Source organism: Macaca mulatta, chromosome 16, assembly GCF_049350105.2.
Source record: "Macaca mulatta isolate MMU2019108-1 chromosome 16, T2T-MMU8v2.0, whole genome shotgun sequence".
NCBI classification, from domain to species: Eukaryota; Metazoa; Chordata; class Mammalia; order Primates; family Cercopithecidae; genus Macaca; species Macaca mulatta.
The window spans coordinates 8318255-8601449 of NC_133421.1; the positions used below are offsets into that span (position 1 = coordinate 8318255).

General features: G+C 46.1%; 9 protein-coding genes, 5 long non-coding RNA genes, 2 other non-coding genes and 1 pseudogene across 62 annotated transcripts; 7 read left to right on the forward strand and 10 right to left on the reverse strand.

Moving 5' to 3' along the window:
* Window positions 1-4840: 4840 nt before the first annotated feature.
* LOC713683 (polyunsaturated fatty acid (12S)/(13S)-lipoxygenase, epidermal-type-like) lies at window positions 4841-47656 on the forward strand. Of its 9 annotated transcripts, XM_015118413.3 has the most exons (18): window positions 4841-5045; window positions 5200-5422; window positions 38975-39047; window positions 40294-40325; window positions 40806-40891; window positions 41272-41470; window positions 41675-41756; window positions 41847-41969; window positions 42059-42162; window positions 42303-42463; window positions 43201-43344; window positions 43439-43648; window positions 45032-45118; window positions 45357-45526; window positions 45636-45758; window positions 46205-46304; window positions 46407-46574; window positions 46668-47656. In XM_015118413.3, the coding sequence occupies exons 6-18, from the start codon at window positions 41317-41319 to the stop codon at window positions 46845-46847; spliced, it is 1806 nt and encodes a 601-aa protein (XP_014973899.3). In that variant the 5' UTR covers window positions 4841-5045; window positions 5200-5422; window positions 38975-39047; window positions 40294-40325; window positions 40806-40891; window positions 41272-41316; the 3' UTR covers window positions 46848-47656. The 9 variants fall into 9 exon arrangements, with proteins under 9 accessions (XP_014973899.3, XP_077826270.1, XP_077826271.1 ...); XM_077970145.1 differs by lacking the exon at window positions 40294-40325 and having other exon boundaries at window positions 4926-5045; window positions 45032-45145; XM_077970148.1 differs by lacking the exon at window positions 40294-40325 and having other exon boundaries at window positions 4937-5045; window positions 38975-39079.
* On the reverse strand, window positions 40268-102773 carry LOC144335297 (uncharacterized). The gene is made up of 3 exons (XR_013406048.1): window positions 102611-102773; window positions 41828-42824; window positions 40268-41507 (listed from the first exon to the last, which is right to left on the reverse strand). It is a non-coding gene; the product is annotated as an uncharacterized LOC144335297 (long non-coding RNA).
* LOC114673043 (uncharacterized) lies at window positions 96747-116054 on the forward strand. Its single transcript, XR_003723601.2, has 4 exons — window positions 96747-96821; window positions 112756-112970; window positions 113126-113228; window positions 115093-116054. It is a non-coding gene; the product is annotated as an uncharacterized LOC114673043 (long non-coding RNA).
* On the reverse strand, window positions 113186-148061 carry LOC144335299 (uncharacterized). The gene is made up of 3 exons (XR_013406050.1): window positions 147854-148061; window positions 115852-115961; window positions 113186-113535 (listed from the first exon to the last, which is right to left on the reverse strand). It is a non-coding gene; the product is annotated as an uncharacterized LOC144335299 (long non-coding RNA).
* Window positions 148062-148476: 415 nt separating this feature from the next.
* On the reverse strand, window positions 148477-169793 carry LOC106993874 (uncharacterized). Of its 13 annotated transcripts, none has more exons than XR_013406039.1 (15): window positions 169655-169793; window positions 167554-167632; window positions 167291-167384; window positions 165601-165697; window positions 160281-160417; window positions 159432-159495; window positions 157105-157344; window positions 156699-156891; window positions 156532-156610; window positions 156204-156332; window positions 153917-155161; window positions 152952-153070; window positions 151728-151849; window positions 149510-149921; window positions 148477-148934 (listed from the first exon to the last, which is right to left on the reverse strand). It is a non-coding gene; the product is annotated as an uncharacterized LOC106993874 (long non-coding RNA). The 13 variants fall into 13 exon arrangements; XR_013406037.1 differs by having other exon boundaries at window positions 165601-165721; window positions 167554-167634; XR_013406036.1 differs by lacking the exon at window positions 165601-165697 and having other exon boundaries at window positions 157105-157256; window positions 159432-159498; window positions 167554-167634.
* ALOX12 (arachidonate 12-lipoxygenase, 12S type) lies at window positions 152676-168232 on the forward strand. Of its 5 annotated transcripts, XM_077970137.1 has the most exons (16): window positions 153350-153444; window positions 153538-153605; window positions 153784-154007; window positions 154906-155107; window positions 156277-156358; window positions 156470-156592; window positions 156708-156811; window positions 157061-157221; window positions 158095-158238; window positions 159367-159576; window positions 163143-163229; window positions 163735-163904; window positions 164351-164472; window positions 167242-167342; window positions 167451-167621; window positions 167723-168232. In XM_077970137.1, exons 3-16 carry the CDS (start codon window positions 153825-153827, stop codon window positions 167900-167902), a joined length of 2040 nt encoding a protein of 679 aa, XP_077826263.1. In that variant the 5' UTR covers window positions 153350-153444; window positions 153538-153605; window positions 153784-153824; the 3' UTR covers window positions 167903-168232. The 5 variants fall into 5 exon arrangements, with proteins under 5 accessions (XP_077826264.1, XP_077826263.1, XP_001104192.3 ...); XM_077970138.1 differs by having other exon boundaries at window positions 152676-154007; XM_001104192.5 differs by lacking the exons at window positions 153350-153444; window positions 153538-153605; window positions 153784-154007 and adding an exon at window positions 154071-154313.
* Window positions 169794-169875: 82 nt separating the features above from the next.
* RNASEK (ribonuclease K) lies at window positions 169876-172012 on the forward strand. Its single transcript, NM_001194804.1, is given in 3 exon segments — window positions 169876-170220; window positions 171123-171199; window positions 171597-172012. Coding segments are annotated over 3 exon segments (297 nt in total). The 5' UTR covers window positions 169876-170142; the 3' UTR covers window positions 171739-172012.
* A 177-nt stretch (window positions 172013-172189) lies between these two features.
* Window positions 172190-174985, forward strand: C16H17orf49 (chromosome 16 C17orf49 homolog). 5 transcript variants are annotated; one of them, NM_001194282.1, is made up of 6 exons: window positions 172190-172331; window positions 172522-172616; window positions 173239-173340; window positions 173962-174152; window positions 174371-174475; window positions 174718-174985. In NM_001194282.1, the coding sequence occupies exons 1-6, from the start codon at window positions 172311-172313 to the stop codon at window positions 174780-174782; spliced, it is 579 nt and encodes a 192-aa protein (NP_001181211.1). In that variant the 5' UTR covers window positions 172190-172310; the 3' UTR covers window positions 174783-174985. The 5 variants fall into 5 exon arrangements, with proteins under 5 accessions (NP_001181211.1, XP_077825420.1, XP_077825422.1 ...); XM_077969294.1 differs by having other exon boundaries at window positions 172270-172331; window positions 174722-174981; XM_077969296.1 differs by lacking the exon at window positions 174371-174475 and having other exon boundaries at window positions 172270-172331; window positions 174718-174981.
* Window positions 173283-177121, reverse strand: LOC106993873 (uncharacterized). The gene is made up of 3 exons (XR_001440248.3): window positions 176840-177121; window positions 174530-174849; window positions 173283-173479 (listed from the first exon to the last, which is right to left on the reverse strand). It is a non-coding gene; the product is annotated as an uncharacterized LOC106993873 (long non-coding RNA).
* MIR195 (microRNA mir-195) lies at window positions 175076-175162 on the reverse strand. Its single transcript, NR_032439.1, has one exon. It is a non-coding gene; the product is annotated as a microRNA mir-195 (primary transcript).
* On the reverse strand, window positions 175373-175484 carry MIR497 (microRNA mir-497). The gene has a single exon (NR_032549.1). It is a non-coding gene; the product is annotated as a microRNA mir-497 (primary transcript).
* Window positions 177122-180389: 3268 nt separating the features above from the next.
* Window positions 180390-187095, forward strand: BCL6B (BCL6B transcription repressor). Its single transcript, XM_001105202.5, has 9 exons — window positions 180390-180562; window positions 181124-181314; window positions 181545-181766; window positions 181863-182210; window positions 182538-182662; window positions 183926-184090; window positions 184174-184304; window positions 184419-184556; window positions 184976-187095. Exons 2-9 carry the CDS (start codon window positions 181136-181138, stop codon window positions 185090-185092), a joined length of 1425 nt encoding a protein of 474 aa, XP_001105202.1. The 5' UTR covers window positions 180390-180562; window positions 181124-181135; the 3' UTR covers window positions 185093-187095.
* A 6286-nt stretch (window positions 187096-193381) lies between these two features.
* SLC16A13 (solute carrier family 16 member 13) lies at window positions 193382-197642 on the forward strand. Its single transcript, XM_001105273.5, has 4 exons — window positions 193382-194031; window positions 194178-194321; window positions 195236-195973; window positions 196678-197642. Exons 1-4 carry the CDS (start codon window positions 193833-193835, stop codon window positions 196878-196880), a joined length of 1284 nt encoding a protein of 427 aa, XP_001105273.3. The 5' UTR covers window positions 193382-193832; the 3' UTR covers window positions 196881-197642.
* A 906-nt stretch (window positions 197643-198548) lies between these two features.
* Window positions 198549-201016, reverse strand: SLC16A11 (solute carrier family 16 member 11). 3 transcript variants are annotated; one of them, XM_015118415.3, is made up of 5 exons: window positions 200702-201016; window positions 200237-200444; window positions 199855-199998; window positions 198924-199691; window positions 198549-198836 (listed from the first exon to the last, which is right to left on the reverse strand). In XM_015118415.3, the coding sequence occupies exons 2-5, from the start codon at window positions 200436-200438 to the stop codon at window positions 198607-198609; spliced, it is 1344 nt and encodes a 447-aa protein (XP_014973901.3). In that variant the 5' UTR covers window positions 200439-200444; window positions 200702-201016; the 3' UTR covers window positions 198549-198606. The 3 variants fall into 3 exon arrangements, with proteins under 3 accessions (XP_014973901.3, XP_077826275.1, XP_077826276.1); XM_077970149.1 differs by having other exon boundaries at window positions 200220-200444; window positions 200702-200963; XM_077970150.1 differs by having other exon boundaries at window positions 200077-200444; window positions 200702-200845.
* A 6347-nt stretch (window positions 201017-207363) lies between these two features.
* On the reverse strand, window positions 207364-208280 carry LOC100429536 (peptidyl-prolyl cis-trans isomerase FKBP3 pseudogene; annotated as a pseudogene). The gene has a single exon (XR_013405863.1). The product of XR_013405863.1 is annotated as a peptidyl-prolyl cis-trans isomerase FKBP3 pseudogene (transcript).
* A 21674-nt stretch (window positions 208281-229954) lies between these two features.
* CLEC10A (C-type lectin domain containing 10A) lies at window positions 229955-252935 on the reverse strand. Of its 6 annotated transcripts, XM_077970172.1 has the most exons (13): window positions 252793-252935; window positions 247396-247588; window positions 246980-247196; window positions 236497-236684; window positions 235803-235984; window positions 234491-234588; window positions 233718-233834; window positions 232043-232138; window positions 231884-231955; window positions 231142-231228; window positions 230893-231047; window positions 230524-230630; window positions 229955-230385 (listed from the first exon to the last, which is right to left on the reverse strand). In XM_077970172.1, the coding sequence occupies exons 6-13, from the start codon at window positions 234549-234551 to the stop codon at window positions 230217-230219; spliced, it is 864 nt and encodes a 287-aa protein (XP_077826298.1). In that variant the 5' UTR covers window positions 234552-234588; window positions 235803-235984; window positions 236497-236684; window positions 246980-247196; window positions 247396-247588; window positions 252793-252935; the 3' UTR covers window positions 229955-230216. The 6 variants fall into 6 exon arrangements, with proteins under 6 accessions (XP_077826298.1, XP_077826297.1, XP_077826299.1 ...); XM_077970171.1 differs by lacking the exon at window positions 236497-236684 and having other exon boundaries at window positions 246980-247588; XM_077970173.1 differs by lacking the exons at window positions 236497-236684; window positions 247396-247588; window positions 252793-252935 and having other exon boundaries at window positions 235803-235938; window positions 246980-247169.
* A 1705-nt stretch (window positions 252936-254640) lies between these two features.
* Window positions 254641-270633, reverse strand: ASGR2 (asialoglycoprotein receptor 2). 11 transcript variants are annotated; one of them, XM_077970158.1, is made up of 10 exons: window positions 270525-270633; window positions 270192-270388; window positions 269705-269881; window positions 264197-264313; window positions 263888-263983; window positions 263272-263343; window positions 261727-261813; window positions 261496-261647; window positions 255408-255514; window positions 254641-255059 (listed from the first exon to the last, which is right to left on the reverse strand). In XM_077970158.1, the coding sequence occupies exons 3-10, from the start codon at window positions 269826-269828 to the stop codon at window positions 254894-254896; spliced, it is 921 nt and encodes a 306-aa protein (XP_077826284.1). In that variant the 5' UTR covers window positions 269829-269881; window positions 270192-270388; window positions 270525-270633; the 3' UTR covers window positions 254641-254893. The 11 variants fall into 11 exon arrangements, with proteins under 11 accessions (XP_077826284.1, XP_028691786.1, XP_028691787.1 ...); XM_028835953.2 differs by lacking the exon at window positions 270525-270633 and having other exon boundaries at window positions 269705-269921; window positions 270192-270400; XM_028835954.2 differs by lacking the exon at window positions 270525-270633 and having other exon boundaries at window positions 269762-269881; window positions 270192-270399.
* Between the last annotated feature and the right edge of the window lie 12562 nt (window positions 270634-283195).

Genomic DNA, 283195 nt, shown 5'->3' on the forward strand with positions numbered 1-283195 from the left:
GGCTCTCTTGCTTCAGTCCCCTTTCCAGGGGAGTGAACAGTTCTGTCTCACTGGGGTTCCAGGTGCCACTGGGGTACCAAAAAAAAAAAACTCCTGTAGCTAACTCTGTGTCTGCCCAAATGGCCACACAGTTTTATGCCTGAAACCCAGGGCCCTTGTGGTGTAGGCACCTGAGGGAATCTCCTGGTCTGCTGGTTGCAAAAACCCTGGGAAAAGCATAGTATCTGGGCTGAATAGTACCGTCCCTCATGGCACAGTCCCATGGCTTCCCTTGGCTATGGGAGGGAGTTCCTGACTCCTTGCATTTCGCAGGTGAGGCAATGCCCCACCCTGCTTCTGCTTGCCCTCTGTGGGCTGCACCCACTGTCTAACCAGTCCCAATGACATGAACCGGGTACCTCAGTTGGAAATGCAAAAATCACCCATCTTCCTCATTGGTCTCGCTGGGAGCCACAGGCCAGAGCTGTTCCTGTTAGGTTATCTTGCCGAGTTCCCCCTGCATTTTCTTGAATTATACCTTTTAGTATTTTTTCTGATCCTTTGCTTTGGTTTTTATTCATCTTTCCATTGTGCTTTTATTTTGTGTAATGATATAATTTTGCCCTTTATTGTCTCTCTTCTTCTCTTTTTCTTTTCTTTTTTTTTTTTTTTTTTTTTTTGAGACAGAGTCTTGCTCTGTCCCCCAGGCTGGAGTGCAGTGGTGCGATCTCGGCTCACCACAAGCTCCACCTCCCGGGTTCACGCCATTCTCCTGCCTCAGCCTCCCAAGTAGCTGGGACTACAGGTGCCCGCCACCATGCCCAGCTAATTTTTTGTATCGTTAGTAGAGATGGGGTTTCGTTGTATTAGCCAAGATGGTCTTGATCTCCTGACCTCATGATCTGCCCAGCCTCAGCTGGGATTACAGACGTAAGCCACCGTGCCTGGCCATCTTTTTTCTTATAGTAACGTTGTATGGGATTTGACTTCACTACTTTTCTATTGCCATTTTTATGTGCATTTTGTTTTCCATGTTAATAAAAAGAAGCTTGTTCAGATAACACATCTAACTTCTTGGATTCCCATCCATTTTTGTTCTTGTAATGTTCAAAAACACGATGGCCTGCTTTCTGAGATTTCCTGGCTTTGTTTCCCCGCCCTGTGCTTTTCTGGATCTTTTCTTTCATTTATTTCAGTTGAGTTTTTCCAAGGGTTTCTCTGAACTGTTCTGCTGCATCCTGGACGAGAATCCTGGCTGCCCAGTTTCAAGAGTTCCCTTAGGTCCTTAGGTCTTATCACGGGGCCTGGCACTACTTGCTATTAGAGTGGTGATAGGCTTTGGATCTGTGTCCCCTCTGAATCTCATGTCAAACTGTAATCCCCACTGGTGGGAGGTGACTGGATCGTTGGGGAGATTTCTCATGAATGGTTTAGCACCATCTCCTTGGTGCTGTTCTTGTGCTAGTGGATGACTTCCCCTGACATCTGGTTGTTTAAAAGTATGTGATGCTGTTCTAGTCTGTTCTTGCATTGCTATAAAGAAATACCTGAGACTGGGTAATTTACAAAGAAAAAAGGTTTAATTGGCTCATGGTTCCACAGGCTGAACAGGAAGTATGATGCTGGCATCTACTTGGCTTCTGGGAGGCCTCAGGAAACAAAATCATAATGGAAGGTGGAGGGAGAGCCGGCACTTCACATGGCTGGAGCCAGAGGAAGAGAGAGAGAGGGGAGAGGTGCCACACACTTTAAAGCAACCAGATCTCATGAGAACTCTATCATAAGAACAGTACCAAGGGATAGTGCTAAACCATTCATGAAGGATCCACCCCGATGATCCAATCGCCTCCAACCAGGTCCCATTTCCAACATTTGGAAATTACAATTTGACACAAGATTTAGGTGGGGACACAGATCCAAACCGTATCAGGCACCTTCTCCCTCTCTCCCTTGCTCCTGCCTTCAGGATGTGATGTGCCCGCTCCCCCTTTGCCTTTTTCCATGATTGGAAGCTTCCTGAGGCCTTCCCAGAGGCAGAAGTCACTATGTTTCCTGTACAGCCTGTAGAACCATGAGCCAATTAAACCTTTTCTTGTAAATGAGCCGGTCTCAGGTATTTCTTTACAGCAGTGCAAGAATGGCCTAAAACAAGTGGGCATGATCCCTCCTAGTTCCAGCTGTTGTTCCCAAATTGGCCTACTACAATTTTACCATTTTCAGGTTTGTCATATGTCCTGTTGTTTTCTTCCATGTTCTCTTGCACAGGTGAGATGTGGATAACACATAGGTCTTATGGCTATTGGTGGTTTGTCCCGTTTTGGAGTTTGCAGGGATTACTTGTCTGGCTTTTTGTAAAAGTGATTCATGGGTATTTGATTTTGCTACCTAGTTGTTCTGTCTGTGTTTATGCGGATATCCAGGAAGATCCAAATTCTGTGCTGCCTCCACTGAAACTATCTTCCCAGGAATGTATTACTTTTTATCATTAAAAAGGAGGTATAGGAAGATTAATCTACGCACTGAATTTGGAAAGGTGTTGTTTGTTTGTTTGTTTTTAGGTTGCAGTGATGGCAGGGAGCCAATGTTGATTTCTGATATAAGAGGATAATGATCAGAGCAGGTCATTTAAAGATTAACTTGGCAGAAGTTTGAAGATTTAAGAAAGGTAGTGGAGTGAGAAGGCTAATTCTGACACTACATCAGCAATCCAAATAGGAGATGATAACGAGGGAAAGGTAAGTGGGAAGGGCAAGGAAAAGACAGCTGTGGGGAATTCAATAAACGCTGAATCAGTGGCTTGGTGGTGAGGGAAGGGTGAAGAAGAGTTAGAAAAATCAGAATTGACTGAAAATTTGTAGGATGAATGTCTAGGGGAATAACATTACCCAAAACACCAATGTAGATGAGGATAATGATATGGTGACAGTAATAATGAGGGGTTAGAGGGAGAGCAATGACTATTTTTTTTTTTAAACTTGCATTTGACTACCTGGAGGTACCTCAAGATAAAGATGTTGTGTATGCATGTGCAGGGCTCAGGGAAATGTCCATGCTAGACACACAGATTTGAGAATCATCTGCAGGGTATACTCCAGGAAAGATAGAACAAATGGCACTAAATATCCACAGAAAACTTAGAAACACTATTCCTGAAACGAAGATTGCCTTTGAGCATTGAAAATGTTCACGGTGTTTCAAGTTAACAATTAGTAAAGGACCAAGAGCAAGAACTATCCTCAGGAAAATACTGGCTATAAAAAGAAAGAACTGAAGCTCTACGTGTACAGGTGGTGCTTGTGAACTTTTCTGAGTAGTCTGCTGGTGATTATTGGGGCATCCCCAGATGTTGATATTTGGAGATATTTTCTCTAGGACCATTCAGAATTTTTTTTAATAGATGCTTCTTCCAATTGCCTGAATTCAGAACAACACCTGGCTCCTGATGTTCTAGGGGCAGGCAGTGGGAAAAAGGATGGAGCTTCACTGTTCATTTTGCAGACTTTGACGTTATGCCCATTTTACCTTATCCCCCAATCCAACGGATCTCTGTACCTAATGCTGTAAGTTCAGATCCTCTTCATTTCATTTCTCCAGAGAATAAAACTCTAGGGTCTTGACAAAGGTGAATCTTCTGTGCAAGGTGGGGTATGTGGGTTGGGCATTGTTCCATATAGAGACTTTTAGCCCGTCCTGGCATTTCTCACTTTCATGTATTCTAGGAAACGGGTAACTACAAGGCTTGGATCTTTGAGGGGTTCTCTGAGAGCTCTTTGGCTTGGTACTTACTGGTATTCCCCCTCAACGCATTTTAGGGTATAGCTTCTACTATGTAAAGCTGGAATCCATTTCTCCATCTGCGCTAGTCTGTTTTGTATTACTATTAATATAAAGGAACACCTGAGGCTGGGTAATTTATAAAGAAAAGAGGGGCTGGGTGCAGTGGTTCACACCTGTAATTCCAGCACTTTGGGAGGCTGAGGCAGGCAGATCACGAGGTCAAGAGATCAAGACCATCCTGGCCCACATGGTGAAACCCATCTCTACTAAAAATACAAAAATTAGCTGGGCATAGTGGCACACACCTGTAGCCCCAGCTACTCGGTAGGCTGAGGCAGGAGAATCACCTGAACCCAGGAGGCGGAGATTGCAGTAAGCCAAGATTACACCACTGCACTCCAGCCTGGCTACCGAGCAAGACTCCGTCTCAAAAAAAAGAAAAAAAGAAGAGAGGTTTGAGGTTTGTTTGGCTCATGATTCTGCAGACTGTACAAGAAGCATGTCACTAGCATCTATGTCTGGTAGGGGACCCAGGGAGGTTCCACTCATGTTGAAGGGTGAAGGGGGAGCAGGCGTGTCACACGGTGAGAAAGTGAGCAAGAGAGATGCCAGGCCCTTTTAAACAACCAGCCCAGCTCTCACGTGAATAGGACAAGAACTCACTACTTACCAACGGGAAGGCACCAAACCATGGATGAGGGATTTGTCCTCATTACCCAAACGCTTCCCACCGGGCCTCACCTTGAACATTGGGGATCAAATTTTAACACGGTATTTGGTGGGGACAAACCATATCACCGGCTGCTTTTAATACTTAAAAAATATTTTGAGAGAAAGGTAGTGGAGTGAGAAGTTTAAAGGCCCCTGTCTTTAGTCTTCACAAAATTTTTCATCATGAGAAAAATACTGACTCAACTCTGGCTAGTCAAATGCAAGTTTACAAAAAAAAATATATATATATATATATCTCTTTCAGACCCTCTGAAAGAAGCAGACTGCTCCTGCAGGACCCGGGAGACACCCCAAATACTGTGAGTGCCCCAACTGCGGAAGTGAGAAAGGGAGACCCTCCTTTCCGGAACACACCCTCCCCTCTGGAGAAGCTGAAGGTCTGTTTCCGGGAGATGCTCCCGACTTCACCTGGAGCTGAGTCAAGTTAGCTGGGCCAAGCGAAATACAGGGGCGGAGGAGGCAGCAGGGAGGCCCTGGGAGCTCGCTGAATCCCCAAGTAGCCTGTTCCTGCCTAGAACCACTGGGATCCATCAGGAGGGAGGCCAGAGGAGCAAGGGGTAAAACCCTACCCAGGAGAAGGACTTCCCTAGCTGAACTTTGTAACAATTTGAGTGGTGCGAGAAGCCTCCTGGCCAGAACCTGGGGAAGGACGCCCATCTGGCTTGCAGACTTCACAGGTGGGGGAAGAACTAAAGCCCTTTTGTTTCACAGGTGGGAGGCAGAAAGCCTCGGACAAGTTTTCAAACCCGCCCTTTGCCTGGAAACAGACTTGGAGGTGTTGCGGGACACGGTGGGAGTGAGACCAGCCCTTCGGTTTGTGTGAGATCTGGGTGAGGCCTGTGATTGCTGGCTTTCACCTGCTTCTCTGACAACCTGCATGACTCAGCAGAGGCAGCCATAGTCCTCCTAGAGGGCCCCGATTTAAGATCTCCAGGTGAAGTAGATTTTTATTATAAGTAACTCCTGTACTTTTTAAGTTGTGAGACATGCATCCAAGGTCGAATTCTGAAATAATGTCTGAATTAACTTCACTGGAGTCTTCTGTTACCCACGTAGAGTAGGGAATTCTCCTAGTTGTGCTAGTGATTATTTTTTGGTAGTGGGGTGCTGGTGTAGTCTAGCAAGGAAAGGCTAGAGAGCAATTAAGACCAAGGGAAATACCTTGGGCCATGGAAGGCTGAGTTCTCTGAAGGTTTTTAAAATATAAATATGTATTTTTACCATAGAAATGTGGTCTCACTATGTTGCCCAGGCTGGTCTCAAGTGATCCTCCTGCCTTAGCCTCCCAAAGTTCTGGGATTACAGGAATAAGCCACCACACCTGGCCTCGCCTCTGAATTTTGAAAATTTTAGTTTCAATTGTCTATTTGCTTGTTCAGTCATTCTGCATGACTGGATATGGTGAGGATCATGTAATTTAGGGAACAGAGGAAGAACTCTTGGATTTTTTTGGATGACTTTACTGGTGTGAAGAGTTCCCTGGTCACTTGACAGGGCAAGTGGAATTCTTCAGGAAGGGAAAATTTGTTCTAACAGAACCAACAGTAGTAGCTGTGGGCTTCTTACATGGGAAAGCTTCTAGTCAATAAGTGAACATAAAAACAATGGCCAGGGCATATTAATAACACGGACTTAGGAAGCTGAATAAAATATCATTGCCAACGGAGAAAGAGTCCTGCTGGAGGTGGCCCTTTTCCTTGCTCTACCTTTATAACTTGTCCAGGATTCTATTTTTGGCAGATATCCCAAGTAAAGAGTGAAATTTCCCCCACAAATGATGATGAAGGAGTTGAGTCCGTATTCTTCTCATGATGAAAAATTTTGTGAAGACTGAACGTCAGGTCAGGGACCAAGGAGAGACCAAGTAGCCTTCTTAGTGTCTTCGAAGCCTATCTTTGGACTTTTCGGTGGGTAAAACATCCACCTTGTTTTCAGTTAGCCTTTTCATCTTCAGGGGCCTTTAACTGAGATATTTTAATGTCCTCAAATAGAGGATAAATTGGCAAACTGAGTAGGTTTAATATCTGGTCTGATTACAGTGGGACTGGGACAGGTTTATAAACTGCTACTTAGCATATTTGTCAGCTGAGCTTCCCCTTGCCTTAGGGGTCTTATTGCCCATATAAGCTTCTATCTTGAGTATGGCCAGCTCTTGTAATAATAAGGTCTCTAGAAGGTTATCCACATTTCCCATTTTTAACTAGTGTTCCAGCTGTAGTCACAAATTCCCTGACTTTCCACAACATGTCAAAGTCATGTGATACCCTAAAAACATATCTGTTATCTGTGTTGATGTTAACTCTTTGATTCTCAGCTAGAGTGTAGGTTCTTGTGAGCGCCACAAATTATTCTGATCTAATTCGCACTGGGTAAAGCCTCATATGTTATGGGACTGTGGATATATGCAATGGCATATCCAGCCTGGAAACCTCTTTCTGAGGTCAGAGGCATGAACTATCAACAAAGAAAATGAGATCTGGATCTATAAGAGGTACTTCAGCAAGATCAGGACAGGGAAAGGTTAGAGCTTAGGTGGCTGAAATACAGTCATGGTGGTTGTACTTCAGTTGGGAGAGAAATGGTAACAAGGTTAAGATTTTGGTTATGGTGAATAGTAATGTGAGAAGGAACAAACAAAAGGATCTCATAAGAGGTAAGGTTAGAGGTTGAAAAAATGTTGAGGGTTTGCAGTCAGGACAAAGATGTGAACCACTTGGGCACAGAAGCATGTGAAGTGTGACCTAGCACAAAATCAACTGTGGCTTGAATCAAATTTGCTGTTGCTATGACAACTCGGAAGCAAGGAAGGCTTGACCCATAGGGCCTAGCATGAAGGTAAAATATCCAATGGGCCTCGGGCTCCTTTTGTATTTCTGAGACAGGACATCCAAAGTATGTTCTTCTCTCTCATGAATGAATAGGGAGAAGGGCAAGGAGTAGTTTGGAAGTCCCAAGCTGGTGGAAGAGGAAAGGGGGGTTTTTAAAAGGATCCAATACTGTGATAGTGGCTAATTCTCCTTATAGGGGTTCAGACAAGGAATCCACATTCTACAACAGCCAACCAGTCTCAGAAAGTCCAGGAGTTGTCTCATTGTTTTAGATAAAGTATAATTAGGGATGCTCTTGATACATCTGGAGACAAAGATTTTCCCTTACAGGCGATGTCATGTTTTAGGAAGTGAAACTAAAAATAGCAAAACTAAGGATAGTGAAATTATATTTTGTCTTTTGAAAATGATGTCCCTTTTAAGTCAGATCTTCCAAAAGGTACTGAGTATCTGCCAATAAATTATCAAATGTACTGGAGCAAAGAAGGAGGACATCTACATATTGCATGATGATGCAATTACAAGGGAAAACCAAATCCTTTAAATTTGCATTTTTAAAAATCTTAAACATTTATTTTAGGTTCGGGGTACATATGCAGGTTTGTTACATAGGTAAATTTTGTGTCATAGAGGTTTGGTGTACAGATTATTTTGTCACCCAGGTGATAAGCAGGTTTCTTCATAGGTGGTTTGTTTTGATCCCCACTCTCCCCCCACCCTCCACCCTCAAGTAGGCCCCAGTGTCTATCGTTCCCTTCTTTGTGTCCAGTTATAAGTGAGAACATGTGGTCTTTAGTTTTCTGTTCCTGCATTAATTCGCTTAAGATAATGGCCTCCAGTCCCATCCGTGTTGCTGCAAAGGACATCATCTTTTTTTAATGGCTATGTAGTATTCCATGATGTATATGGACCACATTTTCTTTATCCAGTCTACCATGGATGGGCATTTAGGTTGATTCCATGTCTTTGCTATTGCGAATAGTTCTATGATGAAATTAAGTGTCCACGTGTCTTTAGGGCAGAACAATTTATGTTCCTTTGGGTATATACCCAATAATGGGATTGCTGGACCAAATGATAGTTCTGTTTTAAGTACTTTGAGAAAATGCCAAACTGTTTTCCATAGTGGCTGAACTAATTTACACTTGCACCAGCAGTATATAAGCATTTCCTTTTCTGTACGACTTCTCCAGTGTCTATTATTTTTGTCGTTTTATTAATAGCCATTCTAACTGGTATGAGATGGTATCTCAGTGTGGTTTTGATTTGCATTTGTCTGATGATTAGTGATGTTGAACATTTTTTTCATATGCTTTTTGGCCCTATGTATGTCTTCTTTTGAAAAGTGTCTGCTCACGTCCTTTGTCCCAATTTTTAATGGGGTTGTTTGTTTTTTGCTTGTTAATTTGTTTAAGTTCCTTATAGATTCTGGATATTAGACTTTTGCCAGATGCATAGTTTGCAAATATTTTCTCACATTGTGTTGGCTATATGTTTACTCTGTTAATAGGTTTTTTGTTTTGGTTTTTTTGTTTTGTTTTGTTTTTTGCCTTATAGAAGCTCTTTGTTTTAATTAGGTCACTTTCTCAATTTTTGTTTTTGTTGCAGTTGCTTTTGTTTTCTTCATCATGGAATCTCTCCCAGGTCGTATGCCCAGAATGGTATTTTTTAGGTTATTTTCCAGGATTTTTATGGTTTTAGGTTTTACATTGAAGTCTTTAATCCATCTTGAGTTGATTTTTGTATATGATGAAATGAAGGAGCCCAGTTTCAATCTTTGGCATATGGCTAGCCAGTTATATCAGCATCATTTATTGAATACGGGCTCCTTTCCTCATTGCTTGTTTTTGTTGACTTTCTCAAAGATCAGATGGTGCCAGTGTGTGACTTTATTTCTGGGCTCTCTATTCTGTTCCATTGGTCTGTGTATCTGTTTTTTTGCCAGTATCATGTTGTTTTGATTATTGTAGACCCATTGTATAGTTTGAAATTAAGTAGTATGATGTCTTCAGCTTTGTACTTTATTTTTTAAATTATACTTTAAGTTCTAGGGTACATGTGCACAACATGCAGGTTTGTTACATATGTATACATGTTCCATGTTGGTGTGCTGCACCCGTTAACTCATCATTTACATTAGGTATATCTCCTAATGCTATCCCTCCCCCCTCCCCCTACCCCATAACAGGCCCCAGTGTGCGATGTTCCCACCCTGTGTCCAGGTGTTCTCATTGTTCAGTTCCCACCTATGAGTGAGAACATGTGGTGTTTGGTTTTCTGTCCTTGCGATAGTTTCCTCATAATGATGGTTTCTAGCTTCATCCATGTCCCTACAAAGGACATGAACTTTTTTATGCCTGCATAGTATTCCATAGTGTATATGTGCCACATTTTCTTAATCCAGTATATCATTGATGGACATTTGGGTTGGTTCCAAGTCTTTGCTATTGTGAATAGTGCCACAGTAAACATACGTGCGCGTGTGTCTTTATGGCAGTATGATTTATAATCCTTTGGGTATATGCCCAGTAATGGGATTGCTGGGTCAGATGGTATTTGTAGTTCTAGATCCTTGAGGAATTGCCACACTGTCTTCCACAATGGTTGAACTAGTTTACGGTCCCACCAACAGTGTAAAAACATTCCTATTTCTCCACATCCTCTCCATCACCTGTTGTTTCCCAGCTTTTTAATGATCGCCATTCTAGCTGATGTGAGATGGTATTTCATTGTGGTTTTGATTTACATTTCTCTGATGACCAGTGATGATGAGCATTTTTTCATGTGTCTGCATAAATGTCTTCTTTTGAGAAGTGTCTGTTCATATCCTTTGCCCACTTTTTGATGGGGTTGTTTGATTTTTTCTTGTAAATTTCTTTAAGTTCTTTGTAGATTCTGGATATTAGCCCTTTGGCAGATGGGTAGATTGTAAAAATTTTCTCCCATTCTGTAGGTTGCCTGTTCACTCTGATGGTAGTTTCTTTTGCTGGGCGGAAGCTCTTTAGTTTAATTAGATCCCATTTGTCAATTTTGGCTTTTGTTGCCATTGCTTTTGGTATTTTAGTCATGAAGTCCTTGCCCATGCCTATGGCCTGAATGGTATTGCCTAGGTTTTCTTCTAGGGTTTTAATGGTTTTAGGTCTAACGGTTAAATCTTTAATCCATCTTGAATTAATTTTTGTATAAGGTGTAAGGAAGGGATCCAGTTTCAGCTTTCTACATACGACTAGCCAGTTTTCCTAGCACCATTTATTAAACAGGGAATCCTTTCCCCATTTCTTGTTTCTGTCAGATTTGTCAAAGATCAGATGGTTGTAAATGCATGCTATTATTTCCGAGGGCTCTATTCTGTTCCATTGGTCTATATCTGTTTTGGTACCAGTACTATGCTGTTTTGGTTACTGTAGCCTTGTAGTATAGTTTGAAGTCAGGTAGCATGATGCCTCCAGCTTTGTTCTTTTGACTTAGGATTGTCTTGGCGATGCAGGCTCTTTTTGGTTCCATATGAACCTTAAAGTAGTTTTTTCCAATTATGTGAAAAAAGTCATTGGTGGCTTGATGGGGATGGCATTGAATCTATAAATTACCTTGGGCAGTATGGCCATTTTCACAATATTTATTCTTCTTATCCATGAGCATAGAATGTTCTTCCATTTGTTTGTGTCCTCTTTTATTTCGTTGAGCGTGATTTGTAGTTCTCCTTGAATAGGTCCTTTACATCCCTTGTAAGTTGGATTCCTAGGTATTTTATTCTCTTTGAAGCAATTGTGAATGGGAGTTCACTTATGATTTGGCTCTCTGTTATTGGTGTATAGGAATGCTTGTGATTTTTGCACATTGATTTTGTATCCTGAGATTTTGCTGAAGTTGCTTATCAGCTTAAGCAGATTTTGGACTGAGATGATGGGGTTTTCTAAAGACACAATCATGTCATCTGCAAACAGGGACAATTTGACTTCCTCTTTTCCTAATTGAATACCCTTTATTTCTTTCTCTTGCCTGATTACCCTGGCCAGAACTTCCAACACTATGTTAAATAGGAGTGGTGAGAGAGAGCATCCCTGTCTTGTGCCAGTTTTCAAAGGGTGTGCTTCCAGTTTTTGCCCATTCAGTATGATATTGGCTGTGGGTTTGTCATAAATAGTTCTTATTATTTTGAGATGCATCCCATCAATACCTAGTTTATTGGGAGTTTTTTTTTTTTAGCATGAAAGGCTGTTGAATTTTGTTGAAGGCCTTTTCTGCATCTATTGAGATAATCATGTGGTTTTTGTCTTTGGTTCTGTTTATATGATGGATTACATTTATTGATTTGCATATGTTGAACCAGCCTTGCATCCCAGGGACGAAGTCAACTTGATTGTGGTGGATAAGCTTTTTGATGTGCTGCTGAATTTGGTTTGCCAGTATATTACTGAGGATTTTTTGCATCAATGTTCATCAGGGATGTTGGTCTAAAATTCTCTTTTTTTGTTGTGTCTCTGCCAGGCTTTGGTATCAGGATGATGTTGGCCTCATAAAATGAATTAGGGAGGATTCCCTCTTTTTCTATTGATTGGAATAGTTTCAGAAGGAATGGTACCAGCTCCTCTTTGCACCTCTGGTAGAATTTGGCTGTGAATCTGTCTGGTCCTGGACTTTTTTTGGTTGGTAGGCTATTAATTATTGCCTCAATTTCAGAACCTGTTATTGGTCTATTCAGGGATTCAACTTCTTCCTGGTTTAGTCTTGGGAGGGTATATGTGTCCAGGAATTTATCCATTTTTTCTAGATTTTCTAGTTTATTTGCATAGAGGTGTTTAAAGTATTCACTGATGGTAGTTTGTATTTCTGTGGGATCGGCAGTGATATCCCCTTTATCATTTTTTATTGCATCTATTTGATTCTTCTCTCTTTTATTCTTTATTACTATGGCTAGCGGTCTATCAATTTTGTTGATGTTTTCAAAAAACCAGCTCCTGGATTCACTGATTTTTTTGAAGGGCTTTTTGTGTCTCTATCTCCTTCAGTTCTGCTCTGATCTTAGTTATTTCTTTCCTTCTGCTAGTTTTTGAATGTGTTTGCTCTTGCTTCTCTAGTTCTTTTACTTGTGATGTTAGGGTGTCAATTTTAGATATTTCCTGCTTTCTCCTGTGGCCATTTAGTGCTATAAATTTCCCTCTACACACTGCTTTAAATGTGTCCCAGAGATTCTGGTATGTTGTGTCTTTGTTCTCACTGGTTTCAAAGAACATCTTTATTTCTGCCTTCATTTCGTTATGTACCTAGCAATCATTCAGGAGCTAGTTGTTCAGTTTCCATGTAGTTGAGCGGTTTTGAGTGAGTGTCTTAATCCTGAGTTCTAGTTTGATTGCACTGTGGTCTGAGAGACAGTTTGTTATAATTTCTGTTCTTTTACATTTGCTGAGGAGTGCTTTACTTCCAACTATGTGGTCAGTTTTGGAATAAGGGCGATGTGGTCTTGAGAAGAATGTATATTCTGTTGATTTGGGGTGGAGAGTTCTGTAGATGTCTATTAGGTCTGCTTGGTGCAGAGCTGAGTTCAATTCCTGGATATCCTTGTTAACTTCTGTCTCATTGATCTGTCTAATGTTGACAGTGGGATGTTGTTAAAGTCTCCCAGTATTCTTGTGTGGGAGTCTAAGTCTCTTTGTAGGTCTCTAAGGACTTGCTTTATGAATCTAGGTGCTCCTGTATTGGGTGCGTATATATTTAGGATAGTTAGCTCTTCTTGTTGAATTGATCCCTTTACCATTATGTAAAGGCCTTCTTTGTCTCTTTGGATCCTAGTTGGTTTAAAGTCTGTTTTATAAGAGACTAGGATTGCAACTCCTGCTTTTTTTTTTGTTTTGTTTTCCATTAGCTTGGTAGATCTTCCTCCATCCCTTTATTTTGAGTCTATATGTATCTCTGCTCGTGAAATGGGTCTCCTGAATACAGCACACTGTTGGGTCTTGACTCTTTATCCCAGTCTGTGTCTGTTAATTGGAGCATTTAGCCCATTTACGTTTAAGGTTAATATTGTTATATGTGACTTTGATCCTGTCATTATGATGTTAGCTGGTTATTTTGCTCGCTAGTTGATGCAGTTTCTTCCTAGCATTGATGGTCTTTACAATTTGGCATGTTTTTGCAGTGGCTGGTATTAGTTGTTCGTTTCCATGTTTAGTATGTTTAGTACTTCCTTCAGGAGCTCTTGTAAGGCAGGCCTGGTGGTGACAAAATTCCTCAGCATTTGTTTGTCTGTAAAGGATTTTATTTCTCCTTCACTTAGGAAGCTTAGTTTGGCTGGACATGAAATTCTGGGTTGAAAATTCTTTTCTTTAAGAATGTTGAATATTGGCCTCCACTCTCTTCTGGCTTGTAGAGTTTCTGCTGAGAGATCCGCCATTAGTCTGATGGGCTTCCCTTTTTGGGTAACCCGACCTTTCTCTCTGGCTGCCCTTAACATTTTTTCCTTCATTTCATCTTTGGTGAATCTGACAATTATATGCCTTGGAGTTGCCCTTCTTGAGGAGTATCTTTGTGGTGTTCTCTGTATTTCCTGAATTTGAATGTTGGCCTGCCTTGCTAGGTTGGGGAAGTTCTCCTGGATAATATCCTGAAGAGTGTTTTCCAACTTGGTTCCATTCTCCCCATCACTTTCAGGTATACCAATCAGACGTAGATTTGGTCTTTTCACATAGTCCCATATTTCTTGGAGGCTTTGTTCATTTCTTTTTACTCTTTTTTCTCTAAACTTCTTGCTTCATTTCATTCATTTGATCTTCAATCACTGATACCCTTTCTTCCACTTGATCAAATCGGCTACTGAAGCTTGTGCATGCATCATGTAGTTCTTGTACCATGGTTTTCAGTTCCATCAGGTCATTTAAGGACTTCTCTACACTGTTTATTCTAGTTAGCCATTCGTCTAATCTTTTCTCAAGGTTTTTAGCTTCTTTGGAATGGGTTCAAACATCCTCCTTTAGCTTGGAGAAGTTTGTTATTACCGATCATCTGAAACCTTCTTCTCTCGACTCGTCAAAGTCATTCTCCATCCAGCTTTGTTCCGTTGCTGGTGAGAAGCTGTGTTCCTTTGCAGGGAAAGAGGCACTCTGATTTTTAGAATTTTCAGCTTTTCTGCTCTGGTTTCTCCCCATCTTTGTGGCTTTATCTACCTTTGGTCTTTGATGATGGGGACGTACAGATGGGGTTTTGGTGTGGATGTCCTTTCTGTTTGTTAGTTTTCCTTCTAACAGTCAGGACCCTCAGCTGCTGGTTTGTTGGCATTTGCTGGAGGTCCACTCCAGACCCTGTTTGCCTGGATATCACCAGTGGAGGCTGCAGAACAGCAAATATTGCAGAATGGCAGATGCTGCTGACTGATCCTTCCTCTGGAAGCTTCATCTCAGAGGGGCACCTGGCTGTATGAGGTGTCAGTCAGCCCCTACTGGGAGGTGTCTCCCAGTTAGGCTACTCAGGGATCAGGCACCCACTTGAGGAGGCAGCCTGTCCGTTCTCAGATCTCAAACTCCATGCTGGGAGAGCCACTACTCTCTTCAAAGGTGTCAGACTGGGACGTTTAAGTCTGCAGAAGTTTCTGCTGCCTTTTGTTCAGCTATGCCCTGCCCCCAGAGGTGGAGTCTACAGAGGCAGGCAGGCCTCCTTGAGCTGCGGTGGGCTCCACCCAGTTTGAGCTTCCCAGCCGCTTTACCTACTCAAGCGTCAGCAATGGCAGATGCCCCTCCCTCAGCCTCACTGCCACCTTGCAGCTCGATCTCAGACTGCTGTGCTAGCAGTGAGCAAGACTTCGTGGGCGTGGGACCCTCCGAGCCAGGCACAGGATATAATCTCCTGGTTTGCCATTTGCTAAGGCCATTGGAAAAGCATAGTATTAGGGTCCCGGGAGTGTCCCGATTTTCCAGGTACCATCTGTCACAGCTTCCCTTTGCTAGGAAAGGGAATTCTCTGACCCCTTGCGCTCCCTGGGTGAGGCGATGCCCCACCCTGCTCCATGGGCTGCTCCCACTGTCTTACAAGCCCCAGTGAGATGAACCCAGTACCTCAGTTGGAAATGCAGAAATCACCCATCTTCTCCGTCGCTCACGCTGGGAGCTGCAGACTGGAGCTGTTCCTATTCGGCCATCTTGGAACCTCCTCCACTTTGTACTTTTTCATTAGGATTACTCTGGCTATTCAGGCTATTTTTTGGTTTCATATGAATTTTAGAATAGATTTTTGTAATTCTATGAAAAATGTCATTGGTCGTTTGATAGGAATAGCATTAAATCTGTAAATTGCTTTGGGGAACACGGTCATTTTAGCAATATTGATTTTTCCTATCCATGAACATGGAATGTTTTTCCATTTGTTTGTGTCATCTTGGATTTCTTTCAGTAGTGTTTGTAATTCTCATTGTAGAGATCTTTCACTGCCCTGGTTAAGTATATTCCTATGTATTTATTTTTGTGTTAGGCTATTGTGAATGGGATTACATTCTTGATTTGACTCTCAGCTTGGATGTTGTTGGTGTATAAAAATGCTTCTGATTTTCATACATTGATTTTTGTATTCTGAAACTTTGCTAAAGTTGTTTATCCAATCTAGGAGCCCTGGGCAGAGACTATGGGGTTTTCTAAGTATAAAATCACATTATCTGCAAACAGGGATAGTTTGATTTCCTGCCTTCTAATTTGAATGTGTTTTATTTTTTTCTATGGCCTGATTGCCCTGACTAGGACTTCCGGAAGCATGTTGAATAAGAGTGATGACAGAGGGCATCCTTGTCTTTTTCTGGTTTTCAAAAGGAATGCTTCCAACTTTTGCGCATTCAGTATGACGTTGGCTGTAGGTTTGCATAGGTGGCTCTTATTATTTTGTGTTATGTTCCTTCAGTGCCTAGTTGGTTGAGGTTTTTAACATGAAGTGATGTTGAATTTTATTGAAAGCCTTAGATAATCATGTGGTTTTTGTCTTTAGTTTTGTTTATGTGACGAATCACATTTATTGATTTGCATATATTGAATCAACCTTGCATCTCATGAATAAAGCCTACTTGATTGTGGTGGGTTAGCTTTTTGATGTGATGATGAATTCGGATTGCCAGTAATCTGTTGAAAATTTTTGGATCTATATTCATCAAGGATGTTGGTCTGAAGTTTTCTTTCTTTGTGTGTCTCTGCCAGGTTTTTGTTTTTGTTTTTGTTTTTCAAAACAGAATCTCACTCTGTCACTCAGGCTGGACTACAGTGGCGCGATCTCAGCTCTCTGCAAACTCCGCCTCCCAGGTTCACACCATTCTCCTGCCTCAGCCTCCCGAGTAGCTGGGACTACAGGCACCTGCCACCATGCCCAGCTAATTTTTTATATATATATATATTTTTTTAGTACAGACAGGGTTTCACCGTGTTCTTGATCTCCTGACCTCATGATCCACCTGCCTCGGCCTCCCAGAGTGCTGGGATTACAGGCATGAGCCACCACGCCCTGCTGTCTCTGCCAGGTTTTGGTATCAGAATTAGTCTGCCTTCAAACAATAAGTGAGGGAGGAGTCCCTCCCTCTCAGCTTTTTGGAATTGTTTCAGTAGGTACTAGATCTTTACTTTAGACATCTGGTAGAATTTAGTTGTGAATCCATCTGGTCCTGGGCTTTTCCTGGTAGGTAGGGAATTTTTTTTTTTTTTTTTTTTTTTACTGATTCAATTTTGGGACCAGGATTTCAATTTCTTACTGGTTCAATCTTGGGAGGTTGTATGTTTCTAGGAACTTTATCCATTTCTCGTAGGTTTCTTAGTTTGTGTGCACTGGTACTCATAATCATTTCTGAGGGGTTTTTTTCCCCCTTTTTATTTCTTTGGAGTCAGTGGTAAAGTGATTTCTGACATTTCTGATTGTGTGTACTTAGATCTCTCTTCTTTATTAGTCTAGCTAGTGGTCTACCAATCTTATTTATTTTTTCAAGGAAACAATTTACGATTTTGTTGATCTTTTGTATGGTTTCCCAAGTCTCAATTCAGTCCATCTCTGATTTTGGTTATTTCTTATCTTCTGCTAGCTTTGGGGTTGGTTTCCTCTTGCTTTTCTAATTCCTCTAGGTGTGATATTAGGTTGTCAATTTGAGATCTTTCTAACTTTTTGATGTGAGGATTCGACTTTCTGCTTAATACTGCTTTGGGTATGTTTCAGAGATTCTGATATGTTCTTTGTTTTTATTAGTTTCAAAGAATTTCTTGATACCTGCCTTAATTTCCTTGTTTACCCAGAAGTTATTCAGGAGCAGGTTGTTTAATTTCCATATAATTGTATGATTTTTGTGCAATCTTCTAGTATTGATTCTATTTTTATTGCCCTGTGGTCTGGGAGTGTGATTGGTCTATTCAGTTTTTCTGAATTTGCTGAAAATCATTTTTATGGCCGATTATGTAGCCAATTTTAGAGTGTGTGCCATGTACAGATAAGAAGCATGAATATTCTGTTGTTTCGGGGTGGAGAGTTCTGGAGATGTTGTTAGGTCCATTTGGTTAAGTGTTGAGTTCAGGTCCCGAATATCATTCTTAGTTTTCCGCCTCAATAATCTGTCTAACACTATCAGCGGAGGGATCAAAGTCTTCCCCTATTATTGTGTGGTTTTCTAAGTCTCTTTGTAGCTCTCTAAGACTCGTTTCATGAATCTAGGTATTCCTATGTTGGGTGCATACATATTTAGGATAGTTAATTCTTCTCGTTAAATTAAATCTTTTACCTTCTTTGTCATTTTTGACTGTTGTTGGTTTAAAGTCTATTTTCTCTGAAATTAAAATAGCAACCCCTGCCTTTTTTGTTTTACATTTGCTTGGTAGATTTTTCTCCATCCCTTGACTTTGAACCTATGGGTGTCATTGCATGCGAGATGGGTCTCTTGAAGACAGCATATAGTTGGGTTTGGTTTTTTAACTCGCTACTCTGTGTCTTTTAAGTGGGGCATTTTGCACCTTTATATTCAAGGTTAATTGATATGTGCAGGTTTGATACTGTTATTGTGATATTAGCTGGTTATCATGCAGACTTGATTGTGTAGTTGCTTTATGGTGTCAGTGGTCTATGTACTTAATGTGTTTTTTTGTGGTGGCTGGCAACAGTTTTTGCTTCCATAGTTAGCACTCCATTAAGGACCTCTTGTAAGGCAGGTCTGGCGGTAATGAATTCCCTTGGCATTTGCTTGTCTGAAAAGGATCTTATTTCTCCTTTGCTTACAAAGCTTAGTTTGGCTGGATATGAAATTTATTGGTTGGAATGTCTTTTCCTTAAGCATGCTGTGAATATAGGCCCCCAGTGCCTTCTGGCTTGTAGGGTTTCTGCTGGAAGGACTGCTGTTAAGCTGATGTGGTTCCCTTTGTAGGTGACTTGCTCCTTCTCTCTAGCTGCCTTTAATATTTTTTATTTCACATCGACCTTGAAAAATTTGATGACTATGTGTCTTGGGGATGGTTGTCCTATACAGTTTCTCACAGGGGTTCTCTGTATTTCCTGAATTTGAATGTCAGTCTCTCTACCATGGTTGGGGAAATTTTCATGGACAATACCCTCAAATATGTTTACCAAGTCTCTCTCTTTCAGGGACACCAATAAGTCATATATTTTGTCTCTTTACATAACCCTATATTGCTCAGAGGTTTTAAAATTTTTTTTATTTAATAAAATAGAGATGGGGGGGGTCTCGCTATGTTGCCTAGGCTGGCCTTGAACTCCTGGGCTCAGGTGATCCTCCTGCCTTGGACTCCCAATGTGCTGGGATTACAGGCATGCGCCACCATGCCCAGCCTTCTTGGAGATTGTGTTTATCTTTTTTATTTTTTTTTTATTTTTGTCTGACTGAGTTGATTCAGACAACTTGTCTTCAAGCTCTGAGATTCTTTTCTCCACTTGGTTTATTCTGCCGTAAATACTTGAAATTGCATCATGCCATTCTTATACAGAGTTTTCAGCTTTCTCAGCTCATTTTGATTCTTTTTTTAAATGGTTATTTCATCTTTCATCTCTTGTATCATTTTATTGGATTCCTTAAATTCAATTGATTGGGTTTTTTGTTTGGTGGTGGTAGTAGTGGTAGTGGTGGTTGTTTTTGGAGACAGAGTCTTGCTGTGTCACCCAGGCTGGAGTGCAGTGGTACAATCTCGGCTCACTGCAAACTCCGCCTCCCAAGTTCAGGTAATTCTCTGCCTCAGCCTCCCAAGTAGCTAGGATTACAGGCACCTGCCACCATGCCTGGCGCGCATGCGCGCGCGCGCGTGTGTGTGTGTGTGCGTGTGTGTGTGTGTGTGTGTTTTAGTAGAGACAGGGTTTCACCATCTTGGCCAGGCTGGTCTTGTGACCTTGTGATCCACCCACCTCAGCCTCCCAAAGTGCTGGGATTACAGGCGTGAGCCACCGTGCCAGGCTTGATTGGGTTTTGACTTTCTCATGAATCTCAATGATCTTCATTCCTATCCAGATTCTGAATTCTGTGTCTTTGATTTCAGTCATTTCAGCCAAGTTAAGAACCACTGCCAAAGAACTAGTGTGGTCATTTGAAGGTGAGAAGACATTGTGGCTTTTTGAGTTGCCAAAGTTCTTGAGCTAGTTCTTTCTCATTTGTGTGGGCTGATGTTCCTTTGATCTTTGAAGTTGCTTTCCTTTGCATGGAGTTTTTTGATTTTTTATTCTTTGATGCCTTGAGGGTTTGACTGTGGTACACCATGGGTTCAGTCAACTGTCTTGTTTAAAATATTTCAGGAGGCCAAGGCTCAGTTCATCACTCCTGGTCTGCATGTTCTAACTCTGGGGGGCTAGTACTGGGTCCTAGCTTTGTTCTGTGGCCCTTCGAGGTTAGAAACTTGCTGCAATAAGGGGGGCTGAGGTGTTCCTGGCTCAGTGGCCACAACACTCTGCCGGTAGGGTGCTGGCCAAAGTGCTTTGTTGTGGCAGTGGCAGTGGGATCTGTGCTCACGTGTGTTTGCCAGCAGCCACAGCAGCACAGTAGGTGCCTGCACATCAGCAGTGGCGGGGCACCAGTGGGGATGGGATGGCAGCATCCGTGCATGCACTGGCGCTGGTGGTGATGACATGGTGGGATATGCATGCGTCAGTGTGAACCGGGCACTAGTTGGGGTGGGGTGGTGGTGTCTGTACGCATGCTTGTGCCGATGGTGATGGGGCAGCAGCGTGTCCACACGTGTGCTAGCGGGGGAGGGGAGGGGAGATCTGCCCGCACTCATACTGACAAAGCTGTGAGCGTTGGCTGTGGGTGAGTCTGTGCTGGCAAAGTGGTGGGAGGAGGCTGCAGTGGGGAGAGGCTGTAAAGTGGTTGATTGCACAACAGTGGAGACTGGCCTGCTGGAACCAGAGTTAGGCATGGTGAGCTGGTGAAGGAGTTATTATGACGGCCCTTGGAAGCACCCTGGTTTGGCATCTGAGGCTGTGCTGCAAGCAGATGCGGCAAGGCTGGAGCCCCAGGAGAGGCTGGTAAACAGGCACACACTCAGATCAAACTGGTCCCATGTCATGGGCAAGACCTCTCTTCTCTGTCCAGGTCTGGCAGCCACCAAAGGCCAAAGCCACCTAGAGGAGCTTTTTTCCAGCTTCAGTTCAGGGTCTGCATCTTCCCTCTGTCCACTCTCAATGCCTTCCCTCTGAAGGTCTGCTAGGAGTATGGCAGTCTTCCCTGTGGTCTGGTGTCTCAGTGGGAGGTGCTCTTCCTGGCTGCATCTAGTCAGCCATCATGGCTTCTCTCTAAATTTGCAGTTAATGTCTGGGGGAAAAAAGGCTGCTAATCCATGAGGTATAATAGTCCAAGTGTACTGCTAATTTCACCAGGTGTGAAAATAAATTTAAAAGCTGTTGGACCCCCAAAGAATACTTTTAAGCCTTGATAGAGATGTGACTGTGATCTGAGTTATGCATGGTCACAACTTCTGTTCTCATATTATAATAATAGGTTAACTCATTTTCTTATCTTTCTTGATCTGTTCAATGACTAGAGAGAATTAAATGATGGCGGGGACAAAAGCTTTCTGCCTTCTTAATTAATGACGGTTGTTGTAGATTAATTCCCCCTTTATTGTCCTGATTTGCTTAGACAAGATGACAGAAAACCTATGATTATTGCAGCCTTTGCAAAAAAAAAAGTGTTACATGTATCCTTACTCATAAGAAACACTGCATGTGGCCGGGCGCGGTGGCTCAAGCCTGTCATCCCAGCACTTTGGGAGGCCGAGACGGGCGGATCACGAGGTCGGGAGATCGAGACCATCCTGGCTAACACGGTGAAACCCCGTCTCTACTAAAAAAAAAAAAGTACAAAAAACTAGCCGGGCGAGGTGGCGGGCGCCTGTAGTCCCAGCTACTCGGGAGGCTGAGGCAGGAGAATGGCGTGAACCCGGGAGGCGGAGCTTGCAGTGAGCTGAGATCCGGCCACTGCACTCCAGCCTGGGCGGCAGAGTGAGACTCCGTCTCAAAAAAAAAAAAAAAAAAAAAGAAACACTGCATGTAAATAATCAAATTGCTGTAACTACGTGCCAACCCTACATGAATAATGCAATCCTGCTAAAAACTCCTCTGTCTCTGCCTATGTAAACGAAATCTTAACTTCCGTACTTCGGATGGCTGACTCTGTTCCTTTGGAGTTGGGGTTTCTGGGTGAACCGTCCTCACATTCTGTGTGTGAATGAACTCTCTTTAAACTAGGCTCTGACTCTTTTAATTATTTTAGGTTGGCATTTGATAACCTGCAGATGGGACCTGAAGCAAGCCTTCTGCAATCTTCACTGCTTTGCTGACATTTGGCGCTTTGGTATAGCACAAGTGGCTTTCGCTTCTTTGACTTCATTGGAGCTGGAGAGGGTCTCTGGCCTGGCTTCTCTCAGATTTCGAATCTCTCTGGTTTTGGCTGAGATGCAGACTCTGTTGAAGCGTCCTGATTCCACACTCAACAAAAGTGAAACTGAAGCGCTACTTTTAAAAGTAGGAGTTTCATTTATTATTTCCCTAGAGATTCTGTGGCTTTCAGATTTGTAATTTCACATTCCTTTCAGGATAAGATTTTGTTTCATTTGCAAAAATTTTCAGCCTTTTATCTTGTTCAAATTTGGTGAAGGAGTGTTTCTCTTTGAAAAGAGGAAGCAAATCTTTGTGGCTTAAAATAAATTTGTGGTTTTATATTTTCTAGGTTCTGAAGCATGGTTCAGTTGACATAGCTAAACTCTTCTTGAGTGACCACATTTCCATTTCCACGGTCTTTGGTCACTTAACAAGAGAACTCAAATTATGGACAATCGTCCCTCCAAAATCAAGTCTTTCTCCTTAAGGAGAGATCCACCTTTAGAAACTCCAGCTGAACTCATGTATAAAACTTAGGGTACCGCTTCTTGTCATTATTTAGAAAATGGTTGCACATAACTTGTGAAAAACTAAAATTGCAATGGCCAAAGTGGGATGCTTCAGCTAATTTACCTGTGTGCTCAGTTAGAAAAAGCTGGTTCTAGGACAAAACAGAATATTTAGGAGAGTTATTTTCAATGGTATTTAAAGCATTCAAAAGAGATTTATTCTCCTCTTTACAAAAGGAGAATAAAAAGTTATCTAGAACAATTTCCAAATGTTAAAAGACAGCTGAAATTTCTCCTCCTCCTCCCTCAGCTCCTGCTTCTATTTATCCTTTATTACCTGGTCTACTTTACCTAGAACTACCTCCTCTTTCTCCTCCCGCTGCTTCTACTGCTCTGGCTCCATCTCTGGAACAGCCAGTGTCTGGTAGAGATTAACCTGCCCTAGTTTATCAGTCATGGTCAAAGGCAGAACTTAAAGGTATAATTAAGGAATTTCCTGATCCTCACTAGGACCCTTGGAGTCCTAGTTTTCTGGTTTTGCCAGAAAATCGCAATTAAATATTTGAGCTTATGACCCTGGCTCTATTTTAAGATGAATAAAAGTTATTTTAAATGGAGAACACAAGATCTTATTAACAGACTGGAATCACCTTATCTGTAAATCCCACCTTACTACAAGGTCCCATTCCTTGAAGTAAACAAACAATTCAATCTGTAGGTGAAACAAATACTCCAAGAGACTTAGAATTATTTAATACCTACATTTCTTTCTCCTCAAAAGAGGAAAATGTATTTAGAATTAGATGATAAAACTGAGTTACTAGACATACTTTTGTCAAAATCTAATCCAATTGCAATCCGTATTGACATAGAAGACACTAAATTATTGAGTAGTAAAAAATTATACAATCTGCTAAAGGTAGTGCCTAATCAATCATGGTTAAAGTCTTCCAGTGATTTTGGAAAATTTATCTCGCCTACCCCAATCAAAGTTCAATAGATTCATCAAAACCCCTTCCAAAACTTAAACAATAGCCTCTAAGAACTGAAGCCCCAAAGGGTATAAAGCCTATAGTTTCAGATTATTTATTTATTTATTTATTTATTTATTTATTTTATTTTATTTTTTTGAGGCGGAGTCTCACTCTGTTGCCCAGGCTGGAGTGCAGTAGCACAATCTCAGCTCACTGCAAGCTCTGCCTCCTGGTTTCACGCCATTCTCCTGCCTCAGCCTCCCGAGTAGCTGGGACTACAGGCTCCCGCCACCATGCCCGGCTAATTTTTTGTACTTTTAGTAGAGACGGGGTTTCACCATGTTAGCCAGGATGATCTCCATTGATCTCCATCTCCTGACCTCGTGATCCGCCCGCCTGGGCCTCCCAAAGTACTGGGATTACAGGCGTGAGCCACCGCGCCCGGCCTCAGATTATTTAAAAATAGGACTTGATTATTCCCTATAACAGCCAATGTAACACTCCAGTCCTTCCTGAAGGAAAGCAAATGGTAGAGGGTGGGGGTTTGTACAGAATCTGAGAGCAATTAAAAACATAGTCACTCTTTGACACCCAGGAGGGCCAAACTTCCATCTGTTGTTGACTGACATCCCAACTGAAGCAGAGTTCTTTTCTTTTTACTTTGAGACAGGGTCTTACTCTGTCGCCCAGGCTGGAGTGCAATGTCATTACAGCTCACTGCAGCCTCAATCTCCTGGGATCAAGCAATTCTCCCACCTCAGCCTCCTGTATAGCTGGAACTACAGGTGCGCACAACACTTGGCTACCTTTTGTATATTTTGTGGAGATGGGGTTTTCCCCCTTGTTACCCAGGCTGGTCTGGAACTCCCGGGCTCAAGCCATCCACCTGCCTCGGCTTCCCAAATTGCTGGGACTATAGGCATGAGCCACTGCACCCGGCTGAAGCTGAGTTCTTTACCGTAATAGACGTATGTAGTACATTCTTTAGGATTCCCACAGATAAAAAAGAATCCATTTCTCTTCACCTTCACTTGGGAAGGCAGACAATACATGTGAATAGTCATGCCTCAGGGATGAACTGAGAGCCCAGCTTACTTTTCACAAATATTAAAAGCAGATCTCCCAGATACTGACTTCTTGAAAATTCCTTTTAATAAAATACACAGGCAATTTACTCCTCTGCTCAGAGGAGAAGCAAGTATTTCTTAAAAATGGGATTCACTTGTTACAACAATTAGCCTTAAAGGGACACAAAGCTTCTAAAGAAAAACACCAATCCTGTCAAAAACAAGTGAAGTGCTTAGGCCACCTAATATTTAGGGAAGAACTTTCTATTAGTCCATACAGACTGAAAGGAATTTTAGCTCTTCTGCCACGAAGAACCAAGAAACAGCTGCGAGAGTTTTGGGGGCTGGCAAGACATTTAAAAACTTGGATCCCAAACTTTTCTTTAAAAGCCTACGCCTTGGCTGAGCGCAGTGGCTCAGGCATGAGGCCTGTAATCCCAGCCCTTTGGGAGGCCAAGGCAGGCGGACCACCTGAGGTCAGGAGTTCAAAACCAGCCTGGCCAACATGGTGAAACCCTGTCTCTACTAAAAATACAAAAAAATCAGCTGGGTGTGGTGGCAGGCGCCTGTAATCCCAGCTACTTGGGAGGCTGGAGCAGGAGAATCGCTTGAACCCGGGAGGCAGAGGTTGCCGTGAGCCAAGGTCGTGCCAGTGCGTTCAAGCCTGGACAAAAAGAGTAAGACTCCATCTAAATAAATAAATAGAGAAAAGCCTGGCCTTTACATGCTTCTTTTAAACAGGACATTCCAGACCCTCTTGATTGGACAGAAGAAAATCAAGTAATGTCAAATTAATGATCAAAAATGACTTTGCTAATGCCCAAGCTTTGGTACATCCAGATTATAATCTTCTGTTTTCAGTATTTGTACATGAAAGTGATAGAAACATTTTAAGGATCCTAACTAAAAAACATGGAGCCCAAAAGAGACCTGTGGGGTATTATAGCCAACAGTTAGACTCTGTAATAAGAGGATTTCCATCTTGCATGAGAGCCCCTGCTTTGTTAGTTGAAGCAACTGACGAAATTCTCATGGTGACAGCCCTTAGTGGTTTTGTTCCTCATTCTGTGAAAGCATTTGCTAAATTCGCGTCATACTCAAACATTATTCAGTTAGTAGACTAGTTTCATATGAAGTTTTACTTCTTTCAGCTTCTCATATCAACATCTCTAGATGTAATAACCTAAATCCTACAACTCTTCTGTCTCCATTTCCAGAGAAAACACTGCACTATTGCATAACCCTAAGTGATGACTGATCAACTTGTTTCTCCCACGACTGACCTCTGAGAGACCCCCCTTACTACTGCTGATGGTGTTTGGTTTACAGATAGATCTTGCCTAAAGGATAAATCTGGGACTTACCGATCAGGTTATACAATAGTATCTTTAACTGGGAAAGAAAGAAAGAAAGAAAGGGAAGGGAAGAAGGGAAGAAACAAAAGGAAGGAAGGGAGGGGGAGGGGAGGGGGGAGGGGAGAGAGGGGGAGGGGAAGGGAGGAGGAGGGAGGGGAGGGGGAGGAAGGGGAGGGGAGGGGGAGGAAGGAGGAGTGGGGAGGAGGGGAGGGGGAGGGAGGAGAAGGGGAGGGGGAGGGAGGAGGAGAGGGGAGGAGGGAAGGGGAGGGGGAGGGAGGAGAGGAAGAAGGGGAAGAAGAGGAGGAGGAGGAAGAGGAGGAAGAGGGGAGGGAGTTTTAACCTTCTAGGCACCACCTGAGCTCAACAAGCAGAATTAATTACATTAGTCAGGACTTGTCAATTGGCAAGAGGAATAACTGCTAATATTCATATAGAGAGTAGATATGCTTTAGAGTAGCTCATGATTTTGAAGCACTATGGAAACACAGGATTTTTAACTTCTGCTCAGTCCTTAAAAAGTGGGCACCTCATTTCATAATTGTTGAAAGCTATATTATTACCATAGTCACTGGTTATAATTAAAATTCCAGGCCATTTCAAATCAGATATCCCAGAAAGCAAAGAAAATTAGCTAGCTGATAAGGTAGCAAAAAGTGTGGCACTAAACAAAAGCATTCTATATTAACTCTTAAAGAAACACCTGAATTTGATATAAAATTAGCTCAAAATCAGAATACAAAGTCACACTTTGTGCTTGAATAAACTCCCTTTAAATTAGATTCTGATTCTTTTGATTATTTTGGGTTGATGCAGGTGAAGGCAAATAGATGTTGCGATTCAGGGCAGAGGAATTTACTGGAGAAAGTGGAAACATGAGTCAACGGTCAGGTAATTGGTGTCAGGGAGTATTGAAATGAGGATGGTTTTAGGGTTAGAAACTAAAGGGAATCCAGGCTTCATTAGTTTATTTATGGCTTGCAGGTATTAGACTAATTAATATTCTTCCCATTAAGCTTTTGAATAGGCTTTATTTATTTATTTATTTATCTATTTGAGATGGAGTTTCGCTCTGTCACCCACGCTGGAATGCAGTAGCGTGATCTTGGCTCACGCAACCTCTACCTCCTGGGTTCAAGAGATTCTCCTGCCTCAGCCTCCCGAGTAGCTGGGATTACAGGCGTGCACCACCATGCCCTGCTAATTTTTGTATTTTTAGTAGAGATGGGGTTTCACCATGTTGGCCAGGCTGGTCTTGATCTCTTGACCTCATGATCTGCCCACCTTGGCCTCCCAAAGTGCTGGAATTACAGGTGTGAGCCACCACGCCCGGCCAATAGGCTTTATTTTTTAGAACAGCATTTGATTTACAGAAAAATTGAGTATATAGTACAGAGAATTCCCACATGTCCCTGTTCCTCTTTACACATAGTTTCCCCTATTATTAGCATCTTGCTTTAGTGTTATTACAGTTCACATACTTTACATTGTTAAATATAGTCTATTTAAAGACTATAGTTTATATTAGTTCACTCTCAGTATTGTATGGTTCTAAGGGTTTTGACAAACTTATAATGATTTCTCCATTACACGTTCATGCAGAATAGTTTTACTTCCTAAACACCCTCTGTGTTCTACCTATTCATTCCTCTCCAGCTCTCTCCAAGCCTCTGCCAACTGCTGCTCTTTTCACTGTCTCTCTAGTTTTGTCTTGTCTAGAATGCCATCTAGTGTGAAGTTCCTCCATGTCTTATTTTCTTAAACTCAGTGGCAGGAAGCTCCATGTCTTTTAATTGTGTGATAGCTCATTTTAAAAATTGCTGATCCATCAAATGACTGTACCACAGTTTATTCACTCACCTATTGAAGGACATCTTGGTCGCTTCCAGTTGTTGACAATGTTGAATAAAACCGCTATAAACATTCATGTGCAGGTTTTTGTGCTGAAATAAGTAGTTAAATATCTAGGAGTACAACTGCTGGATCAGATGGTAAAGCTGTATATTTAGTGTGTAGGAAACTTCCCAAGTTTTCCAAAGCGGCTCTGCCATTGTACATTCCCACCAGCAATAAATGAAAGTTCCTGTTGCTCTTCATCCTTGTCAGCATTTGGCATTGTCAGTGATATCTCGTTGTAGTTTATTTATTTAATCTTTGGTGTTTGAGACAGGGTCTTGCTCTGTTGCTCAGGCTGGAGTATAGTGGCACAATCATGGCTCACTGCAGCTTCCACCTCGTGAGCTCAAGCAATCCTCCTGCCTCAACCTCCAGAGTAGCTGGGCCTACAGGCACATGCCAACATACATGGGTAATTTTTAAATTTGTTTTGTAGAGATTGGGTCTTGTTGCCCAGGCTTGTCTTGAACTCCTGGTCTCGAGTAATCCTCCCACCTCAGCCTCCCACAGTGTTGTGATTACAGGCATGAGCCACTGCACTTGGCCTCACTGTAGTTTTCATTTGCGATTTCCTGATGGCAGATGACTTGAGCATCTTTTCCCATACTCATTTGCCATATGTCTACCTTCTTTCACGAGATATCTGTTCAGCTCTTTTGCGCATTTTTAAGTTTTCTTAATTGTGACAAAATATACATAAGATGTACCATCCTAATCATTTTTAAGTGTACAGCTCAGTAGTGTTAAGTACATTCACATCGTTGGCAGTCATTCTCCAGAACTCTTCATCTTGCAAAACCAAAACTACACCCATGAAACAGCTCCCTATTCTGCACCTTGCCCTCCTCCCCCTAGTTCCCAGCAACCACCATTTGTTATGGGAAAGAGCCAGAACAGTATAGAAGCAAGTTCCCCCATACTGGGAAGGAGCCAAGACACCAAAGAATGATTTAGAGAAGTTCAGTTTGAGGAGTAGATGAGTTTACTGGGACTTACCTGCAGGTACTCCTGGGCAGCAGCAGGGAGCAGGACAACTCTGGAGGTCTGCTCTGCCACCTGTCTGCTTTTCATTTATCTATTTATTTTTACTTTCAAATAATTTTGTATTAATTTTTGTGGGTGCATAGTAGATGTATACCTACTCGTACACCTCATAGCAGGTGTATGGAGTATATGAGATGTTTTGATACCAGCATGCAATGCATAATAAACACATCATGGAAAATGAGGTATTTATCCCCTCAAGCATTTATTCTTTGTGTTATAAACCATCCAATTATGCTCTTCGTTATTTTAAATTTATTTAAATATACATTAATGTGTAATTATTATTGACTATAGTCACCTTTCTAAGCTGCTTTTAGGCTAATTTTCTGGCTCTTCGCCTACTGTGTGTGTGCGATGGGACTGTTTTCCTTGGTGTGCTCTCAGATACACTCTGGGATGTTTCGATTCTCAGGAACACCTGCTCCTTGAGTGGGCCATTGACTCATTGCCTAGCTTTCAGGGTTCAGGCAGCAGACATAGCCTTAAGTAATCTGGTGGGTGACTCATCACACTACACTCAGCCATTTCATTTTCTTTAGCAGTGTCTAACCTTAGGTGTTGTACAAGGAAAACAAAGGCATTACAGGAACTGCAAATAGGGATGAGGAACCTTTTGTCAAGGAATCCTTGAATAGTAAACGGATCTGAGACTTTCACTTGCTTCAGATTTTGAAGGAAACTGGGGTAGTTCATGGAGGGGGAATGCTGGGGTCTATTTCTACTTTAAGGGCCCTGTTTCCCCAATATGTCTGTTGATCCTGTAACCAAAGAAACTGATGGATGTGAGTGAGCATGTTCTGACTGAGGGATGTGAAGGGCTTGGGGAATTATGAGGGGAGCAAGGAAACTGGGGTGATCTGTCAGAGTTTTTGGAGGATAAAGGCCAGTGGGAAGGAGTTCCAGGACTTCAGGAATTAGTACTTTGGATAAACAAAAATATTAACATTCCAAATAGAAAGTAAATCCTGCTAATAGGTTAACAGGGATTGTGAAATTTAACAAAAAACTGTGTTGGGCATGATGGAATCCAAGAGACACCAAAAGGGGCTTAGAAAGAGGCAAATCATCCACTCCCACTACTGAGGCATTATGGCAAGGAATTGTGAGGGTTAAGGGTAGAGTAGGTGGTTCTAGTATCTATTAGAAAGGTCATAGGGTGCCCATTGACTGGGATTATTATTTCACCCCGTGTGTTCAAGGGTATGTGGGGGCACACAAGAGCAGATTGCTCAAAGGGGAGTCACTGGGATGCTGACATTTTTCTTTTTGGACCTTGAGATATAAATCTCCAGGTGCTCCAGGCTACTCTAAGTTGTAGGGACGTCAACGTGACTTCAAGGCCTTGGGGTGATTTCCCATGAGTTGTTTCAGTTGAAGATCCATGAGTTTGCATGGATCAGTTGTTCAGCTTACTCAGATGCCTGTACATCTTTTTGGTTTGTGCTAAAACACGGATCTTAAAGAGAGGGGCATTTTGGCAGCAGTACCTTTGACCAGTTACTTAAGTGGAATTTCATTCTCTCTTGGCTTCTTTCACAGAGGATGTATGAAAGCACGAAACTCAAAGAGAGAAACAGAAAGTGTGTCAAAAGCAGATCACCCCTCTGCTTTACTCTTATCTTCTAGGTCCACAAATAGGTGTAACTTGAATTAGAACAGGTGGAGAGGAGCATATAATTAATACGACGTAATTAGTATGAATAAACTCAGTTTAGTATAGAGCTCATTAACAAAACTGGTAAAACAGATGCCATCTAGAGTTAAACCTGGGTAATCCTTCCAGTTATTTTCTAAGTGGTATTTATAGACAGAGACTAATTCATCTCTTTGTTGTCGGTACTCTTACGTCTTTGATGAGTTGACTTTAGTTGTGAAGGCTGTGGAACTACAATCTGAAAGCTTTTCTCTGATTTCTCCATCTGTGATAGGCCCCAGGTGTTTTGAGATTTAACTGTAGGTCTTCATTAATTTTGGTCTTCTCAAACCCTAAGGAGGCATCTCTGGGTCCTATAAGAAGTTAGAATAATTAGTAAAGATCTTGAAGCTCTAGAGAAGATGCCCCTAAGACTAACTTGTGTAGAAAATTTCTCCCTTCGTGGCTGGGCGCGGTGGCTCATGCTTGTAATCCCAGCACTTTGGGAGGCCGAGGTGGGTGGATCACTTGAGGTCAGGAGTTTGAGACTAGCCTGGCCAACCTGGTGAAACCCTGTCTGTACTAAAAATACAAAAATTAGCCAGGCGTGGTGGTGTGCGCCTGAAATCCCAGCTACTTGGGAGTTTGAGGCACGAGAATTGCTTGAACCCGGGAGGCGGAGGTTGCAGTGAGCTGAGATCATGCCACAGCACTCCAACCTGGGCAACAGAGCAAAACTCCATCTCCAAAAAAAAAAAAGGAAAGAGTATCCCTTCATTATATGTAGTTTCATTTTCAAAACTACAGTTTCAAGAGGCCACAACATGACAACCATTATAATTGATTATCTCAAGGTGGTCCATTTTGTGCACTGGTCTTCTTCAGCTTTAGTTACAAGCTCAGCTTCCTCTCTAAGTCTTGAGGTATCCTTGTATGTCATGATGATATCTATCATTTGTTGAATGCTTATTAAATTTTATAGACTGTGTTAAGAGCAAGTTTTCACAGTAACCTTTTTAATCGTTGAGATGCACCTCTAGTCCCAGCTACTCAGGAGGCTGAGGCAGGAGAACGGCATGAACCTAGGAGGCAGAGCTTGCAGTGAGCCGAGATTGTGCCACTGCACTCCAGCCTGGGTGACAGAATGAGACTCTGTCTCAAAAAAAAAAAAAAAAAAAATCCAGTTATACTCTTGTAGTTATTTTAAAATGTATAATTAAATTATTTTTGACTATAGTCACCCTGTTGTGCTAGCAAATAAGTCTTACTCATTCTTTCTAATTTTTTTGTAACCATTAACCATCTCCATTCCCCATGCCCTACCCAGTCCCCCACCGCATTACGCTTCCCAGCCTCTGGTAAGTATCCTTCTACTCTCTGTGTTTATGACTTCAATTGTTTTCATTGTTAGCTCCCACAAATAAGTGAGAGCATTTAAAATTTGTCTTTCTGTGCCTGGCTGATTTCAGTTAACACAATGACTTCCAGTTCCATCCATTGCAAATGACAGAATCTTATTTTTGTGTGGCTGAATAGTACTCCATTGTGTATATGTACTATATTTTCTTTATTGATTCAGCTGTTGATGGACATTTAGATTGCTTCGAAGTCTTGGCTATTGTGAACAGTGCTGCAAAAAACATGAGAGTGCAGCTATATCTTCGATATTCTGATTTCCTTTCTTTTGGGTATATACGTAGCAATGGGATTGCTGAATCATATGGTAGCTCTATTGTTAGTGTTCTGATGAACCTCCATGGTGGTTGTATTAATTTACAGTCCTACCAACAGTGTACAAGGGTTCCCTTTTCTCCACATCCTCACAAGCATTTGTTATTGCCTGTCTTTTGGATATAAGCCATTTTTAACTGGGGTAAGATGGTATCTCATTGTAGTTTTGATTTGCATTTCTCTGATGATCAGTGATGTCAAACAGGATGTCTTCTTTCAAGAAATGTCTATTCAGATCTTTTGTCTGTTTTAATCAGATTATTAGATTATTTTCCTAGAGAGTTGTTTATATATTCTGGTTATGAAACCCTTGTCAAATGGGTAGTTTGCAAATATTTTCACCCATTATGTGGATTGTCTCTTCACTTTGTTGATTGTATCCTTTGCTGTGCAAAAGTTTTTTTTTTAACTTGTTGTGATCTCATTTGTTGATTTTTGCTTTGGTTGCCTGTGCTTGTGGGATATTACTCAAGAAATTTTTGCCCAGACCAATATCCTGGAGATTTTCCCCAATATCTTCTTGTAGTAGTATCATAGTTTGAGAACATAGATTTAAACCTTTAGACTTAAGTCTTTAATCCATTTTATTTGATTTTTGTATGTGGCAAGAGATAGGGGTGTAGTTTCATTCTTCTGCATATGGACATCCAGTTTTCCCAGCACCATGTATTGAAGAGACTGTCCTTTCCCTGGTGTATGTTCTTGACATCTTTCTCAAAAATGAGTTCACTGTAGATGTATGGATTTATTTATTTAGTTCTCTATTATGTTCCACTGGTCTACATGTCTGTTTTTATAACTGTACTATGCTGTTTTGGTTACTATAACTCTGTGGTATAATTTGACGTACGATAATGTGATTCCTCCAGTTTTGTTCTTTTTGCTCAGGATAGCTTTGGCTATTCTGGGTAGGGTGTGTGCGTGTGTGTGTGTGGTCCCATATAAACTTTAGGATTTTTTTTCTATTTCTGTGAAGAATGTCATTGATATTTTTATAGGGATTGCATTGTATCTGTAGATTACTTTGGGCAGTATGGATATTTAACAATATTGATTCTTCCAATCTATAAACATGGAATATCTTTCTATTTTTGTGTGTCCTCTTCAATTACTTGCATCAATGTTTTATAGTTTCTGTTGTAGAGATATTTCACTTCTTTAGTTAATTCCTAGGTATTTTATTTGTAGCTGTTATAAATATGATTACTTTCTTGATTTCTTTTTCAGACTGTTCACTGTTGGCATATAGAAATCCTACTGATTTTTGTATGTTGATTCTGTATCCTACAATTTTACTAAATTTGTTTATCAGTTTTAATAGTTCTTTGGTGGAGTCTTTAGGTTTTTCCAAATATAAGATCATACTATCTACAAATAAGGATAATTTGACTTCTTCCTTTCCAATTTGGATGCCCTTTATTTCTTTTCCTTGTCTGATTGCTCTAGCTAGGACTTCCAGTACTATGCTGAATAACAGTGATGAAAGTGGACATATTTGATCCTTGAGCATTCTTACTGAAAAAGAAAGAAAAAAATAAAAAACAAAGTGGGCTTCCTTGTCTTGTTCCATATCTTAGAGGAAAGGATTTCAGTTTTTCCCCATTCAGTGTGATACTAGCCATGAGTCTGTTGTATATAGATTTTATTATATTGAGGTTTGTTCCTTCGATATCTTGTTTATTGAGGGTTTATACCATGAAGAGGTGTTAAATTTTATCAATTGCTTTTTTAGCATCAATTGAAATAATATGTCTTTGGTCCTTCATTCTGTTATATCACATTGATTGATTTGCATATGTTAAACCATCCTTGCATCCAAGGATAAATCTCACTTGGTCATGATGAATGATCTTTTTAATGTGTTGTTGAATTTGGTTTGCTAATATTTGTTGATAATTTTTGCATCAATATTCATCAGTGATATTGGCCTGTAGTTTTCTTTTTTGGTGTGTCTTTTTCTGCTTTTGGTATCAGGGTAAATCTGGCCTCATAGAATGAGTTTGCAAGTACTCCCTCCTCCTATTTTTTTTTGGTAATAGAGTAGGATTGGTATTAGTTCTTCTCTAAATGTTTGGTAGAATTCAGCAGTGAAGCCATTGGGTCCTGGGTTTTTCTTTGCTGGGAAAATTTTTATGTTTTTATTAATAGCTTCTATCTCGTAACTTGTTATTAGTCTGTTCAGGTTTTAGATTTCTTCCTGGTTCAATCTTGGTAGGTTGTACATATGTAGGAATTTATCCATTTCTTCTAGATTTTCCAATTTATTGGCATATAGTTGCTCATAATAGCCACTAATGATCTTTTGAATTTCTGTGGCATTGGTTCTAATGTCTCATTTTTCATATCTTTCTTATTTGGCTCCTCTCTCTTTTTTTTCTTAGTCTGTCTAAAGGTTTGTCAATTTGTTTATCTTTTCAAAGACCAACTTTTTTTTCATTGATCTTTTGTGCTGTTTTCTTTATTTCAAAATCTTTAATTCTGGTCTGATTTTTATTATTTCTTCTACTAATTTTGGGTTTGGTTTGCTCTTGCTTTTCTAGTTCTTTAAGATGCATTGTTAGGTTATTTGAGGGTTTTTTTTTTCTTTTTTGATGTAGATGCTTATAGTTATAAACTTCCCTCTTAGTACTTCTTTTGTTATATCCCATAGGTTTTGGAATGTTGTGTTTCCATTATCATTTGTTTCAGAAAACTTTTCAATTCCCCCTTAACCTCTTTATTGACCCACTGGTCATTCAGGAGCATATTGTTTAATTTCCATGTATTTGTATAGTTTCTAAAATTTCTCCTTTTATTGATTTCTACTTTTATTTCATTGTAGTCAGAGAAGATGCTTGATATTATTTCAGTTTTTTGAATGTTTTCAGACTTGCTTTGTGACCTAACATATGATCTATCCTTGAGAATAATTCGTGTGCTGAGAAAAATAATGTGTATTCTGCAACTGTTGGATGAAATGCTCTGTAAATATTTATGAGGTCCATTTGGTCTATAGTGTAGATTAAGTGTGATATTTCTTTATTGATTCTCTGTCCGGAAGATCTCTCCAGTGCCAAAAGTGGGATGTTGGAGTCTCCAACTATTATTGGCATGTCTCTTTAGCTCTGGTAATATTTCCTTTATATATCTGGGTATTCCAGTGTTGGATGCATATACATTTGTAATTGTTATCCTCTTGCTGAGTTGATCCCCTTATTATATAATGACCTTTGTCTCTTCTTATAGTTTTTATCTTGAAATCTATTTGATACAAGTGTAGCTACTTCTGCTCCTTTTTAGTTTCCATTGGTATGGAATATCTTTTTGCATCCTTTGATTTTTAGTCTGTGTGTGTCTTCATAAATGAAGTGTGTTTCTTCTAAGTGATAGATCACTGGATCTTGTTTTATGTCTTTTGATTGGAGAGTTTAGTACATTTACATCCAATGTTATTACTGATAAGTAATATTCCGGCCATTTTATTATTTCTGATTGTTTTGTGGTCTTCTCTTCATTTTTTCTTCTTCCTTTTAGTAAAGGTGATTTTATCTGGTGGTATGATTTAATTTATTGCCTTTTACTTTTGTGTCTGTTTGTTGTATGTTTGTGATTTGGGGTACAATGAGATTTTCAAACACTATTTTATAAGCCATTATCTTAAGCTGATAACAACTTAACAGTGCTTGCATAAACTAACAAGCAAAAAGAAAACTAATAATAACTCTATGACTTAACTTCGTCCCCCACATTTTAACTTTTTGTTGGTTCTATTTATATCTTAATGTACTGTGTATGCCTTGAAAATTTGTTTTAGTTATTATTTTCAATTGGTTCATCTTTTGGTCTATTTAGTATAAGAGTAGTTTACAAGGCTGGGCATGGTGGCTCACGCCTGTAATCCCAGCACTTTGGGAAGCCAAGGTGGGTGGATGATGAGGTCAAGAGATCGAGACTATCCTGGCCAACATGGTGAAACCTCGTCTCTACTAAAAATACAAAAATTAGCTGGGCGTGGTGGCGCACACCTGTAGTCCCAGCTACTCAGGAGGCTGAGGCAAGAGAATCGCTTGAACCCAGGGGAAAAAAAAAAAGAATAGTAGTTTACAAATCACGGTTACAGTGTTTTAATATTCTGTGTTTGTCTGTGTGCTTACTATTACCAATGAGTTTTGGACCTTCAGATGATTTCTTATTGCTCATTAATGTCCTTTTATTTCAAATTGAAGAACTGGATCTCGTTAGCATTTCTTGTAGAACAGGTCTTGTGTTGATGAAATCATTCAGCTTTTGTCTGTCTGGGGAATCTTTATTTCTTCTTCACATTTGAAGGGTACTTTCACGTTATCTATTATTCTAGAGTAAATGTTTTCTTTTCCTTCAGCACTTTAAATATGTCATGCCACTCTCTCCTGGCCTGTAAGGTTTCCATTGAAAAGTCTGCTGTGAGACCTATTGGGGCTCCATTTTATGTTGTTTGTTTCTTTTCTCTTGCTGTTAGAATCCTTTCTTTATGCTTGACCATTGGTAGTTTGATTATTAAAAGCCTTGAGGCAGTTTTCTTTGGGTTAAATCTGCTTAGTGTTGTATAACCTTCTTGTATTAGGATTTTGATATCTTTCTCTAGGTTTGGGAAGTTTACTGTTATTATCCCTTTAAACTTTTTATTCCTATCTCTTTCTCTACCTCCTCTTTAAGGCCAAAAACTCTTAGATTTGCCCCTTTGGGGCTATTTTCTAGATCTCATAGATGTGCTTCATTCTTTTTATTATTTTTTCTTTTGTCTCTTCTGATTGTGTATTTTCATTTTTTATTTCTTTAATTTTATTTTTTATTCGACTATTTTCAAATAGTCTATCCTCAAGCTAATTCTTTCTTCTGCTTAGTCTATTCTTCTGTTAAGAGACTCTGATGCATTCTTCAGTGTATCAGTTATATTTTTCACCTTCAGAATTTCTGCTTGATTCTTTTGAATTATTTCAATCTCTTTGTTAAATGTATGATAGGATTCTGAATTCCTTCTCTGTGTTATCTTGAATTTGAGTTTCCTCAACATAGCTACTTTGTCTCTTTAAATCTATTTTCTATCTTTATGCACTCTTCTTTCTTCCCTGGAAGGATAATATTATGGGCTTTCATACCCTCCGGCTCATTACCTCTCTCTGTCCTCTTTCCTTTGGGCCCAGGGATGGCGCCAACTACACTGCTGCCAGCCTCAGGCTCCTGCACTATCTATCCCTTTTTGGTTCTGTCACACTCTATCCACCATAAGTTGTTCCTTTGTAAATAAACCCTCCTCTAATTATTCTAATTTAATTGTGTCAACTGTTTTATATTGAGTCCTTGACTGATACAGGAAAACTGGTAGAATATGAATCTCCTAGTCCATCACTGAAGTGTAGAATACTGAAATAAAGTTATTATGGAAGAGTTCTGAGATTTTAGCAGTATACAGCATTGCACTTCCAGTCTTCTTCCGTTATGGAGAAGAGGGGGCTGTTTGGCATATATTTTCTGAATTTGGGAGCATATTTTAATATAGCAACTCATGTCTGCTACTGTTTGAATGAAGAAATTTCACTGAGCATTTTTTAATGAGACACTGGTCAAGAGTGCCAAGCCTGAAATAATCATAATGTATTGTGCCTTAGAAGAAGATAGAGGCATTTTCAACTCATTTTACTTCTCTGCAGCCATTAAAGGGTAAACAAGAGGGTGTCAGGGATTCCTGTGGCCCCACATGCAGGGTCGTGAAGACTAGTAGAAGGGCAGAAACCATCAGACTGCAGTTGTTCCAGGCTAAACAAGGGAACATCCAACCTGAAAAATGACGTTGGGATAGTGTCCTGATGAAACACGGATTCCATTCTAGAAGGAGTTCTTTTGGTAGCAAAGATAGGCATGAAGCTGAACATTGCTTCAAGAAAACCAAACATTGCTTATAAGAACCATCATGTTCACCCAGGTAGCCAGTAGCAGATGGCAGAGATACCTTTGACCACTTATTTAAGTGGTTTCTTCATTCTCTTTGCTTCCTTCATAGGGGATGTATGAGAATACGAAACTCAGAAAAAAAGGGAAAGTCCATTAAAGAAAGATAATCCCTCTCCTTTACTGTAAGCCTCTAGGTTCAAAAACAGGTTTAGCTTGAGTTAGAACAGGTGGAGAGGAACACAGTTTAGGAAAGGAGGCTGGAGGCAAGGAGATGAGCCTAGAATGGACTTTAAGATGGAAGTTATAAAATAAGCAATCTTGAATATTGAAACAAGATTATACTATTAAACAAGAATGATTGGAAAAATGTGGACTCGGCCAAGAAACTGTTAGCAAACCACTAAGGAGAAAGGAAGAGTTACTAGAAAAGGAACACAGGTACATGTTTATATTTCAACTCTTGAGACTCATTGCTACTTGGTTTCATAATTTCTTTCTATGCATCTGTAACTTGAATTCACTTCTGACAGGATATTTTTGTCTTATATATGGTAGTTAATTGTTCTAGAAACCTACTTCAAGCTAACTTAAGCAACAAAGGGGGATTTATTGGAAAGCTGCTTGGGTATCTCACAGAACCCAAGGAAGATAATTGAACTGGATTTCCACAGGACCTGGAAAATCCTCAGAAACTCAAGTGCTCTCTTTCTTTCTTCTCTTTCCAGTCATGACCTTCAGGAAGGGGAGAGCGGCTCATGGGCTAAGTGGATAAACCACAAAATGGGTAATATACTGTCGGTGAGTTTTCAGTGACAAATGAAGTCTAAGCTGTGATTGCACTGGTTGGTGACTGAAACTTAAAATGGGACTTAGAGGTTAAGTGGAGGGAATATGTTGCCAAAATGTTAGAAGGATCTTCAAAGAGAAGTTGAGGCTCTAGAGGATAATGGTAGGGCACAGAGTGGAGGTGAAGCTTGTCAGGGGTGGGGGTCAGTGGGGAGGATAGGAGAGTTCCTAATTTTGAGGAGGAAGGATAGAGGGTTTTATTGGTGAATGACGTGAGTAAGTGTCATGACCAGTCGCGTTCTCAGGATTCTTGAGTATTGGGAGATGTGGCTGCAGTGGACAGGGCAGTGTCAGAGACACTAGATTTTATGATCGAAGCTTTTAAATTACCTACCCATAACCAACTTATCAGGAGACTGACACTGTCCATCTCCTCCAAAAAATAAAACTGACATGTCTACAGCATGCCAAATTCATACAGCCAGTAGGCTAATTTCTGACATGCCTGGTACTTTGATATCCACCAGTTGAGCTTTCTGTTTATCAAGAATAGTTGTGTAAACTTCCAAAACTGTTTATGGATGGGCACGGTGGCTCACGCCTATAATCCCAGCACTTTGGGAGGCCAATGTGGGCGGATCGTTTGAGGGCAGGAGTTTGAGACCAGCCTGGCCAACATGGTGAAACCCTGTCTCTACTAAAAATACAAAAAAAACCAAAAAAAAATTAGCCAGGCATGATGGCAGGCACCTGTCATCCCAGCTACTGGGGAGGCTGAGGCAGGAGAATTACTTGAACCCGGGAGGTGGAGGTTGCAGTGAGCCGAGATCATGCCACTGCCCTCCAGCCTGGAAGACAATAAAGGGCCAACGTGTTTTGGTTATTTTATGACTACATAAACAATAATCTTTTAAAAAAACGTTTTGCGAAAACTATAAAGATCTAAATAGAGTCTGCATTTAGTATTTTTCCCCACAAGAACCTTTAGGTTCTAGCTGCTTTAAATGTCAACTCATCTGGATGTGGCTTATGCTAGAAAGACCTAGAAGAGCTCTTATTCTGGATCCCCATTCAATGAAGACACGTTGGCCCTTTATTAAAAATTCATGAATGGCTCGACATTTATGATTTCAGTTTAAAACAAAATGTTAAGGTACATACTGTATACTTTTTCACTTTAGCCAACTATTTTCAGTCTTTCAACATGAGGAGATGGAAGGGCTGTTCAAGCCCTTTTTTTTTTTTTTTTAGGCAATAGCACAGGAGGTCCAGGAGAAAGGCGAGCCGTGGGTGAGCAGGAGTGTCAACTTTCCACTGAAAAATACCCCTGCACTTCAGGCCATTCCACTTCTGTTATCTCCAAAGCTGTGGCAATCCTATTTATATATTCACCAAAACTGGGTGGGCCCTAGTGTTTAGCTGTCATCGTCTGTAGGCTGGTGTGTTCGGCTCATGGCAGAGTGTGAACCTGGCATCGGGGAGTGTTTGTCGAGTGAATAAGGGTGGGGCTGTACTTTCCAGAGCCGCCGGGAGAAACTGGATAAAGAGACCCTAGCCTGGCGGCCAGTCTCAATGTTCCTCCCAGTGGGGGAGGAATCTGTGGGTGGGAGGTGGGGAGCCTGAAACCCAAATATAACAGGCAGTCTGGACTGGGCGTGGTTCCCTGGGAGCTGGGTCTCAGATCCTCGTAGAGCTGACTTCTCCCCGGATCCCCGGGCAAGATGGGCAAGTACACGGTCCGTGTAGCCACTGGGAATTTGTTCCTGGCAGGCTCTCCCAACCTGGTGCAGCTGTGGCTGGTGGGTGAGCACGGGGAGGCAGACCTAGGGAAGCACCTGCGACCGGTGTGGGGAAAGGTGAGAGCTGGGGCCCCCGGACTCTGAGGTGTCACTGGGGGCTGGGGCCGGTCGGAGGGTGCTGGAGAAACCCCGGAAGCCAGGTAGAGGCTGAGGTCGGGTGCACTTGGTGTGCCTGATAGGAAAAGGAAAAGCAAGAGGAACAGGAGAAATGAGAGGCAATTTCCTGCTTGAGCAGAGACCACGTGATGCCCGCTGGGTTGTGCATGGCAGGTCGTGGGGGAAGCTGGCGCCCCACAGTACCAGCTGCTCCTCACCTCCACCTCTCCCCGGGTATGCTCCAGTGGGGAAACAGAGCCAGGATTCTCTGAAGGTTCACCGACCCCGCCACCCTCCCTGAAGACCCCAACCCTGCCACTGAGCTGTGTCCTGTTGCACAGGTGGAGTTTGAGATCGACGTCCCCCTGCACCTGGGGCGCCTCCTGATGGTGAAGCTGCGCAAGCACAACGGGCTGTTGAGTGTCGACTGGTTCTGCAAGTGGATCTCAGTGCAGGGCCCGGGAACCCAAGGCGAGGTTTTTTTCCCCTGCTACCGCTGGGTGCAGGGCCACGGGAGTATCTGCCTGCCCGAGGGCACTGGTGAGCTCGGTGGAGAAGGGGCACAGCCCCTGGCAGGCTGGAGGAAGAAGCGGGTTGGGGGAGGCTACTGTGAAAGAGGGAAAGATGAGGGAGACGGGAAGAAGTGAAGGAGGATGGAGCAGAGGAGGGTGGCTGACGGAGAGACACAAGCGCAGCGCAGAGGGGTGACCAGGGAGGGTGTGTGCTCTTGTCCCCCTCCCCCAGCCCGGACCCTGAGTGATGACCCCCAGAACCTGTTTAAGAAGTACCGGGAACAGGAGCTCGAAGAAAGAAGGAAGGTGTACCGGTGAGCCCCAGAAAGTCTTTGATCCCCCTACCAGATCCCAAGAAACCCGCTGCCCACCCCCTTACGCCTACCTCCGTGTTCTTCCTTCAGGTGGGGCTCCTGGAAAGATGGGTTAATCCTGCCTATAGCAGGGAATAGACAACCGGACCTTCCCAGGGACGAGCGATTCCTCGAGGATAAGGATTTAGACTTTAGTGTCTCCCTAGCAAAAGCGTGAGTGACAGCTAGAGGCTGGGGACTTGCTTCCCAGGGCGCAAGGTGGGATCCTTCGTTGATCATCTTGTACTCCATTCTTTCCACAGGTTGAAGGACATGGCCATTAAGGGGACACTGGATTTCATAAATTGTGTGAAAAGGCTGGAAGATTTCAAAAAAATATTCCCACGTGGAAAGACTGCCCTGGCTGGTCAGTTTCCACAACCTCCCAAAACCAATCTACAGATTTCCAGCCCAGGGAATTTGAAAAAGGAGGGGGATAGAGGATGGAAGAGTAATAGGTCAGCGGGATTAGGAGCTCACAGGCTGCTCCCCAATTGATGTTCCTAGAGCGGGTTCATGATTCTTGGAAGAATGATGCCCTCTTTGGGTACCAGTTTCTCAATGGTGCAAACCCCATGCTCCTGAGGCGTTCTTCAAGGCTCCCCGCCCGCCTGGTGCTGCCTCCAGGGATGGAAGACTTGAAGACCCAGCTGGAGAAAGAACTCCAGGTGCTGCCGTTATCCCCACCTCCCTTCTCTTTGCCTCCTTCTCCTCCTTCATCTGCACTTAAGGCTTCTCAGCTTTGGCACTAACATTCTGCGCCACATAATTCTCTGTTGGGGGGGGCTTTCCTGTGGATCGTAGTGTATTTAGTAGCATCCTTGGCCTCATACCCCGGTTGTGACAACCACAAATGTCTCTAGATATTGCTGAATGTCCTGGGGTTGGGGAGAGGAGGAATCGCCCCTGATTGAGAACGTTGATCTACAACATCTCCTCCTGTATCTTCTTTTCTTTCTCTTCCGTCTCTACTTTCCTCTCTTCCTTCTTCACTGAACATATATCAGCCTTAGGGAAGAGCTCAAGCTTCTGGAGAGAAATAGCAAGAAAAACTAAACAAAGCCTTGGAGAGCTAAAAGCTGAATCTATTTTGGGGGGAGGTGGGTAGATAAAGGAAATATTTTTGCTACCTTGGCTAAAGCTGGCAGAAGAAGGGTTATGTGAAGAGTGCAATGGCCTTATGTGGTGGAAAACCAGAAACTTCACTGCAGGGAGCTCCAAGTCTGAAGGAAGACATCAGTCATGAAAACTTTTGTGTTCAGGTTTTTGGTTCTAGGGAAAGTGATTGGTGTTTAAAGTAAAATAGACTTGGATGGGTAGAGGAAGGATCCACCCTGGAAAATGAGAGAAGGGCTCCAGAAAACGACTCCAACCCTATTTTCTATTCCTGCCTCTGGCCCTGCAGGCTGGATCTCTGTTTGAAGTGGATTTCTCCTTGCTGGATGGAGTCAAGCCTAATGTCATCATTTTTAAGCCGCAATATGTGGCCGCCCCTTTGGTCATGCTGAAGCTTCAGCCTGATGGAAGACTCTTGCCCATGGTCATCCAGGTAAGAGGGCCCAGGTGTTTTTCTACCAGACACTGATCTCCTTTAGGGACTTAGATACACAAGTCCTCAGCTCCCATTCTCTCTCCTGCTCTAGCTCCAGCCACCTCGATACGGATGTCCCCCACCTCTGCTCTTTCTGCCCTCGGATCCCCCCATGGCCTGGCTCCTGGCCAAGACCTGGGTCCGGAGCTCTGATTTCCAGCTGCACCAGTTACAGTCACATCTGCTGAGGGGACACTTGATTGCTGAGGTTATCGCTGTGGCTACAATGAGAAGCTTGCCTAGCCTCCATCCTATTTACAAGGTACTTCAGCATCTCTGTCATTCTGTATTTGACTGTCCTTCATATTTCAGACTCCTACATGGAGTCTCACCTTGTACATTTCAGTCTAGCAGCAATCAATTTATATGTGGAGACACATACACACACATAAACACACATACGCAGTACTATGGAAACACCCAGGCACACACTATGACGTGGGGGGAAAAGTGAGAATAGGTTTTGCAAAGGAGTTGAAATTTGGGCTGAGGAGGTTTCCAGGTGGGCAAGTGAGGGATGGAACATTATAGCCAGAAAGATCAACAGAGGCACGGAAAGAAAGGAACATGGATAATGGGTGAGATTAAAGTGTAGGGCATGAGTTGGGGTGAAAAGAAGAGGTGGGAGGAGATGAGTAGAAGCCATGTTACTTAGTGGGGAGAAGAATCAAGTTATTTTCTGACTATGTGAGGCTTCCAATGCCTATAAAGACCCATTTGCACATGTCAGGAGGGCAACTGGATATGTGAGTCTGGAGTTCCTAGAAGAGGTGTAGGTTGCAAATACAGATTTTAGAGTCATTAGAAAACGAAAGCATTTAAAGTCATTGTACTGGATGAAGTTCTCTAGGGTTTGTAGAGACACTAGAGAATTTGATCCAGATATAACTCTAGGGTGATCCAACATTTACAAATTGAGAAGAGGGAGCAGAGTGAGAAAAGAAACAAGAGAACGAACCTCACTGAGGTAGGAGGAAAACCAAAAAGTGCAATGCATGGCATCCAGGAGAAGAAAGTGTTTCAAGAGGGATGCGTGATTATCTGTCTGAAATGCTGCTGAGAGATCAAGAAAGTTAGAGAAGTGACATTTGGATTTCTCAGTACGGAAGTCGTTGGTTAATAAATGGACATGTGCTATCTCAGGAAAGTGGAGGAAGCCTGATTCATGGGGGAGAGCAGCAAATGTGAGGTGAGTAAGCAAAGACAACACTGGGTGAAGATTTGCTGTGAAAGAGAAAGCAAGAAACAAGGTGATGGCAAGACAAGGATGTGGGGGTCAAGCACAGGTTTTCTTTAGGGTATCCAATATTGCACATGTTTGTATGACAGAGAGAAGGAATATCATTATAGGAGGGTGAAGGTCTGGGTGAAGGCAAAAAGGGATGGGCTTATCTGTGGGTACCTGCCAGGATATGAGACTGTGGAAATAAGTAAGCTAAAACTTTCACCATGGGAAGCTCTGAGAAGACACTTTCCCATCTCTATATTCCCAAATGTTACCCTGACCCCATCCAATTTAATGAGAAGGCTGTTTCATAAAGACCCATCCTCTCCCTTCTTTTCTGTCACTTCAACATCCTCTTCCCTCATGGATGCTGGGACCTCTCTTATTTGACCGTGTCCCATTTCTTTCTTCCATAATCAGCTCCTGATCCCCCACTTCCGCTACACCATGGCGATCAACACCCTGGCCCGTAGTCGTCTTGTCTCTGAAGGGGGAATTTTTGACCTGGTACGGAAATGGATGAGTGAAGGGGAGGTGGGTTCAATATTGGAAGAATCCTAGGGGTTGTTTCCCTTTCCCACTCCTCCCCCAAGCTCTCCTTCCTCCATGGAAGGCCTCTCCCAAACCTGCCTCATGCCTGAATAGCTTCCTGCTTAAAAGGGCTAGAGTAGGACCACAGGCCTGGAGTCTCCTGATGCTCGTCTTCCTCCCTCCGCAACTTGTCATGGCTATGGGTTATCCTCAGGTGGTGAGCACTGGTAGTGGGGGCCACGTGGACATTCTTCAGAGAGCCACAGCTTGTTTGACCTATCGTTCCCTCTGTCCTCCTGATGACCTGGCTGACCGTGGACTCCTGGGTGTGAAATCTTCTCTTTATGGCCAAGATGCCATCAGGCTGTGGGGAATCATCAGCCGGTAGGTGAAGGTGGCACAGAGAGGCAGTGAATGGAGGGGCGGGGGACTGTAGGTCCAGAAGGTCCTGCATCGGCCCCTGAGACTGAGTATCTTCTTCCCTGGGGAGCAGGTACGTGGAGGGGATGGTTGGGCTTTTCTACAAGAGCGACCAAGCCGTGAAGGATGATCTAGAGCTGCAGGCCTGGTGCAGAGAGATGACTGAGACTGGACTGCAGATGGCCCAAGACCGGGGGTGAGACAGGGATCCCTCCCTACTGACCCCTGTCAACACCCACTCCTCTGCAAACAATCTGCTTCTTCTCGCATCATGAGACACCCCGCCTGCCCGAGGAACCTGAGAATTCTCCAGGGTGTGTCCAGAAATGCTAACGAGCACTCCTGATCTCCCCAGCCCTCTTCCCACACAGTGTTCTCTCTCCTCATGCACTGAGAGCTTCCTTTGGAACCAGTTACAAATCATCTCTTAGGTATTTTCCCTCACTCTTCCCTCCCCTCTCGCCATAGCTCAGGGTTCATCCCAAGCGCATTAACCTTGGAGCACACACAAGGTGGGAGTCCTGGGGTGTGCAGGCCAGGACCACAGAAAAATAACTTTTCTGTATCTCCACATAGCTCTCCCTGCCTGAGATCTGTTTCGTGTTCTGGTTTCAAGGTCTCCGATTCTCCTCATTTCACCAGGTTCCCCATCTCCTTAGAGTCCCGGGCTCAGCTCTGCCACTTTGTCACCATGTGCATCTTCACATGCACGGGTCAGCATGCTTCTAACCACCTGGGTCAGGTAACCTATGTGATCATCCCCCAAGGGCTCCTGGGATGGAGAAGTGGGGGATCAAATGCCCAAGTCATCAGCCTAGGTTTCTGTGGGCTCCCCTCCCTGCAGCTGGACTGGTACTCCTGGATCCCTAATGGCCCATGCACCATGCGGAAGCCCCCACCCATCTCCAAGGATGTGACAGAGAAGGACATAGTGGACTCACTGCCCAATCTCCACCAGGCACATATGCAAAAGACCGTCACAGACTTTCTTGGCAGACGTCAGCCTGTCATGGTGAGAAGCAAATGCCCGGGTCCTGGGAAGGAGGGGAAGTATTCTGGGTTGAGAGCCCCAAGGGGCTGAGCCACCTTGTTTTCCACCTCTCAGGTGGCCCTGGGGCAGCATGAGGAGAAATATTTCTCTGGCCCTGAGCCCCAAGCTGTGCTGAGACAATTCCGGGAGGAGCTGGCTGCCATGGACAAGGAGATTGAGGTCCGGAATGCAGTCCTGGACCTGCCCTATGAATACCTTCGACCCAGCATGGTAGAGAACAGCGTGACCATCTGAGAGGCCTTGCCCGCCTCCGCTCCAAAGCTCCACCATCCCTGAGTGTGCCTTTTAGTATTCCGTCCTCTTCACATCCTCTGGTGAACAAATTGTCCCCAAAGCTTTGTGCTCAGGGTACCCAGAGCTGCCCACCACACAACTATGGGGAATACACGGTGATGGTCCCCACTGCATTTGGAAGCGGCATCCCCCAAAGCTGCCCTACCTTAAATGTCCATCCAGTCCTGCACTTCCTCACCCCTGATCCCTGGCACACCTCCTCATTGCCAAAGGATCTGGCTTAGATACAAGTAAAAATATACGATTAAATAACAAAACTGATTATGGTGGTGGAAGGTGGGAGGGGAGACCTTGCTCTGTTTCCTGCCCCTTTACTCAGATTCCAAAGGAAGAAAGAAAATTTTTCCAGCAATCTGCTTTTTTCCAAGGGTATGTTGGAACCTCTCTGTCAGGCCTCTGAGCCCAAGCCAAGCCATCGCATCCCCTGTGACTTGCACATATATATTTGCCCAGATGGCCTGAAGTAACTAAAGAATCACAAAAGAAATGAAAATGCCCTGCCTTAACTGATGACTTTACCTTGTGAAATTCCTTTTTCTGGCTCATCCTGGTTCAAAAAGCTCCCCCACTGAGCACCGTGTGACCCCCACTCCTGCCCACCAGAGAACAACCCCCCCCCGCTTTGACTATAATTTTCCTTTACCTACCCAAATTCTATAAAACGGCCCCACCCTTATCTCCCTTTACTCTCTTTTTGGACTCAGCCCGCCTGCACCCAGGTGATTAAAAAGCTTTATTGCTCACACAAAGCCTGTTTGGTGGTCTCTTCACACGGACACGCATGACACTCTCTAAGTTAAATGACAAATGTTCTGGATGACCGAGCCCACTGGGGCTCAGAAACCTGGCTCTTGACAAGGGTTTTTGGCTTGAGGCCTCTGCGAATCCCCAACAAGCCGTCCCTTAGGCTACCTGCAGCAACGCCTCCGGTGCGACTCCCGGCACAGCCCTCCTGGCACGGTCCCTCCCCGCTGCATCCCAGTCTTCCTCTCAGTCCTGCCCCAGGACTCTTGATAAACCCTCTTCTCATCAAGCTCTATCCTTCCATCCTTAAAACATACCATGGATCCCAGAGTCCTAGATATTGGAGATAAACGGATCAAGAAGGAACTAGTAGGCCAGGCTCTATGTTAGAAATTTTAAATATATCATATCAATTTATCGCACCAGGCGCAGTGGCTCATGCCTGTAATCCCAGCACTTTGGGAGACCCAGGCAGGTAGATCATCTGAGGTCGGGAGTTCGAGACCAGCCTGACCGACATGGCGAAACCCCTTCTCTACTAAAAATACAAAATTAGCCGGGCATGGTGGCGGGTGCCTGTAATCCCAAATCCCAGTTACTTGGGAGGCTGAGGCAGGAGAATCACTTGAACCCGGGAGGCGGAGGTTACAGTGAGCCGAGATCGCGCCACTGCACTCCAGCCTAGACAATAAAGAGTGAAACTTGGTCTCAAAAAAAAAAAAAAAAATTTATCCTCACAACTTCTCTGTGAGGTTGGTATCACTATCACCATCTTATAACAGGAAAATGAAGGTTGGCGAGGTAAGGGCAGAAGTGACCTGGCACCAAAATGCAGCAGAATCAGATTCCATTCGCTAGAAGGAAGCAAAGCCCAGGATTGTGGTCATAGCAATAACAGTTAAAAGACTGATTATAAAATCTAGAGGCCAATGAAAGCTTTGGATGGATCTGATGTAATGGGGGGAAAAAAGGAGATTCTTTGAGTCTTTTAAAGAATCTTACACATTCAAATTACTTATATGCCATATATTTTAAAAAGGAACATAGACAATACGGTTAATATGGTAGAAATAGACATGTGTGAGCCATCCAAATTCACCTACTGATGCCCTCAACCTTCTAATGTCCCGTCCTGTTCTATGTATTGCTTCCATCCATCATATGGCTCTTTTCAGTAGATGACAAAAGAATTTTAAGATAGCCACAGACCATAGACTCACAGAATCTTTGACTTGGTTGCTAGAAGTTTTTGTGGTTGCATGGAATGGTAGCAAGGAGACTCAGAAGAGAGGGAGGGGATGAGGAAGAGGCAGAGGTCACGCTGAGATTTTCAGTTTCGGCATGATTGGCGAGAAATACAAAGATTCAGAAGGAAGGTTGTTTTAAGTTTGATGTAATAGCGGGGTCCTTCTGGGAAGAAATTAAACAGGTAATTGGAGAGGCTGAACTGAAAAAAGAAAGGAGGTGAGTTCTACAGTTTGGATGATATTATGAACAAGGGAAAAAGAAGAGTCAGGGGCCAAGGACACCTTGAGATATACTCAAGAGTTAGGGATATAAAAGAGAACATGAGGCCAGGCACAGTGGCTCATGCCTGTAATCCCGGCACTTTGGGAAGCCAAGGTAGGTGGATCACCTGAGGTCAGGAGTTCAAGACCAGCCTGACCAACAAGGTGAAACCCATCTCTACCAAAAATTAGCTGGGCAGGGTGGCATGAGCCTCTAGTCCCAGCTACTCAGGAGGCTGAGAGGAGAATTGCTTGAACCTAGGAGTCAAAGGTTGCAGTGAGCTGAGATCGCACCACTGCACTCCAGCCTGGGTGATGGAGCGAAACTTGTCTCAAAAAAAAAAAAAAAAAACATGAAGCCAGGAAGTGAGAATGATCATAGTTTGAAAAGTAAGAGGAGGAGCTGGATGACGCAGGTCACAGAAGCCAAGAAAAAAGAGAAGTTCAAGGCTAGAGGGGACAGGAAATTAGGTCTTCCCACACCCCCTGTCATCACTCCCTATGACTGAGTTCTTTTTTTTTTTTTTTTTTTTTTTTTTTTTTTTTTTTTTTGAGATGGAGTTTCACTCCTGTTGTCCAGGCTGGAGTGCAGTGGCGTGATCTCAGCTTACCGCAACCTCTGCCTCCCAGATTCAAGCGATTCTCCTGCCTTAGCCTCCCGAGTAGCCAGGATTACAGACATATGCCACCACCCACAGCTAATTTTTGTGTTTTTAGTAGGGATGAGGTTTCATCATATTGGTCAGGCTGTTCTCAAACTCCTGACCTCAGGCGATCCACCTGTCTCAAAGCCTCCCACAGTGCTGGGATTACGAGTGTGAGCCACCACGCCCAGCAGCTCTCCCATTTTCTAGGTGTGTCACCTCCCATTTTCCTCCCCAGTCTGCTCCCCATCCTCCCATGTTTCCTCAGCAAGTGTCCTCATGTCTTCTGCACAGCACAGTCATATCCTCAGTCCAGCTTTCAGATTCTCCCACCTCATCTCTCAAGAGTGTCTGATATAACGACTCTTTTACTGAGGTCATCTGTTCAGGCACCTGTGCCTATGAGAGGCTTACTGTGATCTCTGAATCTTTGTTTGTGGTAATCCTACCTGGACTGCTCACCTCTAGATTTCTTATGAAATCACCTCTCCTTTCTACAACAGGCACAAATTGCCTTAAAGCTCAGTGTCCTGGCTTTGATCGATCCTTCGCTCCCTAGTCTGCCTGCACTCATGAAGGGTCACGCTATTAAAAAACTCCACGTGGTGCCATGTATGTTGTATTCCATGTGGAAGGTGCCCTCTGGAGTCTGCCAGAGACAATGAATAAACATTAGCTGTCAGAGACAATGAATAATCTTGGAAGTGTTGAAAAAAAATACCGGCCAGACTAAAGACTTTCTACAAATCTGTGAGAAGAAATAGGCAGCTCAATTAAAAAATGGACAAAAGGCCGGGCACGGTGGCTCACGCCTATAATCCCAGCACTTTGGGAGGCCGAGGCAGGCAGATCATGAGGTCAGGAGATCAATATAGCAGCTGTATGTAAAAAATGATATTGAAAGTATCCTGAGTTCTGGAGTTGCACCGATTCTATTAGGCTGAGAACCCCAGTTTCAAGTTCATCTCTTCATTTTTCTCTCATCCCATTTCACAGCAGCTTAACAGCAGGTCCTTTGTGTTCGTTTCTGGCCCATAGAGGGATCTTTATTCAAAATCATGGGGTTGTCTCTAAATTTCTGCTAAGCTAATGAATGGTGTTAGTATGTTCTCTTCTCTCCAGGGCAGAGGCAGAGATTATTATTATTATTTTTTTGATTAGCCAAAAGCAACATTACACAATAAATCACGTATCATTTTAAAAGAAGAGTTAACTATTATAACGAAAAGATAAAATGCCATGGCGTTCAGGCAATGGTGGATTAAAAGTGCTTCGCACCTATCAGTTCTGTAAAACCTAGCTTAAGTCTGTTGGTCTAACTTTTTAACTAGACTTACCTTCCTTTAGAAAATATTTGATGTGCAGAGAGCTAGATTGAGGGTCTAGCAGTCACAGATCACCTTAATCCAATCAGGAACTAAGATTATTTGATGCTGGGTTTTAATCACTTTAAGGCCTGAATTTCCACCCCACCTGTACCACTAGGGTGCAGCTCTTTGAGGTCCTAACCCAAAGTGGGTGAGAAAGAGAGACATACAGGGATGGCCGAGAGTCCTTCAAAGACATCATCGCCACAGATTAAAGAGAAATCTTAAATGTAGAGAAAAATCTCATTACTTTCACATGGGCATCAATAATACAGATAGCATTTTCTCAAATGAAACATTAGCTGCCAGAGACAATGAATAATCTTGGAAGTACTGAAAGAAAATACCGGCCAGACTAAAGACTTTCTACAAATCAATAAGAAGAAATAGGCAGCTCAATTTAAAAATGGACAAAAGGCTGGGCACGGTGGCTCACGCCTATAATCCCAGCACTTTGGGAGGCCGAGGCAGGCAGATCATGAGGTCAGGAGATCGAGACCATCCTGGCCAACATGGTGAAACCCCGTCTCTACTAAAAATCATAATACAAAAATCAGCCGGGGGTGGTGGCACACGCCTGTAGTCCCAGCTGCTCGGGAGGCTGAGGCAGGAGAATCACTTGAACCCGGGAGGTAGAGGTTGCAGTGAGCTGAGATCGCGCCACTGCACTCCAGCCTGGTGACACAGCAAGACTCCATCTCAAAAAAGAAAAGGAAAAATGGACTAAAGACTTGAACATGGCCGGGCGCGGTGGCTCACGCCTGTAATCCCTGCACTTTGGGAGGCCGAGGCGGGCGGATCACGAGGTCAGGAGATCGAGACCATCCTGGCTAACACGGTGAAACCCCGTCTCTACTAAAATACAAAAAATTAGCCGGGCGCGGTGGCGGGCGCCTGTAGTCCCAGCTACTCGGGAGGCTGAGGCAGGAGAATGGCGCAAACCTGGGAGGCGGAGCTTGCAGTGAGCCGAGATGGTGCCACTGCACTCCAGCCTGGGCGACAGAGTGAAGACTCCGCCTCAAAAAAAAAAAAAAAAAAAAAAAGACTTGAACATACTTTTCTCATGGGGACATCCAAATCTCAGCAAATATGTGGAAAGGATTATATTTGATGATTCTATTTTGTCAGTTTAATATCACATCAACTTTTAAAGTATCTGGAGGAGTTGCCCCCATTTTGGTTAAGTCCGATGGCCGCATGGCTCAATTCATTGGTTGCATCTCTAGCTTTGGTTACTGCTCTGGAGAATTGCCTGATTCCATACTGCATGAAGTTTTAAGAGATTTGAATAGCCAGAGAAATCTCCAAACCTAACAAAAGGGTCCTATATTATATAAATCTTACAGAAATCCCCAAGGCCTCTCATCACATCTCCAGATCTTCATCTGTGTCTCTCTTATACGTGACCAAAGAGGCTGTCCTTGACTAACTCTGGGTCACTGGGATGCCCGTTTTCCCCCTCCCACCTTATTATTTGGATACTTTACCAGAATGGGTAGGAAGTCTGCTGGTCAGATATAGATCATAGTCATCACAGTCAACAGCAGTCTATGTGGATTCTTGGTAGCATTTGACACAGCCACTTTCACTTTGCTTAAATACTTTTATCTCTTACTCTCTATGACACCATAGTCTCCTGGTTGTCCACTTTCCTCAATGGCTCTCTGCCATGCCAGTACCCATTCCAGGGAGTCCCTGGTTTCCAGTCGTCCTGATTTTCACTCACAAGCTACAATTCAAATTTAAACAAATAGGCCGGAAACTCCGTCTCTAGGCTTTTGGGAAGGGCCCATAGGGCAATGACTGGGTTTCTCAATTGATTAGAAGGTACATTGTTAAGGTAACAGCTGTGGTAACAAATCAGCCCAAATGAATAATGGTTCAAAGACAATAGACATTCTCTTTCTTCTCACTCCTGACAAATTTAAAACAATGGTTCCTGATTGGTGTGTAGTTCTCCTTCACTAATTTAGGGACTCAGGCTCCATCATGTGGCTCTGCATATTTAACATGTGGCCACCATGCTTGAGAACATCAAGGTAGCAAAATAAGAGAACATAAAAGATGACATGTATGTTGTTTTTACGGGACACACACACAGCAATCAGAATCCCTGGCAGGAAACAGTTGGCATAATCAAAGTCAGTGTTTGTAAATCTCTTATATTTTCTCTACCATAAAAATTGCTATTGCTATTTGATGCATTGATATTATTGTTATATTTTTATTGTGAATTATTCCCTCTAGTCTTCAAAAGGCTTGGCATGGAGGCTTACGCCTGTGCTCCCAGCACTTTGGAGGCCGAGGCGGGCAGATCACAAGGTCAAGAGATCGAGACCATCCTGGCCAACATGGTGAAACCCCGCCTCTACTAAAAATAATAATACAAAAATTAGCTGGGCATGGTGGCCCGTGCCTGTAGTCCCAGCTACTCAGGAGGCTGAGCAGGATAATCACTTTGAACCCGAGAGGCAGAGGTTGCAGTGAGCCGAGATCACGCCACTGCACTCCAGTCTGGGCAACAGAGTGAGATTCCATCTAAAAAAAAAAAAAAGAAGAAAAAAAAAAGTATCCTTGCTTTCTGCTCTGAATTCTATAATTTTTTTTTTTTTTTTTTTTTTTTTTTTTTTTTTTGAGATGGAGTCTTGCTCTGTCACCAGACTGGAGTGCAGTGGCGTGATCTCGGCTCACTGCAACCTCCGCCTCCCAGGTTCAAGTAATTCTCCTGCCTCAGCCTCCCGAGTAGCTAGGTCTATAGGCACACATGACCATGCCCAGCTAATTTTTGTTTTTAGTAGAGACAGGTTTTCACCATGTTGGCCAGGATGGTCTCGATCTCTTGACCTCGTGATCTGCCTGCTTTGGCCTCCCAAATTGCTGGGATTACAGGTATGAGCCATGGTGCCCAGCCTATAATATCTAATTTTAAGATTATGAATGCTTTTGTTTTCATTTGTCTGTTACACATTTACCCATCCTTTTATTTTCAACTTCCAGAATCAGTTTATTTTAAATGTACCTTTTGTGTAGAGAGTTGGGTTTTTCTTTGTAATCTAATATAAAAGTATTTTTCTTGTAATACATGCTATGTTCATTTATATCATTTACATCTATTGATATATTTTTTAGTTTTTCATGTGATTTTTTTAGATTTATAAATTATAATATTTTACTCTGTGGTTTCTTATTGCAGTTAGACTGTTCAAGCAGGTTTATGATTTTGATCTAGCAATAATCTTTATAATTTATTTGGTACAAAGACCTTAATCTCATTTAAAATACCTATTTCTTAGTATGAGCAATGATGAAATTGGCTTGTAGATATTTCCTCCCTCTCATCACCAAATTTTTGTTGATATCTTTTTAAAATTTATTCTTAAATGTATGTATACTTCCACTACTTGAATTGTCATCATTAAACAGGCAATAGTTGTGTATTAGAGTTCTCCAGAGAGACCCAATAGGATAGATATACACATACACATACACATACATATACATATACGAGGGGGTTTATTATGGGAATTGGCTTATGTGATTATGGAGGCTGAGAAGTCCCACAACAGGCCATTGGTGAACTAGAGACCCTAGGATGCTGGTAGTATGGCTCAATCCAAGTCTGAAGGCCTCAGGACCAGGGAAGCTGATTGTGTAATTCTTGGTCTGAGGCCACGGTCCTGAGAACCTGCGAAGCTGCTGGTGTAAGTCCTGGAATCCAGGCTGGGAGACCTGGAGTTCTGGTGTCTAAGGGAGCAGATGAGTGTATCCCAGCTCTAGGACACATGTCTGCCCTTGTCTTGGTTTATCATAAGTATTTTTAACTCATATGGAACTGTTTGGATACATGTTTTATTTGCTCCCTAGGAATATATTTCTGGTGAGCTTTTTGTTGTTTTTTGTTTGTTTGGTTGGTTTTTTGAGACACAGTTTCACTCTGTTGCCCAGGCTGCAGTACAGTGGTGCGATCTGGGCTCACTGCAACCTCCACCTCCTGGGTTCAGGCGATTCTTGTGCCTCAGCCTCCCAAGTAGCTGGGATTACAGGCACATGCTACCACACCCAGCTAATTTTTGTATTTTTAGTAGAGACAGGGTCTCTCCTTGTTGACCAGGATGGCCTCGATCTCCTGACCTTGTGATCCGCCCATCTTGGCCTCCCAAAGTGCTAGGATTACAGGCGTGAGCCACCGCGCCCGGCGGAGATTTCTTTTTATGTAGGTGATTTTTGTGTTCTCACATGTGTCTTCTGAATGGAGGCAGGTAGAGAGAAACAAGAACCACTAACTAGTTAGGAATTTAACTTGCCGACACATAATTGATACAGCCTTAACTACTATAAAACACCTGTTGACTATATGGTCAGGTCTATAACTTTCTAGGGTAGGCACAGACCAATCATTTATGAAATAATAAACATAATAATGTATTTCTTAAAAGGTCTTTTACATTTACTTTCATTTCAACCGTTTTTAAAGATTTTTATTTCTTTGTGGAGATCTAAGTTATTGTCTGGTGTCATAATGTTTTTCCCTGAGGAACTTATTTTAGCAGTAGTTGTAGTACAACTTTGTTGGTAATGAAGTTTCTTAGTTATTGTTTGTCGGAAAAAGTTTTAATTTACTCTGAATTTTTTTTTCCTTTATTTTTTGAAACAGGGTCTTGCTTTGTCATCCAGGCTGGAGTGCAGTGGTACAATCGTGGCTCACTGTCCCAGATGAGAAGTTTGAAATGGATCTCATGGGGCTAAAATCAAGGTGTCAGCAGACCTTTATTGCTGCTGAAGTCTCTGGGGGAGAATTTGTTCCTTGCCTTTTCTCCCTTCTAGAGTCCACCTGCATTTCTTGGCCCATGGCCACATCTCCCTGACTTCTGCTTCTGTCTTCATATCTCCTTTTCTGACTCTCCTGCTTCCTTCTTTTCCTTAAAATGATCCTTATATTATTGGATTCACTCGGATAACATAGCCTCATCTCCCCATGGCAAGGTTGTTAATCATACGTGCAAAGTCCCTTCAACATGTAAGAAAACATATTCATAAATGCTGGAAACATTCATAAATGTTGGGGATTAGGACATGGACATTTTCTACCTACCGCAGTATCCATCAACTCTGAAAGTGTCCCTGTGCCCTTTTAGAGCCCCTTCCTATAGTTCCTTCCTCTCTACATTCTACACCCATGTCCCTGGGCAACCACTATCTACTTTTTGTCACTATAAATGAGTTTGCATTTCCTCAAATTTTATATAAATTGAATTATAAAATATGCAGGGTTTTTATTCGGTTTTCACTCAGCAAAATGATTTTGAGATTTATCTTTGTTGTGGCCTGTGTCCACAGTTTGCTATTCTTTTCTGTTGAGTAGTGTTCCACTACATGTATATACTGCAACTTAAGAAAAATCTGCCACTTGCTGATGGACATTTGAGTTCTTTACAGTTTTTGACTCTTGTAATAGTCAAATATTGACATATATAAAGTATAATACAGCTGCTATGGACATTTGTGAACAAGTCTTTGTATTGGCATATGATTTTCTTTCTCTTGGGTAAATATCTATAAGGGAAATATTTCACTTGGGGATGACTGGTTCACACAGTATATGTATGCTTAACTTTCTTAGAAACTGCCAAACTGTTTCCCAAAGTGTCTGTATCTGTTTACGTTCCTACTAGAGTTCCAGTTACTCCACATCCTCACCAACAGTTGGTTTTATGGTTAGTATTTTTAATTTTTAGCCTTTTAATAGTTATACAGGCCGGGTGCAGTGGCTCATGCCTGTAATCCCAGCACTTTGGGAGGCTGAGGTGAGTGGATCACAAGGTCAGGGGTTTGAGACCAGCCTGTCCAAATGGTGAAACCCCGTCTCTACTAAAAATACAAAAATTAGCCAGGCATTATAGCACACACCTATAACGCCTATAACCCCAGCTACTCACTGATTGCTCCTGTATCTGGTGCATATATATTTAAGGTAGGCATTCTTGTTGAATTAAATCCTTTGACATTATGTAATGCCCTTCTTTGTCTTTTTTAATCTTTGTTGGTTTAAAGTCTGTTCTGTCTGAAATTGGCATTGCCTATAACCCCAGCTACTCAGGAGGCTGAGGCAGGAGAATCACTCGAACCTGGGAGGCAGAGGTTGCAGTGAGCAAAGATCACACCACTGCACTCCAGTCTGGGCAACAGAGCGAGACTCCCATCTCAAAAAAAAAAAAAAAAAAGGGTATACAATGATATTGCATTATGGTTTTAATTTGCATTTGCTTAATGTCTGATGATGAATAGCTTTTCATATGCTTATTAGTCATCCAGATATCTCCTTTCATGAAATGTTTGTTCAAATATTTTCCCCAGTTTTTTTGTTTGTTTTGTTTTGCTTTTTTAGTCAGGGTGTTGCTCTGTCACCAGGGCTAGAGTCCAGTGGAGTGATTTTCTATCTAATTGCACACTCCAACTCCTAGTCTCAGGTGATCCTCTCACCTCAGCCTCCTGAGTAGGTGAGATTAGAGGTGTGCACCACCATATCTGGCTAATTAAAACAAATTTTTTTTTTGAGATTCAGGGTCTTGCTACATTGCCCAGGCTGGACTCAAACTCCTGGGTGCAAGTGATCCTTCCACCTCATCTGCCTCCCAAAATGCTGGGATTACAGACATAAGCCACTACACCTGGCCTAATTTTGCCTAGTTTTAATTACATCATTTGTGTTCTTATTGAGCTTTGAAAATTCTTTATATATTCTGGATACAGTTAATTTATCAGATATGATTGCAAATATTTTCTTCCAGTCTGTAGCTTGTCTTTTCATTAACAGTGTGTTTCAAAAAGCAGAAGCTTTAATTTTGTGAAGTCCAATGCTTCAATGTTTTTTCTTTTTATGAGTCATGCTTTGGTGTCATATCTAACAACTCTTTGCCTAACTGATTGCTCCTGTATCTGGTGCATATATATTTAAGGTAGGCATTCTTGTTGAATTAAATCCTTTACCATTATGTAATGCCCTTCTTTGTCTTTTTTAATCTTTGTTGCTTTAAAGTCTGTTTTGTCTGAAATTAGGATTGCAACCCCTGCTTTTTTCTGTTTTCCATTTGCTTGGTAGATTTTTTCTTCCTCTGTTTATTTTGAGCCTGTGGGTGTCATTTCATGTGGGCTGGGTCCCTTGAAGACAGCATACCATTGGTTCTTGCTCCTTTATCCAGCTCGCCACCCTGTGCCTTTTAATTGGGGCATTTAACCCGTTTATATTCAAGGTTAGTATTCATATGTGTGGATGTGATTCTGTCCTTATGTTGTTAGCTGGTTATTATGCAGGCTTATTTGTGTGATTGCTTTATAGTGTCACTGGTCTGTGTACTTACATGTGTTTTTGCAGTTGTTAGTAATGATTCATTTTTAGTGCTTCCGTCAGGAACTCTTGTAAGTCAGTTCTGGCGGTAATGAATTCCCTCAGCATTTGCTTATTTGAAAATGATCTTATTTCTACTTTGCTTATGTAGCTTGGATTGGCCAGATAAGAAATTCTTGATTGGAATTTCTTTTCTTTAACTATGTCGAATATAGGTCCCCAATCTCTTCTGGATTGCAGGGTTTCTGCTGAGAGGCCAGCTGTTAGTCCAATGGGCTTCCCTTTGTAGATGACCTGTCCTTTTTTTTTTTTTTTTTTTTGCAAGTAAAGGCCTGAAAATTTATTTTAATTGATGAAAACAAAAAACCCACAGATCCAAGAAGGTCAGTGGATCCTAAACAGAAAAAAATATTTTTAAAAAAAGCACAAGAGGGTATATCATAATCAAATTTTCTGAACACATATGATAAGGAGACATTTTAAAATGCGGTCAAGGCCGGGCGCGGTGGCTCAAGCCTGTAATCCCAGCACTTTGGGAGGCCGAGGCGGGTGGATCACGAGGTCAGGAGATCAAGACCATCCTGGCTAACATGGTGAAACCCCGTCTCTACTAAAAATACAAAAAACTAGCAGGGCGTGGTGGCAGGCGCCTGTAGTCCCAGCTACTTGGGAGGCTGAGGCGGGAGAATGGTGTGAACCCGGGAGGCGGAGCTTGCAGTGAGCCGAGATCACGCCACTGCACTCCAGCCTGGGAGACACAGCGAGACTCCGTCTCAAAAAATAAAATAAAATAAAATAAAATAAAATAAAATAAAATGCGGTCAGAGAGAAAAGACATTTTGTACAGAGAAACAAAAAAAGAATGAACAAAGCCTGCAAGAAGTATGGGATTATGTAAAAAGACCAAATCTGCGTCTGATTGGGGTGCCTGAAAGTGAGGGGGAAAATGGAACCAAGTTGGAAAACACTCTTCAGGATATCATCCGGGAGAACTTCCCCAACCTAGTAGGGCAGGCCAACATTCAAATTCAGGAAATACAGAGAATGCCACAAAGATACTCCTCAAGAAGAGCAACTCCAAGACACACAATTGCCAGATTCACCAAAGTTGAAATTAAGGAAAAAATCTTAAGGGCAGCCAGAGAGAAAGGTCGGATCACCCACAAAGGGAAGCCCATCAGACTGACAGCAGATCTCTCGGCAGAAACTCTACAAGCCAGAAGAGAGTGGGAGCCAATATTCAACATTCTTAAAGAAAAGAATTTTAAACCCAGAATTTCATATCCGACCTGTCCTTTTTCTGTAGCTACCTTTAACATCTTTTCTTTCATTTTAACCTTGGAGAATCTGATGATTATGTGTCTTGGGTGATGATATTCTTGTGAAGTATTTTGTGGGGGTTCTCTGCGTTTTCTGAATTTAAAAGTTGGCCTCTTTAGCTAGGTTGGGGAAGTTCTCATGGATGATACCCTGAAATGTATTTTCCAAGTTGCTTCCATTCTCTCCATCTCTTTCAGGGATACCAATAACTCATATATTTGGTCTCTTTACATAACCCCATATTTCCTGAAGATTTTGTTTATTCCTTTACACTCTTTTTTCTTTATTCTTGCCTGCCTTATTTCAGAAAGCCAGTCTTCAAGCTCTGAGATTCTTTCCTGAACTTGGTCTTGCATTGTGATTGCATTATGAAATTCTTGTAGTGTGCTTTTCAGCTCTATCAGGTTATTTATGTTCTTTTCTATACTGGCTATTTAGTCTGTCCACTCTATCATTTTATGATGATTCATGGCTTCCTTAGACTGAGTTTCAATCTTCTTCTGAATCTCAATGATCTTCATTCCTATTTATATTCTGAATTCTATTTCCATCATTTCAGCCATCTCCTCCAGCAAAGGTTCTTAACTGAGATAAGTAGTGCAGTTGTTTGGAGGAAAGAAAGCACTCTCGCTTTTTAAGCTGTCAGAGTTTTTGTGCTTGTTCTATCTCATCTTTGTGGGCTGATGTTTCTTCAGTCTTTGAAGTTGCTGTCCTTTGGATGAGGTTTTTTAAAATTTAGTCCTTTTTGATGACCTTGGGTGTTTGATTGTGGCATAAGGTGGTTTCAGTCAACTGGCTTCATTTCTGGAAGATTTTAGGGAGCTGTCTCATCTCAGCATTCCTGGACTGAGTGCTCTAACCCTGAGGAACTGGTATCAGGCCCAAGCTTTGTTCTCTGGCTCAAAGTTAGGAACCTACTGTGCTGGAGGGACCAAGGTGCTCCTGGACCACTGGTCACATTACTCCAATGGGTGGTACCAGCCAAAGCACTTCATAGGGCAGTGGCCACTGGATTAGTTTTCATTTGCACATACCAGCAGCAACAGCAGTGGCACCATGGTAAGGTGAATGCTCATGGGCTGCAGCAGGATGCTAGTGGTGCTGGGGTACCAGCCTCCATGCTGGCATTCACAGCAGCAAAAGAGGTAGCATGACTTGGGCGGTGCAAGGGTCTTCCGCCAGTGACCATGTGTATGTTTGTGGTGGTGGTGGTGGTGGTGGTGGTGGTGGTGGTGGTGGTGGTGGTGTTAGCAAGGATACAGGGTGGTGTTGGGAGCAGGACTGTGTGTGCAGCTCTGTGTGTGCTCACATGAGAGGAGGTGGCTGCTCAGGGAAGGGTGGGATTCACTGTTCTCTATGCCTAGTTTTGTGCCAGTTGCAGTTTTGGCACAGGGCCAGGGCATTGTTGGTAGCAGAGCTGGTGTGTTCCACGCCCACCAACACTGACAAGTATGGCAAGGGACAGGAGAATGGGGTGTACTCGTGCCAGCAACAGTGTCATGGCAGGGTGTGCATACATGTGCACTGGTGGGGAAGGGAAGGCAAAGTTTGCTTGCAAACACATGCAGTGGCAAAGCAATATGGGTGGCCACAGGTGAGTGTATACAGAGAAAGCTGCATGGGGGAGGCTATAGTTAAGGCAGGGCAAGGGAAGCCTGGTGCGTATCTGTGAAGGTTGCTCTGCTGGATCCATATAGTGGTCAGGCATGGTCCACCAGCACAGGAGCTATGATGTGGGCCCCCAAGGAGGTATCTGGGAGCTGCACTGCAGGCAGGTGCAGCCAGGCTGGGGCTCTGTGAGATGCCAGCAGACCAAGGGATGCTCAGGTCAAACTGGTCCTGTCTCATGGGCAAGACCACCCTGCAGAGTTCAGGTCTGACTGTGCCGCTAGGGCTAAAGTGTCCTATGGGAGCAAGTCAAGCCTAGGGACATGGGTGTTCCTGGCTGTACTCCGGTACAGACACTGTTGCACCAAACTCTCTGGGCTCTGCACCAGCTGGATTTCTGCCCCTACCCCTTCTCTAGACATCTCTTCCTGCCAACTCAAGTATCTCTGGTGGTTGAGAGCTCTCTGCTTGTTGGGATTCTAGAGGCCCATGGTGAGAGTGGGCTGCTCCTTGCCTGTTAAACTCACCCCTTCCACAGGAATCAGTGGGGGCCAGAATGAGTCCTGGCGTGCAGTATCCCTGCTCAGCTTCCTCCCCTTCAGCCCAGCCTCTGTGTCTTCCCTCTGTCCACTCTCAATGCCTTCCCTCAGAGGATGTGCTAGGAATGCATCAGTCCTCCTGATGTCTTGGTCCCTCATTGGGAGATGTTTCTACTGGCTGCATCTAGTAGGCCATCTTGGAGCAGCAATTTGCATGTTAAAGCTCAGACAGTTTGTTTGAATGCACACAGAAAATAAAAAAGAATGAAAAGGAATTAAAAACACCTACTGGATCTAGGGAAAAGCCTCAAAAGAGCATATATAAGAGTCACTGGAATTTGAGAGGGAGTTGGGAGATAGCAAGGTGTAGAAAGTTATTCAAAGAAATAATAGCAGAAAACTTTCTAAACCTAGAGAAAGATATAAATATACAGGTACAGGAAGGTCAGATATCACCAAATAGATTCAAATCCAAATAAGACCACCCCAAAGCATACAATAATCACACTCTCAAGGGTCAAGAACAAAGAAAGGGCCGGGTGCGGTGGCTCACACCTGTAATCCCAGCACTTTGGGAGGCCAAGGCGGGCAGATCACAAGGTCAGGAGTTCGGGACCAACCTGACCAACATGGTGAAACCCCATCTTTACTAAAAATACAAAAAAAGTTAGCCGGGCGTGGTGGCACATGCCTGTAATCTCAACTACTCAGGAGGCTGAGGCAGAAGAATTGCTTGAACCCAGGAGGTGGAAGTTGCAGTGAGCCGAGATAGTGCCATTGCACTCCAGCCTGGGCAACAGAGCAAGACTCCGTCTCAAAAAAAAAAACAAAAACAAAAACAAACAAACAAAAAATGAAAAACAAAGAAAGGATCCTGAAAGCAACAAGAGAAAAGAAGAAAATAACATGTAAAGGAGCTGTGATTTGTCTGGCAACAGACTTTTTAGCAGAAGCCATACAGGCCAAGAGGAAGTGGGAAACATACTCAAAATGCAAAGAAAAAAACTTTTTTCTTTTTTTTCAGACAGACTCTCACTTTGTCACCCAGGCTGGAGTGCAGTAGCACAATCATGGCTCACTGTGGCCTCAATTTTCCTGAAGCTCAAGTGCTCCTCCCACTTCAGCCTCTCGAGTAGGTGGGACTATAGGTATGAGCCACCAAGCCTGGTTAATTTTCAAATTTTTGTAGAGACAAGGTCTCCCAACATTGCCCAAGCTAGTCTTGAACTCCTGAGCTTAAGTTTTCCTCCTGCCTTGGCCTTCCAAAGTGCTGGGATTACAGGCATGAGCCACCACAACTGGCTGGAAAAAAAACTTTCAGTCATGAATACTATATCCAAGAAACTATCCATGAAATATGAAGGAGATAGACTTTCCCAAATGAAAACTGACAAGGTGTGATCATCACCAGCTCTATCCTATAAGAAACGCTAGAGGGAGCTCTTCACTCTGAAAGAAAAGGATCCTAATATGTAACAAGAAAACATCTAAATGTTTAAAACTCACTGGTAAAAGTAAGTACATAGACAAATAGACAAATACTCTAATACTGTAATAGTGATGTGCAAGCTACTCATGTCTCTAGTTTGAAAATTAAAAGGAAAATCAAAAATTTTGATTTTTGATTGTAATAACCACAGTAATTTGTTAAGAGATAGGCATTATAAAAAATGTGAGTTGAGACAATGAAAAGTCAAAATGTAAGGAGATGGAGTTAAAGTATAAAGTTTTCTTCAGTTTTTCTCCTTTTCTTTGTGATTAAAGTTAATTTTCATCTTAAATGACAACTGGTTAAGTTTAAAATAATTTGTTATATCTATAAGATGTTTTCTGTAAGCCTCACAATAGCCACAAAGCAAACACCTATAATAGATACACTAAAAATAAAAAGCAAGGAAATTAAAACATACTACCAGAGAAAATCACTTACACACAAAGGTAGACAGTAAAAAAGAAAGTAAGGGAGAGAGGAGTTGCAAAATGACCAGAAAACAACTAACGTAATGTCAATAGTAAGTTCTTACCTATCAATAATAACATTAAATTGACTAAATTCTCCAAATTAAAGACAGAGTGGCTGAATGGATTAAAATAAAACAAGATGCAACTATATTTTGCCTACAAGAAAGTCACTTCCTAAAGATTCACACAGGCTGAAACTAAAGGAAAAACATATTCTATGCAAATGGAAACCAAAAAGGAGTAAGAGAAGTTATACTTAGATAAAAATAAACTTCAAGTCAAAAACTGTAAAAAAGACACAAAGAAGGTGGATTAGGCCGTTTCTGCATTGCTACAGAGAAATAGTTGAGGCTGGATAATTTATAAAGAAAAGAGGATTAACTGATACACAATTCTGCAGGCTTCACATAAAACCCCACAGACTGGTATATCCCAAGCAGAAAAAAATGAACATAAATCCATAACTAGACACATCAGAGTGAAACTTCAGAACACCATAGATAAAAAGACAATCTGGAATATAGGCAAAAAGCAAGGAAGGATCACCTACAAAGGAACCAGAATTAGCACAACAACAAAAGTCTCAACAACAATGGAAGCCAGAAAATAACAGAATCAGGTCTTTGGTATATTGAGAAAAATTACTGGTCAACCAAGAAATGTACAGTCAGCAGAACTCTAAGAAAAAAATGGTTTCCATCTTTTTTTAATGAGAAAATTTACTTCTAAAGACCTGCCTTACAAAAACTTTTGGTAATGTGCTCAGAAAGAAAAGGAAAAATAATACTATAAAAGTTATCTGAGATGCCAAGAACGTGGTAATATGTAAAGAAACCAAAAGCAACAGTGTCAGGTTAAAATAAGCATGCTTTATAATTTGTAGTATTTTTTTTAAAGGCAGATGTGCTGGTTCCTCTCTGCCACTGAATGCAACAATGAAGACCTGGGCAAAATGCATGAAGCAGCAGTATCAGGTGGGTTGGAGTAAAAGAGCAGAAAGAAAACTAGTTGTCACCTTACTATATTTTCCCTGCAGTAACTCCTAGACTGACTTCAAGGCAGCCTAAAACCCAGAGGTGCAAGTCAGCATGGACAGATAAAGCTTTAGGGAAAGCCCTCAGTTCTGGCCTAAGGAGTGATAAAGGGGTCTCCTGGAAATGACAACAGCAGCTGGACGGATAAGCACGTGCAATCTGAAGAAGGGGAATCTTCCTCTCCAATCAGAAGAACTGTGGTCCCAAGAGCGTGGGGAAAACCTCCGTGGCTTTTTTTCCTCTCTCTTTTCTCTTACCACTTGACCCCGGATAAGGGCACAGATGCAAGAAGTGTACAGCAAGGTAGGGTACATTAAGCCCCAAATTTCTGGCTGAACGACCAAAAAGGAAAATGCCAGGAAACTAAAAAGCACTGAGGAGATCACAGAGAGAGAGAGGAGCTCAGGAAGGAAGCCCCAAAATATTGTTTATAAGCTCAGGGGCTGATTCCTAAACTGCACAGAGAGAGATCAGATCACAGACCGGACTACCAAAGACGGAGAGCTGAACTCAGAGGTCGGGTCCCATCGAGGTTCCTAACTGGGTGGCACATGCATGGGCTAGATCCAAATAGCATTGTAAGGGCCTGGAAAACAGAGCTCGAACAGCAAACACCTCAGAAGACTGATTCAAACTTGTGGGCTGAACTCAACCAGGTCAAAGCTTGAGAAAAATACCAGCATTCTCCACAGGACATAAACAAGATTGTCTCATAACATAGTATTCAAAATATTAGGATACAATCCAAAATTGCTCATCATAAGACGACAGGAAAATCTCAGTTCACATGGGAAGAGACATAGATGACTATGAAGAGAAGTTATAAAATATTCCAAATCGGGGCAAACACTGTTGAAAAGGTAGAAAATCTCAGGAACTAAATAGAAAATATAAAGAACCACCAAATGAACATTTTAGAACTGAAAAATGCAATAAGGTTTTTGAACTCTTTTTGTCAAGGTGGCAGATTTAGAGGCATTGCTAGCACGCCTCTCCCACGTGGAAGGACAGAGTATTCACGTTGTGAACTTTTTTCAAGAAGCGATGGTCATTGAACAGCAACACCCGAGGAACCTTTGAAGGACGCAGGAGGCTGCAGTCTCCACTGGAATCAGGTGAAGGACTGTGAGTCCCAGAGTGTGAGAGGGGAAGAGTTTGCCTCTGGGGTGCACACCCCCACCAGGGACTTTGAAAATACAGGACACGGGGAAAGGGCCCTAACCCCACCTAGCAAAGGAACCAACTTGGGGAGGGTGGTGGAATCTAAATATAAAAATAGGAGCGGTGGCAGAAAACACTTGTGTACATTCCCAGATCCCAGCACAGGAGGGCAGCCGTCCCTTACTGTTCTCACAGGGGACCCCGTGGAGGACTGGCAAAAAGTTTAGACGGCGGTCGCGGGTTAAAAGCAGCTCCCAATGGGGTTTCACGATATATATAACCTTGGGTGGGGATCAACTCCCTTGGCCAGTGGGGGAGAGTGACGAGTGGGCTGCGAGAGTGAAGAGTGGGCTGCGAGAGCAGTGGGCCGTGAGTGCACAAGCCGCGGGTGCAGGAGCCTCAGATGCCGGCTTTGCAGGACAGGGAAGGGTGTGGCGTGAAAGCCACAATGGCAATTTCCCGTGGGGAAAGCTTATAACTGTGGCAAGTTCCAATTACAGACTGATTGGAATTCAGCTCGCCGCTGCCAGTGGAAGCTGTGGTAATACATTTGCCTCACTAAGTGCATGGGAAATGTGGGGCTTACCGCTCCCTGCTGCTCCCCACTCTGCACAAACTCTTCTGCGCAGCAGAGGCAGAAGAGCATCAACCCAGTGGCCTGAGACCTGCTCCATCCCCCAACATTCACAGGAACTGCTGCCTGCCCCACACACGGAGAATCAGAGCACAAACCTGACCGACCCGGCCCCCAGCTGGCTTTGTCCTGCCGCCTGCTCTGGTAGCTTAACACAAACACAGAATCTCTTGAGAGCTACCTGGCCCCACCCATTGCCTGTGAAACCAGAGTATTCCTCCACGCCGCCGCTGCCACCACCACCACCTCCCGCCCCCACCACACACACACACCCTCCTGGCAACATAAGGCAAGCAAAAATCCCACTGTTACTACTGCAGCTGGTGTTCATTTGCAAGCACCACCTCCCAGTTGGAGGTCAACCAGCACAGTCCATCACAGCATCTGCTGGTAGAATAACACTGCACCCAGGAAAGAAGAGACTATATGATGTCAGCTCTCACCACTGCCTGCACCACTCCAGCTAACCAGGAGGTCCTGAGTCCACACGACCAGCTCATTTCTACGCTAACTAGCATTCAAGAAAGCTAACATACTACGGCTACCAATAACCAAGGAATTTCAGAGTCCACATCACCCCTGCTACCCCCATTAGAGCTGCTGTTGTTACCCACTTCTGGGAAACTTGAAAATGGGTCACATCACCAGATCCCTTGCAGGCATTCCCTAACACCAGCCTAGAGGGTGGCAACGTCACGGGGCAGCTAGACTCAGAGGAGCAACAACATTCACAGTAGCGTGGCTCACAGGGACTCCCACTCATAGGGAAAGGGGGAGTGCACCCCATCAAGAGAACAGGTGTGGGACCAAAGAATCTGGATGGCAGGCCTTGAGCGTCAGATCCTTCCGCTGATGGAAAGCTTCCTTGAGCACAGGCACAGTTGAAGTGCTGGGCTCAGCAGGGAAAGTCTTCAGCTCTATCGCAACAGTCAGACATCTTTGGTGCACGGGAAGGATCTTGGAGAAGAGGAAGTCTTTCCCCCCTTGTTCGCCACCATATGCACAGCTGGGACTTCTCCCACAGGAGCGCGACATGGGTGCAACCATACACGGCCATTCTGGAACACATCAAGGTGACTACATCCCCACAAGAGGAGCACCCTCCAGGTTCAGGCTGGCACAAGAAACAGTCACAATGCCTCTCTATTGGAAACACCAACAATCCTACAGATGAAGAGAGGTGCCTGTCTGATCTGAATAGCCAGAACACTGGGACGGGAGCATATCTAAGAGGTGGAAAATGTTCCTGCTGACCTTGCAGGGGAGCTAAGGTGGCTCCAACCCTTCTGCCTGATAAGACCTCCCTGTGACTGACTCACTGAGGGCTCCTCCAGCCACCTCTGTCAAGCCTGGGACTTCATTTATCCACTTGCTTTAGCCACAACCGATCCCTACTCAGGGACACCTCCCCTACTGGCCTGAAACCTGAATCATCAAGCCAGTAAATAAAATACTGGAGGGAAAAAAATAAATAAATAAAAGTAAATTAAAAAGAAATAAATAAATACTGGAGGAAACCTGAACCATCAAGTCAGTAAATAAAATACTGGAGGAAAATTAAAAAATGAGATGAGAGAAGGAGATAAGCTTTAAGAAACCTCTACCATTCCAACCCCCTAGGAGATAATGGAATGGAAAACCAAAAACTGTATGTTCTCACTTATAAGTGAGAATACGCAAAGGTGTACAGAGTGGTATCATGGACTTTAGAGATTCAGAAGGGAAAGGGTGGGAAGGGGACCAAGGGAACAAAATCTATGCATTAGGTACAATGTATACTATTCAGGTGATGAGTGCACCAAAATCTCAGAATTCACCACTATATAATTCATCCATGTAACCAAAAACCACTTGTACCCCATTAATAAATAAAATAAATTTTAAAAATAAAAAATAAAGTTTTAACTCACTGAGCTTGCAGCAGAATGGAGACGGCAAAGGAAATAGTGAATTTGAAGATAGCTCAATAGAAACTATGCAATTTGAATGTCATCAAGAAAAAACTGTTTATAAGTAAGTAGAGTCTCAAGGACATGAAGGACAATACCAAAAGGTTTAACATTCACGTCATCGGAGTCAAAGAAAGATAAGAGAGTGTGGTGCAGAAAAAATAAAACAATGGCTTCCAATTTTTCAAATTTAATAAAAGACATAACTTATAGCTTCAAAAATCTCAACAAATCACCAACAGGATAAAACGAACAAATCCTCATCCAGATAATCTCAAGCAAACTAATGAAAAACTAAAGTCAAGGAAAAAAATCTTGAAAGCAAGCAGAGAAAAGCAACGTATTTCTTATAGAGAAACAATAATACAAATGAGTGTAGGGTTCTCATCAAAAACAATGGAGGCCAGAAGATACATCTGACAAAGGACTAATATCCAGAATCTACAACTCAAACAAATTAGCAAGAAAAAAACAATCTCACCAAAAAGTGGGCTGAGGACATGAATAGACAATAATTCTCAAGATACACAAAATGCCAACATATGAAAAATGCTCAACATCACTAATCAGGAAAACACAAATCAAAACCACAATGCGATACCACCTTACTCCTGCAAGAATGGCCATAATCAAAAAAATCAAATAATAGATGTTGGCATGGATGTGGTGAACACTGTTGGTGGGAATGTAAACTAGTACAACCACTGTGGAAAACAGTGTGGAGATTCATAAAGAACTAAAAGTAGGACTACCATTCGATCCAGCAATCCCATTACTGGGCATCTATGCAGAGGAAAAGAAGTCATTATACAAAAAAGGTACTTGCACACGCATGTTTATAGAAACAAAACTCATGATTGCAAAAATGTGCAACCAACCAAAATGCCCATCAATTGACAAGTGGATAAAGAAACTGTGATATACACATACACATACATACAATGGAATACTACTCAGCCATAAAAGGAATGAATGGCAGCAACCTGGATGTAATTGGAGACTATTATTTTAAGTGAAGTAACTCGGGAACGGAAAACCAAACATCCTAAGTTCTCACTCATAAGTGGGAGCTAAGCTATGAAGATGCAGAGGCATAAGAATGATACAATGGAATTTAGGGACTCGGGGGAAAGGGTGGGAAGAGGGTGAGGGATAAAATAATACAAATTGGGTGCAGTGTTTACTGCTTGGGTGATGGATGCACCAAAATCTCATAAATCACCACTGAAGAACTTATTCATGTAACCAAACACCACCTGTTCCCCAATAACCTATGGAAATAAAATTTTTTTTAAAAAGAAAGTAGAATATTTTTAAAGTGCTGAAAGAAAAGACCTATCAACTCAGAATTCTACATCCAGAAAAAAATATCTTTGAGAAATGAAGGTGAAATGACATTCTCAGATGAAAAGAAAAAAAAAACTAAGATAATCAATTTCCAGCATATATAATCTAAAAGAATTGCTTAAGAAAGTTTTTCAGACAGAAGGGAAGTGATGTGAGAAGGAAACCTGGGACACCGGGAATCAAGCGAGAACAACAGAAACGTTAAATATCTGGGTAAATATAACAGACTATCCCTCTCCTAATGAGTTCTTTAAAATATATTTGATGGTTGGAAGCAAATATTTTAACATGACTAATAGGTTTTTAATATACATAGACGTGATTAATGGGCTGACCATCTGAGTTCATCTGCTCTCAGCCAAAAAACCACGGCTTCTCCCTCTGTGCTCAGCATGTCTTCTCTCTACCATGAAGTTCTATGTAACTTCTGTTCCCCATGGCTATCTTGGCCCCTCTGGCTTCTCTCCATCTTTGTTCCTATTGCTAACTGCCTGATTCTCTCTGTATTTTCCACATCAACACACACACCCCCCATAGTGAAAAACTGATTCTGCCCTTTTGTTTGGGGAGTGGTCCCATCCAAGTACACCTCTGACTGGGGATGAGGCAGATTTCCTTCTAAGGGGATGGCAGGCATTATGATCGCCACGTGGAATTCAGATGCATTAAACATTTTGTCATTCTGAGAACCATGCCATACATTTGTACCCCCTCTAAGCCTTGATATGGTCTATTCCTTCTTCCTAGAATTTCTTTTCCTCTTTGCCTAGAAAACTTGTACATATCCTTAAAAATCCAACACAAGGGCTAAGTCACTCCTTCTTTCTCTTCAGTCCCCATCGCCCTTACACCCAACCTCTATTCAAGTATTTAATATGCTCTTTGGACACTGGTTGTCTATACTTTTGTCTCCCCTACCAGACAGCTTGCTCACAAAAGGAGGGATCAGGAGATTCTCATTACTATATTCCCATTACCCATTAACCGTTATATTCATTCATGTCTTGTCATCCATTCAACAAATATTAATTGAATGGCCACTGTGTGTCAACCTCTGTATGAGGCACTGGAATGCAAACGTGAACAAGTCAGAGTCCCTGCCCCCTCAGAGATTAGCGTGGACCACACTGGGTCTGGCACATAGCACACAGTGAATATCGAGTAAGTTATTTTAAGTTGGATTGTACTTGCTTATAGTTCTCTACCAAGGATCCCTTTGACCTTTCTTAGACATGAGAGCTTTCACAGATACAAAGGAGTGGAAAGCTAAGTGGGCCCTGATTCCCAAAAGCACCTCAGCCTTGGTTGTTAAAAACTAAGCAACTCTTGTAGTCCTTATGTGTCCCACATCTCAGCAAATACACACACAAACACACATCATATACCTAGTTGCCCCAGCCAAGAACCAGGGAGTAACAATGACCAATCTTTCCTTCTCTTCTGCTCTCTCACAGTCTACTCTTTCTCTCCCTTCCTGTCGTCACCAATTACACAATGGAGTCCTGACCATTCCACTTCCTTAGCAAGTCTTCCACCCTGCTCATCTCCATTCCTGCTTCCTCTACTTGCTGCAGGCCTTTATTATCTCTCCCCAGCACATCAAAGACGTCTCCTCATGGGTCTCCTGTTTTCTGTGCAACCACATCACTTATCTCTTCCTGACCCCACATTCGTGAATTTCCCTGAAATTTCATCAGCTCCCTGCAACTCTTGCTGTCTGTTTGGCCAGAATGCCCACCCCCTCCCCAATTGTCCTTTATTCCCATCAACCTGGTAGATATCTACTCAGATTTATACTCAGCTCAAGTTGCCTCCCTGAGAAGCCTTTTTTATGTCCTCCAGGTGAACCTATCCCTCCCTGCTTTGTGCCCCCATAATACCCCACACACAGGATTCTTTCTCCATTGTAACACTGTTGCATTTCTTTTATGTCTTTGTTTCCCCCGCAACTAGACTAGGAACTCCTTGAGGGAAAACAAAATCTCTATGTTCTCAACGCCTGGTGCATAATATATGCTCAATAAATACTTTTCTGAATGAATCCAGTAAACAAAATACTTCCCTGTCTTTGGCCTTTTGTGAAACAAGCAGCTAGGCCTTCCAGGAGGGGCTTCTTTGAGCCTCTATAAGAGTCAAAGTAAGTAAGTAATTCACTGGGTTGTCTGCCTTGGTAGATCTGAGGACACCAACTCTACATAATTTTCCCTAGCCTGAGGCCCAACTGGTTCTCACCCAACAACCTCATGACCACATCCAGATGGTCCCTCTAACCCGAGCACTGCCATGACATGTAGGACAGTCTCACACAATCTCATACTCCTCTCTCTTCTGCAATCTTAATCCCCAAACCCAATTTTGCCTCTCCTTTAACCCTTTGTCCCCACCACAGTTTTATCCTTCATCCATTCCTATAACATCTCCCTTGTTTATTCCCCAAACTTTCTCTTCTTGCCTTCAAACCTTCAACCTATGCATAAGCATAATCGTTGCGCATAAAAGCTACTGAGGCTAGGCATGGTGGCTCATGCCTGTCATCCTAGCATTTTGGGAGGACAAGGCAGGAGGAGTGCTTGAGGCCAGAAGTTCAAGACCAGCTTGGGCAACATAGCCAAACCCCTATCTCTAAGAAAAGTAAAAAAAAAAAAAAAAAAAAAAAGTTAGCCAGGTGTGGTGGCCTGCACCTGTAGTCCTAGCTACATGGGAGACTGAGGCCGGAGGATCGCTTGAGCCAAGGAACATAAACATAAAGCTGTGGTGAGCTACGATCGTGCCACTGCACTCCAGCCTAGGTGACGGAGAGATACCCTGTCTCTAAATATATAATTTTTTCAAAAAGTTATGGAACATCTATGGTGTCCAGATCCTGTGCCGGGCACTGAAGGTAAATAGAGAAATAGGTATAGTCTGTGCACAGGGAAACTCAGGGAGGCAAAGAGATAATATGTAAATACCAATCCAGTCTATCAATAAGCACTGGCCTCAGGTTTTGAAAGGGTCAATTCCATGGACTGTGGAGGTGGTCAAAAAGTGCTGCTTCTTTTTAATTTGTGTGTGTGTGTGTGTGTGTGCGCGTGTGTGTGGAGATGGGGTCCCACGATGTTGCCCAGGCTGGTCTCAACTCCAGGGCTCAAGCAATCCTCCCACCTCAGACTCCCAAAGTGCTGGGATTACAAGTATGAGCCACCATGCCCAGCTAAAAAAAAATGCTTCTTGAAAGAGGCAGGGCTTGACTGGGATTTGAGCTGGGAAAAAAGCTCTTGAACAAGTTCAAAAAAAAAAAAAAGGAGATCAAAATTTCAGATTGAAGTTAGTGGCTCAAGGAAAGACCCAGGAGTCAGCAAATATCAAGTGTTTTAAGGGACCAGTAACTAAATGATTTGGGCTGGAGTGGAACACGGGTGTGGGAAAAGCATGGAGGTGAGTCTGGGAAGACAGTTTGGTGCTAGACGGTGGGAGGTATAATTACCAGGATTAGAAATTGGGACAGTGGCAGGTAAGCAAGAACGTGAGGAATTCTGTGTTCAGGAGGAAGACAGGATTAACTTGTAAATAGCATTTTATAAAGGTTCACGTGGCAGCTGTAAGGAGACAGGCTGGAGTGGGGACAGATTCACGGCAGGAAGTCTGTCATGATCTAGGTGGTAAAAATAGAATGAAACAATGGGACGGAGGAGAAAGATATTACAGGAGAAGAACCAGTTAGAGCTGGATGTTAATGAGAAAAGTCAAGGATAAGGGCAATGTTTTGAGCCCATGACTTTGGGTACACATAAATGCCAGCGATAAAAAATGGAAAGCTTAAAGCAGGAAACTAAGACAAATGACTGACTCTGGTTATCGACAAATCTTTATGAGCAGTGGTGGGTATGAGATAAAGGAAGAGATGTCCAGCAAGTCATGGCAAATCCAGACTTGCAACTTTTGAGAGAATTCAGATATTCAAGAGGAGATCAGGGAGCCATCTGCACGGAAGAGGAGACCTGCAAGAGCAAAGGATGTGCAGGGAAGAGCAGGACTGAGCCTTGAGATCCACCTTCTTTTCAGGAGGAGGAAGGGGGCCGGGCGTGGTGGCTCATGCCTGTAATCCCAGCACTTTGGGAGGCCGAGGCAGATGGATCATCTGAGGTCGGGAGTTTGAGACCAGCCTGGCCAACATGGTAAAATCCCATCTCTACTAAAAATACAAAAATTAGCCAGGTGTGGTGGCGCGCACCTGTGGTCCCAGCTACTCGGGAGGCTGAGGCATAAGAGTCGCTTGAACCTGGGAGGCGGAGGTTGCAGTGAGCTGAGATCATACCACTGCACTCCAGCCTGGGCGAGAGTGAGGCTTTATCTCCATTTAAAAAAAAAAAAAAAAAAGCCAGGGCGCAGTGGCTCAAGCCTGTAATCCCAGCACTTTGGGAGGCCGAGACGGGCAAATCACAAGGTCAGGAGATCAAGACCATCCTGGCTAACACGGTGAAACCCCGTCTCTACTAAAAAATACAAAAAAACTAGCCGGGCGAGGTGGCGGGCGTCTGTAGTCCCAGCTACTCGGGAGGCTGAGGCAGGAGAATGGCGTGAACCCGGGACGCGGCGCTTGCAGTGAGCCAAGATCGCGCCACTGCACTCCAGCCCCGGTGACAGAGCGAGGAAAAAAAAAAAAAAAAAGCAAAAAAACAAAAAACAGTGGTGAAAAGGAGCTGAGCATATTCCCTTCTATTGTCCATGAATTTTTACAATTAGTAGGCATTATTTTAATAATTAGCCCCACTGCCACTCCAGCCAAAAAGCAGTGGTGACAAGTCACTTTGCTCTCCCACATCTCTGTATCTCTCTCCAGCCATCCCTCTTAGCTCCTTCTCAGCCAGCGCCCCATCTCTCCTCCAGCACACCCCTAATCTTCCCACTCCAGGCTTTAAACTCTCTGCCATAGTTTCCTCCAAGTGTTGGTCAGCTCCTCTTTGTAGGGGAGAAGAGTAAACTGTCCCAGGGGCCAACATAAAAAGAGAGCTTGGTTCTGCCTCTAATGTTTTGTTTATGGTGGTTCCCATAATACCTGTTACTTTCCCTCCAGCTGTTGTTTCCAGTTTTTTGTTTGTTTGTTTTGAGACAGAGTCTTGCTCTGTCACCAGGCTGGAGTGCAGTAGTGTGATCTCAGCTCACTGCAACCTCCGCCTCCCGGGTTCAAGCGATTCTTCTGCCTCAGCCTCCCAAGTAGCTGGGACTACAGGCGCATGCTACCGCGTCCATTTAATTTTTGTATTTTTAGTAGAGACAGGGTTTCACCACGTTGGCCAGGCTGGTCTCAAACTCCTGACCTCATGATCCGCCCACCTTGGTCTCCCAAAGTGCTGGGATTACAGGCGTGAGAAACTGTGCCTCGCCTTGTTTCCACCTTTAATGACACCTTGTTTAGGAAAACCTCCAAGATCATAACTGTGTGGCTTTGATTGAAGTTTTGCTCCGACCCTCTGCATCTTGACATTTACTAGGCAAAATATAACAAACCTATGGTGATATCTTCCCTCTGTATGGTACAAGGTGGCTTATAATGCATTCTCCCTTGCATTATTTTATCTGAGCTTCTCCTGGGAGGTACGTATGACAGCTATTTTTCCCATTGAACAAAGAAACTAAGGCTCAGATAAGCTGCAGGCTGCAGAGCTTGCAAATGGTAGAACAGGAACTGGAACCTAGAATTTCCAGTTCCCAGTTCAGTGCTTTTTGTACAATGTCTCATGTGTTTATACAGTTACTTCTTCAACATCGTCACGTCTTCTTTTGGATATGCACCTTCCTCTTCTTCTCAAATTATAAATAAGAATGAAATGACCTTATCTCAAGATCAGCACATCTGATCCAGCACCATTTGGCTGAAAGATTTATCTTCAGTGTCACCCTCATTTTTATTATAACTTTAGGCCCCCCTTTAGTTCTCATAATTCACACACACACACACACACACACACCCCATATGCAATTGCCAGATCCTACTCCTTGTTCCTGTTGCAGTATCTCTTCAAATCACTCCTCCTCCCTTCTCACTACCAAATCCTCCTCGCCTTTCCTGGGTTATCACATTTCTGAGAGCAAGATAAAAAATTTTCTCAGATATGGGCCGGGCGCGGTGGCTCACGCCTGTAATCCCAGCACTTTGGGAGGCCGAGGCAGGTGGATCACAAGGTCAGGAGATCGAGACCACGGTGAAACCCCGTCTCTACTAAAAATACAAAAAATTAGCCGGGCGCGGTTGTGGGTGCCTGTAGTCCCAGCTACTCGGGAGGCTGAGGCAGGAGAATGGCGTGAACCCGGGAGGCGGAGCTTGCAGTGAGCCGAGATCGCGCCACTGCACTCCAGCCTGGGCGACAGAGCGAGACTCTGTCTCAAAAAAAAAAAAAAAAAAAAAAAAAAAAAAATTTCTCAGATATGTATAATAGAAAAAAATTACAAAGAAAATAACGTATAAAAAGCTGAATGTTTGGTAACTACTGTGGAACTTGCCTTTCTGCCATTAAAAAACAAAAAGCAAAAAAAAAATAATAAAGTTGGGAAAATATGTGAAACAACTGTTTTCAAAGAGAAAACAGATAGTGCTGGACTATGAACAAATAAGACGAATCCTATATTGCGCAGGCAGGGTTCTGCCTGGGGCAAATCCTCGATTACAGAACCAGAAGACTCTCACATAGAACAGCACTGAACTGAGAAAACAGAAATCAGAGTGCGGAGAGGTTGAGGCAGAATTTAGGGGGAAAAATACCAGACAGGAGGAAGCTACAAGGAGAAAGAGCTCCAGAAATCTGCATAGAGGTCCCCTGAGTGTTTGGCTGAATAGCAATCTGATAAAGGGTAAATTCCATTAGGCTAGGCAAACACCTGCCAGAGAACAATTACTTGAAATCTGTAGGTCAAAACATGTTGAGCTCACACAGGGCTAGAAATTCTTCCAGTTCCCACCGGTCAGAGTGGAGAGACCTCATTAAATATACGTGGCATTCAGGAAAGACCCAGGAGGGTTACCCTTAGGAGAGGGGCTAACCTGGCCATGGGTGCAGGTCACTCTAGCTCTATCCTTTAGAATGCTTTAAAAACCAACCTCAAAAAGATAAAGGGATCTGCAAGTAAATCAATTATCTAACAGAACAAAGCCCACCACTCTTTAAAGAAATACAACAAAATCAAGCACTCGACAACATTACATTTACAATGTCTGGCGTCCGATCAAAAATTACTAGCTATGCAAAGAAGCAACAAAGTGTGGTCCGTAATCCAAATAAAATGTATTCAATAGAAACAAACCAGATATAACAAAAATGATGCAAGTGTCAGACAAGGCCTTTAAGATGACTATTATAAATATGCTCAAAGAGTTAAAGTAAAATATGCAGATAGAAAGGAGAGAATGAAAAATATAAAAATAACCAAATGGAACTTGTAGAGATGATCAATACGATATCTGAAATAAACATTTCACCAGATGCAATTAACAGCAGATAAAATACTATTTAAGGTCAATGAACTTGAAGACATACCAATGGGAATTATCCAAAAGGAAGCATAAAGAGGTAAATATTTAATGTATAAAAGTTAAAACTTTCTGAAATAAATATGAAAAGACAAAAACAGACTTGGAAAACTATGTACAATATATATATGTACCTTGTCTGTATTATATAAGGAACACTTTAAAGTTGGTAAGAAAGTTCTTGAGATCCCAAAGACTAATGTATGCAAAAGTAAGTACAGGCCATTCACCTGGGATGAAATAATATCAGAAAATAAATGCAGAGGAGAACGTTTCAGCTCACAAATGATCACATAAATGCAGACAAAAATATCACCAAGGTGCTAATTTATAGCTATTACATTTACGAAAATTTAAAACATTCTAAACCTTATACCATCTGCCAGGATATTTTCTAAAAGAATAAAATAATTAAATGTAAAAAACGAAACCATAAAAGCCTTTCCAACTATGACTCAAAACCTAAAAGTCATAAAAGCAAAGATCGATAAGATAAATGATGAACTGGGAATAAATATTTGGCATTCATATTACAAAAGGCTAATCTCTCTAATATTTAAAGAGATATTATAAAATCTCTGAAATATAAAAATAACCAAATGGAACTTCTAGAGATGATAAATACAATATCTGAAATAAACATGTCACTAGACACAATTAATAACAGTTGAAAAAGAGATCATTAGCCCAGAAAAATGGTGAAAGACATGCAAAGAGATCACAGAAAAGGAGCTAAAAATGGCTTTGATACACTTGAAAAGAGATTCAGCCTCACTCATAGTAAGAGAAAAACAAATTAAAAGATACCAAAGTACCATTTTTCACCAGATTGGCAAAAATCCAATAATAACAATGGTAATAAAAGTAATGAACACTCTCTTGCTATATGCCATTCACTGTTCTATGTGGTTTGGACATATTAACTCACATGCTTAATAACACATTGATGTGTAGAAGATAATGGGGAAATCACCCTCTCATGTTATGAGTGGGTATGTTAGTTAGACATAGCCCACTACAGGCGGGTGATTTCGTGATATCTAACAAGATTATGAATGTATACATCCTTCAATCCAGCAGTAATGTTTGTGAGAATTCATTATCCATACACTTGCATGCAGGCAAAATAATGTGTAGAAGATTAATCATTGCCTTGCTGTTTGCTTTTAGTAAAAGACAGGAAAAATAATTGTCTATCAGTAGATACATATGTCTATCAGTACATTCATACAATGGAGGATTTTGCAGCTCTCAAAAGAATGAGGAAGTTCTCTTGTGCTAATATAGAAAGGTTTCCAGATACAAACAAAAAAGATAAAATTAGTAAGTGTGTTTAGTATGCTCTTTTGCATGCATTCATTTTTCTGGTTTATTCATAAAGAAACTCTACAAGATATTTAAGAACCAAATACTGTGATCTCCAAGAAAGAGGTGTGTGGGAACTAGAAAGACGGGGACAGAAAGACCACTTTTCATTGTATACCTTTTTATTTATTCTAAAAACCGAAATAAAACTAGTGTATAAGTTCTTGGAGACATTATATATTAGAACAATATTATGGAGAACAATTTGTCCTCCTCTAGAAACATAAAAATATTCATGACCTTTTTCTCATTAATTCCTCTTCTAGAAATTTCCTCTCCAGAAATAATCTAATCAAAGAGGGAATGTGCAAAATGATTTTTAACTGTGTTACTAGTAAATGTAAAATTTGGAGTGGCTGAATTAATCATTGTAATCCACCAAATGGAATAAACAATTGAAACACATAGTTAGAAAAACCAGGTAGCAACTCCCAACACCCAGATCTTGGTTTGTAAATATCATTCTCCAAAGAAATCAGGGCTCTTTGAGAAAATGGCTAACTCTAGGGGCTGGGGCAGGAAAAGTACAAGATGAGCCTGGAGCATCTCATGGTGCCAGAAATAAGAAAGTGCTAAAAAAAAATAATATAATCATAAAAGGATGGGGGCATGTTGCAGGGACATGTGGCTTCTGTGCATGACACAGAAGCCAACCAGAAAGTTACCAATGGCCAAAGCTAGCACAATTTGGGCAACAAAATAAATATTGCAGTATTGGATTGTAATCCAAAATATAAAGCATACATACCCATATAAATAAAAGATTCCATAAATAATTAAATGGGGAGAAGAAACGAAAGTTCCTTACAGAATTCCAAGTCATGTATGAAGATACTACCTCCTCCAGGAAGAGGAGCTCATTTTCCCCGCCCCTTTTGAAGGTGGACTGTACTTTGTGACTCACTTCCCACAACAGAGGAGGTGGAGGGACGAACAGTAGAGAAACCTGGCCAGTACCACCTTAAACAATTGATCCAGGCTCACATTGCCAGCAATGCCACATGGATATCCTGTGCCACTCATACGATGAGATGAGACAGGCATGTCGCCTTTGTCGTATTCTTTCTAGCAACACATAACCCCACATTAATCATGAGAAAAATATGAGATAAACCCAATTTGAAGGACACTCTTGAAAGTGCCTGATCAGTACTCCCCAAAGCTGTCAAGGTCATGAAAAATAAAGAACTGCGAAACTATCACGGAGACGAAGGAGACATGACAGCTACATGCCCTGTGGTGTCCTGGCCTGGATCCTGAAATTTAAGAAGGATATTTGTGGAAAATCTGGCAAAATCCAAATAAATTCCAGAGTTTAGTTAATGGTAAAGTACCATTTAGGTCAGGCACAGTGGCTCATGCCTGTAATCCGAGCACTTTGGGAGGCCAACATGGGTAGATCACTTGTGCCCTGGATCAACGAACTTGATTTGAGACCAGCCTGGGCAACAGAGTGAGACCTTGTCTCTACCACAAAAAAAAAAAAAAAAAAAAAAAAAATACAGCTGGGTGCAGTGGCTCACATGTGCAATCGCAGCACTTCGGGAGGCTGAGGTGGGTGGATCACCTGAGGCCAGGAGTTTGAGACCAACCTGGCCAACATGGTGAAACCCGGTCTCTACTAAAAATACAAAAATTAGTCAGGTGTGGTGGCGCATACCTGTAGTCCCCGTTACTTGGGAGGCTGAGGCAGGAGAATCAGTTGAGCCTGGCAGGTGGAGGCTGCAGTGATCAGGGAGTGCTGCTGGTGCCACTGCACTCCAGCCTGGGAAACAGAGTGAGACTCTGTCTCAAAAAACCAAACCAAAACAAAAATACAAACGTCAGCAAGGTGTGATGCATGCCTACAGTCCTGGCCACTCAGGAGGCTGAAGTGGGAGGATCGCTTGAGCCTGGGAGGTGGAGGCTGCAGTGAGCCAAAATTGTGCCACTGCACTCCAGCCTGGGTGACAGAGTGAGACCCTGTCTCAAAAATAAAACTAGTAACATACCAAGAGTGGTTTCTTAGTTATGACAATTGACCACAGTCATGTGAGATGAGAACATCAGGAGAAGCAAACAAAAACTCTCTGTTCTGTCTTCATTAATTCTCTGTAAATCTAAAATTATTCCAAAATAAAAAGTGTATTAAGAAAATACGGCCGGGCGCGGTGGCTCAAGCCTGTAATCCCAGCACTTTGGGAGGCCGAGACGGGCGGATCACGAGGTCAGGAGTTCGAAACCATCCTGGCTAACACGGTGAAACCCCGTCTCTACTAAAAAATACAAAAAACTAGCCGGGCGAGGTGGCGGGCGCCTGTAGTCCCGGCTACTCGGGAGGCTGAGGCAGGAGAATGGCGTAAAAACCCGGGAGGCAGAGCTTGCAGTGAGCTGAGATCCGGCCACTGCACTCCAGCCTGGGCGACACAGCGAGACTCCGTCTCAAAAAAAAAAAAAAAAAAAAAAAAAGAAAATACATTAGCCTGTAATCCCAGCACTTTGGGAGGCCGAGACGGGTGGATCACGAGGTCAGGAGATCGAGACCATCCTGGCTAACATGGTGAAACCCCGTCTCTACTAAAAAATACAAAAAACTAGCCGGGTGAGGTGGCGGGCGCCTGTAGTCCCAGCTACTCGGGAGGCTGAGGCAGGAGAATGGCGTAAACCCGGGCGGCGGAGCTTGCAGTGAGCTGAGATCTGGCCACTGCACTCCAGCCCGGGTGACAGAGCGAGACTCTCTCTCAGAAAAAAAAAAAAAAAAGAAAAGAAAATACATTAGCAACATGGAAAATGCTTATGATTCAATATTAAATGAAAAGGATGACAGATACCTGCTCAGGTTAAAAAAGAAGACAAATGGGGAGAGAAGGAGGAAGGGAGAGTTGGCTCCCTCCTGCCTGTCCCACCTCATCTCAACTCCCTGACTCCAGTCTTGCTGATGCAGCCGCCCAAAGGAGTATCTGCCACTTTATTTCCTGCCAGTTCAAATCCCATCCCATCAGCTGTCATTAAGAAACCCTTAATGACACAGGTTTACAGGGGTGATGGCTCACACCTGTAATCCCAGCACTTTGGGAGGCCGAGGTGGGTGGATCACCTGAGGAGTTCGAGAGTAGCCTGGCCAATATGATGAAACCCCATCTCGTCTAAAAATACAAAAATCAGCCAGGTGTGGTGGCAGGCGCCTGTAATCCCAGCTACTCAAGAGGGTGAGGCAAGAGAATCAATTGAGCCCCGGAGGCAGAAGTTGCAGTGAGCGAAGATCAATCCATTGTACTCCAGCCTGGGTGACAGAGCAAGACTCTGTCTGCAAAAAAAAAAAAAAAAAAAAAAAAAAAAAGAGAGAGAATGAGAAGGAATAAAAAGGATGAAAAGGAAGGCAGAGTACTGATGACATCTGATCCAGCCACACCTTAATCCTGTTGACCTCAGACTTAGCTCTATGAGCCAATAAATCCCCTTCCTACTTTATTTTTGAAATTGTAAATTGATAATTTATAATTATATAAATCTATGGGATACAAAGTGATGTTACAATTTATGAATAATTAAATCAAGGTGGTTAACATATCCATTACCTCAAATACTTAACATTTTTGTGGTGAGAACATTAGAAATTTACTCTCTTGGCAATTTTGAAATGTACAATACTCTACTATTAACTATATTCACCATGCTGTGCAACAGAACTCAAAAGTATTTTTAAAATCCTCCTGTCTGACTAAAATCTGATGCCCTTTGAACACCATCTCCTCATTCCCCACAACCCCCAGCCTCTGTAACCACCATTCTGCCTTCTGCTTCTATGGGTTTGTTTTAGATTCCACATATATGTGAGAACCTGCAGTACTTGCCTTCCTGAACCTGACTTAATTCACTTAGCATAATATTCTCTAATTCCATCTATGTTGTCACAAATGTCAGAATATCTTTCTTTTCTGTTGTTGTTCTTGTTTTGTTTTTTTGAGACTGAGTCTCACTCTGTCACCCAGGCTGGAGTGCAGTGGCATGAGCTCGGCTCACTGCAAACGGGGAGAGAAGGTTCAAGCGATTCTCCTGCCTCAGCCTCCTGAGTAGCTGGGATTACAGGCACCCACTACCATGCCCGGCTAATTTTTTGTATTTTTAGTAGAGATGGGGTTTCACCATGTTGGCCAGGCTGGTCTTGAACTCCTGACCTCAAGTGATCCATCCACCTCAGCCTCCTAAAGTGCCAGGATTACAGGTCCTGTAATGCCCGGCCGAGAATGTCTTTCTTCTTTAAGGCTTAATAGTATTCCATTATGTAAGTAGGCAACATTGTCTCTATCCACTCATTTGTTGATGCACAGTTAATTCTGTAACTTGCTATTGTGAATGGTGCTGCAATTAACATGGGGTATAGACATCCCTTCAACAAAATGATTTTAAACCTTTTTGGTAAATACCCGAAAGTGGGATTTCAAGATCATATGGCAATTTTATGTTTAGTTTTTTGAAGAACCTCCATACTGTTTTCCAGATTGACCTTGCTAATTTACATTCCCAACAACATTGTACAAGGGTTCCCTTTTCTCCACATTCTTGACAACGTTTATCTTTCATATTTTTGATAAAAGCCATTCTGAGCAGTGTGAGATGATGTCTCATTATGGCTTTAATTTGCATTTCCCTAATGATTAGCAATATTGAGTATTTTTCATTATATCTATTGGACATTTATATGTATTCTTTTGAGAAATGTCTTTATCCTTGGAATGCAAGGGGGGTTCAACATATGCAAGTCAATAAATGATATGCCACATTAACAGAATAAATGACAAAAATCATATGATCATCTCATCAGAAGCAGAAAAAAAATTGACAAAATTCAACATCCCTTAATCATAAAAACAATCACCAAATTAGGTATAGAAGAAAGGTATCTCAACAATAAAAGCTATCCAGAGATGCTCGCAGCTAACAGTGACTCAGCAGTGAATAACTGAAAGCCTTTCCCCCCAAGATTTGGAACAAGACAAGGATGCCCACTCTCGCCACTTCCACTCAACATAGAATTGGAAGTCCTAGACAAAGCAATTAAGCAAGAAAAAGAAAAAGTAAAATAGTGAAGGCCTTTTATTAAAAGAAATAAATGGAATTTTTACTGTTTGCCAACATGATCTTATATATGGAAAATCCTGTCCAAAAAACTGTTAAAACTAATAAATACAATAAAGTTGCAGGATACAAAATCAACACACAAAAATCAGTAGCATTTCTATACACCAACAACAAACTATCCAAAAAGAAATCAAGAAATCACACTCACAAAAGCTACAAAAAATAAAATAAAATAAAATACCCAGGAACAGATTTAACCAGGAGACAAAAGACTTATACAATGAAAACTGTAAGATGTTGATGAAATAAGCTGAATAAGACACAAGTAAATGGAAAGATATTTCAAGTTCATGGTTCAGAAGAACTAATATTACTAAAATGTCTATACTACCCAAAGTGATCTACAAATTCAATGCAATGCGTATGAAAATCCCAACATCACTTTTCATAGAAATTTTTTAAAAATCCAAAACTTCATATAGGGCTGGACGTGGTGGCTTACACCTATAATCTCAGCAATTTGGGAGACCGAGGTGAGAGGATCACCTGAGGTCAGGAGTTCAAGACCAGCCTAGCCAACATGGTAAAACCCCATCTCTGCTAAAAACACAAAAATCAGCCAGGCATGGTGGTGCTCACCTGTAATCCCACCTACTTGGGAGGCTGAGGGACGAGAATCATTTGAAGCTGGGAGGCAGAGGTTGCAGTGAGCCCTGATCACACCACTTGCACTCCAGTTTGGGCCACAGAGTGAGACTCCGTCTCAAAAAACAAAACAAAACAAAAATTCATATGGATCCACAAAAACCTCAAACAACCAAGGCAATCATGAACAAAAAGGACAAAGCTGGAGGTATCACACCACTGGATTTCAAAGTATACTACAAAGCTATAACAATCAAAACAACATGGTATTGGGGGGGGAAAAAAAGACACATTGACCAATGGAGTGGAATAGAGAGCCTGGAAATTAACCTACTACTGTACAGTCAATTGATTTTCAACAGAGGTACCAGAATATGCAATAGGAAAAGGACAGTCTCTTCAATAAATAGCATTAGGAAAACTAAATTTCCACCTGCAGAAGAATAAAATTGGACACTGATCTCACACCATATACGGAACTAAAAATCAACTTAAAATGAATTAAACATTCAAATGTAATACCAGAAACTCTAAACTTACTGGAAGAAAACACGGGGAGGAAAAACTACATGACACTCTCTGGGCAACGATTATTTGGATGTGACCCCAAAATCACAGGCAACAAAAGCAAAAATAGACAAATGGGACTATATCAAACCAAAAAGCTTCTGCATAGCCAGTGAAACAACCAACAGCATGCAGAAACAACTCAGATTGGGAGAAAACAGCTGCAAAACATACATCTGACAAGGGATTAATATCCAAAATACAGAAGGAGCTCAAATAACTCAATATTAAGAAAACAAGAAACCCAATTAGAAAATGAGTAAGGGACCTGAAGAGACATTTCCACTAAAGTTTTTAAGACATAAACATACTTTGGCATAAACACTGTATTATATGCAATTACTTTTTGTAAAATAATTTTTGTAAAGCCATCAGTTATATATCCAAACGATTTTTCACCTGAGGTGTAAGACAGGAAAATGTTTAAATCAATACGTAAATCAAATCATCTGCACTGGCATTGTTAACCTAGAAGCAAGTGGCTGCATAGAGAATAGTAAGAGCAAGGATATTTAGTCCATACTTTCAAATGGGGCTCGATGATTTGAAACAATAAAGTTGTTCACTGGCAGAATTTCCCACCAAGTCTGTATAAATTATGTGCTATTTGATAAAAGATAGCCGCAATGAAGCTAATTTTTTTATCTTCAGTATTTGCTTTTAAGAGAAAAATCCCGAAGCTTGTAGGGATTTCTAATGCCAACAAAGATGATGAAATGGGAGAGTATATTTAGCAATCACAGTGACTAAGCTCATGGTAACTGGCATATGTATAATTTTAGTCTGCATTCCAATTATTTAAACTGTGATGTTCTTGATCAGTTGAACATACTGTGAGTAGACGATCTCTTTCTCCGAGAAACAAGATGGAGAGGTCTTCAGAGAATGGCCCCACTGAAGCTCACTGGTAAATGAGCTTTCTCCAGATTTTGCTGATTTCCTGAGTTTTTCCGTAATTCCTCCGTGCCCTGGCCATTTTCTGATCATGGCCTTCCCGTTGCCCTTATTCCTCAAAGTTTGGCAAATTTTTCTTCGTTTTTTGATACAAACTGGAAACTGCCTTTGGTCTTATCTACTTACTGAACACAGATGCCATCTTGGGATTATACTGAGATTTGTGAAGTTATTCAAACAGAGCATCTTCCTGCCTTGTCCTCCCTCTTGCTGGAAAACAGCAGACTGTACCACCTGGCTTTCGGTTATGTTCCACAAAGATCAATGAATAGTTCCTTCAAAATAGAAGTCTGCAGCATTATTTATTAAAGTTCTCCAATTATAAATAGATTCCTCTGTAAGCAACACTCCACAGCAGTTGGAATCTCCTCGGACATGGGGACAATCACTGATGAAAACCAGGTAAGTGCAGCCATAAAAAAGGATGAGTTCATGTCCTTTGTAGGGACATGGATGCAGCTGGAAACCATCATTCTCAGCAAACTATCGCAAGAACAGAAAACCAAACACTGCATGTTCTCACTCATAGGTGGAAATTGAACAATGAGAACACTTGGACACAGGAAGGGGAACATCACACACCGGGGCCTATTGTGGGGAGGAGGGATGGGGAGGGATAGCATTAGGAGATATACCTAATGTAAATGACGAGTTAATGGGTGCAGCACACCAACATGGCACATGTATACATATGTAACAAACCTGCATGTTGTGCACATGTACCCTAGAAATTAAAGTATAATAAAAAAAAAAAAAAAGAAAAGCAGGTACGTTTTGAAGATCTCCAGTTGAATGTTGCCTCAGTACCTCAAAAGCATCTTCAAATGCTTGACCCAGCTTGTCTCGTTCAACACAAGTTAATGCTTCACTAATAAACTGATGATTCCGTCCATCAGCGCCCAATCTAGCATGTACTTGTAGAAGTGGAAAGAGTCTTCCCCTCCTTTGAAACACCCACCTGCACCCCCCATCACCCACTTTAATTTTGTTAAAGCAGTTTTGAGTTGGGTTTCTGTCATCTGCTACTGAAAAGTTCCTGAGTAATTTATACCTGAGAATGAGATAATTTAAGTAACAGGCCCTAACATATGAAAATAGCTGAGATAATGTGGGGTGCAAAACAGAGAGGAGATAATTATTCCCATTCCTAAATAATTATTTGAAAATTTTTGTTATACAGTAGAAATGCAACTCGCTATCTGATGGTTTGTTAAATCTTTGGACACAGCCCCAAGAAAAATAGCAAGATATTGAACATTACTTGTGGCCTCAAATAATATTTTATGAGAAAAGCAGAAGTTCAGTCCAAGCTATACTATCTAAAAGCAGAGAGGGAATAATGAAACTTCATTTTTTAGAAAAATCTTTATACCTATACCTTGCAATCCTTGAGGACTGGGAGTCAGAATTTATAAAGGCCAGATTCTGCATCCTAAGCTAAAATGTGTGAAGACAAAAACAAAGAAATAAAGAAATACCATACTAAAATATTGGGAAAGAAATTGAAAAGGACACAACAAAATGAAAAGATATTCTAGGTTCATGAACTGAACTACTTAATACTGGTAAAATCATAATACTACTCAAAGCGGCCGGGCGCGGTGGCTCAAGCCTGTAATCCCAGCACTTTGGGAGGCCGAGTCGGGCGGATCACGAGGTCAGGAGATCGAGACCATCCTGGCTAACACAATGAAACCCCGTCTCCACTAAAAATACAAAAAAATTAGCCGGGCGTGGTGGCGGCGCCTGTAGTCCCAGCTACTCGGGAGGCTGAGGCAGGAGAATGGCGGGAACCCGGGAGGCGGAGCTTGCAGTGAGCCGAGATCGCGCCACTGCACTCCAGCCTGGGCGACAGAGCGAGACTCCGCCTCAAAAAAAAAAAAAAAAAAAAAAAAAAAATACTACTCAAAGCAATTTACAGATTAAATGCAATCCAATTACATTCTCTACAGAAATAGAAAAAAAAATCTTAAAATGTATATGGAACCACAAAAGACCCCAAATAACCAAGGCAATCCTGAGCAAAAGGAACAAAGCTGGAGGCATTACACTACCTGACTTCAAGTTTTACTACAAAGCTATAGTAACCAAATCAGTATGACACTGGCATAAAAACAGAACAGACCAATGGGACAGAATAGAGAATGCACATGTACATCCACACATTTACAGCCAGCTCATCTTCAACAAAGGCACCAAGAACATATAATGGGGGAAAGGATAGACTTTTCAATAAATGGTGCCAAGAAAACTAGATAACTATACGCAGAAGAATGAAACTAGATCCTTCTCTCTTACCATATACAAAAATCAAATCAAGATTGATTAAAGATTAAATCTAAGACCTCACACCATGAAACTACTAGAAGAAAACATTGAGGAATCACTCCAGGACATTGGTCTAGGTGAAGATTTTTTTATGTCAGATCTCAAAAGCATAGGCAAACAAAGTAAAAATAGACAAATGGGATTATATCAAGCTAAAAACTTCTGCATAGCAAAGGAAATAATCAACAAAGTGAAAAGAAACCCCACAGAATGGCAGAAAATATTTGAAAACTAACCACCTGAGAAGCTGTTAATAACCAGACTGTATAGGGAGCTCAAACAACTCAATACCAAAGGAAAAAAAAAAATCCAATTTAAAAATGGGCAAAAGATCTGAGTAGACATTTCTCAAAAGAAGCCATACAAATGGCCAACAGGCGTATAAAAAATGTTCAACATCACAAATTATCAGAGAAATGCAAATCAAAACCACAATGAGATACCATCTCGCCCCAGTTAAAATGGCTTTTATCAAGAAGACAGGGCCGGGCGCGGTGGCTCAAGCCTGTAATCCCAGCACTTTGGGAGGCCGAGACGGGCGGATCACGAGGTCAGGAGATCGAGACCATCCTGGCTAACATGGTGAAACCCCGTCTCTACTAAAAAATACAAAAACTAGCCGGGCGAGGTGGCGGCCGCCTGTAGTCCCGGCTACTCGGGAGGCTGAGGCAGGAGAATGGCGGGAACCCGGGAGGCGGAGCTTGCAGTGAGCTGAGATCCGGCCATTGCACTCCAGCCTGGGCAGCAGAGCGAGACTCCGTCTCAAAAAAAAAAAAAGAAGACAGGCAATAACAGAGGCTGGTGAGGATGTGGAAGAAAGGGAACCCTTGTACGCTGTTGGTGGGAATGTAAATTAGTACAGCTACTACAGAGAACAGTTTGGAGGTTCCTCAAAAAACTAAAACTTGAACTACAGTATGATCCAGCAATCCCACTCCTGGGTATATCTCCAAAGAAAGGAAATGAATATATCAAAGAGCTATCTGCACGCCCATGTTTATCACAGCACTATTCACAATAGCCAAAATATGGAATTAATCTAAGTGCCCATCAACAAATGAATGGCTAAAGAACACGTGGTATATATACACAATGGAATATTATTCATCTGTAAAAAGGAGTAAAATCCTGTCATTTGCAGCAACACAAATAGAACTAGAAGTCATTATGTTAAGTGAAATAAGCCAAGCACAGAGAGACAAATACCACGTGTTCTCACTCATGTGGGAGCTAAGAAAAGTGGATCTCATGAAGGTAGAGAGTAGATTGGTGGTTACCAGAAGCCAGCAAGGGTAGCAGAAGTAGGGGATTCAAAGAAGTTGATAAATGGATACAAATGTAAAGTTGATAGAAGAAATAAGCTCCAGTGTTCAATAGATGTGTAGGGTGACTATAGTTTACAAAAAGATACTGTACACTTCAAAATAGATAGAAGAGAAAAATGCAAACATTTCTAGGATAAAGACAAATATTTAAGGTGATGGATATCCCAAGTACACTGACGTGATGTATACAAATTGTATGAACATATTAAGTTATCGTGTGTACCCTGAAACTACGTAACTTATCCATCAATTTTTTAAATTGTTGAAAAAATGATAAATGAATAAATAAAATATTGGGTCTTGGATGAGCCAGAAAATTTGGGAAGTCTGATTCTCTCTCAAATATCATATTCTAGGTATTTTTTCCAGACAAAAGCATCATACCCCTTATAAAAATGCATCCAGTAGGTTATAATCTTGGGGGAAATGCCACATTATATAGCTTCATTTTTTCGCTCTTGTCGCCCAGGCTGGAATGTGATGGCGTGATCTCGGCTCACTGCAACCTCCGCCTCCCAGATTCAAGCAATTCTCCTGTCTCAGCCTCCCAAGTAGCTAGGATTACAGGCATGAGCCAACACACCCAGCTAATTTTTTTGTATTTTTAGTAGAGATGGGGGTTCTCCATGTTCGTCAGGCTGGTCTCGAACTCCCGACCTCAGGTGATCCACCCCCTCAGCCTCCCAAAGTGCTGGGATTACAGGCGTGAGCCACGGCGCCTGGCTCCCCTTCAAGTCTTTCACATTGTCCAAATCTGACAGCAAAGAGAAAGCATGATTTTGGGAGATGGGGAAAAGCCAGAATAGATTATTGGCAAGAAATAGAAACCACAAGATGAGGATCAAGAGTCAAGGGCCAGGTTTAGACAAGATCTCTAGATGTGGTTATTATGCCATAGAATCATCAAATTCTTGTCAACTGAGGTTTTAAATACTGCCTAAAAACGCCAAGCCCGGAAATAGGTGTAATTCTTCAGTCCTTCAGTAAATACCCAGGCTATTAAAGTAGGTCATTCCCAGAAATGAAATCCTCCTCGCACCTCTCTTAGAGGTGGCCATGGTGGACACAAAACATAGATATTTATCTTTGGAAGAAGGAGGTAGATCTTTTTTTGAAAATATATATAAAGTATAGTTGTATTTGGAGAAGCAGAGGCATTTTTGAAACTATATGTACAATTAGAATGGTATGTGAATATATATACAACCAAAGATACAAAGTGTAAAATGGGGTTTAAAAATCTACTATTATTCACTATTCTCATTCTCAACTACCTTCTCAGATCTAAACTCTACTTTTTTGTGGAGAACCCCTTCCCTGTGGTGAGGACAGGGCCAACACTGACTTGTCACCATGACAACATTAGTGGGTACATGACCTAGACTCAGCAAATTATGCCACTCATAACATCGGCTACCATGATCATTTAAGACCCAGACATGAAATCTAAAGTAGGTTCTCCATGGACATTTTCTGAAAGGTATTAGAGAGTGGGCGTAATGGCTCACACCTGCAATTCCAACATTTTGAGAGGCTGAGGTGGGAGGATTGCTTGAGCCCAGGAGATCGAGACCAGACTGGGCAACATAGGGAGACCTCGTTTCTATGAAAAATTTAAAAATTAGCTGGAGGCCAAGGTGAGCGGATCACAAGGTCAGGAGATCGAGACCATCCTGGCTAAGACGGTGAAACCCCATCTCTACTAAAAATACAAAAAATTAGCCAGGCTTGGTGGTTGGTGCCTATAGTCCCAGCTACTCGGGAGGCTGAGGCAGGAGAATCGTGTGAACCCGGGAGGCGGAGCTTACAGTGAGCTGAGATCTCGACACTGCACTCCAGCCTGGGTGACAGAGTGAGACTCTGTCTTTAAAAAAAAAAAAAAAAAAATTAGCCAGGCATGGTGATGCACACCTGCAGTCCCAGCTACTCAGGAGGCTGAGGTGGGAGGATCGCTTGAGCCTGGGTGGTCAAGGCTGTGGTGAGCTGTGATTGCACCACTATACTCCAGCCTGGGCAACAGAGCAAGACCCTGTCTCTAAATAAATAAATATAAAAGTAATTTTTTATTATACTTTAAGTTCTGGGATACATGTGGAGAACATGCAGGTTTGTTACATAGGTATACACGTCCCATGGTGGTTTGCTGCATCCATCAACCCGTCATCTACAATAGATATTTCTCCTAATGCTATTCCTTTAAAATGAAAGGTATTAGGAAGATTTCTTTCCACTGTCGGTCAGGAGATGAGATGGATGTGGTGCTACTGAAGGTCACCTTGCCACTCTGCAGTAAAAGAAATCTCTGCAACTAATTTGAGGGAATCACAGCTGACAGATGTAAAGAGGACACAGAGCCCTCATCACATTGTTAGAATTCCTGGAACTAAACAAATCACTCCTTTTACCTTCCAGCTATGTAAGCCTCCTCCTCAAAAAAAAAAAAAATCATTTTTTGTTTAAGTTGGTGTTTGGTTTTCTGCAATTTAAAGCTTTAAAAATCCAACTCAGCAATAATAAAACACAACCCAATTTAAAAAGGGACAAAAGACTTCAACAGACATTTCTCTGAAGATATATAAATGGCCAAAAAACACACAAAAAGATGTTCACTGCCATTAGTTATTAGAGAAAGGCAAGTCAAAAGCACAATGAGATACCATTTTACACCCACGAGGATAGCCATTTCTTAAAAATAGAGAATAAATGTTGGTAAGGATGTGGAGAAATTGGAACCTTCATACATTGCTGGCGGGGATGAAAAATGGTACAACCGGCCGGGCGCGGTGGCTCAAGCCTGTAATCCCAGCACTTTGGGAGGCCGAGACGGGCGGATCATGAGGTCAGGAGATCGAGACCATCCTGGCTAACACGGTGAAACTCTGTCTCTACTAAAAAATACAAAAAACTAGCCGGGCGAGGTGGCGGGCGCCTGTAGTCCCAGCTACTCGGGAGGCTGAGGCAGGAGAATGGCGGGAACCCGGGAGGCGGAGCTTGCAGTGAGCTGAGATCCGGCCACTGCACTCCAGCCTGGGTGACAGAGCGAGACTCCGTTTCAAAAAAAAAAAAAAAAAAAAGAAAAATGGTACAACCACTGTGGAAAACAGTTTGGTGATTCTTCAATAAATTAAACACAGAATTACCATACGATCTAGTAATTCCACTCCTAAATATGTACCCAAGAGAACTGAAACCAGGTGTTCAAATAAAAACATTTCCATTTGTTTACAAAATGTTATACACCAATGAACACAGCAGCTCTATTCACAATACCCAAAAGGTTAAAACAATCTAACTGTCCACCAACAGATGAATAAACAAAATGTGTTTTGATATCATAAAGTTAAATGTTATTCACCCATAAAAAGGAATGAATGAAAAATACAACATGGATGACCCTCAAAAACATTATGCTAAGCTGGCCGGGTGTGGCGGCTTACACCTGTAATCCCAGCACCTTGGGAGGCCGAGGCAGGCAGATCATGAGGTCAGGAGTTCGAGACCAGCCTGACCAACATGGTGGAACCCCATCTTTACTAAAAATACAAAAATTACCTGGGCATGGTGGCATGCACCTGTAGTCCCAGCTACTCGGGAGGCTGAGGCAGGAGAATAGCTCGAACCCAGGAGGTGGAGGTTGCAGTGAACTGAGATCGCGCCACTGTGCTCCAGCCCTGGGAGACAGAGTGAGGCTCTGTCTCAAAAACAAACAAACAAAATTATGCTAAGTAAAAGAAGCCAGACACCAAAGACCACATACTGAATGATTCCATTTATACGAAATGTCCAGAATAGGCAAATCCAGAGAGATAGAAAGCAGATTAGTGGTTGCCAAGTACTGAGAAGAGAGAGAAATGGAGAGTGACTGCTTAGTTAGCACTTCTGTTTAAGGTGATTTTTTAAAGTTCTGTACCTAGAGGTGATGGCTGTATAACATGGGTGAACAGGCTTAATGCCACTGAATTGTACACTTTAAAATGGTTAAAACTTCACCATAATTTTAAAAACATAAAAGGACCTGACTAATTTAAGCTCCCTCTGCACCATGTAGTCAGGAACTAGGACTTAGAGCTGGCAGAGAGTGGAAATTTGTCAAATAAAAATAGCTATCATTTCGGATTCTTAATGAGTCACCAACTGTCCTAAGTATTATTTTACATATTGTAATGAATGCTTTGTGAAACAAAAGCTTTTGTGGTTGTTCCTGATTATAAATTTTATCTTTTTTTAACTTTTATTTTAGGTTCAGGGGTACACATGCAAGTTTGTTGTATAGGCAAACTGAGTATCATGGGGTTTTGGTGTACACACTTTTATCACCCAGCTGATAAGCATAGTACCCAACAGGTAGTTTTTGATCCTCAGCCTCCTGCTACTCTCCACCCTCACAAAGGCCTCAATGTCTACTGTTCCCTTCTTTGTGTCCATGTGTACTCAACGTTTAGGTCCTACTTCTAAGTGAGAACATGCAGTATTTGGCTTCCTGTTCCTGCATTAGTTCACTTAGGATAATGGCCCCCAGCTCCTTCCATGTTGCTGCAAAGAACATGATCTTGTTTTTTATGGATGCAGAGTATTCCAGGATGTATGTGTGCCACATTTTCTCTATCCAGTGTATCGATGATGGGCATTTTAGGTTGATTCTGTGTCTTTGCTATTGTGAGTAGTGCTACATATGAGTACCTGTGTCTTTATGGTAGAGCAATTTATTTTCGTTTGGGTATTGATACGGTTTGGCTGTGTCCCCACCCAAATCTCATCTTGAATTGTAGCTCCCTTATATAATCCCCATGTGTCATGGGAGGAACCCAGTGAGAGGTAATAATCATGGGGTCAGGTTTTTCCCAAGCTGTTCTCATGATAGTGAATAAGTCTCACAAGATCTGGTTTTAGAAAGGGCAGTTCCCCTGTACACACTCTCTTGCTTGCCACCATGTAAGATGTGCCTTTGCTCCTCCTTCACCTTCCGCCATGATTGTGAGGCCTCCCAGGCCATGTGGAACTATGAGTCCACTAAACCTCTTTTTCTTTATAAATTACTCAGTCTTGGGTATGTCCTTATAGCAGCATGAGAATGGACTCTTGCAGGTATATACCCAATGAGATTACTGGGTTAAATGGGTAGTTCTGTTTTTAAGTTCTTTGAGAGGCTCCACACTGCTTTCCACAGTGGCTGAACTAATTTACATTTCCACCAGCAGTGAATAAGCATTCCCTTTCCTCTGCAATCTCACCAGCATCTGTTATTTTTCAACTTTTTGATAGCCATTCTGACTGGTGTGAGATGGTATCTCATTGTGGTTTTGCTTTGCATTTCTCTAATGATTAATGATATTGGGCATTTTTATGTTTGTTGGCCACATGTATGTCTTCCAAAAGCTTTTTTTCATAATGAAATTAAGCTTTTAGATTTGCTAGCCATTTGTTTTTAAGAAGAGAGCTTTTAAAGTACCTCAGAGTAGCCTTTAATTTGGGGAGGAATACAGTTTGGTCACTTACTTACACAAAAGCAAGAACCCACCTATTGTTCTAGAGAAAATGGCAGGATTTTCTTTTGTGGGGGTTTGGAGGGGTAGGGAAGATTAACAGGGAGTAAAAGTTTAAATGTTGGTAGAAAAAAGTAGGTGGTACCCCCTTGCCTCCTAAAACAAGGACCTTCAGGAAGGAACAGAATAAGGATCCGAGTGATTTCCCTTTGATTTTGTAACTTACTGACATATTTCTAATAAATTGGAATATCTCCAACTGAAGTAAGCTGGCCCTCAGATAACCCCAGAGAAATCTTAAGAGGGCCAGAGGTCTGGAATACGCGATCTGGAGTCAACACGAGGGCTAGATTAACATAGAGGAGAACTTAGTCTGTATCGCATGCTTAACACCAGCCCTGACCAAGCACTTGAACTCTGGGCCCGCCTAGGTGAAAATGACTGCTTATATATGTGACCTGAAGGGATTTGAACACTTCTATGGGTTGACGCCTGACTGGAAGTAATGTTGGAGAGAAGAGGTATCACACCCTGAGAATTGCTGACGTCGAAGTTGAGGTGATTCCTGAAACAGGGCCAACCTTTAAATAAGCTTCTCACCTTTCTATTTTCACCAACATCTCCAGGAAGTGATGAAGACAAAAACACCAGGGGAGGATAGGGCATTTAGAGGACGAATCAGCCTTTCTCGTTTCTTCCCTCACAGTCAGTATTAATAAAGACGAATTCCTTTAGACTATCACAAGAAGACACTGCAGAGGAAAGATGAAGCTTCTTGCAATTAAGTGGTCACGGTCATTATAATTTGAGCATGAAAAGACTGGATGAAGAGAGATGTGGCCAGAGTTCTAGTTCTTGTTTTAGATGACTAGATGGTATCAGATTAACCCCTCTGCCAAAATTATTTATAAACTCTGGGCAAAATATAACAAACAAGTCTTTGAAAGAGACTGGGGATAAACCTAAGCAGGCAGAAACTGAGCAGGGAACAGACAGTCCTCAAAATGAAGGAAGCACGTGAGATGAGCCTCACATTTACTAAGATGTTTCTCCTGAGGGACTTCCCAGCTTGCTGCTACACACAGCGGAAGATATCTCAAACAGAAAGCAGCAATGTTAGGGGATGTGGAGCCAGAGAATGGAGTTTGGGGCTTCCAGAGAAGCTGAAAATTGAGGAGGAAATTCCCAGAAAACGGGGACCTATGGAGGCAAAACCCAAAATCTGCTTGCAAATCCCCTTCAAATCCTCAGCTGACTCCTAACCTTCATGTGCACAGGAGAGAATCTAAGGGATACAGCAAAAAAACCAGCAGCTCGGAGGCAGCTGAGCATATTTTAGCAGCTTCCTACTCTTAAAGGCATCTGAGAAATCCTGTGGCCAGCCAGGTCCAGTTCTGTTCTGCCCATGAGCAGTAAATCAGTCACAGTGACACAGGTTTTGCAAAAGAGAAGATTTATTTGCAGAGCTGCCAAGTAAGGATGTAGGAGAACAGCTCTCAAATCTGCCTCCCCCAAAGGTAAGGCTTACAGATATTTCTGGATTAGGGAAATGCGATGGTCTAAGGGTTGGGGAAGGTGATTGGCAGCAGGGAAAAATGAAGTCACCGGTCTGTTCTGTGCAAGCAGAGCTGGAGTTCCTGGCATTTCACAGGACACACGTACAGAAAATGGCAGCATTAGCATGATCTGAAAGTAGGATTTTTGGCACTTTGACATCAAAAGGCCACCTCTTGGGCACTTGAACAGGCCCAGCTGATGCGCTGGTGGTCTCAACCAGTTTGAACTGAATGGTAGCTAGCCTAAGTTTCTAAAAGACAAGAGAAGTGACCATTACCATGGTGACCTACGAATGTTATCTATAAAGTAGCCAGAGGAGGTTACGTTTTAGTGTTCAGAGGGGAGGCCTTCAGCTACCACCACCATCAGCTTCATGGAGAAAGAGAGAACAAACTAAAAGCAAGCAATCAAAAGCAAGCAGGGCAGGCCAACCTGATCAAATGAGTCCCTGGGTTCCAATCCCTTATCTTTTGCATTTGTGTACTGAAATATTTATCTAGGAAATGAGGTGATGGCCTCGATTAGCTTCAAATCAATTATGAAGAGTAAAGGAGTAAAGAGGAAACAAGATTGGCCATGTGTTGATAATTATCAAAGCTGAATCATGAGCAAACAGGTCTTTATGCTGTTTATTCACCTCCTCATATAAATAGTCCTTAAAAATCAGATTGCTTACAGAATAGCAATGGTTGGACTTACAGTTAACTTCTCAGGTGTCTCGAAACATCTATGGAAAGCAGAACAGTGAAATGACACCTTCTAGGAATTGTGCACATGTGTGAGGACATAATGTCTTTGTTTTGTCCCCAGAAATTCCTCAATAATGGAAATTCTAAATTATATATATATTACATATATATAATTATATATTATATATTACATATATATAATTATATATGATATATTTATATATAATTTATATATATTTTTTGGAGACAGCTTCACTCTGTTGCTCAGGCTGGAGTACAATAAGTTTATAAAAACGGTTGAAGATAACAATGAAAAATATTGTGTATAAAAATTTAGAATTAAAAGCAGACTCAAAGAAGTACCTGTACACCAATGTTCAGAGGTATCGTTCACAATAGCCAAAAGGTGGAAACCAGTCGAGTGTTTGTGGATGGATAAATGGATACACCAAATGTGATATATACAGAGAGTGGAATATTAAGCCATAAAAAGGAATGGAATTATGATACATCCTAAAACATGGATGAACCTTGAAAACATGTTAAGTGAAATAAACCAGACACAAAAGGATAAATGCTGTGTGATTCCACTTATTAAAGTACCTAGAATGAGTGAATTGTTAGAAATAGGAAGTGGATTAGAGATTCTCAGGGGCTGAGGAAAGAGGAGAATGGGAAGTTACTGTTTAACAGGTATAGAGTTTGAGATGAAGTTCTGGAAACGGACAGTAGTACTGTTGCACAATAATATGTACATAATGCAACTGAATTGAACACTTAAAATTATTAAAATGGTAAATTTTATATTATGTATATTTTACCACAAAAAGTATATATCCACATATATAAACCACATACATATACAGATATAAACACACACACTATATATCTAGTAAATAGTTTTTCTTCTATCAATTGCAGAAACAAGAAACTGAAGGCAGTAGTATATCTAGGGAAAGTGGTTCACTTCATATTGATTAAATGTTCAATTCATCAGGAAGATATGAGTTTAAATTTGTGTGACCCTTATAATCTCAAAACATATGAAATAAATACTGAACTACATGGGGAAGCAGACAAGACCACAATCCTAGCAGGAAATTTAATACACCTTCCTGAATAATTGATGGAACAAGTAGATGAAAAATCAGTAAGAACATAGATTTGAACACAATTAATAGACGTGATCAAGAGGACATTTATAGAACACAGCACCCAACACTGTGTACCACACATTCTTTTCAGGAACACACAGGACCTTTACAAAGTGAATCATGCTGGACAATAAAGTAAGTCTCAAAGTTAGGATATTGCAATCAGGCAAGACATGCTATGGGTAGTATGAGCAAACAAGCCAGACCTCAATAGAAATGACCTGTTTTGAAGATGGCATGATATTAACACAGGGATTGACAAGTAGAACAATCGGAATAGAAGAATGAGAGCCCCAAAACAGGCATATATGGACACTTCATTTTCAACAGAGGTGGTGTCACCAGCTGAGGGTAGTTGTCCAGGTTCTTGGCGTTTTGAACAAAGAACTGGACAAAATGGACAAAGCAAGGCAGCAAAAGCATAGATTTGTTTTAAACAAAAGTACACTCCACAGGGCGGGGAGTGGGCTCATGCAAGCCGCTCAAGAGCCTTGGTTACAGAATTTTCTGGGGTTTCAATTCCCTCTAGGAGTTTCCCATTGGCCCCCGACCAGTCTTATTGGTTGCAGGAGGTGGCCAATCAGAGGTACTTTCATTTTTCAACTGCCAGGCAGAAAAAGGAGGGGCGGCCACTGTCGCACAGAAAAAGGGGGGGTTGAAGAGTAGCCTCTGATATCCAGTGAGCATGAATGGGCCTTAAGTTTCCTGCCTCCAGACCCTATTCTCCTGCCTCATTTCCCCCTGAGAGACATGATCCCCGTAAGTCTTTATGTGAGGCAGAGGGACTGATGGTCTTTCTGTAACTGCTTCACACTGACTTGACTGACAGTCTCTACCCATTGGGAATCACAGAACTCTCACCGTGCTCTGTCTAGTGGAGACAGGGTAGTTTCCTGACGACCAGGGGTGGTGAATTCATTTGGAACTGGCTGGAACCCTTACTGCACGATCATCTCCAGGCAAGAGGAAATGAATTTGGTTAAAAGATTTCATGGGAACTTCAGGAGATGAATACCTATGCTGTCAGGAATGTGTGTTATAGAAATGAATTAAAATATTCTACTTAATTACTAGGAAGTGATTCCAGCTGTTTGAAAGAAGGCAATTAATCTGCAAAAAGATACAAAAACATGGCTACTATTATCCAGCCTACAGTAACTATGCAACAAAAACACCAAGGAAAGCTGGTAGGCATTTACCTTTTGGCTGTCTTCTAAACAGGTACTTCAGGGCTGCCACAGGTTCACAGGTGTAGTGGCTGATGGGAACTTCAGGTTCCAGGTGCGGTGCTTCAGGTATCACAGACTTGATCCTTGAAAGGTGTATCCAACTATCTAATCCTAGTACTTTGACTGCAGAAGGCGTGGCCAGTATCACGGAAAACGGTGCCTTCCATTTGGGTTGTAATTGCTGAGCAGGTGACCCCTCCTTCCATGCTTTAACAAGCACCTTATCCCCTGGCCTGATTTGGGGTTGCTGGTTAGTGCCCAGTATGGCAAGCCTTTGAGTTCCAAACTTCCGTAAAACCTGCTGACATTGTCCTAGGTTAACTAGGTATTTTACTAAACCAGCTGTTTCTGAATCAGTAATTAGATCATTAGTTAAGAAAAGCCTTCTGTAATCCCAGCACTTTGGGAGGCCGAGGCGGGCAGATCACCTGAGGTTAGGGGTTCAAAACCAGCCTGACCAACATGGAGAAACCCCCATCTCTACTAAAAATACAAAATTAGCCAGGCGTGATGGTGCATGCCTGTAATCCCAGCTACTTGGGAGGCTGAGGCAGGCGAATCGCTTGAACCCGGAAGGCAGAGGTTGCAGTGAGCCGAGATCGAGGCATTGTACTCCAGCCTGGGTAACAAGAGCGAAACTCCATCTCCAAAAAAAAAAAACTAATAGCCTTCATATAACATGTCATATGGGCTTATATTAATTTTTGCTCTAGGAGTATTACAGATTTTTAAGAGAGCTAGGGGCAGAAAGCTGAGCTAAGCTTCTGATGTTTCCTGATCAAACTTAGCTAACAATTGTTTCGGAGTCTGGTTAGCCCTTTCTACTTCCCCAGAGGATTGAGGCCTCCATGCTGAATGTAAATAGTATTTGATTCTGAGAGCCTTAGCAACCCCTTGAGTTATTTGGGAGATAAAGTATGGGCCATTATCACTTTGGAGACTCTGAAGTAACCCAGACTGGGGGATTCTTTCTTTTAAGAGAACCTTATAACCACAGTAGCCTTCTCTGATCTGGTAGGGTAAGCTTCAACCCAGCCAGTAAAGATATCTATTAGCACTAACAAAAACGTATATCCTCTGCCAGCTGACATGTGTGTGAAGTCTGATTACCCGTCTTTTCCTGGTTATGTTCTATCAGCGTCCTCTAATAGAACTCCCCTCTGGACTGGTCTGTTAGAGGAGGCATTTTGTGTCCTGGGCTGTTCCGTGCACACACTGAGCAGGTTTGACAGACATGCTTAACCACAGAAGCTCAGTGAGGCCCAGTGAAGAGCCTGTTAACCATGGCCAGGGTGGCTTCTCCCCCCATATGGAAAGAGTCATGCAGGGTTTTTATGATTCTCCATCAGGCTGCTTGAGGGAGATGTGAGTTTGATACCATATACCACCAGGATCCTTGTTTTTGTCCCCCTTGCTCCTTTATTAACTATTCTTCCTGTGGTGTGTATTCAGGCGCCACTGGGGAATCACAGAAAAGTAGAGCCGGAATCTGTTGGGATTGCACCCGGAGAACTACGGCTTTCGCTTCTCTATCAGCCTTTCTGTTTCCTTGTGCTCTAAGGGTTAAGTCCCTTTGATGCCCTCTACAATGAATGACAGCTACAGCCTTTGGCAGGTGTATGGCTTCCAAAAGCTGCAGAATTTCAGGCCTCTGCTTTATAGGGGAGTGTTTGCTGGTTAGCAGCGCCCTTCCTTTCCAGATTGTAGCATGAGTATGGCAAGGGTTACCTTGCCCCGTGGAACCTCCCTTACTTCATCATTTACTGCCTTAGTTATTCCCTTTCTCATTCCTCCAAGGAGAGCCTCAAGAAATTTAGCCCCGTTGTTCATTCTCACGGGAGCATTATAGTCCCAATTAGGATCACTTGTGGGAACTGTGTCTGGGCCCAGGTGATTGCCCTGAGGGTTTTGGGCAAATAAATCGTCTGCTTCCCGGTGGGCGGCCTCAAAAGATTCATTCCTTTTCAAAGGGGGTGCAGGAGGTTGCTAGAATGAACTGAACATTTCTCAGTGAGAGAGAAAGGCTAGGGTCAAAGTCTGGAATCCATCTGCTAATTTCCTGGGATTCTCAGAAGAGCTTCCTAGCTTTCCCTGACGTTGTTGTGTATCAGTTACAGAGAAGGGGGCCTGCACTAGGACTGGCCCCTGGGCTGCTACTTCCTGAAGGGGTAGCGGGGCTGGAGGGAGAGGGGAATATGGTGTTCCCCTCCGAGTGTGTGAGGCGGACCTACTAGGGTGTTCAGTGTTTGGGTTTTGGCCTCAGGAGCACTTGGCAAGGAGCTACATGGGGGCGGTTATGTTCACCCTGAAAGGTTCACCTTATGAAAGGGGGTCGTCTGTAATATCTAGTCCTGCCTTTGGACTTTCTTTGCGGGAATGATTAGGTTTTGGCGTGGGGCCGTGAAGGCCCGTACATATGGTATTTCTGACCATTTGCCGTGCCAGAAAACAGCTGCTGAAAGACTGAAAAAGAGGACTCAGGTCCGTCACCCAAACCGGGTGGTGGTGATCAGGCGCTTCCACGTGGAAACCTTTCAGTTTCCCTGGAGAGTGGCCCCAACCAGAAACCTGCGGTTGCCTCCGTGCCTAGGCGCTGTCCACCGAGGGTCCCGAGTTGGAGAGGAAAAGAGAGAAAAAGAGGAAAAAGAGAAAAATAAATACCAAACGTTGGGCTTACCTCCTGGCTGGTTCACCAAAATATGTTACCGGTTGAGGGTGGTTGGCCAGGTTCTTGGCGTTTTGAACAAAGCAATTGGACAAAACACACAAAGCGAGGCAGCGAAAGCAGAGATTTACTCCAACAGATGAGAGCGGGCTCAAATAAGCAGCTCCAAAGCCTGTTACTAAATTTTCTGAGGTTTAAATACCCTCTGGAGGGCTCCCATTGGCCCCCGACCAGTCTGATTGGTTGCAGGAGGAGACCAATCAGAGGTACTTTCATTTTTCAACTGCCTCGCAGGAAAAAGGAGGGGTTGAAAAGGGATGAATTGGGCTTGGGTTCCGAACCTAAGCCCACTTCAACCCCTCCTTTCCCTCATAAGCAGCATGAATCAGCCTTCGGTTCCCTGCCTCCAGACGCTATTCTCCTGCCTCAGTGGTAGTGTAGATCAGGCGAGGAAGTAGAAATTCTGATAGACAGTGCTGGGACGGGAAGTGTCCATATGGAAAAGAATGGAACTTGACATCATACATAAATAAATTACAAGTAGATGAAAAGTCTAAACATAAAAGGCAAAACTAAGCAATGCATATAGAAGTGTCAAACTATGCCGGGCGCGGTGGCTCAAGCCTGTAATCCCAGCACTTTGGGAGGCCGAGGCGGGCGGATCACAAGGTCAGGAGATCGAGACCACAGTGAAACCCCGTCTCTACTAAAAATACAAAAAATTAGCCGGGCGCGGTGGCGGGCGCCTGTAGTCCCAGCTACTCAGGAGGCTGAGGCAGGAGAATGGCGGGAACCCGGGAGGCGGAGCTTGCAGTGAGCCGAGATCGCGCCACTGCACTCCAGCCTGGGCGACAGCGTGAGACTCCGTCTCAAAAAAAAAAAAAAAAAAAAAAAAAAAAAAAAAAAAGAAGTGTCAAACTACAAACGTTTGCAAGGAAGTGATTGTCACACGTTTGGAGAGTGGTTACCAACGGGAAGAGGAAGAGGTTTATTGCAGTTAGGGGATGGAGTCGGGAGAGGGACTCTGTCCATAGTCTAACTCTTGGACTGGGTTGTAGCTATCTGAGTACTTTTTAATTTGCTTTAAATTATTTTTTAAATTGTATATAAATATGGTGGCCTTTTGTATATTTTATACAGTCCATACTAAAAATGGTTAAGAAAAAAAATCATGACATATTTATTTAAAGATAACCATCACCATAAGTTAAATCATTGAGTAACTTAAAGCTCACAAGTAATATTTAAGAATACCCAGAAACTTCTTGTCCTCCTAGAAAATAAATATAGTCAAAAAGAACAAGAGCCCTCAAAAGTGTTAGTCCAAACTGCACCGTTTTGTAAGTCCCCCACCATTTCACAGACCTTGGTCAAAGTGGAACATTCCACAGGGGTTCAGGCTGTGAGAAACAGCCTGCCTCTTATCCTATTCTGCTAGGAGAAAATGCAAGGAACACCACACTCCACCAGAACAAGGGCCAAACCGCCTGATCAAAGGAACATCTGATCAATATCCTGTCAGGCAGCAAGCCGGGCTGCCCAGGCCCCTCCCACCCACACCTGTAAGTACCCCAGCCTGTAAGCAGCAGTGGGCACTGACATTAAGCTGGTCCCCCACCTCTATAAGTTTGTCCTGGACATAAATGCTTGCATTTGCTGTTGAGCCATTCTCTCTTTCTCTCTCTCTCCCTCTCTCTCTCTCTGTTTTCTTTTCTTTTCTTTTCTTTTTTTTTTTTGAGATGGAGTTTCACTCTTGTTGCCCAGGCTGGAGTGCAATGGTGCGATCTCAGCTCACCGCAACCTCCATCTCCTGGGTTCAAGCGATTCTCCCGCCTCAGCCTCCTGAGTAGCTGGGATTACAGGCATGCGCCACCACGGCCAGCTAATTATGTATTTTTAGTAGAAATGGAGTTTCTCCATGTTGGTCAGGCTGGTCTCGAACTCCCCACCTCAGGTGATCTGCCCGCCTTGGCCTCCCAAAGTGCTGGGATTACAGACTTGAGCCACTGTGCCCGGCCTGTGTGTCTTTCTTTAACCCTCGCCTCCATTCAAAACCTAACAAAAAGCACAGGCAACAAAATTAAAAATAGACAAATGGGATTACATCAAACCAAAAGGACACAACTGACCAGCATTAACATTAAAACAGAGATCTTAAGACTGACAAAACAGACTCTTTGTAGCAACAAGATAATAAATTTCAACCTGACTCTAGTATAGCCTCATATGCCAGATAGTAGACCCTGAAAGAAATCAAAGGATTTCACCCCAAAATAGATTTCTTTGACATACTTTGAAATGGCCTTGCAAAGCTGTCTTTTGTGGGGAAAATCTACATTCTGTAGAGCATCCCCTCCCCTTTCCAGGTCTTTTCCTGATCCAGGAGAGATGAACTAAGAGTCTGGCACCTTTTTAGCTCTGGTAAGAGACATGTACCACCTACACTCTCTCAAGTCTGCTGCCTGGAGACTTCATCTGCATAACAAGAACTGGTGCAAGACAGGAAAGCCCCCAAATTGAGGCTGAGCCCTGAAGGGGTCTTGGCTTCACCCAGCAAAGAATTAAAGAGTGAGCTGCTGCTGTTAAATAGCAGCTTTCATTGAAGCAGCAGTGTACCAGCAGCAGCACAGGTCCTCCTCCTTGCAGACCAGGGTTACCCCATAGGCAGTGTGCCCAGAGTAGCAGCTCAGAGGCAGGTCTGCACTCATACCCACTTCTAATTATATGCAAATTAAGGGGGTTATGCAGAATTTTCTAGAATGAGGGTGAGAGCTAATTATATACAAATTAAGGGGGTTATGCAGAAATTTCTAGAATGAGGGTGAGAGCTTCCCAGTTGTCAGGTCATTGCCATGGAAAGGGGCAGTAACCTCCAGGTGTTGCCATGGCAATGGTCAACTGACATGGCACACTGGTGTATGTGTCTTATAAGGAAGTGCTTCTGCCCCACCCCACCTGCCCCGCACCCCGACCTGTTTTTAGCTAGTCTTCAACTGGTCTGGTGTCCTAGCCCCACCTCTAGAGTCAAGTCCTGCCTCCCACCTCAGAATCTTAGTCTCCACAACCCCTTATCTTAACCCAGACAATTCCTTTCTATTGATTCCAGGTCCTTAGATAATAACAACTTGGCTGGGTGCAGTGGCTCACGCCTGTAATCCCAGCACTTTGGGAGGCTGAGGTGGGTGGACACCTGAAGTCAGGAGTTCAAGACCAACCTGGCCAACATGGTGAAACCTCGTCTCTACTAAAAGTACAAAAATTAGCCGGGCGTGGTGGTGCACACCTATAACCCCAACTACTCAGGAGGCTGCAGCAGGAGAATCACTTGAACCGGGGAGGTGGAGGTGGCAGTGAGCCCAGATCGTGCCATTGCACTCCACCCTGGGTGACAAAGGGAGGCTCTGTCTCAAAAATATAAAAATAAAAAAGATAACGTAACTCTTTCAACCAATTTCCAGTCAGAAAATCTTTCAATCCACGTATGACCTGGAAGCTGGTGCCCTGAGTTGTCCCACCTTTTCAGGCTGAATTGACACCCGTCTGACACGTATTGATTGGTATCTGTGAACTTCTGTCCCCCTAAAATATATAAAATCAAGCTGTGCCCCGAGCACCTCGGGCACATGTTCACAGGACCTCCTGGGGCTGTGTTGTGGGCCTTGGTCACTCATTTGGCTCAGAATAAACCTTTTTAAATATGTTACAGTTAGTTCTTGTTAACAGCCTCCTGTCACTTTCCCTTGAGAAGATGCGCTTTTGGAGAATACTCCCAGTGCCCGCCTTTCTTGTGCCAACTAAGAAAACTCCTATTCATCATAACCTGCATTCTCCTGGAGAATCGCTTGTTACTCACCAGGCAAACAAACCCTGGTTTTCCAGGTAACAGTCGGTCCTCTGTATCCACAGATTCCACCTCTGCCATTACAGAGGGCTAAGTGTATGTAAAACCTGTCATTTAGAGCCATTTAGTGATTTAAAGAAAAATATCTCACTCATGGATTTGGTGGGTACTGATACGCACTTGGCTATAAGCTATTGGTGTATCCACAAGCTCATTGGAACAGAAACCCAACTATTACAACGGACCCCGAAATTTTGTGAGCGCTCAAAAATTTCTGCTCGAAAAATAGATTCTCACTTTCTGCTTAATTTTTCTGTAAATCTAAAATTTCTCTAAAGTCTATTAATTTAAAACCTATATACTCTGGCAATGGGTAATACTGTCTTTAAGAAAAACTGGTAGTCAGTGGTTCCTTGTTAAGCAGTTACAAAATTTAACTTATAGCATTTCTGACTTTGATTCTAAGAAGCAAAACTAAACTAGATGTGTTTTGCTTTAGAAAGAATGTAAGGGCCGGGCGCAGTGGCTCAAGCCTGTAATCCCAGCACTTTGGGAGGCCGAGACGGGCAGATCACGAGGTCAGGAGATCGAGACCATCCTGGCTAACACGGTGAAACCCCGTCTCTACTAAAAAAATACAAAAAAAAACTAGCCGGGGGAGGTGGCGGGCGCCTGTAGTCCCAGCTACTCGGGAGGCTGAGGCAGGAGAATGGCGGGAACCCGGGAGGCGGAGCTTGCAGTGAGCTGAGATCGTGCCACTGCACTCCAACCTGGGTGACAGAGCGAGACTCCATCTCAAAAAAAAAAAAAAAACCAACCACCTCTGCTCAGCTCATCAAAGCACTCATTCTATTTTGTACGATGAGGTGTTACCTTATTCTAGAATGGCAAATAAAAACCAGTTAAGGTCTCTAAATTTGTTGTAATTTTGTCTTTTGTTTTTTGATGGGGGTTAGCCACTTTTGTGTCCTCTGATAATATTTTATTGTGTACAACATGTACACCTGTACACCATTCTCCTTCATTTGTTTACAGATATGGCAATTTTTTCTTCATGTCAAAAATATCTACGTCTATTGTAAAAAAAAAAAAAAATTAAGTAATTTGGATGAACCGAAAAGAAGAAAAATAATATAAAAACTATACAAAATTCTACCACCTTGAGATGTTTCTTTTTTGTATATTTCCTTTTGTATAACCAGGGAGGAGGCCTACACTGCTTATTTCTCCTTATAAAGGAATTTCCCCTCGTATAACTCCTGTTGCTAATGCTGCCTTATTTTGTACCACGGGGCCCCATTCCACGAGTCACGCAAATCACACTGATGATGAAAACCTACCTATATTAGTCAAGGTTTAGTCAAGAAAACAGACACCACCCGAGACTTTTCAAACCAAATAAAGAGGAACGTTAATAAGGAAATTGGTTACACAGGAAATGGAAAAGCTGAGAAGCCAAACACAGGATGGGGTGATGAGGCAACTGAGAGGTCGGCAGCAGCCAAAAGCAACTGCCACGCTGGAACTAAAGGGTCAACGGGAGAAGTCAGTTTCATCAGAGCACAGAAGCTGAGGCCAAACAAAAAGAGCCAGAACTAAGGAGAGGGTATTTCCCCCATGGGAGCTGGAACCACAGAGCGAGTGTTTGTTTGGGAGGAATTGGAGACACACAAGAAAAGCTGTCACAGAAAACAGAGAAATAGGGGGCGATATCATAGCCTTTCCTCTCCTCCCACCCTCCAGTCATCTGCTATCATCTTTCTGTGGTCAAACTTACCCAGAAGACTTCAGGCAAAGGAAATGATGGGAGGTGGGGTGGGATGGGAGTAAGCACAGGCAGCTGGCCAACAATTGTCTAAGAGTAGCCCCTGAATTGACTGGCCACACATCACCTATGGCATAGTCTTGCCAAAAATGTTTAAGCTGAATCTAATCATGAGGAAATAATCAGGCAAATCCATATGGAAAGACATTGTACAAAACAACCAGCCTAGACTCTCCAAAACGTCAACGTCCTAAAAGACAAAAGAGGACAGAGAACTTATCTAAATTAAAGAACATAAGGGAGGCTCATGCCTGTAATCCCAACACTTTGGGAGGCAGAGGCGGGAGGATCACTTGAGCCCAGGAGTTCGAGACCAGCCTGGGCAACATAGTGAGACCCCATCTCTACATACAAAAAAGAATCAAAAAATAAGGCGGGAGGATCACTTGAACCCAGGAGGTCAAGGCTGCAATGAGCCATGATCAAGCCACTGCATTTCTACCTGGGAAAGGGAGGGAGATCCTCCTGTCTTTCAGAAAAACAAAACATTATGGAGACATGGCAACTAATTTTGATGTGTGATCATAGATTAAATATTGGATCAAAAAAGAATGGCATATAAAGGGCATTATGGGGCAATTGTGGAAATATGAATATAGTTAGTACACTAGATAGTTGTATATACATGTTAAATTTCTTATATATATATAAGCATGGAGAAAGAATGTGTGATCAAACAAATGTGGCCAATGTTAAAATTGGTGAATCTAAGTGAAGCATCAATAGGCATTCATGGTACTGTTCTTGCAACTATCCCAAAGGTTTTTTTTTTTTTTTTTTTGAGACAGAGTCTCACTCTGTTGCCCAGGCTGGAGTGCAGTGGCACAATCTCGGCTCACTGCAACCTCCGCCCCCCGGGTTTAAGGGATTCTCCCGTCTCAGCCTCCTGAGTAGCTGGGATTCCAGGCGCCTGCCACCACACCCAGCTAATTTTTATATTTTTAGTAGAGACGGGGTTTTACCATCTTGGCCAGGCTGGTTTGAACTCCTCACCTCGTGATCCACCCACTTCGGCCTCCCAAAGTGTTGGGATTACAGGCATGAGCCACTGTGCCCGGCCCCAAAGGCTTTTCAAAATAAAAACACAGGAAAAAAAAAAAAATAGGATGGCCTTTGACCTCTGACCACTGACACAAGGTAAGGAGATGAATTCACCAAACTGTTCTTAGGAATTTAAACCTAAACACAGAAAAAGAATTTGCTACTTAGCAATAAAATTGGAGGTGACAGAAAAACATGTAGAGTTCAGCTATAGCAAACTAAAATTATGTACACACCAAAATTATGAGATGGAAAAAAAGATACGGCAAGTTGTTTACAGAAATAGCTGCCACAAATGCTCCTCATCTAGTAAGCACTTCTCCCATCATGAAGTGAAATCTATGTCTCCCTGTGTTCTAGACTGGCCTTGTGACTTACTTGGACCAACAGAATGCAGAGGTGACATGGTGCCAGTTCTTGACCACCAAGAGGCTTGACATCTTGCATTCTCCTTCTCTTGGAGCCCTGAGCCACTGTATAAAGAAGACTAACTGCCCAGGAAACAACAGATGCTGGAGAGGATATGGAGAAATAGGAACACTCTTACACTGTTGGTGTAAATTAGTTAAATCATTGTGGAAGACAGTGTGGCGATTCCTTAAGGATCTAGAACCAGGAATACCATTTGACCCAGCAATTCCTTTACTGGGTATATACCCAAATGATTATACATCATTCTACTATAAAGACACATGCACACGTATGTTTATTGTGGCACTATTCACAATAGTAATGACTTGGAACCAACTCAAATGTCCATCAGTGATAGACTGGATAAAGAAAATGTGGCACATATACACCATGGAATACTATGCAGCCATAAAAAAGGATGAGTTCATGTCCTTTGCAGAGACACGAATGAGGCTGGAAACCATCATTCTCAGCAAACTAACACAGGAACAGAAAACCAAACACTGCATGTTCTCACTCATAAGCGGGAGCTGAACAATGAGAACACATGGACACAGGGAGGGGAACATCACACACCGGGGCCTGTTGGGGGGTGGGGGGCTAAGGGAGGGATAGCATTAGGAGAAATACCTAATGTAGGTGATGGGTTGATGGGTGCAGCAAACCACCATGGCATGTGTATACCTATGTAACAAAACTACATGTTCTGCACATGTACCCCACAACTTAAATAAAACAAGAAGAGGAGGAGGAGGAAGAGGAAGAGGAGGAAGAGGAAGAAGAAGGAGGAGGAGGAAAAGAAGAAGAAGAAGAGGAAGGGGAAGGGGAAGCGGGGGAGGAGGAGGAGGAGGAGGAGACTGACTGCCTGCTGGAGAGACTGGTCTGGCCAGTCCTTTGCTGTTGCAGACACCTGTGCTGAGCCACACATGTGAGTGAAGCCACCCAGACCCTCCAGCCGCAGGCAGGGTGGCCCAGCCAACACCACATGGAGCAGAACCAAGCTGTTCCTGTCAATCCCTTCCCAAAGTTCAACATTGTACGCCAACAAATAAGTAGTGGTTGTTCTTTTAAGACAATACATCTTGGGGAGATGCGTTATACAGACAATTCCCAACCCACAAGGGTTCAACTCGGTATTTTTCAACTTTAGGAAGGTGCAAAAGCGATACACGTTCAGCAGCAACTGTACCTCAAGTACCCATACAACCGTTCTGTTTCTCACTTTCAGCATCATATTCAATAAATTACATGAGAGAGTCAACACTTTATTATAAAATGGGTTGTGCGTTAGATAATTTGGCCAACTGTAGGCTAATGTAAGTGCTCCGAGTACATTTAAGGTAGGCGAGGCTAAGCTACTTTAGCCTAGGTTAGGTGTATTACATGCATTTTTCACTTAACGATATTTTTGACTTACAATGGGTTTATCAGGACACAGCCCCATCATAACCACAGGAGCGTCTGTATAGCTAATGGGGAACAGAGCAGACAGACACACAGAGATGCCTGCGGGAAATGCTAAGTTTTACTATTCCAGTTCCTTCCTTGCGTAGGCTCAAAACAACTCCTACCCTTTCTGAGTCAAACTGAGCAAGTCTCCGTTGCTTACAGTGAAAAAAGAGCCAGAGAAAAAAATGCCTCTTCCTGGCTGCTCTGCCTATGGAGTAGCCATTCTTTTATTCCTTTACTTTCTTTTTTTTTTTGAGACGGAGTCTCGCTCTGTCGCCCAGGCTGGAGTGCAGTGGCCGGATCTCAGCTCACTGCAAGCTCCGCCTCCCGGGTTCACGCCATTCTCCTGCCTCAGCCTCCCGAGTAGCTGGGACTGCAGGCGCCCGCCACCTCGCCCGGCTAGGTTTTTGTATTTTTAGTAGAGACGGGGTTTCACCGTGTTAGCCAGGATGGTCTCGATCTCCTGACCTCGTGATCCGCCCGTCTCGGCCTCCCAAAGTGCTGGGATTACAGGCTTGAGCCACCGCGCCCGGCTCCTTTACTTTCTTAATACACTTGCTTTCACTGGAAAATAATAAAATGTAGGGCGCGGCGCAGTGGCTCACGCCTGTCATCTCAGCACTTTGGGAAGCCAAAGCAGGCGGTTCACGAGGTCAAGAGCTGGACACCATTCTGGCCAACATGGTGAAACCCCGTCTCTGCTAAAAATACAAAAATTGGCTGGGCGTGATGTTGCACATCTGTAGTCCCAGCTTCTCGGGAGGCTGAGGCAAGAGAATCGCTTGAACCCGGGAGGCGGAGGTTGCAGTGACCCGAAATTGTGCCACTGCACTCCAGCCTGGTGACAGAGCGAGGCTCCATCTCCAAAATAAACAAAATAGGCCGGGCGCGGTGGCCCATGCCTGTAATCCCAACACTTTGGGAGGTCGAGGCGGGCGGATCACGAGGTCAAGAGACGGAGACCATTCTGGCTAACATGGTGAAACTCCGTCTCTACTAAAAATACAAAAAGTAGCTGGGCCTGGTGGCGCGCGCCTGTAATCCTAGCTACTCAGGAGGCTGAGGCAGGAGAATTGCCTGAACCCTGGAGGCGGAGGTTGCAGTGAGCCAAGATCGCGCCACTGCTCTCCAGCCTAGGCAACAGAGCAAGACTCCGTCACAAAAAAATAGATTAAATAAATAAATAAATAGTCCCTTCTTATCCTTTCTCTTTGCAGGTATTTTTGTTATCCAAAGATTCTGAATAAATCTCTCTTATTTCTACTTGTTTCATTGACTTCCCCTTTTATTGAGTAACAACACCTGATTTTTAAAATGGTTTGTTGTAAAATGCATCATACAAACAGAAGGATGGATAAAATTTTAAAAGTAATGGCAAATTAAAAGTAATGGCAAAAGCCACAATTACTTTTGCACCAACCTAATATTATAATAATAAGGTAAATAATCATCCACCCAGTTTAAGATATAAAACATAACCAGTCCTTTAGAAACCTCTGCTTATCCCTCCCCAACTGTGGTCTCTTCTCCACCCACAGTGATAACCACGATGATGACTTAATGTTAATCATTCTCCTATTTCCTTTACAGTTTTCCACCAATATATACATCCCTAAACAGCATGACTCAGTTTTGAAAAACTGAACAGCAAGCAGCAATCTAGAAGAATAAGGAAAGGGTGATGTTACCACTGTTTGAGGAAGGCTCAGGAGAAGATAAACTGAACAGCCTCTCGGTCATTGTCTGGCTTCAGCTTCCCTAAGCATTTATAAGAGCCTTTTATGGGAAAATCATTGAGTCAGATGGTGAGTAACACTGGGAGTCACTGGGCTCAGCACAGGTGAGACATACGGTAGCACTGGAGAATGGGCTGAGTTTTAGATGTTTGACCAGGATATAGTCAGAAGGAGATGGCTGTTCTGTATATTCTGCTCATCACGACTTCCCGTCCACTTCCCAGAAGAGGTCAAGGCAGAACATTTCTAGACAACACCCACAGCAGATCAAGTATCAGAGCATTGGAGGAATGAGCAGGAACTTTATCAGCATGTGGTCAAAATAAGGTAAGTACAGAGGAAAAATCTGGGCCAGACTCTGGGTATTGAGTCCTTGATTTAAAAGTTAACGTGATGGCAGTGGGGATGGTGGTGATGGAAGCCCTCAGTGTGTCTCTCCTTGGAGTCCTGGTGTCCCGCTTCTTCAGGCTGGACGTGTTTCCTTCTGCACCTAGTTCATAACTGTCATTCTGGACTCTCCCGTCACCCTTACCCTAGAGTCCCTTCACCACTCTCCTGTGTTAGATTCCGTTGTGCCCCATGTGTTCCTTCTTGGCTTGTCCTCTCATTCAAGAAGCACAGCCTCCAGTAGCCCCTTAAGAAAGAATGCATGTGAAGTAAATCTTGCATATCTGAAAATGCCCTTATTTTACACTCATATTTGGTTGATAATTTAGCTGGGTACAGAATTCTAGGCTGGGAATAGTTTTTCTTAAGAATTTCGAAAAGCACTGCTCTGGTGTCTCTTGCCTCTACCATTGTTTATTGAAGCCGGCAAAACCAAAGCTGATTCCCGATCCTTTGTATTTGATCTTCTTATGTACCCTCTCCCTTGCTCTCTAAGCTTTTACAATCTCTTGGACTCTGTGTTCTGAAATTCCATGATAATGTGTCTCGACAGGTCTTTTTTCATCCATTTCTCTGGGCACTTGAAGAACTCTTTCAATCTGGAAACTCATGTCCTTCATGTGTTTTGAGTAAACTTTTCTGTATGGTTTTATTGATGACTGCCTCTCCTACATGTTCTTTTTCTCTCTTGAACACATATTATTCAGATATTGAACACGCCAGTCTTAATCTCTAATCTTGTTTATCTTTGCTTTCCTATTTTTCATCTCTGTGTCTTCTTGGGCGATTTCCTCAAGTTTATCTTCCAACTCTTCTGTTACATTTTTCAGGTCCACTCTTTGCTTTAATTTTTAAGGGCCCTTTTTTCTTCTCTTAAAATGTATCGACTGGGTGCAGTGGCTCAAGCCTGTAATCCCAGCACTTTGGGAGGCCGAGACGGGCGGATCACGAGGTCAGGACATCAAGGCCATCCTGGCTAACACGGTGAAACCCCGTCTCTACTAAAAAATACAAAAAACTAGCCGGGTGTGGTGGCGGGTGCCTGTAGTCCCAGCCACTCGGGAGGCTGAGGCAGGAGAATGGCGTGAACCCGGGAGGCGGAGCTTGCAGTGAGCTGAGATCTGGCCACTGCACTCCAGCCTAGGTGACAGAGCGAGACTCCATCTCAAAAAAAAAAAAAAAAAAAAGTATCATGATCTTATTCTGCTCTTATAACACGGGTATAATCTATTCTGTACCTTTCCAAGTATATGAATAGTAGACTTTTAAAGTTTTTATATCCTTGTTTATTCTATGGGGTTGTTTTGTTTTTCTTTACTTTTGTTTTGGGCTTTATAGTCAAGGTCTGAAGCAGCATCTGATTCTTCTTTGAAGAACTGCTACCTCCCATGTTCTCAATCCATGTGAGTGAATTGCATCATTTGCTAATTCTTTCAACTTAAATAAGAAACTTGTGATCCCCCTACACTTCAGCTCTGAAAAACTCTCCTACTCTGTTTCAGGGGAGGTAAATTCAGATTTTAGTTCTGGCCTCTCTCCCATTGCAATAGCTTTGAATAAAGACTTCCTTGCCTACTTGATTTTATCCTGTGCAATTTTTGCATTGACATCTCTATGCAAAAAAAAGAAAGAAAGAAACTTGCTTTAGTTTGGATGTTTGTCCCCTTCAAATCCCATGTTGAAATTTGATACCTAATGTTGAAGGTGGGGCCCAATGGGAGGTATTCGGGTTATGGGGGTGGGTCCCTCATCAGCAAATTAGTGTCTTCACTCAAGGGTAAGTTCTTCTTCTATTCATTACCAGGAGAACTGATTGTTAAAAAGAGCCTGGCATCGCCTCCACACCTTGCTTCCTCTCTCGCCATGTGATCTCCGCACATGCTGACTTCCCTTCACCTTCCACCATTAGTAGAAGCAGCCTGAGGCTCTCACATGATGCAGATGCCAGTGCCATGCTTCTTGTAAAGCCTACAGAACCATGAGCCAAATCGGCCTCTTTTCTTTAGAAATTACCCAGCCTCAGGTATGCCTTTATAGCAACACTAAATGGACTAAGCCAATAATTAACCTGCCTGACCTTCAGTTTCTTCATCCATACAATGAGGGTGGATATGGCATCTGTTTCAGTAGGATTGCCAAGAGAATTTAGTGAAATAATACAGAGGACACAGATTATGTGTTCTTTTCTGGCTTAGGAAGGTTAAATTGCTTAAAGTTACACATCAAATCCTGGGACTTAGACTCATAATCTGATACATAGTCAATACCAATCAATTTCAGCTATCATTATTATGACATAGTTCAAATGGGACTCACACCTCCTCTCAGTTAAAGAGAGGAGTACATGAGCCAGACCTGGCCAATGAGATTCAGCCCTAGGATTTTTGCTAGAATGATTTGAAAGGAAATTCTCTTGTCCTGTTAGATTATTAAATTGGTAAAGCATAATCCCAGAGCTGCCGGTAGCTCTCTTTAACTATGCTTTTAGAGAGTCTATCTGAAAGTAAAGCCAAACCAAGAGATGGAAACAGATTACTGAGGATGAGGCTGGATGCAGTCTTACCTGAAGACATTTTGACACTGGACTTTCCAGTATTATGAATCAATATCTTCCTTTTCTTTCTCTTAAGCCATTTTTAGTTGAGTTTTCATTACTTGCAATAGAAAGAATCCCTTGTAATACAAAAAAAACACTGTTTTGAAACTATGTATTTCACTGACTATAACATTATCATATATTCATGTTATTAAAACTATTCTTCAACATTATTTTGTGTCTGGTATTTTATTTTATGAAGTCCATATTAGTGGACAGATACATTGTTATTAATTTTCAATATTATAAATAACACTGAAATGAATATCCTCATAGCCAAATTTTTGTGAATATCATGATTGCTTCCTGAAAATAAATTCCTAGAGGTGGAACTTCTGGGTTAAAAGTTGCATGAAATATTAAGAGTTTTGTTATATATAGTAAAACTGACCCCTTGAAAGGTGATACCAATTTTTGGTTTCACACCAGAAACATATAAGAATGCCTATTTTCTCCATCCATTGCCTATAGTTGGTAGTATTTCTTTTAAAATCTCCACCAAGTTAGTAACCTATGCACAAAAATGGTACCTCACTTTACTTCATATTTATTTATTGAGTTATCTACCGTGCATAGATTTTTCATTAATTTGTGCTAGATTCAATTTGTTACTATTTTATTTAGGAATCCTGCATCTATATTCTGAAATTGGTTCTTCTGGTACTCTAAGTGCTCAGGCTTTTTTCTGGTTTTATACAATAAATTTTAAACATAGAGGTTTGAAGATGGAAAACCTGGGTTCGAGTCTGAATTCCACAATACGATGCGGAACCTTGGGCGATTTAATTTTCCTAACCCTGAAGAAGAGTAACGCAGTGGAAAGTGAGCCATTAAACCCCCGCAGAACCTGGAAAGGCTCAGCCCTGGGAGGTTCAGGGTGGAAAGGTGAGCCCCAGAGCCAAAATCAAGGGGGTGCTTAACAGCGTGTCACAGAGGATCAACCGCCAAATCCCCTCCTACCCCACACATGCAGGTGAAAAAACTGTTGTGTATACTGACTGTGGTCGTGGTTACATGAATCTATACATGTGTTAAAATGTGTAGAACTGTATACCAAAAAGCTAATTTTACTATATGATAATTTTTAAAAATTTTTTAACAGGCATAAAAAAAAAAGAATACCAAAGGAAGGCTAGGGAGGTGTTAGATTTTAATAGAGACAAGAGACATGTCAATCAAATACAATACGTGACCCTGGATTTGAACCTGGATTCAAGGCACCTGATTTTATTTATTTATTTATTTATTTACTGATATAGAGTTGCTCTGTCACCCAGGATGGAGTGCAATGGTGCACTCTCTGTACACTGCAACCTCTGCCTCCCAGGTTCAAGCAATTCTCCTGCCTCAGCCTCCCGAGTATCTGGGACTACAGGTGCACGCCACCACATCCGGCTAATTTTTGTATTTTTAGTAGAGATGGGGTTTCACCATGCTGATCAGGCTGGATGCGAACTCCTGGCTCTCAAGTGATCTGCCCGCCTGAGCCTCCCAAAGGGCTGGGATCACAGGCGTGAGCCACCACACTTGGCCCAAAGTAACTAATTTTAAAAAGACATTTTTAAACACTAGTGAAAATATAAATGCATACTATTAAATGATATCATGGTATTATATATTATGATACGATAAATGATATGGTAGTTATGTATGAAGGCTATGTATTTTTAAAGTCCTTATCAATTAAAGACACATACTAAAATATTCAAAGGTGAAATGACACGATGTCTGGGATTTGCTTAAAAATACTCCAGAATATATATATATATATATATATATATATATATATATATATATATATATATATAGTAAATACATGGAGTATAACACAATAAGAGTGAGATTTTTTTCTCTTTATTCACTGCTGTGTCTTCAGTTTCTACAAGTTTGGGGGTATGTGGTAGACACTTAACAAATATTAGTTGAATGAATTAGTTGAATGAATTCATCTTATTGCCTGTCTCACAAACTGTGACTGTACATACCTTTACTGATATCTCTATCTCTTAGCTCAACTATCACTCCTGACTTCTCCCATGTACAGTACTGCAAATGCTCATTGATGAATCCATGTCTAAAATCCTGCTCAGGTAAAAGGAAAAGCCTTCGCTGGTAAAGTTCAATAAGCAGAGTCATCACAAGTTTTCCATTTTCTTTCATAGTTTTCACTGTACATATGAGCCCATGATAATCTGGCCCCTGATCAACTTTGCAATTACACACTCCCACTGTCCCCTTCCGTGAAACCTACATCCAAGTCCCACAAAAAACTTACTGTCCGTCACAAGCACCTTGATATATTAAATTTCTGTGCCTTTGTACCTGGAGTTCCCTCTGCTTAGGATGCTCTTTTCTCTTTATACATCTAGTAGTGAGTTCTGTTCATTCTTCAAAATTCAGTCCAGGAGTGAAATCAGTAACAGGGCAGAACAGGATGTTCCAGCTCTCATCCCCCCATAGAAACACCAGTTAAGGCAGGCAGTGACAGATAAGAATCATTATGTGGGAGGCCTGGAGTCTGGCTGAGGTTCCAGCACCCCACTGGAGCAAATCAACCCAAGAGTGGAAGCATCGAAAAGGGTAAGAAGTGCAGTTCCACTTTACCTGCATCAGCTCTCCGCCAAGGAGGCACAGCTTGTGCTGAGAGAAGCTCCTTTGGCCTTCAATCGCTCCACAGGGGAAGGTAAAAGTATAGTGAACACCTGGCTTACCTAGACTTGAAGAACATTGCCCAGGAGGCTCACTTCTGTCTCCCTGCCCAGAATGCAGATGATCAGCATGACTGATCATCTAGGAACAGGGAGAAGGGAATGGAGTGCACAGCAACCAGCATATGGTTTCAACAACCAACCACAGATTCTGCCAACTAGCTCACAGACTCCAGCAGGAGACCTGCCCACAAATCCCACCAGATGACTCACCCGAGTATCCTCCACCCAATGAGTCTACACAACCTGTATGCCCCACCCCACCATGTATGGGGTCCAACACACCACTGTGCATGACCCACATTAACTGCTGCTGAGAGAACATGAACATTAACAACAGGCATGGATCTTAGCAGCTGGCTCAACTATGCTGGACTTGTGGGAAAACATCAGGCAAACTAATATACATATCGTAGAAATCCCAAAAGGACCAGAGAAAGAGAAATGGAAGGAAAGTTTATTTTAAAATATAATGACAGAAAACTTTCCAAATCTGTAAAGAAAAAAAAAAAAAAAACCCAGATCCATTAAGCCCAAAGAACTCCATATACATTGAGAATAAAGAGGTCTTCACCAAGATGCATCATAATCAAATAGTCAAAAATCAAAGACAAAGAGATAACTTTTTTCCTTTTGTTTTATTTATTTTTTATCTCCTCAAATTCCTTTTACCAGAGAATTTTTAAAGCAGCAAAAGAAAAACAACTCAACACATACAAAGAAATCTCCATAAGACTATTAGTGGGTGGGTTTCTCACCAAAAACCCTGCAGACCAAGATAGAGTGGAATGATATACTCAAAGTGTTGAAAGAAAAAAAACTGCCAACCAAAAACATACCCAGCAAAGCCATCCTTCAAAAAGGAAAGAAAGACAAAGACCTTCCCAGACAAACCAAAACTGAGGAAGTTCATCACCCCAGACTTGCCTTACAAGAAATATGAAAGGGAGACCTTCAAGTTCAAATGAAAGGAACATGTATCAGCAACATGAAAACATATACTCACTGATAAAGGTAAGTATAGTCAAACTCACAATTCTCTAATACCATGATGATGGTATATAGTTGGATACACAGTATAAAAAGCCGTAAATTGTGATATAAATAATAAAAATGTGAGGGGAGAAGTAAAAGTGTATAGTCTTTGTATGTAATAAAAATTAAATTGTTATCAGTTTAAAATAGACTATTATAACTATAAGATGTTTTATGTAAGCCTCATGGTAATCACAAAATAAAAAATCCAATAGTAGATATGCAAAAGATAAAAAAAAAAAAGAATCAAAGCATACCACCACAAACAATAATAATAAAGCCACAAAGGAAGACAACAAGAGAGGAAGAAAGGAACTACAATTAACAAAATAGCAATAGTAAGTCCTTACCTATCAATTATTACTTTAATGTATATAGACTAAATTCTCTCATCAAGAGGCATAGAGTGGATAAATGGAATTTATTTATTTATTTATCTATTTATTTTTTTTGAGATGGAGTCTCGCTCTCTCACCCAGGCTAGAGTGCAGTGACCTGATCTTGGCTCACTGCAACCTCTGCCTCCGGGGTTCATGCCATTCTCCCGCCTCAGCCTCCTGAGTAGCTGGGATTACATGCACCCACCACCATGTCCAGCTAATTTTTGTATTTTTAGTAGAGATGGGGTTTCACCATCTTGGCCAGGCTGGTCTTGAACTCCTGACCTTATGATCCACCTGCCTCGGCCTCCCAAAGTGCTGGGATTACAGGTGCGAGCCACCGCACCTGGCCGATAAATGGATTTTCAAAAATAAGACCCAACTATATGCTGTCTACAAGAGACTCACTTTTGATCTAAGGACACAAATAGCCCAAAATTGAATGGATGAAAAACATATCCCATAAAAATGATAACCAAAAGAGAGCAAAGGTGGCTATACTTACATGAGACAAAATAGACTTCAAGTCAAAAACTGTCATAAGAGACAAAGAAGGTCATTATATATACTAACAAAAGGGTCAATTCATCAGGAAGACATAAAACAGCAATACATAGTAGAAGAAATCAATACCCCCACTCAACAATGGATGGATCATCCAGACAGAAAATAAATAAGGAAACAGTGGAATTAAACACTAGATACCAAATAGATCCAATGAACATATATGTGACATTCTATCCAACAGAAGCAAAATACACATTCTTCTTAAGTCCACATGGAACATTCTCCAGGATAGATCACATGTTAAATAACAAAATAAGTCTTAACGAATTTACAAAGATTGAAATCATATGAAATACCTTTTCCAATCACAATGAAATGAAACTAGAAATAATAGGAGGAAAATTGGAAAACTCACAAATATGCAGAAATTAAGCAACACACTCCTGAAAAACCAATGGGTCAAAGAAGAAATTTAAAGAAAAGACAAAAATATCTTGTGACAAACAAAACCAAAAAAAAAAAAAAAAAACACCAAAATGGGATGTATGGGATGCAACAAAAGCAGTTATTGCAGGGAAGTTCACAGCAACAAGTGATTACATTAATAAAAGAAAAGATCTCACATAAACAACCTAAAGTTACACCCCAAAGAAATATAAAAATAAGAGCAAAGCCCAAAGTTAGCAAAAGGAATAATAAAATTTAGACCAGAAATAAATTGAGACTAGAAAAACAATAAAAAGAAATCAATGAAACAAAGAGTTGGGTTTTTGAAAAACACAAAATTGACAAACCTTTAACTAAACTAAGAAAGAGATGAGATGTAAATAAAATTATAACTGAAGGATGAGTCATTCCAACTGATATGATGAAAATACAAAGGATCATAAGAGGTTACTGTGACCAATTATACACCAACAAATTGGGTAGCATGAAAAAATGGATAAATTCAGTCGGGCGTGGTGGCTTACGCCTGTAATCCCAGCACTTTGGGAGGCCAAGGTGGGCAGATCACGAGGTCAGGAGATCAAGACCATCCTGGCTAACACGGTAAAACTCCGTCTCTACTAAAAATACTAAAACAAAAATTAGCCAGGCACGGTGGCAGGTGCCTGTAGTCCCAGCTACTCGGGAGGCTGAGGCGGGAGAATGGCGTGAACCCAGGAGGCATAGCTTGCGGTGAGCTGAGATTGCACCACTGCACTCCAGCCTGGGTGACAGAGCAAGACTTCATCTCAAAAAAAAAAAAAAAGAGGATAAATTCTCAGAACTTACAATCTACAAAAACTAAGTCAGGAGAAATACAAAATCTAAACAGAGTACTAACAAAGACTAGATGGCTTCACTGGTGAATTCTACAAACCTTTAAAGAAGAATTAATGCCAATCCTTCTCAATTTTTTCCAAAAATTAAAGAGGAGGGAACACTTCTAAACTCTTTCTACAAGACCAGCATTACCCTGATCCCAAAGCCAGATAAGAACACTACAAGAAAAGAAAAATACAAAACAATATCCCTGATAAACACAAATGCAAAAATCCTCAATAAAATACTAGCAAACAAAATTCAACAACACATTAAAAGAATAATACACTATGATCAAGTTAGATTTATTCCTGGAATGTGAAAATGGTTCAAAATACACAAATCAATAAATGTGATTCATTACATTAACAGAATGAAGGGTAAAAATGATCATCTTAATAGATGCAGAAAAGTATCTGACAAAACTTAAAATCTTTTCATGATAAAATCTCTCAACAAATTAGGTACTGAACAATGTAACACAACATAATAAGGCCATACATGACAAGCCCACAGCTAGCATCATACTCAACAGTGAAAGTCAAAAGTTTGCCTCTAAGACCGGGAACAAGACAAGGATATCCATTCTCACCACTTCTATTCAACATAGTACTAGAAGTCCTAGCCAGAGCAATTAGGCAAGAAAAAGAACGAAATGGCATCCAAATAGAAAAGGAAGAAGTTAAATGGTCTCATTTGCTAACATGATCTTATATGTAGAAAACCCTAAAGATTCCACCAAAGAAACTGCTAAAACTAATAAATGAATTCAGTAAAGTTGCAGGATACAAAAATCAACCTACAAATATCAGTAGCATTTCTATACCCTGACAATGAACTATCCAAAAGAGAAATTAAGATAACAATCCCATCTGCAATAATATCAAGAAGAATCAAATACTTAGGAATAAATTTAAATAAGGAGGTGAAAGACGTGTACACTGAAAACTATAAAACATTAATGAAATACATTGGAAAGTCACAAATAATTGGAAAGATATCTGCAGGACAGTTTTTGGGGGGAGGGAGTCTTGCACTGACTTAGTTCTTCCCCGTTTATTGCTTGTAGTTCCTAAGAATAACTATAAAATGTGCTGGGAATTTGCCATCGTGAGATAAGGAGTTGGCCAGAATAGCCCAGGCTCTATTCCAGTCCACCCTAGAAATAAGATGCCCTTCAATGATTTAGCCCAGTATGTCATATATCCCAGGGTATTAAAAAAAAGCCAGCCAGGTGCGGTGGCTCACACCTGTAATCCCAGCACTTTGGGAGGCCAGGAGTTCGAGACCAGCCTGGGCAACAGGGCAAAACCCCATCTTTACTAAAAATACAAAAATTAACCAGGCCTGATGGCACACTCCTGTAGTCCCAGCTATACAGGAGGCTGAGGCAGGAGAATCTCTTGAACCCAGGATGCCGAGGTTGCCGTGAGCCAAGATCGTGCCACTGCACTCCAGTCTGGGCAACACAGTGAGACCCTGTCTCAAAAAAAAAAAAAAAAAGCCAGGCCGGGCGCGGTGGCTCAAGCCTGTAATCCCAGCACTTTGGGAGGCCGAGACGGGCGGATCACGAGGTCAGGAGATCGAGACCATCCTGGCTGACACGGTGAAACCCCGTCTCTACTAAAAAATACAAAAAACTAGCCGGGCAAGGTGGCGGGCGCCTGTAGTCCCAGCTACTCGGGAGGCTGAGGCAGGAGAATGGCATGAACCCGGGAGGCGGAGCTTGCAGTGAGCTGAGATCCGGCCACTGCACTCCAGCCTGGGCGGTAGAGTGAGACTCCGTCTCAAAAAAAAAAAAAAAAAAAGCCAGGGTAGGCTGCTTTTCTTGAGAAGGTCCCTCAGCTGCAATGCAGGTGGAGCATGCACATGTGACATTCCATCCACCACAAGCAGCTTTCCAGAGACTCGGGGAATGCTTGCAGTGAACACTGGGCTTCTGTTGTCCCTTGCTGCCTATCTGTAGGTAATAAATCCACTATATTTAATTTGTTGCATATGAGTGTGTTCAGTCTTGCTGGACTCAGGGAAGTTAGTAATCAGTGAACAGTAAACCTATTCCACAAAATTCCATGTCCATGAGTAGGAAAAATCAATATTGTTAAAATGTATCTACTACCCAAAGCGATCTAAAGATTCGCTGCAACCCCTTTCAAAATTCCAATGGCATTTTTCACTGAAATAGAAGAAAAAAAAAATCCTAAAACTTGTATTGAGCTACAAAAGACCTCTAATATCTAAAGAAATTGTGAGCAAAAACAAAAGAGCTGAACACAAACATTAAAAAAGGAAACTAGACCTCATTTATACCATACACAAAAGTCAACTCAAAATAGATTAAAGACTTAAATGTAAGACCTGAAATCATAAAAATGTTAGAAGAAAACATACAGGAAAGCTCTATGACATTGGTTTTGACAATAATTTGAGAGGTCCATCAAAATCCATATCCATTTTCGGACATGGTACCAAAAGCACAAGCAACAAAAGCAAAAAATAAATAAGATTATATCAAACTAAAAAGTTTCTACACAGCAAAGAAAACAATCAACAAAATGAAAAGGCAACCATAGAATGGGAGAAAACGTTTGCATACCATGTATCTGATAAGGGGTTAATATTCCAAATGTATAAGGAACTCATACAACTCAACAGCAAAAAAAAAAAAAAAAAACCTGATTTTAAAGTAGGCAAAATACCTGAACAAACATTTTTCCAAAGGAGACATACAAATGTCCAACAGGTATATAAAAGGGTGCTGAACATCAGTCATCATCAAGGAAATGCAAATCAAAATCACAATGAGACCTAATCTCACACCTGTTAGCATGAGTATTATCAAAAATTCAAAAATAACAAGTGTCGGCTGGGCGCGGTGGCTCACGCCTGTAATCCTAGCACTTTGGGAGACCAAGACGGGCGGATCACGAGGTCAGGAGATCAAGACCATCCTGGCTAATGCGGTGAAACCCCGTTTCTACTAAAAATACCAAAAAAAAAAATTAGCCAGGCGTGGTGGCGGGCGCCTGTAGTCCCAGCTACTCGGGAAGCTAAGGCAGGAGAATGACGTGAACCCGGGAGGCAGAGCTTGCAGTGAGCCGAGATCGCGCCACTGCACTCCAGCCTGGGCGATAGAGCAAGACTCCGTTTCAAAAAATAAAATAAAATAAAATAAATAACAAGTGTCGGCGAGGATGTGGAGAAAAGGGAACTTTTATACATTGTTGGTGGAAATATATATCGGTACAACTCATGGAAAATAGTGTGGTGGTTCCTCAAAAAATTAAAAATAGAAATACCATATGATTCAGCAACTCACTTCTGGGTATATATCTGAAGGAAACCAATCAGTATCTCTGGATATGTGCATTCCACGATCACTGCAGCATTCTCTGCAATATTCAAGGTGTGAAAACAAATGTCCATTGATGGATGAATAGACAACAAAATTGTGGCATATATATATATACACACATATATATATGATGGGATATTATTCAGCATTTTTTAAAAGGAAATGATTCCATTTGTGACCATCGTATAGACCTAGAGGGCACTATTTTAAGTTAAATAAGGCAAGCACCATCTAAAATGGTCAAATTCAGACCGGGCACAGTGGCTCACGCCTGCAATCCCAGCACTTTGGGAGGACGAGGCGGGCAGATTACCTGAGGTCAGGAGATCGAGACCAGCCTGGCCAACATGGTGAAACCCTGTCTCTACTAAAAACACAAAGATTGGCTGGGCATGGTGGCGGGTGCCTGTAATCCCAGCTACTCGGGAAGCTGAGGCAGGAGAATCGCTTGAACCCGGGAGGCAGAGGTTGCAGTGAGCCAAGATTGTGCCATTGCACTCCAGCCTGGGCAACAGAGTGAGACTGTGTCTCAATAAAAAAACAAGGGATGCAGGGAGGGGAAAATGAGGAGGTGGTAATTACAGGGTACAAAACTTCAATTATGCAAGATAAATAAGTTCTGGAAATCTACGATGCGGCATACTTCCGGTAGCTAACAATGCTATATTTTGTACTTAAAATTGCTAAAAGAGTAGATTTTATGTTAAATGTTCTTGCCAAAAAAAAAAAAAAAAAAGCATCACACATCATCATCATCATCATCATTATCACAGACGGGGACAGGAGGAAACTTTGGGAGATGACGATGGGTTTGTCGTGTTGGTTTCCCAGGAATATATTTATCGGCAAATTCATTGATACGTGATCATTAAATAGGAATAGCTTTTCATATCAATCATATCTCAATAAAAGTGGTTTTAGGCCGGGCGCGGTGGCTCAAGCCTGTAATCCCAGCACTTTGGGAGGCCGAGACGGGCGGATCACAAGGTCAGGAGATCGAGACCATCCTGGCTAACATGGTGAAACCCCGTCTCTACTAAAAATACAAAAAACTAGCCGGGCGAGGTGGCGGGCGCCTGTAGTCCCAGCTACTCGGGAGGCTGAGGCAGGAGAATGGCGTAAACCCGGGAGGCGGAGCTTGCAGTGAGCTGAGATCCGGCCACTGCACTCCAGCCTGGGCGACAGAGCGAGACTCCGTCTCAAAAAAAATAAATAAATAAAATAAAAGTGGTTTTAAACTTTTTTTTTAAGACTTCATTATTAACTTCTCATTGAAAACTCTCCTGACTCTTCCAATTTCTGTGCTCCTAGGCTTCAGTCAGGATTCTTCTTTTGTTTCTTTTTTTCTTTTTCTTTTTTTTTTTTTTTTTTTTTGAGACAGAGTTTTGCTCTTGTTGCTAGCCCAGGCTGGAGCGCAATAGAGCGATCTCGGCTCACCACAACCTCCACCTCCCAGTCCCAGGTTCAAGCGATTCTTCTGCCTCAGCCTCCCGAGCAGCTGGGATTACAGGCATGCGCCACCACCCCCGGCTAATTTTGTATTTTTAGTAGAGATGGGGTTTCTCCATGTTGGTCAGGCTGGTCTCAAACTCCCGACCTAAGGTGATCTGCCCGCCTCAGCCTCCCAAAGTGCTGGGGATTACAGGCGTGACCCAGCACTCACACTGGACCCAGGCCATGCCAGTCAGGATTCTTACACACTTTATTTTTGTTGTTACTGCAAGGCTTCTTTTCCCAGTAGACAGTGGGTCATAATAATAATACTTGTTATCATACACTAAACCAGTGCTTACTAGTTACTATTGCAATCATTTCATTCGTATTGACCTTTAATTTTCGCAAATATCATTCAATGTAGGTACTTTTTTTCACAATTTACAAATGAAGCAACTGAGGCACAAAGATGAAATAGCTTTCCTAAGGTGACACATCTAGTAATAACAGAGACAGAATTGCAAACACAGGTCGTCTGGATCTGTGGTCTGCGCTCTTAACCACTATCCTATGCAGAACAGCCTCTCCACACAAAGTGCTGGGTGCTTGGCTGCAACCTCTGCTGAACGTCATTTTAAGGTTTGCCAAATGTATTTGTCTAAAGAATGCATTTGGCCAGGCACGGTGGCTCACGCCTATAATCCCAGCACTTTGGGAGGCCGAGGCGGGCAGATCACCTGAGGTCAGGAGTTCAAGACCAGCCTGGCCAACATGGTGAAACCCTGTCTCTACAAAAATACAAAAATTAGCCAGGCATGATGGTGCGTGCCTGTAATCCCAGCTACTCAAGAGGCTGAGGTGGGAGAATTGCTTGAAACCGGGAGGTGGAGGTTGCAGTGAGCTGAGATCACACCATTATACCCTAGCCTGGGCAACGGAGCAAGACTCCATCTCAAAAAAAAAAAAAAAAAAGATATCAATTCTTCCTAGGTTGATCTAGGCATCAATAAAAATCAAAACCTCAGACAGCTATTTTATAGAAGGGGACAAGCAGAATCTTAAGTTTAAATAGAAAAGCAAAAGATCTAGAACATCCAAAACAATCTAGAAAAATAAGAACAAAGTTGGAAGACTTATACTATCTGACTTTCAAGACTTAGCTAACTATAAAGCTAGCTCAGTAATAGATATTAATATATGAAACAGTAATATATATTATTAGCAAGAGTATTGGCATCAGGATAGACATATAGATCAATGGGACAGAGTCCAGAAATAGACCTACATGTATATAATTAATTGATTTTCAACAAAGGTATAAAGATAATAGAGGATAATCTTCACAAAAGGTGCTGGAATAATCAGATATCCATATGCAAAACAATGGCGCTCAACATCTCACACCATGTAAAAATAATTCAAAATAAATAACAAACCTCAGTATATGAATGGAAGCTATAAAACTTTATTTATTTTTTTATTTATTTATTTTTGAGACAGAGTCTCACCCTCTCACCCAGGCTGGAGTGCAATGGTGCGATCTCAGCTCACTGCATTCTCCTTCTCCTGGGTTCAAATGATTCTCCTGCCTCAGCCTCCCGAGTAGCTGGGATTACAGGCACCCGCCACCATGCCCAGCTAATTTTTGTATTTTTAGTAGAGACGGGGTTTCACCATGTTGGCCAGGCTGGTCTCAAATTCCTGACCTCATGCCTCAGCCTCCCAAAGCTATAAAAACTTTTAGACAAAAAACATAGGAGAGAAATGTGACTTTGGCTCAACCCAAGTTTTCTTAAATAAGACACAAAAATACAAGCTACCAAAGAAAAAAAAAGAACTTCATCAAAATTTAAAACTTGTTATCTTCAAAAGACACAGTTAAGACAATGGAAATTTCAAGTCCAACAAAGCTTTCTTTTTTAAAAGACAGCAAAAACTCAAGGCACTGACTGAGAGAAAAAAAAAATTGTAAAACATATATCTAATAAAAGATGGTATTCAGAATATATAAAGAACTTCTACAACTTCATAACAAGAAGACAGCCCAATAAAAAAAAAATGAGGACAAATTTGTTAACAGACACTTTACTGAATAAGCTATATGAACAGCAAATAGGTACATGAAAAGATGTCCAACTTCATCACTCACCAGAGAAACGCAAATTAAAACTAGAATGACTAAAACTTAAAAGACTATTAAAACCAAACATCGGGGAGGTTTGTAGAGCAAGTGGAACATCGCTGGTAGGAAAGTAAAATGGTACAACAGCTGTGAAAAAGAGTCTGACAATTTCTCATAAAGTTACACACACAATTACCACATGACTCAGCAATTCCACTCCTAAGTGTTTACCCAAGAGAAGTGAAAACAGCCCACACAAAGACCCAACAACATATGTTCATAACAGCATTAAATTACGTTCAAAGTGGCCGGGCGTGGTGGCTCATGCCTGTAATTCCAGCACTTTGGGAGGCCGAGGTGGGCAGATCACGAGGTCAGGAGATCGAGACTATCCCGGCCAACACGGTGAAACCCCGTCTCTACTAAAAATTCAAAAAATTAGCCAGGCGTGGTGGCGGGCGCCTGTAGTCCCAGCTACTGGGAGGCTGAGGCAGGAGAATGGCATGAACCTGGGAGGCGGAGCCGAGATCGAGCCACTGCACTCCAGCCTGGGCGACAGAGCGAGACTCTGTCTCAAAAAAAAACAAACAAAAAAAATTACATTCAAAGCAGCACTGTTTCCTAAAGCCAAAAGCTGGAAACAATCCAAATGTTCGTCAACAGGTTGATGAAATGGATGATCAAATTGTGACATTTCTATACAATGAAATATTGCTCAGCTACAAAAAGGAATGAACTTAAGATTAAATAGATTGAATAAGATCAAATAGAGGCACTTCTTCCTATACTTCTCACTAAGTATAGCTAAAACCATGGATATTATAGACAAAACAAACACTAAAAAGCTCTTAAAGGTGGAGAGAAGACAGAGCGGGTGGAAGCCTTGGGACCTTGGGAATGGCATGGCAGTGAGTCCCCTGGGTTTTCTTTTCCTCCTCATATATCTGGAACTGGATGCTGGAGAAACCACTGGAAAGACCAATGGGCACAAACCAAAAAAAAAAAAAAAAAAAAAAAAATCCCCAAGAAATCCTGGTCTCTCTGGCCAAAAGACCAGAAAGGAGTAATTTGGCAAGACAGAAAACTTTTAGACAAAAATCACACCATCCTGGCCAAACATCATAGAAAGAACCACAACCCTGTTGCCATCCCATTAGCAAATGCTGAGTGGCAGCCTGGATTTCTACCCTCACCTGGCTGGGACAAGGCACACTTAAAATTCCCCTGCTGGGCTGGGTACAGTGGTTTAAGCCTATAATCCCAGCACTTTGGGAGGCTGAGGGGGGTGGATCACTCGAGGTCAGGAATTCAAGACCAGCCTGGCCAACATGGTGAAACCCCATCTCTACTAAAAGTACAAAAAAATTAGCCGAGCATGATGGTGCATGCTTGTAATCCCAGCTACACAGGAGGCTGAGGCAGCAGAATCGCTTCAATTTGGGAGGCGGAGGTCTCAGTGAGCTGAGATTACACTATTGCACTCCAGCCTGGGTGACAGACTGAGACTTTGTCTCAAAAAATAAAAAGAAGTTTCAATGACCAATTATAAACACACTTGAAACAAATAGAAAATGAAAACTATCAGCCAGGATATAAAAAATTTAAAAAGAACCAAATGGAAATTTTAGAACTGAAAAATAGAATAACCAAGGTAAAAAGCTCAGTATATGGGCTTAATAGCAGAATGGGGGAAACAGAGGAAAACTCAGGGAAATGCAAGACAGAATAGAAATTGCCCAATCTGAACAACAGAAAGAAAATAGGAAAAAAAAAAAAAAAAAAAGAATCTCAGGTACCTGAGGGGCTACAACAGAGGATCCAGAAATCACATCACTTTAGTCACAAAAGGAAAGGAGACAGGGGGTGGAGCTGAGAAACTATTAAAAAATATAATAAATGAAATTTCCCCAAATTTGGCAAAAGATCTAAACCTACCTTAGCAAACCCCAAACAGAGTAAACTCAAAGAAATCTATGCCAAAGACACATCATCATCAAATGTCTGAAAACTATCCCAAGACAAAGAAAAAAATTTTGAAAACAATGGGAGAGGCAGACAACGTTATACCTTCAGGAAGAAACAATTTGAGTGACAGCAGATTTCTCATCAGCAATCACGGAGACCAGAAGGAAGAAGAATAGCCTTTTTGAAATACAATCGCACATCACTTAACCATGGAGATACATTCTGAGACGTACATCACTCTGAGAAATGCATCACTAGCCAATTTCAGCGTTGTGCATACATCATAGAGTGCACTTAAACCTACATGGTATAACCCACTACACACCTAGACTATATGGTATAGTCCATTGCTCAAAAAAACTGCACAGCATGTTACTATACTGACTATTGTAGGCAATTGCAACACAATTGTAAGTATTTGTGTATCTCAACACAGAAAAGGTACAGTAAAAGTATGGTATTAAAGATTCCAAATGGCACACCTGTACAGGGCACTGACCATGAATGGAACTTGCAGAACTGGAAGTTGCTGTGGGTGGGTCAGTGAGTGAGTGGTGAGGGAACGTGAAGGCCTGGGACATTGCCGGACACTCCTGTACACTTTATAAACGTTGTACATCTCCCCTACACTAAATTTATCTTTAAAAACTTCTTTCGGCCAGGCACGGTGGCTCATGCCTGTAATCCCAGCACTTTGGGAGCCCGAGGCGGGCAGATCATGAGGTCAGGAGTTCGAGACCAGCCTGATCAACATGCTGAAACCCCGTCTCTACTAAAAATACAATTTAGCCAGGCATGGTGGTGCGTGCCTGTAGTCCCAGCTACTCAGAGGCTGAGGCAGGAGAATCAGTTGAACCCGGGAGGTGGAGGTTGCGGTGAGCCGAGATGGTGCCACTGCTCTCCAGCCTGGGCGACAGAGTGAGACTCTGCCAAAAAAAAAAAAAAAAAAAAAAAAAAAAAAAAAAAAAAAAAAAACCAGAAAACTTTTTTCTTCAATAATAAATTAACTTTAGCTTACTATAACTTTTTTACTTTATAAACTCTTAATTCTTTTTAACTTTTTGACTCATTTATAGTAATGCTTAGCTTAAAACACAAACATATTTTACACTTGCACGAATTTTTCCTTTATATCCTAATTCCATAAGCTTTTTTCTATTTAAATATTTTTTTACTTTTTTTATTTTATTTATTTATTTATTTATTTTTTTTTTTTGAGACGGAGTCTCACTGTATCGCCCAGGGTGGAGCATAGTGGCACCATCTCTGCTCACGGCAACCTCCGCCTCCCAGGGTCAAGCAATTCTCCTGCCTCAGACTCCCGAGTAGCTGGGATTACAGGCACCCTCCACCATGCCCAGCTCATTTTTGCATTTTTAGTAGAGACAGGGTTTCACCATGCTGGCCAGGCTGGTCTCAAACTCCTGACCTCAGGTGATCCACCTGCCTCGGCCTCCCAAAGTGTTAGGATTACAGGCGTGAGCCACCGCACCCCACCTATATATGCAGGTTTCTTACAAAGGTAGATTACATGATGCTGAGGTTTGGAGTATAACTGAACCTGTCACCCAGGTAACGAGCATAGTACCAAATAGATAGTTTTTTAACCCCTGCCCCGTGCCCTCCCTCCCCACTCTTGTATTCCCCAGTGTCTATTGTTCCTGGTTTTATGTCCATGTGCACCTAATGTTTAGCTCCCACTTATAAGTGAGAATATGTAGTATTTGGCTTTCTGTTTATGCATGAGTTTGCTTTGGATAATGTTCTCCACCTGTATCTATGTTGCAGCAAAGGACATGATTTCATTCTTTTGATGGCTGCATAGTATTCCACGGTATAGATGTACCGTGTTTTCCTTATCCAGTCCACCATTGATGGGTACCTAGGTTGATTCCACGTCTTTGCTGTTATGAATGGTGCTGCAATGAATGTATGGATGCATGTTTTATTGCTGGAATGATTTATTATCCTTTGGGTGTATAACCAGTAATAGAATGGCTAGGTGAAATGGTTGCTTAACTGTTAGTTTTTTGAGAAATCTCCAAACTGCTCTCCACAGGGGCTGAACTGATTCACATTCCCACCAACAGTGTACGAGCATTCCGTTTTCACTGCAGCCCCACCAACATCTGTTATTTTTTTTACTTTTTAACAAAGCCCCTTCTGACTGCTGTGAGATGGTATCTCATTGTGGTTTTGATTTGCATTTCCCTAATGATTAGCGATTGTGAGCATTTTTTTCATATGTTTGTTGGCTGCTTTTACGTTGTCTTTTGAGAAATGCCTGTTCATGATCTTTGCCCACTTTTTAATGGGGTTATTTGGTTTTTGCTTGTTGATTTGTTTAAGTTCCTTATAAATTCTGCCGTTAGGCCTTTTTTGGATGCGTAGTTTGCAAATATTTTCTCCCATTCTGTAGGTTTTCTGTTGAATCTGTTGATGGCTTCTCTTGCTGTGCAAAAGCTTTTTAATTAGGTCCCACTGGTCAATTTTTATTTTTCTTGCAATTATTTTTGAGGATGTAGCCATACATTATTTGCCAAGGCCAATGTCGAGAAGATTATTTCATAGGTTTTCTTCTAGGGTTTTTACAGTTTAAGGTCTTACATTTAAGTCTTTAATTCATCTTGAGTTAATTTTTGTTTACGGTGATAGGTAGGAGTCCAGTTTCAATATTCTGTATATGGATAGCCAGTTATCCCAGCACAATTTATCGAATAGGAAGTCCTTTCCCCATTGCTTATGTTTTTTTTGGCCGTGTCGAAGATCAGACAGTTGTATGTGCAGCCTTATTTCTGGGTTCTCTATTCTGTTCCATTGGTCTATGACTATGTTTTTGTACCACTAACAACTACCATGTTGTTTTGGTTATTGTAGCCTTATAGTATAGTTTGAAGTAAGCTGGTGTGATGCCTCTGGCTTTGTTCTTTTTGCTCAGGATTGCTTTGGCTATTTGAGCTTTTTTGTTGTTGTTGTTCCATATGAATTTTAGAATTTTTTTTCTAATTCCGTGAAGAATGACACTGGTAGTTTGATAGGACTAGCACTGAATCTGTACATTGCTTTGGGCATGATAGCCATTTTAATGATACTGATTCTTCCAAACCATGAGCATGTTTTTCCATTTATTTGTGTCATCTACAATTTATTTCAGAGTGTTTTGCAGCCCTCCTGTAGAAATCTTTCCCTATCTTGGTTAGCTGTATGTCTATGTATTTCGTTTTCTTTGTGACTACTGGAAACGGGATTGTGCTCTTGACTTGACTTTCATCTGATTCTAGATGTTATTGGTGTATAGAAATGCAACTGATTTTTGTACATTGATTTTGTATCCTGAGACCTTGCTAAAATCATTTATCAGATCTAGTAGCCTTTTGGCAGATTCTTTAGGGCTTTCTCAGTATAAAATAATATTGTCAGTGAACAGATATAGTTTGACTTCTTCTTTTCCTATTTGGATGCCTTTTATTTCTTTCTCTTGCCTGACTGCTGTGGCCAGGACTTCTAATACATTATGTTGAATAGGAGTTGTGAGAGTGGGCATCCTTGCCTTGCTCCAATTCTCAAGAGAAATTTCTTCCAGCTTTTGCCCATTCAGTATGATGTTGGTTGTGGGTTTATCATTGATGGCTCATATTATTTTGAAGTATATTCTTTCAATGCCTAGTTTGCTGAGGGTTTTTATCAGGCAGGAATGTTAGATTTTATCGAAAACTTTTTCTGCATCTATTGAGATGACCATATGATTTTTGTTTTTAATTTTGTCTATGTGGTGAATCACATTTATTGATTTGTGCATATTGAACCAACCTTGCATCCCAGGAATAAAGCCTACCTGATCATGGTGAATTAACTTTTAGATGCGCTGTTAGATTCAGTTTGCTGGTATTTTGTTGAGGATTTTTGTGTCTGTGCTCATCAGGAATATTGATCTAAAGTTTTCTTTTTTTCTGTCTCTGCCAGATTTGGGGATCAGGATGATGCTGGCTTTGTAGAATAAGTTAAGAGAGGAGTCCCTTCTCCGTGATTTTGGGGAATATTTTCAGTAGAATTGGTATGAGCTCTTCTTTGTACATCTGATAGAATTTGGCTGTGAATCCATCTGGTCTGGGGCTTTTTTGGTTGGCAGGTTTCTTTTATTACTGATTCCATTTCAGAACTCATTATTGGTCTGTTCAGGGTTTTAATTTCTCCCTGGTTTGATCTCGGAAGGTTGTGTGTTTCCAAGAATTTATCCATTTCTTCCAGATTTTCTAGTTTATGTGTATAGAGGTGTTCACAATAGTCTCTGGAGATCTTTTGTATTTCTGTGGGGTCAGTTGTAATGTCATCTTTGTAATTTCTGTTGTTCTTATTTGAATCTTCTCTTTTTTTTTTCTTTGTTAATCTAGCCAGCAGTTTATTAATCTTGTTTACCCTTTCAAAGACCAACTTTTGGTTTCATTGATCTTTTGCATGGATTTTATGCATTTCCACTTCATTCAGTTCTGCTCTGATTTTGGTTATTTCTTTTCTTCTGCTGGCTTTGGCATTAGTTTGTTCCCATTTTTCTAGTTCCTTTAGGTATAATGATAGAGTGTTCATTTCAGATCTTCCTAACTTCTTGACATGTTTAGAGCTATAAACCTTCCTCTTAACACTGCTTTGGTTCTTTCTTCCTTCCTTTCTTTCTTTCTCTTTCTCTTTCTCTCTCTCTCTCTCCTTCCTTCCTTCCTTTCTTCCTTTCGTTCTTTTTCTTTATTTCTTTCAAGACAGAGTTTCACTCTGCCTCCCAGGATGGAGTACAGTGGCACGATCTCAGCTCACTGCAACCTCCGTCTCCCGGGTTCAAGCAATTCTTCTACCTCAGCCTCCCAAGTACCTGGAATTACAGATGTGCACCACCATGCCTGGCTAATTTTTGTATTTTTAGTAGCGATGGGGTCTCACCATGTTGGCCAAGCTGGTCTCAAACTCTGGACCTCAAATGATCTACCCGCCTTGGCCTCCCAAAGTGCTAGGATTACAGGCATGAGCCACCGCGCCCGGCCTTAATGCTGCTTTTGCTGTATCCCAGAGATTTGGGTATGTTGTGTCTCTGCTTTCATTAATTCTGAACAATTCTGTGATTTCTGCCTTGATTTTGTTGTGTGCCTAAAAGTCATTCAGGAGCTAGTTGTTTAATTTGCATATAATTGTGTGGTTTTGATCTTCTTGGTAATTTTTTTCTTTTTAAACTTTTTTGTTAAAAACTGGCCAGGTACAGTGGCTCACTTCTGTAATCTCAGTAACTGAGGAGGCTAAGGCAGGAGGATCACTTGAGGCCAGGAGTTCAAAACCAGCCTGGGCAACATAGTGGGACCCCATCTCTACAAAAACAACAACAAAAGATGTACATGGGACCTCTTAGTCCTATCTTTGCAATTTCCTGTGACTCTAGAATGATTTCAAAATAAAAAAGGTTTTAAAAATGAATGAGCTACATACGCCCCTTCAGAAATGAGATATTTTGTATATGATTAATTTTAGAAAGATTTTGAAGCTGGAATTTGTCCATGTTATTTAAGATCAAAGTATAGTATAGTATAATTATAATGTTCACATTATAATTTCCTATCATAATAGTCTTTATTTATATCTATTAAAGTATTGCTTTACCATGTGGTTTGTTAAGAATTTTTTTTTTTTTTTGAGACTGAGTCTCACTCTGTCTCCAGGCTGGAGTGCAGTGGCGTGATCTCGGCTCACTGCAACCTCTGCCTCCTGGGTTCAAGTGATTCTCCTGCCTCAGCCTCCTGAATAGCTGGGATTACAGGTGTACAAAAATTTTTGTATTTTTAGTAGGGACGGGACTTCATCATGTTGATCAGGCTGGTCTCGAACTCCTGACTACGTGATCCGCCTGCCTTGGCCTCCCAAAGTGCTGGGATTACAGGCGCGAGCCACCATGCCCGGCCAAGAAATTTTTTTAGGTAATGAATTACTGATAGCCACAATAAAGTGAATAAATTACAAAGACATGATGCTGAGTGGATAAAACCAGATACAGAAGAGTATATTATAAACAATTCTATTTATATACAGCTTTAGAAAAGACAAATCTATAGTGACAGAAAGCAGACCAGCTGTTTTCCTGGGGCCAGGGAGACTGACTGGTATGGGCACAAAAGAACATTGAAGGTAATGAAAATGTTCCCTATTTTTATGTAGTGATGGATACACAGGTGTATACTTTTGCTGAAACTTGGAAATGTACATTTGAAATGAACACATTGTATTGTACATGAGCTATACCTCAGATACACTTGATTTAAAATTCCTTCACAAAACATTAGAAAGATAATCAAATTATATCATTTTATGAAAAAAAAAAAGAACAAAATAACTTAACATACAGTAAAATATTTAACTGTGTATTTTTGTTATAAAATATGGCATATTTGGCCATTTGGGTTTAAGATGATTGAGAGAGTCCAATCCAATTGTAAGACATATCCTACACATATCAAAAGCCTTACTAACATTGATATTTGATATTTGTATGAAACAAAGTCATATATTGTGCATCCTCATATTATCCTCAAAATCTGATAGGTGGAACCTTAAAGGCCTGTTTTCATTGATCAGTCACTTCACTGGCTGTGCAGAAGTGTATCCCACCATAAACCAGAAAGCAATCACAGCTGTACAGATATAATGAGGGGGAAATGCTGCTTCAATAGAAGACTTTCTTGATATACTCTACTCAGATTACAGGAGACTGAGATCCAGCTACTACTTGAAATATTTCACTTAGCCATTATACAAAAGTACAGGGTCACCACAAATAACCCCGAAGAGAACCCCAAACCTAAAAATTTTTAAACAAATTTCAAAACGTTGGTGATAAATTCTCTGTACTATCTTTGCAATTGTCCTGTAAATCTAAAACCATTCTAAAATTTAAAGTTTATTTTTTAAAGCTATTGTTTTATAAAATCAATCACGGAATATTTTTTAATGTTGGTCACACTGTGGCATGAGCGGGTAGTGTGACATTTCTGAATCACACATCAGTGGAATCTTGATGTCACCAATTTTACATGTCACTTTTTGAGGTTAGGTGGAGACCGCACATCCTCACAGATTAATGCTGTAAAGTAGATTTATGAAAGGGAGACTTTAGCCGGGCGCGGTGGCTCAAGCCTGTAATCCCAGCACTTTGGGAGGCCGAGACGGGCGGATCACGAGGTCAGGAGATCGAGACCATCCTGGCGAACACGGTGAAACCCCGTCTCTACTAAAAAATACAAAAAACTAGCCGGGCGAGGCGGCGGGCGCCTGTAGTCCTAGCTACTCGGGAGGCTGAGGCAGGAGAATGGCGTAAACCCGGGGGGCGGATCTTGCAGTGAGCTGAGATCCGGCCACTGCACTCTAGCCCGGGCGACAGAGCCAGACTCCGTCTCAAAAAAAAAAAAAAAGAGAGACTTTAAAAACCCCACCCAAGACACACTCCCAAAAAGAGTATTGCTGCTGCTTGCAAAAACACCTCCAGATACCAGAAACCACTGAAAAGATAATAAATATTACTATAAAATTAACACAAACTAGTGCCGAGCGTGGTGGCTCACGCCTGTAATCCCAGCACTTTGGGAGGCCAAGGTGGGTAGATCACCTGAGGTCAGGAGTTCAAGGCCAGCCTGGCCAACATGGTGAAACACTGTCTCTACCAAAAATACAAAAATTAGCCAGCCGTGGTGGTGGGTACCTGTAATCCCAGCTACTTGAGAGGCTCAGACAGAAGAATCACTTGAACCTGGAAGGCAGAGGTTGCAGTGAGCCGAGATCACGCCATTGTACTCCAGCCTGGGCGACAGAGTGAGACTCCGTTTCAAAAAAAAAAAAAAAATTAACACAAACTAGCTGGCCAGCGGTAAGGTGATCTCTACATAATGATAGAGAAATTTGGAAGATTATCTGTGTAAAAATACAAGTTGAATAGGAGATGCCAAATCAAGGTGGCTGACTTTAAAGGACCTCCTGTAGGAGCTGGTGGACAGAACTGTCGATATGATTTGAATATCCGGCCCCTCCAAATCTCATATGGAAATGTGACCCCCAGTGTTGGAGGTGGGCCTAGTGGGAGGTGTTTGAGTCATAGGGGCAGATCCCTAGTGAATGGCTCGGTGCCATCCTTGAAGTAGTGAGCAGTAATGAGTTCATACAAGATCTAGTTGTTTTGAAGCGTGTGACACCTTCTCCCTCAGTCTCTCTTGCTTACTCTCTTGCCATATGACATGCCTGCTCTCCCTTTGCCTTCCAACATGACTGGAAGCTTCCTGAGGCCCTCACCAAAAGCAGAGGCTGGCACTATGCTTCTTATACAGCCTGCAGACCTGTGAGCCAAATAAACCTCTTTTGTTTATAAATTACCCGGCCTCAGGTATTCCCTAATAGCAACGCAAAGCAGACTAATGCTAATACAACTGTCTTCTATCCCTCCTAAGTTTAATGGGCAGGAACCAATATAATAGTAAAATAATAGTAATAATAAATTCTCCTGAAAAAAAAGGGGATGACTACTTCCAACTACATAAAGAATTTAAAAAGAAATATTAAATAGTGAGTCAACATAAAACTATAAGGCCAGTTACCAGGCAATCTTCTCATACCCAAATGCATCGACATTTATCGTGGCTGACCCACCCATAGAAACATGAAAAAAAACCTACGAGGTGCCAAATTCCCATGCCTGAGGGGTGAAGGTCCCAGCAATTTCGAGAAAATATCCCCACAAAAAGGACCCAGGTGGTTGGGCACGGTGGCTCACGCCTGTAATCCCAGCACTTTGGGAGGCCAAAGGGAGTGGATCACCTGAGGTTGGGAGTTCGAGACCAGCCTGACCAACATGGAGAAACCCTGTCTCTACTAAATACACACACACACACACACACACACACACACACAAATTAGCCAGGTGTGGTGGCGCATGCCTGTAATCCCAGCTACTCAAGAGGCTGAGGCAGGAGAATCACTTGAACCTGGGAGGTGGAGGTTGCAGTGAGCCGAGATCCCACCATTGCATTCCAGTCTGGGCAACAAACGCGTAACTCTGTCTCAAAAAAAAAAAGGAGGCAGGTATGAGAATAGCAAGAAATTCACTCCACGTGCAAACTCGCTTGCACAAATCCTGGACTGCCAGGAAGAATGCCACTTACAGGCTGCTACATTGTTAGTTTTGTAGCCCCAGTCTACAGCTGCCCAGGTGCTCCAGCCTAGAGACCATACCTCTGCTTCACCTCTGGCATTACTCAGGGCTCTTTTGTCCACATGTAACAGAAAGTGAATTCAAAGTGGCTTTTTAAAATAGGCATTCTTAGGCCAGCAGTGGCTCACACCTGTAATCCCAGCAGTTTGGGAGGCCGAGGTGGGCGGATCAGCTGAGGTCAGGAGTTCGAGACCAGCCTGGCCAACATGGCGAAACCCTGTCTCTACTAAAAATACAAAATTAGCTGGGCATGGTGGTGCTTGCCTATAATCCCAGCTACTCAGAAGGCTGAGGCAGGGGAATCACCTGAACTGGGGAGGCAGAGGTTGCAGTGAGCCAAGATTGCACCATTACACTCCAGCCTGGGCAACAAGAGTGAAACTCTGTCTCAAAAAAATAAAAAATGCAAAAATAAAATAAAATAGGCATTCTTGTCTCACGTAAGTTGGAGGGAAACAGAAAAGAAACAATAAAAATAAAAGGAATTTATTGGTTCCTATAATATAAAAGGTCAGGGTTAGTCTGACCTCAGGCATGGTTGGATCAAGGGGTTCAAAGAATATCATCAGGACTCAGGCTCACTCTCTTGCTCCCTCTCCATGACCTCGATTTGCTTTCCTGTATGTTGGCTTTATTCTCTGATAGGCTTTCTCCAAGAGGGTCACTGGAGTCAACAGGCCTGTAGTCTACCAGCTTGGCAGCCACCATGGAAACACAAAGATTTCATTCTATTTCCATCAAAGCCCCAGAAAAAGCCTCTTTAGCTCTGATTAGCCCATCGTGGACCATATGTCCATCTCTGAACCAATCACTGTCCAAGAAGATGTGATACTCTCATCAACCAGCGTTCAATGAGGACCTACTCTCCTAGCAGTAGACTAGCAGAAAAATAGTAGGACACCCTGAGATTCACCAGAAATATCACAGGTGAGTAAAAGCAACAACAGCCAAAGAGAACAGGAATCTCTGGCTGACTGAGCAGGTTTTCAGGCTTTGTTCTTCCAAAGATAATAACCCATAAAACTTAACAAGCCTCTCTAAGGAGTCCGGGGTTGTTATGAGTTATTATATGTAAATAGCACTTAGGAAAATGTCTGGCCCAAAGTGAGTACTGTAGAACTGTTAGCGAACATCATGGAAGAAGGATCCTGGGGAAGGGAAAAGCACATACTCTAGTAGTCAGGGTGGAGGCACAGAATTGTGTAAATATGAAAAGGAGTGTAACCTAATTTTGTAACAAACTGGTGAAACAGGATATATGAGTTAAACTACTTTTTGCTTCTTTGATTCATAATTTGAGAATGACAAAACTGTTTTAAAAAAAATCTTTTCTGTCACCAACACAAGGGAATTTGATATAAAATAAAATATCTGGCCAGGTGCGGTGGCTCATGCCTGTAATCCCAGCACTTTGGGAGGCTGAGGCGGAAGGATCCCTTGAGTCCGGAGTCGCAGAGCAGCCTAGGTAACATAGGTTGACCCTGTCTCTACAACAGTAAGAAAATTAGCTGAATGTGGTGATGCCTGCCTATGGTTTCAGCTACTTGGGAGGCTAAGCCAGAAAGATCACTTGGGGCCAGGAGGTCGAGGTTGCAATGAGCTATGATCACATCACCACACTCCAGCCTAGGTGACAGAGTGAGACCCTGTCTCAAAAAAAAAAAAAAAAAAAAAGAGAAGAAGAACAAGAAAATATCCAATACTGGCTATGATGATGAACTGATACATACTGCAGTCTACCCTTCTACACCAAATTCTAACCACAGAAAGAATAGAAGCATATTATAAATAAATTAATAATTATGCTCAAAAACCAGAAATGCTTGCTGGACTGGGGAGAGAGAACATGCTAAAGGCAGAAATCATACTGAGGTAGGAGGCAGGTGGGACTCATCTCCAGACCAGATTGAAAACTGACTGAAGGCTGGGCACAGTGGTTCACGCCTATAATCCCAGCACTTTGGGAGGCCGAGGTGGGCGGATCACCTGAGGTCAGGAGTTTGAGACCAGCCTGGCCAATATGGTGAAACCCCGTCTCTACTAAAAATACAGAAATGAGCCAGGTGTGGTGGTGCATGCCTGTAATCCCAGCTACTCAGGAGGCTGAGGCAGGAAAATCGCTTGAATCTGAGGTGGAGGTTGCAGTGAGCCAAGATCGCACCACTGCACTCCAGTTTGAGCGACAGAGCCAGACTCCATCTCAAAAAAAAAAAAAAAAAAAAAAAAAAAAGAAACAAAACTGACCAAAACCAGAAGAGGCGCTGAAAGAACCTCACTGCCCATCACCGTAAGACGCTCCTATCAGCACCATGACGATGTACCATTGCCACAGCAACACCCAGAAGCTCCTGCCCGTTTCCTAGCTATTCCTGAATAACCTGCCCCTTCATTAGAACGTCACTAAAAGTGGGCATAAATATGGCTTCACACCACCCTGGGCTGTCCTCTCGGACAGGCTCCGGCGTAGCCCTGCTCCCCGGGAGCAGTCACAGAGCTGTGACACGGCCACCTCCTCAGTAAAGCTGCTTTCTTCCAGCACTGGCTTGCTCTTGAATTCTTTCCTGAGCAAAGTCAAGAACCTGCCCTGCGTCAATACTAGACTAGATGGAAAGGGGGAACTGTAGCCTAGAGTACCTGCAGGAATACACAGGAATACACAGGAGAATTCTCCTTCAGGAGGAAGCAAAGAGCATGCCCTGAGGCGTGGTAGCCACAGGAAGCACTCCACAGGGAGTATGGAGCCATCACACCCAGCACACACGCCTCCCATACACCTCATGAGCAGCCCAACCCACCCACTCCCAGCTTTCAGTGAAAATAAATACCTATCAGCCGGGTGCGGTGGCTCATGCCTGTAATCCCAGCACTTTGGGAGGCCGAGGAGGGCGGATCACGAAGTCAGGAGATGGAGACCATTCTGGCTAACACGGTGAAACCCCATCTCTACTAAAAAATACAAAAAATTAGCCGGGCGTGGTGGCGGGCACCTGTAGTCCCGGCTACTCAGGAGGCTGAGGCAGGAGAATGGCGTGAACCCAGGAGATGGAGCTTGCAGTGAGCTGAGATCGCGCCACTGCACTCCAGCCTGGGCAACAGAGGGAGACTCCATCTCAAAAAAAAAAGAGAAAGAAAATAAATACCTATCATCCCATCGCCTAGGTATTATGTATTATGCCCAGCAATGCATTTGCTCTTTTTCCTAATGCTCTCCCCCTACCCTCTGCCCTCTTCTGACAGGCCCCAGTGTGTGTTGCTTCCCTCCCTGTGTCCATGTGTTCCTATTGTTGAGCTCCCACTTATAAGTGAGAACATGTGGTGGTTGATTTTCTCTTCCTGCGTTAGTTTGCTGAGGAAAACAGTTTCTAGCTTCATCCGTATCCCTGCAAAGGACATGATCTTGTTCCTGTTTATGGCTGTATGGTGTATAGGTACCACATTTTCTTTATCCAGTCTGTCATTGATGGGCATTTGGGTTGACCCCATGTCTTTGCTATTGTGAATAGTGCTGCAATGAACATAAGTGTGTATGTATCTTTAGCAGAGTGATTTATATTCCTTTGGGAATATAAATCCTTTATATTTGGGAATATACCCAGTAATGGGATTGCTGGGTCCAATGGTATTTCCCGTTCTAAACCTTTGAGGAATCACCACACTGTCTTCCACAATGGTTTAATTAATTTACATTCCCACCAACAGTGTAAAAGCACTCCTATTTCTCCGCAACCTCACCAGCATTTGTTCTTAACTTTTAAATAATCACCATTCTGACATGGCACACATTTATCCATGTAACAAACCTGCACATCCTGCACATGTACCCCAGAACTCAAATGATTTAATTTTTTTAAAAAAAGAAAATAAACACAAGGTGCAACCCTGACAGCAGTGGCAGCACCCTCTCCCCAACTGAGCTGTGAAAGCCAAAACAGCAGTCTAGTAAATAACATCAACTGTAAACAGCTGTGCTTCAAAAAAGAATCACCAAACAGTTGAGAAGTTCCTAACACCATAAGAGAGAAACAAACTCAAAAAATTGGAGGAACTTACACCCAATAAAATTAATAAGGTATCAGGATACGACTTTAAAATAAGTATAATGAATATCTTCCAAGAGATAAGTGTGGGTAGTACAATCATGAAACAAGAACTGGAAGTTACTAAATGAAGCAATTTGTGATCTTCAAAGTAAAAAATCAGAACAGTTGAAATTAAAACTCAATGGCAGGATGGATGGAGCTGAAGAGCCAACTTGTAAATTGGAGGACTCAGCTAAGCAGTTCTCTGAAAGTGCAACACATAGAAATAAGGCTTTGTAATGTGAGGAAGAAACATTGAAAAACATGGAGAATAGGTCCAGAAGTTCTAATCAGCTTCTAACAGTTCAAAAAGGAGAGACTAGAAAAATGGGGGGAAGGCACTATTTAAAGAAATAATGTATTGCAATTAATTGTGAAGGACTGAACCAATGCTCCCTTCTTCACTCCCCTCCCTTCCCATGAAAATGCCAGTTGATGGGTTAAAAAGGAAGGCATAAACCTACCAATACAAAAAGAATTGCAAAGGATACATGAGTATATAAGAGATGGCATCTGACTGGGCGTGATGGCTCACACCTGTAATCTCAGCACTTTGGGAGGCTGATCACCTGAGCTCAGCCTGACCAACATGGAGAAATCCTGTCTCTATTGAAAATACAACATTAGCCAGGTGTGGTGGTGCATGCCTGTAATCCCAGCTACTCGGGAGGCTGAGGCAGGAGAATGGCTTGAACCCAGGAGGCAGAGGTTGCAGTGAGCTGAGATCACACCATTGCACTCCAGCCTGGGCAACAAGAGCGAAACTCTGTCTCAAAAAAAAAAGAAAAAAAGAAAAAAGAAATGGCATCTACATTTTGGTAGCTGAAAGCAGATAAACAAGGGGTCATCAATTCGCAGACCAGGGAAAGTTAAAAGTCAAATGCCTGCAGTATGCAGAAGCAGCAATAAGCACAAACCCTGAGAAAGACTCAGGAAGGGGAGTACAGTCGTTCCCCCTTATCTGTGGTTTTGCTTTCCCTGGTTTCTGCTTCCTGCAGTCAGCCACAGCCCAAAAATAGGTGAGTACAGCACAGTCAGATATTTTGAGAAAGGCCACATTCACCTAACTTTTTTTATAGTAGATTGTTATAATTGTTCTATTTTGTATTAGTTATTGTTGTTCCTCTCTTTTTTCACATTTTTCTTTTTTATTTTTCTATTTATTTATTTATTTTGAGATGGAGTCTCGCTCTTGTCACCCAGGCTGGAATGCAATGGCACGATCTCAGCTCACTGCAACCTCCACCTCCCAGGTTCAAGCGATTCTCCAGCCTCAGGCTCCCAGGTAGCTGGGATTACAGACACCCACCACCACGCCCAGCTAATTTTTTAAATCGTTTTTTTCTTTATTTTTCATTTGCATTTATATTTGTTTATTCCTAATGTTCTTAATCTCTTACTAGGCCTAATTTATATATTAAACCTTATCATAGAGATGTATGTACCATATAGGAAAAAACATAGCATAGTATCCCTCAGTATCCATGGGGAGATTGTTCCAGGACCTTCCATAGTCTAAGACAAGTCTCCCCTCTCTTATACCAAAATCCTTGGATGCTCAATCCTCAAATGCTATATAAAATGGTGCAGTATTTGCATTTAACTTACGCACATCATCCCACACACTTTAAACCATCTCTAGATTACTTATAATACCTAATAGAATGTAAATGCTATATAAATAGTTGCAATACTATATTGCTTAGGAAATAATGACAGGAAAAATTCAAACATTTTGAATTGTGGTCAGTGCAGATGCAAATTTTTTCTCATATTTTCGATACACGGCGGGTTGGATCTATGGGTTCTGCCCCCATGGATAAAGAGGGCTGACTGTATCTATAGGTTTGGTATGTCTATGGTTTCAGGTATCCACTGGGGATCTCGGAAGTTGAAAGGTCTCCCCACTAGATAAGGGGGGCTACTGTACCAGTAACTCCTGAAGGTGGGGGTACACATGAGGCTGAACACAGTAGAATTGATTGAAAGTCTATAAAAGTCCAGGCGCAGTCGTTCACGCCTGTAATCCCAGCACTTTGGGAGGCCGAGGCGGGTGGATCGCCTGAGGTCAGGAGTTTGAGACCAGCCTGGCCAACATGGTGAAACCCCATCTCTACTTAAAATACAAAAAATTAACTGGGCGTGGTGGTACGCACCTGTAGTCCCAGCTACTCGGGAGGCGGAGGCAGGAGAATTGCTTGAACCCAGGAGTCAGAGGTTGCAGTGAGCAGAGATCATGCCATTGCACTCCAGACTGGGAGACAAGAGCGAGACTTCGTCCCCAAAAAAAAAAAAAAAAAAAAAAAAAAGTATATATAAAAAGCAAATGAGCCTCATATTCCTTTATCATCCATTCAGTGGGGCAGTTCCCCCTCCCCTCCTGCAGAAGACTGGAAGTTTATCATCTGATAGCAGAGGGATGCTGGACTTGGGACATCAGGCAAATGTGCCCTATGGAACAAAAGAAAATGTAACAAAAGCAACACACTGAATGGTGACTCCCCAGTCCTCTTCAAATACTGCCAATAATGCTGACGGTTGGGCATCTACACCCCAAACAGGAAATTAGAAGGTTGGTCTCTGAAGACACCAAGCATCCCAATAGAGAAGACCTACAAATACTGACCATGGGAGGAACCGTATCCATTATCAATTGACCAGATCTCTGCTCATCACATTGAAGAAACCCACAAACAGTCCTGATTATCTTTTTTGGTGCCTCGCTCTTAAACAAAGTCCAGGACCAGGTGCCGGGCGCAGTGGCTCATGCCTGTAATCCCAGCACTTTGGGAGGCCGAGGCGGGTGGATTATTTGAGGTCAGAAGTTCGAGACTTCGAGACCAGCCTGGCCAACATGGTGAAACCCCATCTCTACTAAAAATACAAAATTAGCTGGGCGTGGTGGCGCATGCCTGTAATCCCAGCTACTAGGGGGCTGGGGCAGGAGAATTGCTTGAACTTAGGGGGCAGAGTGCAGTGAGCCAAGATCGTGCCATTGCACTCCAGCCTGGCGACAGAGCCAGTCTCAAAAACAAAAAACAAAAAAAGTCAAGGATCAACAGATATTTAAAAAGAGGGACTCAGAGAGAACAGGAATAATGAAGAAACAGATTTTTTAGACTATATTTACTATGTCCAGAAATACTAGAGAAGATTAGCATCATTGAAACACAAGCAGGATGTTTTCTGAAAGCAACAAAGAACAAGACAGAAAAGGTTCAAGAGCAAAAAAATGTTTTAATTCAATAGAAGAGGTGGAAATCTTCAAGAAAGTGGTAAAAAAAAAAAAAAAAAAAAAAAAGAGAGATGGCGATTAGAAGAGACAATGACAATATAAGAAGTTTTTGTTTTGTTTTGTTTTGTTTTAACTGAGTCTCTTTCTGTCGCCCAGGCTGGAGTGCAGTGGCACCATCTCAGCTCACTGCAACCTCCGCCTCCTGGATTCAAATGATTCTCCTGCCTCAGCATCCCCGAGTAGCTGGGATTACAGGGGCCCGCCACCGTGCCTGGCTAATTTTTGTATTTTTTGTAGAGATGGGGTTTCACCATGTTGGCCAGGCTGATCTTGAACTCCTGACCTCGTGATCCACTCACCCCAGCCTCCCAGAGTGCTGGGATTACAGGCATGAGCCACCATGCCCAGCCAATATAGAAACTATTAATCAGATGTTTAAGTCACTGTTTTTGGGAGAGGTTTGTTACAGAGCTTAGCCTATACTTTCACTAACAAACATACATTCAAAACTTTGAGGGAAGTTTATTTCCCATCCAGGATTCTAGTCTTAGGCAAATTACCAGTCAAGTTTAAGTTGAATAGAGACAGTTTCAAATATGCAAATGTCAAAAAATGTACCTCTTAAGCACTCCTTCTCAGCAAATGACTGGAGCAAAGACTAATGTCACGTGCATGTGTATGTATGCTAGGTGGACAGTAACCAAGACATATGCCCAGGCACACTGGCTCACACCTATAATCCCAACACTGTGGGAGGCCAAGGTAGGAGGATCACTTGAGGCCAGGAGTTCAAGACCAGCCTGAGAAACACAGGGTGACTTTGTCTCTACAAAAAATAAAAATAATAATAATAATTAGCCTGGCATGGTGGTGAGAGCCTGTAGTCCCAGCAACTCGTGAGGCTAAGGTGGGAGGATCAGTTGAGCCTAGGATTTCAAGGCCATTAATGAAGAAACTAAAGAAGGAATAAATGAAGTTTATCCCTTCATTTGTTAAACAGATAAATAATATCTACCACTTAGGGTTTTCTAGGATTCAATTGAACACATTACTTTTCTTGCTTCCATCAAAACCATTCACACACACACACACACACACACACACACACACACACACACACAGAGCCCTGATTGCAGCCAATTGTTCTTGAGGATAGGAAGGCAATGTATGAATCTTAAGAGAGTCCATCTGCATTTTTCAGTTTACAGACACTGGTGGAGAAGACAGTGAAACCTGAGAACTTGACCTTGGAAAAGCATTTATTTATGTTAAGAAGTAGATGGCCCATTATTATTTACGAAAAACCTTGAAGAGACATTTTGGTTTTGGAAAGAGGGCTGACAGCGCAGTGCTCGGAAAGGAGCACTGAGAGCTCGGAAAGGAGCACTGAGAAACAATGAGAGATAAGTTGTTTTACATAATAAAAGAATACAGACTTCACCTGATTATACTAAACAGAACCGAGATAAAGTAAGATTTTCCACAACACGGCACTCAGGGATGGCGATGGAGGCGCTATGGATCAAGTCAGCCAGAGAGAAATTTCTGGGGGCTGGAACGGTTACAAAACAATGTTAAGAATATAGCCAGGTGTGATGTCACACCCCTGTGATCCCAGCTACTTGGGAGGCTGAGGCAGGAAGATGGCTTGAGGCTAGGATTTCAAGGCCAGCCTGGGCTACGTGGCGAGATGCTGTCTCTGAAAAAAAAAGAAAGAAAGAAAGAAAAGAATGTTAGGAAGATAGATGGCTAATATCAAGCTTTACAGCTGATCCTGTCCTTATTTAAAATTCTAATAGTTTGTTCATTATGGATTTCTTCCATTCATTTGGGTGTTTTAAATATTGCATTAAATTGTTATTTATTTTAAGCACTGGGTTTTTGGTGCCCCCTTAAATATGGCACTCAAGGAGAGTGCCTCGCTGGCTTCACCCTGGTCCCTGCCCTTCTAAACCTTCAGGAAAAGTCTGTGACATGGACCAGCTCTGTGTTGATGATAGCTGCCAAATTGGGTTCAGCTCAGGGTGGAACAAAGCAGGCAAGACGTGAAAATTCTCTATAAATCGGTGAGAGCGATTTGAACAATGGAGGATTACAAGGTAAACCTTAGAGCAAAGAGAAGAGTAAACAGAGCATGGAATAGTGACGGGGTGTTGCTGGGGATCCCAGAGAAGAGGTGAAGTTTTGCTGTCCCCCGTGCCCGCTGTTGGACCCTAAAGCTCAACCGTTCGTTTAGCTGAGCTTTTTCCAGAAAGAATGAGAAATTCAAAATACCCTGGCCGGGCTTCCCGCTGGGTCCTGAAAGGAGAGTCCGAGGGTTGGGTGCTGGGTCCCCGAGGAATAGTCTAGCAGTGGGGACTTGAAGTGGGGGGCCAGGATGGGCCTTCCAACCTCTTTACAGGAATGTTAGAGGCTGGGCGCAGTGGCTCACACCTGTAATCCCAGCACTTTGAGAGGCTGAGGCAGGTGGATCACTTAAGGTCTGGAGTTCGAGACCAGCCTGGCCAACATGGTGAAATCCCAACTCTACTAAAAATACAAAAATTAGCTGGGCGTGGTGGTGAACGCCTGTAATCCCAGCTACTCAGGAGGCTGAGGCAGAACAATCGCTTGAGCCTGGGAGGCGGAGGTTGCGGTGAGCCGAGATCGCACTACTGCACTCCAGTCTGGGTGACACAGTGAGACCCTGTCTCAAAAAAAAAAAAAAAAATAGAAATGTCGAGTAGAGCCAGTTCCAGAATAAGTGAATGCAAGGCGTTCAGAGATGCCATTCAGCGCACAGTATGTGTAGGATGGCTGTTTTGACATCATGTTTGCTTAAAATACAAATTGATAACAAATAAGTATGGTGCTCGTGTTCATCCCTGCTCCACCACTGATGTCTGGGGAGATAAGAACAAGGAAGGGGCTCCTGTCGGCCTCCGTCAGGCAAAGCCTCGGGGTACCTGTTCCACCCCTTGATGTTCTGATGAGTCCAATGTTTTATTTTTCCAGTGTCAGCAATCGAGCAGTGAGTACTACTAGAGGAATCATACCCTTGACCGGGCGCGGTGGCTCATGCCTGTAATCCCAGCACTTTGGGAGGCTGAGGTGGGCAGATCACCCGAGGTCAGGAGTTCGAGACCAGCCTAACCAACATGGGGAAACCCCATCTCTACTAAAAATACAAAATTAGCTGGGCATGGTGGCACATGTCTGTAATCCCAGCTACTCGGGAGACTGAGGCAGAAGGATCGCTTGAACCTGGGAGGTAGAGGTTGCAGAGAGCCGAGATCATACCACTGCATTCCAGCCTGGGCTCAAAACTCTCTCAAAAAAAAAAAAAAGAAAGAAAAGAAAAGAAAAGAAAAGAAAAGAAAAAAAGAAAGAAAGACACCACACCCTTGAACAAACAGGTAAATTCATGATCAACAACTTTCGCCTAGTGTCTCAGCCATGCCAAGCACTCCTCTCCCAGCCCCTCATGCAGCTCTCTCACTTATGCCCTCAGAGTCTATTCAGACTTTCTCCACTCTCCTTCTATCTCTGAAATGCCCCTACAACTCCCTTGACCCTCAGAAGCCAGATCCTTGTCAACCACTTCACAGAGAAAAAGCAACTCACCAGATGGGATATTTCCCCACACGTCATTTTCAAGTTCATTTGCTGCCAATTCCATTTGTTTTGATTTGTTTTCTATCACAAAGGAAGAATTGTCTCTCTTGCTTCAGGCCATGTTCCTCTACTTTTTTCCATCATTGCCCCCTTACGGAGCCTTTAAGACTTTTTTTATTTTTTATTTATTTATTTATTTATTTTTTGAGACAGAGTTTCGCTCTTGTTACCTGGGCTGGAATGCGATGGCACAATCTCAGCTCACCGCAACCTTCGCCCCCCAGGTTCAAGTGATTCTCCTGCCTCAGCCTCCCAAGTAGCTGGGATTTCAGGCATGCGCCACCACGCCCGACTAATTTTGTATTTTTAGTAGAGATGGGGTTTCTCCATGTTGGCCAGGCTGGTCTCGAACTCCCAACCTCAGGTGATCCACCCATGTCAGCCTCCCAAAGTGCTGGGATCACAGGCGTGAGCCACCACACCCGGCAAGAAAACTTGTAAGTTATTTTCTGTCTCTTCAAAATGTGTATAAATCTTTTCAGAAGCCACACAGCCCTTGGCCAGCTCTACTACTCAGGAATGTCTTTCACAAAGACCTGGGAGCCATCTCCTTGAAATGTAAACACCAAGAAAGATGGAGCCTTCATTTCCCAGTTTCTGTGGGAGGGTAGAACTAACTTAGATGGACACTTTGCTTAAGCTGCAAAACTATCTGCTGTCATAAAAATCTGAAAAGCTGGCTGGGCATGGTGGCTCATGCCTGTAATCCCAGCACTTTGGGAAGCCGAGGCGGGTGGATCACCTGAGGTCAGGAGTTTGAGGTCAGTAGCCTGGCCAACATGGCAAAACCCCATCTCTACTAAAAATACAAAAACTAGCTAGGCTTGGTGGCTCACACCTGTAATCCCAGCTACTCAGGAAGCTGAGGCCGGAGAATCGCTTGAACCTGGGAGGTGGAGGTTGCACTGAGTTGAGATCACGCCACTGCACTCCAGCCTGGGCAACAGAGTGAGACTCCATCTTAAAAAAAAAAAAAAAAAAAAAAAAAAAGTGAGAGAGAAGTTTTTCTTCTGATTAAGCCAATTAGCTAACATAGATGGTCATCACAATTGTCAGATGCCTCTAGACTGCACTATATGTGACAAATGGTGCTATCAAGTCCTCCTAAGGATTAGTTTTTCTTGAGAACACGTATGTAATGGGCCGTAACTGCTTAGCTAGATAAGAGTGAGACTTCCTTCTGCCTCTGCAGTCTATTAGCAACTGCCTGTGGTGTGCATCACATTCTGGTTTAATGTTTATTCAATAATAAAACTGTTTTCTTTCTTCACTACTTTCGTGGAGAGGTTTTTTCTGGGTTGGGAGAACATTGTGCTTCTAATTATATTCTCCCAACATAGCACATGTGCTTAAAAGGGAAACAAAAGGGGGAGGGGGAAGGGTCTAGAGTGGTAAGAGCTCTAGTGAGAGGCTAGGCCTAGAGAGGGACATGGAGAAACAGCATGGGAAGAGGAACGGTAGAGGAGCAATGCTAACATGCGCTGGTAAATAATAAAATCATAGCAGCTAATACATAGAGGGACTATGCGCCACGCACTGTTCTCACTGTTTAGCCATATTCACTTATTTAGCATGCGCAGTAGCTTGAATCTGTTCTCTCAATTATTCATTCCCTCTTCTCTGCACATGGCCGTAGAGTACACTGGAGTGGGCAGAAAAGGAGTCACAAAACAGCAGAGAAACAGCGCTTTTGGAAGTAGGTATGAGACAAACTCTTTTCTAGGCAAAAGTAACCCACGAAAATGTGTGTGGAAAGGCCAGATCCTACTATTAGGCAGGATGGGAATTTGAGCCATTTTATTTGGATATTACAGAAGAGGGTGACCCCAGAAAACTGGAAGAACTGGGGACCAGCAAATGGCAGACCTGCAGTCCTGAGTACAGAGAATGTAGGCCAGAGTGGACCTAGAAGACAAGAAAGGGAATCGAATCCAGTAAGGGGCAGACACTTCTGGGAGGTCTGGAGGCTGGAAGGTGGGGCTGAAACTCCCACTCACTTACCTCTACCAACAACTAGGGCACCAAGTCATTTTTGAGGACTGGCTCAAGAAAGCAGATTTACCTTACACAGATGTACCTAGCCCAGGCCACCAGATACATCCACGGAGAGCCAAATGCATATCATCACTTGGATCAAGATCTAAACAGAGACCCGTGCAGCAGGCTTCATCTGACTGATTCCTGGACGGGAGACAAAGCCTGAGCTCTGAATCATCCTTCAATGTTTACAAAGGCCCTAAACAGCAGTTGGCCAATTGCTGTTCCTGGATTTCCAGGAGACCTGAGACCCATGAAGGACCAGGAAACAGCTTGGGGATAAAAGATTAACCTGGAACCTACTGGAGCGGAAAGGGCTGCGCTCACCTGGAAAGGACAAAGCTCGTGGGAAAGGACAAAGCTCGTGGGAACTGCCCATGTAGGCCAGGTCCCTAAGAAATTCCATCCGCACCGGAACAACCCGACTGGTGTTCCTGGGCCCCTAACACTGTCCGTACCCGCTATGGAGGTTGGACAAAATAAGATTTTCACTGCCCTGCCTCAGGCCTCTCTCAAAGGTCTGGCCCATGATATTTGGTGTACATTGGCACCCCAAAGCCCAGATATTTGAAACGGGGTGGGGAGCAGGTGTTGAGCTGCTACATTTCCAGGTTCTAGGTAGCCTGGGGAACCCCTGGTCGTTGACGGAAGCACAGCGTTCAAGGCCGGCAGAGCTCAGGTACTAGAAGACACATGGGCAGCGCCGGGTCTAGCTGCGGGACATCCCCAGACCCCAGCACAGCCTCCCAGGCCGACCTTCCAGAAGCCGGCCCACTGCCTTCCCCGGGTCCCAGCCCAGAAAAGCGGAGACCTTCCCCTCCGTTTGGAAGATGGACTCGTCCCCTACTTCCTCCTAGCTCCCTAGAAGACCTGGAGACCTCGGGAAGTGTCCTCATCCATGTTCGCTCCAACCCAGGGGCTCCTGCCCACCCCGATCCCGCTTCCCGGGAGGTCCAGGAAAGCCAGCCGCACCCACCCCGTTGGCCTCACCCCGGCTCGGGCCCCTTTATCATCCCGCAGCCACGCTCCGACCAGGAGGCACAGCCAGTCCCCGCAGCCGGCTCTACCGCTCTGCTCGCAGGTTTGGGCTAGTCTGGGGCGGGGACTTGGGAGCGCCTAAAACTTGCGAGGAGGGCGGGGCCGCAGACCCGTCACTTAAAGGTCTGAACTGGCCCTGAGGCGCCAGCAGCCCTGGGCGGTCCGGGAATCGCGCAGTACCGGGATCCCCTCGCCTAGGCTGCTGGGGGGCGCCATGGGCCGCTACCGCATCCGCGTGGCCACCGGGGCCTGGCTCTTCTCCGGGTCGCACAACCGCGTGCAGCTTTGGCTGGTCGGGGCGCGCGGGGAGGCGGAGCTGGAGCTGCAGCTGCGGCCGGCGCGGGGAGAGGTCAGCTTGGGGAGCGAGGAGAGCGGGGGCAGCGGGGGGAGCGGGGGCAGCGGGGACCCAGGGCCGGGCCGAGCTGGGCTTGCGGCGGGAGGGCGGGAGGGCGGGAGGCTGGGGGCGAGGTGACAGCGCGACCTCGCGGACTGGGACTTCCACGAAGTTGGGACGCGTGGGGCAAGATCAGGGACAGGGTCCGGAGCTGGGATCCCGGGCTGGGCTCAACCCCATCTCCCTTCCCCGCCCCTGGTCCCGGCAGCCTCCAGTTCCTTCTCCCACTGACCCAGAGCCAAAGTAAGTGTAAGGCGAGGGGCCAGACGTGAAGCTCCTCCAAGCACCGGCGCTGGGAGAGCTCAGTTAATGGGACCCACGGGGGCGATGCTGCTCCAGCATCAGCTCCAGGCACTGCGGGCCCTCGTTCTCCACCTGACTCCGGACGTCTGAGACCCAAAGAGCCGATCTTGCGTGGGCGGGAACGAGGCGATGCTGTCTTTGGCGGCCCTGAGAAACTGAGGTTGCACAGGAGAGCGGCTCCGTCCTCGAAACGGCGTCGGTCGGGTCCCTCCTACTAAGTCTGGCCTGGGTCTGGCCCGCACAGGAGGAGGAGTTTGATCGTGACGTTGCAGAGGACTTGGGGCTCCTGCAGTTCGTGAGGCTGCGCAAACACCACTGGCTGGTGGACGACGCATGGTTCTGCGACCGCATCACGGTGCAGGGCCCTGGAGCCTGCGCGGAGGCGGCCTTCCCGTGCTACCGCTGGGTGCAGGGCGAGGACATCCTGAGCCTGCCCGAGGGCACCGGTGAGAAGGCGGCGTCGGGGAAGGAGGCGCAAGGTCCCGGGAACTGCTGCGGGGCTAGGAGGACAGAGCTAATGACGGTCGGAGCGGACTTAGAGGATGTGTGGGCCCAGCGCAAGCGAAGTGTAGGGAACCCAGGGTGCTGGACAGGAAACGGGAAGGAGTTATGAATTCCCAAAGTTGTACACAGGCTAAGAGAGACTGCACTTGAGGCTGGAGGCAGGGAGTAAGTGATCTGGAGATCCCATCTTCCAAGAAGGCAAAGACAGAAAGTGGGAGTTGCAGCGATCCAGGAAAACAGAGATGCAAAGTAAACGTAGGAAGGAGATGTCGAGGTGACTCAGAAGTCAGGTGAGGGGGCCACATGGAACAGGAGGGGGTGGGTGACCCGTGAGAGCAGATAGCTAAGGGAAGCAAACATAGGATGCTGGAGAGCTGGTTTGGTTGAAATAACACGGAAGACACCCGCGAAAGACAAGCAGCGCACTGGCCAGCAGGAGGCAGGGAGGAATGAGGATGGCAAATACTGAATTTTTAACCACTGGTAACGAGTAAAAGAGAGATGAATCCAGAGATGAGTGAGGGTGGTAGGGATGGAACATCAAATCTATGACTTTGAGACAGGTGAGTGTAAATGCAGAAAAGAGCCAGAATAAGTCAATAGATACAAACTATGATGGTAAATCCAGAAAGGTGAGGTTAAAAAAAAAAAAAAAGGCAAATGTAGAATCTTTTGAGCACAGGTGAAGGTGTGGCAGGTGAGGTTTAAGATGTGAAATTAATCAAAGCAATTTGTAGTAGACAGTAGGCGTAGGTGTACAGGTGACTAAGATTTCATCACCTTAATTAAGGTGATTTTTTTCCAACCATAGATATTGATGAAGTAAGGCCAGGTAGGGGAAGATGAGAGAAGGAGCAAGAAATGGTGGCAAACAGGAGGTTTTTATCTATAGGCGAAGGATGAGGGCTGAAATAAGAGAAAGCAGGGGTGCAAAGTTGGCAAAGATGGGAAAAATGTGTCTGGGGGATAATCAAATGAGGCAAAGCCAGAGATGAACGCAATAGTGCATGGATGAAAACATGGAATACGGCTACCCACAGGGAGATGAGGACAAGAGGCGGGCGTAGGACCAGACAGAGCCCTGAGGCCAATTGTCCTGATGTCTCCCCAGCCCGCCTGCCAGGAGACAACGCCTTGGATGTGTTCCAGAAGCATCGAGAGAAGGAACTGAAAGACAGACAGCAGATCTACTGGTGACCACCCACCCCTTAAACTCCCCCTGCCACCACCATCCCACCCCTTCCCTGCCCTGCCCCCATCACTGACCATGACATCCTTCCTGAAGCTTTGTCCCCAACTCCTAGCTGGGCCACCTGGAAGGAAGGGTTACCCCTGACCATCGCTGCAGAGCGTAAGGATGACCTACCTCCAAATATGAGATTCCATGAGGAGAAGAGGCTGGACTTTGAATGGACACTGAAGGCAGGGTGAGAAAAAGGCTGGACCTAGGAGTGAAATAAGGGCTGGGAGGTCCAAGAATGATGGTAGATGGTGAGGAACTGAAGGATCAGCTGATGAGTTAAGCCTCAATACCTGTCCTAGGGCTCTGGAGATGGCCCTCAAACGTGTTTACACCCTCCTGAGCTCCTGGAACTGCCTAGAAGACTTTGATCAGATCTTCTGGGGCCAGAAGAGTGTCCTGGCTGGTCAGTGGTTCCCCCAGGTCTCCATAATCCTTTAATGGCCCCTCTGGATGACTCATCACACTCCACAGTCCCCTGTAACTCTTTGCAAGAAGAGACCTTATCATATCTGGTCAACTCAGAGAGGCCTTGAGAATGAAAACTCAGAAGCTGGGTTCAGGGTGGGTCATATACCCGAACCCCTGGGGTTGACCCTGGAGGAGGGATATGCAGGCTGTGGTACATATATCCTCCTTCCACCGCCCCCCACAGAGAAGGTTCACCGGTGCTGGCAGGATGATGAGCTGTTCGCCTACCAGTTCGTCAATGGTGCCAACCCCATGCTGTTGAGACGCTCGACCTCTCTGCCCTCCAGGCTAGCGCTGCCCTCGGGGATGGAAGAGCTTCGTGCTCAACTGGAGAAAGAACTTCAGGTACCTCTCCTTCCCTTGCCTGGCACTGTTCTCTCCTTAGTAGTGTGGTGAGAACGGACAGAGAGAAACCAAACTGAGTAGAGGAAGGCAGGCTGCAGTACTGCACTGCCCCTTGGTGCAGTCCTGTGCTGGAAAAATACAGAAATAAAATATGTAGGGGAAAAAACTATGAGGAGCTCCCAGCATGAAGGGGAAAACAGAATGGATCCCCAGCACACAGTGAGGGGCTGGAGATGTGAGCAGGAACAGTGACATGCCCTGGCCACAGTGTTTTGGACTCCAGTGTTCACGGGCAGGGAGAAAAGTGAGGAAGTGCCATCAGGTGCGGAGAATCTGGGCGGCTTTCTAGACAAAGAGAGCGGGGTTTGGAAGCGATGGACTGTACTGAGGACAAGCCCAGGCAAAATGTGTGTGTGTGCACGTGTGTGCTGTATGTGGTGGCAGGGGCAGCGAGGAGAAGCTCTCTGGTATATGTGGCAGAGGAGGTGAGATTTGAATAGGGAAGGAAAGAGCATTTGCTGAGCTGATAGGAGCCAAAACCAGAGCGCACACCATTCAGGAATGATCGGAAAGGTGCCTGGCCATTTGACAGGGGATCAGTTTACAATGCCTGTGATGCCAACTGGATTGAGCAGGCCTGGTTCCAAACCCAGATCTGCCACCACATCCACGCACAAGACATCTACCCTCACCAGACTGTTTCTTCACTTTAAGATGAGAGGAACTGGACCAGGGGCTCTAGTTCTCCCAGCAGGACTCCGGTACTGACACAGGAGAACGGCAAGCAGCCAGACTAAATCTCTTGCCCTTTGCCCTGGCCCCCTGGGGGTAGACTTTGAACTCTCAAAATGGATACATCCCTCCTGTCCCCAGAATGGTTCCCTGTTTGAAGCTGACTTCATCCTTCTGGATGGAATTCCAGCCAACGTGATCCGAGGAGAGAAGCAGTACCTGGCTGCCCCCCTCGTCATGCTGAAGATGGAGCCTAATGGGAAACTGCTGCCCATGGTCATCCAGGTAAGGGTCCTGGGCCTCTCCCGCAACGCTGCGCTCTGTTCACCTCAACCTCTGCTCCCAGGGACCCAGTCCCCGGCTCTTGGCTCCCAAACCCCATCCTCACTCAGTGAGACTTGCCTTCATGTCACTATTTGCCTGTACTCTCGTCTCCCCTGCTCTCGTCTCCCCTGCCTCATCCAACTAGAAGTACTTGTTCAAGAGTCAAAATGGCCTCTTGGAGTTCTCATCCTGTATCCAATGGTCCTCAAACTTCAGTGTGCATCAGAATCACCTGAAGTGCTTGTTGAAATGCAGATTTCTAGATCCCATGACCAGACTTTCTGATTCAGTATGTCTGGGGTGGGAACTGAGAGTTTGCGCTTTTGTAAGTTCCAAAGTGATGCTGACACTACCAGTTCAGGACTACACTTTGAGAATCACTATTTAATCTCTCTGTGGCCTCTGACTCTGAACCCTCATCGTCTCTTCAATATCTTGTCTCTCAGTTGTTTTTTTTCTTTGAGACATAATCTCACTGTATCACCCAGGCTGGTGTACAGTGTGGTGCGATCTTGGCTCACTGCAACGTGCGCCTCCTGGGTTCAAGCGATTCTCCACCTCAGTCCCTCCAGTAGCTGGGACCACAGGCATGCGCCACCACGCCTGGCTAATTTTTGTATCTTTTGTAGAGATGGGGTTTCGCCATCTTGCCCGGGCTGGTCTTGAACTTCTGGGCTCAAGTAATCTGCCTGCCTCGGCCTCCCAAAGTGCTGGGATTACAGGTGTGAGCCACCGCACCTGGCCTTCTCTCACTATTCCTAACAGTCAGGTGACGAGAACTGTCAATAATCTCATACCTCCTGCTTCTCTTTCACATTCCACCACCCTCTGAGGGCCAACCACCATCTGGCCCAACCAGAGAACAGGGCCTCCTTCTGGACCCCCTTCCTCCAGCCCCTCCTGCCCTCCACCTGACATCAGGGCACTCCAGCTAGCGAGCAGCAGGCTGGGAGGGTTCGCAGTCCTCCTGCCGGACTGTAACCTCCTAGAAGGCAATAATAATCTTACTTAGTCATCTCTGTTTCCTCGAGAATGCTGACTAGAATGTCATATACGGAATGGGAGTTCAATCATTTCTCTTTGTCCCAGATTCAGCCTCCCAACCCCAGCTCTCCAACCCCAACACTGTTCCTGCCCTCGGACCCCCAACTTGCCTGGCTCCTGGCAAAGTCCTGGGTCCGAAATTCAGATTTCCAACTGCACCAGCTCCAGTACCACCTGCTGAACACACATCTGGTGGCTGAGGTCATCGCTGTTGCCACCATGCGGTGCCTCCCAGGACTGCACCCCATCTTCAAGGTACTTACTAATCTATTCAATCACATATCCCTCAGACCCCAGAGAGAGGAACAGCCCAATATCAAATGATATTGCAGCAGCAAAAACTCTTTGTCGCAATATGTGAGTGAAGAGGAGACTGTATCGATATCTTGAGATGTTGATTTTAATTACGTGTATTAAGTTTAGTCACTTAACATTATACAGGAACCCTCTGAAATTCTCAGAGATCTGACCGTCTAGCAGTGCACTCACAGTGAGATCTGACCGTCTAGCAGTGCACTCACAGCAAGGCTTGAACACTGTTAGTAAAACAAAAGCCGTATTCCTACCTTAGATTTAGTATTCAGCCAGAAAAGCAAGTGGTGCCCATAAGAACCAACCAGAGAACAGTATCTGGTACTAGAGTTTGAAATGACAAGGGACAGCCTATAACAGTCTAGTATTGATGAAGAATGTTTCTCCCCAACTGAGGAGTCAGCTAAGTAGAAACAGATCAAAAGACAAGGAAGAGCAGCCAGCAAGCCACTCATACCTGCCCAACAGTAAGGTAGATAGAGATGTACGTTAGCATGGTAATGACAGGAATGAAAAGGAAAGAATCTAAAATGTAGTGAAGGGAGGAAACAGTAGCTGCAGCTTGCCTGGGTGTAAGAGAGAGAAAAGCCAGAAGTCCAAGCTTCTGCCACACCTGTAAGTCCATGGGGCGGGTGTGTTATACTGACCTAGAAATACTGTGGTTTTAAGAGCTGGGTGTGGTAGTTCATGCCTGTAATCCCAGTGCTTTGGGTGGCCAAAGCAGTATGATTGCTTAAGACCAGGAGTTCAAGACCAGCCTGGGCAACACAGCAAGTCCCAGTCTCTAAATTAAAAAAAAAAAAAAAAAGAAAGAAAGAAAGAAATACTGTAATTGTATAAAACAGTGAGTTCAGTATATATCGCTAGGGAGAAGGCAAAATGAGACCTGTGCTTGCTTAAGAAAATGTTCTTAAAATCTTGATGAGGCCAGGCGCGGTGGCTCACGCCTGTAATCCCAACACTTTGGGAGGCCAAGGCGGGCGGATCATGAGGTCAGGAGATCGAGACCATCCTGGCTAATGTGGTGAAACCCCGTCTCTACTAAAAATACAAAAAAATCAGCGAGGCGTGCTGGCGGGCACCTGTAGTCCCAGCTTCTCGGGAGGCTGAGGCGGGAGAATGGTGTGAACCCGGGAGGTGACGGAGCTTGCAGTGAGCGGAGATCGCGCCACTGCACTCCAGCCTGGGCAAAAGAGCAAGACTCCGTCCCAAAAAAAAAAAAAAAAAATCTTGATGATACTTTACATATAGGGAATGTGGCAGAGGGAGCACAAAAATGATACAAGCTTACAAACCAGAGTAATTGTCAGAAACAGTAAAGTTAGGAGAAACCAGAGTTGGCAAAAATGAGGTGTCCGGTTTCAGGTACATGGAGTTTGATGTATTGGCAAGATATGCAAGTAAGTCCTGGGCAAAAACAACTGAATTGTTTTCAGCTGGGGGCCTCCACCCGGACCCCTCCAGCCTGGCCAGCACAGCTGTGCTGCTTCTGGAGTTACCCCTTCAGTAACATAGACAAGATGGAGACCAGTCTGATGAATGGAATCTTGGATTGCCTTCATCTCATGCTGTCTCCTGCTTCTCCATCCTCTGCTCCACACGAACAAGAGAAGCCTCTATTTGCACTTACAATTCCCTTTCCTAGTTCAGTGCTCTCCGTGTCTCCACTCACCACAGTAATGCCATCCCCCGGCAGACAGCTGACTTGCTGGCAGGTGCACACAAGGGTCAAACCTGCAGCTGTTCTATTTTTTTTTTTTTTTTTTTGAGACGGAGTCTCGCTCTGTCGCCCAGGCTGGAGTGCAGTGGCCGGATCTCAGCTCACTGCAAGCTCCGCCTCCCGGGTTTACGCCATTCTCCCGCCTCAGCCTCCGAGTAGCTGGGACTACAGGCGCCCGCCACCACGCCCGGCTAGTTTTTTGTATTTTGAGTAGAGATGGGGTTTCACCATGTTAGCCAGGATGGTCTCGATCTCCTGACCTCGTGATCCACCCGCCTCGGCCTCCCAAAGTGCTGGGATTACAGGCTTGAGCCACCACGCCCGGCCTGCCTGCAGCTGTTCTTAACAGTGGCCTATGCAGGCTCTGGCTTTGGATTGCTGGGGTCTTAGTCCTGAACCCCGGCCTCAATAATTTCCAGATGTCCTCATAAGTTCCATCGTGAGGTTGTTAGAGGTTAAAATGACTTAATGGTGTGACACAAGCTAAATGCTACAAAAAACGTTAGTTCTTGCAATTTTTTTTTTTTCAGAGACAAGTTCTCACTCTGTCACCCAGGCTGGAGTGCAGTGGCGTAGTCATAACTCACTGCAGCTTCAAACTCCCGGGCTGAAGCGATCCTCTAACCTCAGCCTTCAGAGTAGCTGGGACTACAGGTGTGCACCACCATGCCTGGCTAATTTTTTTTATTTGTTGTAGAGACAGGGTTTTGCTATGTGGCCCAAGCTAGTCTCAAATTCCTGGGCTCAAGTCATCCTTCTGCCTCAGCCTCCCAAGTAACCTGGATTGCAGGCACACGCCGCCACACCCGGCTAGTTCTTGCAATTATTATTATTAGGGATTGTTCATCCTTAGGCATCCTCTCTCCTCATGTGAACTTTGGCCTTTCTGTGACATTTGGCATCTTTCATGAATCTTCTGAAAAGCTTCAGATTAACGTGAGCTGCTCTGATATCTTAACACCCAAGGTATCACTTGGGTCACTGCCAGCATCCAGCATCAACAATTCAGACAAATACCAAAACTGCTTAAAACCTGCATATTAACTATGTGGAAAGGAAGACAAACAGTCTAAGATAAAAAGAAACACATGTAAGGACCAGGTGGCCCATTTTTAATAGCCAAGGAAAAGCAGGAGAGGACGGGTCCAACAGTGCCTAAGTAGAGGTGGAAAAAGATTTGCTTAAACAGGTAGCTGAATACAGCTCTTCTAGTTCTGACCGAAAGTACTCTCCCCACCCATCCCCTGAAGAAACCCAACCGTGAAACAACTAAAAGATGGAGATGCAGCTCTGATAATAAGCAGGGAGGCTAGTTTAAGACAATGTGAATGACAGAGGAGGTAGCAAAGAAAATCAGAAGGGGCTGATTCATAAGACACCTATACGCAAGGTGGAAACAATGAAGCGGACAGCTACTATTCCAGGACTCTTGCGTGGACTGGACACTCTCCAACATCCTTAGGTGAGCAGCACCACAGCCCCTGAGATAAGAGAGTCTATTACTGCCCCCTGTTGACAAATGAAGAGATTGCAGATTCGAGGGTTATTAACTTGGCCAAGTCTCAAAATGAGGAGTAAAGTGTAGGTTAAAATCCTGGTCAGTCTGGCTCCAGGGCCCAACTCACAGGGAAGTTGGGGAGCACGAGGGTGAGTGATCAGAGCAGCAGGAGACCAGCCTGTCAAGCAAAGCATCAAGAGGAGAAGGCACCATGCTGGGTGCCACGCCCTACCAGGAAGGACCCCAAGCATGGCCTCCACCAGTCACACCCTCCAATCCCCTCCTCTCCAGCTCCTGATCCCCCATATCCGCTACACCATGGAAATCAACACCCGGGCCCGGACCCAACTCATCTCAGATGGAGGAATTTTTGATAAGGTGAGAAGGGTACGGGGCATGGGACTGCCTCATCCATCTCTCCATGAGCTACCCCTTTCGGGATCCAAGACCAACTATGTGTGAATGTCCTCACTCTTAACCTATGAACCTGTCCCTTTTATACCCATGTCTTTTTTTTTTTTTTTTTCTGAGACACAGTCGCTCTGTCACCCAGGCTGGAGTGCAGCAGCGTCATCTCAGCTCACTGCCACCTCCGCCTCCTGGGTTCAAGCGATTCTCCTGCCTCAGCCTCAAGTAGCTGGGATTACAGGCACCCGCCACCACGCCCAGCTAATTTTTATATTTTTAGTAGAGATGGGGTTTCACTGTGTTGGCCAGACTGGTCTCGAACTCCTGACCTCGTGATCCACCCGCCTCGGCCTCCCAACGTGCTGTATACCCATGTCTTAATATCTGAAAATCTCACATCTGCCCCGCTTTATGGAAGATGCGATGGTTCTCCAGCCCTGTTTCCCCTGCTAAGACTTGTGATCTCCTGTCCCAGGCGGTGAGCACAGGTGGAGGGGGCCATGTGCAGTTGCTTCGTCGGGCGACGGCTCAGCTGACCTACTGCTCCCTCTGTCCTCCTGACGACCTGGCTGACCGGGGCCTGCTGGGACTCCCAGGTGCTCTCTACGCCCGTGATGCTTTACGGCTCTGGGAGATCATTGCCAGGTAAGGATGAGCTGACGAATGGGGGAGGAGGAGGGCTCTGGCCTGAGGCCAGCATGGGGCAAAAGCAAGAAGGTCCAGACAGGAGAAGCAGAGAACTCAATCCTGGGGAGAGATGAGGAAGAGTGAAGACACAGGGGGTGGCTCTGAAAATGTGGAGACTGGGATGGGGCAGAGAGAGGAGGTGAGGGGAGCTGTTGGGGGAGACTGGGGGAAGTGTCTGGAAAAAATCAGGATTTCTGAGGATGTGTGACAGCAACCATGTGAATTCCTAGAACTAAGGACCCAAATCTCCCATGAGATGCCAGTGTGTTTAGAGGGCTGAGGATGTCCCAAAGGCAAGGTCTCTTCCCAGATACTGTGGAAGCATTGGGCAGATGCCACAGAAAGAGGAATGGAGGTCAGAGGCCGGGGCCTTCTGCTCTCAAGTGCCTTTTCCTCCTGGGCAGGTATGTGGAGGGGATCGTCCACCTCTTCTACCAAAGGGATGACGTAGTGAGGGGGGACCCTGAGCTGCAGGCCTGGTGTCGGGAGATCACGGAGGTGGGGCTGTGCCAGGCCCAGGACCGAGGTAAGATTCATTCCAGAGAGAGAAGCAGCTCCTGGGAGACTCTGCTAGGGCCCCTTCCCAGCCCTGCCCTTCTGGGGACAGGACCCCAGCCTCTCATCACACCTCCCTTTCTCCCTCCACACAGGAAAGCATACGTATCCCATTCCCACCTCCTCAAACTCAGGACAATTCTAGAGACCCAAGGACTGTCCTCCTCAGATTCCCTGGCCATCAACCCCTAGTCCCACCCCACCCCCGTCACAGATGCCCCTGAACTGCCATATCCTGGGGCCCACCAGGCCAGAGCCACAGCTGAGAGGGGTCTGCACAGTCCCTGCTGGGCTCATATTCTCCCCTGATGGTTCCGTTTTCCTAACTGAGGACGTAAATGGGAAGATTTTCCCTCCAAAACCCATAAGGACCCACCCTGGCTTTCCATCCCTCTCTTCCTGCCTGCCACTGTCCAGCACGCCCAGAGGGTCCAGGAATACTGCACGCTTGCTACAGTGCAAGGTCAGCTCTTGATGCAAGCTCAATCCTATACATGCTTTGCCTCAAACCCAAACTCAGCACCCTGATCCTTGGGGCTCAGGTTTCTTTGGCTAATCCAACCCTCCCACCCAAACCACCCCTTGGCCAGAATCTAGCCACTACCATATTTGAACCTCTGAGGAAGAAAAAGCCTTTGCTGAGCTCTTAGGCGTAATCACACAGGCCCCAGCCTGGACTGCTGTCACTCATCCTTTGGCCCCTCCCCTTCACACTTCAGATCTAGGCCTTGAATACCATCCTCTGCCTCTGTGGGACAACTACAGACGTTTACTGGGGAGCCCTTATGGCCAATCCTGGGAATGTGGCAAACATCCTTACCCTGGAGGGAGCCTCTCCCTGGCGAAGCTGCACCACCCCGCCCTTCCAGGAACAAACTGTCTCTAGTTCTTCTCAGTACAGTCCCTTAGACTCCTAGCAGTTTGGGCTACTACAACAAAACACTGGCCAGGCGCGGTGGCTCACACCTGTAATCCCAGCACTTTGGGAGGCTGAGGTCGGTGGATCACGAGGTCAGGAGTTTGAGACCAGCCTGGCCAACATAGTGAAATCCTGTCTCTACTAAAAATACAAAAATGAGCCAGGCGTGGTGGCACACACCTGTAATCCAGCTACCCAGGAGGCCGAGGCAGGAGAATTGCTTGAACTTGAGAGGCGGAGGTTGCAGTGAGCCGAGATCACTTCATTGCACTCCAGCCTGGGCAACAGAGTAAAACTCTGTCTTAAAAACAAAAACAAAAACAAAACCACACACCATAGACTGGGTGGCTTACAAACAACAGAAATGTATTCCTCACAGTTCCAGAGGCTGGAAATTCAAGATCAGGTTCTGGCGAGCGCCCTCTTCCAGGCTGCCCACAGTCGATTTTTCCCTGTATCCTCACATAGCAGAAAGATAGCAAGCTAGCTAGCTATCTACTCTGTCCTCTGCCTATTCAGGAGGGCTGTATCCTCATGCCCTAATTATCTTGTGGGGCTCCACCTCCAAATACCATCACAATGGGATTAGATTTCAATATAAAAACTTTTCAGAGCCAAAGATACTCAGTTCATGACACACGTTAATTTAACCTCCACTAACTGCCCTCCCCCTTGTTCTCTTTCAGTTCTCATAGCTCACCTCTGTCTAGTTTTCCCAACAGGCATTTTAGAGGCTAAAATTAAAAATGCTGTGGGATTAGCAGTCAGGAACCTGAGTTCAAGGTCAGCCTCTGCCTTTTCCCGACTATGCAGTCCTGACAGTGTATTCTCTATGGGCTTTGATTTTCTTACCTATGAAATGAGAGTAATTATATTTATTCCACTTAACTGATAAGATTATCGGGTCTCCCAGCACTTTGGGAGGCCGAGGTCAGCAGATCACCTGAGGTCAGGAGTTCGAGACCAGCCTGGCCAACACAGTGAAACCCCATCTCTACTAAAAATACAAAAATTAGCCGGGCATGGTGGTGGGCGCCTGTAATCCCAGCTACTTGGGAGGCTGAGGCAGGAGAATCACTTGAACCCGAGAGGCGGTGGTTACACTGAGCCGAGATTGTGCCACTGCACTCCAGCCTGGGCAACAGAGCAAGACTCCGTCTCAAACAAACAAAAAAAAGATTATTGGGTCTCTGAGCCCCCATATCCACTGTAAGATGAGTGGCCTGAGATAACCTTTGTGGGAGCCCCCCTCGCTGTGACACTGGACATCCATGACTTATTCCCCACCTTATAACACAGACACGTGTAATTCTATCTGGGTATAGGAGTAAGCATTCCTAAATTATTTATTTATTTTTTAATTTTTAAATAGAGACAGGCTCTTGCTCTGTCACCTGACACCAGCAATCCTCCTGCCTTGGCCTCCCAAAGTGCTGGGATTACAGGCATGAGTCACCGACCATGCATCCCTCAATTCTTAACCACTTTTTGAGGCAAGGGATATTTGGTCACTCAGAACTTTTCAGCCCCCAATGCTTCCATAACAATAATTATTACTTATTGAGCATTTATTACCGACCAGGTGATTTTGATACACCATCTCATTTATAATGAAGGTATCATCCATATTTTACAGGTGAAAAAACTGAGGTTCAAAGAGGTTAAGCTGGCCTATGGTAACTAAGTGTAAGTGACTGAGCCAGGACTCAAACCCATGTCTGATGCAAATATGTCTAAATAAAATGAACAAATACTCATCAATTCTAAAATACGGGCATCCCAAAACAATAGCCTTTGTTCCTCTATTCCTTTCCTGCTCAGGTTTCCCTGTCTCCTTCCAGTCCCAGAGTCAACTCTGCCATTTCCTCACCATGTGCGTCTTCACGTGCACTGCCCAGCATGCCGCCATCAACCAGGGCCAGGTATGGACAGCTGAAAGCCCAGGTCCCTGAAGGCAAGGTGACCTGAGGGAGAGATGGGAGTTCAAACCCTAAGCACCAGGGTTCTAGGGTTACAGTTTCTTCCTCCAGCTGGACTGGTATGCCTGGGTCCCTAATGCCCCATGCACAATGCGGATGCCTCCACCCACCACCAAGGAAGACGTGACAATGGCCACAGTGATGGGATCACTACCTGATGTCCAGCAGGCCTGTCTTCAAATGGCCATCTCATGGCATCTGGGTCGCCGCCAGCCAGACATGGTGAGAGGGGACTCTCGGGAGAGGGAAATGACAGTTGGAAAGGAAATATTAGAGTGGGGGCTGGGCTCTTAGAAACTGACTGATCCTTTGTTCTGTCTCAGGTGCCTCTGGGGCATCACAAAGAAAAATATTTCTCAGGCCCCAAGCCCAAAGCGGTGCTAAACCAATTCCGAACAGATTTGGAAAACCTGGAAAAGGAGATTACAGCCCGGAATGAGCAACTTGACTGGCCCTATGAATACCTGAAGCCCAGCTGCATAGAGAACAGTGTCACCATCTGAGCCCTAGAGTGACTCCACCTGCAAGATTTCACATCCGCTTTAAGACTGACATTTCTATCTTGAATTTCATGCTTTACTAAAGTCTCTGCTGCTAAGGCTCTATTTCCTCCCCCAGTGAAACTACATTAGTATCCCACTAGCCCAGGGGAGCAGTAAACTTTCTCTGCAAAGACTAGATCCTTTTTTACGCTTTGCAGGCCCCGTAGTCACTGTCTCAACTACTCAGCTCTCCTGCTACAGCATGAAGGCAGCCACAGACAACATGGAAATGAGTGTGACTATGTTCCAATAAAACTTTATGGACACAGATATGAATGTTACATCACAAAATAGTCTCTTTTGGTTTTTATTCAACTATTTAAAATGCAAAAAAAATCCACAAACAAATGTGCTTTGTTTGAGACACACACAGCCAGGCTACAGACTGGATTTGGCCCTTAAACTCTGCACTAGCCTAAGGCCCTGACCCTACTTCCAAAACATCCAAGATCATGGAGCAGGGGGATTTCTTAGAAAAATCAACTTACCCCAGCTAACTCTCCATTCCCGGGAACTAACCTTCATGCCGGGTGGCCGATGTATAAATTCCTGACTCGGTTCTTTGGCAATTTCCTTCCACCCATATTTCTCCTGTTCACCCATGTACCCCAAAAGTCCCTGAATAAGAATGATGCTTTGGGGGCAGAATAAAAACCACTGCCCCAAAATCGCTTCTTTCTCCAAACAGTCCCAGATGACAGGCACATACTTCATGTCTCAAAGCTACTTTCCCAACCCCTTTAATACTCTGGGATCTATGTGTTTGTCACATTCCAAGTTATCTTTCACAAGCCTTTTAAGAACAATATGCACAAAATAAATGGACAAGAACTACAAAGTTATTCTAGCCAATGACAGTGTTTATTTGTTAGGTCCTGGGGCCTCAAGGTCAAATGATCCCTCTCAATTATTCTGAGGTCATTGTCCTCACTAGAGTGGGTACAACTTGCTCAGTGCAAAATCGTGCTCTTCAAACATTCCTATTTCTTTTTTTTCTGAGAGTAGTCTCCCTCTGACGCCCAGGCTGGAATGCAGTGGCGCCATCTTGGCTCACTGCAACCTTTGCCTCCCAGGTTCAAGCGATAATCCCGCCTCAGCCTCCTGAGTAGCTGAGATAACAAGCTCGTGCCACCACGCCCGGCTAATTTTTGTAATTTTTAGTAGAGACGGGGTTTCGCCATGTTGACCAGGCTGGTCTGGAACTCCCGACCTCAGGTGATCCGCCTGCCCCGACATTCATATTTCTAAATAATTATTACAGATCTGTCACTCATCAGTTAAGCATACAAACGGCTTTTTTGGAGAGGATGACCTATTTGTATTTTTAAATCTTATATCCTACCTTATTCAAAAGACCTATCAGTTTTCCTAGTTTAAAGTAGAGAAGCAAAGTGACATTTTTATGTACATTTAACAGGACTGCTTACCTTTACAACCTGCTCAGTCGGCTTTCCCTGGACTTCTCCTAACTGCCCATTTTTCCTGAATTTGGCATCGAGAGTTACAGTATTTCAAGTGTGATGAAAAAATGTTACTTAGGAGAAACAGTTCCAATGCCAAGAACCTTAAGCAATTTTAAAGCGTTCTAGCCACAAAACCATGCCTGACCCCCAAAAGGGGGTCCTAACTCCTTTATACTGTCAGAATCTCAATTTTAAAAGGGAGGAGTAGAGAGAGAAACGCTCTCTGTTGGTGATAATCTGTCTTACTTACCATTTCCCCAACACAGGAGAGACTAAGGAATTTCAGGTAAAAATCGGATGGTTCCAATCCTCCGATCCTAAGAGACCATCGCCCCAGTTCCCAAGAGCTCCGCCAGTTCGACTTTTTTGCCCAACGCCTGGTTACAGATAGTTCCTCGTCACGTGACTTCACAGATTTGGTCACGTGACATGCCAGCTCCTTCCATTCCCGTCTGCGGGGGGAGGGGGACCAAGAAACCGGAGACCCTCGCTCTTCCAATACTCACGCCCTAGCTACAGAGGTCAAGAAGGGCTTCCCCAGGAGCTGTTTCGGTTTCGGACGGCGCCGTTTCCCGCGAAAGTCCTGAGAAGAGTCCAGCCTTGTCCTCCTGCCGCCCCCAGGCGGGATGGTTGAGGCCGGGGCCACGCCCCCTCTGCACCCCTCCGAGGGCATCCTGGGCTTTCTCCCACCGCTTTCCTCGCCCGCTTGCACCTCGGCGATCCCCGACTCCCTTCTTCATGGCGTCGCTCCTGTGCTGTGGGCCGAAGCTGGCCGCCTGCGGCATCGTCCTTAGCGCCTGGGGAGTGATCATGTTGGTGAGGGGACTCCCCAGCAAGGATCGGAGAGGGCCTGAGGGGCTCCGGGGTAGGAGGGTTGGGAGGCAAGGAAACTCTGGGCCGCAGGCAGGCCGGAGGGGCCGGGGATCTACAGGCCCCGAAGAAGGAGACAGACTGAAATTGAAAAATGGGAACTGTTCGAGACCAGCCTGACCAACATGGTGAAACCCCGTCTCTACTAAAAATACAAAAATTAGCCGGCGTGGTGGCGCGCGCCTGTAATCCCCGCCACTAAAGGAGGTTGAGGCAGGAGAATCGCTTGAACCCGGGAGGCGGAGGGTGCAGTGAGCCGAGATCGCGCCACTGCACTCCAGCCTGGGCGACAGAGCGAGACTCCGTCCCAAAAGAAAAAGAAAAAAGGGAACTGGAGCAAAGGGCCCTGGAGTGGGAGGAGCTGGGGCTGGTAAATGTGGAGACCCTTCAAGGTAGGATAAACAAGAGCGGGGTTCCTGAGAGATGCTTGAGTTGAATGGAGGACATTGGGGGGAAAGAGAGCTTGTTCCAGAAATGGGTAGCTGGGCCTTGTTTTCCCAGTAATCCACCCACCGCCACTTCAAGAAGAAATGATACGAAGAAGTGCCGATTCTCCCTCCCCTCTTGCGCACTGTCCCGTGACGATGACGCCTCCAGGGAGGACGATAATCTGGGTTCCTGGGAGAGAAGGCTTGGTCACTATTCCTACCCTTGCCTCGGCCACTTGTCTCAATGTCACCACCTCACGCCCTGTTCCAGGTGGCTGAGTCCGAATCCAGTAACCACCACCTCGTTTTGGTTCATCTTAGGCACGGGTGTGGTAGCAACATTAGAAATGGGAGGGGTTTACGAAGTGAACTTGAGGTCAGGTGCCTGAATTCAACAACCTACCCATTCCCCTTTTCCAGATAATGCTCGGAATATTTTTCAATGTCCATTCCGCTGTGTTGATTGAGGACGTTCCCTTCACAGAGAAAGATTTTGAGTAAGTATTCGGGTGGGGGAGGCGGGCTGGGATCAGGTGGGAGGTGGCGAGGTCAGATTACGTCTGGGAGGTCGGGTGCTTGGGGCCCCTAGGTTAGGGAACAGGGAGAGGAGAGCTGCTTTCTTGAGAATGTGGTTAGGAGCTAGGGAGTCAGACCTCAGCGGCCATTCCAAACCCACCACTTTAGGTGTGGCCTCTTTACGTATTTTACTTTTCTGAGCCTCTCAGTCCACCTCTGCAAAATGGCTGCTATGACAGATCTCACCCCATAGGATTGTCAAGAAGATTGAATAAAGTAATACACGTAACAGCGCCTAGACAGGTGCTGGGCACATACTGCTCAGCAAACGTTGGCTGCTATTAACGTTTGACACCTTTGCTTCATTCCCACCCCCAGGAATGGCCCCCAGAACATATACAACCTTTACGAGCAAGTCAGCTACAACTGTTTCATCGCCGCGGGCCTTTACCTCCTCCTCGGAGGCTTCTCTTTCTGCCAAGTTCGGCTCAATAAGCGCAAGGAATACATGGTGCGCTAGGGCCCGGGCGCCCTTCCCCGCTCCAGCCCCTCCTCTATTTAAAGACTCCCTGCACCGCGTCACCCGGGTCGCGTCCCACCCTTGCCGGCACCCTCTGCGGGACTGAGTTTCCCGGGCGAGAGACTGAATCTCTTCTTCTCCCATCTCTGGCATCCGGCCCCCGTGGAGAGGGCTGAGGCTGGGGGGCTGTTCCGTCTCTCCACCCTTCGCTGTGTCCCGTATCTCAATAAAGAGAATCTGCTCTCTTATGCCCTGTGTCTGTGCTTCAGTGGGGGCGAGCACGGGGCTGAGGCTGGAGGTCGGCCTCTGCCTGGGGAGTCCCGACCCCTGAGCGGAAGTGGAGTGAAGTGGTGCGGAAGTGAGGCGAAGGCTTCCCCCTTGGCCTGGGCGCGCCAAGCTGTCGAAGCGACTGCATCTGATGGGGCGGGGAGCCACAGGGTTGAGCCTATCCGCTGCGGGAAGGGCGGGACTTCCTGCGCGGGGGCCTGAGCCGCTCCGTCTCCCTGCTCTCCGTGGTCCCGGCTCGCGTGTAGCGGCGGCGGCGGCGTCTCCGTGAGGAGGCGCGCGGGGCCATGACGTCAGCGTCCACAAAGGTTCGACCTCCCCCGCGGACAGCGCTCCCTGGCGGCCACGGGAGGGCGGGCCCCCCACTTGGCTCGTGGCTCTTCCGCCCCGGGCGGGGGGCGGGGGGCGGGCGGGAGCCGAGCCTGGGGTGGGGCTAGGGGCTCCAGGCGGGACGGGGAGGGCGGGCGCCGGCCCCCCGTGACGCTGCCCCGCCCCCAGGTCGGAGAGATCTTCTCGGCGGCCGGCGCCGCCTTCACGAAGCTCGGGGAGCTGACGATGCAGCTGCATCCTGTGGCCGACTCTTCCCCTGCGGGGTACGTGAGCCCGGACTGGGACGTGGACGCTGAGAGCGGGCGCTTGGACTCGGTCACAGACACGGACCCTCTCTAGCACAGGGACAGACGTTAGTTTCCCTTTGTGCCTGGCACAGCACAGAGTAGGTGTTAATAAATGATCGTTGGATGAGGGAATGAATGACAGATAAAAATACAGACAGGCCTATGGCCCAGACTCCTATTTCACAGTTCTCCCTGCTGCGAACGGGTCGACCACAAACCACCGCCACTCCCAACCACCCCAGTTCATGGAATTCCCCCAGACGGCTGCAGGCTGTTGGTGGGTCTGTTTGAAAAGCCCTTCTTGGCGAGTTGGTTTCAGTGTGCTGTGTACAGCAGCCGGTTAACGTTCATGGTGGAAAGGGGTGTCTAAGGTGGAGGTGGTTGTGATTTCTTGTGATTGGGGTCCTCCAGGTTCCCGCAGGGCCCTCAAGAGCTTCCCGCCCGTCCCCCGCCCCTATGGAGGACCTCTTTATGCATCCGTGGAAGGGGTCCCAGAAGTCGGAAGGAGGCGGCTGGTTGACTGTGGGATGCATAGCCTGTGGGCTGGCTCCACACCCCCCCTCCCATTTTTGCTATCCCCCCTCTCCCCTTCTGACAGTGCGAAGTGGACGGAGACGGAAATAGAGATGCTGAGGGCTGCTGTGAAGCGATTTGGGGACGATCTTAATCACATCAGCTGTGTCATCAAGGAACGGACAGTGTGAGGGAGGGTGGCTGCCAGAAAAGGGCGGGTGGGCAGCCTTCTTCCTCCTTACCCAAGGTTCCATCGTCCTCAGAACTCCTTTCCAGCTCAGCTGCTTCCCTACTTTGTCACTAGTTTTTTAGAATGCCCTTGAGAACTGAAAGAACAGAATTGTCACAGTTGGTCAGAAGTTCCTAAAATGCTGTGGTAGTCCTTCCAAGAATGTGAATTTAGGTTGCCTGAGATGCTCAGTTATTGTATTTGATGATGGAAGTCCCCTGGTTATTTATATAAATTTTGGGGGACTCCACTGCAGTGTTTCCAGGGATATGGTGATCCTGAACTAGTTGATCAGTAAATCCCAATCCACCTGTAAATCACCAAGCCTTACCCGATGTCTCTCCCGGAAGAGAATGAGGAGATGGGCCTTTCCCACTACTCATCTCAGGGACTCCACTCTCCACATTCCACCCACCCTGAGTGAGTGTAAAACTTTGGGAAAGTGAGAACCCTCCCAATGGGTTGGGGCCCCGACCTGGATTCTTTTCAAGGGACTCCCAGAACCCCTTCACCTCCCCTCCCTTCTTCTGTTAGTCTCTCTGATGACTCCTTTCCTAACCTCTTCTCTCTTTTCTTCAGGGCTCAGATAAAGGCCACTGTGAAACGCAAGGTATATGAAGATTCTGGCATCCCCCTTCCAGCTGAGTCACCCAAGAAAGGGCCCAAGAAGGTGGCATCTGGTGTCTTATCACCTCCTCCAGCTGCCCCTCCTCCCAGCAGCTCCAGTGTCCCCGAGGCCGGGGGTCCCCCCATAAAGAAACAGAAGGCCGGTGAGGGCTGTGGACTTGCTACCTAGGGGTTAAAAGTCCATCTGAGGTTCAGTGAGAGAATTGGGCCTGGGTCAAAGAAGGGTCAAGCTCTCTTCCTGTCCCTGTGGAGGTTCCCAGAGAGGGGCAGAGGGGAGGGGAGGCACGAAGCTTTGGGAAGCTCGGGGCTGGGGGAGAGGCCGTCAGGGGAACCTAGAACCTAGCTTATGCCCCCTTCCCAGATGTGACACTCAGTGCTCTGAACGACTCCGACGCCAACAGTGACCTGGTGGATATTGAAGGGCTAGGAGAAACTCCTCCAGCTAAGAAACTCAACTTCGACCAGGGTAGGAGTCCTCCTCCTCCCACACAGCTGACAGGGTGGGAGAGAAAGGGCTCACCTGGATGGCAGGGCACGGTCTCCGCAGGGGCCCCTCCCTCGTACAGGGGTTTCGGAAGAGAAGGTGCTCTCATACACAGCGCAGGGCATTGGGTCAGTACGTAGCAGGGTGTTTCAGGGAGCTGGGAGTGGCCTCGGAAGCACACTGGGGGCTCGCTCCATCTCGGCCCATTTTACTTCCTGTTCCAGACAGCCTGACCCTGGATTCTGGCCTTCTCATGACCTCTGCTGATCCTCCTCTCCTCTCCTGCTGAGCCTTCCACCTCTGACCTCTCACTGTTCACGCTGGACCTGTGGATCTCCTGGGACTCCGAGCAAGGCCTGCACGAGAGAGGGCTGAAAGGCTGCTGGGGCTGCCACCTCGCTGTGCCCGCATAAGCATCTGCCCCCGACCCCCTTGACCTTCATCTGATGGACATTTTTATACAGAAAACAATAAAGATTTCCCTCTCAGCTTCGTGCTGTCTGCTTAACATTATTAGCAGGAGAGGGCTGTTCCCTCTTCTCTCCTCGGCCCGTGGGGGCTCAGCCCCTCCTCGGTAGTTTTCACCACCCTGCCTGGAGCAGCACAGCCAATATTGGCAGACTTGCTTCCCTGTGCCAATATTTCTGTGCTGCTAGAGCCAGGGAAGCTGGGTGTGGGTAACAAAGACCCCACTTTGTTCTCTTGAGGCAGAACGTGCTCCCAGGGTCTCTGGCCGTCAGTATTCTTGAAACTCTCCTGGAGATTTTAGAGGGGTGCTTACATACCCCACCCTCTCCTTCCCCACCTGGCAAGAAGTTTGTCACAAGGCCCCAGATGTTTTTTTGTGTCACTTCTCCAGGATGGCCTCCCAGGGCCAAGCCTCGGCGGTGCCTCCCCCACCCTCGCTCTAACACCACAGTGTGGTTTGGACGTGGCCACAGTGCCGTACAAACCACAGTGTGCTGCTGGGGCGGGAGCAGGACCGGGGTGGGCTGAGAGGAAGAGAGCACACAGCAGTGCCGGGAAGACCCCAGCACCGCCTCCAGGAGCGGGGGGATAGAGAAGCCTTAAAAGGCAAACATGGCCCCCAAAAACGTTTGGGAGGAACCAGGGACGGACTGAGCAGGCAACTGGAAGGTGATGGACCACAGGGATGAGCTCATAGTATAGGAAGACTGGACCATCTTCCCTTTGTAGGAACTCAGCTCAGGGGATCCCTAGGGTGGGGTCAGAGGCAAAAGAAATAGGCAATGACTGGGGGGACCAACACACTGCCTCCTGTCTCAGCAAGGGCAGGGACCCAAGGTTTCCTGTGTCCGTCCTTCCTCTCCCGGGGTCAGAACCCAAGAGAAAAGCAAGGAGAGACAGAGGGCCAAGGCCAGCAGGGTTGGGAGTTGGCAGTCCAGAGGTGGTGGGGCCGGAACATGGCTGGGAGAGGGGGGCCGGAAGTCGCCCTGGGCCCTGGGCCTGCCACAAGATGGAGGCCAAAGGCAGGAAATGGAGACCAGGGGGAAGGGGAGCAGCAGAGACCAGGAAGAGGGCCATCTGGACCTGGGGGGCCAGGTATTCAACCCCCAGTGCTGTTCCCACTCCCCAGGGCCCCCCAGGACCCGAGCTGGCCCCCACAGCCACGTCCATCAGTCCATCCACCAGGCCAGGGCAGGCGGGCCCACCCCAGGGAGCCACGTTTAAGCTGAGACAAACATGGCTCTCCCCACCCCCAACTCCAGGCCTTCCCTCAGCCCTTTCCTCCTGTCCAAGACTTGATTTTTTAAAAATACCCCTCGGAAAGCAAAATCCAAGGACCAAAATCCCTTCTGCAAATCAAAATATGACCCTCTAAAATCCAGAAGTTATCTTCTCATATCCCATCGCATCTTTTACCACCCCCTCTTCCGACACACCCCCCAAAACTCTTAGCAATCTGAAAGATCTAAGGTGGTGTATGTAAGCAGTCTTTTTAGGCCCCCGAAGATGCCAGAGCCCTCCCGGACACCCCTATCTGTCCTCCATCAAATCTTGCCAAGGCCGCCTGCTCCTCCACCACCCTCCATAGCCCCCAAGCTAACAGTTGCCCCCAGCTCCCACCTCGGCAGAGCCTTTGTGGGGGGTGAAAGAGAAATTAAACACTATCCTAACGGCTGGGGATGTTGGGGGGCTCTCTGGTCTCAGCCTTTGGTTTCCGTCTGGGGGACTGCAGTTTAGGGGTGTAAGAGAAAGCCTCTCCAATCATCCCCCCAATTCCAAGACTGACAAAGCCAACCCCACCCCAGCACGCACCTCCAAACCTCCCCCCCAACCGCCACGTCTCTCCTGAAAACAGAGGACACTTCCCTCCCCACTTACCTCAGCTACTCTCCCCTGAGATCCTGGTCCCCTATTTTGAAAAGAGCAAAATTTAGGGTGCATCCCTCACATTTGGGGTGCAGGAGAAAGGAACCGCCCCAGTCGCATCGCTGGCCTCCTTCCTCTCGGCTGGCTCAGGGACTGGGGAGTGCCCTGGGGAGGGGGCACCCCCACAAGAGAGCTCAGGAGGGGTTCCTCCACTCCCAGTCAGAATTGGGGACACCCCCCCAAAACCCGTCCCAGCCCATCCGTCTCCAACTCGGCGGGAGAGGCAGCTGCAATGCCCCAGTCAGATTCACCCAACACTACATTCCTCACCCCATCTAGAGGGGTCCCAGGGTCCCCAAAAAATCCCAAAAAAATCTAGGATGTTGGGAGAACGGTCCTGGACTAGCTCCCCAAATTTGGGGTCCTCAGATACCCCCGTTTTTTCAGGAAAATTCCGTCTTTTGCCTGCCTCCCGCCAGCCCTGCTCTGTCCCGATGCCAATTTTGGAAGTCACTCCCTCCTTCCTCCTCCCCGTCTCTCCAGGCCCCCCCCACCGCTCGGGGGCTAGGGTCCAGGACACCTGGCTTCCAGACCGGGGGGAAGCACTCCTCAAAGGGCTAGGGGCCAGGAGGTCAAGCTCATTGCCCCTGTCTTAAGGAAGCAGGAAAGCCCGTTCCTCCCTTCCCCTCCCCCCTGGCTGGTCTCCGTGGTGGTTTAGGAAAGCCTGGAGGATTGGAATCTGCCATTGCTGTTGCACAGGCAGTTTTTTTTTCTTGGGTTGGGGGGGTGGGCGGTGGGAGGGAGAGAGGGGAGGAGAGCCGAAGAGAGAAGGGACCCAGGCGCGAAGAGCTGGCCTGGCTTACCCTGTAGCCCCGGCTGCCGTGGGGAACCCCTCCCCCCCATCTCACCCACACTCTCAGTCCTCTGTCTGCTTTCTGTTTGGGGCTCATCCTAGAAAATCAGGGTACAAGAATCACCTCCTTGTACCCCACCAGCACCCCTCCTTGCCACACTTCCAACAGCACTGCCCTCGTCAGGGGTGTCCACTTTGTGAAGGGACACCCCGTTTTCCTCCAACTTCCCCCAAACTAAGGGGTGTTCCCTTAAGAAATTGGGATTCAGAGCCTGAAACCGCCTTTTCTCCCTCACTTCTCCCTCAAGCCACATAATAGTAAAAGGAGATACCACACCCTTTCCAAGTTTCTCCCTTCAAATCCTGGGCTTATTTGGGGGTTCACTAAAGAAACTTCTCAAATCTGGGGTGAGAGGGTACTATAAGCAAAAGACATCCCAAACCAGGGTCCCAATTACGTGAACCCCCAAATCAGTCTCACCTTATGATTATCCCTTAGCTTCACCAAAAGCATCCAGAGTGACAAAACACCCCCAAAATAAGGACACCCCAGAACTTTAGTCTCCTGTCCTCGCGGCCCTCACCTTGTTTCTCCCCCAGGGAAAAAGCTTCTTGGGTATCCATAGATACACTGGAATACCCCACGTCTTTCCACTTTGTGGAACATGAGTTTCCACAAGACCCAAATACAAAAGTTTGCTCCCCCCTCCCCAGACCCCCAATCACAGATAGCCTCGAACTTGCTCCCAGCTTCCTATAATGTTCCACCTCAAACTAATTTTTAAAACTCCAAATTGAACTTCTTATCCCCCAAATCTAATCTGAGCCTTGAAACGTAGATGGCACCCCAAAATAGACTGCACCCCCAAATCGGCATGAGTACTTTGGTTCTGCTGATAGTCCAAAATGACACAGATGAGCACAATCTCCAAATTGTGGGTGTCAGAACCCGCAGAACTAATGTAGCTTCAAAGTCAGCCCCATACCTGAAACTTACCATATAGGCCTCAAAGGCTGAATGCAGCCACCGGTGCTCACAATCAAATCAACACCCCATAATAAACAGGCACCCCACAACTGACCAAATAATACTCCATCCTGATGCCAAAGGGAGCCCTTAGTCTAATTCTCATCTCCAGGCTGGGCAGAGACCTAAATAACCCTCACATGTCAAAGCCACCTCATCGTCACCTCATCGTCCTGAATTTCCCAATTCCCGGTTTCTCAGCTGTTCTTTCATGCATTCAAATAAAGACACACTCCGGTCTGAAGGCGAGGGCCCCCGGCCTGATATCTAGCCTCATGGACCATGGCCGGTCAATCCTGGCCGACTGTACACTCTTCCCAGCCCAAATCCGGGGAGCTTCTGCCTTGCAGCTGGATTCAGCTCTAGCACCCCTTCTCCAAATGAGCTTTGCCTTGCCTCCCCGCAATGTCTCCCGAAACAAAATATGAGGGTGTGATCCATGCCCATCTCTCAGATCAGGGACTTCAAATTAGGGTTGTTAAGCCCCCTCCTGCCCTCTCTCCCTTCTCCTCGTTTTCCCTTCTCTTGTTTACCCCACCCAATTTTAATATTAATGTGCAATTAAAAGTCACCTCCAAAGACATCTGGGTAGCAGTGTCTAGCTTAATTCGAAAAGAAACCCGGAGTTCCCAGGCTCAGGTCCCCCTTCTTGTCGCACCCATTCCCCTGGCTCCTGAAGCCCACGATTTCTCACCTCAGGTAGGAACCCCAGCCTGAGGAGAAAGTCCCCTCGGTCCCCTAACTCTAGCTCCCTCCGCCCAACCCTAGTCCCCTCCTAGGAGACAGAGGTGCAAAATAAACCCGCGCAAACGGGAGGAGGCTAAAGGTTTCAGCCGCCCAGACCGAATGGATCCTGCGCCCGGGTCTGAGCGCACCCCCGGCCGGGTGGAGACGAGGGGCGAGGCGAGGCCAGTGCTCGGCCGCCCCCTCGTGGAAGGAGCCGCACATTGCAGAGCCTTGCCTACTTGCCGCGCTGGACCCCGGCGTCCCGCCAGCCTTCAAGCGTAGCCGACGGGCGGGTGCCCGAGGCCCTCCTGAGCTGGGATTGGGGGAAAGCGAGCGGGCTTTGGGCGGGAGTCCGTCTCTCTGGATCCCTACAAGGACTCAGAAGAGAGTCGGGAGCAAGATAGGCCGGACGCCTGGGTCTCCCGAGCGTCTCTCGCCCCTCCACCCCCACCTCGGGGCTTTCCCCACCTCCTCGAGGGGAAGCAGCTGGCGGAGCCGTCCGGTCGCAGGACAATGGAAGGAAACCGACTAGAAATCATATCCGCCCTCTCCCTACCCCGCCCGGCCAGAGCCCCCCTTTTTGTAGGCCCGGGTACAGGAGCCTGTCATTCACACCACACCCTCCCCCGTCTGAGACCCCACAGGAGCCCACTGTCGTCTGCCCAAACCTGCTTTCTCGTTGGGATCCCCCTTTTCTCCCTTAACACAGTACAAGAAGGGGAGAGGGGGTGCCGTATGCACTTTGCTCCTGGCAAACCCTCCCAAAAGCCAAAACACCAATTTTCACTGGCCCAGGCCTTCCGACGACTCAGACTCCCGTATTTCCAACCTCGATATCCCTAACCTCCTCCCCAATTCCAATATCCCCGTCCTCGTGTCCACTTGCAGTGACCCAAGACCCCCTACGTTACGACCACCCCTTGTTTCTGAGGTCCCGCCCTCGAGACGGAGACCCCGCCCTGGGCTCGCCATCTGGAGAGCGAGGGAGGAAGGAAGGATACAGACCCAGGCGTTCACCCCACCTCCACCCCCGCCCCCGACATCCCGGCCAGATAAAGGAGCCCAGGCCAAGAGGGGAGAGAGACCCCGCCCCCCTTAAGAAGAGAAGACGGGCCCCTGCAGGACGGGGGTAAGAACAAGAGACTGAGGGAGCCAGACTCCTGGGTCCCCCAAGAGGGTTGGAGCTCGTGTGGAGCTTGCCATCAGCAAGCCTGAGCCCCAGAAACTGGGCTAAGCTAGGGATCTGGGGACTAGATAGGAGTCGCAGAATTCCGTAGTTCGGGGGAGAGAGCCTCGGCTGGGGTTTGGAGGTGTGTGGACGGCAGGCCGTCAGATCTCTAGGCAGGGTCGGACACCTGAGACACAGGCGGGCAGAAGGGAGTGGCGGTGCTGGAGGGGCACTGGGAGTCGAACCCAGGGCGATGGGCGCGGGATTCCCCACGCTCGCCAACGACGCAGCGGTGTGGAACCTTCAGCTGGCTCCAAGCGCTGTGGGATCTGGAAGAGGCAAGGGAGCGAGGGTGTCGTAGAGGGTATAATGAACAAGAAGAATTAGGAGGGAGGCTGCGTGTGCCGGGGCTAGGGGCTGGAGGCCCTGGCTCTAGCTGCACCACGGAAGGAAAAGGCAAACAGAGGAGGGAAGGCGTCTTAGAACTGCCTGGATCCAGAGCACTTTCCACGGCCTCTACAGGCCTGCGTCGCTATGGGTTCCCCCGCCGCCCCGGAGGGAGCGCTGGGCTACGTCCGCGAGTTCACTCGCCACTCCTCCGACGTGCTGGGCAACCTCAACGAGCTGCGCCTGCGCGGGATCCTCACTGACGTCACGCTGCTGGTTGGCGGGCAACCCCTCAGGGCACACAAGGCAGTTCTCATAGCCTGCAGGTTCGAGGGGTGGGGCAGGGGCGGGGCCAAATGGGAAAGGGGTGGGACCACAGGGCCTTTGAAAGGGAATCCGAAGCCAAGTCTTTCAGAAGCAGGAGGAGGAGCGTCCGAGAATTGGGGGCGGGGTGATAGTGAGGAGGCGGGACTTTTCAGGGGGCGGGGCTTCCTAAAGCGGCGCGTGTCTCCCTTGGTTCCCCAGCCCCTAAGGGACCTATCTGCTCTCTCTCCAGTGGCTTCTTTTACTCAATTTTCCGGGGCCGTGCGGGAGTCGGGGTGGACGTGCTCTCTCTGCCCGGGGGTCCCGAAGCGAGAGGCTTCGCCCCCCTACTGGACTTCATGTACACTTCCCGCCTGCGCCTCTCTCCGGCCACTGCACCTGCAGTCCTTGCGGCCGCCACCTATTTGCAGATGGAGCACGTGGTCCAGGCATGCCACCGCTTCATCCAGGCCAGGTGAGGGACCCCGGCTCAGCGTTCTCTGTGGGTGAGGTATTAAGGGCAGAGGCAGAGATTAGGCAATGGCACTAACGTTCATCACACTTTCCCCAGCTATGAACCTCTGGGCATCTCCCTGCGGCCCCTGGAAGCAGAACCCCCAACACCCCCAACGGCCCCTCCACCAGGCAGTCCCAGGCGCTCCGAAGGACACCCAGACCCACCTACTGAATCTCGAAGCTGCAGTCAAGGCCCCCCCAGTCCAGCCAGCCCCGACCCCAAGGCCTGCAACTGGAAAAAGTACAAGTACATCGTGCTAAACTCTCAGACCTCCCAAGCAGGGAGCCTAGTCGGGGAGAGGAGTTCTGGTCAACCTTGCCCCCAAGCCAGGCTCCCCAGTGGAGATGAGGCCTCCAGCAGCAGCAGCAGTGAAGAAGGACCCATTCCTGGTCCCCAGAGCAGGTACAGAGTCTAGAACCTCAAGAATTTGTCAGAGCTGACCTCAGCTAGAAGACAGAATCATTGGGCCTTCGTGGTCAGGAGGAAGGATGAAGGGAAATAGGGGGTGCATTTCAGAGACACTAGCTCACCTTAAGAAGCTGGCCAGAGACCAGGTTTATTCAGCAGGGTGGCACTTGGGCAGTACGATGGATGTGGCTCATTGGTCAACAATATTGGCTCACCTCCAGAGGGCAGGCCTTTGGCTCCAAATTTCCCAGGAGAGAACCCCCATCCCCCATCCATACAATCTCTTTTAACCCTTTCCCCTGGGCCTTGCCATCTGCCTAGGCTCTCTCCAACTGCTGCCACTGTGCAGTTCAAATGTGGGGCTCCGGCCAGTACCCCCCACCTCCTCACATCCCAGGCTCAAGACACCTCTGGATCACCCTCTGAGCGGGCTCGACCACTACCGGGTAAGAGACCCTCTTTCCTGGCTTTTCTCCCATGACTGCTCCAGGCAAGTTTGTGCCAAAAAAGCCCCCCAGAAAGGCCTATTCCAATGGTTGCTAAACTTTATTACAAATTAGAATCACCTAGGAAGCTTTTAAACTCTCACCGCCCAGGTCACACTCCATAGACTGAAATATCTGGACCTGGGAACGAGTCATCAGTATTTTTCTAAAGCTCTCCAAGTGCTTCCAATGAGCAGCAAAGTTTGAGAATTTCTGGCCTATCCTCTTTCGGAGCTGAATGATCAGCCCAAAGCTTGTCAGGGCCTCTCTGGCAGGCTGTCATTCAGAGTGGTGCCGGTGAGGAGGAGATTTTAGCCAGGCACGGTGGCTCATGCCTGTAATGCCAGCACTTTGGGAGGCCAACGCAGGAGGATCACTTGAACCCAGGAGCTCAAGGCCAGCCTGGGCAACATAGTCAGACCTGGTCTCTACAAAAAATAAAAATAAAAATTAGCCAGGCATGGTGGTGCACACCTGTAGTCCCAGCTACTCAGGAGGCTAAAGTGGAAGGATCGCTTGAACCTGGGAGGTGGAGACTGCAGTGAGCCGATATCACACCACTGTACTCGAACATAGGCAACACAGCGAGACCCTATCTCAAAAAACAAAAAAAAACAAAAACAAAAGAAAAAAAGGAGGAGAAACTGAAAACTCCTCCCACTAGCAGGGGCCTCCACCTACCACTGCTTTTTTTTTTTTTTTTTTTGAGATGGAGTCTCACTCTATCGCCAGGCTGGAACGCAGTGCCGTGATCTTGGCTCACTGCAACCTCCATGTCCCAGGTTCAAGCGATTCTCCTGCCTCAGCTTCCCGAGCAGCTGGGACTACAGGCGTGCGCCACCACCACGCCCGGCTAATTTTTGTATTTTTAGTAGAGACGGGTTTCACCGTGTTGGCCAGGATGGTCTCCATCTCTTGACCTTGTGATCCGACCGCCATGGACTCCCAAAGTGCTGGGATGACAGGCGTGAGCCTCCGCGCCTGGCCACCACCACTACTATTGAAGAGGAGATTAGCTGAGTACTCAAGTCAGAAGGATGTGGAGTCAGATCTGGCTCATCTTACTATCTCCTTACTTGGCCTTGAGCAAGGCGAACCAGCCCCAGAAGTCTTAACAATAAATTGGGAAAAAGAAAGCCCGCTACTGCGTGATTTGAGGTTTCAGTAGTACCTAGATAGCCCTCATTAGTAACTATGGTTGCCCTTACCCACTCCCCTTCCCAGGAAGTGAATTTTTCAGCTGCCAGAACTGTGAGGCTGTGGCTGGGTGCTCATCGGGGCTGGACCCCTTGGTTCCTGGGGATGAAGACAAGCCCTATAAGTGTCAGCTGTGCCGGTCTTCATTCCGCTACAAGGGCAACCTGGCCAGTCACCGCACAGTGCACACAGGTAGGGGAGGAGAGGGCCCTGGCCGTCCAGCCCACAGCTGTCCTAGGGCAGAGTCCCTGACCCCCCATCTTCCCTGCCTCCAGGGGAAAAGCCTTACCACTGCTCAATCTGCGGAGCCCGTTTTAACCGGCCAGCAAACCTGAAAACGCACAGCCGCATCCATTCAGGAGAGAAGCCCTATAAGTGTGAGACGTGCGGCTCACGCTTTGTACAGGTACGGAGCCAGCCTCCAAGTGGCTTCCAAGGCAAACCCACAAGAGGTGGGGTGGGCCAATAGGGAGGGATCTGTCCCTCTCAGAGACAGGACTTGAAGTCTCCTCCCTCCCAGGTGGCACATCTGCGGGCGCACGTGCTGATCCACACGGGGGAGAAGCCCTATCCTTGCCCTACCTGCGGAACCCGCTTCCGCCACCTGCAGACCCTCAAGAGCCACGTTCGCATCCACACCGGAGAGAAGCCTTACCACGTGGGTACCCAACCTGGCCTGCCCAGTGCCTTAGAATTACCTCTGCTTTGCCGAGGGGTGGCCTCTGAGAGGTGCAGGCCTGGCTGTCCCTGGATCCTTAGAAATGAGTGGTGGCCGGAAGAGTCCAAGCAAATAAGGGATGGAGGCTGGGAGTAGGGATGGGCGGGTATAGAAGTGATGCCTCTGGGCTGAGCGCTGTTTTCTCAGAGAGGAGCTACAAGCGGGAGAACCTTTGCTAAATAAGGCAGGGTCTATCCCGTCAGCCACCCCTGAGGATTTGGATGTGAGAGTCAAAGAGCTGATCTTCCGCTGGACAGTTCCCTCTTGGGCGAACTGGACAGGCCCCCCCTCTGCCCCGGCTCAACACCTAAAAGGTGATTGTGGATGAGGCAGGACCTGACCCAGCTGTCCTCCCACAGTGCGACCCCTGTGGCCTGCATTTCCGGCACAAGAGTCAACTGCGGCTGCATCTGCGCCAGAAACACGGAGCTGCTACCAACACCAAAGTGCACTACCACATTCTGGGGGGGCCCTAGCTGAGCGCAGGCCCAGACCCCACTTGCTTCCTGTGGGTGGGAAAGCTGCAGGCCCAGGCCTTGCTTCCCTATCAGGCTTGGGCATAGGGGTGTGCAAGGCCACTTTGGTATCAGAAATTGCCACCATCTTAATTTCTCGCTGGGGAGAGCAGGGGGTGGCAGATCCCGGCTAGATCTGCCTCTGTTTTGCTGGTCAAAACCTCTTCCCCACAAGCCAGATTGTTTCTGAGGAGAGAGCTAGCTAGGGGCTGGGAAAGGGGAGAGATTGGAGTCCTGGTCTCCCCAAGGGAATAGCCCTCCACCTGTGGCCCCCATTGCATTCAGTTTATCTGTAAATATAATTTATTGAGGCCTTTGGGTGGCATCAGGGCCTTCATTCAATTGCATTTCCCACTCCCCTCTTCCACAAGTGTGATTGAAAGTGACCAGAAACACAGAAGGTGAGATCACAGCTCTGCTGGCAGAGATTACTAGCCTGGGCTCTCTCCTTTGGCTTGGGTATTTTATATTAATTCTGTCATAACTTTTATCCTTAGACTTGTTCTTGTTTGCTTGTTAGTTTGTTTAAAATGGAAAAAGGGGTTCTCTGTGTCCTGCCCCTGTAATTCTAGGTCTGGAACCTTTATTTGTTCTAGGGCAGCTCTGGGAACATGCGGGATTGTGGAATTGGGTCAGAAACCCTCTCTGGTATTCTGGATGTTGTAGGTTCTCTAGCAGTCTAGCAATGGATGCAGACTTTCTCTGTTCTTCAAGGGTGATAGGAACCATTATATTGAGCCCAAAATGGAGGTAATAATAAATGCCTCCTGGAAGCTGTGGGTGCAGGGGATTCTGTATCTAGATTCTGTATCACTCCAAGTGGAGGCTGGCAGCTTTTTCTGCAACATGGTCCAGAATCTAAAATGACCCATTAATCTGGTCACTTGGATTTGGCTCTACTGTATTCATCTATAATGGCAGAGACCCACCAGGGCTCAAGTTGAGTCCATCGTCCTCCCACGGGGGCCTGTTCTTAGCACTGAGTTCATCGCTCCATGGGGGAGAGATCAGACATTCCTTATCAGAGATGATGTGACTTTCTCTGACTCTGCCCAGTCTCTGTGAATGTTATGACCTAGGGAAGAATCATGAAACTCTTTGGCTTGATTAGATGGTGAAGAGTGTTAACCCATCCTTTACTAGAGGCATCTGGGTTTGAATGTTACTTGGGGCTCTCTCTATTGAGTTGAGCCCTTCTTTAATAGGTTTTGGATATCTTCTGGCAAGTGTCCAGATGCCAGAACCTTCTTTGCCTCTAGAAGTGATGGTGCTTGGTAACCTTACCTTATAAAAGCTGGGTCTGTGACCTGGTCTTCCCATCACTGCATTCCTGTCTGGAACCAGTGAATGCGTTAGAACCTTCCATAGGAAAAGAAAAGGGGCTGAGTTCTATTCTGGGTTTGCTGTAGTTTGGCTGGGATTATTGCTGGCATTACAGAAAAGATTGGCTAGCTGATAGGCCAAAGGCCTGTTCTAGTTGACCAAGTTTCAAGTAGGATTAAGAGGTTGGTTGAGGGGTGCCGTTTCTGGTGTAGGCCGGGTAGGTAGAAAGTTAGGAATGGGGTTGCCTCTTGGCTGGGTGGAGGCTCTGAAATGTTAGAAGATGTCCTGAAGCCTTGATTTGTAGTTCTGCCCCTTGTTGCCCTGGGGCCTATTTGATTATGGGACAAGGGTAGAAAGTAAGAAGCACTTTTGAATTTATGGGGTAGAACTTCAAGGATAAGTCAGTTTTAGTGGCTGTCACCTGGGGACTAGTGAGAAAGCTACTCTTGTCCTTCTTCCCTCTTTCTCCCCATGACCCCATTGCAGAATTAAAGAAGAAAGAAGGGAAGGTGGAGGAGTCTGTAAGAAGGAACCATGATTTATATTTAGCAGATTGGATGGGCAGGTGGAGAATGCCTGGGGATAGAAATGTTAGATCTTGCAAGATGAGATCCTTGGAATAAAGAAGCCTGTCTGTGCTGCCTGCTGTGTCCTGGGTTCTTGCCTTCGGGTCTTGGGGAGCGAGGAACAGAGCTCTTCCTCCTGGACAACATCTGGGATTCTGTACCATTCTGCTGTCCCTTCCCACCAGACCTTTTAAACGGTCCTCGTTGTCCCTTTCCCTGCCCTTGCCTTCCTGCTCATTGTGTAGGAACCAGTGACTTCATGAAGTTTCTCCGGAGCCACCTGCATCCTGCTGCTCTGAAGTCACTTCCTGCCTGAGGTGTGGAGGCGGCAGGGAGAAACCAGGAAGCCACTAATAATATCAAGAGGCTGGGGCGTGCATCTGTGCTAGGGATCTTAATGCTCGGGACATGCCTCCATCACCAAGGAAAATGGATAGGATTTTGGTTCCCTAAGGACCACAGGGGCTGGCGGTGGCACTGAGAAGACTGAGTTGGAACTAACATGCCAGCCCACCCTCCCCCAGCAAGGGTATCTTGAATCTATCCAGGGTCCAGTGCATGCATCTCTCTCACCCTTTCCCCTGTCCTGTATGTGTGCTGGGTGCGGAGATCACTAATTTTGATGTTACCTCCCTCTGGGCCTTAAATTCCTCGTCTGTGGAAAAGTCAGTTACCACGATCTCTGCAGCTGCCTCCCACATTGAAAGTTTGTAGTTGTCTTAGTCCGTTTTCTGTTGCTTATTATAGAATACCTGAATCTGGGCAATTTCTAAAGAAAAGGAATTTATTTCTTACAGTTACGGACACCGAAAATTTTGCCCAAGGTCAAGTGGCCACATCTGGTGATGCTCTTCTGGTTGGAGGGGGCTCTCTGCAGCGCAGGGTATCAGCTGAGGGGTAGCAAGTGTGCAAACATGGCCAGCTCAGGCCTCTCTTCCTTTTCTTATAAAGCCACCAGTTCCCCTCTCATGATAACCCATAATCCAAGAATGGCAGAGACCCCAGGATCCAATCATCTCTTTGTTGTTGTTGTTTGTTTTTGTTGTTGTTGTGAGATGGAGTCTCGCTCTGTCTCCCAGGCTGGAGTGCAGTGGCGTGATCTCAGCTCACTGCAAGCTCCGCCTTCTGGGTTCACACCATTCTCCTGCCTCAGCCTTCTGAGTAGCTGGGATTACAGGCACCCGCCACCACACCCAGCTAATTTTTGTATTTTTAGTAGGGATGGGTTTCACCGTGTTAGCCAAGATGGTCTCGATCTCCTGACCTCGTGATCCACCCACCTCGGCCTCCCACAGTGCTGGGATTACAGGCGTGAGCCACCGTGCCCGGCACCTGATCATCTCTTTAAAGCCTCAGCTCTCAATACTGTCATGTTGAGGACCGAAAGTTTCCATATGAATTTTTGGAGGAGACATGCAAACCATAGCATTCTGTCCCTGGGTCCCCAAAACTCATGTGCTTCTCACATACAAATACATTCATTCCATTCCCGTAATCCCAAAGTCTTCACTCATTGCAGCATCAAAGACTCACCTGTGAGCTAGTTATCTATTTCCAAGTTATGAAACAAGTTATCTACTTCCAAGATATAATGGTGGGAACAAGCACAGCGTACACTTTCCCATTCCAAAAGGGAGAAATTGGCAAGAAGAAACAGGTGAAACAGGCCCCAAGAAAGTCTGAAACCCAGCAGGGCCAACATTACACCTTTTCTATTTTTTTCTTTTTTGAGACACAGTCTAGCTCTGTCGCCCAGGGTGGAGTGCAGTGGTACAATCTCGGCTCACTGCAACTTCTGCCTCCTGGGTTCAAGCGATTCTTCTGCCTCAGCCTCCCAAGTAGCTGGGATTACAGGTGCCCACCACCACACCCAGCTAATTTTTGTATTTTTAGTAGTGATGAGGTTTCACTGTGTTGGCCAGGCTGGTCTCGAACTCCTGACTTTGTGATCTGCCCGCCTCGGCCTCCCAAAGTGCTGGGATTACAAGTGTGAGCCACCGCGCCTGGCCAACATTACATCTCAAAGGTAGAGGATAATCTTTTTTGACTACATGCGGAGCCTCCTGAACACAGGGTGGGAGTTGGCTCCCCAAGGCTTCAGGCAACCCAGCCTCTATAGCTTTGGTGGGTGGGTTGGGGTCTGGTGCCTGAAGTTTCCTGGGAGCGGGGTGGGGCACTGCCTGCTGCCTGTGACTCCAAAGTTCTGGGGGCCTGGTGGTGGTCCTGCTTCCACGGCTGTACTAGGCATTGCCCTCCTGGGGACTCTCTGCATTGGCCTTGTTCCTATGGCTCCACCAAGGACTACCCCAGGGGGGGACCCTGCAGTGGCCTCGCTTCCACAATTCCAATAGGCACTGTCCTGGCAGGCACTCTCTGAGGCAACTTCAACATCACATTTCTGCTGGGCATTGCTCTGGTGGGGGTTCTCTGCGGTGGCTCTGCCCCATGACAAGTCTCTGCCCCGGCCCCTAGGCTTTCAACAACGTCCTTTGAAATCCGTGTGGAGGCTGCCAAGCCTTCACAGCTCTTACTTTCTGCAAGACTGCAGAATTAGCACCACAAGGATGCAGTAAAGGTCTATGATTTGCACCTTCTGGAGCTTCAACACAAGCAACACACACACACACACATAAACACACACAAAAAAGCAACACCTGGGGCTACCTAAGCTACCACCAGGCTGGGGGGGGCCACAGAGTGCTACATTGGGGTGTGGGGTGTAGAGTCCTGAGGTTGCCCTGGGCAGTGAGCCCATGGAGAACACGCAGGTTTCCCCTGAAACCCTCTGTCCTCCAAGGCCTCTGGGCCTGTGATGGGAGGGGCAGCCTCAAAGACCTCTGAAATGACTTCAGGGACTTTCTTCCATTTTCTTGAGGAATAGCACCTGGCTCCCTTTTAGCCATGTTAATCTTTTTAGCAAGCAGTGGCTTGGCCACACCCTTGGATTCATCTCCTGAAAACGCTCTTTCATTCTCTACCACATGGCCAGGCTGAGAATTTTCCAAATTTTTCCACTCTGTTTCTCTTTTCTCTGTGAGATCATCATAAGCAGTTAGAAGAAACCACACAGCAGCCTCAGCATTTTGCTGCTTAGAAATTTCTTCTGGCTGCCAGATACCCTAGTTCATCACCCTCAAGTTCAGCCTTCCACAAAGCCCTTGGGCATGGACACAGTTCAGCCAAGCTCTTTGCCAGTTCGTAACAAGGATGGCCTTTACTCCAGTTTTCAATACCTTGCTCCTCTGTTCCATCTGAAAGCTCACCAGAATGGCTTTTGCTTCCATATTTCTTTTTTTTTTTTTTTTTTTTTTTTTTTTGATGAAGTCTCGCTCTTTCGCCCAGGCTGGAGTGCAGTGGCACTATCTCAGCTCACTGCAACCTCCGACTCCCCGGTTTAAGCAATTCTCCTGCCTCACCCTCCCGAGTAGCTGGGGTTACAGGCGCGTGCTACCATGCCCAGCTAATTTTTGTATTTTTAGTACAGACGAGTTTCACCATGTTGGCCAGGATGGTCTCAATCTCCTGACCTCATGATCTGCCTGCCTCAGCCTTCCAAAGTGCTGGGATTACAGGCGTGAGCCACTACGCCCAGCTGCTTCCATATTTCTATCAACATTCTAGTCCCAAACACTTAACCAATCTCTAAAGAATTCCAAGCTTTTCATAGTCTTCTTGTCTTCTAAGCTCTCACCAGAATCTAGGCTTTTTCTAGCCTACTCCTCCAAATGCTTCCAGCCTCTGTCCATCACCCACTTCCAAAGCCACTTCATCATTTTCAGGTATTCATTAGCAGCAATACCCCACTTCTGGGTACCAATTTTCTGTCTCATCCAGTTCATTTTCTGTTGCTTACAACAGATTATCTGAAACTGGGTAATTTGTAAAGAAAATGAATTTATTTCTTACAGTGTGGAGGCTGAGAAATCCAAGGTCCAGGGGCCTCACCCTCGAGTGAGGGTTTCCTTGCTGATATGGGCTCTCTGTGGTACAGGGTGTCACATGGCAAAGAGGGCTGGGCATGCTAATGTTCTAGGTCAGATCTCTCTGAAAAAGCCAGCAATTCCTCTCCCATGATAACCCATTAATCTATTAACCTATTAGTCCTTTATGATGGGGTTAGTCTGTTAACCTATTAATCCACTATGGTGGGCTAATTCATGGGGATTCATTAATCCATTAATCCCATCCAATCCCCTTTTAAAGGTTCCACCTCTCAGTACTGCCATGTTGGGGATTAAGTTTCAATATGAGTTTTTGGAGGTAACATTCAAACCATCGCAGTGGTTCTTTCTCAATCTTTTTAAACCCATGACCTGGATTTGATTTTTTTTTTTTTTTTTTAATCAAAAAACAAAAACTAGGCCGGGCGTGGGGGCTCACGCCTGTAATCCCAGCACTTTGGGAGGCCAAAGCAGGCAGATCATCTGAGGTCAGGAGTTCGAGACCAGCCTGACCAAAATGATGAAAGCCCGTCTCTACTAAAAATACAAAAAATTTAGCCGGGCGTAGTGGCAAACACCTGTAGTCCCAGTTATTCGGGAGGCTGAGGCAGGAGAATCGCTTGAACCCAGGAGGTGGAGGGTGCAGTGAGTTGAAATCATGCCATTGCACTCCAGCCTGGGCGACAAGAGCAAAACTCCATCTCAGAAAAAAAAAAAAACACTAAACTAAAACCTTCCTTCACCTCCCACTACAGCAGCTTATCCCCTGTTGAAAATAAGACCAATAAGACCAGCTAAGCTAACATTACTTGGCTCCTGCTGCACGTCAGGACATAAACTAAGCATTTCAGTGCATGGATTTTCTAACTGAACCCCACGGGCAACCCTTAATAGTAGGTACTATTAACTCCAATTTACAGATGGGGAAACCCACTGAGAGATTCAGCATCTTGATGGAGTTAAGTAATGAAGCCAAGATCGGAACTGTGGGCCGGGCACGGTGACACACACCTGTAATCCCAGCACTTTGGGAGGCCAAGGCTGGTGGATCACTTGAGGTCAGGAGTTCGAGATCAACCTGGCCAACATGGTGAGACCCTGTCTCTACTAAAAATACAAAAATTAACTGGGCGGTTGTGATGGGAGCCTGTAATACCAGAAACTCAGGAGGCTGCGGCAGGAAAATCACTTGAACCTGGGAGGCGGAGGTTGCAGTGAGCTGAGATCATGCCACTGCACTCCAGCCTGGGCCACAGAGCAAGACTCCGTCTCAAAATAAATAAATAAATAAAAGACTGGAACTGTGATCTGATTCTAAAGACCGAGTTCTTAATCACTATGGAATACAGCCACACCAATTTCTGCATCTTTGGCATATTCCCCACCAGCTGACATTTTGACTCTTAGAAAGTATATGTGTGTATTATTGATGATTACTTTTATTTCCCACATATAAAATTATTTAAGGCTCAATATGTTTTTTAAGACTACACAGCCTCCCTCCCTACCTCCGCTTCTTGTTTGCTGCTTTCCCCAGTAATCTGGGAGTGAACCTTGAGTCCACAGTTTCCAGGTCAGGGTCTGGGAAGTATGGCTTATAATGAAGGAACAGGAAATCCAAGCCGTTGGTGTTATGGAGACTGGGAAGGACTGGGGAGTGTTTGCTAGGGGCCTGAGGACTAGTTGGGTAAGAGGGGGCTGACTGCTCCAGTGGCCGCGGTCATAGTTTCTCTCTTTACCCCACCATCAGAGCAAAAAAGGTGGTTAGGAAGTGGTTGTTACTAGAGGGCAGAGGAAAAGGTTCCAGCCCCAGTGAGGAAGAGGCAGGTGGTGGTGGTGGGGCCCGGCCCTGTGTGAGCTTACAGCCGCCCTTCCTCTCCTCAGTTATTTTTGGTCTCTGTGACCTGTAGGTTTCCTGTTAGTGGGAACAGAAGTGACAGGAACGAGTTCCCACTATAGAAATGAACGCCGGGAGTCCAACTCATTCCCCTTCTCTCTTCCCTTAGCCTTTGAACTTCTCAGGGATCCAGGCCTCTAAGACTGCGTGTTAGTGGCTTCAGGCGCTGCGCCAGACACTTCCTTTGAGTCTCATCTCCTAACCCCTCCCCTATCCCCAGTAGGGCCTTGCAATTCCTGGACCCCTCGTTAAAGCAAGACAGTCCTTTCCTCTGCAGAACCAGTTTACCCACCAGTAACCCTTCCGTGTGGCTCTGGGTGCTGAAATGGGGAGGAGTTGGCCGCCAGGTGAACAGGAGACAGAAGCACCCCGGAAGCTTCCAGGCAGTCCCCGCGTCACGTGGGGCTCTACCTAGTCGGCCTCCTAAGGCCCCTCCTTACGCATGCGCCCATTCACTGCCGGGTCCCCATCTATGCCTGAATCCCGCCCTGCCCTTCTGGTTCCGCCCCTGCCCGGGAGCCCCGCATCCTCATTGGCGAGCTCTGGACGTGGATGTTGGCCAGGGTGGCCCGGCGCGGACACCCCAGTGATAAAATGGACCATCCACGAGGAAACTAGCGCGCTCCAGGGGTGTGGCTCAAATCGCAGTTCCGCCCTCTGGCTCCCAGCCCAACACCGAACCGGGATCGATCTGGCGGCGGCTTGAACTAGCTCAGCTGCGAGCTCGCGGAACCACGCCTCCGGGAGACTCTGGCCCGGCCGGCGCGGGCCTGGTCTTCAGTCCTATATCGCCCCCGCTTGGGAAAAGGTGCAGGGGCCTCTCGCCGCCTCGTCGGGACCGTCCTCTCTACCTGCCTCTGCAACCCCTCTCGGCCCCGAGCCACCCAGCAGCGGGGGTGGGTGTGCAGAGGTGCAGCGTCCAGAACCCGGCTCCCGCAGAGGCTCGGGGTGGCAGCAGCCCTGTTACGGCTTAGATGGCGCGCAGGACCGAGCCCCCCGACGGGGGCTGGGGATGGGTGGTGGTGCTCTCAGCGTTCTTCCAGTCGGCGCTGGTGTTCGGGGTGCTCCGCTCCTTTGGGGTCTTCTTCGTGGAGTTTGTGGCGGCGTTTGGGGAGCAGGCAGCGCGCGTCTCCTGGATCGCCTCCATAGGAATCGCGGTGCAGCAGTTTGGGAGTGAGTGCGGCGCCTGCATCTGGCGGACTGCGACCCTCGGAAGGGAGAGGGAATGCGGGGACTGGGAAGGAGAAGGGCGAGGGGCGGGAGATGCTAGGCGGGGAGACGCCTGAGATCTTCTCGCAGCGCCCCTTCCACTTCCTCAGGCCCGGTAGGCAGTGCCCTGAGCACGAAGTTCGGGCCCAGGCCCGTAGTGATGACCGGAGGCATCTTGGCTGCGCTGGGGATGCTGCTCGCCTCTTTCGCTACTTCGTTGACCCACCTATACCTGAGTATTGGGTTGCTGTCAGGTGAGAGCCTGCACAAGGGCAGGAGAGTCAAATGCTTAGATCGTTGAATGTTCACCTCCTTCCTGCTCCTTGCAAAGGGTTCGGGGAGAAGCTGAGGGAAAGTTTAGCTAGCACCTGTACGCAGAAGGGAATTCTTAATAGGAATGACTAAACCGACAAACATGATGAGGAATTAGGAAATTCAAGGATGATGCAACCTGGCCTGGCGCCGTGGCTCACGCATGTAATCCCAACACTTTGGGAGGCCGAGGCGCGTGGATCACGAGGTCAGGAGATCGAGACCATCCTGGCCAACATGGTGAAACCCCGTCTCTACAAAAAAAAAAAAAAAAAATAGCCGGGCGTGGTGACAGGCGCCTGTAGTCCCAGCTACTGGGGAGGCTGAGGCACGAAAATGTCGTGAACCCAGGAGGTGGAGCTTGCAGTGAGCTGAGATCGCACCACTGCACTTCAGCCTGGGCAACAGAGCGAAACTCCATCTCAAAAAAAAAAAAAAAAGAAAGAAAGAAAAAAAGGTGCTAGGTACTGTGACTGTGAAATCGATATCATTATTCTATTTACAGCTAAGGAAAAGCTCTAAAGCTTATACAACTTGGCAAATGAAGGTCACACAGCCAGAAATGGTAGAGCCCAGGTCTAACTCCAAAGTTCTGTGCTAATTACCTTACAAACTTTGTCTCTAATCTTCCACAATCCCAAAAAGTGTATTATTACATTTTGCAGTTGAGAAGGTTGAGGCTGGGAGTGTTAAAACACACAAGGTTACACAGCTAGAAAGTATCCAAGCCAAGATTGTATCCCAGGTCTGTTGGACTCCACAGCAAGTGCTACATTCTGCTGCTGGGCAATGCGGGGATTACTGGGTGCCTTGAGCTCCCTAAGAGTTCCTAACCCCACTTCTTCCTTTTTGACAGGCTCTGGCTGGGCTTTGACCTTTGCTCCGACCCTGGCCTGCCTGTCCTGTTATTTCTCTCGCCGTCGATCCCTGGCCACCGGGCTCGCCCTGACAGGCGTGGGCCTCTCCTCCTTCGCATTTGCCCCCTTTTTCCAGTGGCTCCTCAGCCACTACGCCTGGAGAGGGTCCCTACTGCTGGTGTCTGCCCTCTCCCTCCACCTGGTGGCCTGTGGTGCTCTCCTCCGCCCACCTTCCCTAGCTGAGGACCCTGCTGTGGGTGGTCCCAGGGCCCAACTCACCTCCCTCCTCCATCATGGCCCCTTCCTCCGTTACACTGTTGCCCTCACCCTGATCAACACTGGCTACTTCATTCCCTACCTCCACCTGGTGGCCCATCTCCAGGACCTGGATTGGGATCCACTACCTGCTGCCTTCCTACTCTCAGTTGCTGCTATTTCTGACCTCGTGGGGCGCGTGGTCTCTGGATGGCTGGGAGATGCAGTCCCAGGGCCTGTGACACGACTCCTGATGCTCTGGACCACCTTGACTGGGGTGTCACTAGCCCTGTTCCCTGTAGCTCGGGCTCCCACAGCCCTGGTGGCTCTGGCTGTGGCCTACGGCTTCACATCAGGGGCTCTGGCCCCACTGGCCTTCTCCGTACTACCTGAACTAGTAGGGACTAAAAGGATTTACTGTGGCCTGGGACTATTGCAGATGATAGAGAGCATCGGGGGACTGCTGGGGCCTCCTCTGTCAGGTAAGTGGAATGGGGTTCCCAGGGGGTGAGGGCTGCCATGTTGCACAACTAGGGGAGGGTACTATTCTCATTCCAGTGTATGTGAATATTGCCCTCTGGTGTAGTACAGTACACAGCCTGTGTGGCCAACCATAGCATCTCTGAAATGGGTCCATGGGGCAAAGAACTTGGGGCTGGGAAAGTCTGAGCGGAAAGACAGAGAAGCTAAGTGGAACCTTTGGCAGGGCGCCTACAGCTCGGGTTTTCAGAGGACCTGGCAGAACCTGGCCAGACACAGACGTAGCATTCCACTGTCCACCCTTTCCTTTGGCCCACTGGGCCCCAAACCAGGTATCTGAGGCACCTGGTCAAAGTTCTGCTGGCTCAGGTTGCCAGAAGTTTCAGACCTTTATCTCCTCTTACCCATTAATTGAAGCTTTGGAAAGGCTACAGTTGCCAGAAAGAAAGGCACAAGTATGCCTCACTCAATCTGGATCTCCAGATCCCTGCAGGCTGGTTTGGAGGTCCTTTCTGAAGGCGGGGAGGTGGTTGAAATTAACTTTTGAGGCCCTTTTGGGAAACCAGAGTTCTCAAGTTTATCCAACTCCATGGGAGTTCTAACTCCTCTGAGATGATAAGTCTTCCCTCCACCCAAAAATGTATCTGAGACATCAGCCCCAGTAAATAGATCACTCATGTGTATTGTTTTTCTCTCTTGGACCTAGGCTACCTCCGGGATGTGACAGGCAACTACACGGCTTCTTTTGTGGTGGCTGGGGCCTTCCTTATTTCAGGGAGTGGAATTCTCCTCACCCTGCCCCACTTCTTCTCCTGCTTCTCAACTACTACCTCCAGGCCCCAGGACCTTGTAACAGAAGCACCGGATATTAAAGTTTCCCTACCGAAGGAGGGGCTGGAAGAGGACTGAACTTCACAGAGTCAGGCCCGGAAAGCCAGAGCTTGACAGCTCCAGGTCTTCTCTTGCCACGTCTTGGTCTCCACAGAACCACAGTGCCTTAAGATTCTCCATCTGCCTCCCCCTAGAGCAGGCCTGGGGCTCCTGCAATGTGTGTGCCAACCCTTTGTATTTTTGTATTTTGTTGAGGACTCTTATTTATCCTCCTTTACTGTCCTAACATTTTCTTTTTTTTCTTTTTCCCGAGATGGAGTCTTGCTCTGTTGCCCAGGCTGGAGTGCAGTGACATGATCTTGGCTCACTGCAACCTCCGCATCCCGGGTTCAAGTAATTCTCCTGCCTCAGCCTCCCAAGTAGCTGGGATTACAGGTGGGAGCCACCGCTCCTGGCTATTTGCCTTTTTTTTTTTTTTTTTTTTTGTATTTTTGGTAGAGACGGGGTTTCGTCATGTTGGCCAGGATGGTCTCGAACTCCTGACCTTGTGATCCACCCTCCTCAGCCTTCCAGAGTGCTGGGATTACAGGCATGAGCCACCGCACCCAGCCTTTCCTAACCTTTTCTAAAGGACCCAGGAGTTTTAAAGGATCCGGGAGTTCCTGCTTCACTGAGTGTGAATCAACTGTGAAAATCAAAGGCCAAGAGACTTACCATGTTTTATATACCATCTCTAGTGTTGCCTCCCAAGTTTCTTCTCTGAAGATATATGTTTGGGAAACATGACTGTCTCTTTGAGATAAAATCAAGTAAGAAAAATAGATAATAATCACAACCTCAGAATGAGCTGGGGCCCGTATGCTTGGGTTGGCCAAATGGTGTCATGCCTGGAAGTGGAGGAGGATGTCCAGGAGCTCTGATGACCCAAGGCATTTTAACCCTGGACTCTGTTCTCCAGGCCGCCACCACATACCTCCCTCTTGCCCATTATCCCTGTGGCTTAGAAAAGAAATTGAGGGCCGGACGCAGTGGCTCTCACCTGTAATCTCAACACTTTGGAAGGCCGAGGCGGGTGGATCACGAGGTCAGGAGTTTGAGACCAGCCTGGCCAACATGGTGAAACCCCGTCTTTACTAAATACAAAAATTAGCCGGGCGTGGAGGCATGTGCCTATAATCGCAGCTACTGGGGAGGCTGAGGCAGGATAATTGCTTGAACCCGGGAGGCGGAGGTTGCTGTGAACCAAAATTGCACCACTGCACTCTAGCCTGGGCGACAGAGCAAGACTCTGTCTCAAAAAAAAAAAAAAAAGAAAGAAAAAGAAAGAAAAGAAATTGAGAGAATGCTGAGGGCACAGGTTATAGATGTGTGGATAGCTTTGGTAGAACTGAAGTCTGAGCCTAGGATTCTTGTATTTCCCTCAGGGTCATAGAAGGAGATTGAAATGCAGGGAAGAGTTAGTCTGGGAGGTCTGGGGACTAGGGTAAGGGACATGAAGATGGGGCAGATAGCACCCACGAGCAACCCACCTCCAACCCCAGCAACACACTGAAACCGGCTGCCAGACAACTTTGCAAAGATTCCCTGTTCCGGCCAGGACTTGGGCAAAGAGAAATGGGTTGCCTGGACAGACAGTCGCCCTTCTTCATACCCAGGGCCTCCTGGGATCCTGTTCCTTTGAACCAGCCTTTCTGGCTGTCTTAAGTAGAATATTTTCAGGGTCCTAGATGGGTGAACAGTTGGAGGTTTCAGGAAAACCCAATAAAAATTCTTTATTGGGGGAGGGGCTCAAACAGGAAAATAATCAACAAGTGGTGTCCAGAGTGGAGCGAGGGCCTCCTGGGGACAGCAAGACTGCCTGGGGAGCGGGAAGCAGCTCCCCCCTCTCTGGGGGAGGCGTGGCTGGAGGGGAGGCTGGACCACAGGAGGGCAGCGCCTTGGGCAACCCTATGTAGATGAAGCTGCCGGAGAGGATCAAAGAGCCAGACACCAGGAAAGAGGTGGTGAAGTCTCCTGTCTCATCCCTTAGGAAGCCTGAGGAGATGGGTAAGGGAATTTAGAAGCCCCTAACCCCAGGGGCAGAGGATAGTTGTAGGCAGATCTGCGAGCTCAGGTCCTTACCTGATAGGGGAGGGCCCAGGAGCCCTCCGAGGCTCATCAGCATCATCACCAGTCCCGTGGCCTGCACCACACCTCCGATGCCCACCAGCCCGGGGAGCACACCGAAAACCAGCGGGGCGTAACTGCCCGCGCTCAGCCCATAGGCCACAGCCGCGGCCAGCAGGGGACCCCCCCAACTCTCTTCGCCCCCCACCACGGGCACCAGTCCCACTACCCACAGCCCCAGCCCAGTCAGAGCCCCGAATACGGCCAGCAGCCGCGGGAGAGGCACCCAGCCTTGGTCTGCCAGCCACCCGCAGACCAGCCGGGCGCCCGCATCACCCACCGCAGCCACGGCCACCACCAGCGCTGCCCCGTATCCCCCCAGGCCCCGGTCTAAAGCGTGGGGGGCCAAGTGCACGTAAGGAACGAAGTACCCGCCCCCAACCAGGGCTGTGCCTAGAGCAAAGATCGAGAAGGCCCGGCGTGTGAAGAGTCCCAGGCCGAGGGCAGCTAAGGGACTACGCGGTGGGGCTGGGGGGTCGCCAGGAAGGGCCAGGGGTAGCAGCAGGGCGCCACAAGGAGTGAGGTGGAGGGTGATCGCGCCGAGAAGGAGCAGAGCGCCCCGCCAGCCGAAAGTATCGAGGAGAAGCTGCAAGGCAGGCGCCAGGAGCAGCGAGGAGGCCCCGTTGCCAGTGAGCGCCAGCCCCACCGCCAAGACTCGACGGCGGGAGAAGTAACGCGAGAGGGTGCCTAGGGCAGGGGCGAACACCAGGGCCCAACCAGAGCCTGCGAATGAATGGGAGGGGATGTGGGCCGGCACTGGGGACGCCCTCCCCAGCATTCCCAGTCCTGCTCTCCGCACCAGGCCCTCGCCTCGTTCGCTACCCCAGTCCCATAAGCTCCTGTCCCCAGTTCACCCTGAATGACCCGGGCATCCCCCTTCCCTCACCAGCGAGGAGGCCCAGGCCGAGGTAGAGGTGCAGCAGACTGCGGGCGAAAGCCGAGAAGACGAAGCCCAGCGAGGCGAGGACACCCCCAACCATCACCACCGTGCGGGCTCCCCAGCGCGTGCTCAGGGCGCTGCCCACCGGGCCTGGAAGGGGGCGGAGTCAATAAAAGACACGCCCCCGGGCCCCCAAACTCTCTCCAACACCTCTCATTGGCTGTTTACCTCCCTCGAACTAATGGTTCCTCTCCTTGACCTTAAGATGCACTCTTTTCTAGAGCCGGTCGTCCTTTCTCAGGTTGTCGGGTAATCAGGGGGGTCTCCCATCCCTCCACTCACAGCCCCTCCTCCCCGTTCCCGTCTCTCGCCTCAGAGCCCGCCTCACTGGCTGCCTGCTGCACCGCCAGGGCCAGGGCGCTGATCCACGCAGTGTCCTGGGCGCTTCGGTCAAAGTGCTCGGCAAGGTCAGGGAAGGCAAGGCCCAGCGAGCGCAGCAGCCCGTAGGACAGCCCGTTCACTGCGAAGGCTGCGGCCGCCACCACCCAGCCCCAGCCCCCGTCCGGGGGTCCGGCGGGCTGGGGGGTCATCGCCGTCTGCGGGGGTAGGCAAACACCTGTGAGAGAAGCCTCTACGCCTGTGCTTCCGCTGGGAAGCTGGCATCCCTGAGATCCAGCCTCTGGCTGCTCCCCCGGGGTGGGCGGGTCACCCCGAGCGCGATGGCGCAGAGCAGAGGGAGCCGGAGCCAGGCCTAGGGCTGGAACTCCCGGGTCCGCGCGAGGTACCAGGACGGGGACAGCCAGATCCCCCAGGCCCGGGGCTCCCCGTCCCACGTACACTCCTTCCCCCTTACCCGACCTCTCCGGGCTGTGCGGGGAGGGGAAGGGCGAGGAAGGGCTGGGCCCGGCTTTCTCTCCGCTTCCCAGGCGGGCGGGGGCCCCGAAGGGGAGCGAGAGCAGCGATGGAGCCCAACTTGGACAAGCTCTCTCGGTAAACAGAGATCACCACAGGGGCCCGAGCCACCTGGGACGCCGGGGGTACGGAGGGCGGGGGCGAGCTGAAACAACCAATCAGCCAAGCCGCGGGTGAGGCCAGACACCAGTCCCACGGGGATTGAATTATGTACACACACAACCCCCAGCCCCGGGGAGGGAGTGGAGAGGAATGAATGCCGAGGGGCCCTGCCCTGCTCACACCCATGCACCTGCTGCCTGCTGCGCGCAGGGGAGACACGTGGATTGCAAACCCCAGCGAGCCCGAGCCCGGGGTCCACCGCCAACGCGGGGAAATATGGATGGTCCCAAAAGCCTGAGGGGATGAGTAGTTTTGTTTTCAGGAACATTGCTTAGGACCAGGTAGACCTCGGATATCAGATCACAGACTTCCACTGAGTGCCAGAGCTGTGCTTAGAATAGCAGACCCCCAGGCCGGGCACGGTGCACGCCTATAATACCAGCACTTTGGAAGGCCGATATGGGTGGGTCACCTGAGGTCAGGAGTTCGAGACCAGCCTGGCCAACGTGGCGAAACACCATCTCTACTAAAAAAACAAAGAAATTGGCCAGGCATGGTGGCACGAGCCTGTATTCCTAGCTACTCTGGAGGCTGAGGCAGGGGAATCTCTTGAACCCAGGAGGCAGAAGTTGCAGTAAGCCAAGATCATGCCACTGCACTCCAGCCTGGGCGACAGAGCAAGAGTCTGTCTCAAAAATAAATGAATAAATAAATAAATAAAATAACAGGCCCCCAAGGATAGAGGGTGAAACAGGACTCTCTCAAAGTGAAGACCTGTGATGTGCCAGGCACTGTTTACACATGCTATCATTTCATCTTATAATAACCCTATGAAGAAGTTGTTGCTCTCTTTTATTCATTTATTTTTTTTTAGATGGAGTCTCACTCTGTAGCCTAGGCTGGAGTGCAGTGGCGAGATCTTGGCTCACCACAACCTCTGCCTCCTGGGTTCAAGCGATTCTCCTGCCTCAGCCTCCCGAGTAGCTGGGATTACAGGCACATGCCACCACTCCTGGCTAATTTTTGTATTTTTTAGTAGAGATGGGGTTTCGCCATGGCCAGACTGGTCTGGAACTCATGACCTCAGGTGATCCACCACCTTGGCCTCCCAAAGTGCTAGGATTACAGGAGTCAGCCACCGCGCCCGGCTGGTGTCGTGCCTCTTTTATAGATGCAGTAACTGAAGCTCACAGGGAAAAAATGGTGTGAATATTTGAATTTAGGTCTGTCCAACTGTGGGACCTACAGGGAGAACAATCCTGGAACTGAAACAAAATCTGGCACAGTTAAGAGAAATATCCTGGATACAGCTTGATGCAAACTGCCCTGGAAAGGGCGGAACCATTGCAGGGACAGAAAACACAGGATTCTAAAATAAGGGGTCACTGGGAATAGAAAGGATTCTTGAGATCAGAATCTCTAAACACTTAGGTTAGAATTTTATTTTTTACGTATGTATGTATGTATGTATGTATGTATGTATTTACAGAGACAGGGTCTGGTCCAGGCTGAAGTGTAGTGGTGCCGTTATGGCTCCCTGCAGCCTCGACCTCCCAGGCTCAAGCGATCCTCCAACTCAGCCTCCCGAGTAGCTGGGACTACAGGCTCCACGCCACCATGCCTGGCTAAATTTGTTCATTTTTTGTAGAGAGGGGGTCACAGTATGTTGCACAGGCTGGTCTCAAGCTCCTGGACTTCAGCAATCCTTCCACCTTGGTCTCCCAAAGTGCTGAGATTACAGTCTACCATGCCTGGCCAGGTTAGAATTTTGAAAGCAAAGTAAGAAATCAGGTCATGGAACCCAGGTATTGATTTTTTGAAACACTTTATAGAAAATGTCCTTTTTGACAGGTTGACATTCTTTACCTCAGCTGTTTGAATTCCCAGGTGTGTTCTTTGGTTTAATTATTAAACATAGGATAGAACATTCAGCAACCTAAGTTGGGATCATGCATCCACCGAGCCACATGATGGCAGTGTTTCCTAATTGTTGGGAAAGAATCTGCCTGTAAAGACAAGAAAAACGCTTCTTAAGGAGCGCAACTGTAAACATGAAAAACACAGCATGACCTTCAACGGCTCTCCACTGCCTAAAGAGGGAAAAAATTACATTTCTGTACTCTGTACAGGCCTTTTACAAGAATCAAAGGTAGACCTAGGTTACCGTTCCAAACCGTCTCTCCTCCCTCCCTTTTGCAGCCTCCCATCAGCCACTATCTTCTCTGCTCCATGGACATGCCTAGCTTTTCCTCACTCCTCAATTTTTGCAAATGTCATGCTCTCTGCTTGAAACGTCCTGTTCATGAAGGTCTAAGGTGACAGACACACCTTAGGAAAGTGGCCCCACCGGTTTCCCAGCCCGGAGTGCTGTTGTGAAAGCAGGTCCTCAGCCACCGGGGAGGGCAGGGATCCTGCCTCCTGAGAAGGCTGCTGAAGACTCTGCTCCAAGCTAAACGAATCACCGTCTCCCCATGGTGAGGCAGAAATGCAGGGCACTCAGAGCGAAGACCGGGCCCTCTGCGTCTGGGAGTTGTGCTAAGTGATGCTGAGCACCTTCGCAGGATGCTTACGAAGCCAGAAGGGTATCCTAGAGCCTGGGACTGGGGCTGTGCAAGGGTACATTCCTCTTCTACCTCAGGCTCCCTATATTCTTAGCAAAACTTGTCATCTTTTGCTGACGGAATAAAATAGCACAGAGATTAGGAGAATAGACTCCCAAGTTAGATTTCCTGGGGTTGAATTCCAGCTCTACTGTAGGATCCAGCCCTACGGGGCTTAGGGGGTGTTCTCCCCGTGTGCGGAGATGAGACTGTAATAAATACACAAGACAAAGAGATAGAAGAAAAGACAGCTGGGCCCTGGGGACCACTACCATCAAGACATGGAGATCAGTAGTGACCCAGACCGGCTGGGCGTGCTGATATTTATTGCATACAAGATAAGGGAGCAGGGTAAGGGGCATGGATCTTCTAAGTGATTGACAAGGTGAAGCAAGTCACATGATCACAGGACAAGGGTCCCTTCCCTTTTAGGTAGCCGAAGTAGAGATGGAGAAGGCAACATACGTCAGCGTTTTCTTCTATGCACTGATAAGAAAGATCAAAGACTTTAAGACTTTCACTATTTCTACCTCTATCTACTACGAACTTCAAAGAGGAACCAGGAGTACAGGAGGAACATGAAAGCGGACAAGGAGCGGTGACCATTGAAGCACAGCACCACAGGGAAGGGTTTAGGCCTCCGGATGACTGCGGGCAGGCCTGGATAATATCCAGCCTTCCACAAGAAGCTGGTGGAGCAGAGTGTTCTCTGACTCCTGCAAGGAAAGGACACTCCCTTTCACCGTCTGCTAAGTAATGGGTGTCTTCCCAGACACTGGCGTCTCTGCTTGACCAAGGAGCCCTCAAGCAGCCCTTATGTGGGCGTGACAGAAGGCTCACCTCTTGCCTTCTAGGTCACTTCTCACAATGTCCCTTTAGCACCTGACCCTACACCCGCCGGTTATTCCTAGGTTATATTAGTAATGCAACAAAGAGTAATATTAAAAGCTAATGATTAATAATGTTTATAATAATGACTGATAATTGTCCATGATCATCTCTATATCTAATTTGTATTATGACTTTTTATTCTAACTATTTTCTTTATTATACTGAAACAGTTTGTGCCTTCAGTCTCTTGCCTCAGCACCTAGGTAATCTTTCGCCCACATTCTACTACTTAGTAACTATATGATCATGAGCAAGTGTGACTCAATCTCTCTGTGCCTCAGTTTCCTCATTTCTACAATGGGGATAATAACAGTAGCTACCTGATGGGTTGTTATAAGAATTAAATGAGTCACTGTGAATACATATATAAGTAAGTAATGTAGAACGGTGCCCAAATATGACATGTGTTAGAGCTCATTGTCGCTATTTTCTTTTTTCTTTTTTTTTTTTTTTTTGAGATGGAGTCTTGCTCTGTCACCCAAGCTGGAGTGCAGTGGCCTGATTTCTGCTCACTGCAAGCTCTGCCTCTCGGGTTCATGCCATTCTCCTGCCTCAGCCTCCTAAGTAGCTGGGACTACAGGCGCCCACCACCATGCCCAGCTAATTTTTTGTATTTTTTTAGTAGAGATGGGGTTTCACCATGTTAGCCAGGATGGTCTTGATCTCCTGACCTTGTGATCTGCCCGCCTCAGCCTTCCAAAGTGCTGGGATTACAGGCATGAGCCACCACGCCTGGCCTCTTTTTTTTTTTTTTTTTTTTTGAGACAGAGTCTCACTCTGTTGCCCAGGCTGGAATGCAGTAGCACAATCTAGGCTCACTGCAACCTCTGCCTCCCAGGTTCAAGTGATTCTCCAGCCTCAGCCTCCCAAGTAGCTGAGATTACAGGTGCCCGCCACCACATTCAGCTAACTTTTTTGTATTTTTAGTAGAGACGGGGTTCCACTATGTTTGCCAGGCTGGTTTTGATCTCCTGATCTTAAGTAATCCACTCACCTTGGCCTCCCAAAGTGCTGGAATTACAGGTATGAGCCACTGCACCCGGCCTCCATTGCCGCTATTGCTGTGAGTTGAGGAACCTGGCTGGACCCAACAGCACCGCAGCCCTTCCCCACCTGGCTACTCCTGCTAATGCCTCAAGGTCAATGCAGCACATTGCCCTGGTAAGTTCTCAGTAGCGCCACATGGGTTATAAAATGTGAATGGCTATAAAGAGATTCAGTGGAAATTTCTGCTTTTCTTTTTTTTTTTTCCTTTCTTTTCCCTTAGCATTTTCCAAAGTTTGTGCAAAAATGGTGGTCTCCCTGTCTTAACTCTAAAAACAAAAGAGAAGGCCAGGTGCAGTGGCTCACACCCATAATCCCAACACTTTGGGAGGCCCAGGCAAATGGATTACTTGAGGTAAGGAGTTTGAAACCAGCCTAGCCAACCAACATGGTGAAACTCTGTCTATACTAAAAATATAAAAATTAGCCGGATGTGGTGGCGCATGCCTATAATCCCAGCTACTTGGGAGGCTGAGGCAGGAGAATCACTTGAACACAGGAGGGGAGGTTGCAGTGAGCTGAGATCATGCCACTGCACTCCAGCCTGGGCAACAAGAGCAAGAATCCGTCTCAAAAAAATTAAATAAGGCCAGGCGCGATGTCTCACACCTGTAATCCCAGCACTTTGGGAGGCCAAGGCAGGTGGATTACCTGAGGTCAGGAGTTCAAGACCAGCCTGACCAACATGGAGAAACCCTGTCTCTACTAAAAATCCAAAATTAGCCAGGCGTGGTGGCGGGCACCTGTAATCCCAGCTACTCGGGAGGTTGAGGCAGGAGAATCGCTTGAACCTGGGAGGCAGAGGTTGCCGTGAGCCGAGATTGCGCCATTGCACTCCAGCCTGGGCAACAAGAGTGAAACTCCGTCTCAAAAATAAAAAAATAAAAATAATAAAATAAATAAATAAGAATAATAAATAAATAAAAACAAAAGAAAAGAAAAAGTCAGAATAAGTTTTAGTCATTCAGTCCTTCATACAAAATATTTATAGACAGCTACCATGTGCCAGGTGCCATGCTTAGCGTTTGGGATACAAATGTGAATAAGATAGAGTCTCTCCCCTCCCAGTCCCACAATCAGATCGGAGGATCATCGTATGAAGAAAAGAATTCTCAGCACGAGGACAGGGACGCATACACCGTAGAGTGGTGCATGGGAAAAACTGACTCATTCCTCTTAGGACTGCTGGGAGGCTTCACAGAAGAGAAGCCCCTTGTGCTGGGTCTTGAAGGATGAGTAGGAGTTTGCCAGATGGATCTGTGGGCAGGGGCATTCCAGGCAAAGGGAGCGGCTTGTGGAAAATCACAAAGGCATGAACCAACTTGGCACATTGTTTATTGTTTGGGGAGCTATAAATAGCTGCTGTGTGGAGAACCGAGCATGTGTAGGAGGATAATGTAGGATTACGCTGCTGGGCAGCGGGCCCCGTCTGAAAGGCCTTGAAGTCCAGGCTAAGGAATTCAGATATTCCTCCAGAGGCTGATACTACTCCAAAATGTCCACTGAAGTAGCACTCACTAATAATGGAAACTGAATACAGAGGAGAGGCGAGTCATGCCACAATCAGAGGGGCAAGGAGAGTTTGCCTTTTGCATGTGGGAAATTTCTTGGAAATATCTTGTTTTATGTTAAAAATTCATGTAGAATTTTTCATTCTACTTTTTCTTTTTTTTAAGACAGAGTCTCACTCTGTCGCCGAGTACAGTGGCACGATCTCGGCTCACTACAACCTCCACCTCCCGGGTTCACGCCGTTCTCCTGCCTCAGTCTCTCAAGTAGCTGGGACTACAGGCCCCCACAACCACGCCCGGCTAATTTTTTGTATTTTTAGTAGAGACGGGGTTTCACCGTGTTAGCCAGGATGGTCTCGATCTCCTGACCTCATGATCCGCCCGCCTCAGCCTCCTAAAGTGCTGGGATTACAGGCGTGAGCCACCGTGCCTGGCCTATTTTTTTTTTTTTTTTTTGACAGTGGATAAATTTTTATTGAGCCACTTAGTTTACAACATGAGGTAAAAGGAAAAAGTTCTCCTTGACCAGTATTTTACACAGCTGTAGGAAAGTAGTTTAGACTTCACGGATTCATAAGGGATTCCATCTCTCAAAAGCTGGGATCAAGTCAACAAATTTTATTAACTCCTCGAATTTTCCAGTTGACTCTTCCTTTACAATAGTAACAAGTTCTATTATGTAAGTTTCTTCAAGGCCAAGTTTTATCATAGTTACTAATATCGTTAGAGCTGAACTATTTCAATCAATATCCACTAATTCCACTTCAAAAATGGGTTTTGCATTTGGTGGAATTTTGGCATCAGGCTGTCCTTTCTTTCCATAAGCCCATTCTGGTTCAATCTCCAGTCCAGCCTTTTCTCCTTTACTCATAGTCAAGAGGGCTTCACCCCATCCTCTGACAACTTTGCCTACTCTGACCTTAAAACTTAAAGGCTTGGCATTTTTCTTCTTCTTTGCACTTGTTTGAATATTAGTATCAAAAACAGTCCCATCTTGTAGTGTTCCTGTATACCAGCAGTGAACAACATCTCGCCTTTTGGGAAAGTTGGTTTTATCTCCCTTTTTCAGAACAGATTTAGTATATTTTGGTGGACCCTTATCCAGGGTCTCTTCAGACTTGGTGTCTTTGGGTTTATCTTCATTAAGCTTCACATTTTTTAACTTGCTCACTTTACTTATACTTTCAGTACCCTTAAAATGCTTAGTTTCAAAAAGATGGTTATAGGCTGTAACCAAGTGGTCCTTGTTAGCTGTCTCGGCCACATGTTTAATGTTTCCTAATAATTTATGTTTTGCAAGAAACGAATCTGAACCGTGTTCCTGCAGAAACTTGATAATATCCTTCTTGGGCAGCTGCTCACTGTGCACCATGCCCGGCTAATTTTTGTACTTTTAGTAGAGACGGGGTTTCACCATGTTGGCCAGGCTGGTCTCGAACTCCTGACCTCAGGTGGTCCTCCCACCTCAGCCTCCCAAAGTGCTGGGATTACAGGCGTGAGCCACCGCACCCGGCCTAAATGTGTCTTACCTGGCATATTCTATTAACAGTCTAGGCCAGGCATGGTGGCTCACGCCTCTAATCCCAGCACTTTGGGAGGCCGAGACGGGCGGATCACAAGGTCAGGAGATCGAGACCATCCTGGCTAACACGGTGAAACCTTATCTCTACTAAAAATACAAAAAAAATTAGGCTGGGCGCGGTGGCTTAAGCCTGTAATTCCAGCACTTTGGGAGGCCGAGACGGGCGGATCACAAGGTCAGGAGATCGAGACCATCCTGGCTAACACAGTGAAACCCCGTCTCTACTAAAAAAAAAAAATACAAAAAGCTAGCCAGGAGAGGTGGCGGGCGCCTGTAGTCCTAGCTACTCGGGAGGCTGAGGCAGGAGAATGGCTTGAACCCAGGAGGCGGAGCTTGCAGTGAGCTGAGATCCGGCCACTGCACTCCAGCCTGGGCAATAGAGCGAGACTTCGTCTCAAAAAAAAAAAAAAAAAGCAAAAAAACAAACAAAAAAAAATACAAAAAAATTAGCCGGGCATGGTGGTGGGTGCCTGCAGTCCGAGCTGCTGGGGAGGCTGAGCCAGGAGAATAGCGTGAACCTGGGAGGCGGAGCTTGCAGTGAGCCGAGATCGCGCCACTGCAATCCAGCCTGGGCGACAGAGTGAGACTCTGTCTCAAAAAAAAAACAAAAACAAAAAAACAGTCTGGGACTTTGGCCAACATCTATATCAAAGTTGTGAGTCGTAAGCCATGGGCACTAACTCTGACTTATTTACAGAAAGAAATGATTTATTACAGGATACTGCATAGTTCACAAAATCACCAAGAAACCTACGGAGCCAAGATTGGCAGGAGCACAGACGGCCACAAGCCTAATGGGTTGCCAAAGCCACTGTTGTCACCACAGGACACTAGATGTCGCTGCTGGCAGCCCTCTGTGACCACTGGGCCTGGAAACCTCTGCGGAGCCTCAGAAATTTTCTCTGCTTCTGTGCCCTCAAATCCACATCCAGTGATCCTGACCACCAGAACCTAGGCCACATGCTCTCATCCTAGCTGGAAGGGGTGGCAGGAAGAGTGAGAACCTGGTGCTGTCAGTGTCTACAGGCAGATGGATTCTGCCTCCCTTCAAAAATAATAAGGTGGGCCCAGGCACAGTGGCTCACACCTGTAATCCCAGCACTTTGGGAGGCCGAGGCAGGTGGATCACCTGAGGTCAGGAGTTTGAGACCAGCCTGGCCAACATGGCAAAACCCCGTCTCTACTAAAAATATAAAAATTATCCGGATGTGGTGGCATGCACCTGTAATCCCAGCTACTTGGGGAGACTGAGGTGGGAGAATCGCTTGAACCAGGGAGGCAGAGGTTGCAGTGAGCTAATGATGGTACCACTGCACTCCAGCCTGGATGATAGAGTGAGACTCCATCTCAAAAAAAAAAACAAAAAAAAATTAATAATAAGGTGGAAAATTTCTGAAAGGAAAGGCTTCAGATGCAAGAGGGCCAAAAATATCTTAAAACTGTGTAAGCCCGGCTGGGCGCAGTGGCTCATGCCTGTAATCCCAGCACTTTGGGAGGCCAAGGTGGGCGGATCACGAGGTCAGGAGATCGAGACCATCCTGGCTAACACAGTGAAACCCCGTCTCTACTAAAAATGCAAAAAATTAGCTGGACGTGGCGGTGGGCACCTGTAGTCCCAGCTACTTGGGAGGCCGAGGCAGGAGAATGGCACGAACCCGGGAGGCGGAGCTTGCAGTGAGCCGAGATCATGCCACTGCACTCCAGCCTGGGCGACTAAACGAGACTCCGTCTCAAAAAAAAAAAAGAAAAAAAGAAAAAAACTGTGTAAGCCCAACTAAAATGAATTATTAGAATAGGAATGAGATTACAGTTAGACCTGGTGACTTTTTTTCTTTTTTTTCTGAGACGGAGTCTCCTCTGTTGCCCAGGCTGGAGTACAGTGGCGCCATCTCGGCTCACTGCAACCTCCACCTCCCAGGTTCAAGCAATTCTCCTGCCTCAGCCTCCTGAGTAGCTGGGATTACAGGTGCCAGCCACCACGCCCGGCTAATTTTTGTATTTTTAGTAAAGACGAGGTTTCACCATGTTGGCCAGGCTGGTCTTGAACTCCTCACCTCATCCCCCCAACTCGGCCTCCCAAAGTGCTGGGATTACAGGCATGAGCCACCGTGCCAGGCTAGACCTGGTGAGTTATTAAAAGCACAGTTCCTGAGTTCCAACTCCCACCATTTCCAGGCATCTATAAAAAGGGGGCAATGCTTCAAAGGATGGTTGGTGAGATTTCAGTGAATTAAAGCTTGGAAAGGACCCAGCACCACTCCAGGCACAGGGCAGGCATCCTACAAATGTAGGTTCCCGTCCATTTCATTTCATCACATTTTCTAGCCACGGGTAGCCACCCCTTCATCTCTACACCAGTCCAATTCTACTCCAAGTCACTGTGCCCCTCCTGTCTGGATTTGTGAGGGGCAGTCAGACCAGAAGGGGCCACAGGGTGATATTTGTCATCTCCCTGCTGCTATACCAACCTCTCAGCTACCTGAGTAGCTGAGTAGCTCCCTTTGTCTGCCTTCCCAGCCCCAACCTGAGACCTGGGCATCTGACTTGAAGGACACAGGCTCTTAGTGGACATGATAACAACGCCCACATCAGCCCTTAGGGCTGCAGCAGCCCTGCCTGGCCAGAGTCGCTACCTCCCCAGGGAATGTCAACCAGGACCAGAAGCCAAGGCGGGAGGGGACAGGAAGTCAGATAACAGGTTTTCTGCAGGGATGTAAATTACACATCTTGGAGAATCTAACATTTGCAAGGCGGAGTTTTGGGGGCCAAGAAAGCAAATGGTGCCTGTTTTCTTGGCTCAAGGCAGAAATGCCTTTGTGAACACTGGGAGGAGTTGCGCGGGGGCTAAGTCCTGAGAAAGTCCCAAAGCCATAGGAGGGCCCAGACACTGAAGAGGCTGCGACTGGCTGCAGTGGATGCCACACAAACCTCTTCCTGTCCTTGCACAGGGTGGATCTTGTCCCTCCCAGTGTGCTCCTTTCTGTACTTCTTGTTGGCCATGAATCTCCTTTACCCCTGTCCACGTCTCCATGCCATTTCCTCTGCAGAGCCTTCTCCTGCCTCTCCCCTACTGTCCAAACATTTTAAGTGCTGGGCAGCCTCTCTTCCTTAGGGTTCCTTCCCTCTATCCCATTCAAAGAGCTGTACCCAGCTTTGTCTACCTCCATCTCAAGCTTTCATCCTATCTCTCTCTCCTCTGTTCATAGTCAGGAGTCCCTTGCAATGAGACCGATTCCGGTTTAAAATGCATTTGTGAGGGAGGGTGTCAGGGTCTCACCTGGAGGGAAGTCACACCTGCACAGGCCTACAGAGAGGTGAGACGGGGCCTCAGGCATCTCATCAACTGGGTGCATAGAAAGAGCACCCTTATTTTTTTATTTATTTATTTTTTTGAGATGGAGTCTCCTTCTGTCACCCAGGCTGGAGTGCGGTGGCGCAATCTCCATGCACTGCAACCTCCGCCTCCCGGGTTCAAGCGATTCTCCTGCCTGAGCCTCCCGAGTAGCTGGGATTACAGGCACATGCCGCCATGCCCGGCTAATTTTTTGTATTTTAGTAGAGACGGGGTTTCCCCTTGTTGCCCAGGCTGGTCGTGAACTCCTGAGCTCAGGTGATCCACCTGCCTCAGCCTCCCAAAGTGCTGGGATTACAGGCGTGAGCCACCGCGCCCAGCGAGCACCCTGATTCATGGGTCATCAGCTTCCCCCCTTCCATGGGCCCAGGGATCTGGGAGATAGGAAGTTGATGCCACAGCCCCAGTAGTTGATGTTTCAGGACAGTGGCCAGTGAGCGCTAAACACAGTGAGCAGCAGGGTGGGCTGAGACCTGAGCTCCATGACTCATAAAGCCCCCCTGTTCTTGCATGGCGTGTGGTTTCTGGGTTTATTTTCCTGTTCTCCTTGAGGAGAGTATATTTATTCCCTGAGTATGCAGGTTGTAGGGCTCAGGGCTGAAAGCATTCCCCGTCCTTACAGAAATGCTAGGGATATGAAAAAGTGCACAGGAGTCTCGAACTCCTGACCTCAGGTGATCCACCCTCCTTGACCTCCCAAAGTGCTGGGATTACAGGCGTGAACCACCGCGCCCTGCCCAAGAGTGTTGACTAAACCATCTAGAACTGCCTGTTGGTGCCTGAAGGGACTTGGGGAGGTTGTAAAACCAAAGATTACTCGAAGGGGACTCTTCTTGGGAATCTGGTGAGGTTTTTCTGTTTATTACTAGTAATATGATTTGTTCTGATTTTTACCACCAATTCCTCCCTCCCCCACTAAACATATACCGCCCAAGGAGCAAGAAGAAACACCTACACTGTGTGTGAAGAACCTGGCATTCTATCATATCTGGCACGGGCATCGGTGTAGCAGCAACGAATGAACGTGTGTCTCTCTTCCCCAGCCTCGATGACTACTGCTCCATTCTAACTGGTCTTCCTGCTCAGTGTGGATCCCACAGTGTTGACAGAACCGGCTTCTAGTTTCGGCAAGGAAATGGGGCTGATTCTCAGGCAGGAGGAGGCAGAGTACGTATGACTCAATCCCTCTTTGCCTTTAACGAGAGTGACGGAGAAGATTTTCCCTTTAAGAAGGGGGATATCCTGAGAATCTATAAAAGCCTGAAGAGCAGTCATGGAACACAGAGGACAGCAAAGGCAAGAAAGGGGTGATTCCAGTTCCTTACGTCGAGAAGTAGAGACCTGCCTCTGCCTCAGTATTGGCTCTGATTGGATGTTTGGAACTGGTAAAGATCTCTGGGTTAATGTGAGTGGTCAGAGGGCAGGAGAGTATAATGGCAAATGAAGTTACTTCCTATTCACTCACGTCCCTCTGATAGAGCAACAGAACCCACTGAGGATGGTAGCTCAACAAACAGTTTTGCTGATGTATGGGAACAATGGCTTTATGGTTTTTGCAACTGCCATCTATACAGTTTTTCTACAGACATCCAAGCCAGTCTCGCCTCATTCTGTTCCTTGTGAGCTTCCAGAACAGAATTACTCCATTCCTAGTCTCAGTTCATCACGGTCAAGGTATAAAAGTAGAGGGCTGGTCGGGTACGGTGGCTCACGCCTGTAATCCCAGCACTTTGGGAGGCCGAGGCGGGTGGATCACAAGGTCAGGAGATCAAGACCATTCTGACTAATACAGTGAAACCCCGTCTCTATTAAAAATACAAAAAATTAGCCAGGCGTGGTGGCGGGTGCCTGTAGTCCCAGCTACTTGGGAGGCTGAGGCAGGAGAATGGCGTGAACCTGGGAGGCGGTGCTTGCAGTGAGCTGAGATCGTGCCACTGCACTACAGCCTGGGCAACACAGCGAGACTCCATCTCAAAAAAAAAAAAAAGTGGAGAGTTTTATGTGTTAACTTCTTTATTTTACTTTATTTATTTATTTATTTTGAGATGGAGTTTCACTCTTGTCACCCAGGCTGGAGTACAATGGCACAATCTTGGCTCACTGCAACCTCCGCCTCCCGCATTCAGGCGATTCTCCTGCCTTAGCCTCCAGAGTAGTTGGGATTACAGGTGCCTGCCACCACGCCTGGCTAATTTTTTTTTTTTTTTTTTTTTTTTGGTGTACTTTTTAGTAGAGACGGAGTTCCACCATGTTGGTCAGGCTGGTCTCGAACTCTTGACCTCAGGTGATGCACCCACCTCAGCCTCCCAAAGTGCCGGGATTACAGACGTGAGCCACCGCACCCGGCCATATGTGTGAACTTCTGAATTGGCTGATTTTAGGTGGTAGTAGCTATGCCTGAGTGTATAGAAGGTATAGCTATCTTGCTCTCTCATTCTTAGATGGTGCAAATCAGCCTGTGGAAAACTGACGGGAGCGGTGCTCACTGCTCATTCCGATTTATTTCACGGTTTTCTTTTCTCATTCTGAAACCATTCTATCAAATGGCAATAGACTGTTTCTGTCCACCCCCATGAAGTAATCATGTACCACACGAATAATACACAATGAGATTGCTTTTCCACTTATAAAACATGACCAGTTATGACTCATTCTGACATTTCAAAGCCTAAGAATTCCAGGGGCACTACTAGAAGCATCTGTCTACCTTTCCAGCATGATTCATGCATTCGCTTCAGATTCTGTTAACCCTTGCCATTCTTTTTTTCCCAAACCTGGAAGTAGGTTAACTGTAAGATAAGTGTATCTTTTCATTCCAAATGACAGGCAGGACGTGCAGGTCAGTTTACTCTGTGCCAGGCATTAAGCTTGTGGTGGACCCACTACGTGGACAGTTAAACTCCCAGCCTTCTGCCTTCCCCCAAGGGTCACACCATGTTCACGTTCACCTTGCTACAGCCGCTAAACAGACTTGACTCAGCTTTCCCTTCAGAGTCATGAGACAGCTGCCACTGTTCCAAATCTCCTGCCCTCACAAGGAAACACCCACGACAGGAAGGTAACAAGCACAGCTCCTCTTCTACAGCCCTTTTTTTTTTTTTTTTTTTTTTTGAGAAGGAGTCTCACTCTATCACAGAGACTGGAGTGCAATGGCGTGAACTCAGCTCACTGCAACCTCCGCCTCCTGGGTTCAAGTGATTCTCCTGCCTCAGCCTCCCGAGTAGCCGAGATTACAGGCACCCGCTAATTTTTGTATTTTTAGTACAAAAGTTAGTTAGCCCGCTAACCCATGCCTGGCAAATTTTTTATTTTTAGTAGAGGCAGGGTTTCACCATGTTGGCCAGGCTGGTCTCGAACTCCTGACCTCAAGCGATCCACCTGCCTCGGCCTCCCAAAGTGCTGGGATTACAGGTGTGAGTCACCATGCCCGGCCCATGGCTTTCTTACATTGTGTGTCTGTGTCTTTTCTCTTCTTGTAAGGACACCAGCCATATTGGATTAAGGACATGCCCTACTCTGACATGACCTAATCTTACATCTGTAACAACCCTATTTCCAAGTAAGACCACCTTCTGGGATACCGGGGGTTAGAACTTCAACCTTTCTTTTGGAGGACACAATTCAACACATAACAGGTGGTGTGAGACGCCCTTGTATAATAAATAGTCTCTGCATTACCTAAATCCAAAGATTTTCTGTAGTTTATGACCCAAAAGTCCTTTTTTTTTTTCTTTTTTTTTTTTTTTTTTTTTTTTTTGAGACAGTGTCTCGCTCTGTCACCCAGGCTGGAGCACAATGGTGCGATCTCGGCTCACTGCAACTTCTGCCTCCCGGGTTCAAGCAATTCTCCTGCCTCAGCCTCCTGAGTAGCTGGGTTTACAGGTGCACGCCACCACACTCAGCTAATTTTTGTATTTTTAGTAGAGACGGGGTTTTACCATGTTGGCCAGGCTAGTCTTCAACTCCTGACCTCAAGTGATCCTCCCGTCTCGGCCTCCCAAAATGCTGGGATTACAGGCGTGAGCCATGCACCCGGTCCCAAAAGTCCTTCTGATATAGGACTCTGCTATTATAGGAGTTCAAACCAGTCCAACCAAACAAGCATCACACATCTCTTCCACAGTCTCATCCCCTCCTTACCTAAAACTCCTTGTCTCCAGGAGCAACCTAGAAAATGTATATGATCACCAAAGAGCAGTTTTATCTCCTTCTAACCAAAGTCCTTTTTCAGAAGAGGGTCTTGTATAACTTTGAATAACAGAAATGTGTTTGCATAATCCAAGAGCCAGCATGAGAAGTTTCCCAAAATTAAAGAACAGTCTTCTTTCAAAATGCATCCTTGCCATCCGCCTGGACAACATAGCAAGACCCCATCTCTACAAAAACTTTTTTAAATTATCTGGGCATGCTGGTAGACACTTGTGGTCCTCGCTACTCGGGAGGCTGAGGCAGGAGGATCCCTTGAACCCAGGAGTTCAAGGCCACAGTGAGCTGTGACAGTGCCACTGCACTCCAGCCTAGGTGACAGAGTGAGGAGAGCCTGTCTCAAAGGGAAAAAAACGTGTTCTTGCCAGACAGAGGAACATTCAGGGTGGTGGTAGTTGTTTTAATATGTGAAAATGTAGCTTTTAAACAACACTATTTTGGCCAGGCACGGTGGTTCACACCCATAATCCCAGCACTTTGGGAGGCCAAGGCGGGCCAATCACTTGAGGTCAGGAGTTCGAGACCAGCCTGGCCAACATGGTGAAACCCTGTCTCTACTAAAAATACAAAAATTAGCTGGGCATGGTGGCGGGCACCTGTAATCTCAGCTACTCGGGAGGCTGAGGCAGGAGAATCACTTGAACCCAGGAGGCAGCGGTTGCGGTGAACCAAGACTGTGCCACTGCACTCCGGCCTGGGTGACAGAGCCATACTCCATCTCAAAAAAATAAAATATACTTGGTAGGTTAAAGCAGGAGAACCTATTGAACCCAGGAGGCAGAGGTTGCAGTGAGCCAAGATCATGCCATTGCACTCCAGCCTGGGCAACAAGAGCAGAACTCTGTCTCAAAACAAATAAAAATAAAATAATACTGTTTTGTTGCATCAGCTGTGCCCGATCAGCTGAACTTCCTCCCGGTCCCTGCCCCACTTTCTGAGTATGCTTAATGTATGGAGCCTGTCACCACCTGAATGCCCTAATTTAACCTAATCCCACTCCAAGCATTCCAGCTTCTCAGAGCTGTGACAGCCTCCCCTTTCTGCCCCTTCCTGGTGCCTGCAACCCGCCTGACATCCTCCTCTCCCAACCAGGCTGAATTGTTTGGTTCTGTTTTCACTGTGGGGGTGACCATTATAGCATGATCTTAACTCATTCATTTGTTGGCTTTTAATTTAAATCATACAATTTATGCAGGTAGAAAATCCAAGCAGTGCAGAAAGACATGAAATGAAAGGCCTGCAGTAGATAATATTCGGAGCAGCCAATGAGGCCTCCTTGTCACCAGCATCAAACCCCTGTGTAACCATTATCCTGCCCCACCACTCGGGCCTCAGTGACAGCTCTCCTTAGTCATAGCCCTAAACCGGGGGTGGGTATGAACAATAGACAATATAAGTCAGCTGCATTTCTGAATGGATTTTCAAACCTCTAACAAAAGCGAACTTCTGAAAGCCAAAATGTGATTCTAGATGGCAAGAGTCAGGCCATAGAGGAGAGAAGAGATTTTTTGAATTTCGAAGGTTTGACTTTCAACACCAACAGCCAACGTTTCCAGGATGCAGATCATAGAGGTGACTGCCTAAGGCTGAGTCCAGAGACGAGACAATAATCCAGGGCTAGCCTCACTGCATTGCAGAATGAGATACAGTTCCACGGGGGAAAGAGACAGGAGGACCAGAAAGTGAGTCATTGGCGTGGTTCATTGTAAAAGGGATCAGAGCTCTGCCCACTGATAGGGTCGAACTTCTGGGAACAAGGATGATTGAATGTGCATGGGGTTGGGGTTGAACAGAGCAGAAAGGGTTGTGCTTTGCTTCTCAGGTGAAGGGCAGGCAAAAGACATCAGGGAGACGCCCTTGCAGCAGCAGGCACCGGTGACAGAAGGCAGGGATGACAGCTGGTGTGTGGGCAAAGGGAGCCGAAGAAAAACTCTGCATCTCCCATCACCCCAAAGAGCAGCAAGAGAGTTATCTAAAGATTCCTGCATCCTCAGAGGTTTGTGGAAGAGGTAAGGTTGAGCCAGCAGACACAGAGGCATGGTCCATGGGGCAGGGGGCATGCAGGGTGACCTGTGCTACCAGGAGCCTGCAGAACAGAAAGAAGTGTGGACAGCTCAGGGGAGGAAGAGAGAGAAGGAGAAGCAGACCCTGTGAGGAGAAGGCCCCACTCCAAAGAGATACATCATCCCCAAGAAAAGCAGGGAGAAAAGGGAAGGGAAAGAATCCAGAATCGATGGAGGCCAAAAAGGACAGGAAATCTAGCAGTGACTGGTGATTCAGAGTCGGCCACGTGGTTTTCTGCTGTTGGTGATAACGTGTGCACCACAGCATTGCCAGGGTCTGGTAGAGAGAACTAAGCAAAATTCCCGTGTGAGCCCTGGGGCTGTGGAACACCTTGTCTGATCCTTGGGAACCTCCTTCCCTCCACCCACCTCCCAGCACCAGGAGCTGAGATTGCATCAGTGGAGGGGCAGCTATGGTTCCCCGTCCTGGGCTCTGTCCATAAGGTAGGACAGACATCTGGACTAGTGATGGCCAGGGGATGGGAGCACAGAGGAAGGAGTCCCAAGTTACAGAGGGACTTAGAACTGCAGGAAGTTCCTTTTTCTACAGGGAATGGAGCAGCCCGCCCTGAAAGAAGTCATTCTGTTCTGTTTTGTTTGGAACAGCGTCTTGCTGTGTCATCCAGGCTGGAGTGCAATGGCCCAGTCTTGGCTCACTGCAACCTCCACCTCCAGAGCTCAAGCGATCCTCCCACCTCAGCCTCCCAAGTAGCTGGGACTACAGTCATGAGCCACCACACCTGGCTAGTTTTTGTATTTTTTGTACAGATGGAGTTTCGCCATATTGCCCAAGGCTGGTCTCGAACTCTTGGGCCCAAGCAATTTGCCCACCTCGACCTCCCAAGGTGCTGGAAGTACAGACGTGAGCCACTGTGCCTGGCCATGAAAGAAGTAATGTTTAAACTGAGATCTGAAGGATGAAGAGATTTTTACCTTTTTAAACATTTAATTGTATTATTTATTTATTTTAAGTAGAAATAGAGATGGGGTCTCACTATGTTGCCCAGGCTGGTCTTGAGCTTAACTGATCTTTCCACCTCAGCTCCCCAAAGTGCTGGGATTACAGGCATAAGCCACCATGCCTGGCCATTTAATTCTTTTATTTTATTTATTTATTTTTTTGAGACGGAATCTCGCTCTGTCGCCCGCCCAGGCTGGAGTGCAATGATGCGATCTCTGCTCACTGCAACCTCCGCCTCTCGGTTTCAAGCGATTCTTCTGCCTCTGCCTCCTGAGTAGCTTGAGATTACAGGCGTGCACCACCATGCCCAGCTAATTTTTGAATTTTTAGTAGAGACGGGGTTTCACCATGTTGGTCAGCCTGGTCTCAAACTCCAGACCTCGTGATCCGCCCGCCTCAGCCTCCCAGAGTGCTGGGATTACAGGCGTGAGCTACCACGCCCAGCCCTTTTATTTTTTAAATTGGCAAATAATTATTTATGTATTTGTGAGGTACAGTGTGATGTTTTAATATATGTGTAGTTATGGGATGATTAAATAAAGCGAATTAACATATCCATCACCTCAGATACATTTTTTTGTGGTGGTGCAAATATTTAAAATCTATTCTCTTAGCAGTTTTGAAATTTACATCATTGTTACTAACTTTAGTCACCATGCTACATAATCAATCTGGAAAGCTTATTCCTCCTGTCTAACTGGAACCTTGTACCCTTTGACGTGTGTCTCCCACTCTCACTCCCTTGCTTGCCTGCTTGCCCCTAGCCTCTGGTAACCACCATTCTACTCTCGATTTCTATGAATTTGACTTTTTTTTTTTTTTTTTTAGATAGAGTCTCGCTCTGTTGCCCAGAGGCTGGAATGCACTGGCACGATCTCAGCTCACTACAACCTCCGCCTCCCAGATTCAAGCAATTCTTCTGCCTCAGCCTCCTGAGTAGCTGGGACTACAGGCACACGCCACCACACCTGGCTAATTTTCGTATTTTTAGTAGAGACAGGGTCTCACCATGTTGGACAGGCTGGTCTCGAACTCCTGACCTCGTGATCCGCCCACCTCAGCCTCCCAAAGTGTTGGGATTACAGGCTTGAGCCACCACAACAGGCCAAATTTGACTTTTGTAGATTCCACATATAAGTAAGATCATGAGGTGTTTGTCTTTCTGTGCCTCGCTCATTTGAAGGATGAGTAGATTCTAAACCGGGGGAAGATGAGGACTACCAAGATGATCATGAAGGCCAGTGGAGCAGCATACAGGTCAGGGACAGAGGGGACGAACGCGGACCATGAAGGCAGAGCCGAGCAGACAGTGCCAGCCACGGGAGGATGATGCAGTCACCCGAAATGTGTCCCATCATCTGAGCTGTCCCTCATTCCCAAGCTCCCACATGTTCACGGAGGCCCATCCTGACATATATGCTGCCTTTGAAGGTCTGGACAAATACCTGAGACACACGTGGGCAGTGTCGACTTCCCTCCACCCCAGAAGTAGGTGCTCCTAGGCTGGGAACCTCATCAGCTCTTCCTGGAGTGGACAGCAATCGGGTGGGGGTTCTCCAGCTGGTGGAGTGTTCTCAGCCTCGGGCCAAAATGCCTAAAAGTGGGATGGCTGGTGGCAGCTGTCTTTGGGCTCTAACCAGCTCCTGGGGCAGCAGGTTCCCATGGAGCCTGATGGACAGAGGTCAGGATCCCATAGGGGAGGGCAACATGGCAGGATGAAGGCTGGGCATGGAGCCCTCCTTACTGGGGCTCTCAAGGGCAGCCATGTTACAGATCAGGACATTACAGGTCAGTCACCAGCTGCGGGACTTGGGGGAACATGGTCATCCATCCTGGGGACATACACAGTAGGCAGCGAGGGACAGCAAAAGTCCCAGGAGGTCAGACACCCCTAATCCCTGGGCAACAGTGCCCTGGCCTGGCCCTAGCAGCTCTCAAACCCTCCACACACAACATCACAGGGTGGTCTCAAACCTGCTGAGTTCCTGTGCCTGCTTCTCCAGCTTGTTTTCCACACTGTACCATGTAGTGTCACTCACATTGCAGGCTGGAGGGAAGGGTGGCTCAGTACTCGCAAGGTTGCTCCCACCCCTGCCTTTGTCCTGAGAGCCCAACAGACACTTCCAGCCACACTCCTTGGGGGTCTCTCACCTGCTTGCTGTTCCCGATCATGTTTCTGTACCTTGACTTCCAGAGCAGTCAACCTTTTTTCGCAAGCTTCCACCTGAAAGATAGGGGAACTCAGTCCCCAAGAGTCAGTTCCCCCCACTCCCCACCAGCCTCACTCCAAGCCAGGCTCACCCTGGGAATTCAGTGGAAGAACCTCACCCACATTGCTTAACGTGAAAGGGCTGAAAAGTTTTCAGGGCCTTCAGGTCCAGCTATGTGGAGAACCTGATCAGGTGGGAATGTGTTTGGGGTGATCAGAGCTGAGACTCATCAGGTGGCCTCTGTGCCAGCACTGAGCAGGGCACTCACACACAGTGTCTCCTTCAGTCCTCACAGTCACCCAGTGGGGCAGGCACTATCATAGTCCTGATGTTATAGAGGATGAAACTAAGGCTCAGAGAGGTAACATGATCTGTCCATGTTGTACAACTAGTAAGAAAGAGCTGGGTTTCAAGGCTCTGGTGTGTTTGACTACAAAACACCTAGTGCCTCCTCATGGATCCATCACCGTCATCATCACAGTCCAACACTTCCCTCATGTCTGTCCCACAGTTGCCACACAACTGACCCAAAGCTGCCCTCATCACTGTCCCCAAACACTCTGCCATAATTGCCTATATTAGTTCATTCTTGAACTGCTATAAAGAAATACCTAAGACTGGGCAATTTATAAAGAAAAGAGGTTTAATTGGCTCATGGTTCTGCAGGCTGTACAGGAAGCATGGTGGCACCTGCTTAGCTTCTGGGAGGCCTCAGGAAACTCACAATCATGGCAGAAGGCAAAGGGAAAGGAAGGCATCTTACATGGCTGAAGCAGGAGAAAGAAACTGGGGGGAGGTACCGGCCAGGTGCAATGGCTCACGCCTGTAATCCCAGCACTTTGGGAGGCCGAGGCAGGTGGATCACGAGGTCAGGAGTTCCAGACCAGCCTGGCCAACATGGTGAAACCTTGTCTCTACTAAAGATACAAAAAAGTTAGCTGGGCACGGTGGTAAGCACCTGTAATCCCAGCTACTTGGGAGGCTGAGGCAGGAGAGTCGCTTGAACCTTGGAGGCAAAGGTTACAGTCAGCCAAGATCACACCATTGCACTCCAGCCTGGGTAACAGGACAAGACTCCGTCTTGAAAAAAAAAAAAAAAAGAAAAGAAAAAGTAGGGGGAGGTACTACACACTTTTATACAGAAAAGAGGTTTAATTGGTTCACACACTATCATGACAGCAGCACCAAGGAGAATGGTGTTAAACCATGAGAAACTGCCTCCATGATCCAATCACCTCCCACTAGGCCTCACCTCCAACACTGGGAATTACAATCGAATATGAGATTTGGGTGGGGACATAGATCCAAACCATATTATTCCACCCCTGGCCCCTCCCAATCTCATGTCCTTCTCACATTTCAAAATATAAGCATGCTTTCCCAATAGTCCTCCAAAGTCTTAACTCATTCCAATACTAACTCAAAAGTCCACAGCCCAAAATCTCATCTGAGACAAGGCTAGTACCTTACACCTGTGAGCCTGCAAAAATCAAAAACAAGTTAGTTATTCCCAAGATACAATGGGGATATATGCATTGGATAAATATTCCCATTCCAAAAGGGAGAAATCAGCCAAAATAAAGGGGCTATAGGATGCATGCAAGTCTGAAACCCAGCAGGGCAATCATTAAATCTTAAAGCTTCACAGTAATCTCCTTTGACTCCATGCCTCACATCCAGGGCACACTGCTGTGAGGGGTGGCCTCCCAAGGTCTTGGGCAGTTCCACCCCTGTGGCTTTGCAGGGTTCAGCCCCTGCAACCACTCTCATGGGCTGGTGTTGAGTGCCTGTAGCTTTTCCAGGCACAGGGTGCAAGCTGCTAGTGGAGCTACCATTCTGGAGTCTGGAGGATGGTGGCCCTCTTCTCACAGCTTTACTAGGCAGCGGCCCAGTGGGGACTTTGTGTGGGGGTTTCAGCCCCACTTTTCCCCTCTGCACTGCTCTAGGACAAGTTCTCTATAAGGGCTCCACCCCTGCAGCAGGCTTCTACCTGAACATCCAAGGTTTTCCATATATTCTCTGAAATCTAGGTGGAGACTCCCTAGCCTGAACTCTTGTATTCTGTGCACCTGCAAGCTTAACACCACATGGAAGCCACCAAGACTTATGACTTTCACCCTCTGAAGCAGTAGCCCAAGCTGTACCTGGGCCCCTTTTACCCACATCTGAAGCTAGATGCAGAGACCATTGTCTCAAGGCTGTGCAAGACAGTAGGGCCCTGGGCCTGGCCCAGGAAACCATTCTTCCCTCCTAGGCCTCCAGACGTGTGATAGGATGGGCTGCCATGAAGGTCTCTAAAATGCCTTCGAGGTTTTTCCCCATTGTCTTCACTATTAGCACTTGCCTTCCTTTCAGTTATGCAAATTTCTGTGACCTGCTTGAATTCGTCCTCTGAAAATGGGCTTTTCTTTTCTACAACGTGGCAGAGCTGCAAATTTTCCAAACTTTTATGCTCTGCTTCCCTTTTAAATGTAAGTGCTAGTTTTAGATCATTTCTTTGCTCATGCATATGAATATGTGCTGTTAGAAGCACCCAGGTCACATCTTCAACACTGCTGCCTAGAAATTTCTTCTACCAGATACCTTAAATCATCTCTCGCAAGTTCGAAGTTCCATAGATCCCTAGGGCATGGGCACAATCCAACCAAAGTTTTTGCCGAGGTATAAAAAAAGTACCTTTGCTCCTGTTCACAATAAGTTTCTCATCTCCATCTGAGATCTCATCGGTCTGGCCATCTCTGTCCATATCACTACCATCATTTGGGTCACAACCACTCAACAAGTCTCTAAAAAGTTCCAAACTTCCCCTCATCTTCCTGTCTTCTTCTGAGCCCTCCACACTTTTCTAACCTCTGCCCATTACCAAGTTCCAAAGTCGCTTCCACATTTTCAGGTATCTTTATGGCAATGCCCCACGTCTTGGTACCAATCTTCTTTATTAGTTTGTTCTCACACTACTATAAAGAAATACCTGAGACTGGGTAATTTATACAGAAAAGAGGTTTAATTGGTTCACAGTTCTGCGGGCTATACAGTGAGGATGGTGGCATCTGCTTGGCTTCTCGAGAGACCTCAGGAAACTTACAATCACGGCAGAAGGTAAAGGGGAAGTATGGCATCTTACATGGCCAAAGCAGGAGGAAAAGAGAGCAGGGAGGTGCTACATAGTTTTAGACAACTAGATCTCACGTGAACTCACTACCATGACAGAAGTACCAAGGGGGATGGTGTTAAACCATGAGAAACTGCTCCCATGATCCAGTTACCTCCCAGCAGGCCTCCAGCATTGGGGATTGCAACTGAACATGAGGTTTGAGCAGGGATAGATTCAAACAACATCACTGCCCCACCATTGCTCCAACACTTTTGCAAGATTTTTTTCTTGCAAAAAAAAAAAGACTTTTTCTCTGACCATCCATTACTAAACCTGTACCTCACCATTACCACCACACCACTGCACCCCCTTATTTCTGTCTTCTCTGTCCACCTGTGACCCTCATTTTGGGATCTGACCACACAGATGACAAACAGAAGTAGGAAGCCGAAGTCCAGGGACAGTAGGAGGAGGCAGGGCCCAGAGTGGAGATGCTGCAGGACGGACTGGGGAGGAGGCGGCCCTCAAGAGGAGGGGGTGTCAGGATGAGGAGGGTCCAGGACATGACAGAGATGGGAAGAGGAGAGGGTCCAGGGAGCTGTCTAGAGAGGAGGGCTGAGCATAGGGGACACCAGGAAAGGGCGGGATGGGAAGGATTTCAGGGTGGGGGATGGCCAGGCCTTTGACCTCAGGGACCAGCACAAGTCCTCAGTCACACAGGCCCCTCACAGCCGTGGGAACCCCCAAACACACACACAGCTGGGGGGATAATGGTGATATGTGAGGTCCCATGGTCAGAGCTGGGGGAAGGGGCATAAGGACACAGGGAGAACTGGGGGCAGCCAGGCCCTTCATAGGCTCATGCTCATCTGTGAAAGCAGGTTAAATTATGATCTCCTTTCCTAAATAACCCATGTTTTTCCTGCTCCCTGTCCCTGTGCCACTGAGGACCCTAACTCCCCTGAAGACGAGGACCACAGAGGCCAGGCCCTGAACCCTCAGAGAGGGGGATCGCACAGTCCATACTGGAGTCACAGAAATGACCAGAACCAGGAGCCCTGGAGCTACAGCACAGGGGAGACATGAGAACCCCTCCTTGCAGATAGAAGGAGGCGCTGTTGGCCGGGCGCGGTGGCTCACGCCTGTAATCCCTGCACTGTGGGAGACTGAGGCAGGTGGATCACCTGAGGTTGGGAGTTTGAGACCAGCCTGACCAACATGGAGAAACCCTGTCTCTACCAAAAATATAAAATTAGCCAGGCATGGTGGTGCATACCTGTAATCTCAGCTACTCAGGAGGCTGAGGCAGGAGAATCACTTGAACCCAGGAGGTGGAGGCTGCAGTGAGCCGAGATCATGCCATTGCATTCCAGCCTGGGCAACAAGAGAAAAACTCCATCTCAAAAAAAGAAAAGGAGAGAAAGGAAGAGGAAGGGAGAAAGGGAGGAAGGGAGGAAGGGAGGAAGGGAGAAAGGGGCACTGTCTGAGAGGAACCATCCTTGGACTAGAGACCTCCTGGGCTTCACACGTTAGAGGGCCCTCACTGGCCCTCCTCTGACTCCATCCCTCCCTGTGGGATGGGGAATCTCCAGGGCCAAGGTGATGTGCTCACCCCAAGCCATGCCTGCCCTTCTAGGCCATTCCCTGGGTACCTGGGAGCCCATATCATCCACCCAGGCAGCTGTATACCTGTCTTCCCTGGGCCCGTCCCCTGGGTGGCAGACCCTGCTGCTGGTGTGCACACCCTGAGGCCCAAGCGGTAGCCATGAGCAGGGGTTTGGGGGTGAATGGAGGGTGTGGACCATGCTGAAGGTGTCCTCACGTGTCCCCCAGGCTCCTCAAGGTGCAAGACTGAGCTGGGGGAGGGGAGCAAAGGGAAGTTGGCTCAAGAGGAACTAGTCCAGGCCTCTGCAAACTTTGAGGGGCGGGCCTGTCTCTGGGGCCTTCTGTTTGTCTTACCTTTTCTTTTTCTTTTTTTTTCTTGAGACAGAGTCTCACTCTATTGCCAGACTGGAGTGTAGTGGCGTGATCTCAGCTCACTGCAACCTCCACCTCCCGGGTTCAAGCGATTCTCCTGCCTCAGCCTAATGAGTAGCTGGGACTACAGGCGAGTACCATCACCCCGGCTAATTTTTGTATTTTTAAGTAGAGACAGGGTTTCACCATGTTGACCAGGATGGTCTTGATCTCTTGACTTCGCGATCCAGCCGCCTCGGCCACTCATAGTGCTGGGATTACAGGCGTGAGCCACTGCACCCAGCCCAATTTTGTATTTGTAGTAGAGACGGGGTTTCGCCATGTTTGCCAGGCTGGTCTCGAACTCCTGACCTCAGGTGATCCACCCACCTTGGCTTCCCAAAGTGCTGGGATTACAGGCATGAGCCACCGCGCCTGGCCTGTCTTACCTTTTCTAAGATCATGTTCCTTCTCACTCTCTAAGCACTTGAGGTCTTCACACTTCATTGATATCTTGGCCCAAGTGGTCTCTGTGGCTGTGGGAGCTGAGACGGAGGCAGAGAAAGTACTGCAAGGGGGAGCCTGAAATAAGGGCTGAAAGTGGGTGTGGAGCTGGTTTCGAGGTAGGAAAGGAGGATCTGATAGAGGCTGAGCCAGGCGTGAGGACTAGGAGTGTGGATGGGGCTGGGTTTGCAGGTGAGGTTGAAACAGGGATCACAATTGGGGTTGTATCTGGGGTGAGGATGGCATTGATGTACTTGGGGCTAAAAATCAGACTGGGTCTCAGGCTAAGATTATAGACAAGTTTCCTCTGGGGTTGGGTCTGAGTTTGGGGCCAAGATTGGAAACACGTGGGGCACAGCGTGGGGGTGTAGTACAGCTAGGCTGGAGCTGCAGTGGGGACAGAGATTGAATTTAGGGATGAATTTAGAGCTGACATTGGGACTGAAATTGGGGCTAGAACTGGGATTGGTTTGGTTTGGGGCTGTCCAACCCAATCTGGAAGTCAGTGGAGAGATCGTTTCAATCTCCTCCAATGACTAGTTCAATCTGTGATCCATCTTCCCAGTTATTTCCACCTATAACACAAAGTCGTCCTCTCCGTATTTTCCCTAATGCCCTCCCTGCCTCCCCAGTCCAGTTACCTGTATAAAACTAGAGAATGGAACTGTTGGCTTTTCTTATCTAGCACAGTTACCAGGTCAGGAAATTCTGGAGGGAACTGCCTTGTATTGGTTCTCCTGCTGCCCTCTGCATTCTGTGGCACTGGTAGAACTGGGATCTAACGCTCCTGCGGGGTGGCTTCTCTTCCATGATCCAAAATCTTTCAGACCCGAGGAGAGAGGCACACAGCTGCTTGGGTGGGTGATCTGTGCCTTCAGGCCTCAGAGTGGTGATGCCTCTGCTGTTCTTAGCCACAGGGACTTCAACTTTTGTTGGCTTCCTGAACCCTGCTCACACTCTGTAAATGTCATTAAACTCTTTTCAATAAACCCTCTTGTGGCCAAGCACTGCGGCTCATACCTGTAATCCCAGCAGTTTGGGAGGCCTAGGCAGGACAATCGCTTGAGCCCAAGAGTTCAAAACCACCCTGGGCAACATAGTGAGACTCTATCTCTACAAAAAAATAAACTTAGCCAGGCATGGGGACACACACTTATAGTCCCAGCTACTCAGGAGGCTGAGCAGAGAGGATTGCTTAAACCCAGGAGTTTAAGGCTGCAGCGAGCTCTGATCGCACCACTGCATTCTAGCCGGGGTGACAGGAGAACCTATCTCTCTATACATATGTAGAGAGAGAGAGAAAGAGAAAGAAATCCTTTGGTTTTGACACCTGTATCTTGCTGGAACTGATTTTAAAAAACATTTGAATAAAATTGTAAATGTCTACTATGGTACACAGAAAAATAAAAAAGAATAAACTCCATTTGGAAGTCTAACAGCCTCCTCAAACTCAACATGTTCAAAACAAAGCTTCTTATCTCCTCATCCCACCCACAAAACCAGCTTCTCACACAGTCTTCCCCATCTTAATTAACTGGGACTCCATCCTTCTAGGTTTTCAAGCCCCAAACCTGGAATTATCCTTGACTTTCTCATTCTCCCAAACCCCTCAGACAACCCATCAGAAAATCCTGACAGCTAACTGAGACATTCCCATATATCAGGGAGATTTCTGGGTACAGTAATACAGCAATGAATGGGTCCTGCCCTCGCTTAATGAACTTAAAAAGTTGGTTCTTAACAGCTGAGATGCAGCCAGGTGCAGTGGCTCACGCCTGTAATCCCAGCACTTTGGGAGGCCGAGACGGGCCTATCACCTGAGACTGGAAGTTTGAGACCAGCCTCATCAACATGGAGAAACCCCGTCTCTACTAAAAGCACAAAAGTAGCCGGGCATGGTGGTGGGCTCCTGTAACCCCGGCTACTCGGGAGGCTGAGGCAGGAGAATCGCTTGAACCCAGGAGGCGGAGGTTGCGGTGAGCTGAGATCACACCATTGCACTCCAGCCTGGGCAACAAGAGGGAAATTCTGTCTCAAAAAAAAAAAAAAAAAAAAAGAGAAAAAGAAAAAAATTAAAATAGCTGAGATGCTTCCCCTGGTATACGCCAGATTGATTGAAAAAATAGAAATCTCCACCCCTCTCTATATCCATTCTCTATACAATATGAATGATTTTGTAGATCCTCCCCACCCCCCACTAAAAGGTGGGACCTATTTCTCTGATACTTGAACCTGAGCAGCCTTGGAATCTGCTTTGGCCAATAGGATGCAGAAGAAGTGATGGTTCAGTTCCAAACAAGGCTCTGAAGTCCTTGCACTCTTCCAATTTCTCTCTTGGACCCCTACCCAGCCATTCTGTGAACAAGGCCAGGCTAGGCTAATGTGACCCAGTCATCCCCATTGTCCCAGCCCAGAGCCAGCCAAATATGAGACATGGGAGCAAGGCTACCCTAGACCAGCCAACCCCAAGCCAACCCACCAGCTGACCACAGACGCATGAACAAGCCCAGCTAAGATGACCCAAACCTGACCAGACTGGACCTATAGCCTCATGAGCTATAATCAATGCTTATTGCATAAGCCCTGAGCTTTGGGGTGGTTTGTTACACACCAACTGCTAACCAATACACCTGGGGATCTTATCTACCTCTCCCAATAACTCTGGGATCTTCAGAGAAATTAAACAATGGCTTTTCCTAATCATCCTACGTTTATACCATCTTTAAGTGACAGAAAATATTTGAACTCAAATCTATATAAGAAAAAAATGCTATTTTCTCAATTGCATAGGACTTTCAAAGGCTTCACCTGGCTTCTCCACTCTGCCATTTTTAAATTGCCAAAAATCAAGCAACACAAAGTACGTAAGTTCTCACAAGAGTATGTATTCACTTATATGAAGTATATACATGAGAGTGTATGATTTCACTTATATGAAGTTCTAGAAGCTCTAGAAGAGGCAAGGCCAGTTAATAGTGGGAAAAAAGTAGACCACTAGTTGCCTGGAAACAGGGAAGTGGTTGGACTGCCTAGAGGCATGAGGGTGGGGGCGATGGCAGTGTTATCTATTGCGATCGGAGCAGTAGTCACCTAGGCATGCATATTTGTCAAAGTCATCTCTACTCTTTAAATGAGTGCATTTTTATTATGTAAAAATTATACCTTCATGAAGTTGACTTTCAAAAGTTGGAAAAAAAATAAAAGTTTAAGAACTCTATACCATCTTTTTAAAGTTAAGGAGAAAAAACATTCAAAATGTTGGCAGTGCTCCCAATCTCCCAGGGCTTATTCCTCTGCCAGAGCGGTCTTGAGAGGAGGTTCTGGGTAGAGTCCTCCTCCCCACCGCCATTTCTGCAGCCAGGTGTCCCACCAAAGGCAGCTCAGTGACTCTCCTGACTGGCCTGGGTCAGACCAGCCTCGCAGACCCAGTAGTAGGGCCTCTGGCAGACGTCGTCATTCCACCTGCCGTCTGGGTGGAAGTGGGCACAGTCCTCGCCTCCGCCCAGCCCGTGCCCCTGCCAGTCGTCTGGCTGGCCTGGCTTCCAGTTCCTGAGAGGAGAAGACAACAGCAAGCTAGGAAGGGTAGGTGGAGTGGAATTCAGTTTAGGGGAGGAGAGGCTGGCAGTCAAATCCCTGGGGAGCAGCGCTGATGAAGGACATTGGCACAGAAAGCCAGAGTGCACTCACTGGAAGCCGGTCTCATAGTCTGTTCCATCCACCCACTTCCAGGCTCCTTCACGGTCACTGAGGCCCATCCAGGTGTATGCGAAGCTTAGATGTTCCTGGACAAAATTCTGGGTTGACAGAAGGGCAGTGGTGACTTCTCCCCATCCCAGCCAACTCCTTAAAGCAGATTCTCAACTTTAGATCTTCGTTAAATCAGCTGAGGAGTTTGGGGATGTTTCTCTGGATGCTCAGGCCTATTAAATCGCTGAGGGTGTGGCACAGATGACAGTCATTCTGGAAGCTCCCAGATGATTCTAATGTGAGGCCAAGATTAAGAACTATTTCCCTAAATGGGACTTGTCTTAGGAACTGAGTACCAGAATCCCTCACCTGCTCCTCCCTGGAGTTGATGACCACCAGGTGGGCGTTCTCCAGCTGGCAGTGCTTCTCAGCCTCAGCCCAGGGCATCCCAGAGCGAGAGAACCAGTAGCAGCTGTCTTGGTGCTCCACCCAGTTGATGGGGCAGCAGGTCCTTTCAGTAGAGGCTGAGTGGGAAGAAATAGAGTGGAGAGGTCGAGGCTCTGCCCATTGGGCCGTGGGCAGAAAAGCAGGGCCGGGTACTCCCCACACCTTCCTCACCATTGTTCTTGAGAGTAGCCACCTGACAGGTCAGTTTATTCAGGTCTTGCATCAGCCGCTGGACTCGCAGGAGCATTTCAGAATGAACTGGGACACACACACATGGGCAGTGGGGACAGTGGCCTAGGTGTGCTTCTGCTTAGTGTGTTCCTGGAGCTCAGATGTCCCTGCACAGGGCCAAGCCCAGGAACTTTCCTTCCTGTCCCCACCCACCCCCTATATCATGGCCAGATACAGCCATCAGATACAAATCCGCTTTGGATTCCTCCACTCCTGTTTCTCCAGCCTGCTCTCCAGAGAAAGCATGCCACTTTTTTTTTTTTTTTTTTTTTTTTGAGATGGAGTTTCACTCTTGTTGCCCAGCCTGGAGGGCAATGACGCAATCTCGGCTCACCACAACCTCCATCTCCCAGTTTCAAGCAATTCTCCTGCCTCAACCTCCCGAGTAGCTGGGATTACAGGTGCCCACCACCACACCCAGCTATTTTTTTGTATTTTTTTTTAGTACAGATGGGGTTTCACCATGTTGATCAGGCTGGTCTCGAACTCCTGACCTCGTGATCCGAAAACCTCGGCCTCCCAAAGTGCTGGGATTACAGGCGTGAGCCACCACACCCGGCCTGCATGCTGCCTTTCAAGCTGCTGGTGAAGGGGAGGGCAGGTCAGCACCAGGAGCCTGTTCCCACCCCCACCTGCGTCTGAGAGCCTAGCCTCCCAGACCCATACTTGGAGGGTCTCTCACCTGCCTGCTGTTCCTGCTTGATAACCTCCACCTCAGCTTTCAGAGACGCTATCATTTCTTCCACGCTGCTGCCTGGAGGGCATGGAGACTTCACTTAGGGGTCAACTTCCTCCTCCCTGGCCTGGCCCCAGCCCAGAGCCCCATCCAAGCCAGGCTCACCCTGGGAAGTCAGTGCCTGGATCTCAGCCACAGTGTTTGAGGTGAAGTTGCTAAAATCTGTTCTCAGGGTCACCAGGTCCCTCTGAAATTTGGAATCTAAACAGGTGGATGGGAAGGTCAGAGCTGGGATTCATCGGGTCCTCTGTGCCAGCACCGCCCCGGGCCCTCCATAAGCATTGCCTCATTAGGTCCTCACGGCAATCCAGTGGGGCAGGCACTATTATTGTCCAATATTGCCAACGAGGAAACTAAGACTCAGAGAGGTGAAGTAATTTGAGTACATAACCCAACTAATCAGTGACAGAGCCAGCAGCCATCCTATTTATGGGTCCATCAACTCTCTTCATCAGTGCCCTCACCACTGTTCCCGTCAATCACTCCATCAGTGCCTCCACCACCATTCCCATCAATCATTCCATCAGTGCCTCCACCACCATTCCCATCAATCACTCCATCAGTGCCCCCCAACCATTCCCATCAATCACTCCATCAGTGCCCCCATCACCATTCCCATCAGTCACTACATCAGTGCCCCGGACCTTCCCATCAGTCACCCCATCAGTGCCCCCATGACCATTCCCATCAATCACTGCATCAGTGCTCCCCACCACCATTCCCATCAATCACTCCATCAGTGCCCCCACCATTCCCATCAATCACTCCATCAGTGCCCCCATCACCATTCCCATCAGTCACTACATCAGTGCCCCTGACCTTCCCATCAGTCACTACATCAGTGCCCCCATGACCGCTCCCATCAATCACTGCATCAGTGCCCCCCACCACCATTCCCATCAATCACTCCATCAGTGTCTCCACCACCATTCCCATCAATCATTCCATCAGTGCCCCCCACCATTCCCATCAATCACTCCATCAGTGCCCCCCAACAATTCCCATCAATCATTCCATCAGTGCCCCCACCATTCCCGTCAATCACTCCATCAGTGCCTCCACCACCATTCCCATCAATCACTCCATCAGTGCCCCCACCATTCCCATCAATCATTCCATCAGTGCCCCCCACCATTCCCATCAATCACTCCATCAGTGCCCCCCAACAATTCCCATCAATCATTCCATCAGTGCCCCCACCATTCCCATCAATCACTCCATCAGTGCCTCCACCACCATTCCCATCAATCACTCCATCAGTGCCCCCACCATTCCCATCAATCATTCCATCAGTGCCGCCACCATTCCCATCAATCATTCCATCAGTGCCCTCCACCATTCCCATCAATCACTCCATCAGTGCCTCCACCACCATTCCCATCAATCATTCCATCAGTGCCCCCACCATTCCCATCAATCATTCCATCAGTGCCGCCACCATTCCCATCAATCACTCCATCAGTGCCCCCCACCATTCCCATCAATCACTCCATCAGTGCCCCCCAACCATTCCCATCAATCATTCCATCAGTGTCCCCCACCGTTCCCATCAATCACTCCATCAGTGCCCCCATCAGTGCTTCAGTGGACCTGTTGTGACCCCCATGACAGTTGGTAGCATTGTCCTCACCATGCCCCATTGTCATCTCCACAGCTGCCCCCAACACTGTGTCCTGCATTGCTCTTACTGCAGGCCTCACCTCTGCCCTACTGTAGCACCCCATTATTTATATTCTACCCCATTATTTATCTCTTCCCTGTCCACCCCTGTGACCCTCACTTTGGGATCCAACCACACAGATGATGACCAGCAGCAGGAGACCAAGGCCCAGGGACAGCAGGAGGAGGCCGGGCCCAGAGCGGAGACGCTGCAGGAGGGACTGGGGAGGAGGCAGCCCTGCAAGAGGAGAGGGTGTCAGGATGAGGAGGGTCCAGACATGATGGAGATGGGAGAAGGAGAGGGCCCAGGGAGCTGTCTAGTGAGGAGGGCTGGGCACAAGGGACACCAGGGGAGGGTTGGACAAGGAGGATTTTCGGATGGGGGATGCCCAGGCCTTTGACTTCAGGGACCAGCACAAGTCCTCAGTCACACAGGCCCCTCACACCCGTGGGGACCCACGTGCACACACACAGATGGGGGACGATGGCGATATGAGGGGTCCCATGGTCAGAGCTGGGGGCAAGGGCAGGAGGATACAGGGAGAGCTGGGGGCAGCCAGGCCCTTCATGGGCTTGTGCTCACCTACCTGCTGGACAGTCAGGTTCACAAATGAGTTTCCTTCCAAACCCAACTACTTATCTTCCCCTCCACCAATGTGCAGCTCTCGTCCCCACCCCACAGGGCATCAGAAGCTGGGTCCACTGTGATCCTCCCTGTCCCAGTCTTTCTGGGGACGTTGCATCCACTTCACACTAGGCCCATCGGAGGCTGGGGCCTGACCTCCTCAGAGTGGGGACCCATCCGCACACGTGGTGGAGGTACAGAAATGACAGGAGAAATCCTTCTAAACGTATAAAGAGAGCATTTTAGGAGAGTTTCCCCTTTCCTCTTACCATTTCTAACCCCTTGGACTTTCTCCTCACTCTCCAAGTCTTGGAAGTTTTCATATGTCATTGTCAAGCTTGGGCCAGCACGGCTCTGAGGTTGTCACCTGAAACGGAGGCAGGGCCGGTGCCCAGGCTGGGGCAAAGCTGGGGCATAGGAGGTTGGGACTAGGTTGGAGCCAAGGGCAGGGCTGAAGTTGAGTTGGGAGATGAGGTTCAGGTTGAGAATGGGCCCAGGGTTAAGGCTAAGACGGAAATGGGCCTGGGTTTGCAGTTGAGATAGAATTGGGGTCGAGATGAGTTTGGGAGTGAAACTGGAGGGTAACGTTGGAGCTAAATGCATTGCTAGGACTGCCCAGTGGGCCAGTAATCAGGCAGGACTGGCGATTGTGTCTCATGCTAGGATTGGGATCGGTACGCAAGTTGGAGCCATGGATGGAATTGGGGTTAAGTTTGGTGCTGAATTTGGAAATAGAATAGAATTGAGGTTCAATTTTGGCTTTGGGTTGGTGTTAAGATTCAAGTTGAATATGGAGTTGGGGTTAAAGTAGGAGCTGGGTCGGGGGCAACAGGTGTGGTGGCTCATGCCTGTAATCCCAGCACTTTGTGAGACCAAGGCAGACACATTACTTTAGGTCAGGAGTTTGAGACCAGCATGGCCAACATGGTGAAACCCCATCTCTACTAAAAATACAAAAATGAGCCGGGTGTGTGGTGCACACCTGTAATCCCAGCTACTCGGGAGGCTGAGGCAGGAGAATTGCTTGAATCCAGGAGGCTGAGGTTGCAGTGAGCGGAGATAGTGCCACTGCACTCCAGCCTGGGCGACACAGTAAGACTCAATCTCAAAAAATAATAATAATAAAGTAGGAGCCAGTGTTTGTATTGGGGTTAGGGCATGGCTGGGCTGGGGCTGAAGATAAAGCTTGAAATTGGCCCGCCATGAGGCTGAGTTTGAGTCTTAGTTTAATTTTAGTTTTATTTATTTATTTATTGAGACAGAATTTCACTCTTGTCACCCAGGCTAAAGTGCAATGAGGCCGTCTCGGCTCACTGCATCCTCCGCCTCCGGGTTCACGCGATTCTCCCACCTCAGCCTCCCAGAGTCGTAGTTTATGACAGGGGATTGTGGCTGCTGTAACCCAATCTAGAATCCAGTGAAGGGCGTAGAGTCTCAAATCTTCACATAGTAATTAAATCCCACACTGCCACCTTATATCTATTTTCATTTAGTCCCACCCAAGACCCAAAGTCCCCCTCGCCCTGCTTCCTCTGACATCCCCTGTCCCCTGGGTCTCACCGGCACCCACAGCACCATTACCTGTGGGAGGTCTGGAGGGTGTGATTCTCACGTTGGTTGTGAAGCAAGGACCAGAGTTGGGACGTCACTCAGAGTTGGAAGCGCTGTGTCCTGGAGAGCTGGGGTAGAGGTGACTGGAGTCCTGCTGGTCTTCAGTCTGAAATCCCAGGAGCCCTATCATCTGGGACACCCCATCTCCTCAACTTTCGACAGTAAATGAGAATGAACGGGGATTGGAACACACAGAGACCGTGTGTGGGTGGAGAGAGTTGGGTCTGAAGCCAGCTCTGCTCTCCTCCTCCAGGCCATGCCTACTTCCTTTTCTCTTTTTGGAGTTTCCTCATTTTTACCATCTGGGAGCAGGACTGGATAGAGGTACACAATCTGCTGTTGCTCCTCTACCCTACACTTCCTTTCACTTCCTGCCTCTACATTTCCCAGAATTGCTGTGTCTCCATCATCGCACCTCTGATCCTAGAGAAGCCCAGTCTGTGCTTTGGCTCAATGCTGGCCTGAGTCCCTGGCATCAGCATCCTCTAGGTCCCAGTCATTCAGCGGCTCAGCTCTGGCCTCACTCGTCTCACTCCACTCTGAAGGAGGGAAGGGGGTGACAGAGAATAGAACTTCTTGGCCAGAATAGGAAGGGAGAAGCCAAGGAAAACAGCAAACTTTTATTGAGTATCTAATCTGTGATGGGATTATGCCAGACACTTACCTTCCACAGACATTCCCCGCAAGCACCGGGGGAGGCATTTTGGATGACGGGCTAAGGCTCAGAGCCCAAGATCACACACAGCTTGTAAGGAGAAAGTTTGGCACCCTGCTCTGGCTCTCAGCACAGGCGCTGTCTTCATGAACAGGATTCCATTTCATCCCTTGATCCCTGCCCAGCCCCTAAGGGAGCTGCCCTGAGTCCATGCACACATCCCTTTGAGTAGGAAGGAAACTGAGTATCTTACAAGGTGGAGAAGGAGGAGAAGAAATACATTTTAGGTTATATTTTCTATGTACGTGGGGTTGTGTTCTGCTATGTGCTTTTTTTTTTTTTTTTTTTGGAGTTAACAATCTATGAGGAACATTTCTCCACATCAGTTTATAAAATGTACTTGATCTACCTGCACCTCATTTCATCATAGGCATCATAATTTATTTATTTAGCATTTCTCTATTGACAGAAACCAGAAATTTAAATTGTGTCTTTTTCTTTTCTTTTCTTTTCTTTTTTTTTTTTTTTTTTTTTTTGAGACAGAGTCTCACTCTGTCACCCAGGCTGGAGTGCAGTGGCACAATCTCGGCTCACTGCAACCTCCATCATCTCCTGGGTTCAAGCGATTCTTCTGCCTCAGCCTCCTGAGTAGCCGAGATTACAGGTGTCCACCACCATACTCAGCTAATTTTTGTATTTTTAGTAGAGATGGCGTTTCACCATGTTGGCCAGGCTGGTCTCTAACACCTGATCTCAGATGACCCGCCCACCTCAGCCTCCCAAAGTGCTGGGATTTCAGGCGTGAGCCACCACGCCCGACCAGGCTGTTTCTGGTTTTGTTTTTATTTTGTATTTGGTATTTTAATTAGTATATGTTGCAGGTTATGTTTTTGGAAGCCAAGGTTGAGGCTGAATTTGGGGTGCAAGCTATTTATGAGGGATTAGCACTTCGAACAGGAAAGTGGATGAAACGGTGCTGGGCAGAGGGAGAAGCACAGCACTTTGGAGTGTTTCAACCAAACCAACAGGGAGCTCTGGGTTCAAACAATGCCAGCCCTGGGAGCTGTCCAGCATTGGACTGCCACAGGGTCCTGTAGAGCACCACCTTCTTCAGTCACTGGCAGTCAACCCTGACATGGGTGTGACCTCGGGAAGCAGCTGTCTGCAGGTTACACTCCCCACGGTGGGTCACCACATCCTTCCTAGAAGGGGGACCTGGGTAGCTCTCTGTGTGTTTACCACAGTCTTGCAGTGTATTCACGTATTAATTTGGAGATAATCAACATTTTGACATAGATGAATCTTCCATGAAAAGAACGTGGTATTATGATATTTCTCCATTCACTCACTTTTTTTTCAGTCTGTTTCAGCGGGTTTGAAGCTTTTTTTTTTTTAAGTTCTGGGATACATGGCTGAACGTGCAGGTTTGTTACACAGATATACATGTGCCATGGTGGTTTGCTGCACCTATCAACCCATCACCTAGATTTTAAGGCCCACATGCATTAGGCATTTGTCCTAATGCTCTCCCTCCCCTTTCCTCCGACCCCCCAACAGGCCCCGGTGTGTGATGTTCCCCTCCCTGTGTCCATGTGTTCTCATTGTTCAACTCCCACTATGAGTGAGAACATGCGGTATTTGGTTTTCTGTTCCAGTGTTAGTTTGCTGAGAATGATGGTTTCCAGCTTCATCCATGTCCCTACAAAGGACATGAACTCATTCTTTTTTATGGCTGCATAGTATTCCAAGGTGTACATGTGCCACAATTTCCTTATCCAGGCTATCATTGATGGGCATTTGAGTTGGTTCCAAGTCTTTACTATTGTAAACAGTGCTGCAATAAACACATGTCCATTCACTCTTACATGTATGTATTCATCCATTTGAGTACTTATTGAGAGTCTATGGTATGCCAAGCACTTTCCTTCCTAAGAGGCAGAGTTCAGGAGTTTAAAAGTGAGCAGACAAACACGGCCTGCCTTCATAGAGTGTGCCTTCTAGTGGGTGACCAATCAACAAAATAAATGAGTAAAATACCCGTATGTCACATGGCAACAGTGCTTTGTGGGAAAAGAGCAGGGATATGAGATAGGGTCAATTTTTAATGTCCCTCAAGAATAGGGCCATTCTCACATTGCTCTAAATAAATACCTGAGACTTGGTAATTTATCAAGGAAAGGGGATTAATTGCCTCGTAGTTCTGCAGGCTGTGCAGGAAGCCTCTGCTCAGTTTCTGGGGAGTACTCAGGAAACTTGACGATTATGGTGGAAGGTGAAGGGGGAGCAGGTGCCTCACATGGTAAGAACAGGAGCAAGAGAAAGCCAGGGGATCAGATTTTAAATGACCAGATCTCGCGAGAACTCCCTCACTGTCATGAGAACAGCACCAAGGAGATGATGCTAAACCATTCATGAGAAATCCACCCCATAATCCAATTACCTCCTACCAGGCCCCACCTCCAACACTGGGGATCACAATTCAAGATGAGATTTGGGCAGGGACACAGATCCAAACCACACCAGAGTGTCAAGAAAGGCCTCACTGGGAAGGCAATATCTGAGCAAAGTTTGAAGGAGGCAAAGAAGCAAGTCACAAGGGGCTCTGGCAGGAAGAGTGATCCAGGGAGAGGGCAGAGCAGGTGTAAAGGCCCTGAGGTAGGAGAACGTCTGGTGCATATGAGGATCATCCATTTGACAGAGTTGCCAGAGATTTTATAGAGAAGTGAGTCAGGGAGGAGAAGAGTAGACAAGCGATGGGGGAAAATGTGGGCCTTGTTGGCTGTTATTAAGGATTTGTTTTTACTCTGAGTCAGAGATGCAGACTTTGAAGGGGTTGGAGCAGAGGAATGACATAACTTGACCTATATGTTAACTGTAACAGTGTGTCTTTTGTGTTATGAATTTGATATGAAGAAGAACAAGCTGGAAACGGGGGGCTAGGTAAGAAGCTGCTGTCATATCCAGGTGAGAAATGAGGTGGTCAAAAGTGTTGTGATTCTGGATATATGGTGAAGGTGGAGCAGACAGAACTTCGCCGATAAATTGCTTGCGGGTTTCATGAAAAAAATAGTTCTCCTAGTCCCCAAAATAAATTAAACATTGAGCATTTTCTATAAATTGCTGACTCCCTAGGAAAAACAAGTCTATCCCTGATGTTTGCAGTGCTGACGCCTGGGTATGTCATGACCTTTTGTGCGTATGAAAATCATGTGAGAAAAGCACTGGGTTTTGACTGATAAAAACTTGCTTGCAAAGGTAATCTTGCAGAAATTCCCTTCCAATGCCTGTTGTGGTCTTAGTTTGGATTTCTTTGTCAGGTCCTGGCAAGCAATCTTCTTGTCTTTTCCTAAACGCTTCTGTTCCTGAGACCCCTTTCACAGTTGACAATAATCATTTCCCTCTTCCACCACATTTTCTGTGAATTCTTACCCTCTCCTAGAACCTCTACTGGTCAGGAATTTTTTTTTTTTTATTTTTATTTTTTTTTCAAGCTAGGAACAAGAGAAAGCACGCTCGTGCCACCAGTTCTCCATGAGATTCTTCCAGACCATACAGAAAGACAAGTGATTGGAACATGTGAAGGTTGAAAGCAAAAGAAAACTGTCATTATTGGTAAATGACATGATTGTCTACTTTAAAAATCTAAGAGAATCAGCCCCTCCTGGATTCAAGCGATTCTCCCACCTCAGCCTCCTGAGTAGATAGGACTACAGGCATGCACCACCACACCAGTTAAATATTTTATTGTGTAGAGAACAGACCTCACGATTGTTACCCAGCCTGGTCTCAAACTCCTGGCCTCAAGCAATCCTCCCACCTCAGCCTCCCAAGGTGCTGGGATTACAGGTGTGAGCCATCATGCCCAGCCTGTGTTTTCTTTGATAATTTTTATAGTTTCAGCTTTGATGTGTGTCTATGATCATTAAGAATTATATTTTTTCATATATATACAGTTATTCCAGCACCACTTATTGAAAATACTTTTCTCCATTTAATTAACTATTTCTACCTATATAGTTGATAGAATTCATCAGAGAAGTCATCTGAAACTGGATATTTTCTTTGTTGAAAGATTTTAAATTGTGAATTTATTTGAATTCAGGTAAGTGTTCAGATTTCCTAATGCGTTTTTAGTTTTGATAATGTGTATCTTTCAAGTAATTTGTCCATTTTATTCTATTTATGGGCAAATTTGTTGGCAAAAACTTGTTCATATTATCCTTTTGATGTATGTAGGATATGTATTTATATTTTCTTTAATTCCTAACACTGGCAATTTGGGGGTTTGTTTCTTTGTTTTTGAGACAGAGTCTCACTCTGTTGCCCAGGCTGGAGTGCAGTGACATGATCTCGGTTCATGCAGCCTCTGCCTACCAGATTCAAGAGATTCTTGTGCCTCAGCCTTCCAGGCAGCTGGGATTACAGGCGTGCGCCACCCTGCCCAGCTAATTTTCGTATTTTTAGTAGAAATGGGGTTTTACTATGTTGGCCAGGCTGGTCTCAAACTCCCAACTTTAAGTGATCTGCCCACCTTGGCCTCCCAAAGTGCTGAGATTACAGGCATGAGCACTGTGTCCGGCCAACACTGGCAACTTATGTCTTCACACTTTTTTCTATCAATTTTATCAATTTTATCGATCTTTTCAGAAACAGTTTCTGGTATCATTAATTTTCCTTATTTTTGTTTGTTTGTTTATTTCATTGACTTCTGCTCTTATTTTCTTCATTTTTGTACGTTGGATATAAACATCTTTTCGTGGTCTCTTCAGGTAAAAGCTCAGATTCTTTGATTTTTGACCCTTTTTCTTTTTCTAGTTTAAGCATTGAATGTTGTACAATTTCATCTAAGCCCTGTTTGGATGTAGCATCTTCTCATTTTCACTCAGTTGAAAATATTTTATTTTCTTTTTTTTTTTTTTTTTTTGAGATGGAGTCTTGCTCTGTCGCCCAGGCTGGAGTGCAGTGGCACGACCTCTGCTCACTGCAAGCTCCGCCTCCCGGGTTTACGCCATTCTCCTGCCTCAGCCTCCCAAGTAGGTGGGACTACAGGCGCCCGCCACCAGGCCCGGCTAATTTTTTGTATTTTTAGTAGAGACGGGGTTTCACCGTGTTAGCCAGGATGGTCTCGATCTCCTGACCTCGTGATCTGCCCGCCTTGGCCTCCCAAAGTGCTGGGATTACAGGCGTGAGCCACCGCGCCTGGCCAAAAATATTTTCTAATTTACCTTATGGTTTCTTTTTTGATCCACAGGTGATTTAGAGGTGTATTGTTTAATTCCAAAATATTTGGAATTTTTTTCCACTTTTTTGTTATTGATTTAATATATTTAATATTTAATTCCATTTTGATCATAGAAAATGTATTATTTTGAGCTTTAAACATTTATCGAGGGCTTCCAGTTCCAGGTAAAATGATGGAAACACATTCCATCCTTTCTCTCCCATTGAACACAACTCTAAAATGTGGGTAGAACGTATGCATCAGCTTATTGAAAACACTGAAAACTGAATTGTAACATGTCTGTTGCAGAAAAACACCAGAATTTGAAGTACCACTGAATTGGCAGCGAGTTTACCATTTTTTCTTCTATGGTTCCCCAACCTGAGTTCAGCATGGCCAAAATTCTGGAAATGAACACTGAGGCATGGATAGAGGGAGCTCCAGGAAACCCATTCTAGGCCTGGCCTGAGGAACTCCTAACACTCACAGGAAATACAGAAATCTCCTTTGGGGTTTTTCCACCCCTTTCTTTTCTTTTTCTTTCTTTCTTTTTTTTTTTTTTTTTGAGACAGAGTCTTGCTCTGTCCAGGCTCAAGTGCAGTGGCAGGGTCTTGGCTCACTGCAACCCCCTCCTCCCAGGTTCAAGCGATTCTCCTGCCTCAGCCTCCTGAGTAGCTGGGACTACAGGCACCCGCCACCACACTGGCTAATTTTTCTATTTTTAGTAGAGACAGGGTTTCACCATGTTGGCCAGGATGGTCTGGATCTCCTGACCTTGTGATCCGCCCACCTCGGCCTCCCAAAGTATTGGGATTACAGGTGTGAGCCACCGCGCCCGGCCTCCCCCTTTCTTTTCTTGTGCCCATGTCCATGGTCAATCTCATGGCAGCAATGGCAGCAGTGGGAAAACTAGGGCCAGCAGAGGCCAAAATTCTAAGGGAGAAGAACCTTCCTCTCTGTCTAAGGGAGCTGCAGTTCTAATAAACTGAGAATGCCTTTGTACTGTTATTGTTTGTTTTTCCTCTGTGCCCTTCCTCCATTTAGACCTTTGAGTTTCTCACGGTAGAGCCAAAAAGAAGAACTGCAGGAAACCAGAGGGTACCAGGGAGATCATGAAGATATGTATGCTTGGGAAAGCTACACCATCAAGCTGTTGATGAGCTCTAGGGCTGACCACTGAGCCGTGCCTGTAAGGATCTCATCCTAATTAGCATCCTGAAGACTTTGAGATCTAAACTAATGAATTAACTACAGCTTATGCCACACACTAACTACTGAGTGGCACACAGCCATGACAGACCTAAAGAGTTCTAAAAAAAAAAAAACAGAAGAGAACATAAGATATCAAAAGGCTTTAGAACTGAACTGACGTTGGAACCATACCCTACAGAGGTGTGTTGGAACATACAGCCTCAACCTAACCAGGTCAATTGCCTGCTAAACAAAAATATCAACAGTCTCTACAGAATTTAAACAAGACCTAGAACATCATAACTTAACATTTAAAATGTTCAGAATAGGCCGGGCCCAGTGGTTCATGCCTGTAATCCCAGCACTTTGAGAGGCTGAGGTGGGTGGATCACCTGAGGTCAGGAGTTCAAGACCAGCCTGGCCAGCATGGTGAAACCCTCATCTCTACTAAAAACACAAAAATTAGCTGAGCATGGTGGCATGTGCCTATAATCAAGGTTGCAATGAGCCAAGATCACACCATTGCACTCCAGCCTGGGTGACAGGGCAAGACTCTATCTGAAAAATAAAATAAAATAAAATGTCCGGAATACAATCCAAAATCATTTGATATATAAAGAACAACTAAAAGTTTGACCTGATGGTAAAAGGCAATGCCAAGATGACAACGATGTGGAAATTCTCTGACAGACTTTAAATCAGTTATTATAAGAATGCTTGAGTGAGCAATTGATAACACTCTTGAAACAAATGTTAAAATAGAAAGCCTTGGTAAAGAAATGGAGACTACAAAGAAGAACCAAATAAAAATATTAAAACTGTCCAGGTGCAGTGGCTCATGCCTGTAATCCCAGCACTTTTGGAGCCCAAGGCAGGAGAGTCACTTGAGCCCATGAGTTCAAGACCAGCCTGGGCAACATAGTGAGACTGTCTCTACAAAAAAAAAAAAAAATTAAAAATTAGCTGGGCATGATGACATGCACCTGTAGTCCCAGCTATCGAGAAGGCTATAGTGGGAGTATTGCTTGAGGCCAGGAGGTCAAGGCTGCAGTGAGCCATGATCACACCACTGTACTCTAGCCTGTGCAACATAGCAAGACCCTGTCTCAAAAAAATTAAATAAATAGAATTTTAAAAATTAAAAAATAAAAATGTTGAAATTGAAAGGTACAATAATTGAAACAAAAAACTCAATGGTTGAACCTAGAGCAGAATGGAATAACAAAGGAGTCAGTGAATTTGAGGCTATATCAATAGACATTACCCAAGCTGAGCAACAGAGAGAGAAAAAAAAAATAGGAAAAAAAATAGTAGAGCCTCAGGGACCTGTTGCCCAATAAGAAACGATTTTTTTTTTTTTTTCTGAGACTGTCTTACTTAGTCACCCAGGCTAGAATACAGTGTGAGACTCCGTCTCAAAAAAAAAAAAAAAAGAAAGAAAAAGAAAAAGAAACACACAACAAACTCCAAACAAGCAAAAGAAAGGAAATAGCAAAGATCAGAGCAGATATCAATGAAGCTGAAAACAGAAAAACGGTAGAGAAAATCAATGAAACCGCCGGGCGCGGTGGCTCAAGCCTGTAATCCCAGCACTTTGGGAGGCCGAGACGGGCGGATCACGAGGTCAGGAGATCGAGACCATCCTGGCGAACACGGTGAAACCCCGTCTCTACTAAAGAAATACAAAAAACTAGCCGGGCGAGGTGGCGGGCGCCTGTAGTCCCAGCTACTCTGGAGGCTGAGGCCGGAGAATGGCGTGAACCCGGGAGGCGGAGCTTGCAGTGAGCTGAGATCCGGCCACTGCACTCCAGCCTGGGCTACAGAGCGAGACTCCGTCTCAAAAAAAAAAAAAAAAAAAAAAAAAAAAAAAAAAAAAAAAAAAGAAAATCAATGAAACCAAAATCTGGTTACTTGAAAAATCAATACAATGGATAAACCTCTAGCAAAACTGATGAAGAGGGAAAAAAGCAGACACCACAAAATACTATTATCAAGAATAAAAAAGGGGATTTCACTACAGACCCTGAAGAGATTACAAGGATAATAAAGGACCATTATGATTATGCACAAAATTTCAATAGTTTAAACAAAACGGAACAATGCCTCAAAAACCACTAACTACCAAAATTTACCCACGATTAAATAAATATACTGAATAGGGCTGAGCACGGTGGCTCATGCCTGTAATCCCAGCACTTTGGGAGGGCAAGGTGGGAGGATCACAAGGTCTGGAGATCGAGACCATCCTGGCTAATATGGTAAAACCTCATCTCTACTAAAAATACAAAAAAATTAGCTGGGCATGGTGGTGGGCACCTGTAATCCCAGCTACTCAGGAGGCTGAGGCAGGGGAATCGCTTGAACCCGAGAGGCGGAGGTTGCAGTGAGCCGAGATTGTGCCACTGCACTCCAGCCTGGGCAACAGAGCTAGACTCCATCTCAAATAAAAAATAAATAAATAAGTAAATAAACTGAACAGTTCTAGAACTATAAAGAAATTGATTTTAGCCAGGCACAATGGCTCACACCTGTAATCCCAGCACTTTGGGAGGCCCAGGCAGGAGGATCACTTGAACTCAGGAGTTTGAGACCAGTCTGGGCAACATGGCAAAACTCCATCACTACAAAAAAAGAAAATACAAAAATTAGCCAGGTGTGGCGGGGTGCACCTGTGGGCCCAGCTACTCTGGAGGCTGAGGTGGGAAGGTGACCACAGCTGTACACCCACCAGCTGTACACTCACTGCAGAAAGTCGAGGCTGCAGTGAGCCATCATTGCACCACTGACCTCCAGTCGAGGTGACAGAGGCACTGTCTCACAAAAAAAAAAAAAAAAAGGAAAGAAATTGAATCCATAGTTTAAAACCTTCCAAAACAGAAATCACCAGCCCAGATGGCTTAACTAGCGAATTCTACCACACATTTAAAGATGAAGTAACACCAATTCTATGCAATCTCTTCCAGAAAATAGAAGAGGGACCACTTCCTAACTCATTTGATTAGGCTCACATTTGCTCTGATCCTGAAAGCAGACAAAGGTAATAAAAGAAAAGAAAACTACAGACCAATATCTGTCATGAACATAGACATAAAAGTCTCAACAAAATATTAGCAATTGGAACCTAGCAATACATAAAAGGATAATACACTATAATTAAGTAGGGCTTATCTAAGGCCTGAAAGGCTGGTTCAATATTCAGAAATCAATAATGTAATCCAGCATATTAACAATCTAAGAAGAAAAGTCATAAAATTGTATCAACTCATGCAGAGAAGGCATTAGACAAAATTCAATACCCATTTTTGATTTTTTAAAATACTCTTAGTACACTAGGAATAGAAGGAAAGTTCCCCAATCTGATAAAGGGCATCATGTACTAATATATCATTCATTGTTATTCAATAGACTTTTTTTTGGATTTTTCTTCCTATACATTCAGCTATTGAAAACAGTTTTAATTTCAGGTCTCAAAAATCCAGCCCAGACTAAAGCAAACTTTTTTTTTTTTTTTTTGAGACGGAGCCTCACTCTGTCGCCCAGGCTGGAGTGCAGTGGCACGATCTCGGTTCACTGCAAGCTCCACCTCCCGGGTTCACGCCATTCTCCTGCTTCAGCCTCCCGAGTAGCTGGGACTACAGGCACCTGCCACCATGCCCGGCTAATATTTTTGTATTTTTAGTAGAGACGGGGTTTCACCGTGTTAGCCAGGATGGTCTCGATCTCCTGACCTCGTGATCTGCCTGCCTCGACCTCCCAAAGTGCTGGGATTAGAGGCGTGAGTCACTGTGCCCGGCTGATTTTATTCTTAACACTCAGCACCGCTGTCTGTCTGTCGGAGGGCCGCCCTCATGCAGCTACAGAGGCAGGAAGTCTCGGAACCGATGTCAGCCTGTGACTGTTGCCTGAGGTGCGAGCACTACAGCTCCCCGTTCCTAATGGGGGCGGCTCTGAGATGTGACCTACACTGTTTCCAATGCTCCCCAGCGGGATTGAGGCATAGTTACACCACCACCACCACCACCACCAAGGCAAGACTTGCCTTCAAGCACTTCCTGATTAATTCCTTTCACAAGAACCCACCTCTCACAGCGAGCTTCTATGGCAGGCACGCTTGCCTTCCTTCCCTTCCTCTTGCTGCTTCCCCGTTCTCCTGTCCGGTTCTCCTAAGATCACTTTCTAATGAATCGCTTTCACAAGAATCATCTCGGGGACTGCCCAAGAGAAGCCAGGACTGGAGTCTCGGGCTGTTCTGTTCCTCCTTTCTCTTTCTTTTCCTCTTCTCAGTACTCCTTAAGGGCTGGGGCAAGGGAGAGAAGAATGCAAGGAAACCAGGCCTGTCATCTGTGCTAGTGTAGCAGTCAAGGAGGTCTTCACAGCAAGCATCCAACACTGGCCTTTCATGAGGTCTATCGGGGGTGCCCAGAGACCCCCGACAGATCTTCTGTGACACAGCCGTTCACCACCAGTTCCTGCCCAGATGGAAACTGTACACCCACCACCTCTTTCAGCCTCGCTCTGCCATGCAGTCCTCTTGGGCAGGGTCCTTCCTAGTTGGCTCAAGCCTGACATCCATGGAGTTGCCTCGGCTCACAGGTTCTCTGACGTTCTTATGCTGCCGACTACCAAGTGTAGCCTGATCAACTGGTGGACGGGGCGGCTCCAGCCCGGGTATTTGCCTTCAGACTTCTCCTGTCAAGAAGCAGAGATGAGTCTGTTCCTTCACAACTGCCACAAAACTCCTGAGGACACAGCCATAGCCTCCACTAAAACTCTTCTTGCCCCTCTCAGATAGCATTCCACAGTGGTCCCAGTGGTGTCTGCATCTTATAAGGCTACCATCAGGCCTGGTAGGGAGATGCTCGTCTTATCCCCTGGGAGACAACCACTATCTCTACAAACAGTTCCCTTGGGACTCTATTATCTCACTGATAAAGGTATAAAGAAGCATTCCCCTTCCTGTGGAGGGAAAAACTGTTGATTCCCTGGCTACATCGAAGAATTCCCTTGAAGCCTGGCACAGTGGCTCACGCCTGTAATCCCAGCACTTTGGGAGGCTGAGGCGGGTGGATCACTTGAGGTCAGGAGTTTGAGATCAGCCAGGCCAACATGGTGAAACCCTGTCTCTACTAAAAACACAAAAAGGAGCCAGGCATGATGGCGGGTGCCTGTAATACCAGCTACCTGGGAGACTGAGGCAGGAGAATCACTTGAACTTGAGAGGTGGAGGTTGCAGTGAGCTGAGATCGCGCTACTGTACTCCAGCCTGGGTGACAGAGCAAGACTCCGTCTCACAAAACAAACAAAAGTTAAAAAAAATGAATTCCCTTGAAACAATCTCCTTAAATCCCCATTCATCTTTTCATAGCCTGGGAAGAGTGGTGGTGATTATCTTGCGTCTCTTAATTAGTCCTGCCTCGATGCATCCAGCTTATCTCTGTTTTAAATGGCCACTTACCAGCAATCACTCTTGGCTTTGGGAATCTAGCCACATTTCTATAAAAACAGGAAAAGTGTCATTTAACCTCCCTATTTCTTGTGGTCATGTCACTTTTCTCGGTTCCTTAATTGGGCTTACCAAGATATTATTTACCATATTAGTCTTTTTGGAAATGGGTTTTTGTTAAGAGGATAACATGACAAGCTACAGACTTGGAGAAAATATTTGCAAACCACATATCCAACAGAGGGTTAGTACCTAGAATATATAATGAATTATCAAAACTTGACAGTAAAAAAACAAACAATCTCAATTAGAAAATGGGCAGAAAGCTGGGCACAGTGACTCATGCCTGTAATCCCAGCACTTTGGGAGGTCAAGGCAGGCGGATCACCTAAGGTCAGGAGTTCAAGACCAGCCTGGCCAACATAGCAAAACCCTGTCTGTACTAAAATACAAAAATGAGCCGGGCATGGTGGCAGGCACCTGTAATCCCAGCTACTCAGGAGGCTGAGGCAGGAGAATCACTTGACCCTGGGAGGTGGAGGTTGTGGTAGCTGAGATCGCACCACTGCACTCCAGCCTGGGTGACAAAGCAAGACTTTCTCCCAAAAAGAAAAAGAAAAGAAAAGAAAAGAAAATGGACAGAAGACATGAAGAGACATTTTACCAAAGAGGATATGCAGATGGAAAATAAGCACATGAATGAAGGTACCACCTCATTAGCTGCCACAGAAACGCAAATTAGAACCACAGTAACGTATCGCTTTATATCTATCCAAAGAGCCAAAACTTTCAAATACTGACAACCAGATGCAGGTGAGGAAGTGGGCACACCGGATCATTTATACATTGCTGGTGGGAATATCAAATGGTACAACCGCTCTGTGAAAACAGTTTGGCAGTTTCTTTTAAAAGTAAACATGCACCCACTACATGACCCAGAAATTGCACTCTTGGGCATTTCTCTCAGAGAAATAAAAATGTGTGTTCACACAAAAACTTCACGTGAATATTCACAGCAGCCGTATTTGCAACAGCCAAAGACCGGAAACAGCCCAGATGTCCTTCAATGAGTAAATGGCTAAACGAACTGTGGCACATCCATCGATACCACAGAACAGCGCTCAGCAACAGAAAGAAACGAACCATTGACACGTGCAACAACTTGTAAGAATCTCCGGGGAATTACGTTGAGTTTAAAAAGTCAATTCCATGGCCAGGCATGGTGGCTCACGCCTGTAATCCCAGCACTTTGGGAGGCCTAGGCAGGTGGATCACGAGCTCAGGAGTTCAAGACCAGCCTGGGCAAGATAGTGAAACCCCGTCTCTACTAAAAATACAAAAATTAGCTGGGTGTGGTGGTGGGTGCCTGTAATCCCAGCTATTCAGGAGGCTGAGGCAGAAAATTGCTTGAACCCGGGAGGCGGAGGTTGCAGTGAGCAGAGAGAGTGCCACTGTACTCAAGCCTGGCGACAGAGCGAGACTCCCTGTCTAAAAAAAAAAAGCCAATTCCAGGCCGGGCATCGTGGCTCATGCCTGCAATCCCAGCACTTTGGGAGGCCGAGGCAGGCAGATCACCTGAGGTGAGGAGTTTGAGGCCAGCCTGGGCAACATGGTGAAACTCTGTCTCTACTAAAAATACAAAATTGGCCAGGCATGGTGGTGGGCGCCTGTAATCCCAGCTACTCAGGAAGCTGAGGCAGGAGAATCACTTGAACTCAGGAGGCAGAGGTTGCAGTGAGCCGAGATCACACCATTGCACTCCAGTCTGGGCAACAGGGTAAGAGTCTGTCTTAAAAAAAAAAGGAAAAAAGAAAAGAAAGAAAAGAAAAGAAAAAGCAAACGACTTTGTAATATGCAGAAGTAAACAGTGAGTATGCAGGGAAAAAAAGAGGCAAAAATGCGTTTTACAGGAATTTTGAAAGATTAATTATTAAAATATTATAGGACTGGCGCAGTGGCTCACACTGTCACCTATGGAAAGTATCCGAGTTACCGGTGGTGATCCTTACAGGTCTGTAGCAACCTCATTTCTTGCCTCCTCAGAAGAAAGAATTTGACTGAGGGGCATAAGGCAGAAGGAGAGACCAAGGCAAGTTTCAGAGAAGGAGTGGAAGTTTATTTTAAAAGGCCCTAGAACAAGAAAGAAAGGAAAGGAAAGTACATTTGGAAGAGACCCAAGCAGGCTACTTGAAGGACAAGCTCGACGTTTAACCTTGATCCGAGGACTCCAGGCTGGCCCCTTTCCCATGATTCTTCCCACAGGCTGGCTGCCCACCTTACCCTTGGGAGGTGAGCATGTGCAGCGAGTCTAGGAAATTGTACATACACCCATCTGAGGCTTTCCTCCCTTTTCCAGTGGCGTGCCCCCAGAAGGTCATACTCTGCCATTTTGTTTCTTTTATTTTCCTTTTTTTCTTTTTTTGAGACAGTCTCGCTCTGTCGCCCAGGCTGGAGTGCAGTGGTGCCATCTCAGCTCACTGCAACCTCCGCCTCCCAGGTTCAAGCAAGTCTCCTGCCTCAGACTCCCGAGTAGCTGGGACTACAGGCACCCACCACACCTGGCTAAATTTTTTTTTTTTTTTTTTTTTGAGACGGAGTCTCACTCTGTTGCCCAGGCTGGAGTGCAGTGGTGTGATCTTGGCTCACTGCAAGCTCCGCCTCCCGGGTTCACGCCATTGTCCTGCCTCAGCCTCCCGAGTAGCTGGGACTACAGGTGCCCGCCACCACGCCTGGCTAATTTTTGTATTTTTAGTAAAGACGGGATTTCACCATGTTAGCCAGGATGGTCTCAATCTCCTGACCTTGTGATCCGCCTGCCTCAGCCTCCGAAAATCCTGGGATTACAGGCGTGAGCCACCGCGCCCGGCCTAATTTTTTTATTTTTAGTAGAGACAGGGGTTTTCCCCATATTGACCAGGCTGGTCTCGAACTCCTAACCTCGTGATCCGCCTGCCTTGGCCTCCCAAAGTGCTGGGATTACAGGCGTGAGCCACCGCGCCCAGCTCATTTTGTCTCTTAACGTGGGTGCCCGGGAAGTTGCTTCTCCCTGGAATCTGCATTCAGTCGACACTTCAGTGCAACAGGTGTTGTCCCTCAGGAAATGGCCTCTCCCTGACACCAGCTACCAATTTATCACTTTTAGAGAGGCGATGTGATCATTGCCGAACCATCACCCAACATTCCTAGTGGGTGGGAAAGCCCCCTCCTGCCTGCTCATGCCTATCTACCTGTAACAACACCTGGAAACCCAGCACTTTGGGAGGCTGAGGCAGGTGGATCACTTGAGCGCAGGAGTTTGAGACCAGGAGGCTCAAACTGGTCTTGAACCAGAAGGCCTTCTGGTCTTGAACCCAGTTTAGTGAGACCTTGTCATTATAAAAAAATGTAAAAACTAGCCAGGCGTGGTGGGATGCACCTATAGTCCCAGCTACTTGGGAGGCTGAAGTGGAAGGATCACTTGAGCCCAGGTGTTTGAGGCTGCGGAGAGCCATGATCATGCCACTGCACTCCAGCCTGGGCGACAGAGCGAGACTTTGTCTCAAAAATATATGTATAGATGTGTGTGTGTTTATACACATATATATGTATATGTACACACACAATTTATATATATGTATATATAAAATAGCATTTTCTAGATTCTGTGATGTTTCTGGTAGCTTTCTGCTTTTGAAATTTGTGATTTTTTAAATTTAAATAAATGGTAATTTTTATGCTTAATTTTATATGCATAATTTTGTAATTGTTCTTACAGAGGGCTCCCCAAAATTGTGTACACCTCAGGCCCCATAAAACTTGGAATCACTTCTCTGGCTCTAGGAAAAAGTACATCAAATACAACTAAAATACTGATTATATGACTGGTTTGCACATCTGGAAAAATCATATTGTCAAGCTTTTTATAGTTCAGGAAGACTCAGCAATAAGTTCAAAGAATATGAGGCAAAGTTTTTAAATGGAACACTGATAAATTTCAGAAGAAAGGAGAGTTGTGCAAGAAAGGAAGTGTAATCAGATTATAGTAGTTGATTCAGCAGTAACAATATTGACACAGATACAACTGATACAAATTTTAAAGTAGTATTTAAATACAAACTGTAGACTACCTGGGAAGATTTTACCTCGTTTACATGATGGCGACTAAATAATGTCTACAATTGATACAAAGATGAAATATCAGTTCGTGTGTCTTACTTAGAACTGCAGATGTCAGTACTAAAGAAACAGCTAGAACCACTGAAAGCAGTTTCTCCAGGCAGTAAGAGGAGCTAAAGGGGGCAGGTCAAGTAACCTATAGCCCTATAAAACTTCTAGTCTTACAGACTTTATACTTCTAGTTTTATAGATTTTATAAAACTTCTAATTTTCTATAAAAATTCTAGTCCTAGAAAACTTTAGAGTTTTATTACTTCCATAATTTATTTTTTGAGAAAGGATCTCGCTCTCTTACCCAGGCTGCAGTGTAGTGGCGCAGTCATATCTTACTGCAACTTCAATTTCCCGGGCTCAAACTATCCCCCCATCTCAGCCTCCCAAGCAGCTGGGACTGCAGGCATGAACCACCACCTCCAGCTGGGGTGTGTGTGTGTGTGTGTGTGTGTGCGCACGCGCTCAGGCGATCCACCACCTCAGCCTCTCAAAATGCTAAGATTACAGGCGTGAGCCACTGCGCCCAGCCTATTTTCACGATTTTTTTTTTTTTTTTTTTTTTTTTGAGGCAGAGTCTCGCTCTGTCGCCCAGGCTGGAGTGAAGGGGCGCGATCTTGGCTCACTGCAAGCTCCGCCTCCCGGGTCCACACCATTCTGCTGCCTCAGCCTCCCGAGTAGCTGGGACTGCAGGCGCCTGCCACCATGCCAGGCTAATTTTTTGTATTTTTAGTAGAGACGGGGTTTCACCGTGGTCTTGATCTTCTGACCTCATGATCCGCCCGCCTCCGCCTCCCAAAGTGCTGGGATTACAGGCATGAGCCACCACACCCGGCCTACGATTTTTTAAATTTAATCCCAATCCTGTACATTTTGAAGGGGCAATCCTAGAAAATGTTGCAACTGAAAACTTGACCTATCACAAGGTTATGAGCAAAAAATTACTTGGAAACATTCTATGTGAAAACAAAGAAACAAAAGTGGTAACTACTTGCCCCCGCAGGGAATGATGACATAATGTATCCTACATCCCTACTTGGAATTCTCTACAGCTGCTAAATCCAAGGAGGTAAAACCTGCCAGGTAATGGCATAGATTAGATTAATATCCACCAGACACTGCGAAGCGCAACAGGCACTATGTAGTGACATAATATTGCATCTACTCATGCACACAGGAAGGGCTCTGGCAGGGGACATAGGAAAGAGCTGACTCTGGGGAGATGAGGGAGGACTGAGAGGACACTCGTGTGTGTGTGTGTGTGTGTGTGTGTGTGTGTGTGTGTGTGTGTGATTTAAAACATTTTTTACTAATAGAATGTATTACTTCTATAATTTAAAAATTAAAAAATATGGGGCCAGGCCCGGTGGCTCATGCCTGTAATCTCAGCACTTTGGGAGGCAGAGGCGGGCAGATCACCTGAGGTCAGGAGTTCGAGATCAGCCTGGCCAACATAGCGAAACCCTGTTTCTACTAAAAATACAAAAATTAGCTGGGCATGGTGGCGCACGCCTGTAATCCCAGCTACTCGGGAGGCTGAGGCAGAAAAATCACCTGAACCCAGGAGGTGGAGGTTGCAGTGAGCGGCGACCGCACCACTGCATTCCAGTCTGGGCAACAGAGCAAGACTCCATAATTAATTAATTAATAAAGGATGAACAATCTTTTTAAGGTCAGTTTCAGAATGTTCTTGGAGCGGGAATTTTGTCCACTGTGGAGACTGTTGGGGACACCCTGTGTTGGAGATATGTCTAGATCTGCTTGGGGAAAAAGAGAGAGAGCTGTGGTGGTAAGAAAGCGACTTACCCATCCTCCTCTTCATGACCATCTTCCTTGAAGGCTGAGAGTGGAGCTGGGGTGTGCCCTGCGACCCAGTCTGGGGAGAACCCAACGGCAGAGAAAGATGCTTCCTTTGGGAGCCCTGGGAGCCAGGCGGACCCTCCAGCCACAGCCCAGCTGACCCCTTTCCCACCGGTGCCAGCCACTAAGCCCATCTGTTCCAAGCCCCTTTCCCGTTTCCCTGACCAATGTCCCTCGGGATTAGGGACCAAGGGGCAGCTGTCTGGGACACACACCTTGCCTCTTCCATACTCTCCCCTCTCCCTCCTCTTTGCATGCTGTGTTTCTCAGTTCCCAATAACCAGGCCACAAAGAGATTCAAGCATTTGTTTCTTCTTTCCTACTCCATTGAAGAGGCTGACAATTATAATAATTACAATGAATTACAGAAGGAGGTGGGATCTCAGCCCTCCAGGGTCAGGGACTCTTAAACTACCTCCTTTCTCTCTTTACTCAGCTCTTCCCCATACCCCTGTCTTAATGTTTCTTCCTTTCCTCAAAATCCTCAACAGAGAAGCCAGAGCTGGGCAGGTGTGGGGTATGGGTTAGACAGAGGTGTGCTGGGGTCAGGCTGCCTCGCCGGTGGCATTCCGCCTCTTCTCACACACCCAGCGGTGCACCTGCAGGCAGAAATCATCGTTCCAGCGGCCATCCGGCCGGACTTCAACACAGTCTTCACTTCCGCCCAGCTCATGCCCGTGCCAATCATCTGGCTGAGTGACAGCCCAGTTCCTAAGGAGGCAAGAGAAAACTCAGACTCTGCCACGGTGGTAAGAAAGCGACTTACCCATCATCCTCTTCACGACCATTCTCCTTGAAGGCTGAGAGTAGAGCTGGGGTGTGCCCTGCGACCCAGTCTGAGGAGAACCCAACTGCAGAGAAAGATGCTTCCTATCCCCAGTCCCAGCAACCCTCACCCCCAGCCCAGAAAAGCGCAGCTTTGGAGGGGTTGGGAGTCTGGGGAGGAGAGGACTGGGGAATTTGGTACCTGAGGGATGAGTCAGGGTGGCTTGGCATGAAAGGCCAAGGGGGCTGTCCCCAGAGAAATCTAACAAGGAGATGAGGGAAGAAGCCACTTACTTGTAGTTGTGCCTATAGTCTGTGCCGTCCACCCATTTCCAGGAGCCATCACTGTCCGTGAGACCTATCCAGGTATTGAAGGGGTTCGTGTGTTGTACAATGAATTTCTGGAAACACAGGCAAGAAGGATGTCTACAGTCTCTTTGGCCTTTATCCTCCCTCCACGCAGGCATGGAACTGTGGCCCCCCCTCAGCCTTCCCCAGCCTGATCTGCCCCCAGGCTGAAGCATCAGCTCCCAACAAGGCTGCTTCCTAGCTTTTCCTTCTGTCACTCTAGCTATTGTTCAGTGCACATTTGCTGGGCTAGACGTTGTGCTGTCTGTGCAAAGACGATCTCATTTAATCCTTCGAAGCCCTCTAAGATGGGCACTGCAGTGACCACACTTTGCAGGGAGTTGCAGAGACAGAGAGCCAATCCTGTACCTGAGTTAGTGGCCACCGTCCCCTGTTCACAGCCCTGGCCCAGTGTCCCCCTTCATTCCCGGCTTATGGCTCTACCCAAGCTCCAGTTCTCTCCCTGTCTTCTGCCCACAGCTTCGAACTCCTGGGATCCCGACCTGGTCCCTGCTCTTACTGCCCCCCAGACCCCAGACCCACTAATGATCTCAGCTTCACTCGCCTCTCAAGTACCTCGGCCCCTGGCAGCTCTCACTTCTATGGTAGCTTCTATGAGATGTGTCAGGCCCAGGAGCTTCTAAGCTCAGACCCCATTATGATCTAGCTACACGGAGTCTGACAATGGGGGAAAATAGGGAGACGCCTGGGGTGTGAGGAAGCAGCCCAGTCAGCCAGTTGACAGGGGCTTGGGTGAACGTGGCCTTCGAGCCTGCAGACAGCTCCCCGGGACTCACACACACCCACACTCCCAGCATGGCAGCCCCTCCAACTGGCTTTCTCTTACACATACAGCTGTTCCTGGGGACCTAAGTCCTGCGGTTCAGTAGGGTAGGAGGGGAAGGTGTGGTCACCTGATTTTGTGGAGGAAGCGGAGGGATGGATCCGTTGAGCAATGTGCACAGTTAACAATTCCCTCTGACAGCCTGTGAAGGGGCCCCAGTAGTATTGGAAGGACAATTGCCTAATTCTACTCCCACCCTCTAGAAAAACAACTAAGGTTGCAGTTATTCACCTCATCTGATTGAGCACCAGAAACTGTGGCATCCCTAAATCCTGGAATCCCACAAACAGGAAAATGTCCCATGCGTGAAGGGGCAGTCCTGAGGCAGGTGAGGCTGCTCCCCAAATTCAGAGGACTCAACGGAGTTGGAGAGAAAGTGCCTGGAGACACACTATGTGCTGCTACCTGCTGCCAGCCCTCCCTCCCATCACCACCAGCAACGGAACAACTGGCCTGACACGGTGGCTCACGCCTGGAATCCCAGCACTTTGGGAGGCCGAGGCGGGCGGATCATGAGGTCAGGAGATCGAGACCATCCTGGTTAACACGGTGAAACCCCATCTCTACTAAAAATACAAAAAATTATCCGGGCGAGGTGGCGGGCGCCTGTAGTCCCAGCTACTCGGGAGGCTGAGGCAGGAGAATGGCGTGAATCCGGGAGGCGGAGCTTGCAGTGAGCGGAGATGGTGTCACTGCACTCCAGCCTGGGTGACAGAGCGAGACTCCATCTCAAAAAAAAAAAAGTAACGGAACAACTGAGCAGAGATTACAAATTAGCAGCACTCGGCCCTCTGTGTTAAAGACTGAGAGAAGGAATCAGATCGTGCCAGATGATCAGAGAAGACGGTCCAGGATAATTCATTCCCCTTTTCCTGGGTGAACCATAGGAAAGAAAGCATTGTGCCCATTCATAAAAGTAACAGAGAAAATCAACACGAAACTTATGCCCCCAAAAAGAAAGAGGAAGATGAGGTAGAGGAAAAAAGAATTGTGATATCAAAAAGAGAGGTGAAAAATAGACTTTGAAAAGAAGCCTTGTTTCAGAATATGAGGGGATGTTGGAGAACAGTTTCTTTACATACTCGAAAAATTTTAAAAACAATGACATAAGGCCGGGCGTGGTGGCTCAAGCCTGTAATCCCAGCACTTTGGGAGGCCAAGACGGGCGGATCATGAGGTCAGGAGATCGAGACCATCCTGGCTAACATGGTGAAATCCCGTCTCTACTAAAAAATACAAAAAACTAGCCGGGCGAGGTGGCGGGCGCCTGTAGTCCCAGCTACTCGGGAGGCTGAGGCAGGAGAATGGCGTAAACCCGGGAGGCGGAGCTTGCAGTGAGCTGAGATCCGGCCACTGCACTCCAGCCTGGGCAACAGAGTGAGACTCCGTCTCAAAAAAAAAAAAAGAATGACATAAAACATGAAAGAAGATATCAAAAAAAAAAAAAAAGAGAGAGAGGCCGGGCGCGGTGGCTCAAGCCTGTAATCCCAGCACTTTGGGAGGCCGAGGCGGGCGGATCACAAGGTCAGGAGATCGAGACCACAGTGAAACCCCGTCTCTACTAAAAATACAAAAAATTAGCCGGGCGTGGTGGCGGGCGCCTGTAGTCCCAGCTACTCAGGAGGCTGAGGCAGGAGAATGGCGGGAACCCGGGAGGCGGAGCTTGCAGTGAGCCGAGATCGCGCCACTGCACTCCAGCCTGGGCAACAGCGTGAGACTCCGTCTCAAAAAAAAAAAAAAAAAAAAGAGAGAGAGAACATGATAAGGAAAGGAACTGAAAAGTTTGAGCTACATTAAAAAATAAAAAAGCCCAGGCATGGTGGCTCACGCCTGTAATCCCAGCACTTTGGGAGGCAGAGGCAGGTGAATCACCTGAGGTCGGGAATTGAGACCAGTCTGACCAACATGGAGAAAACCCATTTCTACTAAAAATACAAAATTAGCCAGGTGTGTCGGCGCATGCCTGTAACCCCAGCTACTTGGGAGGCTGAGGCAGGAGAACTGCTTGAACCTGGGAGGCGGAGGTTGCAGTAAGCCAAGATTGCACCATTGCACTCCAGCCTGGGCGAGAGAGCAAGACTCAGTCTCAAAAAAAAAAAAAAAAAAAAAAAAAAATTTTTTTTCAGATAAAACACTTAAGCAACCTAGGAAAGGAAAGACACAGACACATGGGAATAAGAGGTGTCCTGGTCTCCTCACCTTTCCTATGGAAGTTATACAAACTTTTAGTTTTCAAAGCCAATAATTTTCAGCCTATTAAAGTTATACAAGCAATCACTGGAATAACTCTAAATAAACTACATAGCTTCCAAAATACCATAAAGGAGAAAACAAAAAGAACACCTCTCACACAGCAAAAAGCATGTAAAGCAGAAAAAAGAAAGGACTAGAATTAAACATAGCTATTAAAATATAAATGAGACATTCACCTATTGAAAGAAAAGGTACTTATTAGATTTTAAACATCAAAAACAAAACCTGCCAGGCACAGTTTTTGGATTACAGTGGCTCAGACACCTGTAATCCCAACACTTTGGGAGGCCCAGGCAGGCGAATCGCTTGAGGCCAGGGGTTCAAAACCAGCCTGGGCAACATGACGAAACACCGTCTCCACTAAAAATACAAATAACTACCCAGGTGTGGTGGTGTGCACCTGCAGTCCCAGCTACTCAGGAGGCTGAGGTGGGAGAATCCCTTGAGCCTGGGAGGCACAGGTTACAGTGAGCTGAGATCATGTCACTGCACTCCAACCTGGGCAATAGAGCCAGATCTTGTCTCAAAAACAAACAGAACAAAAAAACCTATACAGGAGAAATACCTTAAGCTTAGCTGCCCCATGGTACCCTTCAGGGAATGATCCAGGATGAAGCCAAGATTAATTTAAATCAGCTTTTTTTTTTTTTTTTTTTTTTTTTTTGAGTCTGAGTCTCACACTGTCGCCCGGGCTGGAGTATAATGGCGCAATCTCAGCTCACTGCAACCTCTGCCTCCCAGGTTCAAGTGATTCTCCTGCCTCAGCCTCCCAAGTAGCTGGGATTACAGGCACCCACCACCATGCCCAGCTAATTTTTGTATATTTAGTAGAGACGGGGTTTCATCATTTTGGCCAAGCTGGTCTCGAACTCCTGACTTCATGATCCGCCTGCCTCGGCCTCCCAAAGTGCTGGGATTACAGGCGTGATCCACTGCACCCGGCCTAAATCAGCATTTTTAAGGGCGAGATCCAGGAGTCGATATTTTTTTTAACTCTTGAAGAAATTACAATGTACAGTCAAGACTGAGAATCATTAATTTAAAACAGAGATTCGAAAAGGTAAGAAACGAAAGGATGGACAGAGATACAGCAAGCAAGTGCAAGTGAAAAAAAATCAAGGACTGTGGTATTTATATATCAGATAAATTCAAGGCAAAAAGCATTAAGTGGGCCACATGGTGGCTTCATAATGACGAAAGCATCATCCGCCACGAAGTTGTAGTGACCATGAGCTTACTGTGTGCCAAATCACAGAGCACTGAGATCTTAGGTTGAACTGCATGAAACTGACATTTTTATAGGTCAAACCTGATTAAATGCTGGCAAGTTCAACCTGACCAGTAAAGCAAAATATGTTTGTACTCACTCTATGCTGTCAAGCACTAACAGAGCCTGATGTCATGCAAACAATACATACATTCTGGCCCCTGTATCACATGGCTTAACTACTGTGGCATTAAAATACTTCCAAGTTCACGCCAAGCACAGTAGCTCACGCCTGGAATCCCAGCACTTTAGGAGACTCAGGTGGGCCGATCACTTGAGGTCAGGAGTTCAAGACCAGCCTGGCCAAAATGGTGAAACCCTGTCTCTACTAAACATACAAAAATTAGCTGGGCACGGTGGCATGAACCTGTAATCCCAGCTACTCAGGAGGCTGAGGCAGGAGTATCACTTAAACCCAGGAGGCGGAGGTTGCAATGAGCTGAGATGGTGCCATTGCACTCCAGCCTGGGCAACAAGAGTGAAACTCCGTCTCAAAAAAAAACTTCCAAGTTCATACAGAACAAGGCCCTCATAGACCCCACAGTACCAAGGCAGCACGCAGCAGTTGAAAACACTGGCTAAAGAAGCTGTGTGGGTCTCAATTGTGGCCCCATCTCTCGCTAGCTGTGTGACAAGTTACTTAACGTCTCTGTCCCTTTAGTGCTGACATCCTCCCTTCCCTCATACTGGGAGAAATATGAGCGCCTGTGCCCTGGGATGGTGGCATTTGAAGAAGTGAAAGGATGAAAGCACATAGTAAGTGCTCAGTAAATGTTACCATTATTACCCTCCTTTTCCAAAACTGTCCTGTCTATTCTAATGGGCTGATTCTTCTCCAGGAACTTTGCTGTCTGGCAGCAGCCATGGGAAGGGGAGACAGAGCACCTTGGAGGGAACCGGTCACCCTCTGCAGGTGAGTCACGGGGTTCCTGCCTGCTGGGTTCCCTTCATCCACGTGACCAGCACTCCGAAGGCCAGCATAGCAAGAAGGGACTCTCACTGCCTTCCCTGTGTTCTCCGCCCTGTCCTGGCCCCTTCGGTCATCCTGTCTCACATTCTGTCTCCTGACCTGCTCCACATCACCTGGTTGCCTGGCTCCTGTCTCTTTGTCAAGCTCCAGGCTGCAAACTCCCACCTCTTAAAATCGACGGCTGCTTTAGATCAGAAAGCTGAACATATTTAAAAAAAAAAAAAAAAAAAAGATTCAATGGCTGTTTCACTGAACCTGCCAGAGCTCCACCACAATTCTCCTTCTGCTTCTGGACTCTTTTTTCAGATTCAAAGGACAGGCCGGGCGCGGTGGCTCACGCCTGTAATCCCAGCACTTTGGGAGGCCAAGGTGGGCGGATCACGAGGTCAGGAGATTGAGACCAGCCTGGCTAACACGGTGAAACCCCGTCTCTACTAAAAATACAAAAAATTAGCTGGGTGTGGTGGCGGGCGCCTGTAGTCCCAGCTACTTGGGAGGCTGAGGCAGAAGAATGGTGTGAATCCAGGAGGCAGAGGTTGCAGTGAGCCAAGATCGCACCACTGCACTCCAGTTTGGGTGACAGAGTGAGACTCCATCTCAAAAAAAAAAAAAAAAAAAAAAGGATAAAATAAGCCTGATCCAGCCTCCCAGAGCCTGCCTTCCAAGGGCTTCCTCCTGCCTGTGGGAAGCGTGGCCTCACCTGCTCCTCCCAGGAGTTGATGACCACCAGGTGTGAGTTCTCCAGCTGGCAGTACTTCTCCGCCTCGGCCCAGGCCTTCCCGGAGCGAGAGAACCAGTAGCAGCTGCCTTGGTGCTCCACCCAGTTGACAGGGCAGCAGGTCCTTTGGGAGCCTGAGGGGGCAGGGGGCAGGGGGATGAGATCCAGCCAGAGGGGCAGGCACACTGGGCCTGGAGACGGCCCCACCCCTACCGTTGCTGTGGAGGAGCTCCATCTGGCAGGCCACGAAGCGCAGGTCCACGGGGAAGTGCTTCAGATGGAGGAGCAGGATGTCATGATCTAGGACAGATAGGCTGAAAGTGTGGCCGGCAGGCGCAGTCCCCACCTGCCAGGCTTCAGCCTGTGGCTGGGGAAGTACATACACCCACAGACACGTACACCATGCATAGACCACACCACACAGCATACCACACACACACACACCACAGACACATACCACACATAGACCACACCACACACCACACACTACACCACACACACACATACACTACAGACACATAGACCACACCACACACCATACCCCACAAACACAAGCCACAGACACGTACACCACGTATAGACCACACCATACACTACACCACACACATGCACACTCATACCACACACACATAGACCACACCACACACACCCACCCCACAGACATGTATACTATGCATAGACCACACCACACCACACACATATACACATACCACAGACAGATCACACCACACACCATACCATACACACACACCACAGACATGTATACCACGTATAGACCACACCATACACATACCACAGACACATAGACCACACCACACACCATACCACACACACACCACAGATGTATACCACACATAGACCACACCACACACACCACACACATACCACAGACACATAGACCACACCACACACCATACCATACAAACACACACCACAGACATGTATACCATGCACAGACCACACCACACACACCACACACACAACACAACACATAGACCACACTAAACACATCACACACACACACCACACCACACACCATACCACACACACATACACCAGACATGTATACCACACAGACCACATACACACACACACACCAGACACATAGACCACACCACACACCATACCACAAACACACCCACATACTACAGACATGTATACCACACATAGACCACACACACAGACCCGTCACACACACACTCAGACATGCCACCCAGACCACATACATACATACACATATATACCACACCACACACCACACGCACATAGACACATACCAACACACACCCCCACATCGACAGAGACACGCCACACACACACTACAGATACTACAACACACAGACCCATCACACACACATATACACACATACACCACACCACACGCAGACCCATCACACACACAAACACACCAAGCGACAATCACACATCACATATATACACACATACACCATACCACACACAGACCCATCACACACAACACCACACATGTACACACAACACACACACATATACACCACACTACACACCACACACAGACCCATCACACACACCACCACACACGTACACACACAACACACACATATACACCACACTACACACCACACACAGATCCATGACATACCACACCACACATACGGAGAGAGACAGATACACACACTTGCAGGCGCACACACGCACACACACATATGTGCACACTACACACACACCACACACATACACATGCACGCACATGTGCACACACCCCGGAGGCTCTCTGACCTGCTTTCAGGTCCTGCTGCTGTTTCTCCAACTTGTCTCCTAGGGATGTGATCTTGTCACCCACGCTGCCTCCTGAAAGCCGAAAGCCAGCTGTTTCTGTGCTGAGCCTCCCTCCATCTTCATGCTGCTGGGGCACCAGGGGGCCAGTGCCTTGTCCTGGGCGTTGCAGGCGTCCACCTGCTGGCCTCCTTGACCCCACCCAGGCTCCCTGCACTGCCACAGTGGCTCAGGCCACTCTCTTGCTTCAATCCCTCCAATCGGTCCCCGTTTTCTCAAAATAAAGCCTCGCTCTGTCAGCACGGCTCGCCTGCGTGGCCCGGCCCCTCCCCACCTCTCTGGCCACCCTTATCGGCCTCCCGCTCCGATGGGCTCCTGCCACACTTGATTTGCTCACAGGCCCAAGACATGGTGACTTCCTCGCCTCCGGGTGTAGCAGATCCAACCTCTCCACCTGGCACGAGCCTCCTCCGTCCCCACCTGCCTCCCTCCTATATATCCCCCAGGGCTCCTGGACGCCTTGCCCAGCCTGCACCCCTACAAAGCCCTGTTGCAGACTCAGCATTGAGCCCAGCAAACCTGTGTGGATAAACGAGAGCCCAGCCATCCAGCGCCTCACCGTGGGTGCCGAGAGCATGGACCTCCATCAGCGTGCTCGAGGAGAAGTTGCTGAAAGCTTCCTTCAGGCTCCACAGCTCTGCTTGCAGCTGTGCACCTTGTCAGGAGGCAGTGGGGACAGGATGAGGTGGAGGGGCTGTGTCCCCATCACCGTCTGTGTGACCGGCCCCTCAATGGCCCCGCATTTGCCCCAGCTTGTGCTCCGTCCCGCCTCCATCCCTTCCCCTCCCGTCACCCCGTCACTGCCCGCCACCGCCCGTGTCTCTTTCCCCACCCCTTGCCCATCCCTGCTGGCCCCTGTGACCCTCACTTTGGGACCCGATCACACAGATGGCCACGAGCAGCAGGATGTTGAAGCTCAGGGCAAGCAGACTGAAGTGGACCATGGAGCAGAGACGCTGTGCCAGGGGCTGGGCAGGAGGTGGCCCTGTGGGAGAGGGGCATAGGAGCCAGAGGGTAAAGGCAGGGTGCTGAAGCCTGAGGAGGCATAACCTGGATGGAGGGATTGGTTGGGGCCGTGGGGGAGTCATCGCAGGCTTTGACCCCAGCATTTGAGCATTACACATTTGCACCCATATTACCATGTACAAATATACACACGCAGCTACCCTGGTGCACACACACCCATGCACACGACTCAGGATATTCACATCAGCTGTGTGCAAAGCCCGGATCCTGGAGCTAGGGGACCAGGAGACACAGAGGGGGCTGGGGGACAGACCCGGCCCTGCCTAGGCACACATCCTGAGACGGGGAACCTGTGAATGGTTTTCCTCCCATCCAGCCAGTGGCAGAGGCCTCCAGATCATCTCGGACCTTAGTCTCAGCTCTTCTAAGGCCCCTGTCCCCTCAGATTGGAGACTCCAGCAGCTGGGCCCTGTGTTATTCCTAAAATCCATACTGGAACAATCCTTCCCCTTCCAAAATTCCATTGAGATCCTTAAGTCTGGGTCATTCCACTATAGCCCACTCTCCAAGCACAACCCTCCAGGTCCCACCTGTTGTCCTCATCCCCCACCACACAAGGCCTCCTCCCCAGCGCCCTCCGCCCTCGCTCCCCTAGAAAGCTCATTCCACACTAAATTTGCTCCCCTCAGCCCGAGGTCATCTCACAGGTACCCCTCCCGCCCCTTGATCCATCTGCACCCTGACAGCACTGACACATACATTCACATGCCCTCACAAACTCTCACACACTCACACACTCTCACACATTGCTCACGTCACTCAAAAACACACATTTGCACACACTCACGACCATGCTCTGCTGTACCCACTCTCACATGTGCACGCACATGCTAATGCACACATTCATACACCCTCCCACACACATACACACACCAACACCTTCTGACACACCCATCACGTACACTCACACACCCACGTCTTCCTGCACACAGAGCTGGGCTCCCCCTCTGCTGCCTCCAGGCCCAGAGCAGCGCCAGTTGTCCCAGCCCTGAGCTCCCATCTTTGCAGCATCCACCTGCAAACAGAACACCTTCTTGGCCTTGGACCCTGACTCTGTGGACTTCCCTGTCTTCTCATTCTTATCATCCCTCACCCAGCACGACCACAGCCTGGGGGGCTCAGGCAGGGGCCCAGATCTTCCTCCCCAGGTCACTTCCTGCCACTGTCCTGAGTCAGACACTGCCCCTGTAAGTGACTCTCCATAACTCTTCATCTTTTGCACACCAATGACTTCTACCTTCCCCCGACTGCAGCCACACTCAGGACCCCATTCGACCCAGGGAGGCCTCTGACACCTCCACTGCCCACTCCCGCTCTGAGCACAGCCCCACCCGCCCTCTCACTGCCGCCATCACTTCCTCCGAGGCCTTCGCATTCCTCTCCATCCAGAAGCGCCCCGGGACCACGGTGTTCCCCACCAAGCTGACCCTCCACGGGTGAGTCCCTGACTGTTGTTTTCAGCACCCTCCACTCAGAGGGTCCTGTCCTGCTTCCCAGTCAGACTTACCAACTCCCTGGGTAACGCTGGGTCAGCCCAGCAACGTGTCTGTACATCCACGCTGAAACCGGACTGCCCACAGGCAGCCCAGCTGTGCCTCCAGGTAGCTCTGAGATCACGCACGAGCATTCAGTTTCTCCGTGCTTCCGCTGTCTCATGTGTAAAATGGAGATCACAGTCCTAGCTACCCAATTGGATTGCTCGGATAATTAGATGAGTTAAAATACGTAACATGGGCTGGGCGCGGTGGCTCAAGCCTGTAATCCCACTTTGGGAGGCCAAGACGGGCAGATCACGAGGTCAGGAGATCGAGACCATCCTGGCTAATGCAGTGAAACCCCGTCTCTACTAAAAAATACAAAAAACTAGCCGAGCGAGGTGGCGGGCGCCTGTAGTCCCAGCTACTTGGGAGGCTGAGGCAGGAGAATGGCGTGAACCCGGGAGGCGGAGCTTGCAGTGAGCTGAGATCTGGCCGCTGCATCCCAGCCTGGGCGACAGAGCGAGACTCCATCTCAAAAAAAAAATATATATATATATATATATATATATATATATATATATATATATATATATATTTATGTAACGTGCTTCTTAGGCAAGTTTGAACTTAACAGACGGGGTCTGCCCAAGATGGGAAGATTTCTTCTCTCCCCAGAGACAATCAAAACAAAAACAGACAACTATAGAACATGACAGCTTTCAAGACTCTGGATATCAGGCAAGGAGGAGTAAAGATCCCTGAGGGATAAGAAGCGAACGAGATGAGCCCTCCGATCACCCCAGCTTATTGCTTGGAGAGAGTCTGCAGGTTACAGGCCAGGAAAGGGAATTCAGGCAGAGCCCAAGAGACTCCGCATGTTGAGGAGACGGAGCTGAGAGTCTGAGGAGACCAAAACAAGAGTTTAGACGATCAAACTAACTCTAAGTTACTTAACCGCATCCCAGAACAAAGCCCAAGAACATTTAGAGGAATACACAAATATCCAGCACCCAACAAGGTGAAATTGACAATGTTGGATAGTCAATAAAAGATTTCAAGGCATACAATGAAACCGGAAAACACAAGGCATAAGAAGGATGTTCGTAAATTTCAAAAGAGATCCAGAACTGACACGGATGCTAGAATTAGCAGACAAGGATGGTAAAACAGGTATTATAGCCATACCCCATTATGTTCAAAAAATTAAGAAGAATTGTGGAGGATATTTAAAAGTCCCCAGGTGAATTTCTAGAGATGAAAACTACAATGTCTGAAATGAAAACACACACTGGCCGGGCGCGGTGGCTCACGCCTGGAATTCCAGCACTTTGGGAGGCCAAGGCAGGCGAAACCCAAGGTCAGGAGATCGAGACCATCCTGGCTAACACGGTGAAACCCTGTCTCTACTAAAAATACAAAAAACTAGCCGGGCGTGGTGGTGGGTGCCTGTAGTCCCAGCTACTCGGGAGGCTGAGGCAGAAGAATGGCGTGAACCCGGGAGGCGGAGCTTGCAGTGAGCCGAGATCACGCCACTGTACTCCAGCCTGGTGACAGAACGAGACTCCATCTCAAAAAAAAAAAAAAAAAAAGAAAAGAAAAAACACACTGGACGGAAATAATGGAAGATGAGAAATGCGTAAGAAAAATTTAGGGCCAGGCACTGTGGATCACATCTGTAATCCCAGCACTTTGGGAGGTCGAGGCGGGGGGATCAGTTGAGCCCAGGAGTTCAAGACTAGTCTGGGCAGCATGGCAAAACCCCTTTATGTGGCGAAACCGTCTCTACAAAAAAAAATTTTCAATTAGCCAGGTGTGGTGGCACATGAAACCCACATGCTACATGGGAGGCTGAAGTGCAAGGATCGTTTGAGCCCAGGAGTCGAGGCCACAGTGAGTTGTGATCGAGCAGCTGCACTCTAGCCTGGGCAACAGAGTGAGATATGAGAGAGAGAGAGAGAGAGAGAGAAGGGAGGGAAGGAAGAAAAAGCAAAGGAGAGGAGAGGAGGGGAGGGAAGGGGAGAAGAGGGGAAAAGGGGTAGGGGGAGGGGAGGGGCAGGGGGAAGGGAAGGGGAAGGGGAAAATTTAGTTAACTTGAAGAACATCTATAACTCTATAAAACGAAACACTGGGAGAAAAAAATAATAAAAAAATAGAGCATGGGTGAGCTGCGGGACCATTCCTACATGTATAATTGAAGTCTTTAAAAGAAAAAGGGGTAACAGAAAAAAATCAAGTGCTGGGAGGAGTGGAAGATGCGCCCTGGCGAGCCACCGATCAGTGTCAGCTCACATGATGACACTGCCCCAGCCCCCACCACCCAGGCGGCTGGAGAGAAACGCAGTGACTTGGTTGCATCCCTTCAGACGGCCCCTCACTGGTGTCCCTCAGTCCATTCAAGTGAGCTCGCTCTCCCATTAATTTCAGAAATCCTGGCCTCTCTCCAAGCCTCCTGCTCAAACTCTAAATTCTCTCACCCTCAGAAGATTCAGCAGCATTCAATATTCTTTCTGAGTGTTCACTATGTGCCGCGCGCCGTGTGGGCACTGGAGTTGCAGAGGAGAGTGAGGCAGACAGGGCCTCTGCCTGTGGGGCCACCGCCTGTTGAGAAGTCCAGCCAGCCTACTACAGGGAGAGGAGACGCTACGGGTGTTCCTGAGTGCTCCCCGGAGGGCCCACTTGTCCCTCCTGTGCCATGCCTTGCCCTGCCCAGCACCAGCCCTCCCTCGGCTAGCCAGCCTCAGGAAGGAGGAGACCTTCCTCCCAGCCCAACTAACCAATCCCCTTCCTAAGCTCCAAGCCCTTGCCCCCCTGGCCCCCTGCCTCCATGGAACCCGGCTCCACCACCAGCACCCACACACCTGACACTCCTCCATCCCTGGCTCTTGCCCTGCTGCCTAGAATTGCTCAGATCTCTCTCGCCTTAAAATCTTTTCCCACCAGCCTGGGCAACATAGCAAGACCCCATCTCTCAAAAAAATTTTTTAATTTGCCGGGCACAGCAGTGCACACCTATAAGCCCTAACTACGTGGGAGGCTGAGGTGGGAGGATGGCTTGAGCCTAGGAGTTCGAGGTTGCAATGAGCTATGATCCTGCCACTACACTCCTGTCTCTAAAAAACAAATTTCCAAAAAACTTGGATCCTTCAGTCAAGATTTATTAGAGAAGGATCCAGGGAAGGGTCTTGGGAGATAGGGGGAGGATCTCCCTATCCAGGATCTCTCTGTGTTCATGTCCCCCACCCACCCCAACTCACCCCACCTCTACATACACATGCACACATACACTCACACACACAAACATGCACACACTCATATGCACAACATACACACACACACTCACACAACATACACACACAACACACACACGCACAACACACACACAACATACATGCACTCACACAACATACACACAACATACACGCACAACATACACAACATACACACACAACACACACGCTCTCACACACAACATACACACCTCACATACACAACATACACATGCTCACATCACACAACATATGCATGCTCTCACGCGCATACACACACTCACACACACAACAGTCACACACACACGAGTCCCAGCTGAATCTGCATTCCTCATATGCACATACATGCACATGCACACACGGGGCACACGTGTTCTTGGGTTGGGAGAAGGGCAGGAAGTTATTGTCCAGATCTCCCCACACCTCTGGGCACATGCCTTTCCTGAGGTCCTGGGGTAGACAGGAAGGTGAGGTGAGGGGACAAGCGGGGGTGCCCGGCCCTCCTCAGTCCCTGTTCACAGAGTGGGTGCGGCAGACACCTCAAAGAGACAAAGCGATCGCGAGCTGAGACGGAGGGGAGCGAAGCCACAGACACTGCACACTTGCCTTTCAAAGATGGATTTCCTCTCCTGAGATTCAGCCCGCGAGGCCCTGGCCCCTCACCTCGGTGGAAGGGATGGTCATTTTCCTCCGAGCTCAGCTGCTGGATATCTTGAAAGTCCTTGGCCATGATGGGGCCCAGACTGGAGCTGGAGCTGGGCTGGGCTGAGGTCGCTCTGAGGGCTGGGGCGGGGGCAGAGGTGCAGATTCACGCGGAGGCTGACTACGGGGTGGATGCAGGGTCAGAGGGGGTCGGGGTGGTGGCCTGCGTTGGATCTGAGGTTGGCAGGGGGTTTGGACTGAGGTTTGAAATCCCACTGGGTCCTGTCCCTTCTCAGGAGACCTCTTGGGCCTTGACCTGGCCAGGAGACCCCTCTCCACACTCATGGACCAGACCACCCCACAGTTTCCCACGGGGTCCTCCCCGTCCCTGAACCAAGGCCTCCTTGTTCCCAAACATCCTCGTCCCAGTTGCCTCCCCAGCCTCAGTCACCTGTGAGAGGTGTGGAGCTCGGACACCCAGCTCCCGCAGGCAATCTCGGCCTTGGCCAAGGAGGGGTTAAAGCCAGGAGAACTGGGGCAGGTGGAGCTCATAGAGGAGAGGCGAGTGGCGGAGGAGCTGGTCCAGGCAAGGCCTGCACCAGAGGGTCTGAGTGTCCAAGTTCTAACCTGGCACCTCCTGGCCTGGGACTTTGGACAGTAAACAGAAGAGGAAACAGAGCTGTAATTCATTGGTGGGGTGGGGGCAGGGGACGGGGCCATCTCTGTTCTTATTCCCAGAGACGGGGCATCCCTTGGGCTGCCCTCAACTCCACATGCCACTCACCCCATTCATTGCACCATTTGGAAGGGGTGCCAGGCCAGGAGCGGCTGGGGTGCAGTTTGCCGTTTCCCTCTCTTCCTCCCCCTTTCACTTCCTGCCTCTGAATTTCCCAGAACTGTGGGTGTCTCCAAATATCCCTGACCAGGATCAGAGGGACCGGTTCTCTACTCTTGCCCAATCCGGCGGCTGAGCCACAGACCCCAGCTTCCTGTGGGCTCAGCCCCCGGACTCTCAGCTCTGGCCCTACTTGCTTCACTCTCCTGGGGAGTAAAGTCCCTCAAATCCAGAAACTGCAGCAGGAGGAGGAAGGGGCTTTGCAGAAAAACAGCTCTCCTTGCAGGAGGAATCCAACCTCAGAGAACCCCGCCCGGCCCAGACCCCGCCCCGGCCCAGGCAACACAGACACTGTCCTTAGGCCCAGCCACTGCCCTAAATTCTCCAAGGTGTCTCCTCATTTATCACAGCACAACACCTGCTACGAGGCAGGACTTCTGCTATTCCCATTGCACAGGGAGGAAGCGGAGCCTTGGAGAGACGAGGCAACTTGCTCTAGGTGGAGGCCCAGGTGAGTAGAGAAACTGGGAAAGCAAAATGGAGTAAAGAGGGGAAAATAACATATAACAAAAGCTCTGGCCGGGCACGGTGGCTCACACCTGTAATCCCAGCATTTTGGGAGGCCGAGACGGGTGGATCACCTGAGGTCAGGAGTTTGAGACCATCCTGGCCAACATGGTGAAACCCCTGTCTCTACTAAAATACAAAAATTAGCCGGGCGTGATGGCGGGCGCCTGTAATCCCAGCTACTCAGGAAGCTGAGGCAGGAGAATCGATTGAACCTGGGAGGTGGAGGTTGCAGTGAGCCGAGATCACGCCACTGCACTCCAGCCTGCGCAACAAGAAACTCCACCTCAAAAAAAAACAAAAAAAAAAGAAGAGAAAGAAAAAAAAAAAAGAAAGAAGAAAAGAAAAAAAAAGGAGAGTCTTCATGGTCCTACGAGGAAGACTGGCTTCCATGAACCAAGGAGCGTGATTCACTAACTGTCTGCACTTGTGCTAACAATAGCTCGGGAAAGAAAACACAGTTTTTGTGCATGATATTCTGACCCTCACCAAACTTGGGCTGCTGGCTACAGGCAGGGTTTCTCTTATGAAGCTGCCCATGTGTCCCCAGGTGCCGAAAAGGAATTCAAACAGAGGCCTTTTCTGTTCTTGGAACTTTCTGACCCACATAGGATGTAGCCACACCCCAGTACCCTGACATTCCCACCCAGCCACCAGGCAGTGGCAGCCCTTCAACTGCAACCCACAGTGAGAGACGAGTTTCATGCTACGATCCAGAACGTACACACACAAGCACCCACACACACATGCACATTTGTGTGTGTTACTTTCTCCTGGATCCCCAGTGCCTGCCACATAGCAGCTGCTTAACAAGTATCTACTGAATGAGTGAATAAAATAATGCATTTGGAAATGCACGGTTGACACTAAAGTTTGATATGGCAACGTGTACCTTACTACTTGCCTTCTGTTGAGTTTTCCAATTCATTAATGGGTCACAACTCAAAGTTTGAACAACAGTGCTGTGAAGCCCCCATCTTGAGGGGTATGTGGATTTAGTCTTGAGATACAGGTAAGAGCTTAACCGATGGATTGTCTACTACATGTCAAGCTTTGCCACCTGTCAACCAGGGATGGGGCCATTCTCATTGGCCGCCCCTCTTGACTGAACCGATTCCACATTTCAGGGCTTGTCACTTACACCCCCACTCACGGCACTACAGGGAGGGAAGGGACAGAGAAAGCCGGACTCGTCCTCTGTGTCCTTCTCTTTCTCCCTATTTGAAAATCATTTTAACTTAGAAGTTAACATGTACTTGGACTATTTCTAAAGTTTCCATATGGTCTTCTTACTTTGTTGTTGGAGGGGTTTTCTGTTTTGGGTTATGGAATCCTATTTTATTTGGTTTTTTTTTTTTTTTTGAGACAGAGTTTCACTCTTGTCACCTAGGCTGGAATACAATGGTGTGATCTCAGGTCACTGCAACCTCCACCTCCCGGGATCAAGTGATTCTCCTGCTTCAGCCCCCTGAGTAGCTGGGATTACAAGCATGCACCACCATGCCCGGCTAATTTTTTGTATTTTCACCATGTTGGCCAGGCTGGTCTTGAATTCCTGACCTCATGTGATCCACCCATCTCGGACTCCCAAAGTGTTGGGATTATAGGCGTGAGCCACCGTGCCTGGTCTTACTTGGTTGATTTTGATTTGGGGTTTCTTCATACCTCAGACACAAAGGTTAGATTGGTCATATTCCTTACTTCTTGACAGTAGGTCTTCCTCAGGGGTCTGAGCTAAACCTTTGTCCGGTTTCATTCCTCCCTAGCCCCCATCCTATTTCCCCTCACCAGTTCTATACTCTGTACCCTCTATAGGCAGCCAGAAGGCTGAGTGCCCTGTGTGACAGTCCCCAAAGATGGTGCCCATCAATTTCTCCCCTCACCACAGGTGCAAGTCACACCACCCATCCAGGGGTGGTGTTTCCCCTCCCCTTGAGTCTGGGCTGGCCGTGTGACTTGCCTTGACCAACAGAAAGCACTAGAAATGACACTCTGCCGGTTCTGGGCCTAGACCTCAAGAAACCTGGTAGCTTCAGTTTTCAATCTTGGAAGTCAGCCACCATGCTATGAGAAGTCCAGCCATCCTGCCAGAGAGAGTCCTGGGGGATAAGACAGCACATGGAGAGAGAAAAAGGCCACACAGAGGAGCACTGAGGCCCCAGACGTGAGCAAAGCCTTCTGGGAGTTTCCAGCGCAGCCCAGTCACCAGCTGATTGTAACTAAGTGTTTCACTCCAGCCAATACCCCGTGGACCGCCCAGCCTAGCACTGCCCAAATTTCTGACCCAGAGAATCTTAAGAAAAAACAGTTTGGTTTAAGCCACTGGAGTTTTGGGGTGGTTTATTATGCATCGGTAGATAGCTGAAACAATACGTATTACTAAATGTGTAGGTACCCTTATAAAATACGTGATGGAGTTTGCATGTCTATCTATTCTGTATTTACATTAATGGAACTTTCATATATCTCATTTGTTTCTGATCTTTCTCACTCAACAATAAATTTTTAAGAGCTATTTGTATTGCTATTTGTTACAATGTATTGTTACATTGCTATTTGTATATCTGGTTTGTTGCTATGAATTGCTGCACGGTATTCAATGGTGTGTATCTATCACAGTTTATTTCCCCTAATAATGAACCCAGGTTGTTGCCAACAACTAACTCTCACAATTAACATGATGACTGATATCCTCATCCTGTTCCCCTGTGGACCTAGGTGAGAATTTCTCTTGAAACTGTATCCAGGCCAGGTGTGGCAGCTCACACCTGTAATCCCAACACTTTGGGAAGCTGGAGTTGGGAGGATCACTTGAGGCCAGGAGTTCAAGGCTGCAGTGAACCATGACCACACCACAGCATTCCAGTCTGGGCAACAGCCAGACCCTTTCTCAAAAAAAAAAAAAAAAAAGGAATGAAAGAAAAAAGAAAAGAAAAGAGGAAGGAAAGGAGTAAGGGAGAGAGGGAAAGAGGGAGGGAGGGAGGGAGGGAGGAAGGAAGGAAGGAAGGAAAAGGAGAAGGGGAAGGGGAAGGGAGGAGGGAGGGAAGGAGGGAAGGAAGGAAGGAAGGTGAAGGGGAAGGGGAAGGGAGGAGGGAGGGAAGGAAGGGAGGGAGGAAGGAAGGAAGGAAAGAAAAGGGGAAGGGGAAGGAAGGAAGGAAGGAGAAGAGGAAGGGGAAGGGGAAGAGAGGAGGGAGGGAAGGAAGGGAGGGAGGGAGGAAGGAAGGAAGGAAGGAGGGGGAAGGGGAAGGTAGGAGGGAGGGAAGGAAGGGAGGGAGGAAGGAAGGAAGGAAGGAGAAGGGGAAGGGAGGAGGGAGGGAAGAGAGGAGGGAGGGAAGGAAGGGAGGGAGGAAGGAAGGAGAAGGGGAAGGGGAAGAGAGGAGGGAGGGAAGGAAGGAAGGAGGGAGAAGGGGAAGGGTAAGGGAGGAGGGAGGGAAGGAAGGTAGGAAGGGAGGAGAAGGGGAAGGGAGGAGGGAGGGAAGGAAGGGAGGAAGGAAGGAAGGGGAAGGGAGGAGGGAGGGAAGGAAGGGAGGAAGGAAGGAAGGGGAAGGGAGGAGGGAGGGAAGGAAGGGAGGGAGGAAGGAAGGAGAAGGGGAAGGGGAAGGGAGGAGGGAGGGATGGAAGGAAGGAGAAGGGGAAGGGGAAGGGAGGAGGGAGGGAGGGAAGGAAGGAAGGAAGGAAGGAAGGAAGGAAGGAAGGAAGGAAGGAAAGAAGGAAGGGAGGAGGGAGGGAGGGAAGGAAGGGAGGGAGGAAGGAAACTATATCCCAGAATGGCATTGCTCAGTCACAGAGTATTGCCATACCTAACTCCACTCAGGACTGCCAGACTGTTTTCCAGAATGGCTCTGCCAGTTCACACTCCCACCAGCAGTATATGAGGATTCTCTTTTTGGCTTTGTCGCTTGATATTATTAACATCCCAATTGTTGCCAAGCTGATGCCATATCCTTGTTCTTTTATTTTGCATTTCTGGCTAACAGTGAGTTTGAACATTTCTTCATCGATTTATTAATCATTTGGGTTTCCTCTTGCATGCACTGCCTTTTCATATCCTTTATCTGTTTTTCTGTTGGCTTTCCTGAATTCACTTTGTTGATAAGCCAGAATTTCCTGTAAGTTCTACTTGTTCAGAAAAAAAAGACCTTTTGAAAATAGAAAAATATGCATATTGTTAACTCCAAAAAATTTAATAGACGCTCTGAAATATAAAACTTAGAAAATCTTCCAGGAAAAAAAAAAGACATAGAGGGTTTTTTTTGTTTGTTTTAATGATAAAACAGTTAAATTGGGAGAAATTATTTTTTCTCTGGTCTCATGCTACTGAATGTATTTCCCACTAGGCAAACTAGACAATGTCCAGACGCCCTTTCTTTCTTTCTTTTCTTTTATTTCTTTTTTTTTTTTTTTTTTTTTTTTTTTTTTTGAGACAGAGTCTCCTTGTTGCCCAGGCTGGAGTGCAGTGGCACAATCTTGGCTCACTGCAACCTCCGCCTCCCGGGTTCAAGTGATTCTCCTGCCTCAGCCTCCCGAGTAGCTGGGATTACAGGCACTCACCACCACACCCAGCTAATTTTTGTATTTTTAGCAGAGATGGGGTTTCACCATGTTGGCCAGGCTAGTCTCGAACTCCTGACCTCAGGTGATCCACCCGCCTCAGCCTCCCAAAGTGCTGGGATTACAGGCAAGAGCCACCACGCGGGGCCCAGACTCCCCTTCTTAACCCACGCCTCCGCAGGGGAGGAAACTGACTGATTGGCATGCTTGGCTCCGCCCCTTGGGGGGCTCCCTTTGGTATCTTCCTGCCCACAAGAAGCACACCTTGTATTCTCCTCTCTGCCAGGCAGCACAGAGCTGCACCTGCTTTGCCCTCCTCTGCCTGTGACTGGATGGATACATCTGCTTAATTCTTGGATTAACTAATTACAAGGTTTTTTGATCTAAGGTTTGAAGTCAAATCCTCCTTGTTGCTGATCAGTAATTATGCTGACATCTTGATATCCCCTCATCTGTCTACTGTGTCTTGGTTCTCAATTGATTTCAAACTTAAGAGGAAAAGAAAGGGTTCTTTTTTTATTAGCCCCATAAAACCTCCGCAAATAACACAAACAATACGTTTAAAGAGCCAGCATTCAACTAATAGAAGCTCTAGAAGATAAATAAGAGGAAGAAAAGAAGAAAAAGATCAGAGAAAGAATACAAGGATGGTACTTAGAATTAAAAAGGATAAGTCTCCAGATTTAGGTATTCTAGTAATAGCCCAGCCAAGCACATTCATTCAAAAATGACCCAAAGCATGTCACCACGAAATTTCAGAATACCAGAGATAAAAAGAAAACTCTAAAAACTACCAGGGGTGGGAGTAAATCACCTACAAAGAAACAAGAATCAGAATGGATTTCACTTTTCAGCTGTTACATTGAATACGAAGAGACAACAGGATGATGCCTTCAAATTTCCAAGGAAAATTTTTTTCAACCTAGAATTGAAGACTCAAATGATCAATGGTATGAGAAGGTAGGCTACAGAACGGTCAGAAACTCCAGTTCTCAGACTATTTATCTCCTACTCCCATGTCAGGAATTACCACAGGAAGCGAGGAAATAATCCAAAAGCAATACATATAGAAGAACATCTCAGTGTAAGCCTTTTTCATTATTAGGAAAGAAAATCTTAGTCAGTTCTTTCTGTATTTTTTGCCTACAGGCTGACTTTCTTTCTTATAATGCCAACTGGTGAAATTCCAGAACCTGGCCTTGGAAATGCAAGTCACCATAAAGAACATGGGTTTAAGGTCTGGGCACGGTGGCTCTCGCCTGTAATCCCAGCACTTTGGGAGGCCAAGGTGGGCAGATCACCTGAGGTGGGGTGTTCAAGATCAGCCTGACCAACAGGGAGAAACCCTGTCTCTATTAAAACTACAAAATTAGCCGGGTGTGGTGGTGGGTGTCTATAATCCCAGCTACTAAGGAAGTTGAGCCAGGAGAATCACTTGAACCCTGGAGGAGGAGATTGCGGTGAGCCAAGATTGCACCACTGTACTCCAGCTTGGGCAAGAAGAGCAAAACTTGGTCTAAAAAAAAAAAAAAAAATTGTTAGCGAAACATCAGGAGTTCAGTCAAAGTCCTGTGGCTTGTGCTGCGCAAAGAAAGCCCATCACTGAGATAACGAGTAGTGCCAAGGAAGAAGGCTTTAAATCAGGTGCTGCAGCCAAAGAAATGGGAACTCTCTCAAATCCCTCTCCAGGAGTGACTAAAACGAGGGGTTATATAGCAGGGAAGAAATTTAACAGTGTGTAAGAAAACAAGAACTAGGGAGGTGCAAAGAGGTGTTTGGTGCATGATCTGGTCAGTTTCAGTTCTTTCATACTTTTTTTTAAGGAGTCTCACTCTGTCACCCAGGCTGGAGTGCAGTGGCGCGATCTCAGCTCACCACAACCTCTGCCTCCTGGGTTCAAGCAATTCTCCTGCCTCAGCCTCCTGAGTAGCTGGGATTACAGGTGCCCACCACCATGCCTGGGTAATTTTTGTATTTTTAGTAGAGACGGGGTTTTACCTTGTTGATCAGGCTGGTCTTGAACTCCTGACCTCCTCTACATTTTTGAGAGGACTGAAGGTACTTTCCTGGGGAAGGAACTCAGATCAAACAAATATAAGTTTCATTTGGGTGCGGTGGCTCATGCCTGTAATCCCAGCACTTTGGGAGGCCAAGGTGGGTGGATCATGAGGTCAGGAGTTCAAGACCAGCCTGACCAACAGGGTGAAACCCCATCTCTACTAAAAATACAAAAATTAGCCGGGCATGGTGGCAGACACCTGTAATCCCAGCTATTTAGGAGGCTGAGGCAGGAGAATCGCTTGAACCCAGGAGGCGGAGGTTGCAGTGAGCCAAGGTCACGCCACACCACTGCAGCCTGGGCAACAGAGCAAGACTCCATTTCAAAAAATAAATAAATAAATATATATATGTGTGTATATATACATACACATATATATATATACACATATATGCACACATTATGTGTATATAATATATATATGTGAGTTTCAAGCTTTAGCAGCAGAAGGGTCAAGTTCCATGTTTATCCAAAACTGTCTATGGAACTATAGGGCCAGTTTCAAAATCAGAAGAGGGGCACTGGCCCTTCCCTCTTCTCCTGTGGGCATGATGGAATAACCAGGAGTTGTGAGTCTGCTAGGATAACAGCAAATAATTCGAATTAAGTTAACACTCAAGACACTGACTGTGGCTAAGAATGCCACAACGGAAGTCCTCCTGAGAAAGAAGAATCTTATTTTAGAGTTTTTATTTTAAGAAATAGAAAACTGTCCTAAGGAAAACATTGCAAGATTAGAATAACTGGCATATCTCCAGTAAAAGCAAAAGAAACTATGCAAGAAGAGGAATGTTATTACAGTAGAGTACTAGGTTCTGCAGGACGTAACATTTACATAGACATGTCATGTGCATGCTTCATTTTTGTTTTTCAACTAAAGATGCTGATATAACTGCATTTGGAAGACAGCAGTGGCATAAGAGCTAATCCTCATCTCAGGAAATAAGCAGTAGACTATTAATAAATCCCCTCTCCACTTTGTGCAGTGGTCACCTGGCACTGGGAGGGATCTAGTCTGAGGAAAGCTGACCAGTAATTGTACTTTCCTGCCCTTGTATTATTATTATTTCGTATTTATTTATTTTTTTTTTTGAGATGGAGTCTCACTCTGTCGCCCAGGCTGGCGTGCAGTGGCAGGATCTCAGGTGACTGCAACCTCCGCCTCCCAGATTCAAGCGATTCTCCTGCCTCAGCCTCCCAAGTAGCTGGGGCTACAGGCACCTGCCACCACACCTGGCTAATTTTTGTATTTTTCGTAGAGAGAGGGTTTCACCACATTGGCCAGGCTGGTCTAGAACTCTTGACCTCAGGTGATCCACCTGCCTCCGCCCCCAAAATTCTGGGATTACAGGTGTGAGCCACTGCACTCAGCTCCATCCCTGTATTCTAAAGGATGTTAGCAAGAACCCTAGGAAGCCCAACTACAGCAGAGGCACAGACTTAGCAGCAACCATTGTAAACATCGGCTGCGGGAAGCAGAGGAGAGGGGAGAGCCAGTTTTCGGGTTGAAACAAGCAGGTGGCTGGTGAAGCCACTCATCACACAAGGAGCCCGTGGGAGGGCTGGTTGCCAGCAGGACAAGTAGTCACCGAGTTTTGTTTGGGACATGGGTTTCTTGTGCTGGTGGTGCATTCGGGTGGAGCTGGCTAGAAGGCAGTTGGACACAGATGAATCAGACACTTGGGGGCTGGAGACTGCGAACCATCAAAGGCAATCAAAGCCAGGGAAGCAGAGAGAAGGGTCTAGAACAGAGCCTGAAAAACACCCACAGGGACCTGGAAAGGAGAAGGGGAAGGTGCAGCCAGACAGGCAGAAGGAAGACAAGGAGGGAAGCGTCCAGTCCAGGATGAATACCTGAGCCTCTGTATTCCTCTGTGATGGCTACTATTGAGTGTCAACTTGATTGGGATTGAACGATGCAAAGTATTGTTTCTGGGTGTGTCTGTGAGGGTGTTGCCAAAAGAGATTAACATCTGAGTCAGTGGACTGGGAGAGGCAGGCCCGCCCTCAACCCGGGTGAGCACCATGTAATCAGCTCCCATCTCAGCTAGGATAATGCAGGCAGAGGAACGTGGAAGCACTAAACTGCCCGAGTCTTCCGGCCTCCATCTTTCCCCCGTGCTGGACGCTTCCTCCCCTGGAACATCGGACTCCAAGGTCTTCAGCTTTTGGACTCTTGGACCAGTGGTTTGCCAGGGGCTTTCAGGCCTTCGGCCAAAGACTGAAGGCTGCCCTGTTGGCTTCCCTGCTTTGGAGATTTGGGGACTCGGACTGGCTTCCTTGCTCCTCAGCTTGCAGATAGCCTATTGTGGACTTCTCTTTGTGTTAGTGTGAGTCAATGCTCCTTAATAAACTCCCTTTCATATATACATCTATCCTATTAGTATGTCCCTCTAGAGAACCCTGACTAATACATTCTCTCCACACAACTTCCCAGTATGTTCCCTACTGAAGTGACAGTAGTAATAATTCAATAGAGAAAATATTCATATAACTATTGGAAATTAAGAAAAGATTTCCCTCACATGCCACAAACTCTGATGCATCTCTGCAAGGTGTGGTGTGGATAAGCGTGAGTGAAGGGCAGAGCAGCCCAGGACTCTGGTGTGGAGGGAGGCAGAAGGAGCCCCAGGGAATGCCACAAGTATCCCTACCCTGTTCAGGTGGCATGAGCGGGGGGCAGGGCTATTTGGAGTGCCAGGTTCAATGGTATTGAGGTCGGCAAGAAGTGCCTCAGATGCCGGGTCCCTAGTCAGCTGAGGCCTCTGCAGTACTGTGACTCCCCTTAGCAGGGCACACTGGCCCTAAAGGAGGCAGAAGAGCTACAAGCTTGGCTGCAAACCACAAGAGCAACACGTCATAGAGGACAAGTCGCTGTCCCAGCTTCCTCTATGTTGCCACATAAATCCAGAGAACAGGCTGGGCGCCGTGGCTCACGCCTGTAATCCCAACACTTTGGAAGGTTGAGGTGGGCGGATCACCTGAGGTCAGGAGTTTGAGACCAGCCTGGCCAACATGGTGAACCCCTGTCTCTACTGAAAATACAAAAAAAAAAAAAAACTTAGCCGGGCGTGATGGCAGATGCCTGTAATCCCAGTTACTCGGGACGCTGAGGCAGAGGAATTGCTTGAACCCGGGAGGTGGAGGTTGCAGTGAGCCAGGATGGCACCACTGCACTCCAGCCTGGCGACAGAGCAAGACTCCATCTCAAAAAAAAAGAGAGAAATCATAGAACACTGGCCAGGCGCAGTGGCTCACACCTGTAATTCCAGCACTCTTCAGGAGGCTGAGGCAGAAGGATCGTCCGAGACCAGGAGTTTGAAACCAGACTGAGCAACACTGCAAGACCTTCATCTCTACAATTTTTTGAGACAGAGTCTCTCTTGTCACCCAGGCTGGAGTGCAATGGCGCAATCTCAGCTCACTGCAAGCTCCGCCTCCCGGTTTCAAGTGATTCTCCTGCCTCAGCCTCCTGAGTAGCTGGGACTACAGGTGCCCACCACCACGCCCCACTAATTTTTTATATTTTTAGTAGAGACGGGGTTTCACCATGTTAACTAGGATGGTCTCGATCTCTTGACCTCGTGATCCGCCCGCCTCGGCCTCCCAAAGTGCTGGGATCACAGGTGTGAGCCACCGCGCCCGGCCAATATGGTGCATTAACAGCCAAGATGGAGTCACTTTTGTCTCCACTCCAAGTGTCCATGGAAAAAAGCGGGTTTTGTTTTCCAGAAGAAGTGTACGTTCTTAATTTTTTTTTTTTTAGGATGGAGTTTCACTCTCTCACCCAGGATGGAGTGCAGTGGCATGATCTCAGCTCACTGCAACCTCCACCTCCCGGGTTCAAGTGATTCTCCTGCCTCAGCTTCCAGAGTAGCTGGGACTACAGGCGCGTGCCACCACGCCCGGCTAACTTTTTTGTGTGTGTTTTTAGTAGAGACAGGGTTTCACCATGTTAGCAAGGATGGTCTCGATCTCCTGACCTCGTGATCCGCCCGCCTCAGCCTCCCAAAGTGCTGGGATTACAGGCGTGAGCCACCGCACCCGCCCTAAAAGTGGATGTTCTTTTTAACAGCGGATGAGATTCTAAAACAAAAACATAAAGTGGGCTGGAAGGAAGAGAAGGAGGCATTTGGAGAAGAGTTTCTACAGGTGGGAGGTGCCTTGTCCTCCCCTCTCCCACCCCAGGGCGCAGGAGCAGCTCACAAGGCTCCTATGACGTGAAGGCTTCGAGGAGGACCCTCTCAGAAGCTTAGCAAGGATTTCAGAAATAGGTAAAGGGGGCCGGGCGCGGTGGCACCCGCCTGTAATCCCAGCACTTTGGGAGGCCGAGGTGGATGGATCACTTGAGGTCAGGAGTTTGAGACCAGCCTGGTCAACATGGTGAAACCCCTTCTCTACTAAAAGTACAAAAATTAGCCGGCATGGTGATGCACGCTTGTAGTCTCAGCTACTCGGGAGGCTGAGGCACGAGAATGGTTTGAACCCAGGAGGCGGAGGTTGTAGTGAGCTGAGATTGTGCCACTGCACTCCAGCCTGGGCGACAGAGCCAGACTCCTTAAAAAAAAAAAAAAAAAGAAATAGGTAAAGGGAATGTTGTGTTCTAACTGGAGTTCTCTGAGGGCCCAGGACCTCAGAATTACCTTGTTCAAATAAAGCCCGAAAGAGCCAACCCTAGCTAAGGGAGAAGGGTGTCCTGCTCAGCAACCCACAGTCTCTGGGAAGACTGGAAGATCTTCAAGAGTTCCCGTAACCTCGCGGTGTGAAGGCAAAGCGGGAGTGATCCGAGGGAAAGTCGCGTGCTACCCCAGAAGGAAAAAGTTTGAGCCAAAGGAACCGGCGCAGAACGTGGACAGGTGGAGACCACCGTAGGAGCTGAAAAGAATGCATTTCCCCCATAAGGTCATCCGCACAAGCCAATCATAAATGCCTGGTAGAGTTGGATCCTGCTCACACTGAATAAATGGTAAAGAATTCTGTGTTCACCCCAGCAGGAAAGTGAAATAACTTAGTTGCAACCACAGTGGTAGTTCAGTATCCCGTCTATTCAAGTCAACCAAAAAAATATATATGGAATATGGAAAAATATAGAACCCAAGAAATATGGGCTGTGAGTTCAATCCCATCTGGAGAGCATGGATTTAGCAACTAGAACGGGATAGAGAGCTTCTCTCTGTGGCTCCAGGAAAATTATACTAGTAATGGGCAGTGTCAGAACTCTGTCCGGCAAGCAGCCCCAGGCAGAGCCCCGCAACCCCAGGGGACACAGAACGTGAATGCTTTTCCTTCAAGAATGTGTATTCCAAACCTAGGAAGGTTTGAAACTAAATATATAGGCAACGAAGTAAAGCTAACATCTAGTATTAATACATTTGTGCTAAATTTAAGACAATCTATATTTGGTATTATAACGTGTAAGAAAATTCAGCATACTAAAAGATTT

Excerpts from the sequence above, each read along its gene's own strand:
- LOC713683 (XM_077970141.1), top strand. The coding sequence starts at position 40,757 with ATGGGCAAGTACACGGTCCGTGTAGCCACTGGGAATTTGTTCCTGGCA. Across the intron at positions 41,471-41,674 it reads CTGCCTGCCCGAGGGCACTG|CCCGGACCCTGAGTGATGAC; the intron begins GTGAGCTCGGTG and ends CCCCTCCCCCAG. Across the intron at positions 45,119-45,356 it reads AAGGGGGAATTTTTGACCTG|GTGGTGAGCACTGGTAGTGG; the intron begins GTACGGAAATGG and ends GGTTATCCTCAG.
- ALOX12 (XM_077970138.1), top strand. The coding sequence starts at position 153,825 with ATGTTCGCTCCAACCCAGGGGCTCCTGCCCACCCCGATCCCGCTTCCC. Across the intron at positions 154,008-154,905 it reads CTCTACCGCTCTGCTCGCAG|GAGGAGGAGTTTGATCGTGA; the intron begins GTTTGGGCTAGT and ends TGGCCCGCACAG. Across the intron at positions 155,108-156,276 it reads GAGCCTGCCCGAGGGCACCG|CCCGCCTGCCAGGAGACAAC; the intron begins GTGAGAAGGCGG and ends ATGTCTCCCCAG.
- C16H17orf49 (NM_001194282.1), top strand. The coding sequence starts at position 172,311 with ATGACGTCAGCGTCCACAAAG. Across the intron at positions 173,341-173,961 it reads GTCATCAAGGAACGGACAGT|GGCTCAGATAAAGGCCACTG; the intron begins GTGAGGGAGGGT and ends TCTTTTCTTCAG. Across the intron at positions 174,476-174,717 it reads GAAACTCAACTTCGACCAGG|ACAGCCTGACCCTGGATTCT; the intron begins GTAGGAGTCCTC and ends TTCCTGTTCCAG.
- BCL6B (XM_001105202.5), top strand. The coding sequence starts at position 181,136 with ATGGGTTCCCCCGCCGCCCCGGAGGGAGCGCTGGGCTACGTCCGCGAG. Across the intron at positions 182,211-182,537 it reads ATTCCTGGTCCCCAGAGCAG|GCTCTCTCCAACTGCTGCCA; the intron begins GTACAGAGTCTA and ends CCATCTGCCTAG. Across the intron at positions 184,305-184,418 it reads GCGGCTCACGCTTTGTACAG|GTGGCACATCTGCGGGCGCA; the intron begins GTACGGAGCCAG and ends CCTCCCTCCCAG.
- SLC16A13 (XM_001105273.5), top strand. The coding sequence starts at position 193,833 with ATGGCGCGCAGGACCGAGCCCCCCGACGGGGGCTGGGGATGGGTGGTG. Across the intron at positions 194,032-194,177 it reads CGCGGTGCAGCAGTTTGGGA|GCCCGGTAGGCAGTGCCCTG; the intron begins GTGAGTGCGGCG and ends CCACTTCCTCAG. Across the intron at positions 194,322-195,235 it reads GAGTATTGGGTTGCTGTCAG|GCTCTGGCTGGGCTTTGACC; the intron begins GTGAGAGCCTGC and ends CCTTTTTGACAG.
- SLC16A11 (XM_015118415.3), bottom strand. The coding sequence starts at position 200,438 with ATGACCCCCCAGCCCGCCGGACCCCCGGACGGGGGCTGGGGCTGGGTG. Across the intron at positions 199,999-200,236 it reads GGCGGTGCAGCAGGCAGCCA|GCCCGGTGGGCAGCGCCCTG; the intron begins GTGAGGCGGGCT and ends GCCCCCTTCCAG. Across the intron at positions 199,692-199,854 it reads CGGCCTGGGCCTCCTCGCTG|GCTCTGGTTGGGCCCTGGTG; the intron begins GTGAGGGAAGGG and ends ATTCATTCGCAG.
- CLEC10A (XM_077970170.1), bottom strand. The coding sequence starts at position 234,551 with ATGACATATGAAAACTTCCAAGACTTGGAGAGTGAGGAGAAAGTCCAA. Across the intron at positions 233,835-234,490 it reads AGTCCAAGGGGTTAGAAATG|GGCTGCCTCCTCCCCAGTCC; the intron begins GTAAGAGGAAAG and ends CTCCTCTTGCAG. Across the intron at positions 232,139-233,717 it reads CTGTGTGGTTGGATCCCAAA|ATTCCAAATTTCAGAGGGAC; the intron begins GTGAGGGTCACA and ends CCACCTGTTTAG.
- ASGR2 (XM_077970154.1), bottom strand. The coding sequence starts at position 269,828 with ATGGCCAAGGACTTTCAAGATATCCAGCAGCTGAGCTCGGAGGAAAAT. Across the intron at positions 261,814-263,271 it reads GCAGCAGGACCTGAAAGCAG|ATCATGACATCCTGCTCCTC; the intron begins GTCAGAGAGCCT and ends TATCTGTCCTAG. Across the intron at positions 255,060-255,407 it reads GACTATAGGCACAACTACAA|GAACTGGGCTGTCACTCAGC; the intron begins GTAAGTGGCTTC and ends TTGCCTCCTTAG.